The 226,074-nt window shown below is 42.2% G+C and overlaps 8 protein-coding genes and 4 long non-coding RNA genes across 32 annotated transcripts in view; 5 read left to right on the forward strand and 7 right to left on the reverse strand.

Moving 5' to 3' along the window:
- DNAH9 (dynein axonemal heavy chain 9) overlaps positions 1–18,118 on the reverse strand; it is a 183,189-nt gene extending 165,071 nt beyond the window's left edge. The window contains exons 1-12 of the mRNA XM_083487398.1: positions 17,577–18,118; positions 14,778–14,974; positions 13,924–14,082; positions 13,468–13,598; positions 12,806–13,017; positions 11,896–12,129; positions 8,895–9,062; positions 8,603–8,719; positions 7,141–7,291; positions 5,341–5,455; positions 2,960–3,028; positions 1,242–1,368 (exon numbers count right to left, since the gene is read on the reverse strand). Of these exons, the coding sequence (XP_083343524.1) occupies positions 1,242–1,368; positions 2,960–3,028; positions 5,341–5,455; positions 7,141–7,291; positions 8,603–8,719; positions 8,895–9,062; positions 11,896–12,129; positions 12,806–13,017; positions 13,468–13,598; positions 13,924–14,082; positions 14,778–14,974; positions 17,577–17,969 (2,073 nt within the window). The 5' untranslated portion in view covers positions 17,970–18,118. The remainder of the gene's footprint in view (positions 1–1,241; positions 1,369–2,959; positions 3,029–5,340; positions 5,456–7,140; positions 7,292–8,602; positions 8,720–8,894; positions 9,063–11,895; positions 12,130–12,805; positions 13,018–13,467; positions 13,599–13,923; positions 14,083–14,777; positions 14,975–17,576) is intronic.
- Positions 18,119–20,810: 2,692 nt separating this feature from the next.
- Positions 20,811–41,181, reverse strand: ELAC2 (elaC ribonuclease Z 2). Of its 2 annotated transcripts, none has more exons than XM_083490713.1 (24): positions 40,739–41,181; positions 39,728–39,778; positions 39,569–39,639; positions 39,279–39,343; positions 38,223–38,280; positions 37,804–37,872; positions 36,767–36,919; positions 35,863–35,921; positions 34,565–34,623; positions 34,404–34,476; positions 33,821–33,933; positions 32,306–32,404; positions 31,435–31,573; positions 31,258–31,343; positions 29,391–29,500; positions 28,340–28,436; positions 26,973–27,111; positions 25,866–25,904; positions 25,599–25,708; positions 24,541–24,640; positions 23,857–23,977; positions 23,636–23,714; positions 22,791–22,935; positions 20,811–21,873 (listed from the first exon to the last, which is right to left on the reverse strand). In XM_083490713.1, exons 1-24 carry the CDS (start codon positions 41,164–41,166, stop codon positions 21,631–21,633), a joined length of 2,706 nt encoding a protein of 901 aa, XP_083346839.1. In that variant the 5' UTR covers positions 41,167–41,181; the 3' UTR covers positions 20,811–21,630. The 2 variants fall into 2 exon arrangements, with proteins under 2 accessions (XP_083346839.1, XP_083346838.1); XM_083490712.1 differs by having other exon boundaries at positions 31,258–31,346.
- A 1,804-nt stretch (positions 41,182–42,985) lies between these two features.
- On the reverse strand, positions 42,986–74,483 carry LOC310700816 (ketosamine-3-kinase-like). 2 transcript variants are annotated; one of them, XM_083490739.1, is made up of 6 exons: positions 74,320–74,483; positions 49,674–49,825; positions 47,942–48,033; positions 46,876–46,958; positions 46,161–46,283; positions 42,986–45,464 (listed from the first exon to the last, which is right to left on the reverse strand). In XM_083490739.1, exons 2-6 carry the CDS (start codon positions 49,814–49,816, stop codon positions 45,126–45,128), a joined length of 780 nt encoding a protein of 259 aa, XP_083346865.1. In that variant the 5' UTR covers positions 49,817–49,825; positions 74,320–74,483; the 3' UTR covers positions 42,986–45,125. The 2 variants fall into 2 exon arrangements, with proteins under 2 accessions (XP_083346865.1, XP_083346864.1); XM_083490738.1 differs by lacking the exon at positions 74,320–74,483 and adding an exon at positions 50,932–51,243.
- On the forward strand, positions 54,957–71,050 carry RAB40B (RAB40B, member RAS oncogene family; the record flags this gene model as incomplete). The annotated part of the gene is made up of 6 exons (XM_083490742.1): positions 54,957–55,098; positions 66,475–66,535; positions 67,143–67,203; positions 67,531–67,608; positions 68,494–68,716; positions 69,966–71,050. 6 exons carry the CDS (start codon positions 54,957–54,959, stop codon positions 70,235–70,237), a joined length of 837 nt encoding a protein of 278 aa, XP_083346868.1. The 3' UTR covers positions 70,238–71,050.
- Positions 74,484–74,507: 24 nt separating the features above from the next.
- On the forward strand, positions 74,508–86,375 carry WDR45B (WD repeat domain 45B). The gene is made up of 10 exons (XM_083490737.1): positions 74,508–74,823; positions 78,854–78,928; positions 79,328–79,429; positions 80,099–80,186; positions 80,304–80,398; positions 81,148–81,338; positions 82,113–82,198; positions 83,272–83,373; positions 84,279–84,400; positions 84,891–86,375. The coding sequence occupies exons 1-10, from the start codon at positions 74,757–74,759 to the stop codon at positions 84,995–84,997; spliced, it is 1,035 nt and encodes a 344-aa protein (XP_083346863.1). The 5' UTR covers positions 74,508–74,756; the 3' UTR covers positions 84,998–86,375.
- Positions 86,376–88,938: 2,563 nt separating this feature from the next.
- On the reverse strand, positions 88,939–119,279 carry FOXK2 (forkhead box K2). Of its 2 annotated transcripts, none has more exons than XM_083490716.1 (9): positions 118,853–119,279; positions 104,182–104,376; positions 98,164–98,311; positions 96,428–96,574; positions 95,004–95,197; positions 93,294–93,469; positions 92,288–92,584; positions 91,901–92,095; positions 88,939–91,037 (listed from the first exon to the last, which is right to left on the reverse strand). In XM_083490716.1, the coding sequence occupies exons 1-9, from the start codon at positions 119,254–119,256 to the stop codon at positions 90,841–90,843; spliced, it is 1,953 nt and encodes a 650-aa protein (XP_083346842.1). In that variant the 5' UTR covers positions 119,257–119,279; the 3' UTR covers positions 88,939–90,840. The 2 variants fall into 2 exon arrangements, with proteins under 2 accessions (XP_083346842.1, XP_083346841.1); XM_083490715.1 differs by having other exon boundaries at positions 91,886–92,095; positions 118,853–119,277.
- Positions 104,715–118,846, reverse strand: LOC310700831. The gene is made up of 2 exons (XR_014522863.1): positions 105,027–118,846; positions 104,715–104,889 (listed from the first exon to the last, which is right to left on the reverse strand). It is a non-coding gene; the product is annotated as an uncharacterized lncRNA (long non-coding RNA).
- Positions 119,280–124,905: 5,626 nt separating the features above from the next.
- Positions 124,906–135,322, reverse strand: LOC310700825. Its single transcript, XR_014522857.1, has 3 exons — positions 133,364–135,322; positions 132,020–132,149; positions 124,906–125,587 (listed from the first exon to the last, which is right to left on the reverse strand). It is a non-coding gene; the product is annotated as an uncharacterized lncRNA (long non-coding RNA).
- Positions 126,082–132,282, forward strand: LOC310700828. The gene is made up of 2 exons (XR_014522860.1): positions 126,082–127,317; positions 132,026–132,282. It is a non-coding gene; the product is annotated as an uncharacterized lncRNA (long non-coding RNA).
- On the forward strand, positions 134,516–194,588 carry WIZ (WIZ zinc finger). 18 transcript variants are annotated; one of them, XM_083490692.1, is made up of 13 exons: positions 134,516–134,775; positions 144,417–144,877; positions 166,874–166,934; positions 168,901–171,449; positions 171,693–172,058; positions 182,687–182,854; positions 184,244–184,750; positions 187,454–187,936; positions 189,480–190,007; positions 190,605–191,114; positions 191,787–192,242; positions 192,691–192,883; positions 193,152–194,588. In XM_083490692.1, exons 2-13 carry the CDS (start codon positions 144,499–144,501, stop codon positions 193,306–193,308), a joined length of 6,357 nt encoding a protein of 2,118 aa, XP_083346818.1. In that variant the 5' UTR covers positions 134,516–134,775; positions 144,417–144,498; the 3' UTR covers positions 193,309–194,588. The 18 variants fall into 18 exon arrangements, with proteins under 18 accessions (XP_083346818.1, XP_083346823.1, XP_083346815.1 ...); XM_083490697.1 differs by having other exon boundaries at positions 168,901–171,446; XM_083490689.1 differs by having other exon boundaries at positions 168,901–169,955.
- A 3,297-nt stretch (positions 194,589–197,885) lies between these two features.
- On the reverse strand, positions 197,886–200,546 carry LOC310700824. Its single transcript, XR_014522856.1, has 2 exons — positions 198,628–200,546; positions 197,886–198,016 (listed from the first exon to the last, which is right to left on the reverse strand). It is a non-coding gene; the product is annotated as an uncharacterized lncRNA (long non-coding RNA).
- A 141-nt stretch (positions 200,547–200,687) lies between these two features.
- Positions 200,688–221,771, forward strand: AKAP8L (A-kinase anchoring protein 8 like). Its single transcript, XM_083490726.1, is given in 14 exon segments — positions 200,688–200,811; positions 200,814–200,849; positions 204,785–204,817; positions 206,308–206,545; positions 209,373–209,832; positions 210,292–210,409; positions 211,236–211,279; positions 212,682–212,736; positions 214,859–214,967; positions 215,398–215,539; positions 215,925–216,030; positions 216,998–217,128; positions 218,759–218,854; positions 220,563–221,771. Coding segments are annotated over 14 exon segments (2,037 nt in total). The 5' UTR covers positions 200,688–200,702; the 3' UTR covers positions 220,923–221,771.
- The last annotated feature ends 4,303 nt before the right edge of the window (positions 221,772–226,074 follow it).

Raw genomic sequence — 226,074 nt, forward strand, 5'->3', positions numbered from 1 at the left:
ACTAGAGGCCCAAGCGACCTTTCTGGCAAAGTATGTGTGTGTTTTTAGCAGCTCCAGCTAGTGCACCAGCCACTGGCGGAGGAAGGAGGTGCGGGGGGGGTGCAGTTCGCCCCAGGTGTCATCCCTGAAGAGGGGTGACATCGCCATGCTGCCCCCATGGGATGCTTGCCCTGCCCCCAGGTGCACAGCATGTGTGCCGCTCCAGGTGCTGGAGCAGCTAGGTCCGCCTCTGGCACCAGCTACAATCATTCCTAGACCATGACAACCTGACCACAGTGGTCCAAGCACTGGTAACCTGAAGGCTTATTTACTGTAACACACTTTAGGTGGGGCTGCCCTTGTATCTGCTCTGGAAACTTCAACCACTGCAGAATGGCATGGTCAGACAGCTCACAGAAGCAGAATACAGGCAACACATTATTCCACTGCTGAGAGAGATGCACTAGCTGCCAATTCCAGGTTCAAGGTTCTGTTCTTCCTGTTGTTTTGCCAATTCATTCTTACTGCTTTTCAAAAAAATCAAACAAACAAATGAATATAAAATTAATTCAAATTTAAAGGTTGACTTCCCGCCCCCCTTCCATGATGTTTCTCTTCCCTCCCTTACTCGCTGCTCAGTATAACATACTTTTCCTTATTCCATTTCAATACTTAAAATATTTTAGTATTTTATCATTAATTCCTTTCCCCTTTCTTTGTTGAGTCACAAAGCCTTAAACAACTTGGGCTACCTGACTCCTTATGCCAGGCATAGGCAAACTCAGCCCTCCAGATGTTTCATGACTACAACTCCCATCATCCCTCACCACTGGTCCTGTTAGCTAGGGATGATGGGAGTTGTAGTCCCAAAACATCTGAAGGGCTGAGTTTGCCTATGCCTGCCTTACGCTCTACCTTGATCACTGAGATTCTCTGACAGGGCACTTGTGGTTCCAGGTGCCCCTGAGGTTTGGTTGGTCTCCACTAGGAATCAAGCCTTTTGTGAGGCAGGCCCTGCCATGTGGTATTTCCTTCCAGCAGAAGATAAGCAGATTGTCCCTGCCTTCTTTCAGATGTCTTTTGAAAACTATTGTTTAGATAGGCCTTTGAAATATTATTTTTTCTCATTTTAACCAATCCATTTTTATTGATGTTTTACCAATTTTTCAATAATGTTTTTATGGATGCTTTTTGCCCATTTTATATAAGCACAGGTTATAAATGAAGAAGTAAGTAAGCAATAAAACGCTCTCACATCTTACCTGAGGGTCAAAATTTACAGCAATCAGCTTACTTTCCGAATACCTTCGGATGATCGGTCGAGTGAGGTTATACTGCGATTTTTCAGACACAGTTTGGAACCACTCCTTATAAAGTTTCTCTTGGTATCTGCCATAAGACCACAACCACCATGTCAGGCTCTGTAAACTGTTAGGTGGCTGTCTGAACCCTTTTTGCTGGAACAGATTTCCTAGCTATGCTGCAAGCAAAGCTGTGGAAAGGAAATTGCAGGTGCCAAACGCAGCACAAGATGGGAGTTCCTGCAGTCGTGTCCCTTATCCTTCAGGAGATGGCTAAAATAACATCTCCAACCCTGAAGAATCTATAAAAGGGGAGGCGGCCTTTCAGGTAATCTTGTTCAGGGTTTTATGTGTTAACCAGAAGGCACTGAACATGGCCTGGTAGGCGATCAGTAGCCAATGCAGTTCCCTAGGCAAAAGTATAGATGTGTGCTGTACTCAACAACCTTGCCACAGCCTTCTGCACCAGTCCCAAAGGAAGCCCCATACACAATACATTACTGTAGTCCAATCTTGAGATTACCAATGCCTTAATTGCAATGGCCAAATTATCCCTGTCCAGGAATGGGCATAGTCATAGTTCGCCACGGCATTCACCTGAGCATCCAGTGACAAAGCTGGATCTAGCCGTATGCCTGAACTATGCAGCTGTTTCTTCAGAGGCAATGCAACCCCATCCCAAACTTATGAACTTCCCAACTCCTAGAACTCAGAATCACAGACACACACACAAATGCTATACGGTTAAGCTGTGGATTTTAAGGTATTTGAAACTAACTTCCTTTACTTACTAGATATGCCCAGTCCTGAGTTAGTGCAGCTCCTATGTACACCCAAGAAGCATAAATGTGCAGGTATATAATGGAATGGCTCAGCACTAACTGTACAGTAAACAGAACTCAAATGTGGGAGCTTTGATAACTAGATAAAGTGAAGATCAAATCGCAGTGTTTCATCTGTTTGTGCAATCAAGTAGGCAGCATTTTGGGAAAAGGCACACTGCCACAGCTCTCCCTAGCCTCCAAGAAAGAACAAGGCTTCAGAATTTTATTACTGTGCTAACATAAAGTAATTCCAAAATATGAAACTCAGGCAGCACAACCAAGGGAGAGGAACAAATTTAAACTAAATTAATATACCGTATTGTGTGGCGGCGCTTCTCCCCAGCACCAGCCTCCAAACCAGGTCGGGGAACAGCGGGATGGCGGCACTGCGCCTCCCCGCTGTCCCCCGAGCTTGTGGGGCTGGCTGATGTCTGCCCGAAGTGCGGGGTGCTCTGTTTCAGCACGCCCCGTGCTCCGTGCAGCAGGCTGCTATCCACAAGGCTGCCTGAATCCATCAAAGCTATAAAGCATGGGTAGGCAAACTAAGGCTCGGGGGACGGATCCAGCCCAATTGCCTTCTAAATCCAGCCTGCGGATCCAGCCTGCAGACGTTCCGGGAATCAGTGTGTTTTTACATGAGTAGAATGTGTCCTTTTATTTAAAATGCATCTCTGGGTAATTTGTGGGGCATAGGAATTCGTTCTTCTTTTTTCCCCAAAATATAGTCCGGCCCCCCACAAGGTGTAAGGGACAGTGGGCCAGCCCCCTGCTGAAAGTTTGCTGACCCCTACTATAAAGCATGCCTTAATAAGGACTAATATATTCTCAAATCATGTCCTAAACAAACAGACCTACTTTTCTAGCATCTCCATCAGATCTTCATACTTTTGCACCATTCTTTTGCCTTCAGGAGAGTCCAGGCAACTGCCAAAAAGAAACATCAAAATAAATATTAGGACTATGTGGTGTAATATGTTGGTTTCTGTGTGTTGCCACTGTGCAGTGCTTGGAGTCACAAGGCTTTGTTTTCCATTCCAGAGATTCCAGACTGTTGGAAGTCTCACGGAAGACAGGAGACGGATGTGATGTTACTGGTTTCCTGTTCCTTTGTTTCAGTTGCTCTCTGCTTTCACAGAGAGAGCATGTCTATTTCTTTTCTGTCTAGTTAGAAATAAAACACTCTTTGCAATGTAGCTCATATTTCTCGGCTCCTTCCTTACTGCTGGAAACTCTGTGTAATGGGGAAACGTGTCTGGAGCCTCATCAAAGGCTCAGGTCGTTACCGTAATCATCGTTGGAGGACTCGACCACAGGAGTCGCTTGGTCGAACGCAAGGTCCAACATAATAGACATTATATGCATGTCAGTATTACTTTCTCTTGTTTTTAAGTAGCTTTTTAAAAAGTGCATATCACATTCTAGTCTGAAAGCCCTGAAACGCCTAATTTACATATACCTTTCCTTTCAAATATTTTTTCTGTCTGACCTCTCAATTTTTCTCCTGTTTCTCAAAGCACAGCTTCCTTTCTCTGTAATTCACAGAGACCTGAATAGCAGTCCTCATTTTCATTCATTGTCTGCTTTTAAAGACCATGTTTGTTTGGAGCCATCTTTCACCAAAAACTGGCTCCCTCAGCAACTAACAATTGAATTGACCTGAACCTATAAGTGATCAGGTTTGTGTATGTATACTTAGATGCCAAACATCACAGGACATGAACACAGGTGTAGACTTACTATATGTTAGCTGAAATAGGCTGGTCCTCCCATATGGGAAGAAGAGAAGAGAAAGTACAAGGAAATGCCAAAAATAGAAAATAGTTTTCTCACAACCAGCCAACCAGCTATTTCAAAGCATATAAAATCCTGTTCTCACCGTTACTTCATCCAAGCATCTTGGATGGAAGTCAATATTCTATGAAGGCGATTGTTCTGTCTGTGCAAGTATTTCAGCTTGCCAGATGGAACAATCCCCCCTCTCCCCTATGCTGTTGTGGGGGTGCTCCCAACACCTTCAGGGCCAGTTTCAGGGGTCACGCATGGGGCAAGAGAGGGGGCAAACTCTCCATTGAGCAAGTACAAGTCCTTCCACTGGCAGGGCTTATTAGGTGAACTCTGCTTGCTTTGGCTCCAGGACTAGTTGTAACATTTCATCTCATGTCAGCTTCCTTGTTTCTGCCTCTTCCATTCTGGTTCCATTCACCAACCAGAGCAGACCACAGACTAATCTAAAGGGGCTTATAGATGGATCAGGACTAGCCTTAACCACCAGTATTTGAATGATAGTACCTGGAAATTCAAAATATGCTGCACTTAATTCCTTAGGCAGGATATACGCATACACACACACACACACACACACACACACACACACCTTTTATTCCATTTATTCTTCCTTCTATCCTGCCTGCTTTATCAGCTGAATTTTTACCAGTGGACTCTTTGCAAAACAGTGGTACTGCACGATTCTTCCTACTGTGACCTCTGACTGTGCACTGGGCATCTATTCTTTACACTCTGTCCATGGTATCCTAGACCTAGTTCTGCTTAGCAAGATTAGATTGTCCTTTAGGAATTATGTAAGGTTTTATCTAAATGCAAAAGCTCTGCAAGCTACCGCTTTGCCTGCCTTATGAAAGCTAAAGATATCCCAGTTCATCCCTAGAAACCACTGTGCAATGTCTTCCTCAGACTTTTGACTCTCTCGACAATCCATTGTCTATGAAAAGCCTGCTTGCATCTTACACAGCCTTGCTAGGATTACTGATGTCAAAACATAAAATTAGGACAAGCCAAGAAACAATTTTCAAGCTTAGCTTGTGATGTTAAGGCCATGGAGACAACCTTCTCAATTTTCCTTTAAGCCCCAACATCTCTGTAGTACAGAAAACAAGGCAGCCCACTGATTCATAGGAGCCAATGAAAAAAATAAAATGCTTATATCAGTGGTAGAGAACTACCGACTGGCCAAATCCTTACCTTCTTACACCCCCACAGGCCAAGTTTGACACATGGGTCAATATCACAATGGCATCAGCTGATTATTGGTACTTGTGACGGAGCTTTGCAGGCACCGGTGACTAGCAGGGCCTACAAAGCCCCTTTTGTCCAAGTCCCACCTTTACCTGCCCCACAGCTGACATCATGTATGACATCGGGTGTACAGAAGGTAGGCATAGATTATCTGAAGATCAGAGGTTCCCCACCCCTGTCTTAAATGAAATAAAGATACTCACAGCTGGGTGACATGCCTGAAATTACTAAATGGGATCTGGATCCTGTCTTTTAATTCCTGGGCCCAGCGAATTCCTCCAGCAACCAATGGCATATTCCTGTGCACTGTAGGATAACCTGAGAAAAACAAATTCATCCTGAAGTGAGAAGCATGAACCAGTGTACTGCATGGACCCAGCAACAGAGATTCTCTGATGTAAAACAGCCAACCAAAAAATATGCAAAATACCCCTCCTGGGTTGTACTAGGTCAGCCTGCAAGCAACTCAATTTTTAAATGCTCTCACACAGAGTGGGAGAGGGGAAACTTCTCTGCACAAAGAAAGCCTACTAGAAAGAAGGGTTTTAGCCTCCCAACATGCTACATTTTTGCATGCAATGGTTTTTTTCTTCCTATGGGCTTGGAAGAGAACAGTCTCCAGCACAAACCATCTCTAGCAGCTCAGCTCCTTCACATTCTGCTCAGGACTCAAGCACAGAGAAAAAGGTTAATAAGAATTCAAATCTCTTTTCCACTCCATGTGCAGAAGCTTCAATAGAGGTGGACAGTCACATGACATAAGAAGAATCTGCTAGATCAGGCCAATGAACCATCTAGACCAGTATCCTGTTCTCACACTGGTCAGCCAGGTGCCTGTGGAGAGCATTCAAGTAGGACCTGAGTGCAGCAATGCTCTGTCCACTTGTGATTCCCAGAAACTCAAAGGCATACTGCCTCTGGCAGTGGAGGTGGAACACAGCCATTGTGGCAAGTAGCCACTGATATGGTGTTATCATCCATGAATTTGTTGAATAGTCTTATAAATCCATTCAAGGTGGTGGTCATCACTTCCTCCTGCAGGAGGAATTTCCATTGTCTATTTACGCACTGTGTGAAGAAGTATGTTGACTAGCAGAGAGCAATTGGGCCAGTATCCCAAAAAAGCATTTGTGATAGATAATATGGCGGCCCCTTCTCAGGTCCGGTGTCTGTTTCTGCCTCTCTGACAGGACTGAATGACACATCAACCATGAGGCTTTAAAGCAGGGGTCAGCAAACTTTTTCAGCAGGGAGCCGGTCCACTGTCCCTCAGACCTTGTGGGGGGCCGGACTATTATGGGGGGGGGGATGATGCAAGAGCACCACGAGCCCTGGTGGCTGCTTACCTGTGTCTTGTGAGTGGCAGGGGCTGGCGGCGGGACGATGAGCGGCGCGCGAAAAGGCTCCAGAGAGGGGCTGCTTAAAATGGCAGCCGCTTGAGCGCTGCTGCTGCTGCTGGCATCAACAAAGCCCAGCCCACTTCCTCCTCTAGGCAGGGCAGGGAGAAGCCAGGAGGGAGGGAGGGAGGAGGCACTGCCGCTGCCATGTGAGGGAGAGGGAGGGAGAAAGAACGTGCGTGCTGGCAATCCATGTGGCGATTCCCGGACCGTCCGCAAGCCGGATCCAGAAGGCAATTGAGCCTGATCCGGCCCGCGGACCTTAGTTTGCCGACCCATGCTTTAAGGTTTATTATTGTAGAGACAAGGGGGCACAGGAAGCTTTCCTTTCTCAAGTTCTGGAAAGGCTTGTAGGTATTGTAACGAAATGACCTAATATGCTGTAATTTGCACAGCGATCTTGCTTTAATTTATTTATTTATTTATTACATTTTTAAAAAATATAAAGAAGTCCATCCTACTTAAACAAAGATTTGCAATATTAATTATTGCAATTATGCAATATTAATTATTGCAATTATGCTTAAAATAATTGTGCACTTCCTTGCTTTCTAAAGGCATCTTGTTAACTGAGCATAAAGCCATTCTGAAGTTGCTAACAAATACCTAGTTCCAACTCCTCCTGAATATGTTTCAGGTAGATCAGTTTAGCATCGTCCAGGTCTCTGTCGAACATTGTGATGAGAAGATGATATTTAGCATAGGCATCAGCTGCTATCAATGGCCGTTCCAATAGACTCCCAAATATGTCTATCAGCTACCATACAGAAAGAAATGGGAAATATCTGTGATTCTGTGTACATGCCCTCGGTCCAAACAAGACCAGCAACCCTTTTCCAACACCCACATATTTCTTCAATGACCCACCTAGTTACTGCAGTTCACCAATCTATCTGATAAATGTATGAAACAGGTTTTAATCATAAGCCATGTTTGATATCAGTTACACATTGTAACGGTTGAAATCAGTTGATAGAATGATTCCAATGATGTATTTCCCATCCCCAAAAGACAGGACTAGGTTCATTCATTATTTCCCCCACCCCACATTTTTTTTTTTTTGCAACAAATACATCCCTTCACTACAATCATTACCAAAGACTGCTTCCGCCTCCCATCTCCCTATGTTTTTATTGTTCTTTTCCTTTCTAACTAAATGTTCTGCATCTCCCACTTCACCCAGCTTTAACTAGTCCGTCCTAACTCTCCGACCTCTTGCTGGTAAGCAGCAAATGAATGCTACTAGCCCTTCCTTGAATAGTGCAGGAACAAGGATGGGGAAGTGAGGGAGGCAACTCCTGCTCTCTGAGATCTAGCAATTTGAGGTTTTAACCTATCTGGTAAATTTCCTTCACCAGATAAAACTGTGGCCACAAATCATTTTATCACAACTTGGAACTAATAAATCCAGGCTAAAAGGTGGCTTCAGGCCTCCAAATCAATGTGGCTCTCCCTCCCTTTGCAAGGGATCCTTTGGAGCAGCATCTAGAACCAAAAAAAACGAGCCAGCACTGTGTGTTTAGCGAATGCAGATAAGGTAAAGGTAAAGGACCCCTGGACGGCTAAGTCCAGTCAAAGGCGACTATAGGGTTGTGGCACTCATCTCTCTTCAGGCCAAGGAAGCCGGCGTTTGTCCACAGACAGCTTTCCGGGTCATCTGGCCAGCATGACTAAACCGCTTCTGGCGCAACGGAACACCGTGACAGAAGCCAGAGCGCACGGAAACATAGAAAATACATGCAACTTTTTACATGGCCATATATTATTTGTTGGATTTTTCCTTTTTATTATTATTAAAGTAAAATTGTTTGGTTTTATAATCTCTCTCTGAATGCTCAGCAGCTGCAATTTGAACCCATGGAGCTCTACAGCTCTGAAGGTCACCAACTGAAAAGCCTATTCACATGATTAATGGAATGCAACTAACATCTTAAAAGTGGTAGGAAGATATAAAATACCATTAACTGGCAACTCTTCAAGGCATTTGTAAGAAAAGAAAAGCTTTGTGTATAGAAAAATAGGGCACATTCACTACACACTGCATTGTCCTAATACAACAAATACAAACCTTGAATGCGTGCTCTATGCTAGCTGCATCATCGAAAGCCTGGGCAAAAGCATTCCCTAGCCTCCGATCCATATCTTTCACTTTGTCCTTGAAGTCATACACATCATCTTCAAATTCCTAACAGAAGCAAACAACAACCCAATGAATTCATGTCACAGTTGATGCAGCAGTTTCTGGAAACAACTCTCCCCAAATACCAGACTCTTCAGTGTTAAGCTCGTAACATCCTCTTTTGGTATAAACGTTCAGCGTGAACATAAGATGAGTTATTATGGAATCCAGAACCACCTACCATGTTGGCCACATCCAAGCAGTCATATGTACGATCGGAAAACACTTTATAAGCCTCTTGGAACTCTTCATACATGCTCAGGACTTGCTGGCTCAGAGATTTCCCTCTTATGCCACTGAATTCGAGCTTCTCCAGTTTCTCTATGTCCAACGCAGTCACCAGAAGGTCCTACAAATTGGGATAATTAACAGTTATTACCCACAACAGATTATGGCACTGCTTCCCAACAAGTGGACTAGGCCAGGCTAGACCCATGACTGCCTCACGCTGGTGCCTGAGACAAAGAGAAGATATAGTTTAATTTTCATACTGTTATAGGTCAACCCTAGCCATACCACCTTCATTATCATCCCTAAACTTAAGACATATATAACTTACATATGCATATTTTTAAATAGTTAAGTGACCAAGACTGTTGTTGAGTTAGTGCTGGTGTGGGGCAGGCGGGGGCATTAAACTCAATGAAATACAAATCGCTAACATCTCTGTTTGCCTTTCTCTCATTAGATCGGCTCCTACCTAGGCTACAATCATTTAGATTACTTCCTAGCAAGACTTATTGGGAAATATCAATATGGCTTTAAAGAGGCATTGATTATTGCTGTGCTTTCTGCAAGGTTAATTAAAGGGGTGTATAAAAATGCAGCAGGCCTCCCCTCCAATCAATACTACTTTGCATTCAACTGAGATTCTGTGCTTTAAGACAAGAAGAGACCAAAAAAAAAAATCTAATTGAAGCCATTTTTCAAGGGAACTGGAGCATGTGTCAGCCGCCTATATTATGCTTCTGAAGTCTTTCAGTTTGGGGTAGGAAAGGAATGAAAAACTCGCTTTTATTGCAGCCAACCAAAAATCTTCTTAACCTGTGAAATCCCGTGGTGTTTGAAACTAATGGAAAATCTGACAAGTGGAAAACAAATTGCAGCCAAAATGCTTATATACAAAAGTTGTATAATCTGAGGAAATTGTGAGCCAGGAATTCTTCTTTACATTTTACAGGGAGATTCAGGAGCCCGTGTAAAGCCAAAGAGATATAGAATACCCCACAAATACCACATCTGTCAGCAACAGGTCAGCATTGGGCTTTCTGTCACATTTCACATGTGCTGATTCAGTGCATCATATCCCTGCATGTCTCACACAATTGTGCTAACCTCTAGCAGTCTACATGGCTGACCAACTAAATTGGGGTGGGTGGGGAATGAGTGCTGGTTTAGCATCAGATTATATGCAATTTGACAAGGCTTCCCCGTGTAATGTACAGCACATTGACTTCTCAGATCTGATGGGCAGCAGATCAGCATTTGCTTCTTTTGAAACTATATTGTCCAGCATATATTTCACTCTTCTTAACAGCTGACAATGTTGAGACCTACTGTAGTGGTTTGGAGTTACTCGTGCGTAAACTGTCCCCTTTTGGAGCTTGGCTGCCTGGGTTAAACCGTCCTGACTGCACAGCCCATCTCAGCGTGGCTGCCTCAGTCGCTAGCAGAATCTGTCTGTGGGCGTTTCTTAAACCTTTGCCAGCATAAGAGTTGTTTGACTCCCAATCGTCTCCGCCTCTCATTGCGCGGGAGTCTCCTGCGCAAGGAGGGCGTGGGTAGTGGAGGACCAGGGCTCTCCTCACTGACTTCCAAGGAAGAATCCCGGAGCCCTTCCACCTCTTCTCCCATTTGCTCTCCTGGATCTTTGGTGATACGCTGATTTCCTTCCCCCTCCATCAAGCTGTGTCTCCCCCTAGTGCTTGTACCTTCCCCTGCAGAATCGGAGAGCCTCTCCTTCGCCTGTTGCTCTGATGTCAGTTTCCTGACACCTACAGAAACGTTCTCTTGTTCTAAAACCACGCAAACGGAACATTGTGCTTTATTCAGACTTGGATAAGCAAAAGTCTGCTCATGCAATGGGGGTTTCTTGACCTCTCATTGTGCCAACGCTTCCCTCAAAAAAAGTCAGAGGACTCTAAATAAAGGTTTGGGATGGGGGCATGGGAGGGCAAGAAGAAAGTGGTGAAAATGAGCAGAAGGACTTCTGTTGAACATCTCTAGATCTAACTGTTATATCCTAACTGTCCTTATGCCATAAATGTCATGGGCTACATACCACTATTGTCTCTCCACACCCAATTCTCCATACCCTGGAAATGTCTGTTTTGTACACATATATAAATATCAGAGTTAAATACAATTATTTAGGAAGTTGGCGCATGACTACTGCAAAAAAAAAAAAAATTTGGTTGGGGGAGGTCTTAATACCTGAGAAAGGAAAGTGGCAATTTCCATGTTATATTTGAAAAAAGAGAATCTGAGCCTGAGAAATTGGGTCATGCCTAAAAAAACAAACAGCCAGGGTAAAAGCTGTCGAACAAGATGCCATTGTAAGAACAAAGCAGATTCTGATTAAGTGTGGGAGGCGTGCCCTATAAATACACACAGCATTGGGCTGCTCTGGGGATCATTTAATCTGTATCTAGCCCCAGCCTTAAAGGATGAGGAAGAAGATAACAAAAAGGTAACTTGAAGGGTGAGGAAGCCTATGCATCAAGAGCATCGCCATCAGCTCTTGCTCAGAAATCCTGACAGCTTTTGCAGATCTCCTGTGGCAGAAATCTGCATTGGTGAGGCAAATGCCTGAGAATTCAGGAACTCCTTGGGTGAAAAATTCAACCACATATTAAACAGTAGTATTGTTTATTTACCACATTTGTGTCCCACCTTTCTTCAAAGGAGCTCGGGGTAGCCTATATAAGGTTTATCCCGTTTACAACCCTGCAATACAGAAAAGGCTGAAAAGCAATGGCTTGATCAATCATGCCTGCAAGCTCCATGACTGAATGGGGTGTTGAACCCATGTCTTCCCAAGCTAAATTCCCTAGACACCAGGAATCCTGACCCCCTGGAAGCAAAGAGTCAAGGGAGGGAGACGAGTTACAGTAAATTATTTCTGACACTATATAAATTGTTCTCTATATACATCAACATTTGTAATATTCCATGGTACTTACATTTACCATGTGGAGCCTCTCTAGAAAATTATCCAGTCGTGCAAAAACCATTATAGAAGGGAAATCCCACTCCTTTGCCTCTAGGCCTGGCTGAAAGTAAGTGCTGAGATTGTCTCTTCTTTCCTCAAAGGTCTGCTTGAAATAGTTGAAAATATCAAAAGTTGTCTGCACTTTGCCTAGACTTTCTTCAGTTTCCGCTTTAAGCAGATCTTCTGCATTGAGGTAAGTCCTAGCCTAGGTAGACAGAGAAGAGCAACAAATCTTGTCATTTCAGTGGTATGGTTTGCTTGTTTTTTAAAAAAGGAAGAGAAAATGAAACAGGCACAGAAAGACAGAGTATTCAACATAAGAGGCCTAATCCTAACTTAAATTGGTCATTTGGAAAACTGACAATGGTTCATCGGGATTGGTACGCAACCCAATGGAAGGAGGCACAACTGTCCACATATCTGTCAATGGGAAGAGTAAGGGACATGTGCCTCTTTTATAACATTTCCTACAAAAGCAAAACACTGCCAAAGCGTCTTCTAAAGAAAAGGCAGCATTCTCTGAGATTTTCAGAGAAACAGGGCATCTCTCTGGATTTCCATTTTGCTGCCCCACTTTAAAAGGCTCCATGCATATCCAGGGCAGTTTAACATGAGGTCCTCTCATCATGCCACAGTACTCCTCACTGTCAAGGCACTTCTCCTCTCACTTACCACTGCACTGGAATGACAACTGTGGGAGGTACACATGCCCACTGAGGGCAACCGAAACCCAAGGGCTGAAGCTTTACAGTGACAAAGTGAGTGCTGCAACCTGTAGACCCCAAAGCATTATTGGAGCCCTCATACTGTGTCTGCGTGGAACAGCAGTATATTATTTTCTCCATTTTGCAGGGGGTGAGAAGAACCACTACATGGCCTACCTGCTGAATGAGGAGACTGCAGGTTTCCTGAAGCAGCACAATTATCCTTGCAGGTGTGCTGTAATATTTGGACGTGGCCCAGATTAAGCACACCACATGAAGCACTCGGTTTAGTAACGGCTTCAGCTCGTTGAATTCCACATTTTCTATTTCCTCTAGAGGGCGCTCTAGGGGCTTTAGGTGCACATTTATATCGTGGGCCTCAACCAGGGCTGTGATTTTGAAAGAAAAAGAAGTTTCACACAAGAGAAGTTAGGGAAAGATGCCGTACATTACTCAGGAGATCTTAAATACACTTCTGTGGAAACAATTTTGGTTTAATTCAACTGGGCTTATGTATATTTCTGAATTACAGTGCACATTAAACTTATTTTACACACCACAGAGCAAAAACTGAAAATTAAAAGTATGACACAGGAAAACCCTAAAGAATACAACAACACATAAGACAAAATATGCCGCAGCTCCCTCCTTCTGGGACATTTCTGCCGTTCTTCAAAGTCCTTCAAAAGCTCTAAACAACCTTATAAAATGACTGAACCTTTACCCTGTCACATCCGCTATTTCGACAAGAACTGAAGAAGCTGATCTCCACATAGGCCAACCAGGAGAGGTTAGTGATCTGTGAATAAACACTATAGCACAAATTTTCAAAATCTCACCTGCTTCTACATCTCTGAAAATGGACCTGAATGCTGGAAAGTAGGTGCTCTGCACTCTGTCAAGAAGCTCCATCATGGTCAAAACCCTTCTGGCTTTCAGCTGGCTGTAAATGCACTGCAGATCTTCAAATCTACAAGAAACACAAAATGGTAAGGCACTGAGCAAAGACACATTTCATGTCAAATATCCAGGCAACATACTCCCCCTTACAGCAAATCCAGGTTATGCATTTGCCAGTTTTTAAGATATTCCTAGGCAAAACAGTTTCCAGGGCGGAAATTTTTTTATTGTGCTAATCAGAAAGTTAACAGTTGTACAAGTGACGTCAACAGCAGTGGGGGTTTCCACATCAACTAGAGTCGAGTTCAAACCAAAGTTCTGCAATTGCGCACTTACAGAAGCAGCTCTCGCTACTCTGCTTACATCTTCAATGCAGAATGAAGCTATAAACGTACCTGCTTTTCCAAAAATCCAGCTCCACCTTTGGACTTGGATCTTGGCCTTGCAAAAGTGGTTCTGAAGACTCTCTCTTTAGAACTCCCTGGATCTGGTGTGTCCATTCAATAACAGCTGATTCAATTGCATGGACAATAGATTTATCCACGAGTTCAGTGCTACAGAAAGCAAACATATCAACATATTAGTTTTACCTCCCATCTGACAGTGGTAGATAAAAAGGCAGATCTAAAAAACAAAAACAACATGAAATTCTATCTTGCAATGAAGCAATAGGATGCTTATCACGGTATAATCTATGGTTCACTTTACTGACCCACATTATTTCTATTCCTGATGTGCCATACATTTCCACACTTCTTTCTATTACAGTAACTACACAGTGTGAAAACCTTTACATAAAGCACCTCCGTACAATTGATTCAGACCACATTATTACCAGCAATAACTATCAAAGCCTTAATATGGAATGGTGGAGATATATATTACAGTGCTTTGAACAAAAGATCAAGCAAAAATGACAGATACTAAAGTTTTAGTAAGAGACTAGCTAGCACCTGGTATACTGGCAAGGAAAACACACAATCATAATGTCCAAAATTGCACTGAAGACAAACATCATTTACCAAAAAAGAAGTTCATTCTAACTAGTAAAAACAACTACCCAACACAAAACACAAAACAAAACACCATGGTTTAAATTGGGGGTTGAGGGGGAGGCTATGCTAAGTTACAGCAGAAAGACCAGTTGTTAATGAAAACTCAGTTTTTGCTTAGAATAAAAGCAATACTGCAGTCACAGAGTACATTAAAAATGACCATTCATGTCAATAACTACAATATTGCTACTTACGTTTTCTCATTGTCAGAATCTATATATGGGTCTCTTTCAGGGTCAGCAGGGAGCGGCAGCAAAGTCTTGCCTTTAATTTGTCCAACAACTACAAAAACACTACTTTTCAGATTGCAGATGTGGTGGACGATATCCTGTGACACCACATGGGGCCAGTTGGGATGGTTTTTCTGGTTCCCCAAGAGTGGCACCACTACCTAGAAGATTAGGTTGAGAAAGAGAAAACTTCAGAGCGCCTGGTTTGCCAGGTTACATCAATCAACAAGACTTAAAAGTTTTACTTGTAAGTTTTATAAGTCCCATATTAATTCCCAAATCCTTGAGAGATGGTTGCTCTGATGTTCCCTGAACTAAAGAAAAAGAGTCAATTTGGAGAGCCTAGAAATCACTTCAAAACTCTGGCGCTCAGATCATCACTGTGAGTCATTGTAAGGAAAGAGGTCTGGTGAGCAAATAAGGCACTTATCCATAAAGAACAGGAAGCTAGGAGTCCATCTACTTTCATTTAATTTGTTTCCAGCATCTCTCACCTCTTTTCTTTATTCAAGGTCAATTTCTTTAAGGTAACAGGAGCTGTAACTATGTTTTTACAAATAACCTAACAAAACACACACAAAACGATGTTGAGAAGCAGGTATGTCATTCCTACAAAGGACTCCCAAGGCATGCTACCAACCTGTTGCAAATATACATAAAGGGATCGATTTTTTTATTTTAAAAATGGCTGAATTTTTCAGACTGCCATTTGTTTCTATCGTTCCAGTGGCAGATGAACAAACTCTTTGTACACTTACAGACATGAGAATCTGTCTTGCACCAAGTCAGACCACACTGGCACATCTATGCCCAGTTACTCAGACTAGTAGTAGTTCTCCAGGCCCAGGGAGAAGCTGTTCCCATTACCTGGTAACAGAGATCATTTAACTGGAGGTTCTAGGGATCCATGCCTAGTTACGGCCTCTCCCTTTCACAAACAAATTTGGATGGGTGCCATGTCTTCATTTTGCATTTCCTCATTTTGTGGGTTAGGGTTTTGCATTCTTGTTCCTCAGCAACTTTCTGAATAAAAGTGGATCACCTCCTAAGTGTAGGCTAGGTTTATTGTTATTATTTCATTACTATTGTACTGTCAGTCACCACATTACTGCCATCAATAAAGGCAGCTCTTTCCAAAGGTAAACACACCATGTTTATCGAAGGTGACCTGCGGTCTCCAGTTTTTCAATGCTGCACTGTTGTAATGTGATTGTTCTATTTTTTACTTTAATTATGTTTATATTTTAATGTTTGCATAACTGGTTGGTATACTGTGTAAACTAATTTAGTTACGTTGGTACTAAACAGTAGATAAATTTATAAATAATAATGACAATTTCCTCCCCTGAGTCTCCTCACAGGGCTGATATACAGAAACTAATTCAGATTCTTTTTACCTTCAACTTACAGAGTATGTTTATATGCTTGCCTCTCTCTCTTCCCCATACTAGGCACTGTGTAGTTCTCTCTATGAAGAATTTGTGAAGATGAACCCTATATTGCATGAGTTTCAAACATCTGTCCAAGCCCAGGAGCTGAAGTGCTTGGAAAACAGATGACCAATGAGCTAAGGTGGGAGCAGAAAACTCAAATTATACTGGACCTGACAGCAAGGGACACTCCAATACTCACCATGACTGGGATAGAAAAGGAACCAGGCGCTTTTTGGCTAGCTGCTCATCCACCTGGCACTCCCCCCTCCCTTTGCAAACCAGTAATAAAAAGAGGATGATGAATGTTCATCACTCTGATGAAAATTATGATGAAAACGTTTATTACAAAAAGTTGAAGGGACCAGCAGCATAAACATGCAAAGCTACCTTAATAGCAAGCCTGACCCCAGTCATCCAGGTAGCTCCAAAATGTCCACTTCCACAGGCAACAGCTCTCCATAGATTGTAGAATTGTACATTTGGACGGGACCTCAAGGGACATCCAGCCCAATGCAAGGCTAGAGGCTTGTTTCCCAGAAAGGTTCTCTAAAACCCTGTTAACAGAGGGTGCTGGGGACCAAACCGGGGACTCCTGAGGACCCTGAGTTAAATAACCCGTTCCTGTTCAGAGGGCCACCCCTCTTCTTACTACATGCTGCTACCCAGTACTTTTTTCTGGGGGGGACGCAGACCCCTAAACATTTTGTGAATCTTTGTACTTTTGTCCATTTACTCTATTTATTTTCCCCGATTTCAACTATAAAATGGGTGATTTTCTTGAATCAAAATGAGATTTATTTATTTATTTATTTATTATTTATTTATTATTTTAATTATGGATGTTTATATTTTAATATTTGCATAACTGGTTGGTATACTTCTAATTTAGTTGCATTGGTACTAAACAGTAAATAAATTTATAAATAACGATGACAATTTCCTCCCCTAATTCAGATTCTTTTTACCTTCAACTTAAAGAGTATGTTTATATGATTGCCCCTCTCTCTTCCCCACACAAGGCACTGTGCAGTTCTCTCTATGAAAAAAAGCACTGCTGCTATCCTGGGTCTTGCCACTCAAAGGAGGCGATGCCTTCTGGCCTGTCCCCCCTTTTTTCTGTCAGGGTCCTAAGTTTAGCAGCTTCTTGGCAGATCCAAAAAAAGGGGGGGGTCAGCAAGGGAAACTACTCACCTGCTGGACATACAACTAGTATGCAGCTGAGCTGCTGCTACAGCTACGAGGTGGAGGGGCAATGCCCACCCCCTTATGCCAGACCTCTGACCCGAATTCAGCCCTCCCCAGAGCGCCCGGCCCCTTCGAGCAGCCCTACCTCCTCCACGAGGGCTGCGAGGTGCTCCAGGGGCGCGGAGGACAGGTCCCCATAGAGCAGGTGGCCGGGAGCCGGCGGGGAGCGCAGCGGCCCGGGGGCGAGGCGCAGCAGGAAGACCCCCTTGCCAGAGCGACCGGTGCCAGGCGCCAGAGCCAGCCGGTCAGCCAGCGCCAACTGGCCCCCTGCGCCCGGCGTGACGAGCAGCAGCCGCTTGGCCGGGTCGCCGTCGAGGAAAGCGCGCAGGAGCGGCCGCGCTTCGGAGCTCCCCGCGCAACGCTCCCAGCGCTCGGGCTCCACGCGCAGGCTGCTCGCCACGCGCGCCCCCAGCAGCCGAGCCCGGGGGTCCGTCTCGGGGGCGCTCTCGAAGTCTGGTTCGGGCTCCTCGCCCCCCATGCTGGCCGCCGGCACTTCCACCGGCCACTGTTTGAGGGGCGGAGCCGCTGTTGCTTTGGGGACGGAGGACGCCGCTCCGCCGCCGCCTCCTGAGAGGAGGAGCGAGGGGACTTGGCGCGCCGCCTCCTTGCGCTCCGCCCTCCGCTTCCACTTCTGATAAAAACACGGCGACGCAAGGGAAAGCGCGAATGGGCTGCAGCTGGCGACGGATTTAGTCATTTGAGCCCCCTGGACTCGGTTCCGAAGCGTCTGCAGCCCATGCGAGGCTGCGTTTTAGCCGTTTAATCTTGAATGCATTTTAAGAACAGGCACCAAAGCCTTGCTCCGCCTTCTCGCTTCCTTTCCAAAGCCCTGCTATTAAGTAATATACACCACTCGCAAGCGATAATTTTGAGAATTAAAACCATGAAGTCTACTGAAAGCAACAAGTATTTCTCTTTTTTAGAAAGGGAACTGCGTGTATGTGTGTTATCAACCCTATTTCACCTTCCTTCCTTCTTTCTTTCCTTCCTTCCTTTCTCTCTCTCTCAAAAAAATGTTATAATACCCAACTGACATTTGAACAGCCTAAAGGACATCAGCTATAACCCACTATTATGGTCAAAATAAAAAAATTCCTTCCAGTAGCACCTTAAAGACCAACTAAGAACTAACTTAGTTGGTCTTTAAGGTGCTACTGGAAGGAATTTTTTTATTTTGACTATGGCAGACCAACACGGCTACCTATCTACTACTGGAACCACTATTATGGCTAGAGGAGGACATGGACCAGTGCCACATACTAGCGTCACATACTTATTCAAGTTCTACCAGCTTGGCGGAAATATCCTTGTTAAATGGCAAAAGATGTTGGATGATTTCATCGATGAGGGCAAAAGGTATACAGGTTCAATGGGTTGGAGGTTTAGGGTTTCCTAACTTGCAGTGCTATTACCATGCCTGCCAGTTTAACAAAATGATTCACATGATGAGAGGGGACCATGAAATTTACTGGCGCTCCATGGAAATTGAAACAGATCAGGAGTATTACAGAGCTCTCCCTTTCTTGAAAATAGCACCAGTGAAACAGAAAACTCTTTCCAACCCATTTTATGCAACCACTTCCAAAACAGGGGAAAAAAATGGTCTTCACACTGGATATCTTCTCAATCACTGCTACTGCCATTTTTGTTACTCTTCCTTTCAACACAATAATGGTATATTTTAAAACTTGGGCAGCAAAAGTTCTTTATCAGCTGAAAATACCTTTTAAATGATGGGAGTCCTGTTGACAAAGGAATAAATAAAAGCCCAGCTTGGTGACGATCCTCTTATAGTTTTTCATGAATTTCAAATTTGTTCTTTAGCTCAACTTGGCCTGAGACATTGAGCAATCTTGTTCCTAAATTTTTGATTTTATTCTCTTAGCAGGCAGACTAGAAGTAGCAAGACACTTGTGTCACAACACTTCCTTCTCTGCTGGGTCGGTAGTGCAAAGTGTGGGATACTGCTCTAATGGAAAAGCTGACTGATGTAAGCAGGACTGGTAGAGTAATAAATAACTACACAACCTTTAGAAGACGTCTGAAGGCAGCCCTGCATGTTTTAAATGTTTTATTATGTTTATATATAGGTTGGAAGTCACCCAGAGTGGCTGGGGCAACCCAGTCAAGGTACAAATAATAAAATTATTATTATTAATGAGTTAAAGAGTCTACCTGCTAACAAATGCATCCGCTTACTGTGTATGCTCTTTGTGCCAGTTTCTCAATTCAGGTTTTCCTTTTATTGCTTTTGCTCTGTCACCCATGTATCATACCCATTATGACAGGCACCCCCAAACTCAGCCCTCCAGATGTTTTGGGACTACAACTCCCATCATCCCTAGCTAACAGGACCAGTGGTCAGGGATGGTGGGAATTGTAGCCCTAAAACATCTGGAGGGCCGAGTTTGGGGGTTGCCTGCATTATGATGCACATAGCATGTTGTAGCTTGTTACTTTCTTTTGGACAAGCACCTTTAGTAAAAATTTAATGCTTAAAAAAAAGGAGGAATATTGTACAGATTGGAAAAATGCAGTACAGTGGTACCTCTGGTTAAGTACTTAATTCGTTCCGGAGGTCTGTTCTTAACCTGAAGCACCACTTTAGCTAATGGGGCCTCCTGCTGCCGCCGCACCGGAGCATTATTTCTGTTCTCATCCTGAAGCAACGTTCTTAACCTGAAGCACTATTTCTGGGTTAGCGGAGTCTGTAACCTGAAGCGTATGTAACCTGAGGTACCACTGTAAAGGGCAAGAGCAACCAATGATCTGTCCTGTGAGGGAAGGTTGGGGGGGTAAAGTAAGGGAGGACATGGTAAAGGGTACAAAATTATGCACAGTGTGGAAGAGTGGACAAAAATAAGTTTCTCCCTAATAATCCTAGAACCAGGAATCATCCACTGAAGCTGCATGGTAGGAGATTCAGACAGACAGAAGGAAGCAATTCTTCACACAATGCAGTTAAACTGCGGCCATTGCACCTGCAAGATGTGGTGCTGAGCACCAACAGATTTGTAAAGGGAATTAGACAAATTCATGGCGAATAAACCTACAAATAGTTGCTATTTCCAGGATCAGCACCAGCATGTCTCCGCATACCAGTTACAGGTGAACGTTGAGTGGGAGATGCCTATTGCTCTTATGTCATATGTGGATTTGGATGCTGGGCAATATGGGCTTTTGGTCTAACCCACCAGAGCTTTTCTTCTGACATGTTTACTCCAAAATGCATCAAAAAGGCAAGTTTGTAAGTTACAATAGTTCTGCTTCCAAAACCTTGTCATCCAGGACAACATGCGCACGCACACACGTACACAGGTAATTAGTAAATATGATTTACTGGTTCCCTTAATTTAAAAAAAATACAAGGAAGAATGACCCACAGCATCAATGCTGCAAATACCAAAGTGGTGGTGAGTTCTGCAAGATGTATCCTAGGTATCTTGCATTACTGCTGCAAGCATGCATAGTGGCAACACATCACATCACATCCTCTTCCATAGTGAGGTATTTCCCCACTAAAAATGATAAATATTTAGGAAGTCGCAAAATAGAGAGAATCACCCCGTATTCCAGAGGTCCTATCCCCATTTGTTAAAATATCCTGATTTCCCTTTGTCTAAATCGGTGGTTGCCAAACTCCCCTGCTTCCACAGACAACTTGAAAATTGCTGAGGGTCTTGGTGGACCACTTAGTGATTTTTCTGCCTGTTGTAGCAATTGTAACACACTGTGCTAGACGATGAATGTTTTTTACTGCATTTTTAGAGATGCACCACAGATTATCTGAATGAAGCTCCATGGACCACAAGTTAGGAACCCCGTCATTTGCTGCTATCTGCTTCAAAGTTTATAAAAAATGAAAAATAAAATATTTCTAGCAAACAATCAGACAAGCCATTAGACTAGATCTGCACGCTGTAGCCAGGAAGCACATTCTGCCAGCTGTGCTAGTCATGTGTCCAGCAGGAATTGCACCTGTAGAAGCAGCACAGGTAATTTACCAGAGGCCAACCAAGTTTGGCTAAGCTCAAGTGTGCAGCTGCCTTCCAGAATCTTCTGTGCTGTGCATACCACATGTCATGCATAAGTCACTCTCCCTGTCAGAAAGGCACAAAGGCAGCTGTCTGCTGCTGTGCTCAGCTGAGAGTTTTTAGCTTTTTGTTTGGCGCTCCGTGAGAATCCTCAGTGTGTTCCAATTTCATTTTGGCTGGTGCCTTGTTCTCAACAACAGTCCGGGCCTCAGAAGCTTTAATTGCCTCTTGGAGAAGACGCAGCTCCCGCTTCTCCCTCCGCTCTTCCATCTCCCCAATCTCATCTGCGAACAAGGCTTTCAGCGGCAGGATCAGTTTTGGAATAGCAGCAAAATCGCCAAAACGCACCTGGTGATGAAGGCAAATATTAGAGCAGCAGGAATTATGCAGTACTGTACAGTGGTACCTCCGGTTAAGTACTTAATTCGTTCCGGAGGTCTGTACTTAACCTGAAACTGTTCTTAACCTGAAGTACCACTTTAGCTAATGGGGCCTCCTGCTGCCGCCGCACCGCCAGAGCACGATTTCTGTTCTTGTCCTGAAGCAAAGTTCCTAACCTGAAGCACTATTTCTGGGTTAGCGGAGTCTGTAACCTGAAGAGTATGTAACCTGAAGCGTATGTAACCCAAGGTACCACTGTATCTCCCACTCACCCACAGCTAATAATAAACCAGGAATAGCTAACCTGTGGCCCTCCAGCTGTTGTTGGACTACAACTCCCATCATCCTGGATAACTGGCCATGCTGGCTGGGGCAGATGGGAACTGGGAGTCCAACAAACATCTGGTGGGCTACAGATTTTCTGTCCCTGCTATAAACTACTGTAATAGAGGAGATATGTGCATAGCATTCTCTTGGTTGTGGACAAAAATGAGTTCCTTTTCCCAACCTTCAACTCTCCTTGACCTGTGTAGGGCACACGAAAGGAAGGTTCAATGCAAGCCAGCACAGTGCTGGACTACTGCAGTCTCTGGAGCCCCAACATACTTTTCTAATGTAAGTAAGTTGGGATCCCCAGCAAAGACCACCCAACGAAAGCTGACATATGACTGGTGAGTGCTAGGAGCCAGCCCAATGTGGGTTTGATAAAGGAAGGTGAAACAAGCATCTCTGATCCCACTTGCTCTTGTTCTGTATGGTCCGCCCTCTTTGCAGATGCTAAAAGCCTGATTTAGTAAACATTTTCAAGGGAGAGAAAAACTTCTCTCAAATTAGCTGAAAATTTGGAGCTCTCTTATACCTCAAAGCTCAAGTTCTTCACTCACCTGCATGTGATCGAATGCAATTCCAACTTTCTCACTGAAATCCTCACTGAAGAGAGGGATTTTGGCATAGCGCTGGCTGAAGTGATTGAGCATGATGAAGTCTGCATTCATCTTCATCCCAACTCCAATTGCTTGGGAGGTAGTACTATAGAAAGGAAGAACAGTAAAACAAAGGGCTATACAATATGAATTGCAAAAGGCTCCCCTCAGGTATCATAATAGCCAATACCCAGCATAAAAGAAAATACTAGGAGGAGTGGAAAACATATAACAACACTGCAGGAACAATATTTTATGAGCCAAAGCTTCCTACACAGTTTAATTATTTCAGTTGCTGTTATATATAACAAGCAAGCAGAAACACCCATGTCAACATGAAATGAAATGAGTTTGGGTCTTAGTAGTCCATAGCTTCCCTCCTGAGTTATGCTCTGGAACAGACTGTCATTTCATACTGTTTGGCTTCAATCTGTGGACATCCTGCCAAAATGCCAAAGCTAATTCTGCTAGAGATTGGGAAAAGCTGTAACTTTTCACTGCAATTATTTACTTTCCCAGTAGAAAGCTGTATTATTTCAAAGCACATAACCCTATCGTTCACCCTTTTTTAAACATTTAAGATAAAAACAAGATAGGTCCAGACCTAAATAAAGCCTGATCCACAGAAGTGCTGAAGGCAGAAACAGCCAGTTGGTATCTGCACCAATCTTACACAACTACTAGAGGAACACAAGGTGCCTCTACACATTTCCCATTACTACTTCAATTCAAGGAAGTACTGCCTTTTCATTTCATTTATGCCACTCTAAGAAAATGCCAATACCACTCCCCCTTCTATAATTTACCTGTGCGTCTTCTCTATAGCTTCCTCTTCTAACCCATCTTCCAGTGTAGCTTCATGTATCAACAGAGAAGCATTTTTCCCTGTAAAAATGATTTGTCACATTTTAGGGGGAAGGGGGAGAAGGAAAATAATTAAACAAAGATATATTTGGCTTTCCACACAGCATTGCCAACAATTATCAGATAATCTAGGACCATTGGAAAAAAACCCAAAATCACTTACCCATTTCGACTAAAGCATCACATGGCATAGTGTCACCAGAATATACTATTTTCCACCCAGATTTGTGAACCATGGAACAAGCAAAGGCATTCTTACAGTGTCGGACCTCACATGTCTGAAACTGAAAAGCACAACATGCTGGTCATTGGGATTCTCCTGTAGAGGAAAGAGCTTGGTTCCCTCCCTGGAGGTCAATAAGACAAGGTAAAGTAATCAATCACATTTACTTATATGTACAAAGTAGTATCCCCAATGCAGAAGTCACTACAAGGATTCAAAAGCAATACAAGCATAGATACGATGTAAAAATCATCAAACCCACCCCTTCATTATGTTAGTTTAACACAGCTAAAAAGCATCATTTAGCAACACTAACCAATTAGCAGCTGACACCTTTTGACACGTGCAATTTGTCCACTTTGTTGCTACCCTAATTTTACAGCAACAGCTATTCAGTAGTGCTTAATCTGCAATTCTCTTTGAAGCTTCTACAGCATTATTTGTTGCATTCCCCGGGCTGTCTTATCTTTAGTCCCTATTCAATCACACAAATTGTGGCCTTGTTTCTTTCAAGCTGGCTGTTTCTAAGAGAAGACAATTTAGCTAAACAATTTAACTCTTGCACTCTCTACACTCCCACAGGAGCTTCCTTTCTACCCCCATCCCACCACGAACCTGCCTTACCTTTGCAAAGTCGTATATCTCCAGAAGCAAGCTAATGAAAGCCTTTGCTTTAGGTTTAAATACATCACAATCTTCTATTAAGAACCGTGCAGGAATCAAGCTGCAAGGGGGGTGAAAGACGCAATATGATTATGCCAAGATTTCCCCCTCCACCCCACAATTACCAAAAGAATAAGAACAGCAGTACCACCTAGTGCAGTCAAGGGGCAGCAATTAACCTCTTGAAATAGTACACTCCCCCATCTGCCTTCATAATCCCCTATTTGCCACTTTTGTGAAGGTGGTGATGACTGGAATCAGATGATGGTCAGGGACAGGGGGGTTGAATCTGGCTTTCTTCAGGGATCAACAGTGTGAACAATTATCTGATTGACAGATAGGCATTACTTTGGGGAAATGGCCTTGTAGCCTTTCCCATTCCTGTGCTACGGACAAAAATCACTCATCACAGAGTATGCAGTGCTCTCTGGAATATGTAATATATGGTTCTTATTAGCCAATACAAGAGAGAAACAGAGCAAGTGATCAGACTCAAAAAAAAATCCAAGCTTTAAGGCCGCTTGCTAGTGGGGCAGAAACACCAAGGAAATCCCGTCTCAATAAGCCTGCAAAGAGTTCATCATTTTCACCTTCATGGGTAAGAAAAGATGGGAAGCATGCGTTAATACGGATTGAAGTAAATACATCTTAGCCTATGAGCATGAATAGCTAGACAATCTGGACCAGCAATAGATCCTTCAAAATGGACACAAGCATTTGCTATTAAACTAGCAACTATGACGGTCTTGAAGGTTTGGATGAAATTAGATACTTCAACCCAAACTTGACCACTATCTAAAAACATTTCCCACTTTAAGAAAGCTTAAAAACAGACTCCTTCAGAGGCAGGACATAGCAGAGGACAGCAAAAAAAAGCAAAACAAAAAACACATTTCTGCAGCTGCACACCACGAATTGGGGTAAAGCATGGCAGCAGCTGCATCTGAAAATAGATGCAGTGCATCTGAGGGCCCTGCAGTGTTCCATAGCAAAGCAAGACACCTGGTGTATCTACTCACTTGATGTGCCTCAAGATTTCTTGGCAATGGTCATGGTACTGGTGCAGCCATGTCATGATCAATGTGGGTGCAATCAGCAACAGCGGGCTGGAGGGCTGACCCAGGGTCATCTGAGGTAAGAGAGAAGCAAAGGTCGGAGATGTTGCAAGGCTAAGTAAATAGGAAGCATGCATCAGATCAGATACAAGGCAAGGACTGACTCTGTTAATGTGTCAGTGCTGCCACTCTCACAAAGTTGAGCTCTAGCTTTAAGGCTGACATACTTACAAACGCTCGATGTCGCTGCAACAATATATTCAACAAGCCCTAGGAGAGAGGAGAGTCCCATTGTAAATAAGACATCTGGCTGTACACTTGTCCATAAGCAACAAAAACTGAAATGAAGTAAAGTGGTACCTCTACTTACGGACACAATCCGTTCCGGGGTGCTGCTTGCACCCCAAAAAGGCCGTAAGTAGAGCGTCGCTTCTGCGCATGACGCAATAGAGCGCTCCTGTGCATGAGTGGTTCTGCATGTGCGGCGAAACCCAGAAGTATACACTTCCGGGTTTGCCGCGTTCACAACCCGAAAATCCGCAACATGGACATAACGCAACTAGAGGTATGACTGTACTACACCAATCTACAGTGGTACCTCAGGATGCGAACAGGATCTGTTCCAGAGCCCCGCTCGCATCCCGAAGCGAATGTAACCGTGTCTGCGTGTCTGCACGTGCCACATTTCTGCACATGCGCGTGACGTCATTTTGACGGTCTGCGCATGCACACGCGGAAAACTCCGGAAGTAACACACTCCGTTACTTCCAGGTCGCCGTGGAGCACAACCCAAAAATGCCTAACCCGAAGCGTATTCATCCCAAGGTATGACTGTATTTGTTTTAAGGGGGGGGGGGGACTACTGCTTGAAAAATAATAGGAATGTTGCCGTGTAATGTACTTCCAAATATGTGGAGACTGCGCACAGGAAAGATAAAGTAGCTTTGCCCAATTTTAAATGTCAGGTAAGGTTTTTTTAAAATAAATATAAAAAATAACAACAATAATAATTGAAGTGCAAATTGTTCTAACTTACTACACCTCAAGACAAGGATTTGCTTTCAAACATTTATTTTATGGAAAGAAAAAGGTCCCTGTAGCATTTCAAAAATGTCAACAAATTGGGTTAGCTGCTCAGCCACACAGTATCATCGTAACTTCATAATGACTTGTCACCAAGAAAGAATTAGCTACACCAAGCCACCTTTTTAAAGGTTGATAGAAAAAATGAAGGTGCAGAGGAGAACATAGGGTAAAATCTAGACACTTCCCCTGAGGACATTAACATATAGTGGAGGGGGGAGAATGCTATAGTGCCCATCCCTATGCAATACTCACTGTATGATGGTCAGCATGTATATGAGACACAAACACAGCTGCAATGTTACACAGGATTCGGTCAATTTCATCTCCATAATGACGGCAAAGCTGGCCAAATGTTCCTTCACCACAATCCAGAAGCAGAGACTGGGTAGGGCTAGCAAGAGAGTGAGTGCAGGTTTGTACCACATCTACTAGCATCAGTATATTGAGATATCTGTCCAGCACCCAAGGAAACAAAGGCCAGCAAAAGCTTCTGATGCTGACAAGATACAGCATCCCATGATACAACTTCAAGGATAAGGGCAAAGACAGTGGTTCCCAATTAGCTACGTACTGCCCCGTTTTTCAGAAGCCAAGCCATGTACCCCCTACTTTTGAAAATTTTGATATCTCTATGGTATTTCTTCTTATGTGAACAGTGCCACAGACCCCCTGGGTGGGTTACATGGACCACATGGGAACCACTGAACTAAGGTATCAAGTGAGGAGATGTTGCTGCATGTTCTGGCACCATCCGATTACGTGGTACCTCTAGATACGAACGGGATCTGCTCCGGAGCCCCGTTCACATCTAGAAGTAAACGTAACTAGCGATGGCATGTCTGCGCGCGTCGCTTTTTACCGCTTCTGTGCATGCGCGTGACGTCATTTTGAGCGTCTGCGCATGCGGCGAAACCGGAAGTAACGCGCTCTGTTACTTCCGGGTTGCCGAGGAGTGCAACTCGAACGCACTCAACATGAAGCATATTCAAGGTATGACTGTAGTAGGAAAGCACAAAAGGGCTTTCTCCATTGGTGTGCCTAGGCTGCCCTTGGGACATCCATCTGGCCCACTCCTTCCTCATGACTTTTCCATCGTCAACTCAAGACTTTGTTTCAGCAGGCCTTTGGCTTGGCCAGGCCTGACTTTATGCCTATCACATGCGTCTGTCTTTGTTCCGTTTTTCCAGTTTCTCCTTTTTTTAGGTTTGTGATGGAAGCTGCTTGAGCATTTCAATTTGACACAGAAAGGCAGGGTTCTAAACTGATATAATAAAAGTTTCACACGTGCAGCTTGCTCAAAATGCAACAAGCAGCATGTGCTACAGCAGGAAGATAAAAGAGGAGACTTAGAATAAGCAATTGCTCGTCACATACTAAGGAGCCATCTTCAAAAAGCATCATCACTTGAGTGAAAAGTCTAGGTTAACTTCAGAGAAGGAATGTGGTGGTAAGCTATAGGTGTGATTGCTGGATACTGCTTGATAGCTACAACAGCTGGGAACAAAGTTAAAAAGCGTTTGGGTTTTTTTAGCCCTCGCCACTTGGGACTGGGTGTTATTTGTCAACAATTCCTTATAAGAGAACCTGCCTCCACAGGACACTCATGTGTTTGTACCTACCTAAGGTTTATCAGTGTAGAGCTAACGTTTCGGATTTTCATTGGGACCGCAGAGCCTGTTCCTAAGAAAACAACTTCTGGGTAGGAGCCAGCGGTTCCTAGAAACAGACAGAAAAGAACATGAATCCTGCAGACTCCTGTACTGCGACAGCTTACAATAATTTTATTACTCATACCCCCACCCATCTGGCTGGGTTTCTATCTCTACTTCACCTAGAAAACATAGCACAGCCCTCCGGAAGGAACAAGAAGTTAAACCCCAACAGTGTTAGAAGGACTGGATTCTGGCCGTTTTCAGGTCAAGTGAAATAACTTTCTAGTGAATAAACGGTGTGATTTTTAATATGTTTTTAAACTTTCCCATTAAGCTTTCTCTTTCAACTGGAAAATACAGCCCTAAAAACACAATGGCAACTGATATGCTGCACAGCAAATAGTGAGAAGTGGAGGTTTCCACTCTACACCCCACTAGCTGCAGCCCAGCACAGCACACATTACACCTTAAGCAAAGTTACACTGTTTTCTGGCAAATGCCTGTTGCAGTACAACCAAGCACCGTATCCCCCAACCTTGCTCAATTATTAATTCTGAAGTTTTATCCTCCGCCTTTCCATTCAAATGCTTCTCAAAATGGCTTACAACAGGCTGTAATTAGACAAAATGAAATCCCACTCAGACACACAATCTAGCAGTCCCCTGACTGTTGGATGTGGTCATTTGCTACTAACTAAGCAGTGGACCTTTACAAGAACAACTCAACAGACTGGATCAGGAAGAAAAACTTAGAAAGGGGGCCCGGCGGGAGACAGGAAGAAAACATCCCATATTCCAGATGTTCTCAGGGGATGTAAACATTAAAGAAAATCAAGGAAGTAGGAATATTATGTCTAACATCCCTTCAAAGACAACGGCCAACTTTTCAGACATTGTCTTTAAATAGTTCTTATTTGTTGCTGCCTTTAGCCTCCAAAACACATCAGGAAAAAGAAGGTTGTATCACCCTCCCCCGAGCTTTCTCATTAGCCCTTTCCAAGCACAGGCAACCTATTCACCTGATGAGGCTGGTAAGCTCTCTTTGCACTTCTGCACACAGTCCTGGAAGTGAGGGAGTTCCAAGGCTTCAGCTACAAACTCAGCAGGATTACAAGCAAGGACAGCCTCCCTGAAAAAACAGAAAGTCAAAAGTGGAGCAGGGGAGGGGGAAAGAGAAAAATAACAGCCATTAATTTCCCAATCAAAGTACCGAATTACTTCTCCCAAGCATCCTGATTGCTCTTTCCATTCAGTAAAATTTGCCAGCACCAAGAAAGCATTTTTATCTTCCACCTGCAAACCCCAGGTGCTCTGGACCAAATCCCTTGGAAGTCCACTCACCAGACGAGCATCAGCTTAAACCAAAGGAGCCCTTTGCAAGCTGCCCACCCTTCAATGCTCCTTGTCTCCCTCGTCTCAACCAGCCTACCTCACAAAGCTTTATTCCCCATTGCTACTGAAACCACTGTCTGAGTTAACAAGTAGCACTGGGGGCAGAAATAGACATTAGACAACATGGAGTTGCCACTTGCCTCTAACCTCACACCAGGGGGAAACCCATGAATTATGTACTACAGCTCCCATCAGCTTCTGTTGGTCATGCTGGCTGGGGCTGATGGAAACTGGAGTCCACACTACCTGGCACCACATTGGCTACTCCTGCTCTGGTTTAATATTAGACCAACACACCATTCCACCCCGAGAAGTCAATGATTTGGGAAGGACAGGGTAACTTCCTGCACAATAGTGTTATGTCATGCACTGTGTCAAAACTTTTTTTTTTAACTGACTTTAATATTAAAATTAACTAGGCCTTATTTGGAATAGGGCAGAAAAAGAAATGGAAAGGCAGTAGCTCCATGGCTCTCATAGTACAGTGGTGCCTCGCAAGACGAAATTAATTCGTTCCGCAAGTTTTTTCTTCTTGCGAGTTTTTCGTCTTGCGAAGCACGGTTTCCCATAGGAATGCATTGAAAATCAATCAATGTGTTCCTATGGAGACCGTCCGGGGACAGAGGGGACCTGTTTTAAAGCAAGGGAAGGGGCAGCGGGGAGAATCGCTTCTCCCCGTTGCCGCCCCTTGGTTCAAAAGGGGTCTGGGGAGAGAGGGGAAGGCGTGGGCGCCTTCCCCTCTGTCCCCTCTTTTGAAGCAAGGGGCGGAGGGGAGAAGATCGCTTCTCCCCGTTGCCGCCCCTTGGTTCAAAAGGGGTCCGGGGACAGAGGGGAAGGCGCGCCTTCCCCTCTGTCCCCGGAGATTGCGGGGCTGGCAACGGGGAGAAGCGATCTTCTCCCCACCGCCCCTTGCTTCAAAAGAGGTCCGGGGTGCGGGGGCAAGCTTCATTTTGTGAAGCAAGCCCATAGGGAAATTCGTCTTGCGAAGCAACTCGAAAACGAAAAAACCTTTCGTCTTGCGAGTTTTTCATCTCGCGAGGCGTTCGTCTTGCGGGGCACCACTGTATCTACTTCTACAAAAGCGAAGAAAGGCAGGATTGTTATTTTACTATTTAAATATTTAGGTGAGGGGGGGAAATCACAGGATTATTAAAAAAAAACAACTAAGCAGTGTACATAAAATAATTACAGTGGGATCTCGGTTTACGAACAGTCCTGTTTACAAACTATTCGGTTTACGAACTCCGCAAAACTGGAAGTAGTGTTCTGGTTTGTGAACTTTACCTCAGTCTACGAACGGAATATGAACGGTGGAAGGGCACCAGCGGCGGAAGGCCTCATTAGGGAAAGCATGCCTCAGTTTAAGAACAGATTTGGTTTAAGAACAGACTTCAGGAAAGGATTAAGTTTGTAAACTGAGGTACCACTGTATCTGAAAGTAATTTTGAGGGCCTTACGTCCCTATCCAAGGACAAGTTGTAAGTGCTCACCAACCTCTGCCATTCTGGTTTGGGCCTCAGCTGGTACTTGAGGAGGCACTCTCCGCGTGTGACAGGTACATCGAATGTGGCCTCTTCTTCCTGCTGGGCAGACGGGAAAATATAAAAAACTGTGCTACCAAAACAGTTGTGCAAAAGAAAGGCACACTCTGAAATCAAGCAGAAACTTCACCTTGCTATTGTAGCAGGTAAGCAATGGGAAGATCTCTGGGTGGATGAGGTTGAGCTGGGTCTGAATCTTGTGGCTGCGGAGTTGGTGCACCGAACGGCAATTCTCGTTGAGTATCAGGTGCTGAGTACTGGCTCCAAATCTGGTGGGATAAGAAAAACCAAACACACGGCTCTAGCGGGTCAAACTTGAGGTTACTATTAGAATTTGTAAATGAGGAGGGCTGTTTTGAGTAGAATTGTGCCTTCTTGGTTGAGTCCCTCAATGTTCTGCACACTAACACAGTTCACATTACTTACAATGTATTCACCTTGTCAGGTCTTGCTCCTTACTGTGTTCCCAGTCTGAACACTGTTTCCCTAGGTTTAGCCCTGCTAGGATACTTGACATGTCTCTCAGGCTACAAGGACAGGGTTTGTTTATCTTGCCTCCCAGATAATTTTTTAATTTTATTTCCCTGCAAGTTGTGTTACTGAATACACACAAAAGAACAGCACAAATCACATCAGCAAGAAAAAAACCAAACTGGGGAAAGGAGTGCCTAAGAATATGACAGGCTTTGCTTGCAGACAGGAGTTGTAGCTAATTCACAGAATTTTTATCCAGGTTAAGATTTGCAAGAGGAGCAGATTTAAGCAGGGAACCTTGAAAACTGATATACTGTAGAGACTTTAAAACCACGAGCGAAGTGGTTCCTTGGACTTAGAAGGCAGCTTACCTTCCACAATTTAAGCCCAGTCATGTGTCAGCTGAGAGGAATGCAGCTGGCATGTGCACCAGCATCTAGAAGGTGGGGCTGCCCCATATGTTCAGTACCCATGGGAACATCTGAACAGGGCTACAGACAGTATATAATTCCAGCCAACACACATACCTTTCTAGCCACTGCTTATACCGGCTGTCCTTCAGAATACGTTCTGGAGTTATATGAACGACTAAAGCCACAGGAGTCTCCTGTTTTCCTTCTTGATACCTGCAAACAAAACGAACAGTTAAAAGCAGTGGTTCTAGCATGTGGGGAGAGATCAACCAACTCACATGGAGCTCACAGGGCAGGGGGTGGAGGTGAAGCTCCAGGGAGGGAGGGGTGGGCTCCCAAGGTAGATGAGAACTTCTTATAAAGAGCAGACCTGCTGGATCAGGTAAAAGGATCCTCTAGTTCAGTATCCTGCTCTCACAGTGGACAAGCAGGGGCATCATCAGGTAAACACCGCTGGCCGTAGGCCCTTATGACAGGGTTTCTGGGAATGGCTGCATTGTTAGTGCCATATCACGCCAGTGTGATTTGGGAAGATGGGAGTTACTGTTTTGCTCTTCTGTTTTCCCATATATGACTTCAGAACGCAAGCAGAGAGATCTAATGCCAATATGAGATTACCATCCCACTCTACAGACAACTGTATGCACATGACTGCACGCAATCATCTCCAAACACATTGGTGGGGCAGGTGGCTGGGTAGCAGCCCAGAAGGCAGAATAACTTTAAAGCGTGACCACACAAAACTGGGAATTCAAGTAATTAAAGAGGCACCAATAGAAAGCATCAGCTGCAACATTTCAGCAACATTTCCTCTAGGATCAGCAACATGGGGAGCAAAGTGAATACAGTGGTACCTCGGGTTACAGACGCTTCAGGTTACAGACTCCGCTAACCCAGAAATAGTACCTCGGGTTAAGAACTTTGCTTCAGGATGAGAACAGAAATCATGCAGCAGCGGCGGTGGGAGGCCCCATTAGCTAAAGTGGTGCTTCAGGTTAAGAACAGTTTCAGGTTAAGAACGGACCTCCAGAACAAATTAAGTCCTTAACCCAAGGTACCACTGTACTTGACGCAAGCCCAGTGGAAGCTTTTGACAAGTTTCTTCAAAGTGGATCAACTACTTCTGGTCAGACAGCAGAATACTTTCATACCACTTCCAAGATGGCCAAACACAGAAGGGGCCATGGAAGCCACGGGCATCTGTGCGAAGTGCAGTAAGCCCTTAGTTGAATAGCTATTATCGGTAGCCACGGTGTCAGAGCAGAAGAGCGATGCTCACACGGAAATATCCTTCAGACACCGCAGAACAGTGTGCCTAGGCTGTTCCACTCTTACAAGTCCATCTGGGCAGAACCACTGGCTATCTAGAACAGTACTAGTGATCTCCTAGCAGTTCCATATTGCTAGTTCCCACAGAGCATTGGTTTCTAGCCAGTTGCCCACTATTTTGCTCATGTGCACTGCATCTTTCTGTCCTACACACAAAAATTACTTCTTGCTAGATCTCTTGCAAGTCACACGACAGCTCCAATATGTTGTTGGCAGGAAATGCCAACTGCACAGGAAGGCACCCCCCACCCCACCCCACATACTGAATATGAAGGTAGACATGCACATTCTTAACCATACCTTCGCAGTGTGTCGTTTTCACAGACTGCATCTATAAAACCTTCATGAGGACACTCCACTATTATGAAAACTGCTCCTGGGTCTGTAGGTGTGCAAATTTCTTCGGCCAAGATCTGGAACAATCACACATCTCAGTATACGCTATTTAACATGTACGAACAACACAAAATTCAAGGACTATGTATTTGGTGTCCCAAGCTGACAATTTGAAAGCTACACCTAAAGAGTCAAGAGATTGGCATGAAGCAATTCTTGTCATCTTTGCAAATACTTCACAGGAAGTATTGGCTTCAGAAAGTCAGTCACTTGAATCCACCATGGTGAAAAGATCCAATGCTCCCCTCCACCTCTAGCCATTTCATGACATTTCTGACGTTATAAGAACAAATCAATGCACCCATAACCAGTGTAGCTTCATGTGCTAATCAGAGATCACCAGCGATAAAAGACAGAATGTTTTAGGCTGTGCTCCCTTCAGCCAAACAACAAGTACACAAGTTCAGTGACATCCAAAAGGCAGCGACTCACAACAAGAAGCAGGGTCAGACCACGCGGGTGAAAGAATTTGTCCTAAGAGCCATACCTCTCTGCCTTCAAATGTGATGTTCTCTCCATCTTTCACGGCTGCTATGATGGGAGCAATTGCTGCAGTGCCCCTAAAAATAAATTATAAAAAGTTAGTCAACTTAATCAGAGGGATTAATATGTGGGGGGAAAACTCACTAGAAGCCTTTCTGTACTTACACAGGTAAGCCAAGCTCCTTTGCTTTCATCACCAAGAAGTTCCCTTTCTTTGGATGGAGCTGAAGTTAAACAAAGCACATTTAGTCACAAGTTGTTACATCAGAAAACTCCCTTCAAGACATCTACCTACAAATTGATATTAAAATACAAGGGAATGAGAAAAAGAGACTTGTCTGACATGCCCCCAGGCAGAAACTGGAGGGGTGGAAAGTCTCATTTGGAATGAAGTCAACATCTGGAGTGAGGTGTATCAAAAAATACTGAATCCTCCAACAGGCAGCCAGCTTCATAAGAAAGCAAGCTAAAGCTGTAATCCTAAAAAAACTTACTAGGGAGTAACACCGCTGACCACAGTGGGACTTGCTTCCAAGAAGGCAGGCATAGACTTGTGCTGCATGTGTTTTAATAACCACAACTTTGAGGCATTTCACAGTCAAAATTATCCCTAGTCAATGTGAAACATTTCCAAGGAAGCCAATCAAATATATGTTGTGGGGGGGGGATGGGGGTGTCTCGCACACGTATAATAAATCCTGGTGCAATACAATCGTAAGAATATCTATTAAGAACTGTGCTTAAGCCTGCAATCTTAAACATTCCTCAATTTTCCATAAGCAGGAAAAGTGAGAAAAGCAAATGACCACTTACTCAGATAGGCCCCCTCGTAATAGCAAAGCACCAGGCTAGTATTCAGCCTCAACTGTTCTCCACTTCTGAGCTGTTAAAGCTGTGACACAAAGTCTTTATCCAGGAAGTCCCAGGTTCCTGGGAAGCATCATTCTGTACAAAGGTGATGAACCTGCAATGCCACTTATGGTGCCCCCTCCCTTAAATCTTCCCCCATTTGAAATAAGGTCCTAATGTTCAGGAAGTGGGAATAAGGGCTTCTTGTGATGGCACACTGCCAGAGGAAGAAAAAGCAACTTTGCGCGGTAAACAGAGGGCTTTCTATCCCAATCTGACACCGAAATCAGAGTAGAGATTACTCTCTTTCTACCTAGCGCTGGCATAGGGAGTAAAGACAGTGTGTGTGCTTGCACATATGTGCACAAGAGACTGAAGGCATTAGTGGCGAGAGTGTTCTGTACGTGCAAGTGTGGGCTGTATATGTGTTCTATGTGCAGCCAGGTTTGCGTCTGAGTGTGTGTGCTTAAGATACTTTGACTACACTGCTGGCATGTGGCCCTCAAAGGGTTAGCCAAACATCAGTACCACGAAAGGTTAGCTACCCTTGCTGTACATAGAAGCCGGATGTAAAATAGCCATTGAGGCACATTATTATTCAGGGCAATTCTTACCTTACAAACGAATGCAACGACAAGTGATGGGTCCCTCTGACCGATACGCCAGCTACCATCTTAAATGCAAAAACAGAAACTCTGTGTTTAAGATTCAAGTAGTTTGCACAACTTTAAAATAATGCACGTAAATTCTCTGCCAAAATTAACAAGCTAGCATGCCTTGACAATGGGCCATAGCTCAGTGGTAGAGCAACTGCTTTGCTTGCAGAAGGTCCCACGTTCAGAAGGTCCCCTGCATCTCCAAATAGAACTGGGGGAGACTCCCTATCTAAAGACCTGGAAAGCTGCTACCAATCAAGTGTAGACAGTAGCAAGGTAGATGGACCATTGGTCTGACTCAGTACTAGACAGCGTTCTATGCTCTTATGACCCCATGATATTCAGCTGACATGGTCCCCAATACTGAAAAGCCCAGCTATCTACCTGCCCTTGGAGAACCCAAGGCCCAGTTGCTGCCCCAGGCTTTTCCATTTCTGTTGGAGGGGGCAGACACAACATCAGTGTTGTCCAATCTGGTGCCAGGTTATGGACTACAACTCCCATCATCCCAGCCACTACAGCCAATGGTCAGGGATATTAGGACTTGTAGCCCAAAACATCTGGAGGACTTCAGAATGAAAAAGGTTGTTGTTATGTAAAGCTCCCCAAGGATCCTTCCGGCTCAAAACAGGAATAATAAAATCAAATAAATAATTAAACTCCAGAGAGAAACACCTTAACCTAGTTTAATATTAGTTATACCAGAAACGATATTTTGCTTTACCCTCTGCTACCATGCAGCTTAAACTTAGTGCTGGACTTAGTGCTCCTAATTTCCAGGCAGCCCTCCTTCAATATATCTGTATCTAACTGGTGGGTCCTGACACATTCTTGGAACCAATGAGTAGCAAGGCTTCCTCACCCATTTTCTCAGGGGATTCTTTACTCCTGCCACCCTGCACAGACTGCTGCTCCACAGAGGGAGATCCCCGTCCTGCGAGGCGCTTTTGTTCAGCCTCACCAGCTGGTGACTCAGGCCTTGGATGTAGCCTTTGCTCAACTTCTGGCTTTTTGCCTGTTCCAGAAAATAAAATGGGGAGAGGGGTTAAATAAGTGCACATGCGCGCGTGCACACACACACCCTTCTACCCTGGGGACACTAAACTGGAAATAAGAACATATTCAACTGTTTTCATATATCACTTTGAATATCTTTATGAGGAAAATTGGTACTCAACTTGTTAGCTGCTGCAAAATATCATCAGCCAAAGTTCCCTGCTACCATCCAAAATAGTCCCACTGATGCTCCCAAAATATCTGGATTCTCACAACTACCCATTTGACAAGACACCACTTCAATGGGGAAATTATAGGGGAAAGACAAAAGTAGAATACAGGACAGGAAGGCAAAGAATTAACTGCTAGAGGACATTTTTGTGGGTCAGTCTTACAATTAGGGAGCAAATACTCCCTGTTAAGACATAATGGTGCAGTTTCAACTGACTGGTCCTCTTAGCAGTGCCTGCACAAGGACTTCTGCTACTGCAAAGGGGCTTCCCCCACCTTCCTCCCTTCAAAAAAGAACTGGCTCAGGGGTGCTGGGAGAACCCCCAGAACAGCACATGGATGGAGGAGATAACTGCATTAGGCAAAAAGAAATGTTTGTGCTGTCAGAGCAATCTCCTTAGTGCTACACTGAAACCTCCTCAGCATTCTGTGTGGCCTGGGTAGATCTGTCTCAGTCATGTCTACCCTTTGCAAGGAAGTGTGGAGATGAGTGAAATAAATCATACAAAACTCTATATGATATGGAAGCCATTAAGCAGCAGGAAAGGAAAGTTATAGAATGAAATGAAAAGTGCAAAGTAAAATCCCACATAGCCCAAACCAGAGCCCCAAGGCTGTTCTCAGCTCATGTTCATTCCTCCTTTACTGTTAAAATTATGGCACTGTACTCACCTATCAGGGGAACCTGATAGACTGTCATTGTCTCATCCTGATATTCTGGATCAGAATGGGGCCGTACAGCTAGTAACAAAACAGACAAAATACTATTCAGTTTGATGATACTGTTAGTGCACATTCTTTCTACAAATAAGAGAACATAAGTAAGATTATTTCAAAGTTGGATAAAATATGCCCAAATCAAAATCTATGGAACACAAATCCTATCCAGACTTCAGCTGGCTCCTTGCTAGATGCCTCTGAAGAAGATGGTGAGGTCAACAACATGAAGGAAGTTGCTGCAGGGGAATTCAGCATCAAAGACAACGACAAAGATGTGGAGCAGGCTTCTGCTCTAGCTAGACAAGCCTTCCATCCAATCAGACAGCAGCTATTATGTATTTTAAGCACACACACAAACCTGCAGTACCTACCTATGTCAATTCCTTTTAATGGACCAGAAAATACTTTGATTGCCTCCAAATAGTTTTGCTGGAATATATAGGGGGGCGGGGTAGAAGGGAGTGAAGGGGAAGGAGGGGAGAGGAAGAGAGAGAGAGAGAGAATGTCAAAATTACAGCATTGCACAGGTTTTTTCTAGCAAGACAATAGCATGGATCAGTGTTTTTCAACCTTTTTTGGGCAAAGGCGCACTTGTTTCATGAAAAAAATCACGAGGCACACCACCACTGTGTGCGGAGAGGGAAATGTCAGAGCCCCGCTGCTCTCTATGGGGAATCGGATGAGAGCGGACCCCCTGTCCGCTCTCATCCAATCCCATCCGATCTGATCCCCACCCAGGACGGATGGAAAATAGGGTGGACATAGTCCGGCGCCCGCCTAGTGGGCGAAAATTTGACTTTTTTTAAAAAAAAAATCTTTTGAATTTTTCAATTTTTCCCACGGCACACCAGGCAACATCTCGCGGCACACTAGTGTGCCGCGGAACAGTGGTTGAAAAACACTGGCATGGATTACTCTTATGTTTCCTATTTAACCATATGCACCCCACACTCCACACACAGCTTTTAGCAGTTCAAGGAATGTAACTTATACAAGTGGAGAAGGGCAGATGGCAACAACTCAGACTAGAATCAACTTAGATCAAGTTACAGATGTTAAGAAGGAAGACATATTTCCTGAAAGTAAGGAATAAGTTTTAAGTTCTCAAGTTTGCCCTCCTGACAGTACACACAGTACCACAAAAGCTTAAAGCTGCAATCCTATACAGATATATTTGGGAAACTACTTCTGAGTCAACATATACAGAATTGCGCTATTATACAAGCTCAGGGCTTTTACAAACCTTGTTGTTCCCTGTCGCAGAGCACAGCTCTCAGGTGGGATGTGTTTGAGCCCACCATCACCCCTGACAACCAGGTGACCGCAGGGGTGCATTACTTCAAACAGTTTATCCAAGAATACTGTAATGGCAATAAGGGATGATGAAGGGTCTCACAGGCAAGCACTGTAAGAACAGCATCACTCACCAGCTGTGGCGGCCCAGAAAGCACACACTTTGGAACCCCTGTTTCTTTTAAGGTAAGAATCATTCCTGGAAGAGATAGCAAGAGCTAGTTTTCATGAAGAAACTGTAAAAGACCCTTGAATGTTTTAAAACCCAAATAAGTCTTCCTACTTCTACTACAGCACTAGATTACTAATTTACTTTTCAGAACTACTTGCAGCCTAACCATCTATAACATCAGCATTATCCTTCTACTGAAGAGCTCAAAACAGCCAAATTAAAACACAGAATCTATTACCTAGTTGAACTCACCTGACAAGCCACCAACATTTGCCCAGTTCATTCTGGTGATGAAGATATTGTCTAAGCGAGCCACTTTTAACCTGTTGCGAAGACAAGAATTAGAATAATTTGCCTGCTGGGATTCTGACCACCTGTGCAACCAACCTCAATCCCAATTATTATACTTACTTGTGTTCTTGCATAAGGCGCTGCACTCCTTCCCCACAATTAAAAAGATACCTGGAATGTAATATTTTAGTTTAAGGAATTTTCAGATTTCTGAAAGCAACAACAAATCTAAAACACCCAGGACTGGCCCAAGAGGTGAAGTATGAGACAGCTCTCCCTCCCCAGTTCACATACAGTAGCCAACTGATTGGCAGCTGAATCTAACCATGGTGATGAGGCAGCAGATCAGTTTAGAGCAGGGTAGGCAACCTACGGCCAGGGGCCAGATGCGGCCCAATCGCCTTCTCAATCTGACCCGCGGATGGTCCAGGAATCAGTGTGTTTTTACATGAGTAGAATGTATGCTTTTATTTAAAATGCATCTCTGGGTTATTTGTAGGGCATAGGAATGCGTTCATTTTTCTCTCTCCAAAATACAGTCCGGCCCACCACATGGTCTGAGGGACAGTGGGCCGTGGCTGGAAAAGGTTGCTGACCCCTGGTTTAGAGGACCCAGGACAGGCTGCATGGTAGCAGGGGGAGCTCAGAGCAAACAAAACGGGGACTACTGCTCCCCCACAGCATGAGCTGTCACCGCCTAATGAAAAGGCCAGCCGTCAAGATGGCCTAATTGCACCTTGTATCCAAGGCAAAGCCTCGTGAACTGGGTGCGTCTACCTCTGACACGCATCATATGCGGCAGACTGGAGGGGCGCTCCTGGGGGAGGGCTGCGTGTGCCCTGGCCGTCTTGCCTGCTCCACCGCTATGCAACTGGGCATGGCCACAACTGCCAGTCCTAATGCAGAGGACGATGGGGAGAGGGCCCAGGTGTGCTGCCTGGTGGGCCACCTGCACTAACTGGGCCGAGATCGACAGAAAAGGAAACGTCATTTAAGGAGGAAGCTGCGCTGGAAAGAACAACCGCGATGGACGAAGAGAAGCGTCGCTCCTCTTCCATGAACTAAAAACCGGGACGAAGGGAAGGATGCGCTTTATTTAGGGGCGGCTCAAGGCCTCGGGACACCACTAACCGGTTATACTCGGAGAACACATAGAGCGCGGCTCCCGCGTCCCGCGTTCCGGCCGCCGCCACTTGCAAGAAGACGGTCCTGGGCCCCGAGGGCTGGAAGGGCCCCGTGGCTCCCTGGCGCTTCTCTCGCGAGCGCAGGTGCCGCAGCGAGTCCTTCGGCGGGCGCTGGCGACGGAAGGCGCCGCCCCCGGACATGGCTCTGGCCGTCACCCGCAGGAGACCCCGCCACATCCAGCCACCACGCTCCGCCGCTGCTCGGGAGACGCAGCCAACTGACTGCTGGCTCCACTCCACTCCGCCGCCCAGCGCACGCTGCCCAGACTCCCCGCCCACTTGGCCGCTCGCGGGCCAATCCCGACCTCGGCCCCCGCTCGCGAGCGTCGTTCTAACTCCCAGCAGCCAATAGCCAGAAAGAGAACCGCGCACCATGTGAGGCAGCCCGGCCAGTAGGAAACTAACTGTAACCCGATTTCCTCGTTTCATGTGACGGAGCCTTGGCCATAGAGACTTCGTATATCCTGACAGACAAGAAACCATCGAGATGATTGGATTTTGCTCCTAGTCGCTGGCGCAACACCGCGATCCTTATTGCGTTTCCGGTCTGCATTTTAACTATTTTCGCTCTAACTTCCGGGGTGCACATTGCATCCTGCGCGTATTGAGAATTATGGCCAATGGGGTGTTTGGTATAAAGCCGGAAACTGTAGCAGTCTAATAATTTTCTCTCCGTATGAGTGGGACATGTCCCACTTCACATAATCAAGTTTTTTCTCCCTATTTTGTATTCCATTTTACGAAGGAAAAAAGTTTCTTCACACCTGGGAAATACTGAAGCTGTATTTCCTAATGTCGAAACCTGCTTCGTAAATTTTGTTAAGGAAAAGTTGTGAAAACAATACAACCCCAATATAGCTAAACCCCTTGCTGGCGGATTTGCAATATGAAAGGTGGTTACTATCCCGTGTGGAACAGCGTTTATGTAAACAAATTTTGTTATTTATTGATTTCCAAACTCGGCACCCTCACCAGTACAAAAGACCTCTATACAGACCCTATTAATGGGGATAACTCCCAATTTACATAGCAAGATTCTGATAACTCATTTGGGAACATCTACCCATTTAGTCATAACTCAAAGTGGGAAGGACACTTGGGGGTGGATGGCATCCATCTGTATCAGGAGACAACAGTTGTGCATTTGCAGGTTAAAGTCAAACTGTTGGAAGGTTTATAGGGCCTCCTGTACCTGTAGAGACAGATACGGGAGATACATGTTTTGTTGCAGCTGGAGCAGATGAAGGCTATGGTTGGGCTGCTGCAGATGCTCTAGCACTTTTAATAACAGCACAGAAGCCCTGTTCAATTTAACAGACACACTTCAAAATTCAATGGCATCTGCTTGTGATATATTTCAGTGGTACAGTCTAGTCCAGGTATAACCAATGTCCTACCCTTCAAATGCTTCACTACCTTCCCATCATCCCTAACAAGTTGCTAAGCTGTTTGGCACTGATGGAGCAGAGTCAAATAGCATCCAGAACACACCACATCAACTACCCTGGTCTAGTCCCTTGAAAGCAGTCAAAGCAACTTACAACTCACTGCACTAACAGGTATGGATAATAAGCTACTGTCACTCATCTCCCAAATCAGAAAAAAAGGAAAAAGACAGGTGGTGTAGGAGGAAAAGCCAAATTTGTCAAGATTATCAAAGAGAAATTCAGTGCTATTGTTTTACTGTTATGTGACTGCGCCATCTTGGTTAACACTGTACAAGCAGAAACTGTTTTTCAGAATTTGCAGAACTTTTATATTCTATTGGCTCTTAATTGTTTCACAATATTTACAAGCAGAGGTGCTTGAAAGGTTTTGAAGGGAAGGTATCATTGTTTGTAATCTAGGCCACATTTAGAGAATCTTGACAGGTACAGGAAGCTTCTTCCAAGAAGACTTGGGTACAGAAAGCAGCAGCAAAGTCCAGCAAATGGGTCAGGGGAAACTGAGTTTTTAAAGGACATAGCAGAAAGGAGCAAGAAACCTACAATGTGGCAATGAATTACTTTGTGGCTTAACAAGCCAATTGCAGAAACACTGATTAACTTTATTGATGAAACAATATAGTATGCATTGCATATTTGTAAAGGTTGATTCACAATGTTTACACGATGCAAATATTTGGAGGTCATAATATTTTGTGTTTACCATTGCAGATAGATAACAATAAATAAAAATCCAAAGAAAACTAATCTGTCCGGAAAATATTTTATTCAACACAACCCAGAAAGATTACGAATTACAGTCACGAACAATGCTTTGCTTTAAACCCAGAACAGCCACGGATACTATTAGTAAAAGTAAAAGTAGCACACACACACACAGCTGAAATTAATAAATAAGTTTATATCTGTTTGTTTTTAGTGTAAAACCAATTGAAAAATATCAGGAAACACTGTAGAGGAATGTTAAGTAAAAGCTAACAGAAAGAATTCAGTGTTTGACATGAGCATGCATTCTAGGAATCATGCCCCTCTCACCTGGTAATATTAGGCATAGTGTTTGTTCATATGTATAATTCCATTGTAATCCCATTATTATTAGACATATCCCAGGAGCTCTGGATCCATTAGCAGAATTCACAAAATGCTGTAACTGAATAATTATGTAATGAGAACAGGAAACTGACATGCATAATGGCCACAAGAGGGAACCTATTTTCCAAATGCAATGTTAAGGAACTTCCAGTAAGAATCCAGGTACATGTATTCAGCATAAGTACCAGCAATGAACCAGAAGGAACAGTGACAATACCTGCGATGGACATGTACCAGTCCAAACCACCAAACAAGAAGAATACTAGAATAAAATAAAGTAACTTATGCATGCTACTTTTACATGTGCCTCTTCCTCCGCTTCCAATTTAACCCTGCATCACACAACCAACAAGAGGGCAGCTGCCACCTGGACAGAGAATTAATGCTAGAAGTAAACTCTTTAATATCAGTTAGGTGTGGCAAGTCACTGTCAGGCTGGTGAAAAAACTGAATCGCGTCAGACAGAATTTTACTGCAATATTACTTTGAGAAGGATGTGCTGCAACAGCATTTTGGTTAGAATTAGTAGAATTTGGTTAGATTTTTTTCTGGCTAGGTTCTTGTGCCTTAACAACTGTAGGACACGTAAAAGATCAACAAGAAAACTTTTCCAGAGGAAGATGCTGCACTGAGGATCTTTTTGCCTGACATTTTACACTTAAATCATGAGAGCCCTGTTGGAAAAGGAGTTTGCAATCCAACACAAAAATGCGGTCCTAAAATGGAGAACAGCCTAAGTGTTATGATGCCTTCCTCAAAGTGTGTGTCACATTCCTAAACCATTGCGTAAGGGGAAACACTTTAATGAGAATGCATTTTCACTTCATTACTATCTGCCAGAAGGCATTTCACTTCATTTTACCAATTGTCAGGAGGAGCACAGGAAACTCTTAAGGAAGAATTAAAAGGCAGAGAGTCCAGCAAGCTGCCATAAGAAACTAAGTTTGAGACAGCCATATATGCCTATAAATGCACAGCTAGTTCACCAGGGACTGGAAACACATTATAAGTCAGCAGACTATTCAGGGAGGCAAGATCATGCTGGCTAGCAATGGACTCTAGCTGGAGGCTGATAGATGAAACTTAATGGCATGGAAGCAGGTTACCATAAACTGTGTTCCATACAGACTGTTCAGTCCAATTGCTACAGATGTACTAAGACAAACTTGCAATGCTAACTGGGGGGCTGGGGGGGGGGCTACTGAAGCCACCTAGACTGCAACCCTCTATCTTCCCATGTGGAATGAAGTCCCCAGGGACTCAATATATGCTTCCAAATCTATTTCCAATTCCAGTTTTATTTAGAATACGGCTGCTATATTCCTTTGGTATCTGTCACCAAAATACTAGGTTGAAAGCTAAGCAGGAGGACAAGAAAAATCTTTCCATTCACTAAGACTGTAAATTTTCCTTTGAATGTATATGTATGAACATAGCTAGCAAGTTGTTACCTGTTCTAATGCCTTGCTTGGATTTCTCCCTCTCTTTGGCATTAATAAATTATTCCAAACTATTTGCACAGAAGGAATTTTTCCCTAGATCTATGGAACCACCTCAAAACAAAACCTCTTTCGTGCAAATCAAAGGTTTGTTACATCCTTGGGCATCTCTCTGATAAACTGCAAGAAGAGGACACCAAACCTAGGGCACAGGATGACTTGGCCTTTAGCTGTGGAAAGAGGGTGGTAGCTCAGGTTCTATTACAGCATATACACATTAGCACAGTTGAAACCACATGGTGTGTGTATATGTGTATATATTTTCCAAAACAGGGAAATAAAAGCTACAGGTAGGAATTCACTTGACCAAATTCCTCATTATATTGATAGATGAACCTCTGTACCCTCCGCCAAAATGATTCCAATGGTTCATATAGTGAAATTGCTGGTACAGCTTGAGCCGTTTATCAAACCCTGGAGCTTTGGGGATTTTGCTGTGGTAGGCAGAATAAAATGAACCACTGAAGCCACCAAACATCCCAGCAATTGCTAACTCATACTCAGAGTGACCATAGAAAGCTGCAGGGTCAAAGATAACTGGCCCAGAGTCATCTTCAGCTACATTTCCTCCCCACAGATCCCCATGTAGAAGAGCAGGAACTATTTCCATATCGCCAAACAAACTGGGCATCTTCAGCTGAAAAAGAAAGCAGGAGTTGCTAAAGTTAATTGTAAGGGGACGGGGTGTTCTAATTTGTGGCTTTAAACAGTAGACACATCAAATCCTGATACTGTATAGAGAAAAAGAGACAAACCTAGGGTGTGGACAACCTAGGTGCATACGATTCGAATTAAAGTAACATGAACAGTAGGGGGCACATCACATCCAAAAATTAAGTAACAAGATTTTCCAGAGTCTTGTTAGCATTTAAACCAGATATCTGAGGTACTACTTTATCAAAAGGCTTAACGAAGATTTTTAAGCCTTTTGTATTTAAATTTTTAAAAATTCTCAGACATTCCTTCACACATTATATAGCCACATATCAGTGTTTATTTCAAGGAACAGAATGCTTATTTTAGTCTTTAATTGTTTTTAAAATGTACTATTGTGTATTCAAATAGCTCCTCCTCTCCTTTCAAATATTATTTGGTCTTTTTCACGTGAGGGCTCTTTTATGCTGCTATGGTATTGCTCTTCCACAATTAGTAGAGACCTCAGAGAGATGTGGGTGAAAGGACTCTTTTCCACTAGTTTATTAGGTTCTGGGGAGAAGAGGATCATGACATTTGCACAGAGAGTGTAGGTATTTCAGAAACTCTACACAATGAGAACAACCCCACATATACGAATGTGACAATTCCCTCTATGGTCCCCATGGGACATCGTTACCTGGAGTTTTGCCCAAAGTTCTCTTGCTTCCCTGTCTCCAGAGTTCTTCTCAATCATGTCCATCTGAGGTTGAATTCGTTGCCTGGCAAAGAAAGTCACCCAATCCTGTTGCCAGTCATTCACCTAAACAAGCAAGTAGTCAAAAATTCAGCCAGTTTGTCTCTATGAGAAGATGCCTTGAAAAAGGCCCTCTGATGAAAAATGGAAATAAGACAAGCAATTCATAAACCAATTAAGCCATACCATTTGTATGGAGGCTCATCTAGACCTATTTACTTCTCTGGTGCTGAAATAGATTTAAATGGTTTGTGGATGAGACTTTCAGACTTTTACACACTTTACAAAAATATGAAATTATACACTTTTATATATAAAAAGAAGACTCTTGCTGTGTTAATTAGCTATTAGCTACTGCTAACACAAACTCTTGACGCTGCATAAGGCACAGCAGTTGTTTTCAGGGGCATTCACTGGTGCAGCTGTAAACACCAACATCTACTGTTGTGTTAGCTGAAAGGTGAAGATTGGTTACTAATACCAAAAAGTTATAACAGTAGCCCCGGAATCTTCATACCTAGTTACAGTTCTCTGAATTAATATTTAAAAGTACTCCTATTCAAACATATTCAGCCTTTCCCAATTAAAGGAAAATTAGAAGTGAACAAAAAACTAAATGGTTTCCTCAGTGTGGAAGAGCCATTAGTCCAGATCATACCTGTGGAAGATAGCCACAACATGTAACAGTGTGGAACCCGAATTTATCCACAAACTGGACCCCAGTTTGTTCTTCACCTTTACCTATTAAAACAGAGAGAAGTGGTGTCTGTCTGTTCTGAACAGAGTAACTTTCTAAAAATAGGAAACTTTATTATGCTATCATACCAAGGGGTACTCACGGGTACGCAGTAGCAGCATCTATTTTTGTTGCTTAAAAGTGTGACACTTACTTGCCCAATAACAAGTGTTGGAAGTGTAATGAAACGGAGGGAACCTTCTATCACCTTTGGTGGACCTGCCCGAAGATTAAGGCTTTCTGGGAAATGATCTATAATGAAATTAAAAAAGTTCTGAAGAGAACTTTTAATAAAAAGCCAGAAGCCTTTCTCCTGGGTATGGTGGGCCAAATGGTGCCAAAGAAGGATAGGACATTCTTTATGTATGCCACAACAGCAGCAAGAATCCTTCTAGCAAAGTATTGGAAGACACAAGATCTACCCACGTTGGAAGAATGGCAGACGAAGGTGATTGACTATATGGGACTGGCAGAGATGACTGGCAGAATCCGAGACCGAGGGAAAGAGGCGGTGGATGAAGACTGGAACAAATTTAAAGTTTACCTTAAAAACTGTTGTAATTTGGAAAATTAGAGGATCAGGGTTATAAGAGATAAAGAACTACAGCTGTTTTAAATATCTTATGGAAGTTAAATTTACGAAATAGAAATAAGTTTAATACAAAAGGGTTGCTGAAAAATCTTGAAACAAGAATGCAGAAAAGGGGTGGTACGGGGAAGTCGTTTTTGTGTTTATTTATGTTTTTGCTTTGTTTTATTTTTCACTTATGGAAAATTAATAAAAAATCTATATAAAAAAAATAAAAGTGTGACACTTACTGTAACAACTTCATAGGGAGCAATTTTCAGGGAGAGCTGACTTGCCCCAGCTTGTTGGCATTTTAATATCTCTTTATGCATGCAATGAAGAGTTTCTAGGGGTTCTGCTACAGAGGTAGAGCAAAACAGCTGGGGGCATTGGCAGGTCATGGACAGCTGGGTACTTTACCGACAGTGTTTGCATCTTTCTTCAGCTTCTCCCCAAGTTTTTGATTGTGAAGATGAAGATCAGCCAACTGTGTTCCAAGTTTTTCTGCATGTCTAGTGGTGTAAAAAAGATACGTTTACAAAGCAACAAAAAATTGATGGTTTCACCATGAAACAGCATCTGGAAGGGCACATGTTTTATCCAACCCCAGTTTAAGAGGTACCTATCTCTAAAGGACAGCAAGAAGGTTGTCTCATCCAGCACCTCAACACATTCACTGCATGCATTCAAGACACTATGATCCCTTATAACACTAAGCCTCAGTGTTGCATGTGCTGGAAGCCCAAATATGGGGTTGTTTACCATACAGTGGCCTGTTAAGTTACCTTGGACTTTGGGCAAATGACTATGAAAACTCCAGGTTTGGAGTTCTTGAAAGAAGTAGTATGTGTTGCATCGATCAGCATAAACTTTTGACCTGTTGGAAACTCAGCCAGCAATAGAGGAGGAATTCTGGTCCAGTGAGATGTCCCGTGATGACAAGCTGATCTGGAGGATTTAGGTGCAATTTGGCTTTGAGTGTGTGTCTTTGAAGTAATATGGGTTCTATATCTAAACTGATAAATTTCTAACCAAACTGATTTGTTTGATTACAATAAAAATTGATCTATTGCATCAACTCCGAGTTTCCATTCCAAAACAAAAGATTAAAAGACTGTCAAGCTGTTACCAGCAGTCCAACAGAATCACCTACTGGGAAGCTCCCAATAAAATTATAATGGCACACTTTGAACGTAAATCTATGCATTCAAAGTCAATAAGATCCTATACACAAGTAAATGCATGCATAATTAATTAATATATTAACATTGAAATCTCACCAAATTCTGTATATTAGAGAGCAAACACAGTAACTTGGAAAATGTTGTCTGTACCAAAGTTCATAAAGGAAGTTCAGTAAGATCAGGGTAATTTACCCTCCAATCCATAGTTGTCAACTTTTCCCTTTTCTTGCGAGGAATCCTGTTCAGAATAAGGGAATTTCCCTTAAAAAAAGGGAAACGTTGACAGCTATGCTCCCATCTCAGACAAAGTTATAGCTTCATTATTTAGAGCAGAACGCAGCTCTCCAGGGTTTTCTGTTTGGCCCTATTTGGACTCTCCTGTCATGCACCTTCCCAGTCCACAACCATGACGGGGCCTGCTCCACACTCTAATGTGCTTTTGCCTGGCTGCAAAGTCCTTGAACTGTGATAAGGCCCCTTGTCCACCTGGAAAAATGGAGAGGTGAGAAATGGTCTGAGTTTTGCATGGCTAGCACATAGCCTACGCCACAAACCTGAACGTCATATCCATGGTTCTACCCACTTTTGCTTCTGTCCCCGGTCACCACTGGCATTCAACCTCTGGAAGGTTGAGTACAATGGAATGCAGCTGTCAGGCTGAAGGAGATACCCCAACCCCAATTTAGAATACATGGCCGCATGCTGGTTGCAGCTCAGACTGAAGCAAAGCAATAATAAATTTAACATTTTTGAATGAACACTTGGGTCCTCTTTCTCCTCTTTATAAGTCTTCATAAAACACTTATGGGCCAAAATGTTATCCAACTTTAGTTCACATCACTGCAGAAATGAATAGTAAATATGATTAATTTGTATTAACTTGTTTTCTTCAAGGTGGTTTACATGATACTGATTTTCCTCCTCGAATATGCAAGTAAATCACAGCAAGAAATTGAGACAGAGATTACCTGTTCAAACCCCTCATATCCAAATGCTCCATCACAAACAGAGTACCACCAGCCGGGAGATCGATAACTTTTATAGGTTTTGGAACTTTCACAGTCTTCGTTTGCAGGATAGCTGTTAAACTTGCCATTTCTCCATCAAACATTCTCCTTGCCTGTCAGATAAAATAGCGGGTGGGGACTTCTGTAAACACTTTCACATACAAAACTTTCCAGCATATGTCAGATTTAAAAGAAAAATAATAATCTTAGGAGCCTGCATACACAGCACATTTGCCCCTTTCTGGGCACATCTGCCCTTTCAGCACTAAATCAGAGAACAATTCACAACACAGCAGCTATTATGTAGCAAACTGCCAAGCCATGTCTGCTCATTCCTTCGTTAACACTAGCTATCAAAACCTCTGCCAATCATGCCTCACAAGTGGCCATTTTCTAAGAGGAGAGACAGCATAAAAAGAATGCCTAGCACAAATCCTGTTACTTATGCAAGTTAGTTTCCTAGCGGAAACAAGGTACCCTGCATGTGATCACGGGTACTCTCATTTCCTATTTCACACGTTTCACCGTGTGTACAAAACCATTACTTTTAAAATGGGCTCCTAAGGCCCTGGCTCAGATTAAAGCCCTGCCAAGATGTCCTGTTAGACCAGGCATCCCCAAACTCAGCCCTCCAGATGTTTTGGGACTACAACTCCCATCATCCCTAGCTAACAGGACCAGTGGTCAGGGATGATGGGAATTGTAGTCCCAAACCATCTGGAGGGCCTAGTTTGGGGGGTGCCTGTGTTAAGACACTTCCTCAAAAGTAAACCTCCACTTCGCTGCAGTGGTGGGGCCCACGAGATGGATGGCGAGAAAGCCCCTCTCCAGCTCCGACTTTAGCAAGTCCGCCAACGAACACACAGCCAGGGGCACTACAACTCGTCCGCAGGCACTTTCTTTCGGCCGCGACACCATTGCTTTTAAACAGCTGCCTGCAGGGCAGGAGAAGTAAACCATTGACACAGCCTCGTCGTCGCGTCACTGTGACGGGTTACCAGCTCGCTCTGTGCATTTGCGCCTATGTCAGGCCACTTTGCAAAAAAAAAGCAAACAACATGGGAGTGCTATTCAGCAAAGGGGAGTAAACAGCAATTCGCCTTCTTGCAGCACGGCTTTTATTCGACCCTTTGCACTTCACTCCCCATCGCCCACACCAGCCTTCCCCACCGGGAGTACTACCCGCTGGTGCTTTTCCCCTCCGGTTCTTTCCCCCCACCTCTGCGCGGGAGTTGCTTTTCACGAAGACGCGCCCGTGGTCGGTGTGGTAACTCTCGCCGTGGCTAATGCAGCCGCCCCCCGAGTGGCCCGTAGGCCGGAGCGTCGAAGTACCCAGCTCGCGCCGCAGAGCTTCCTCCATCCCGCCGCAGAGACCCGGGGAGAAAGAGGCCGGCCGCTAAGAGGCAGCTCGCCCCTCCCGCCGAACCGCAGGCCCCGCCCCCTCCGGAGGCCTCCGTGCTCTTGGCCGCCCGCTGAAATGGCGGGATGGCAGCAAGCGCCCACCAGGGGAGAGAGCGCGCCTCTTGGCAGGGCGGCGCCTGTGAAAGGGCGGGTCACTGCCTTTGAGGGAAACGGGAGCAGTGACCTTTTCCTCCCCTTTTCTTCTGCCTCACGCGTGTCGTGTGGGGAGGCCGTATTTTAAAGGAGTGGCTTGGTTGCTATTTGAGGTCTGCGCTTATCTCCGCACCTGTGCTGGATAAATATGTAGAACTATAAAGCGCATGTATATATATTTTTTATTTTAATCGGAAGGTCATATGTATGTATGCCTCAGTCAAACGCACCATTAAATGGACTCAAGGGTGCCATCTTAAATAAAATATTTGGGGAGGAGCAGGTAAACCTCCCCCTGCATAATGGATCATAAGTCTCAGCCCATGCACACCAAATGCATAGCAATGCCCATCAGCATATGTGGGGCTCAAATATTTTACTGAGGGGGGCAAGGGACCTTGGACTCTAGGAGTTGGTTTGGGTGGAAATGGAGTTGCAGGCCAATTGGGAAACGGAGTTGTTGGCCAAATTTGAACCAAAATGGTGATTCAGTACAGTTGCAAACTTGCACAGGTAGCCCCCCTAGATCCTGTTGTGTAGCCATTGGCTTGCCAGTGAGTTAAGAGATGCTGTGCGGCCTGCCCTCCACTAGTAGGGGGGTATTTGTCAAGCCTTAGGGCTGCTATATATCTGGGATTCCCCAGACATTACCAGAATGTAGTGATATGGGGGGGATTTCTGGAAGGCGGCGGTTTGTCCTGGAGTGTCTGGGGGTGTCTGGATTTTTACTTCTTGAAATAGGGCAACCCTATTAAGCCCAACTTCTAACTCCTGCCTTACACTTAAATACACACAGCACTATTCAGTTCTGTGTTGAGCTTCAGACTAATATTTGGAATACAGTCCTACCCTGTCCTTTTTCTACCCTAATGAGGATGTCTTTCTAGGACACAGTGACATTCCAGGGACATCCCTAGTGGTCAACTTTCTGTTTAATTAAGGTTTATTTCTGTAGAGCAGCTGGCTTCCTGGGCTGGAATTATTTGGTGAGTCATCAGTTAATACATACATACCAAAATAAAAAAGGACAGCAGCTGTGTACTGGCTGACAATATCTACCAGAAAAGAGAAGGTAATTGGTATGTGCTGCCTTTCATTTGCTAGGTTTAGATGTATAAATGGAAAATACCTCTTATCTTTTTCTACTGGAAGCACCACTATAAGTGCATGTTCATGTCTCTGGGTAGGTCGAAAGTTAGTTCAGGAAGGATGCAAGCATTTTTACAAGCCATCTCCCAAACCTGCTAGTTTCCTGTGCACAGAGAGCATTCAAACATAAAATCCCCCATCTCCTTTCTAAATTGTACAGTGACATACCCTTTAGTAATGTATAAATCATTATTCCGACCAATGAGATGTTAAAGATCAGTAACTCAGCTAGTTTCTGAGAAAAGATAGTCTTGCGAAACGAAAAAACACGACAATAACAAAAAAAATACTGTTTGTATTTTGTGACTTCATGTTATTCTTATCTGCCTGGATGTGGATCTTTCATTCCAAGTCTTCTTCTCCTCAGTCCCTCTCATGCCTGTTGACAACACTATTTATTTACCTTACTGATAAGGGACACAGCCTAGCTTCATAGGTTATTTTTTCTTTTCCTTTGCTGTTAACATTTGTCCCATTGCCAAGTCTTGCTGCTTCTCTTTTATAAATATGCCCATTCTCTTCAGTCCCCTCTAGCTCATGCTAGATTACTTCGTTCCCTTACTATTGCCAGTTTCTCTTCTCTAGCCTTCCTCTTTCATTCTTCAATTCTTACCTCTATCCAAAATTCGACTTCCAAATGTATTCATCTCTATTGTATTAAACAGCCTCTTCAAACCACTTCTGACTTCTCATACTTATCTGCTATGTGTGCCCTGTTCTTAACTTGAAAATCTACCCACCACTTTGACCACACAAAGCTCTTGACCCTGGCTTTTCCTTAAATCTCCACCTATGACCACTGCTTCTCCAACTGCACCAATCTCATCCAGCCAAAGGTCTCATGCTTCTTTCAATTACATGCCCATTCTTCCCTATGTATTCAACATAGGGTGAATACATATGCCAGTTGTCCATTCCTTCTAATCTTTCTTAGATCTTATCTTCCATGTGGCCTTTGATTTATCCTTTTAATATACATTCCCAACTGCAACCCAGTTTTAAGTCCATGCAACATTTGCCCACACATTTCTCTCTCTCAGTCCTCAGTTTCCATACTTTCTGTTTTAGATTTAAGCACCTTGGAAGCAGGTTGCTACCTGTGTTATCGATGTAATTATGTATGTACTGTACAGCATGTGCACAATAACAGGGTATCAATAAATAACTGCTTCCTTTAAACTTTAAACTTGTGAGGTGTAAATCCACCCAACAATCCTGCCAGGTGAAGGGCATATGGTTTGCCACTGTTGGAGGCAGAATTTAAGTCATGGTTGATCTGATTCTACATTTGTCCTTATGAATGTCATTCTAGAATAGTTTGTTAGCAGAATCATATACTCTACTGCCTCTGAGCCCTGCTCTGACATTTCGTTCTGTACGCTGCAGTTCCATCAGTCGTCACCCTTATCCAGAGGCCACGATTTTCTCTATTTTGTAAGCCCCAGTTCGACAGACGTGGGCTGGAGGCTGGACTCCAACCGGAGAGCGCTAAAGCGCGCTCACGCGTAACTGCACAGCAGCACATGCCTCATCCTCCGATGTGTAAACACAGCCGCGCAGCGCCCACCGCCCAGCGCCACAGTGACGGGCGTGCGCGCCAGCCAATACAACGGAAGAAATACCCCAGCAACTGAATTGTTGGTGCTTGAGGGGGCGGGTGCGCGCCCGCCAATGCCTTCGGAGAGGTGGCGTTCGGAAGCCGAGCCGTACCAATGGGAAAAAAGGAGTGTGGGGGCGGGGCCCTTTTCTTCCAATGGCAGCGACGGAGGGCGTGGCCTCGGGAGCCGCGCCCCCATGGGCACAGGAGGGTAGGTGTTGGTTAGAGAGGCTGTCACTGGGTGTTGCGCTGGGAGCGAGGTCGGTCGGTGGGGAGGCGGCGGCAGCGACGGCAACGGCGCCTCTCGAGGGGCTCGAGCAGCGGCGAAGAGTTGTGGCGACGGCAGCCGAGAGGGTCCCCCGTTGCCTTCCTCGGCAAGCACAGATCCTATTCCCCCGTTCCTCGTCGGTCGTGACGGGCTCTCCCCTTCTTCTCTTTCGCTGCGACTGAGCGCGCCCAGCCAGGCAGGTTGGACGGGAGCGGCCGCCTTCGGTTCTCTTGGTCGTTGGCTGCGCCAGCCTAGCTCCACGCATGCCGGCCTCGTGGGTGCGTGGCCGCGGATGGCGCCGTTGAAAAGTCCTCCTCCGCTGTCACGGTTGTGCGGGGACCTCGCGGCGCCCACTGCCTCTCGCCTCCCACTGCTGGCAACGTGAGGCGACCCCCTCCTCCTCCTCCTCCTCTTGGCGGCAACCCACCCGAACCTGCTGCGAGCTCCCCCCGCAATCTCTGCTGCTGCCCCCGGCGACGCGCTCTGCGGGGCGGCTTCTTCGAACATGCCTTTGCGCCTGTGCTGCTGCTCTCCGCCGCCGCCGCCGTCCGTGACGCTCTCGGTGCCGCCACAGCTGGTCGTTGGGTGCCTCTCATGGGCGCTGGGAACTGACTTCCCGCAGGGACTTCTGTGAGGCCGAAGGGAGAGGAGGAGCGGGGAGCGGTGGCGAAAGAGGATGAACCACGTGGGCAGCCCTGTGAAAGCTTATGACTTCTTGCTGAAATTCCTGCTGGTGGGCGACAGCGACGTGGGCAAAGGAGAGATACTAGCCAGCCTGGAGGATGGAGCCACTGAGTCGCCTTACGGGTACAATATGGGTAAGCAGCAACGGGGTTGTACCTGCGGCCAAGATCTAGGCCAGCCTCGGTTACTTTGCGGCAGGTAGCTCTTTCTTACACCTGTAGACTGCACGGAGGAAGGTAGTGTTTGTGCAGGGCTGCCTTTCGAGATTACTGAGTCACCACAGACACCTCCCACACCTTGGCAGTTATAGGGCAGGGCTTCCATGACAGGGCATCTGCCTTCCCAGCTGCCTTGAGCTCTCTGGTAGCCTTCTTTAGAAACTGTGCAGTGGCAGGAAAGCCCATCGGCTACTGGCTGACGTGTTGTCGTCATCTGCTTTGATTATGCTTCCCACAATCCACCTTTAGGTTATTGCAAATAATCAGGTTTCACACACCTCCCTTAACGTTAAAAGGTTGCCCATTCCTGTCAACTGAATTACAAGGTGTGAGCACAAATGCACTGTAAAATTTCCTCGTGAGTCAGTAAAGTTTATGTTGTCATGTAGATGTAATGGCCATGGTCAGACTAGCTTGGTGAAACTGAGTGTTCTGTAGACTCAGCAGAGCTACAGCAGAGGAGACCACAACCCAAAAAGAACCAAAGCACATACAAGGATACAGCCAAACAATTTTATTTGGGCCTCTTAAAGTCATTTAATCCTAGTGCTAAAATGAACTGCTGCCTCCACTTTGTTTTCTTGAAATCATGACAGTGATGCTCACATTCACACCAAATTAAAGGATGCACACTAAGTGGAGGAGATTAACATTTTGCTGTGCATATATCGTTGAAGAAGCGGAACAGTGTAAGTTTGTATTTGGGGTTTGTGTTCTGTGCCAGGCCAGCAAGCTTGTGCTGTACAACTGCTTTGAGAAGTTACAAAGAATACCTCTTGTTAAATAGAGACTGGAAAGGTTTGCTATACAGGTCTTGTGCATCTTTCAGTTTTCTTAGAGTGACCATCGGGAATGCTGAGTATTGGTGGAGATTTTCATTTTTTGAAAAATTAATCACTTTTTTTAGTTCTTGCAGGTAGCTGTCTGCTGTTTTAAAAGTATAAACTATATGACCATATGCAGCAAATTGGGAAACTTTTTTTAAAAAGGTGAGGACCACATTTCCTCAGGGAACAGTAGTCTCAGGCTGCCTGCTTACTGGCAGTAGATACACTGTCGGAGGAAGAGGGGTGCAGTGGGTGCGATTCACCCTAGGTGTCATTGGCGTGGGAGGTGGCATCACCATGCCACCCCCCTGGGATGCTCACCGTGGCTGCACCCCCCTGGGATGCATGTGTGCCGCTCCGGGTGCCGGAGCAGCTAGCTCCGCCTCTGAGTGGATAGGTCTGAAGCCAAAAGTGGCTGGGGATACCTCATTCACACACATCCGCGGTGAACCTCCCTTTTAAACTCTACCTTACACCCACCAACGCACTCATTCATTCATTCTCACACTGCCCCCATGCATGTACAGCTATGCACCTTCCTTTCTCAGCATCCGGAATGCTATCTCTACCTCCACTGGTAGCTCACATGGTTTCCGTGGTAGACACTGAGAAACATGCATTACTTTATCAGCACCTGACAGGGAAATGGTCATGTGATCATTTCTTCCATCAGGAGCTTGTTTCTAGAGTAAGGACCAAGGAAAACAATGTACATTACCCCAATGTAGCATACAGTGGTACCTCTGGTTGCGAACAGGATCTGTTCCGGAGGCCCGTTCACAACATGAAAAGAGCGCAACCCGCAGCAGCGTGTCTGTGCATGCACAGGTTGTGATTCGCCGCTTCTGCGCATGACGTCATTTTGTGTTTCTGCGCATGCGCAAGTGGCGAAACCCGGAAGTAACCCTTTCCAGTACTTCTGGGTCACCGCAGGACGTAACATGAAGCGGATGTAACATGAGGTATGACTGTATATCTTCTTGCTGCAAACATGGTGACTGGCTGGCCCATTTTTCTTTCTGAGGTGGAAGAGCAAATGCTTCCAACTCACCCGCTGCCAAGACAAGGTGTCTAGTACTCAGAGGTAGTCAATTTATTTTGCACATGAGGCAGAAAATCACACAAGTGTCTCTCCCCTTCTCAGCAGTAAAAATACAGCAAATTAAATAACTTTCGATTTACTACCCTTTCATGACACCCCATAGCTGTCTAAGGCAGCTGTCTCTGCCTAATAGTAGAGCTGGCTCTCACAGGAGGTTAAGCATAGGCTCCGAATGGTATTACCCTAATAAACAGAGAGTGAAGAATTCACATGTATTTTAATCAAGATGATGAATCTTTTTAGCCTGCTGATATGCAAAATATTTAGAACAGTGCAAGACATCTGGACATCCGCCTAAAAGTAATAAAGGTGGATAAGGGTCTGAATTATGTTTTTTAAAAAAGGAAAAGACGAGAATAAGTATAGCACAAGATTATAATAGCACTACCAAGTGTTTCTGAAGAACTGATATGGATAGGATGAGTATTTTTGGCATTAACACTGGAACATTTATTTATAGTTCATTCCTTCATTGAACCTGACAAATGAGAGGCTCAGACCATGTCAGATGCAGCTGAAAATCTGAACCTATGCATCTCTTTAATTTGATTTGATGCAAAGCAAAATAAAAACTTCCTCAGAATATGATTCCACATCAAAAATTTAATGAGTTCATTTTTGACGATGGCTGCACCATCGAATGGCAGACTTGTCACTTACTTCAGTAGCAGCAGGATTGCACCCATACAGTCCAGTTCTAAACATTATTCAAATGTAATTAATGGGACTAACCTCTTTGTAAATAAGCATGGAATTACAGCATCATGGTATGTGAACACCATGTTGCCTCTTCCCAGGAGAGATGGGGACTCACTTTTTGGTCATTCTTCACAGCATATTCTTATTGTAGCTATTTGCAAATATTCAGCTAATAGTTTCAGTTAATGAGATTCTTGTGAGTAGATTCAGCCTGCCATTTGAAATTGAGTCCTTCCCATCAAGCTGATCTGCCAATTGGTACCAAATCTGCTGGTAGCTGAAAAGGTAGACATTTCAAGTTGCAAACTGCAATAGACTTTAGTTGTGAACAGTTCTAGCTTTCCTTATGTCTGTTGATAAATGGTAAAATGAACCCATAGAAATGAAGCAGTAATCATTGACTCTACTCAAGGAAAAAAGATGATACAACTTTGTGTGCACCATTTTGCTGATAATTTCAGTCTCCTTTCAAAGTGAAACATTTTTTCATTTGCTTTATGCTTGAGGGGAAAATGCTGCCTGTGCCATTAAATAAAAATAATTATAACTACTTGGGGCAAAGCTGGTAATTATTTTCTGCATGCACCCATTCCTATTGGGTGCCAGAAGCCTTGAGGCATGGGGCAATGGTAGGGTCAGGGTGGAGATGTCTAAAGAAGAAAAAACACTTCAAGAAATGTGCTGTGTTTCTGTACAACACGGACAGCAAATATGTACATCATACACCGCCCAGTAGAAAAGTTCATCTTAGTTATTTCTGTATCCGGAACAGTGTATTAGGGAGTAGAGAGTGTTCAAGAGACGAACTGATTCACAATGGCTCAGTTTGGATGCCATATTTGTAATGGTTTGGAGAGTCAGGAACATGCCACAAGTTCACTTACACCCTCTCCTTTCTCTGTTGAGCACCTTCATCTGTTCCTGGTTTTCCTCATTAGAATTGATTGGTTTTGAAAAAAAATATATCTAAAGACTCTGCCTATCCCTTCCTAGGTACACACGTCTAGTTTTTTTTACGGGAACAGTAGGTGTAACAGCTATTTTTCCTATTTATTATACAGACTATAGCACTAAAGGCACTGGAAAAGAATGTCAAGCAGTATCACGCAAAGGCTAAACTGTTGTCGGGGTACATGTCAGAAATGTCCTTGGTCTGTGGGTTAGAAACAAAACAAAATGGTCAGACATCACTTAGGCCCATAATGCTAAAGCCTTTTCTTCCCTAATTACCACAGTTCCTTTGTAGATGACTTGCTTTTTTGAACCTAAGTTATGTGGTAATTTTTTGACCGTTATCGGGCCTAGTAAACACAGTGCATTGTCATCAAATGTTAGACTGCATTGGCAGGTTTTTCAGGTTTAACTGTTGAGTAATGTATGGGAGAGTTAAGAAGTAAAATACACTCCTCACAGAAAGCATATTCTTCTTTTGTGTGCAATGGGTTCACACAGGTCTTTTATAATTAGAAGACTGACAATGCAATCTGGTACATGTCTATTCAAAAGTAACTCCCATTTGGTGTATTTATTATAACTATTTTAATAATTATGAATATATTGTCTTCTGGCTTTTCATAAGGACCCTGTGCATTGATTAAAACAATATACCATCCATAAAATAATAAAGACTAACCTAAAAACTAGAAGCCATATGTTAAAATATGTGGGGAAGGGCGGAGAGAGAAAACCAAACTGAAAGACATGGCAAAACAAACAAGGTTTTGAGGCACACTGAAATGCAAATAGATAAATCATGAATCAGGCAGGCATCCTAGTGCTGGGAGCTTTATAGGCAGTTACAACTACTTCAAATTGTGCTACGAAACAAACTGGGAAAGAATGCAGAGTTCTGAAAGGGAAATCCTAGATGCAATCTAGGCTGCTGCGTTTTGCACCAGCTGACGTTTGCATGGACTGAATGTAAACTACTAGAGAAATGTAAGAATCCACATCCATTGCTGTGCCTACTTTTACACCTGGCTCCACCCACCAATGGGGTGCAGCCCCCGCAGGGGACCCATGAGGGAATGTGATCTTCAGGCTGTGAAAGGCTCCCCTTCCTGCAATAGGACATGATCTCACAAACTGTCAGCTTAGAGAGGTATCCTTTACCACACTGTGCAGAAAGCAGGATTCTATCCTACACCTTAAAAGCTACTTTATGGTGATCATAGAATCAGAGAATTGTGGAGTTGGAAGGGATCCCATGGGTCATCTAGTCCAGTGTTTCCCAACCGGTGTGCCGCGGCACACTACTGTGCCGTGAGACACCGGCTGGTGTGCCGTGGGAGGGAGGCGGGCGAGGCGGGCGGCGAGAGGCGGCGGCGGCGGCGAGGATCCGCGTCGAGCCGGGGGCGGCTCCGCGGTGGTGGTGCCGAGCGGCGGGGCAGCTCGCGCAAAAGGGAGGAGCGCGAGACAGCGGAGGAGGAGGAGGCCGGCATGTCCGGGCAGCAGCAGCAACAGCAGCAGCAGCAACTCCCGGCGACGGCTCCTCCTCCGCCCGCTATCGCCGCCGCCGCCTCAGCTGCCCTCGCTCTGCTGCCTCCTCCCACCCCGGCAAGGGGAAGGGAAAAAACGTTCACTTTTGTGCGTCCCCCCCCCGCGTGACGCTGCGCGCTGACGTCACGGGGCGGGGCTTTAATGGTGGTGTGCCGCGAGATTTTTTTCCGGTAAGCAGGTGTGCCGTTGCCCAAAAACGTTTGGGAAACACTGAATTCTAGTCCAATCCCCTGCAATGCCAGAATCACAGCTATCATGGTATATAAAATTTGTATACGATAGAAATTATCCAAGGCAGTAATCCTGGGAGGGTCAAAGCAGGGTAACTGTTGTCTTTGCCTGGTAGCCATTATGAATTCCCAAGAAGGATTCTGAGATTTTAAGAGAAAGCACTGGGCATAGTAACATAGTAACGGAGGGAGCTGCCTTATACTGAGTCCATCTGTTTCAGTACTGTCCAAATTGTCTGGCAGTGGCTGCAAAGGGAGATGATTTCTGGAAACACATGTTCCCCTCATACAAGGGGTATAGAGCCTGATAACTAGTGATTTACTGTCACAGTAAAAGTGAGCTTCTTTCTGGCAGCTGAGCACAGGCATGGGCATGCTATTCTTAATTTAAAAAATGATTTTGCTAGTTACAGCACGAAGCAAACACCTACTTGCTCCTCATTTGTTGTGCTGCGTTGGGTGTTGCAATCTATTACAGATGCAAATTGTCTCATGCTAGGCATAATTGCCAAATGTGGCAGAATTTTGGAATAGGTGCAATGAATCATGCTTAAAACGAGATAATGACTAATAGCTTATGAGCTCAGGGAAGGAAGAGAATAAAACAACAGAATTTAAGTCTGTAAAATCTGTGCACAATATTTGAAGGAAGCTCCATCCTCAAAAGATGTCTGTTAACATATTTCAAAGAATGGCACTTGCATTACTGAAAGCCTCTGTGGTTGGTCTGCGGTAATTTTATACCTCAGTAACTCTCTTCTTTTTGAAATTAAACGTTTTGTGTCTATTCAAAACAACGGTTGAAAAGTCCAGTTCTTCCTTCCCTTTCTGATGGCACTTAGAGTCATAGTTATCAAAAGTAAATTTACTTTGTAATTTTTTAGTTATAAAATTATTAACATATGCTCCTAGGCCATTGTCCCTGTTTACAGGTTCAGAAGCTATGAAGAAACAAAAGGGAAGGGAAGTGGAGCTGCACTATCTGAAAGAAGCAAAGTGTTAAAAGACTACAATAATGAACTTTAGGAGTAAGGAAGAAACAAACAAAAAAATCCAAATAGCACAGAAGTTTTTAAAACTGTTTCTTCATGAGATGAAGGGGCTGGTCAAAAATGTAAAGGGAAAATAGTGCTAGACATAAGAAAGAAAGCATGGGGAGAAGAAATATAACCATATAGTAGAGATTTAATTAAAAACATCAGTGCTTTATTAACAGAGGGACCAAAGAGAAAAATGGAAAGCAACAGATAGAAAAAGGGGCAAAAACATGAACAGATGTAACCTTCATATCTAGTCATATTCTTGCCCCTTTTTTCTATCAGTATTCCTTCCTGTATTGCTTTATGCGAAGTTTAAACTTTTATTAACCTTTAAGAAGTTTAAACTTCATGAAGCCTGTGAAGGGAAATACCGGTATATAGAGAGGTATAAAATGACTGAAGAATTAGGAAAAAGCAGAAAAGAGAAAACAGAAATAATAGGTTTAAACTGAGAAACAGGAAGATCAGTGAACAAGACATTTTAGTAGTTAACACAACATAGGCTGTAGGTCTGAACAATAATGTTAACTGATATTAAGAACAAATTTAGAAATCTTATAGAAATAAAATTGGCAGAACTTAGGTAGATAAGTGAGCGGAAATAGAAATAGATCAAAGATAACACCAAAACCCTTTAACTGTAAGAAAAGATTGAAGGTTGGTGCCAATTGGAACTTTGGAAGAGAAGGCAAAGTATCTTTTGCACAGTGACATCCAGGCGGATACAGACAATTTGAAATAAAGTATTGGTAAAGGGGAGGGAAGGACCAAACAATAGCGCTTGAAATCATTCGTATAACAGTGGCACATTGCAAGCCACAAGAATAAATTGGATTGCTAAGAGAAAGCATATAAAGAGTGAAGAGAAGAGGGCTTAGAATAATAATTGAGGAAGACTTAAACGAAGCTTTTATGACACAGGAGTGAAAGCAGGAGTGGATGGTACTGTCCAGTCCCAAAGAACTGTAAAAGAAGCAGATAATGATCACCTGTACCCAAAGCTGATGAAAGTACATATAGAGAATGCTGGTGTATTTCAGAATATAATACTACTTTAGATTTTCCACAGAGCAATCTCACTAGAATGTCTGAGTCAAAAACCAGCTGAAAAGAACCATAAAAAATTAGATGAAAGAAAACTGTCACATTTAGATAAGATTAAGAGGAGCAGTTGAGTCCCCCCGATCTAAATCAATTTTAGTAAATATTGGGCCCTCACCACCACACACAATTTACCTCTTTTGTTTTCGTCAGGCGTTGTCTCATCTTGCTTTAAAAATGCTAGCTTCCCAAAGCTGGGGGGGGGGGGATATATGTGGACAATTTTACGACTATTGGAAACTAGCATATTCAAAGCAAGAAGAAACAATGCTTGAAGAAAGGTATAGGTAAGAGAAAAGCAAATCAATATTTACTAAAATGGGAGAGGGAATTGGATCAAGAAGATAAGCAGTACATTGAAGTGAAGAAAAAATAGAAATAGCATCAAATGTTCGAAAATGAAGAATAAGACAGTGTCCACACTATACCTTTAAAGCACATTCCCCTCCCTCAAAGAATTCTGGGTACTGTAGTTTAACCTCCAAAGAGTTATAATTTATAGCAACCAATAACAAACTTCAGCACTCAGAATTCTTAGAGGAAAAGAATGTGCTTAAAATGCACTATAAAAGTATAGTGTGTATACTGCCTAAAGAGATACAATAAAATTGAAGGAGTAGGAGGAATAATAGAACAGGAAGAAAAAGGAGGTGATGAAGAACAACAACCAACATAAATAACATTTCTGTTATTCGTTCCTCTCTCTTCTTCTGACTGTAATATACCTCCTACTCCTTCCATTTTATTAAGTTACTTATTTGGTACTTAGATTTACTGAAATCATTTAGAGTTGTTTCCAGGGAACTAAAACTTTTAAGACGGTGGTATTGGTGTACTTTTGATCATAGTCTAAACTGTTTGAAATCGCATCATAAAAGGCAAAACCCACAGCATTTCATAGTGCATGTGAATGATTAAACAATACTATCTTGCAGAGAAGCTGAAATTTAACAATGTTCTAATAGGGCATGCAGAACAACTATGTAGTACTTTGGTCAAGCTGGTGAATGTTAAATCTCGAGATCCTTGTATAATGTCATTCCTTGCTAGTTCAGAATGCTGTTGTCTAGCTGCTCTCCCTTCACATGTTGTCTTTCCTTAACTGCTACAGGACAGCCCAGTCCTCGAAATAAATTTAAGCTGGGCCAACAAAATCAGTTTGTATGTGCATATTTTAATACTGAAACCAACTTGCGTCCTGTTGCTTTAGTAGAGAGCCTATAACTTTTTTGATTTGCACAGAACTCATGTGAAACAGAGGTCCCACCCCTTTTGCAAATATAAATATTTATGCTGGAACAGGGAGGCTGAGGGCGTGGGCCAAGTGAGCAGAGAGGAAGGATCTGGCACTATGCGGAATTCTCTGGTCAGTTGCAAAGAACAGGCCAAGCAAGGAGAGGTGGCAGACATATTATCACAACAATCCCCATCCTCCCTCAGTCTTAGTAAGGCCTTTTGCATGTTTGGTTTTTTTAAATGTCCCAGGGACTGATTCCTCAATGCCACCTTTTCATCTTCCTTTCTTCATTCCATTCCTTCATGCAACTAGTACTGTGAGATGTGACTGACAGCTCAAAGGACTAGGCTACTAAACCCTACTAATTCGGGGTATGATGCCAGAAATAAATGTTGTTCTTTTTTAACTTTGCATACTACAATCTTAATGGTTGTGTAATTATACACTTTAAATCTGATAGACATACATAACTGTAGTAGAAACAGGTTATCAGAATTAAGAACTGCCCTCCATGGTTCCTGAAAATAATCAGATTGTGGTTGGAAGCTTGGCAGAGTAAAATAAACTTGCCAAAACAAATACATTTAATTTCTTGACTTTTAATGATATTAACTGATATGTTTCCACACAGTTGGTTTTTGATGCTTAAGTGTAAGCCAAATAATTTCAGTTAATAACCTGCATGTTTGCCTGATACCTGTAAAACTATTAGATTGTTATAAAACAAGGGATGGAGGATCTGTTACCATGGATATTGAAATAAAATCAGATATTACTTGATTAGCTTCTTAAACAGAGGCTGAAATAATGCCAAAATTTCAACTAGGGGAGGGCTACAATGATTACTTAGTATTGGAAAAAGATGCTGCAGTGCTCTTTAGTTTCCTCCCTAAATGCTACTCCTGCCAAAATGAAAAAATGTGAATATGGAACCATTTGTCTGCCTTGAAGACAGCCACTATCTTCTTCCTTCCTACCCAAGCCCTGTAGCTCTCCGTGTCCAACAGAAAACATGGTAGTTTTATGCAACGTGTTAATTTAATGTAGATAAATTAATGCAGATTAGCCCCTTGCGTAGGCACTGTTAATCCATACTAAGAGACTTAATTAAATGCAGCCTGTTTGGAGCAAGGTTAAATGTAAATGAGCAAACAACATTTTCTCTTTTTTTAAAGAGTATCTACCCAGGACCTTAGATACTTTTTGCAGAGGATTTGTGCCTGTTTGAAGAGAGATACATTTATACAATGTCAGAATAGGAGAAACCAAGTACAAAGCCATTTATCACGCATAGATCAGAATGTGATATGGAAAGAAAATTATATAAGCTATTACAATGTAAGAAGAAAAATGGAAGGCTTGGCTTTTGTATTTTATTGATTTTAATGATTTACAGTGGCAAAAAATATACAAATCTGAAGATACTTTTATGTAGTCTCTGGGGTCTTCATGAATTCATGAAACCAGATTTTGTCCTTCAGCACTGGACAGGTAGTTTTAAAAATGTGATAGTCAAAGTACTATAAATTATAAACATTTTAACAAGCAGATAAATTAAAAGGTTACATTTTGAGTGACTGTGTATCAAAATCTATGAGTTTTAAATATGCAATTATTACCCCAGCCCGCCCCAAGAGTTTACTTAAGTGTCTCATATGAGCCCTTAATAATCCCTTTCTGTCCCCTGACCTTTACAGGAGGAAAAAAGGGCCACTCTACTGCTATAGAAGCCCTAGGTCTGAAATTCTGACTCAGTCGCTAAATAAGCATACAGACAGAATAAAAATGAGTAGTCATCTTGTTCAGAATCAGGGGAGAGAGGGGGGGAAAATTGCTACAGGGAAGAAGAAGAAAAGTTGTTTCCTAAAATAAAGATTAAAAAAACTAAAGAAGAAATAATAAGAAGAAATAAGGCGATACTGAAACAGCAGCATATTGTGTAGCTAGGGTACTGGTGGGTAGCCTGGTTCTATTTTGTTGTGGTTATTAAAAGAACTACATATGCATTCCTCATCTACAATTGGAAAACTGCTTTAATGATTGGGAGTAGGAGTCGATTGCTTAATCCAGAGATGTCATTGGCACAAGCCAATAGGCAGCTGAAGTATGCAACATTTTGGACAATTCTAATAAGCCCTAGAAATAATCAAGTGCAGTGCATAACATGTAATATTTCTCTCTGTCTCCTCTGAAAGGTTTTTTCACATATAGTTTGAAGCCTGTACAACGAACACTGCAAAAGCAGTCTGACTAAAGCCCTCGTGGATAATCTTAGTAATAATAAAGTACACATGCTACCACCCATTGCCCTAAAAATCTGGTGCCCATTTAAAAAATGGGGTGGGGGCATGGCTGTCCCTAGCAGCTTCTGCATGCAAAGTGGGTGCTTTTCCACTGGCCCTTCCCTATATATTGGACTTTTTAAAAAAACAAAAATGGGTTGGTACTATTAAAGTGATTTAACATAGGCATTTCTCGCTTGGTCGCTTTCTAGAGTGAAAAAAAATGGCATGCTTTTAGTATTTTAAAATTTTGCCTTACCTCCTCCCATCCCTAGGTATTGATTACAAGACGACAACAATACTCCTGGATGGCCGTCGAATAAAGCTGCAGCTCTGGTAACTTTGCATTATGTTCTCTGTTTGGATTGTGCCATTGTGCTTTGAAAACAGTTCATAGTGGACGTAATACTGCTTGTATTTATATTTACTGTAAAGTTGACTACAAATATTTAATTCTTATAACAGTTAAGAAGAGGTCATACTACCCACTAGCCTTTTGTACTAAAGAGCTATAGTTGAGGACAAGGGAGCAGTTGTGAAATTAATGGGTTTCTCTGTATATGTGCAAGAAGCCTAAGTAATATTAAATGATTGGTGAATATATTATAGGAGTACATAATCACCCATGTAGATTCAGTGAATGATCCTGCTGAAACGCATGATGTCCATGTGGTTTAGTGGTTAAAGTACTGGACTCAGACCTGGAAGACTAGGGTTCAAATTCCCAGTTACCCATGAAGCTCACTGGATGATCTTGGACCAGTCTCTGTCTTTCAGCCTCACGTACCTAACATACCTAACCTGGACTGCTTTTCCCACTAAGGCAAAGGGTAGAATACTAATAAAGAGAGCAAAACAGAAAGACCAGATAAGAATTCAACAAGAACACTGTTATTCAGAATGGAAAGGTCTATGTATTTTTAACTGTATTTTACCTCCACAGGGACACATCTGGGCAAGGCAGATTCTGCACCATATTTCGTTCCTATTCCAGAGGGGCCCAGGTAATCACAATTCTGCCATCTCTAAAATATGTCACTGTAAAGAATTAACTAAAAAGAAAAGAGCTACAATAAGGGGTGGGGGAACTATACTTACTTATTGTACTACTTGCTTTCAAGAATTGTTATACAATTTGTTGCTGCTGAATAAAGGGAGCATCCTTTGAGTCACCAGAAATAAATTATTTTAGAGAAATGTTCAGATTTGTTAAGTCCTCAGTCTGCTCCTCTTTTTCCTGGTTAAATAAAGGAATGGTTACACAAAATTGTGTGATGTACTGTGTACCTTATATATGTGTCAGGCTGATCTAATCTTCTTTATTCACTCAGGGCGTGATATTGGTATATGATATTACAAATCGCTGGTCATTTGATGGCATTGATCGATGGATAAAGGAAATAGATGAGGTAAGACACATCTCTGAATGTTTCATATAATGCCTAAGAAAATGATTGAACTACATGATGACTGAATGAGATGGCTAGAATGTGGGTAGCTGAAAACTCATGACAAATCCACTTGAAGGTGGCCTAAAACCCATTTGAAAGAGTTTGCAGGGAGCTTTCTTTTCTGCCATCAAAAGACTGTGTCACCTTAGAGTTGCTGTGGGTGCCAAATGGATACCTAACTGCATGTCTTGACTATCGAGGGAAGTAACGTAATTCACAGCTTGCTGTGACATGTGAGACATTTTGCAGATAAAATTGCTTATATCCTGTTTGCCTTAAAGTCATTCCCTTTCTCAAACACTATATTTGGACTTGGATGACACCAACTCTTGTCCAGTTCCTGATCTTCCTCTTATAACATGCAGCAGGTGGCCTGTCAGATGATTCCAAGCATTCCTGGTGCTTATTCTACCTTGATCAATAGCAGTTTGATTTCTGGCTTGGTTTTCAAACTGGGACTGCTGTAGTTGCCTTGGTGAATGATTTTCATCTTCAGTTGGTTGTGGTAACTCTATCAGACACATTTGATATGATCGACCAGAAAGTTTATTCTTGAAACTTTTACATACCCATAATTCTATGTTGAAGGGTTTTTTTAAAATAAAAATAAAAATTCTGCAACTTATATTTGGCAAAGCAGTACATTTTTTTACCACCTGCTGATTCTGTTTGGTTATTATATTTTCTTGTATTGGGTTTTCTTGATGGAATCCACCTATAGCACAGCACTATGGACAAAGGGAATTTTGTTTGTTGTTACTGTTGTTGTTAATAATCAGTATTTTGTTGAAGAAGAGGGTGAGAGACTTCTAAGCTAACATTTTGCTGTCTATCTTTACTTAGCATGCTCCTGGTGTACCCAAAATCCTTGTTGGCAACCGCCTGCATCTGGCCTTCAAACGACAAGTATCTACTGAGCAGGCACAGGCCTATGCTGAAAGATTAGGCATGACATTCTTTGAAGTAAGCCCACTCTGTAATTTCAACATCACAGAGTCCTTTACGGAACTTGCAAGGATTGTGTTAATGAGACATGGAATGGACCGGCTGTGGAGGCCAAACAAAGGTAAGTAACACAAAATCATTTGCTTTATTGCAGCGGGGCGTCTAACTCATGAGCCAGCTCTGGGCCAGCAAGCCACAGGAAGTGGTCCACTAGCCCCATGAAGCTTTTATCTCCTCATATCAGTGTTGTGACGCTGAGCACAAGATGAGGAGCTAATCTTTAAAGAACAGGCAGAGAGAATTGAAAAGGAATAGGAAGACTTTTGCCCCACTCAAAGAGAGAGTGAGAGAGTATTGTGTATGTGTTTGCGTGAGAGAATGCTGTGTGCTTGCAGATGTGGTGAGTGTGGGGTATGTGTGTGTGTGTGTGTGAGAGCGCTCTGTTTGTGCACACATGCAGCATAAATTTACATTGGCCGTGCTGGGGAGCTATGTTAAAAAACTAATGGTGTTGAGCAGTATGCAGGTTGTAGATTAGCCACCCTGCTGTAAACAGTATGACAATTGAGCGCCAAACTTGGGAGCACCCTTCCTCCCCGCTCGCTTCCCTTGTCTGCTTTAACCATGCTTAGCATTACATCTGTACTAGTACTGGACATGGTTAATATTTACAATTTCCAGAGAGTGAGTCATGCTAGTCTCTTGCAGCAAAAACAACAGAGTCTTGAACAAATTTATCATGGCAAAATCTTTCACTTCATCAGATGCACAAAGGAAACCGGTGCTTCATATTACCTCAGGTGTGATAGATATGTTGGAAAGGCTTATAAATTGATAGCTCTCCTTCTCTAAGGTGGAAGGAAGGAGAATTTCTACCCCTAAATAATTTGAATAAGTACCTGCAAGCTATACATGGGTTGTTAGAGAAAAGGAGGTGACTAAAGTGGATGTTCAAGCACCGTTTACCTAAAATTTACTTCAGTGGGCCCCTGGAATTATGCTGCCATCTAGAGCTGGAGGTTGTAGTATTGCTTCAATTTAATTTAATTTATCTATCTATTTATTTATTTATTTGGCTGTTTTTCTTTTCAGGGGGAGGGTTGTGTGTTGTTAGAATTTTTTGTATTTTCTTCTTCCCCATTTTCCCCTTGTTAAATTGTTGCAACATCACCTTTATTCATGGAGGCAAGCCATAGTTATGGGGATTCAAGGTAGAATTAGGAAGGAACTTCAGAAGCAGTGAAAAGAAACAGAACCCGAGAGCTCTGAAAAATACAGTGAAGTCAAAGCTGTGCACTCGTGTCACCTTGTGGCTATTTAGAATCATGTTATGACTAATCTTAATTCATGTTTTTGTTTCTTGTTTTAAGTCCTGAGTTTGCAAGATCTTTGTTGCCGCGCCATAGTTTCATGCACCCCAGTGCACCTTGTGGACAAACTTCCACTCCCTGTTGCCTTAAGAAGCCATCTCAAATCGTTCTCTATGGCCAATGGACTTAATGCTCGGATGATGCACGGACGTTCCTACTCTCTCACTGCCAGCAACAACAACAAAAGAAATAGTCTGAAGAAAGCCAAAATTATCCGTCCACTCCAGAGCCCTCCGAAACACTGCACCAGAAATAGCTGTAAAATCTCCTAAGCCTCTGCTTGGAAAGGTTTGGGCCAGAGCCTTTAACACAAGGACTCATAGTCAGGTCTGTTGTATGTATTGCATTACAGAAACAGAACAAAAAAATTGCTATTTTAGAGTCATTTGTTTTAAATAATGCTGCTTCCAGATGTGTGATGCACTCTGTGCAAACAAAGGGATGTGAAACTTTGCTGTTGGGTTTTTTATATATCATTTTTTTGATGTGCATGAAGACTTTGTGTGTTTTATAAAGGGAATAATTTATCACACTACTCAGCTTTCGATGACACTAAATCTCAGAAGTGAGTTGTTTTAATTGCTCAAATATTGTTTAATCACTACATTTTATTAGCAGTTAAATAGGAATCAGTGTCAGTCTGTAGATGCAGGCAGTTTTTTAAACCACAATGTATTGTATACATTGTAAAAGCTACAAATTCTGTAGTGAAACAATTATTTGTGATGTTGCAGTAGAGCATCTGAAAATGGTTTTGTACTGTTTCCTCAGTGATTTTGAAGCACTGCTTTGAGCTACCAGTGTGTAAATGCAATATACACAAGATTTTCTCCCATCCATGTATAAAATATTTGATAAAAGTTTTGCTATGTTGTTTAGGGATTAATCTGTGGTTTATATGCTTATTTTTCTGGTAAATCTACATTTTTGTAATGGATATTCTAGTGATCAGTTATATTGCAAAATAAGCCAAAGACATCAGATGTATTTGCCACATAGCAGTAAGAAAAATGTGATTTGAAAAGCTGCTTTATCGGGGAAAGGACGCTATTTAAAAATAAAACTCTTTTTAAAAGCTCTAAAAAGTGCTGGTGGAGTGGTTTTTCCTAGTTAAATATTTTCCTGGTCTCCCAAGACTTGAGGTAATGACTTTCATTTATAATTTGTTCAAGACTTGATTAAAGGGTCATCTCCTACCAGTTTTATCTGTGAAGTCAGGAAGATGCTTTCATTGAACAGCTGCCCAGAATGGCTGGGGCAACCCAGTGAGATGGGTGGCGGCAAATAATAAATTTATTATTATTATTGGCTGATAGTTGGTTTTTAAGTAAACTGGGGATATTTTTCCACTGCTGTGCTGTTCTGTTTTCAACTTATTTTGTTTTAATATGGTTTTGCTTTTTATTTTATATTGTACAGTTTGATTTGAACTGAAAACATTTCTGATGGTGTATTATTTTATTTTTTTACTCTGTTTTTCCTTTACTGGGCAGAGTTCTCTTAAGAACAACTTTCCTCTGTTAGTTACCCCCTTGGCTGCCCCCACCATCTTCCAGGTGAACAACCAGATACCATCAATAACACCTGTTGTTTCAGAGCTGCTACTGCAAGGGCAATATCATCTGCCTATGAATCTTAATTTATTATTGCAATCTACTATAGGAACATAAGATGCTGGACCAGACCAAAGGCCCACCTGTTCTCACAGTGACCAATGAGATGCCTCTGGGAAGTCCACAAGCAGGACATTAGCACAATAGCACTCTTCTTCACTTGTGCTCCTCAGCAATTAGTATTCAAAGGCATACCACCTTATGATACTGGAGGCAAAAAAGGCCATTAAATTGATAGAAAAATTATGGAGAATAAGGCGAAATTAACTCTTAAAGTCATCCAAGTTGGTGGCTATTGCTATATCATACAGTAGCTAATTCCACAGTAGCTAATTTTAATCACCGTTTTTGTAAATTGAAAAGCCCCAAGTGAAGTAAGCTTTCTGCATAGAGTTGTTCCAGCCCCTTGATCTTATTGGTTTCTCTTTTCTGCATCTTTTCCAGCTCTGCAGTATCATCTTTGAGATGAGCAGGATTTCAAGTACAACACACAAGATTTACACTTTCACTGAGTTATCCACCACAACCCCAAATATATTTCCTGCTCAATCACCACCGGTTCAGTGTAAATGAGAAATTAGGGTGCTGTTGTTTTTTTGCTCTAATATACATCACTTTACACTTGCTTACACGGAATTACATTCACCATTTTAATGTCTATCCAGTCTGGAGAGATGGTCGCGAGTTCCTAACAATCCCTTTTCGTTTTTACCAGCCTACACAGTTTGCTGCCATCAGCAAAGTTGTTGACCTCATTGCTCACCCCCAATTCAAGACTGAATGTCTTAATTGGTACCCCTAGGCAAAGGTACTCAGAGCTTTTCTTCTCTTGTCTTTTTAAATTAAAAAACCAAAACAAATCCAGCCTTTAGCCCTCCTAGAAAGTAAGTTATGAAGCAAAATAGGCAGGTACCCAGTTTCTGTGAAATGAGCCAACCTGGCTGCTCCTGCCAGTCAGTATTTTTAGCCAATGAGTGAAGTCAAAGCTGTGATTGATAAGTGATTTGTTTGAAAACCAGCAATAGGAATTCCTGGAGTCGGCAGGATCCGCTGTTTCTCTGTCTCATGTTTGAAAAGCAGTATTCAAAAATAAAATTATTGCCAAGCATAAGCAAAATACACTTGCCAAGCCAACACACCACACCTCCATGTCACTTCATGTTCCTAATTGTGAAAGTGCTTGATGAAGAAGAAAGGGAGGAAATCATTTCCTAAGCACAGTGAACCACAAATGGAACACCAGAACAGAAATTGTAGTACTGTGTTGTTGTTGTTTAGTCATTTAGTCGTTTCCGACTCTTCGTGACCCCATGGACCAGAGCACGCCAGGCACTCCTGTCTTCCACTGCCTTCTGCAGTTTGGTCAAACTCATGCTGGTAGCTTCGAGAACACTATCCAACCATCTTGTCCTCTGTCGTCCCCTTCTCCTTGTGCCCTCCATCTTTCCCAACATCAGTGTCTTTTCCAGGGAGTTGTAGTACTGTATATGGTAGTATATACCATATACTACCCGTGTGTTATTGAAACCAGCAATGTCCTTTGATTATATATGCCTTATGAAAAATCTGTGGTCTGAGCACTTGAAGGTTTATTCCTCAGCACATTGTCTTAAGCACAGCAACATGTGAAGCATACTGTTATAGGTCTTTAGATGCTAAATGCCCGGGTTTAATATATGTTGGAATATAATTAGAACTGGGATCTTAAAATGTGTATTAGGTTCTGCAGACACACTTCAAAGCTCCTGACACTAACATGTGAGAAGCTTAATGAAGGCAGACCCTGTGTGCTAAGTGGGTGCCAGCCATGGCTAACCCTGGAGAATCAACAAGTGTAAAAGTTAATTAAAAGGTAATTTCCTTGTGACAAGCCATTTAGGCGACACAAAGGGGTGAAAAGGTAAGCCTCATTTGCAAATGTGTGGCCCAGGGCTGGATTTAGGTTTGATGAGACCCTAAGCTACTGAAGGTAATGGGGCTCTTTATATGTCCAGCTGTCCTTTGTCAACAACAAATTGTTGCTGTTTTTTGTTTCAGGTAGGTAGCTGTGTTGGTCTGACGCTGACGAAATAGATATAAAAAATTTAAAAAATATCCAGTAGCACCTTAGAGACCAACTACCAGTAAGTTAGTTCAGGGTATAAGCTTTCGTGTCCATGCACACTTCTTCAGACTTAACTGTCAGGGGTCCTTTACCTTTAAGGTGCAACTGGGCTGTTTTTTGTGTTGAATATATGCTATATGGTAATTTATGGACCTAATAGGTATCTAAAGTCATTTGCACACACAAATACCTCGGGTTACAAACACCTGCTAACCCAGTACTACCTCGGGTTAAGAACTTTACCTCAGGATGAAAACTGTAATTGTGCTGCAGCAGCCGGAGGCCCCATTAGCTAAAGTGGTACCTCAGGTTAAGAACAGTTTCAGGTTAAGAACGGACACAAAACACTGTTGCTGTATGTAAGTGCTGTTGTTTTTTTATATCTTATATTTTGGAAATGTACATCCAGTCCCCCCCCCTTTAATCTCCCCCCCCCCCAAGAGAGTGGGGCCCTAAATTATAGCTTGTTTAGCTTATACGTAAATCCGGCACTGGTCGTGCCTCATTCCCGAAGGAAAGACTAACTCTGGAGTAAGAAGCGCGTCTGCAACCTCTGGAATGGTGGTGACTTTACTGGGGGCTTTACTGGGTCCAACGGGTCTTTTGCCTCCTCGTAACGCCATGTAGGATCCCTTACCTCTCTTGCAAGGGCAGCGAAGGCGACACGCGATGGAGACCGTGAGAGGCGCGAGAAGAGAGCGCAGTCCGTTGCCCACCTTTCCTGGTGGCGCCAGCCAGGTGAGAGTCGGGCTGCTGATCGTTAGCTTGGCACTCCGCCGGGCGGCCTGCCTTGAGCGACGCGCTCTGCGCTCGCAAAGAGGGGGACGGACGTAGCAGGCTGGGGAATGGAAAGAGCCAAGCCGAGGAAGGCGGCGGCGGCCGGCGTTCGACAATTCGGCTCTCCTCTGGTCAGCCTGGGAAGGCTCATTGGACGCGCTCGGTGCTCGGCGCGGCGCCTGTCTAGTCCGGAAGGAATCGTGGCGCTGCCGCCCCCTCAGGCCAGTGACCCTCCCCCGATGGTGTGAAGGACCCCCCCCCCGTCCGCGGCTGCGGCCTTCCCCGGAGTCCGGCGCCATGAACCTGCTCCCAGCCAACCCGCACGGGAATGGGTTGCTGTTCGCCGGTTTCAACCAGGACCACGGTAAAGACCCTCGCGGGGCGCCGGGGGGTGGGACTCAGGGGTCCGCCTATCCGCCCGCGGGGGAGGCTTTCGGGCTTGGCGGGTTTCCTTTCCTCCCCCGTGTTCAGCGTCTCTAATGGGGTGAGGTTGGTAGAGGCGAAAGTTGAGTTTCTCGCCCCCACCCAAATAATTCCAGGCCTTCCGAGAGGAGGGAGGCGCAGGTCTCGAACCCGCGGCCAGCCTCGACGAATGCCTGGGCACAAAAAAGTGCGGGCGGGGAGGAGGGCTTTACCTTCCCTTCTTGGGGCGAAGAGAGGGGGCTGCCCTCTCCGGGCTCAAACACATCTCCTCTTTCCTCCCAGCAGCGTGCCTTTGTCCCTTAAGTTTGTGTTGCTTGGCACTCTCTGTTAACGTTGATGGGTGCCAATACTTCCCCCTTCGGCCTCGTCTCCCCCCTTTCCGTTTTCCGGCCTCTGAAAACGCGCGCTGGGGTGTTTATGGGGCGCAATCGGAGTCTGGTGTTTTGCAAAATGCGCGGGGAGGATCGGCCTCTGCCCAGAGACACCAAGGCAAGGGAGGCAGTTGCTTCCATTCTCCTCCTTGCCTTCTCAGACTTCCACGCGGAGCCTTGTTTTGTCCTAATACAACAGTGCTTGGCCCAGCCCAGATGCTTTACCCCTTGTACATTGCCTCATCCTGTTCTCCTTTAGTCTTTCTCTTTAAAAACCTGCATATATTGAGCTCCTTGTTGGGCATGAGTGTCAGGCTTGCCCTCCTACTCAATGCCATTTCCACTGCAACTGATGCATAATTCAACAGTTCCCACAAGCAGATGCCAAAGCTGGACTTAGGGCTAAGATGTGTGTTTTGGCCCAGTTTTGCACTGAATCATTCTATTCCTCAGATTGCCTTGCTTGAATTCTCATCAAACGGCAGCTCTTTAAGAGGTAGCTGCTTTCTTGGGCATATGAATTTGCATGCAGAATTGAATGTCCTGAACAGTTTTATTGCTTTTAATCAAAGGGCACATAGCAGCAACATTATGACCTGCGGTATCTCTTCTGTGTCCCAGTCACAGTAAAGAAGCAAAATTTCTAGATACCCTAAATGACTGTGCCTCTGGTCATGGAACCAACTAGAAAGTCAGCAACCCTGAGGTTAATCTTGAGTAGCGCCCAGGACCTGATGCAAGATGTAATTGTTGTCATGCCAGTTGGGAGCAGTGACCATAGCACTATTAAATTAAATGTACTTTGATTTCAAAACAGGAAACTTCCCCAAAGGGAGGAACTTGGTAAAAAGGAAGTTGAAAGGCAAAGTCAATTGGGTTGGATCACTCCAAATTGCTGGGGACTTGTTTAAAAATGCAGTATTAGAAACTCGGCTGGCGTGTACACCATAGATGGCAAAAAGTATCATGAGGGCCAAGATAATGCAAGTTTGGTAATGTGCAGAGTCAAAGAAGCCGTTAGAGGCAAGAAGGCTTCCTTTAACAAAAGGAAGTTTTGTCCATATGAAGAGAACAAAAAGGAACACAAAATGGAGTCTCCCATTGGTATTGGTATTTGTGCTTTATAACTTGTTCACAAATGATCAAGAGTTAGGAAGGGGTGAGCAGTGAAGTGCCCACATTTATTGATGATACTGAATTGTTCATGGTCTTTAAAATGAAAAGAGATTGTGAAGAGCTCCAAAAGGACCTTTCCAAACTGAATGAATGGTTGGTAAAATGGCAAATGCAACTCATTGTAAATGAATTGTTAGCGCCACTAGGAATAATAATTTTACATATACGCTCATGGGCTTTGAACTAGTGGTGACTGACCAGGAATGAGACTTTGGGGTAATAGTGGATGTCAGCACAGTGTGCAGCAATTGTGAAAAAAAGCCAAATTCCACACTAGGGGGAATTAGAAAAGGAACTGAAAATAAAACTGCCAATGTCACAATGACATACAAATCTGTGGTGCAACCACATTTGGAATATTGTGTAGTACAGTTCTGGTCAGCTCACCTCAAAAAAGGATATTGTAAAGTTGGGAAAGGTTCAGAAAAGTGCAACTAAAATGAAAGGGGAATGGATCTTCAAGGGAAGGTTGCAGTGTTTGGGGCTTCTTAGTTTAGAGAAAAGGTGAATCAGAGGTGACATAGAAGTCTATAAAATTATGCATGGCATGGAGAGAATGGACAGAAAAGCCCCCCCCCCCATCACACTAGAACTGGTGGACCTCTAATGAAGCTGAATGTTGGAAGATTCAGAACTGATGAGAGAAAGTACTTCTTCACGCAGTACATTGTTAATATGTGGAACTCACTTCAAGAGGAGGCAGTGATGTCCACCAACTTTTGGATGGCTTTAAAAGAGGATTGCACAAATTCATGGAGGATAAGGCTATCAATGGCTACCAGCCATGATAACTGTTTCCCCAGTTGGAGGCAGTAATGTTTCTGAATACCAGTTACTGGTAAGCACTAGAGGGAAGAGTGATTCTGAGCTCGGGTCCTGCTTTTGAGTTTTCCACAGGCATCTGGGTGGCTGCTGAAGTACAGGACAATGGACTTGATGGAGCATTGGCTTGATCCAGCAGGCAGTTCTTATGTTCTTACAATTATCCCTAATTAGTAGCAATGACAAATAGTTTGTCATTTTAATTTGCTAGGGAAGCTAGTTCAAATTGAGTGACTACACCAGTCATGTGCTTGCAAATTGAGGACTGTCCTATGTTTATTGTGCTCCTGTTCATTTCATAATTGTTTTTCTAAGAAAATCACACTTGTTTGGGTGCACATTTAACATTTCATGTGTTCCCCTAAAAATACAGTGTGTGAGGGGTCCCAAATTGATGTGGCCCTTAGTGAATGAGCAAAAATAGCCATCCTAGCTAGTGTTCTTTTTTTCTGCCAAGAAAATAGGCTATGACTCACTAGAGTAACACAAGTTAGGGATCAACTTCCTTGTAGTAAACCTCACCCCAGAAAAGCTTATGCTTTGCTGTTCTTTACCTTGAGAATATTTTATTGCAGTAATCTGAGTAGTCACTTCAGTGTAAGCTAGTAAAATGTTCACATTCTATTTGCATCAGAAACTTTGTATCATGTGGGTTGTATGGGCTACACCTACAGGATGCGGTTTCCTAGGGTGCTTGTTTATAGGCTAGTAGAGTTGTTGGAATTCCAGCTTTTATCTTGGCAACAAATTCAGATGTGCTGGTTTTGACTTATAAAGCCTTAAACAGCTCAGGACTGCAATAGCTCAGGGACCACCTCTCGCCGCATGAAATTATTTGACTCCTGTGATCATCGCCCGAGGCCCTTCTTTTGGGTGCCTCCCCCACAAGAGGTCTGAAAGGTGTCAACGCAAGAACAGGCATTTTATGTGGTGGCTCATAAATTCAAGGTTCATTCTAAACCATTATAGTGAATAAAGTTTGAACTGGCTGAAAGGAAAAAATATTTAGATTGATGTACTTGATTGTGCTTCTTGGTAAATAAATAAATGGGAAAAATAATATGCAGTTACTATAAATGCTGAGGTGGAGGAACAGAAGGGGGCGGGGAAAAGGAAGACAAATTTTTCTCAATAACTGGCATCAACTACAAGAAACAGGAAATGTGTGGTTGACAGAGCTCTCAATTTAAGCCTGTTGTGGGCCAGCCTGTTCATAAACAAATTACATTTGGCAGAATAAGGACTCCCTAATCCCTATAAACAGCTGTGTAGGTTTGATCCTCAATATCCAAGAAAATACATCAGGTTCCAGGCATCTTTATAGCTTTTAGTGCCAATTGCTTTTCTAAAATGTTCACAAATCCATTCTACTGCCATGGACACAATTGAACCACTGTAATGCATTGGATCTGTACTTGCAGTTAGATTCCTGTATTGCCTGTTGTGACTAAGAGCATCTCTGGCAGGGAAGAGTCTTACTTGACCCTCTTAATGGGAGATGCCTGGGACTTCTGTACACAGAGCATGTGCTACTACTGAGCTGTCTTTTGCCTGTTGATAAAGAGCATATATACCTGACATAGTAATCCTCTTCTTTTTTAGGGTGCTTTGCATGTGGGATGGAAAATGGATTTAGAGTGTTTAATGCAGATCCGCTCAAAGAGAAGGAGAAACAAGGTGAGATTCTTTCTCAATATACATAGTTGTTCTGCTGTGCCATTTTTTTCATCTTAAACCACGTGCTGTGCAATCCTATACCCTCAAGTAACTGTGCATAGAACAGAGATTTCACTTGCCAGAATTTGAGTACAATTTTTTAAAACTTTGATCCAGTATAATATTGCTGTGTCCATAATGTGTGGTCAGAAGAAGGCTCTGAGCAGGCTTTTCTGATGATGAAGCATTGTCTTGAAACGAGGCACTCCAGGAGTAAAAAGTAAAAGAGGACTGACATCAGCTGCATTTTAACTTGGAGTCTTTGGAGAGAATCCTCTTGATACACAAAGATGTTACAGCATTAATAAACTTTTATTTGCCTTGAGTGTTTAATTAAAAATGTCCCTTTTCCCTCTCCAGAATTTCTAGAAGGAGGTGTTGGCCATGTTGAAATGTTGTTTCGCTGCAATTATTTAGCTTTGGTTGGTGGAGGAAAAAAACCCAAATACCCACCTAATAAAGGTAAAGTATTGAGCAGTAAGTAAGCAATAGCTTAGGGCTGAGTTCAGCACTAAACATTTCCAAGCAGCTTTAATGTAACTGGTGTTCAAGCAGATTTTATCGAAAACCTCCTGGGTAGTTTAAAATTTGAATAAATGTGGACTTAGCTGTCACCTTCTCTAGTTGTGCTATGAGGTATCATTCCTTTTAATGCCAGGTGCTAGCTAGAGCAATCTGTGACCTATTGTTTCCCTGTATTCAGGATAATTTGTGTTTTTCCAGATGGTCAAAGGATAAACAGATTTTGATAAGCAGCTATGATACTGCACTCCCACATAAATAGGAATAAAAAGCTGTTGGCAGTAGCAGGTGGGGAGGGTGAAGAAGAGGGTGGACTAAGCTTCAGAGTGCCATCATATAAGACTTGTTTGGATGTAGCTGATTCTTCTATTTTCTCCTGCCCCAAACCAATTGTAACTTAATGCTAACTATACAATGTCTAATTTTGAAGATCTGAACTTGGGGTATGGTTTTTGTTTTTTTTTTGCCAAGTGAACCAGTGCAAACTGGGTAGTCTGGGATGCAGTAGTTCCTCATGTAGCTAGACTTCCAAAGTGGCATCTCTGGAAGCACTTTATAAGATTGCAAGGTGTTATTTTAAGACTAATAAGGCCATTTCCATTTCTGCAGTGATGATCTGGGATGATCTGAAAAAGAAGACCGTTATCGAAATAGAATTTTCCACAGAAGTCAAAGCAGTTAAACTGCGAAGAGATAGGTGAGTCTGGTCACACTCTGTTGTATGGAGAGCTCCTTCTGTTTTTTCCCCAGTTTGGAGTTGGACCAGTGTAACTGGACATGATGCTAATTGGCCTGCCATTGCCTTCTCTTTCAGAATCGTGGTAGTTCTGGACTCTATGATTAAGGTTTTCACATTCACGCACAACCCTCACCAGTTGCACGTCTTCGAAACCTGCTACAATCCTAAAGGTAAGTGTTATCCACTACATAAAGTGTAAGAGGAACAAAGAAAGATTCTGTGCTGTTCTTCTTCTGTTTGCTATTGTACTCCTTATGATAACTGATGCTGTCTATTTTGCACCCCCTAGGACTTAACTATATAAAAAAACTACTTGGACCTTTCTCATGCTTTGCAAGTGCTGTGGTGCTGAGCCATAGCATCCTTGTCATCCCCATTAAATGCAGTGGAAAAACTTATGAAACCATTTGTCCTCCATCTTCCCATAGTTTTCACATTGGATTTGGAAAAAAGAAAAAGCATTGTTGGAAAATGCATTGTTAGAATATGGCATTTCAGGGCTAATTGTCAATTTAGGGTGGGAGTCAACTGTATGCTATGATGAACATTGCATCACTGCGAGCATTGCAGTTTGTCCGACAAAACAGTTTCCCATCTCCTCCCCCGTGTGCTGTTCTGAGGGTTCTCCCAATCACTTTGAGCCAATTTCAAGAGCCATGGAAGCAGGAAAAGGGGAGAAAGCCCTATTGTGCAAACAGAAGCCCTATTGGAGGGTTTGTGCTGGTGGGACTCATTCGGTAAATCCTGCCTTTTGCTTATACAGACATTGACACTCATGGCTATGTGGTAACATGAAGCTTCCTAGCTTGCTTTTTTGAGTATTCCAAGTACTATCAAAACTTATTTTCAGAAGGAGGGTGGGGAGGACGGAGATGGTAGTAAAAATTCCTATTCCTCAATACTTTAAATTGTATTTCAGGTCTTTGTGTCCTGTGCCCAAACAGTAATAATTCCCTACTTGCATTCCCTGGAACACATACTGGACATGTGCAGATAGTGGACCTGGCAAATACAGAGAAACCTCCTGTAGATATACCAGCTCATGAAGGGGTCTTGAGTTGCATAGCTCTTAACCTACAGGGAACAAGAATTGCCACAGCATCAGAAAAAGTAAGTCAATGATTTTACTCCACAGTTGGCTAGAAAACAACACAAGAGTCCTTAATGGTTTAGAATGAACCCTGAATTGTGTCATCTTGAGAGTCTGCATGGCATTTTAATAGCTGCATTGTATAGTCTTTAATTTACTGTCAAGCCTACTGGGAAGACTGTATCACCTAACACAGAAGTTGAATTTATGAAAGTCTTGGCTTATACAGAAAGTTGGCAACCTTTGTGGTTGTAGTGATTACTTTTGAAAATATGCATGCTGTTATTGCAAATATTGGTCAAGAGATAAACTCTGCATTCTTTGGCAGCCTGTAACCTGCATTACTTCAAATAGGTTCCCTGGCTATTCGTTCCTCACTCAAACCTTTCATCCTGCTGCCTCACTATTTGCATGCCAGAATCTTCCAAAATATGTAACAAATGTGTTATATACTAGGTTCAGACTACTGTATACGGTATAAATCCAGTTCATGTAGACTTTCTCAATTTTCCTGTCAAAATACTGACTTTAGTGGCATTGATCTTGGATATATTCATGCAGATAAACCTGAGAGGATTTCCATATATGTGGGAAGGATAGCACCGCAAAACAAAAATAATTCCATATGGGAAGGGCAAAGATGTGCAGCTACGATAGTGTAGGGTGGTGGAAAAATGACGGAGCCATCATCTGGGAAGTGAACAGCTGTATCCTAATGTTGTGTTCTGGGAAGTACTTGTGTTGTTTTTGAAAGGTTCCCCTCACATCTTTAATGTGTGCTGTTGCTTTTCAAGGGGACCCTAATAAGAATATTTGATACATCATCTGGGCATTTAATCCAGGAACTGCGCAGAGGGTCTCAGGCTGCCAATATCTACTGGTAAGGTTTATTGTTTTGTTAATGTGTTGGGGGGATTGGAGGAATCATGCTTTGCCTTGATCATCAGCAAGATGAGGGAGTGGCCGTTATACAAATGGGGGTTTCATGCTTTAAAACTACCCCCCCCCATTTTCCAGTTAAGAGACATGAACTTCCTGTGTGTGAATAATTTTCTTCCATCTGTGACCTACTAATCATACAGCTGATACTGTCAGCTGGCTTTTCCACATTAGCCAGCTGAGTGTTATGTGTAGCACATCAGACAAATATAAACATTAGCCTTGGTATCTGAAAATTCTTTGGGGGGAAATGTGACATCACATAGGTAGAGAAATCAGCAGCAGTACAGTTCAAGAGGAATTTAATCCAATTGAGAGTTGAGCATTGGAAAAAAAGAGAAAAAAATGGGAGTGGGGGTTAAGTCTGGGAGGTGGCAGTGTCTGAGATATACAATAAAGCATCAGTTCAAACATGTGAACTTTTCTATAGCTTTAAAAAGTTGGGGAAACAAGGATCCCTTAGTTCTATGTCCATAGGATCTTTGATGTCTGCACCTTTTCTCAAACTCAGAATGAAAACTCAGAATTAAAGTAGCATTCATCCTGCAACTGTGTTCTGTGTTGGTTTATGGAGGAACTAAGATACTAATTAAGAAGTAATTATGCCTCACCAATATCTGTGTGCCCTTTTCTTCAGCTACATGTATTATGGAGGAGTTAATGCTTTTTAAAGGTGTGAATATATTTCCCTTCCTCCCGTCTATGTCGTTTACTTCTGGGGTGAATGCTCTTTCACTTTCTACCACTTCAGTTGCTGATGCTGCTTCACTCTGCATCAACACCTGCTGATAAAAGGTTAGCATCTTGCTGGGTATGTTGTTGCAAGGTGGCATTGCTTTAGATAACCTCCCCAAAACCTACAGTTAGAAACTCTTGTTTTTAAGATACTTGGGAAAGAGGTTGGCTTATAGTGTTTGAAAAGTTTCAGTATATACACATAGGCATTTCTTTAAAAAGTAACTTATTCCATGACAGTGGTGATATAAGCAGACTTGTTTTTGACTTCTCCTTTAGCATTAACTTCAACCAAGATGCTTCTCTCATTTGTGTGTCAAGTGATCATGCCACAGTGCACATTTTTGCTGCGGAGGATCCTAAGAGGAACAAGCAGTCGAGGTAAGCAGCTGGGACCAGAGTGATGATCTCTAGGCAAAAATGATTAGGTAACTTCATACAGGAAGAATGTATCAGTAGCTAAAATAAAGTAAATAATTTAAATAATCACTGACCTAGCCACTGTGATCCACGTGACGGTCACCTCCAGACTGGGTTATTGTAACTCGTTCTACGTGGGGCTGCCCTTGAGACTGACCCAGAAACTCCAGCGGATGCAGAATGCCGCGGCAAGACTTCTTACGGGGTCCTCGCTGCGGGATCACATTCACCCAGTGCTATACCAACTGCACTGGCTCCCGGTGGAGTACAGGATCAGGTTTAAGGTGCTGGTATTAACCTTTAAAGCTCTATACGGCCTAGGACCCTCGTACCTACGGGACCGCCTCTCCTGGTATGTCCCACGGAGGATCTTATGGTCTTCAAACAAAAACACCTTGGAGGTCCCGGGCCAAAGAGAGGTTAGGCTGGCCTCAACCAGAGCCAGGGCTTTTTCGGCTGTGGCTCCAATCTGGTGGAATGCTCTGTCACAAGAGACTAGGGCCCTGCGGGACTTGACATCTTTCCGCAGGGCCTGCAAGACAGAGCTGTTCCATCAGGGCTTTGGCTAGGGCACAGCCTAACCCCCTCCTTTGGCAATCCTCACAGAACTCTAGCCCAATGGTTGCCATTAATCTGATTTGAACTGATTTTATAATGAAATGATTTTAGAATGTTATATCATTTTACTGTTGTTAGCCACTCTGAGCCCAGCTTTGGCTGGGGAGGGCGGGATATAAATAAAAATTTATTGTTGTTATTATTAAAATAGTTGTGAACCTTAATACGTGGTGCTAGAAGTCAGTTTGCTTCAGTGCCTGGACTACTGGGTTGAGATGATGCTGAAGAGAGCTTTCTTTCTTTTTCAGCTTAGCATCAGCCAGCTTCCTGCCCAAATACTTCAGTTCCAAATGGAGTTTTTCCAAATTTCAGGTTCCCTCAGGCTCTCCCTGCATCTGTGCCTTTGGAACCGAGCCGAATTCTGTCCTAGGTAAGAATCTCAAGTTGCACCAAAAATCAAACAAGGCCCCTCACTATGCATATCCCAAACATAGCCTATGAATTCAAGCAGCTGTGCTCACAAACAAGCTTTTTAGAGGAATCTCCCTCTGTCCTTGATGGGAGTGTGATTTATATAAATGGGTTTTAACTCCAGATTGCAGCCTAAGATTGTAAAAATGATTGCAGCCTAAGATTGTAAAAATGTTTAGATTACAAGGAATGTTGAACGCTCAAGATTGTTGCTTGAGATCCTCACAGAGGGCAGCTTAATGATTCATCAAGAACTATCTGGGGTGGGGCAAGCCAGGTGCTAGAATTGATTGGCGTATATAGCGCAGGTCTTATAGGAGAATGTTTCTTAGCCTGCAGGTAATGTGGCGTCACTTGCTGCTCTCACAAGCAAAAGCTGTGCAGTGAAACACAATGTGTAAGCAATTGACTTCAGTTGCCAAACTGAAAACAGTATCTTTCTCTTGCAGCGATCTGTGCAGATGGCAGCTACTACAAATTTTTATTCAATCAAAAAGGGGAATGCTCCAGGGATGTCTATGCTCAGTTCCTAGAAATGACTGATGACAAACTTTGACTGAACTGATGGAAATTTGTAGGTAGGGGGGAAGGTGATCTGGAACCCCGTCCTGCTTATTCTCCCTTTCCTGAAGAGATGGCCTCTCACTACCTTCAGTCAACTGTGCTGCTCAAGATGGGACAGATGACTTTAAGAAGCCCAAACCAGTATGGACAGAGCAAGGCAGAGGACTACTACGTTAACTGTCAACAGCTGGTTTTAAATGTTAAGTTTTGGCTGCTGTTGTTCCTTCAATTTCCCCCCCTTTTTTTAAAAAAAATGTTTCAATAGCCTGTGCCTATTGGGTTTCTCTCTGTAATTAAACTGTGAAACTTAGTGCCTGCCACTCCATAAGAGTGAAGGGGCAGGAAATTACTAAGGTTTAAACAGTGAATGGGACATGTCAAAAGTACATACAGATTTGAGTTCTAGTACCGTGCTTAAGGGGGTGGCAGGAAATCTATACCAGCAGTTTCTGCCTTTGTAAAATGTCCTTTTTCTCCTATCTTCTAATACACAGAAAGGAATATTATAGCAAGTTGGCTCCTAGTTGCACTTGCTCTGACATAGATAGAATGCTCAAGGTCCTTGTTTTCATGCTGTTATAAATAGATATTAACTTGTTTGTCATTTGTCAGAGGTGCCAAAAGAAATCCATAGCAAACATCATTAAAGTACCGTTGGCCTAAATAACCATTGTGCAGGGCAGGAAGTGGCATAGGACAATGTTGAGATGCTGGGAAAGTGACAGCAAACAGCTTAGATATTGGAAATAAGCATTCCAGACACTTCAGTTCTTGATCCATTGGTATTTGCACTTAGGTTGTGCTGGGGAAGTTCTACAATTACAAGATAATCTGTAATGGCCAAGAGGGTAGTATACTGAACAACAAGAAGGGGGAAAGTGTGACCCTCCAGGTGTTACTGGACTTCACTGCCATCAGTGCTAGCCAGCATGGCCAAGGATGATGAGAGGTGTAGTTAAACAGCTGGAGGGCTGCAGCTTCCCCACCTTATAGCCTGTAAGAAATCCCTATCATACAGCAAGCTTATTATGTGTTCAGAACAAACTAAGCCGCTGTCTCTCTGAACACTAAGTAGTACATCAATCACAACACTATATTTTGGGAAATGAGGTATTTGGACACATAATTTGAAGTTACCAATATCATCCCCTTAAAACGCAACTTCAGTTATTAGCTCCCTTGATTTCATGCATACTTCAAGATTAACTGAAGTCTTGGTTCAAGTTGAAAAGTATTGGAATTTGTCATTTAACTAAAACCTATATACAGATGTCAGTTTGCATGTTGCTTTTAAATGTGTATTTAATCATGGAAATTGTTTTGCACACCTTTTGTAATTTTCTTTAATTAAAGTGACTTAATTTGCTGTATTCATTTTATGGTAACAGAAGTTCTGTACAGTGGTACCTCTACTTAGGCACACCTCTGGTTACGTATCCTTCGGGATATGCATGTGTCAAACCTGGAAGTATTTTTCCGGGTTTCGCCACATGCAATGAAGCGCTCTACTGCGCCACAAGCATGTGCAGAACAGGCACCTCCAGTTGCGAAAACCTCGGGATCCGACCGGAGCTTCGGAATGGATCCCATCCGCAACCGGAGGTACCACTGTATATGGGTGCTAGTTCTGCTCTTTGTTTTAGTTAAATTGCCTAAATAGCTCAAGATCAATTAGGAGTAGGATGCATGTAATCTATGGCGCTAATAGATTGTATCCAAGAATGTTGCTGAGATTTTTAATTAGTGGACCAGTGAAGGGAAACGTGTTTGTTGAGTCTAAGTGGACAGTCTGTATAAGTTTTCTCTTTCCTATCTGTGTCTCTGGCCAAATTCTTTGACACCAACTTCCAATTCTTATCATTCCCTTTTGTTCTAGGGGTACCCTTTTATCATATAGTTTTTAAACAGTAATGTTATCTTTAAAAAACAGGATAATAAGGGGGGAAAACACTTTGAAAAGTGTTGTTTCTTTGCTGAAATCCATCACTGCAAGTCCCTTGCAAATCTCATAAAACTCAGGTAGAGAAGTAATGTTTGCTGAATTTTTCAAGGAGGATAGGTATGCTGAAGCAAAATAACAGGAAGTTCAGTTCCATCATCCACAGGTTGAAGTAAGGTAACATTTTTTAAAAATCCCAGTAGTTATTATTAACACTAGTTTGTCAATTGTAACAGCGTTTACTTCACACACATTTAAGACTTAAAAATGCTCAGTCTTCTGTATTTCACCTTCCATGACCCTCACTGTTATGCATATTGTCTATAAGGATAGTGTGTGTGTATACACACACACACAAACACACACATGCCTACCTCTGCCAACCCTAGGATAATATTATCTACCAAAGTAGACTTGTTTGAAAGCTTATAATGTAATACACTTTTGCTCCACCATCCTATGAATGTTCAGGAAAAGAAACTTAAATGTAACATTTGTGTGCATGCATGTCTCCTTTCTCACCAATGCCATATTCCCACTTGACAGATTAACCTTCTCCTGTCACTGTTAAAATGAGTTGAGAGGTCTCCTCCCACAGCACATGAAACAAGATTGGATGAACCTTCATCTCCAGTAGGGGCATGTCTGACTGGTTTTGAAAGAAATGCCAATTAGACTACAGTGGTACCCCAAGTTAAGTACTTAATTCGTTCCGGAGGTCTGTTCTCAACCTGAAACTGTTCTTAACCTGAAGCACCACTTTAGCTAATGGGGCCTCCGCGCCGCTGGAGCACGATTTTTGTTCTCATCCTGAAGCAAAGTTCTTAACCCGAGGTACCATTTCTGGGTTAGCGGAGTCTGTAACCTGAAGCGTCTGTAACCCGAGGTACCACTGTACTTACAAACACAAGTACAACCCAGAACAGCTATTAATAGTTAAATGCATATGCCATTTCTCTGCACCTGAGCCTTGGCCATGGAAAACACTAGCTAAAATCACAATAATTCATGCATAAAGGAAAGTCAAATTCTGATGAAAAATAAGCACTGCTCAGTGCAGAAACAACTTTTAGCAACTGTAGTAATGGTAGTATAATCCAAACACTAGTAGGTACATCGACTAACTACAACATCGATATGGTAAGAGACTGTGCCATGCTGTTCAGAAATGACCCAGAGCTCCTTTTCTGTGCAACACCATTGGGGAAATATATAAACCCAGATGTTGATATAACTAGCAGGCATTTGCTCATGTGACTCAAATTGCTCGGGGGAGGGGGGAATTGTCTGATTTTGTATTAGCTATTTCATCCAAGTGTCTTCAGAAACCTAAATGGACTTGTATGAAATTTTCTTCTGCAAATGACATCTGCACCGGTCTCAAGTAGCAGTCACACAAGGAGACAGCTGCAATGTCAGAGAGCCATAATACACACTTCCATGAAATCCTAGTATTTTTGTGCAATTACTTGTTTACAAAGGCGACTGAAGTAAAAGCTTCACGTATTACATATAATAAGGGAAAGTGAGTAAGACAAGCAAAGATAAGATACCACTGGCAGACAGGGTAAGGAAGAATTTCTGTATTTGGTAATATTTTATGTTATTACTTCCGATGCCTATCCTACTCATGCCCTCCTGTTTCACTTGTCTCAGCCCTGGCAATTGGCATTTTGATACTTTAAAGTTATATCTAAGCTTTCCCCAGTGCTCAAATAGCATAGCATTACTTAACCAAGTTTATGGAATGGAAATGCAAGCGTTTCTAGAGTACCCTGCCCATGGAAGAAGAGGTAGGTCAACAGCAGGTAAGTTCAAAGATTCTTATATTGAAGGCTATCATTCTATGCGCCCTTACCTGGAACCATGGCATTCTGACAGATGTGCATAGGACGGCAATGTAAATCTTGCTCCAAGATTCTGTGTCCTACACTGACTATATTGGGTGCATAAGAAAACTTCCAAGTGTGAATAAATTTTGACTGACTTAAGAATTTCACCAGATTTTTTTATTCAAAAACTTGCAGCAGTTTGCCTAATACTCATGAAATAGTAGGTTTATAACCAAATGTTTTGCCAATAATTCAGTTTAATTATTTCTAAATTAAGTGACCACAGCACAAAAAGTAGAATGCTGCAGTTACATAAATTCTTTTGCTTTACCCAGCTTATAGTGGCTGTTATAAATCCAGCTAGTGTACAGCATTTTTTCATAATCTTTTAATATGTATTATCCAGATTGACACTGTGACAGCTCTACTGTGTGGGTTAACATGATACTTGGTACAGATTTCTCATATTTGGTCTTCAGATAAACAGTTTTCAAAAACTGACTAAATATAAGCCATTCCAAGCCATTTCAGTCCATCATGAAAATACAGATTCTTCTCAAAATGAAAAAATATATATAAATAATGGTATTGCCAAAAAAGGGCAAATCAAAGGTTCAAGCCAGTCTTTACCTTTAACTCACCTTAATATGAAGGGACAAGACAGCATGTGAATGAAAGACAAAAAACAGTCTTAGCTTTTAGTTCAGTTCTGAAATGTAAGGTGGATTCTACAATCACAACTCTGAGAAGTATCCTTTAAAATGTTCAACTGCAGAACACACACTTTAAAAAAAACCACATTTATTATAGTATGGTAGCCACTGTTAGAAAACCTCAACAGCTACTCTTAATGCAGACCCCAGAAGGTCTGTGCAGGACATCAAAAGTTAAAGATAAACTCATCAGATTAATTTCTACTGGTGGGCGCTTATGCTGAAAAATATTGGATATACCTCTGACAAGTTTTTTTTCTCTTTTTAAAAGGACTTGTGATAAAGAATTTTCTCTTTTCTAAATGAAGAACAGTCTGCCATTTTAAACATACACAATATTAAGCGAGACTCTTGTTTTACTTTAGACTGGAAAAATAAGCCAGGGACAATCAAAGTCAACACAAAGTAACAAACAGCAAAAGGTAGCAAGAAAGAGAAACAGATAAGTGCAGCTCTGGTCAAATTCATCGTAGCAGTTCTTTAACGTCAGTTAACGGCTCATTTACACTGTATTTCTAATCAGTAACATGCAAGCCCAAAGAAGCATTTGATCACTACACAAGGTAATAAAATCTGATTAAATTTTATCAGGCAACTGCTAAAATATGAAAATTTGCAGATGTAACAAAGTAGCTTTATCTGAACTTTAACAGGACAAAATTAAATCATTCCATTGGTTAAAAAACCCTACATTCAGTTTTACCAAACAAAATTTCACATGAAAAGTACTGTGTGATTCCAAAGTTTCTGGAGTAGAAATGGAGTGATTTGAAATGTCAAAGACCCCATTATTTTGAAAATAAAATGAAAGTACACATCAAAAATTTCTAATTCCACATGTGAACAACAAAATACTGCATATCTACCAACAACTGCATTGGGTAGGTCATTATGAAAGGCTAGCTGCCAAGATGTAGGAAATGGCTCCTTGCCTCTGTTCCCTTTGAGGAATATACAATCGTTTGAAATCCAGTCACATGAAGTACTTATCATGCTGTGATATACTGAGATACTCAATCCTTAAAGTAATCAATCCAATAGAGCTTTTTAAAGTTGCAGACTTCCAACTTTTGTATCTCTCCTTATCTATAAAGAGTCACTTCAGAACGGCAAGGAGGAGTGGGGGGAAAGGGGTCACAGCCTCTGGAACAAGATGTTGGACAGTTTGGTTTCGATTTTTAAATTAAGGAGTTCTAAGGCCACCTGTGTTTTTTTTTCTCAGTGCTGAAAGTTGAAGTCACAGGGCCCCTTTCCCCACCATGTGAGAACATGTTCAATAGTTTAGGTGTTTCAATGTCTCCTTTTGGCACCACGGAGCATCATTCTAAAAAGAAATATTCCTCTTAAGTTCCTAGTTCTGGCTGCCTTGTTCACTCACTGCCACAGGTGGAGTTTCCACATTCACAGCTATGACTATGCTCTCTCCATCCTCCGTTTTGATACGTTTCAACTCTTGCTGATCAGACTGGTCTCCATTCTGACGTTTTGTTGGAAGAGAAGCTGATGCAGATGCATGGGTTGCTAACATGTGTAGGGGACTTGCAGCAGCTGAAAATAAAAGAATGGAGATACATTAAACGCAGGCAAGGCAAGAGGAAGCCCAATTCCACGAATGGCTTTAGTATTACATGAAAGCTTGATGCGGCACACATTCGAGAACAACCCTAGGATGTTCTTGCATGGGTGAAAATATCTGCAGTGGCTGACCTCATGGCTAAAGAGGAAGAAAAACATTATTGTGATAAAGGGAACTTACTGCCAGAAAGTGTGAATAGGATAGCAGTCTATATTCTACCGGGAGCAGATGGTCCCAAAGGATTGTGAAACGACCAAGAAAAAAGCATGAGTAAATAACTATAATATATTGTAAAGAACTGCATTTTCAAGGTTCAGGGCAGCATGTGGGGGGAGAGAAAGAAATAAAACAACACCAAGATAATTGAGTATCTAAAGCTTAATTAAACCATGAATCAAACCAATGCGGGGATCAAAACAGTTACTTTAGGCATGCCCAAAGCCTTGAGCATAACTAGTGGTGGTTCCTGACTCTCCCACAGAAAAATTCCCTAACTTTCAACAGAAACATCCTTTTGATTTTAAAAGCAGACTGCTATCTGGGATGGGGAGCTATTCCTCCAGAAATACTAATGCACAGCACAGTTACACAGGTCTTTGTATCACAGATCAGTTCCTAACTTAACGTGAAAGGGAAAGGATGTAGACTAAAAAACAAACAAAAAACCCCTTAGTTTTCCAAGGTAGTAGTTACCTCAAAATAAGCTAAAGAATTAAGCTCAAATCTGTAACAATTTTGAGAATCAAGAATCCACAGATACTGGACATCACTGTGACAAAAGAAAATTTGTGACACTAAAGACACCACTCCAAATGCTTACCAGTGTTGGCCTGACCTTGAATTGCTGTGGTGATGGGTACTATATGTGTTCCATTCTGAGTTACAGTTTTTATTGGTAGCTGGTGTTGACCTAGAGGTGTCTGTTGCACTAGAGTAACCGTCTGTAAAGGTGCCGTCTGAGATGTCTGAATGATCCGACTAGCAGCTCCTATGGTTGTATGGCTAACGGCAGGTATAGGCTCCACTTTAACTGGGGGCGGGAATAAAAATAAAAATCTGTTAGAATAAGTTTGAAAGCACTGAATAATTCATGGTTAAAGCATCAAAATTAGCACTTCTTAAGAGAAATCAGTATTATGTAGTTGTTTTCTCTACTTGCAACAAATACAAAAAAATATTTGGACTGTATTACTTCCAAGGGGAACCGGAACCAAATTCTCACCTTTCGTTTCATTGTGGTCTCCATTCTCTTGAGGTTCTCCCTTAGGTTGGGCCACCATCGCTGCCTGTGTGACCACGGCTTGTCCAGCTACAGTGAAAGTATTTGCTGGTGCTAATCCAGTCACATTTGTGACAGACACAGCTGGGATCTGATGAACAACATGAACTGTCTGTACTACAGGCTGCTGGGATGTTGATGTTGTCACAGGAGTTGCAACAGTGTATGTGACAGGTTTCATAGTTTGTGGTAGCTGCCTCTGTACAGTAATTAAAACAGGCTGGCTAGATAAGGGTGATCCTATCAAAAAAAGGCAGGGGGGGAAATTAGTTAAATCATCCGCTTTCCAAAAGTCTATGAACATATTGTTTACTTGAATTTTTAAAAAAGCCTACTCCTTCCTTCAACAGTTTCTTCAGCTATCCTAAGAGTAAATCCAGTTAGTTCAGTATTACTGACACTGTTTTCAGCAGTAAAAAAGTAAAAAAAAAAACACGTTGCTGTGCCACAAGGAGAGGGTTGCAACTACTGGCAACACTAATAGTTAACATAACTACATTTCAAAATAAAAACAAAAAAATGGAAGTGTTGTAGATCCGTAGTTCAGTGGCTTGAGCACATTTTACAGGAGGTCACCAATGTAATCTCTGTGCTCCTATGAAGCAATTTGGTTTGCTTTCCCCTTTGGAGACCTCCTAACACAGCATTGGGGAAATCCAGAAGTTGTTAGACTCCCAACTTCCATCAACCCCACCCAGCACCATCATTGTCATAATTTCAGCATGACAATTCCATTCAACCCCAACTCATAAATCTTAAAAGTATTTGGAAAAGGGGGTTCTATTAGCCCTTCACAAAGCATAGAGTACTTATATTTTTAATTTTCATTCATAATTTCTTTCTGCAAACAAACTTGGCTTTTGAAGTGAAGCCTACATTATACTTTCCATTAGTTTGGTACAGTTTTAATATGCATATTAAATACATGAACACTATATGAATATTTCACCTGGGGCACTCTGTGCAAATCGTGCTTCTTGTATTACTGCTAATTTTGGCTGGATAGTACTCGGCTCAGGTTCCATTGGGACAGGTGACCCTTCCCTTGACAGGCTCTCTGGGGTCTGCACACCACTCGAGTGAGCAGATAACACTCCAGAGTGATTAGGGGAAGCTGGGGCACTTCTGCAAATGAAGAACAAAAGCAGCCACTTTCAGATTGAGAATTGACAGCTACGATGAGTAGTCAGCCTCAAAAACCATTTAATACATATACTTTCCACAAGGAGGAGCTCTTTGACTGAGAAGTACTACCAATTCCTGACTTCGCAGACTTTTGCAGACTATGGTTGCTATAGTAGCACAGAACAAGGAGTAGGATGTGGGGGGCATTGAAACAAATGTCAATAAAAATGAATGAGTTATTCAGCATGCCTTAATTTAGAGGTTTAGTGTGCTGAAGCCCCTGTGTGGGCACCAAAGCAGACACTGGCAGGCACACAGGCACCCTAGACGATCAAAAGTTATGGAATTCCCTAACTCAAATACCTTGATCTTTGTTACTCTGTCATATACGTTCTCCTTGGATTTCCCTACTTCTCTAACACACAGGATCTGCTTTAAATATTTTTAGATACATCATTTTTGAGACAATACCTAAAAAATGAATGGAACTGTTAAAAATTTATATTTCTGTGATTTCCATCTTGGTTTAAGCAGCACCAGAGTATTCTCTCTATTACGAAACTACTAACTGTTCATGTTCTATTCGGAAATGCATGCCTAGCCACTATGAATTTTAGTTAAATGATGGAACACATGAAGCTCTTAAGGAAAACTTTCAAAATCTGTGCTTAGGTTTCTGCCCCCTGCGCCACCAATACAATCCCTGTGGAACAAGGGAAGATTTTGGGGAGAGGGGTGAAAGAAGTCCCATTGTACAAGCAGAATTCATTGGACAATTGGGGGAGCACGGCTGGGTGTCACCCATTTAAAATATTATATAATGTATTATACACACCCAGATTTAAGCAGAGTGGGTTAGGTCCAAAAGGTAAATGGATACTTCTCCAGTAGGCTCAAGCCATGGGGCAAGCCAAAGGTTTAAAAAAATTCAATCAAGAGAGCTGCTTGCCATGTAGAGCTGATTGCTAGCTAGCTACTACAGAAGAGTGAACAGATTGAAGGGAAAGAAGAGTGTGCCCTTGCTGGGCATTATCCCTGAGCAGCAACTGTGGAGCAAGAGGGCAGCTTGGCAGGTGTTATGTTAATAATGCAAACTGACAACATTCAATGTGTGAAAGTCGATTCTTGTGACACTACATTACCTGCACTGTGTGAATCTAGCTCTCCACAGCTATTGTTTTGAGGTAACTGCAATGCACTCGAAAGGGCTACAACTGAGAAGGAACAACATTACTAGCCAGCCTAAACTTTGGAGGGGGGGATTTCAAGCCCCCAAAATGGCAACGGATCCTTAGTATGAAGCAAAACCCACCAAGTCTCCTCAAGAAGAAATTTTAATGGCTCCTTAGTGCAGTCAATTACAATGAACACCCGTTCTCTATTTAGGAAAAGTCCTTTATAATTGTTATACATCTAGCTCTAACAACATTGCGATCACTTAGGACTGCGGTTACCCTATGCCCAGCAGAACGAGTCACACTTAAGGTGAAGCCTCTGAAAGTGTATTTTTAAACCCCCAACTTTGATTCCTTACCTAGAAGAGAGAGGTCCCAGTGGGGTTCTAAAGCAAGGTACTCCTCTCGGCCGCCTTTTCCTAAAAGCCTGCTCTATTAATTTGCTTTCAGAGGCAGGGTCTATCCTCCAGAAGGAGCCTTTGCCTGGTTCTTCCTGGGAACGTGGTACTTTGATGAAATAACGATTCAGAGAGAGATTGTGACGAATTGAATTCTATGGAATATAAAAAATATATAGAAGTCATCCATCTCTTCAGCATCAAGCAGGAATATGGCCTAATGCAAAGGTTTCCGCTCCTTGTGAAACCAGTCTCCAGTCACCACATATTCATTTGACAGCAGTCACCCTTCCATCATAACCAACTTTTTCAGCGGTGGAACTATCACTAATATAGCCCCACATATTTAGGTCTTGCAGTTTCTCCCTCTTTAACACATGGTTTTGCCTTTTCCTGGTGCTTCAATTGTATTTTTACCTTCTGTCACCTGAAATACTTCAAATTTTGCTTAGTACAGCAGTTTTAAATTTTACATGCTGAAAAGTCATTTGACATTCTGGTGGCCTTCCCTGACTTGATCTTTCAAGCTCTTCACATTACACTCCTAGGATGTACTGAACAATGCCTTCTAGTTTCTTAATAACCAAAACATGAATTTTCCTTTTAAAAAGCTTGGAAATATTCAGGCAACATATGCTGTTCAGGCATGAACAAATACACGAGGATGGCCAAGGATTTTGGTAATAAAGAATTCTCCTCAAACTTCACTGTTTCTCTCCCATTCCATGTCCTCTTTTTTCCTCCTCCTTAAAAATTCCTGCCTCTTTTCCTCTCCCATCCCCTGTGTCTCTCCAGGCTATACTGGAATATCCCAAGTTCTGCAACCTAACAATAGCTGCCTACAGACTACATTATAAAAACTAAAGCACATGTTCAAGTTGGTTGTATTAGATGAAGAGGATAAGTAATCCAGTTTGGGGGTTTCTGGAAATAGCATTTGGAGAAGCTGGCACAGAATTTGTGACTCCTACTTAAACCGCTTTGAGGTTTTTTACAATCAAGCGATGTATAAATTTTATGAAATACATACATACATACATACATACATACATACATACATAACATTCATCTACCAGACATTTAGGGATTTCTCATTTCTCAATTACAATTTTGAAAAACCCTCATCCATTACTACAAATACATCCCTTACTAACCTTTCTATGTGGAAAAGGGTCATGGGAAAAGGGTTAGTTTTACTGAAAGAACCAGTGTACCATTTTAGGTTACTGAAACAGCTAATCATTTTCAAAGCTCCAAAAACCTATTTCACAAAGTTAAACATATAACCAGGGCAGGAGGGGGGCTGTGAAGTCCGTGTCTGAAGTAGTAACTAAACTAAGTTGTTTTCTGTTTATTTTACTTAAAACAAAACTAGTTATGTTTACCTGCCAGCCCTTGTCTGCTGTCCTGTAGTAAGGATAGTTTTTAGTTATGTGCGTATAAATTCCATTTAGTGTAAGTTGCTTATCAGGTGCCATCGTAATTGCTTGTACTATTAGTTGTGCATAGGAATAAGGTGGCTTTGAGTCATCCTATAAAAGAAGATGAAAATGAATACAGTAAAGTTTTCTACAACATCTTATCCATTCAGTAACGTAAGAAATACATCAGTTGTGTATTACAATAAAGCTTGAAAATATCAGACAATTCTGGAATAGATTTGCATTGGGAGATATTATGTGTTTGAGAGTTGGGACTGATGTTGATCACAAGTGGAACTTGAGTCAACAGTGTGGTACAAAAAAGGCTAATGTGAATATATGCTACATTAATAGTTTCCATAGTTTCCAAGTCATGGAAAGTAATCATTCCATATTATTCTGCACTATTATTATTCAATCTCAAGTGGAACACCATATCCATATTAATAACAAAACTGGAAGATACACTGGAAGTCAGCCCCCCACTCAACGTAGGATAAAACTACATTATAGCATAGCTGACAGCTGACCATCAAGTCTCTGCTTAAAAACCTCCTGCAAATAAAAGCCCTCTTCAGACAGTTATATTCCATGATCAGATAGTACTCGCCAGTAGAAAGTTTCTGCAATGTTTAGCAGACTGCATTCTACTTCCCTGCAGTTTCCATCGATCGTTTACAGTAGTGCCCTCTAGAGCAACAGAGAACAGGTCTGCCCCATCTTCTGCATGACGGTCCTTCAAATATTGAAAACTGCTATCTTCTCTTTTCTTGGCTAAACAGATCCAGCTCTTTCAAGCATTCCTCATAGGATGGTTTCCAGACATCAAAATTCCATTAGCGTGCACACACTCAAGCTTGTCAATACAGCACCCACAACTTTAAACTACATTACTATGGTGTACTGAGATGTTTTTAAAACGAACAAAATATGAATGAATGAATGATCCAGTACAGAAGTGCTCAGAACAGTGACTTCCCATGATATATAGACATATTGGAATGAGTTCAGAGGAAGGCAACAAATACAGCTGCTGCTTTGGAAAACAAGTCCTATTATTATAAAGAAAGGTTGAAAGAACTTGGCATGATTAGACTGGAAAAGAGAGGACTGAGGGGTAACAAGATAGCACTCATTCAGATACCTGAATGGCTGTCACACAGAAGAGGACAATGACTTGCTCTCTATTGCTCCAAGTGGGCAGATCTAGGAGGGGTAGTGGGCTTTTCTTCACTGAAGGTCTCCAAGCAAAAGCTAGACAGCCATCTGTTGAGGATGTTCTAGCTCTGGATTTCTTGCATCAAGCAGAGAGTTGGACTACATTGCCTACATTGCCTTTGACTCTGTGGTTGCATATTTGATGCCTTTCCTTTTTGAAACTAACTTTTATAGGCTTTAGCATTTTCAATATTCCAACACACAGAATGGATATAATTGGAAAGATATTTTAGAAAATCACTTAACAAAAAAGAAAATTGTAAAAGTATAATCTTCTAGCTTTATGATACTTTCACAGCATTCTGTAGCATCCAAACTAAATACAGCACAGATATACAGGATACATGTTGTTTTCTATTTCAAACTACTAAACCACATATAGTTATTATTGCTACTTTTGCTTTTTCCAACCAATACATTTCCATTAGTGTAACACAGAACTCAAGAATCAATGTTACAATATTGATTCCAATCAAACTTACCTTTGGGCTATCTCCACCAGATGCTTCTTTGTCATTTTCTGACTGTGAATTGTCAGCCACTAGATGTAGGTCAGATGGTATTACACGGCCCATTTTGTACCCTGAAGAACCTGCACCACGAGGGCTAGATGGGCAGGAATTTGCAGCACTGTAGAATAGGAAGAGTATATCCATTACAGAGTATATCCACCCACAAATTAAAAATATCAAACACCCCTGGTTACAAAATAAATCATGCAATTAAGAACCTCAATCATTTCCACAAGAACCCTTATAAGTCTCTCAGCATTGTGAACTTTAGTAGTTATGGGGGAAGGGATCACTGGGATCTCTTTCATAAAGATAACATTCACCGCTATTTTATGAATGTGATGTTTCTCTAACGGAATGGAACTTACATGTAAACATTTTTAGAAAACTGTCCTTCAGAGTCTAGTGCTTTACTTGTGTCTACAACAGTATATATGAAAATGGATGGACAAGCCTTAAACAAGGATGTGGCATCTCAAAATGTAGAACTACACAAGTAGGACAAGAAACTGCTCAGTTGAAACACATGGAGTACAAAATTCAATGTGGTGAGACAAAGAGCCTTGACAAAGCCTGGGTAAAAAGATCACACTGTCAAATCCAGTTTCTTTTATAGGACGTAGAGCTTGGGAAAAGATATGGAGGCTAAATTTGCCAATTCACTGACGCCTTGATGAAAATACTCCATGTAAACAGTGGTTACATCACAAATCTGAATGCTCTTTTTGAGGGGAAAAGAGAGGGGTCACTCACCAATGAAGGCAGTAGTGAGTGACATATGGAAAGAAGCAGGCTTTACTTTCCTGTTACTATTAGATTAGGAAAATGTTAACATATTGGCAGAAATCTCACATGCTCTCAATATAGAGAAAACAATCCCTCTTAAGGTCAAGAAATGTTTGATTCTACCTAGTTTTTCAAAAAATGTGGTGCTGCCCTCTAGCAAGTGTGAAGAGCAGCCAGCCTTCGTTTCAACTTGGAAGCTGCGAGGTCTTCAAGCAACATCTTCCAACAGCACATGGGAGGCTTGACAGGTTGAGGGAGGGAGGTAATTATTGTTTTAGCAGTAAAGTGGTCCAAATGCTGGTTTTTAATGCCACAGCTGCATCCTCCTGCATGACTGCAAGACTGTAAAGAGACAGAAGAGTCTCCAGGCTGCAATCTGGCAATCTTGCTAGATGCCAGGATTGCTTGTTAAATATGGAAGTGGTTGCATATAGGTGCCAACTGTCACATATTAGTTTGGAATAGATATCTGTACGCATAGGCAAATCTCTCACATGTGTCCAGTGACTATAGTCAGATCAAATGAGGAACTACATTCAGGATGGTAACTTTAGGAATGCAAAGAATTGTTTTAGGTGCATATCCCTATCTTCAGTAGATTAGATTTGAGGTAGCTGAGGAACACCAGTAATGCACACCAGTTACAAAAGAAACACTACAATGATCTAAATCCTCTTCAGGATATAGTGGGCAATGGTGAGAAGGGCAGTAAACCAATCCAAAAGATTTCAAAAAAGGATGATATAAGTAAACATATAATTTGTTTATTCTTCACAATGAACAATACCAAAAACTTTGTTAGATCAGATAATACAACAGAGACGAAAGATCAACCTGTGGAGAAAAGGGAACCAACTGACTCCTGAGATACGGTTGTTAAGAAAAAGAAGAAGAAGAGTTTGGATTTGATATCCTGCCTTTCACTCCCTTTAAGGAGTCTCAAAGCGGCTAACATTCTCCTTTCCCTTCCTCCCCCACAACAAACACTCTATGAGGTGAGTGGGGCTGAGAGACTTCAAAGAAGTGTGACTAGCCCAAGGTCACCCAACAGCTGCATGTGGAGGAGCGGAGACGCGAACCCAGTTCCCCAGATTACGAGACTACCGCTCTTAAACACTACACCACACTGACTCTCGAAGTCTGTTTTGCTGCATGCCCACAATAGTACTGGCTTATAGGCCTATTTCAGCATTTCAAACTGAATACCTATCAACTTTATTTGTGGAAGTTTTCAGAATGAACTTAATTTTTTAAAAGCATTCAAAATGTTGACTATATAGCTTCTAAAATGTACAACTGATAAACAAATCAGCTTTAGAAAAGCACCTGCATGACAAAGACACACCCACCCCTGAACAGGATCACTATCCAGACAACAATCAACTATTGCCAACCCACCTATTAGATGGAGAATAAGCCCACATAATGGCTCCATCTTCCATTTAATTTTCAGCAAACACTATGGTGAGATCCAAACACACTATCTACATGTGTGAGTGGAAAGAGCTTCCTTTCATGTGCAGGGGGAAAAGCAGTATCTCCGTTGACAACAGTCCCTCGTGAGATTCTGCTCCAAAGGATCTTCAGCCTTTGGATGGGATTTTCTGGGTGGAGGCTGACACTTAATGGAGTGGAAAGCTTAAAAGTTCCTGTGTGCAAAAGGAGCAGGGATTTATATATATTTTGACCCTTGCCTACAGGTTCTCAATAGGGCCTCCACCCAATTAAAAGGAAATTAACAGCATGCGATTTTAAATTAATTAAATTTGTCTATGACAACAAATAGTTTTGAAGAGAACAAAAGGTCATTTGATGATACATGTGCATGTCATAGAAGATAATGTCTTAGAATATTACGGTAATTCTTTTTATGTTAAACAAAGAAAATGAATGCTTTTTCTAAGATGGTGCCTGCCATGTGTAGGTGGTTTTTTTAAAAAAGTACTTATATATAATTATTATTTTTACATGTGCTGCCCATTTAATAAGGGCACATTTTAGTCAGCCAATTTAAACTTACCTTCGACAATTTAGCTTAGTTTTTAATATAGATCTTATCTGGTAATATAGTTGGAGTCAATAATTTATGCAGCTCCAATCAGTACTGTGAAGATGCTGTAAGGAGGAATCTTAAAAGCCTGATTTACCCTTGATCTCTCATAATTAATGCATTTTGAGTCTTTAAACACAGAAGTTTGGTATCAACATTGGGGGGAAAGTTCCATGAAAAATATTTGCATCTCTGGGTCTTCCTTTTACCTTGTTCATATAAATGTGCAGGGTAACACACAGAAGTTCTAGTCAGTTCTCCCTTGAGAAAGATTATATGGTCACAATTGCTTCTCTTGAGATATGTTGTTTATGTTTTGTTCTGATAGGAAAGAATTTGCATGGACGAATGTTTGTTTTGATACCAAGAATCAACCAATGTGATTTTATATTTATGTGCCTCAGAAGCTGCTGGACATGCTTTATTTTGACAAAGCAACTGGAATAAAATGTGTAATGTATTATAATTTCCCAAAAATAACACATGCACAAAAATGTAATTTAAAATAAAACTCCAGGGTGCCTGTATGCAACCACACTGTGTGATTCTCATTTTAGCTACAGAACCTCACTGCCACTCCAGCTCCCCATGACCTCCAGGAGTAGCTTTTTCGGAGGCAGGGCAGTGATGAGAGATTGTGGTAGGAAGAGGAGTTGGGAACACACACCAAAGTCACAGCATGTGCACAGAATGCTGCATGGACAATTCTTTAGATTTCAGCATTTATAATGTAGTGCCTTTCCTAAAAAAATTTCAAAGCAGCCATGACTGTTATTTTTAGTGATGTAAAGCTGAAAAGCCTTGTAATGTTTTCGAAGTTATTTCGAATACTATTTTTAATGCTATAAAGTTGAAAAGTCCTCCCTCTCCTCCCTACAATCTGCTCTGGAGGATTGGGAAGAAACCCAGAAAAGGTATGTGGGGTGCACAGGAGCACATGGGGAAAGGCAAGGCAGGGGGAAATTCTACTGCATGAACAGGGATGATCCTTTAAAGTCAATGACTTCATTGGATACAGCCCACATACTCTAGGCAACACAAAGACAACTGTAATAGATCTACAGAAGCATTTTGATTCAATACTTGTAGACACGGCAGTCTGAGTTAAAATCAACCACACACATTTTTCACTGAACATACTACTACACACAAATCATGATTCCAAAGTCTCAGCTTAATTCACAGTTTTGCCACCTTTGTGGTGCAAAACCAACTTAAATATTCTTAAATGTACTCTGCACATTCTAGCTGCTTAAAATATTTTGCAAATGACATCCAAATTTCCTTTGCATCCTTGGTAAAAATGATTTAGTTAAATTGCAATTAGAAATGCCTGTATACCCAACTTTTCTCCCCAAAAGAGATCAATTCTTTGCAAGTGTTCCAAGTGAACGCTCACAAAGGATCAAGACCATACAAGCGATCACTTTCAGCTCTTGCAAGGAACCAGAGTCCTCTGCCATCTCATCCCCTTCTCCTACTTTAGGGTCTCAAAACTTACCCAGGGCAGGGATGTGGCAGACATTTTCCCACATCCCAACCCAACCTCCAACTGGAGAAGGCACTGAGGGTCAGGGACACTGAGAAATCCCACAGAACAAAAACAAGAAGGACATGCAAGCTGGAACTAATACTTTTCTTAATCTAATACTTTTGATTTTAGTATTTTCTTTTTGAAAGTGTAACCATAAAACACAGCATTGCATTGCATCCAACTAAGTCACTGCTTAAACAGAATGACACAGTGGAATTTCCCTTCCGTTCCTCCCCCATGTGCTTCCCCCTCAAATCTCCAGAGTAGATTTGGGGGTACAGGGAAGACGGAGAAGTTCAGTTGTATTGTTTGACTCATGTAATTGCTTAACTGAATTCATAATAAAGATGGCTTATTAGAGAGATGGTCCATGTTGTTAAGTGACTTTGAGCATGCCCACCACCCATATAAAACCAGCTATTAGGTTACTACATAGTCAACATTTATCATGGTTCTTAAACTCAATCTAATGTTCCCAGGAATCCCAGCAGGTATGAATCATTGGTTCACAAAATGTTCCAAGTCTGACAATTTCTAAACACTCACATATTGAAAGCCAAACTAGACACAACAGCAACAGACCTCTCCTTTTACATGCAGATTTTCCCCAATCATGTAGTTTAGGAGCAAAGGGGGCATGTGAGTGGGAACTGCAGAACCTTCCTTCCACTTCCACTGTTAAAACTCCCTGCTCTCAACCATTCCAATTGTTCTCTCAGCCAGGCTCCAGTAGCAGAAGCAAGCCTGGCTGGGAGGAAAAGCACTGGAGGGTAGTGGCTGCAGGAAGTTAAGTGATCCTAGAAGGTATTCAGACCACTCACCAGAATGCCTCTCTTCCTCTTAAAATTGAACCATCTGTCAGCACCCACACTCTTGTTAGCGTCTTCCTAATCCATCAAACTAGCAGCACCAAAAGTAAAGGTGCTGGAGACTGGCCCAGGCCACAGTGGTTTAGATCTGGCACCCTTGAACCAGAAATACTTGGCTTGGATCCTCCAGAGCCTGAAACTCAAAAGCCTGAACCCACCCAAGGAAGTAACTCTCTTCATGACAGGAACCCGAATCACCATGTTGGCACACCCATCACTACAGGCAGTTAGCCCAGAGAAAAGTGTTATGAGTGGAGAAGGAAGAATGCTGGGCTTCAAGCTAAGAGTTCTGCTGCTTTACGGTCTTCTACACCTTAAGGAAGAGAAAGTGCTTTGGAAGCTGATCTGCAGACATAAAAGGATTTAGTTCAATCCTAGCTTTTGTAGTTAGTTTGCTCGCTTGGAGCTTTCCATGGTACTGTCTTGCCCCATGGGCGTACTATCAAGGTAAGCAAAGGGCATCCTCTCTTACCTACTTTATATATAATTGGGGCAAACCCACAATGAAAAATATGTGTCTGAAACCATCACCTCTAATTTGGCCTTGAGTGATCCATAGTACTGTAAATTCAAGTAAGACCAGCACAATTAGGTGGCTGAAGAGAACGTGCAAGTCTACAGTTTATTCCCAAGTTGAGCTGAGCTCCAGGTTTTATTGCACAAATGAAAACTTCAAGTGATGTATTACTTCGTATTAAATTCTGTGGTCCTATATTAATTGTGCATGCAGTATCACAATGTCTAAATACCTGATGGTTCCTGTGGGAGAAGGGAGAGGGCTGATCAGGTGAGCCATGTTGTCTGGAATGTTTATTGTTAGGGGAGAGATCTGGGGTTGCACAGGTTTCACTGGGGACTGCGGGGACTCCTGTTTTTCTCTTTTTTCATTGGATAAAGCTGTAAATGTTATCTTGATGTTTGTGCTGGGAAACCTGAATGTACATCTGCAAAATAAAAACAAAATGCACTTATTAATTGGAAGAGTATAAATTTTTATTTGCATAATTTCATCAGTATTACTTTACTCTAATAAAATGTTAATTGTAAAGTGTTATTTCAGGTTACAAAACGAGCAATTACTATTTGCAGTTTTTAAAAAGTCTTAACACAGAGAACTGAACACACATATAAAGACCAAAACTAGCATTCACAGAAATAGCATAGTATCATGAAAAGCTAGGTTTGAATCAAAAGCCTTAGTCCTACACACTGACCTAAAATTGGTTAGGAAACGATCCATACTTCATAAAAGGGCATACATTAAAAACCTCAAGAACTGTTCTTTTTCTTTCTTTTTTTAGTTTCTTTTCTCTAGTTTCTGGAGAAAATTTCAAAATGCAGTACATAGCGTCTTCGGATGTGCATGTTATATTCTGGGTGGAGGGGTAGTGTGTAAAACTGAAATCACATCTAGTCAGAACAACCCCCTAGAACCACTTCTACATGAAAAATCTTACCTGCCAGAGCCAATGTGAGATCTCACAAGGTCACCTGAGATATTGCAAAAGCATCCATAGCCCACACAAGAGTTTCCCAGAGTCTAAGGTTGAGAAATTAAAAGCTTTTTCCATGCAGGAAAATTCAGCAAGCAAACAGCTTTTAAACTCTCCGCCTCACATGCATTTAATTTGTGTGATATCAGCTGGCCAGCTGCCAAGCGCATAGAACTGTGATTGTGCAAGTTAAATGTGTGCAAGTTGTGATCCTACAGTATGGCAGGATTCCAACCAACTTGTTCAGCTGAGATAACTCTGACAACCAGGGGCTGCTTCAAACAGTTGAATGTCATGGGGTGGAGGAAGAAATAACTATAGAAATGCTGTGTTCTTTATTCCTGATACATTTTGAAATCTGCTCTTTCAGGGACATAGGCCTAGTTTGTTAAAGTTATAATTAACTGTTATCCACATTAGTCAATAATATAAATACATACACATTCACACAAAATAGCTTTCTTATCTGAATATTTCAAAGGATATCTCCAATATATATTACACAGTTACAAAGGTACAGAAATCAGAAACCAAAACAATCCAGTGATTGGAACACCTACGAAGGTAACAAATAATGAAAAGCATACCCACCCCCCCAAAAAATCTCCTTCTCATAGTACTAGAACTCTGGGTTACTCAGTGAATCAGGGTAGGTTCAAGATGGATGACAGTGCTTTTCACAGTGCTTAACTACGGCAATGGTAATACTGTGTCAGATGGCTTTAAAAGGGAATTAAGACAAAATCGTGGAAGTGAAGTCTATAAAAAGATATTAGCTATATTTTCCTAGTGGTGCAACAATAAAGCTGCTAGCACATTTGCAAAGCCAGCAGAGTTGTGAATGGTTTCAAATGGGATGGGGGACCATGTGTTGAGATTCCTGCATTGCAGGGGGTTGGGCTAGATGACCCTCAGGGTCACTTCCAACTCTACAATTCTATGATTCTATGACAAGCAAATGGACTCAGGTTCAGAGGCACTATACCAGATGTTGAGGACAGGCAGCAGGGAAGGGTAGCCCTAACTGACGCCCTAACTGTGAGCTTCCTAGAAACATCTGGCCTCTGGAAGCAGAATGCTGGACTAGATGGAGAGTTGGAGTGATCCAACAGAGTTCTTATTTAGACTGAAAATAAGATGGACAACCAACTCCTCCATAGACTGGACCAAATTTCCTCCCTACACTATATGTATTTATTTTTACAAGCATTGACACCCCACAAGTTTAGCTTATACCAATTTTTCAATAAAAATAATTTCAGGCCAACAGCAACTAACACCAATTGAAGCCACTTCTGGAAAACATACTTCACTTGCAATTACAAATCCTACCATACTTTGCAACATTAAACCATATAAAATTTAAACCTCCAAGGCTACCAAAGAAAAGAGCTCTAAAGAAACCAAACACAGCATCCTTGCACAGACTGAAAGGAACCCTGAAAGAAATCTGCCTGCAGGCAGTAGTTACTGTAGAAACCAAGCTCTTCATCGTTTTCCTCCAAGCAGAAGACACAAAAGAGCTGGAAAGCAGGGATCGATGGGAAGCAGCTTATAAAGCTGCTTGTCACATCAGCTGCAGGAAAACCAGACACTAATTCATTAAAACTACCCATGTAATGCCTCTGGAATTTGAGGCTCCATCGTCTGCGAGTACAAAAGAAACTCTGCCTATGGAAATGCTGCACTTTTAAGTATTTGGCATCTTTCAACACAAAAGCTAAACACAGGCTGGTTGTGTGGTCTCTAAATTTCATCTTCAACCTTAAGAACATGAATGAATATAATTTGTCTGGAAGAAGACTGCATGTCTACACTTGCTTCAGATTTATAAATGGCTATTTCAGCATCTTAAACAACTTACGCCACTTTGAAGTAATAGAACAGTTGCTTCAAAATCAAGCCAACTTTCCCCCTTTCAGTTTATTATTATTTCCTGCTGTTAAATTAATTCATATTGTAAGCAGAAAAGGATTTTCTATTCTATAACCACTGTAAGTATCTATGTTTCCATGTGAGAAGGTCAACAAACAAAAAGCTGTGCCCTTCTATTAGACATTTACCCAACTTTTCATTCATATGCAAGCAGGTAGGCGTCTCTTTGGTGTAGTAACATTTAGCCCACATCACACCATTCAACAGCATACATTTCAAGCAGCCACTTGTAAGTTTTGACTAAATTTCTGGATAAACACTTTTTTCTGTCAGAAAAGTTCTCATACCAAAAAGAAGACAACAAGCCAGATGTTTTTAGGAGTATGAAGGGTGCATATAACTTGGCATCTTCACCTGAACACAAAATTAAGGCTATATACTGAGATAATGTGGCTGTGTTTACTGTGATTTGGAGAGTACATTATTTATATCCCACCTTTTTTCCATGTATGACATACATACAAGGCATTCATTAGTCAAAAAGTCATCTGAGAGAAGACTTTTTTCCTTTTGGTATCTGTATTTTATCTTTTAAAAAAATAGTGATCAGCCACTATTTCTTGCCAAAGGCATCTCAAAGCAATGTACAACCAACCAACCAACCACCCATATAGATACGTGAAAATGAAGAAGAAGGAAATACTATTATACACTGCCCTAATTTTCAAGCAGTAAGAGATTCCAGGTTACCCAAGGCTTGGTTTCCTGGAAATAAGAGACAGCAGAGACTGCGGTGTCTTTAGGGTATTTGGTTTATTTACACATATATGCAACCTGAACATAAGCTGGAGAGGCTTACAGCATTAACAACACCCCAAAATTTATTGTTTCTCCCATAGTCACAGGCTTGGATTCTAGCAGAAATCAAGCATGTCTCTCTCCCAGCTTCTGCTGCTGCCAGGTTCTGCCCGTATTGGACGTAAATTGCTTTTATGTATCTGCTGGTGCTTTAAATTGTTTATATATATGCGGTTTTAATTGCTTTTATTATAAAAGTTTTATAATAAAAGTTTTATACATGTAACTGTTCTGGTGTGTTTTATACATTGCTCCACATGTTTTTATTGTATTGTAAATTGTTTTGGGGTGTGTCATGGGAAGTGTTCACAAATGAAATAAATAATAATTAAAAAATAATGAACACATCAGATTTCAAATGGTCTCGCATCCAGCCACCAGCCAGATCCAGACCTGCTTAGTTTTGGATGCCTGCCTTGAGCGCCTTTCAATTAGTGATTGAAAGATCAGTCTTTTTCCAGTCAGTATCACTTTCATATGTATTCAATCATAAGTCCATTCTTCTGAATTTTTCTGAACCAAAACTGCACTGCAAAATATGGCAAAGTATGCAATGTTCTGATTCATGTATCAGTGAAAGAATGGCAAAATAGGCTGGTTCACTCTGAAATGCAGACCAAACATAATTCTCCCCATCCAACTTCCAATGCATGTATAAAATGGGAACATAAGAAGCCAAAGACTGGTAGGCTCATCTGTTCTAACTCTTGATGCTAATTCCATCTAGCCCAATGTTTTATTTAGACATGCTTACTGTAGCTTCTGAAGGGAACAATAAAATTAAAAATCTGGACTATACTTCAAAATACTGTGATTCTATAATGTGACTATATTGAGCAATTCTTATGCAAGCCATTTTGAGAGCCTTTTCTTACTACAAAACAAGATATATCAAATCAAACAAACACACTGTTCAATTCATGGAATTGTACATTGTATGCACTCTTACTTCTGAAGGAGGAGGAATCTATGAATGATGCAAGCTGCTGCAGTAGCCAACATAACAACAAAGCAGTGTTGTTTTCAGCAATATACAGCACAGGTTATGGCCTAATTAATCTGTAACCTTTTAGTTCCACACTCTCCTAGACAAGCCCAGTCAGCATATGGTCCAACAAGATCAGCATATCACTTAAACTTAACAACCCATGAAGCAGTGCACCTAAGCATTCTTCAGATTAACTATTAAGAGCATCTACTTTTCAACAGTTTTCTAAGCACATCATTTTGGACATTTCCCTGCAGATTTGCTACTTTGACATACTATACTTAAAACCTGTCCCACTGAAATCTGATTAATGCCTGACAATAAGAGCAGACGAACCACTCATTTTCAATAGCCTCTCAAGTCCTATGCCAGAGTCTCCCAAACCTTGAGCTTATGCCACCTTCATGAGCTTATTCTGTATTCTACCCTCACCCCAAATCCAGCATTATTAAGTCTGTTCCACAGCTGGGTGTGCGGAGATCCTTGCATACAGTAATGTACATGCAACTTGCTGGTGTTCACAAAAATCTGCGGACTGCGGAACTAACTGATTACTAGCATTAGAAAAGATAGCAAGCCATATCTGATATTTCCTAAAACAGGAACAGGCAATGTGGTGCCCTCCAAAAGTTTTGGACTCCAACTCCCATCAGCCACAGCTACATGGCACAAATGGTAAGAGATTATGACTACTGTAGTCTACAATATCTGGAATGCACCGCACTGGCTATCTCTGTCCTAAAACCATATATAGAACACCATTAGAACAAAGCAGGTCATCAAAGCAGTCGGAGGAGAAGCAGCCATCCTCACAAATCCAGGGAGAATCCTCTAAAAGCTCTTCTAGCATTAATAATACCAATAATACTAATACTAATAGCTTGTACCCTGCCCATCTGACTGGGTTGTCCCAACCACCCTGGCCACCTTCCATCTAATATAAAAACACAATATAACATCAAACATAAAAATCCACCCATGTCTTGACACCTTTTCCAGGCCAAGCCCACATTGGGAGAATCACTGCTTTATGAGGCAGATAATATCAACCAAAGCACAAGAACCTGCTTCCTTCCCTGCTAGACCTCCTCACCAGCAAGTGTGCTGCTAGTGTGGCAATGGCAAAATGCAGCTGACTGGAAGTGTGGCTGGCAAAGGATAAAGTCCTACCTTGCTGAAATGGCAGCTTTGTACCTCTAAGATGGTACAAAGACTTACATTCAGTACCTCAAACTGCTGTCTATACGAAGGATTGGTGTGCTAGAATCTAAGCACTTATGGTTAATGTTAATCAAGCATACAGTACAGTCAATGAGCCAAGCTTTAGGCTGCCCCAGAAAAGGGGGTTGTATGTATCTAACTTATTTATGTTAGAGAGGTACAAGGTACTCACTGGAGAACTATCCAAGGTTTAACATGAGAATCCAAGTAGAGAATGTAAAATTACTTAGCAAAAAAAATTCGAAATTTCAAGTAAACAGTGCTTACATTTATCTTAATGACAACTTGTTGAAACAAATGAGGAAATCAATTGTTATTTTTTTAAAGAAAAAAATCAGTGACACCATCTACATTCTGTTAAGAAATACAGATGGACATCTTATGTAGGGTTCAGTTCCAAGAGATTATAGTTAAAATTAACCAAAATTTGTCTGGGTTCAGACAAAGCCTAATAAGCTAATAAAAGCAAACAACCAGGGACAGCACCATAAAAATCCAGACACAGTAGGCAAATAAACAAAATTAAAATGATATTTAAACACTCAGGAAAACAAAAGGGCCTTTGCTCCAATTGAAGATAGGCACAAGTCAAGCTTCCCTGGAGGTGTGATTCATTGAACAGGGCACAAAAGTAACCCATTCTCCAGTTGCCACCTACTGCATCAGTGACAGCAGAACTACCCCAAAAAGGACCTTAATGATGACCTTAAGGCATGAGCATGCTCATATTGAATAAAGGTAAGCATCTGTACTTTGACTCATGTCCAGTGAGGACAGGGAACCAGATATATGTCTCAGCATCAACAAGGTTTCAGCCCCAACACCTGGTTTTCAGTTAGCACTCTCATAGTAGTATTTTGCTCTAACAGCAGTTTCTGAATTCTCTTCAAAGTCAATGTTATGTATAATGCATTGTGATAGTCTAACCAGGAGGTTGCCAGGCATAGTTAACTGAGCTAGATTCCCTCTGTACAGGAAGAATTCAAACTTGTGTAAGGCACTCTGTGCCCCTGCCTCTCCAGTTACAAAGCTGGATGGAGGACCAGAACACAAACCTGCTCTTTCAGAAGAAGGGAAAGTTCACCCAGAACAGTTTCTACATCACTAAACTGGACAAATGAATCACCTACCAACAGCACCTCCATCTGCTCTAGACTGAGGACCATATTAGTTGTGATAGTTTCAGCCAGCACAATGAGTACCAGTAAAGCAATGAGGCTTCCCCCTCCCCCGCAAGACCCCAAAACCAGCTCTTGGGGTCAGGAGAACAACAAATGGGGGGGGGGGATTGTTCCACTTGGCAAACAACATTGAATTCCTCCGAGATTGTTTATTGACTCTCATTCAGTCTATAATCAAACCCAGATGCTGATCTGATACTTACATTGCCTTCCTTGAATCAGCTGAAAATGAAAGTAGTGCTGGGTTTCACTCACTTATTGATGGCACTTAATATATAAAACAGCATGTGGGACAAGATGGAACCCTGCAGGACCCTATAACATAAATGTCCTTGAACCAAGCTGTAGCACCCCAGCCCCACTTTCTAGAACTAGCTGTTCAGATAGGAATAGAAACACCATAACATTGTATCCCAAATTTCCAAACTGACAGTCTGAAAAAAGAAATGGATTTCTTTTTAAAAACATAAACATAACAGTTTTTCTGGAGGAAAGAAATGTAAATGTGGCTTCATTGAACTCAGTGGGACTTTGTTTCTGAATCAAGATGCTTAGGATCATGCTACATAGTTTCTTGGATTATTGAAACAAGCTTAAACAGACTTGCATTCCACAAAGCAAACTGCTCTTTGAATTTGCAAAATTCAGTATGTGATCATCAGAATGTTGTTGCTTTCACACAACTGAAACTATAGATTTCAAGACATACAGAAGCAAACACGTTAGGGAGAAGTCCGCAAAGTATGGTCTGAAGACATGTGAGGCCAGTACCTAGCTGAAGCTAAGGTCAGTGCCTGCATGGAAGTTTGGTGATATATAAATGCAAATAGGGAAATAAAAATTGTGTCTACATTTTTGTTATAGTATTCACAGAGTTGATAGCAAGTAGCAATACCTACCTTTACCTTTATAGCATGCTATCTATAAACAGAAACCCAGGACTGCATAAGGAATGTTGAGATAAGATGCAGATTCAACAGCTTCTCCTTTCAAAATCACCCCCAAACCAGAATCACTATTTTCTTCTTTGCAGGGAAACTACAATGACTACAAAAATAGCTTAATAATTATTATCTCTTCATTCACTATGCAGTCTGTGTGTCATCTACTGATTATTATGTGAATGTCAATGTCTACTCCTCCCATGCAATGCTGCAAGTCATTCCAAGACAGAGAGGCAAGCCCAGCAAAACTAAAGTCAACAGGTATATCCCCACCAATCTAAAGAGTAACTGGAGAGAAAAATTAATTTGATGGAAAGAGAAAAGAAGTATGCTGCCACTATATTATCACTCATGCTTGTTTACAAGCTCTGTTTACAAAGTTTCTGTTTACCAGAAACAACACAAACACATCCATGAAAGTGTCTGCAAAACTAAGTGGGACTATAGTTGCCAATGCTATTTATTGTATTTAACAGAAAATTTCTGCTCATGCTATGTGACATAGTGCAATGGGCAGAGCTACAGTGAAGGCTGCCATCATGTAACCTCTCCTATAATTTTCAGGATCCAGCTACAAGCATCAACAAAAATCCAAGTTCCTCCTTTTAGTAACACTTCCTGCTGCTGCTTTTGTTGCCCCAATTTTGTTTTATGACACCGATCCAGCGTTAGTAGCCTCAGTCATTACCCACAATAGATTAAGTAAGGTGATCGTCTGTAGCTTATCCTCCACCCTTGTATGTTAATAGGGTTGATGTGAACCCCAGCAGCACTTTGAAATATTTGCAAAACATCTTAGCAAAACCTGAATCACTTTACAATCCATGCTGCCTTCATCATGACTTAGTTAACACTCTTATAGTGCAACCCTGTAACACTGGTTTCTTATTTATAATACTTTTTGAGCGGGTGGGACTCTGTTAGGCTACTGGGATACATTGGGTCCCTTCCATTCCAATATTTACTATGTAATATTTCAACTAGGTATCTTTTGTTTTCTGTTTTATTTTCTTTCCTGTTAGAACTCAGTGCTTCACCAATGCATCTCTTTTGTTTTCTCCTCCAGGGCTCTCTGATAGCACAATAAGGAATTTAAATTAATATTGTGGGGTCCCAATTTACCATGTCTTTGAAAATTGGAAGCTCATAATATTTGTTTATAGCTAGAAGCTGAAAATGAGTCTTCTGGATCCCGATAACAGATTGATATATTGTATAAGAAAGAAAGTAAATAGAGGTTTAAACTATACTGTGAATGAAAAACTAAATAAACCAAAAGGAAGAAAGACAGGGAGGCACCAGAACAGGAAACCAAGAGAAGAAAAGACCTCAAGGTGCACAATGATGCCCAATGCATTTTAAGTCAGAAGAGCTTTACCTTAGAACAACTAAAGCAGTTTCTTCTGAGGAACTGTTTAAAACTGTTTAAAAGAAACTTGTTCAGTTACCATTAGGAAAATACTCTTGAACTGAAATCCACTGGACTCAGATTGATTATAGCACACCCTTGAAGTCAAATCTACCGGTATTCTTCATATGCTTAGAATGTAAGTGGCATATGAAAGGGCACAGAAGTCAGTTATTGCAGTTTGTAGAATACATGCAATGGCAATGTATTAACCAGCAAGCATCTCCTATGAATTGTGCCAGATGTCAAATAGTAAAAGCATTTTTTTTACTATTTAGTAACTACATTTTAGTTGATGCACAGCAGAAGTTATTCCATGGGATTCATAGTCTGTTACAAGTTTTTGATCTTGTTTATAGCAGTTGAACACCAATGCTGTTCTACACATGCTGTTCTGTCTTGGGAACAAAACTGATGCCTAGTGTTTTAAACAGAGTATTCACTAATGGGTTTAGATCAGATCTCTTGCCTTCTGTAAGTGTCTAATGTTCAAGAGCAAGAGGCTATCACCAGCTGTTTCTGTTTTCAGCATGATAAAGGTTTCTGTTCTCCTGTATTAGAAACTTATTGATGTACTACTCTTTGGGAATCCTACATTGTATTTGTTAAGAGTCAAGCTACACATTTATACTGGATTTTTGCGATTGATTTTTCTTTTTTAACTGAAATGTAGTTGTAAGCTCATTTTGTATAGAGTAGCATGTGTGTTCTTTCAAAGGGGTGTTTAAATCTTCCCTTTGTAATTTTCTCATAATACCCACTCCTAAACCCATCACTGCTGTTTATCCAATAGGAGTTGGGGGCAAATTAGAAGCTCCCTGCAGCTTCATTTCATTTTTAAAAACATTTAATAAATCAGACATGGATTTCCCATTTAACAGGTGGTTTGACCCCAAGACAAGTAGTAAATTGAACCTTTCTTCAAATTCTTAAGCAATCCCTCCTAGAGGTTCTATGGCTTACTATATCACAAGATTAGAATTCTCTGTTCATACTACCTATGTTGAACCAAAACAAATCTTATCTCAGAAGGAACCAAATTTTAAAAATCTGCCACAGTATAGTAAGATTTATTAGTGATTCACTGGCAATTGTGCCTATTCCTTTTCTCAATGAACAGTATATATAGTCTGACTTGGACCACAGCTTTGTAACCATCTGAAAATCCACTCCTAAGCACTGGGGAAGCCTCTGGAACTGACAAAAATTGAGGGGAAGCAGAAGTGCTGTCCGCCATGTTGCAACTTGAGATCCCAATCTCTATCTAATGTTAATTCTACAGCAGTCAATAGATATCAATCATTCATGTTTTTATTACTAATGCTCAAAGCAGTGATGGCCAACCTTTGGAGCAAGTGTGTCTAAAAGTCCAGTTCACAGTATAAGAGAGTGCTACTCTATTACACACTAATGAATAGATGCAGTTCTCCTGGACTCCAATATAATTTTGATTCTAAACTACAGAGAAACTGTTGCAAAGAGGAAGCTGGCTGGAGTGCATATGGCATAATCACACTTGCAATCTTTCTGCTCCTGTCCAGGTGTGCAGATGTCTGCTACTTGAGCCACAGGTTGGCCACTTGAGCAATAAAGGATACAACTTTAAACAATTCATTTATAAATAGAAAAGTGATCAATGTGTATACCTATTAACTGCAAGGCCTCCACCTTAACTTTTGCTGTGCAGTCAACAACTACTTACCATACCTCTCAATACTTACACATTTTAGATATGTATATGGATTGAAAGAAGGCTTCCATCTTTCTCTGTTTTAAACTATAGTTTCAAAACCTAGAATGAAGACACCCCAAGCTGTGTTTTAAAATTTTATTATTTCTAAGCTGATTTAACTGCTATGAAAAATTAATCTGAGCAAATTTTAAAAAATATTTTAAGTGGCCAATACTGGGTTTCTAAGGTATCCAAACAGGAGGAGGGAAAACACCTCAATTTGCAATAGGGATTTGTCAGATTGGGGATTTGCCAGTATACAAACTGCTTCCTCAAAACACAAACACTAAGCAAGATAAACACCACGGCTTGTGTGTAAAACAACTACAGTTACAGTCTGAATCAAAATGTTCTGTTTAAGATAAACAAAACCTGCTATGTAACCACGATAAGGATACATGTAACTCACAGCTAACTATCTCCATTATCAATTTCTGCTAGTATTCCGGCAGATAGAACAATTCCAGGCTACTCATTGGTAGCATACACATTTGAAAATAAGTATTTTTACTATAAAGAGCAAAAGCAACTGAGTTAGCCCAATATGCTAACCAATATGTCACAAAATAGATTTTTACTATACCTTCTTTAGGGTGTGGGACAACCATAACATTAATTAAGGTCAAATCTCTGAGTGTCAGACCAAAAACTCCCAAGAAAAAAGGAGGATTGGTGGAACAACAAAAAAATAAAAACCCCCAAACATGGAATGTAACACAGAAGGTTAATGTGAATTTCAGATACGTAACATATGAAAAATCTACAAGCTAACTTAAAGCTCCCTAGTTCACAATAAATTTACAATGTGTCCCTTTAAACTGAATCTCAAAGCAGGATTGCTTGTCTACAAAGAGACTTCAAGTGCGTAGTACACTAATGTAAAACATTGCTTTGCACTGTGCACAAGTTGCAAAATGAGCTGTATGACTAGAAGTAATGAGAATTAAAATCCAGGAGTTATTTCTAAGTAAACATGGTAAGAAGCAAGCTACAAAACATAATTTGGAACTCTTGCACAGCTAAGCTATTCAAGCTCCATTTTCATAGTTTTTAAACCAATGATTATTAGATTTAAACAAGATCTATGTCATACAACTTTGTAAAAAACTTATTTCTTGGCAACAGAATTCAAGGTTTCTTTATATGCCTTCACATTATAAAAGGATTTGATTCTACAAGCTGAAACATGAGCTTAACTTTCCTACTGAAATGAAAATAAGTTTTGATCAAACCACCAATATTTGTAAGCACACTCTTTTTCAGCATCAGGATATAAAGGCATTAAAAGCTGTTGAGCCTAAATGAAAGCTGGACTAACTACTCATAGCTAAACAGGCTTTTTCAAAGTCTAAGTAAACACCACTGATGAAACCCTGGCAAAGCTCCTAACTGACTTCAGTGGGGTGGAATTTCACTCCAGGTCCCTTGGTAAGCAGATCTCAAGATTACCTAAGCACTCATTCTGAAGTTAAACAAGATTAAGATCTCTTATTATTTACAATATTCTACAAGTCTGTCCAGTACCACATAAGAGACTTTCAATGTTTTATTGTTTTGCCTATTGCCCTCAATCCACTATGAGTAACAGAAAGATGCTAGAAAACTGCTTAAAAGTGATGAAAGGATCAAACAAGGAAATTGCACACAGGCTGAGCTGTTCAAGATGAACATAACTAATCACACACCAGGTTACTGGACCAGACCTTGATTTTAATTCTAAGTCCATCTACTTGAAATTTTGACTGAAATCACCAAGGCTTGTATCCAATTAAATACATTTGGAATCAAGTTTATTGGGGTGGAGGGAGTTAAAGAAAGAAAGAAAGATGAAAATCTCAAATAAACTATTGACAATAAAATCAGCTGTAAATTCCACATAATTACACATTATAAGTTAATAACTAGTTATTTCACATAAATATAGCATTATCAGTGTGCTGCTTAAAACGGAATCAGTCTTAATATTTGCATATTATTTCAAAAATTCTTTTGCAGATGGTAACTCAGTGTAGGTGATGTTACACCATTCTCAGACACACCACAGATTGGAATGCTGTGACATGTCACTAACACAGCTAGCTACATCCTGAAATTAACATTTTAAACAGCATTTTTTTTCCTTGAGGGTGATTTAACTATTTAATGACTTTGAACTTTCCCAAATTTGGGGGGGGGGGGCTTGCTATTTGTGCATATAATGCACTGAAGGAAATCATGACAACAATAACAGATGTAAACACAGAGCAGTCTTATTTCAAACCACGTGTTACCTGACTTCCTATATTCCTAGATTTGTAAGGTCTTCTGAAAACTATTACAACCCATTAAGCTACAAAATTAAATAAAGTATTCTCTCAAAATCATCACAATGAACAGACCAAGTTCACAAATGTAATGCTTAAGAGAATTTTCCTCACAAATGAATATTCAGATTCACAGTGACAAATCATCAGGTGTGGATTGGAGGAGAAAGTATCATTTCAAATTTTAAAATTAAAAGTTACCTGCTCCCATCACTCATTATAAAACTGATTTTTCTTTTACATTACAGTATATTAAGTACATGAAGCACAACCATGGTTAAAAACAATGTATTTGTGCCTTCCTAACAGATTCCTTTCAGTTTCAACAAAATAACTCAACAAGGCAAAGCAGACTATTTGCTTTGCTTTTCTATATCGTTGCCAACAGTATGAATGGAAGTCACGGTTGACAGAGGTCAAACAAGTCATTTAACTGTATTGACAATACAGCATTATACACAGAAACATAACTAAGCAATGGTAAAAAGTATTGAAGTGCCTAAAAAGAGCTGACTTAAAACAAGTGTTGCTGGGGCTTTTTTTTATTTAGAAAATTGGTTAACAAGCAGTATTATTTAAATACCTCCGAAAGCGATTGTGTTTCAAAAAGGGTGTTCCATTAATATTTCCTAATCGATATCATTTCAAAGCAGCACATTTCTAAACCATACCACACTTTCTGAATTATTATTATTATTTTTAAACCCCGGAGTGACATTTTAGCCACAAGGCTTTTGTATCACGAGGCATTCTTGTTCAGAGCACGGAATGGAGGTCTGTAGTGCTTCCTTTTCCCCTTGGAAGACACGGAGCCTCCTGTAGCATCGGGGGAAATACAAATCGATAAGATGACAGATGTGCGTGGCTTGAAAGGAGGCTCTCGCCCCGATCAACGTTGCGGGCAAAAGGGGTTATTTGGTCGAAGGCTGTGCAGCCTTTACGACTTAAGCCTCGAACCAACACGAGTTACATCCAAATAAATACACCGCCCGGTGGTGGAGGGGGGTGCTGGGGTATATATATAAATCATCACGGCTCCAAAAAGCGCTAGGAAACCGGGCGAGCGACCACGCGCGCTGCCCACGCCAGCCGGGCAGAAAAGAAACCGGGCTCAGGTGCGGCTGCTGCTCCTTTGCTGCAGACACCCTTCAAGCCTCCTTGCCCGGGTGCCGCGGCCAGAAAGAGCCTTAAGGCGTGGTGCCGTCCCTCCCTTTCCTCCGGAGCGCCTGGCGGAGAGGCCTGAACCCGCCTCTCTCACGCCCCCCTGACTGACACACCGGGAACGGGGAAGGGGGGGGGGAGAAAGAGAGAGAAGAAAAGAAAAGGAGGTCACAGTGGCGCCGGAGCGCGTGTTCCTTCCACCCGTCCACTTCGCACGCACCGCCCGGTCGTCCCTCCCTCTCCGCTCCGCACTTACACTCGGGGCAGCTGCAGCGGCGGCGCCCCCCGGCGCTGGAACACCCCGTCCACGAAGACGCCGTTCTTGCCGAGGCAGCGCAAATAGAAATCGCCCCCGCCGCCAGACGGTACAGGGGCGGCAGGGGTGGCGGCGGCGGCAGCACCATCGGGCTGGGGCCCGGTTCCATCGGCGGCGGCGGCGGCGGGGCCGGCAGCGCTGTTGGCGGCGGCCTGGGCGGGCGGGGCCGTGAAAATCTCGAGGTGCCTCCTGGAGATGAAGCTGGAGTGGCCCATGCTCACGTCCACCGAGCCTTGCGAGGAGTTGCGGCCGATGGTCACCGAGCGCTTCTTCATGAGGTATTCGAACTCGCGGCCCTCCAGCCGGGCCACGGCCGCCGCCGCCGCTGCCGTCCCCGCCGCCATCTTGGCCGAGACAGCGCGCGGGACCGAAGGGGGGCCCCCCTCCGTCAAGTCCCCCCCCACCCTGCGCGCGCGCGTGCGCGCCCCCCGCCTCCCCCACACGCCGCCCGCCGGGCCGGCCCCAGACACCGACAGACACAAGCAGCGGAGTGCTACCGTGCAACGCACACTTTCACGCAGCCCCCCGCGTCCGCCCGACGGGCGGCCGGCTCGGCCAATGGGAGCGCTGCACGCCCATGGAGCTATTCCGCACATGCCAATCGCAACCGGCGCCGGGACCAAGCGCAAGGCAGCAAGGTAGATTGTGCCTCAGAACAGACAAGACAGCCAGGCAGGCGGTAGAAAAACGCGGAATGGATTATATATGGATATATGCACACTGTATATGTTTTAATTGCTTTGAGCGGGCGGTGGGGAATCAGATGTCTGTTACTCCCTGCTCCGGGAACTGGTGTCCAGAAAGAGTGAATAGTATCTTACGCTTGTAAACAGATATATAAATTCTAGAGGCAACTCATCATCTTCAGCACTGTACCTACATAAGCATGCAAATCTGAAATAAGCAAAGGAGGCAACTTTCACTGTTTTCTTACTCAAGGGGGAAAGTCCCATTCATATATATTTATATTTTTGTAGCCTTCAACTTCATATACACTACCCTGACAAATGGGATGCCTACACACAGTGTCATCTCCCCACCGCCACCACCACCACCCACTGATTATTATTATTGTGGGAAAGATAAGGGCAGCATTTGTGTGTCACCCTCAGCTCCATTACCATTCTGATAGTTCTCACTGGAGGCAAATAACCAAACAAATTACGGTATTTGTGTCTCATGCTACACCGACTACTTACAACATATTACCGTTCTTCTTTTTCAACCTACTAGAGATCAATTCTATTTCAGGCTAGCTGTAGTGGAACGCATGATTGTCATGCAAAAAGGTCTGAAGTTCAAGCTAATGTGACCCTAGAATGCGCCAGAGATCAGGCACCTATCCCAGGTCACTCACTGCCTGCTGTAGCCGGAGGAGAAACTTACGAGAGAGAGGTTTTGATAAGGGTCTTAATAATGGCAGATGCATGCAGGTGGTGATTGTCCTTGAGCTATGCTGATCCACTCCTAAACCTTTTGAATGTTAAAATTTAAGACTAGCACCTTGGTGATGAGTTGTGTTCCTTATATACCTAACCGCCACTTTAGTCTCAAACTTGTAATGTTCTACATACCATTAATACCAAAGTTTTAAATAATTTTCTCACTGATTCGAACACTTTCTCTCTGCAGGTTGCCCAAGTGTAGCACATTTTCTGTCAATATTTTATTCAGCAAATAAAAATGCCTTTTGAACTAAATTTGCTTCTAAAATTTTTATATTTTGTAATGGGTTGTTTTAAAGGTTGTTTTAATGATTTTTAGCTTAACACTTAGTTTTTTATATGAACCCTAAACCAAAATACTGAGGGTTGTTGGGTGTTTTTTTTTTGCAAAAATAAAAGAATCTATCTTCAAGAACATAGCTGTGCATTTTAATAGCTCTCCAACCTGACTGGGTCTACAGAATGCATTAGTGGAACATTGGTAACACAATCCTAGCAATGCAATCATACACATGTTGACTCAGAAGTTAGTCTCAATGGGACATCCCCAGGCAAGCAAGTTTAATATTGCGACCTATTTCTACATAGGATTTGGATACATTATACCCTGTTGAATTCCATAGGTCCTAGGCAGGAGATCTCATTCAGAGTATTTCCAGGGCAGCAGTGTGATGTTGCAATCCTAGGCACACTTCCTTAGAATTGAAATCAATTGAACTTACTGAATTCAGATTGCCTTTACTTGCAAGGCCAATTAAAAGGAATAGAGTTGAACCTTCCCTAAATATTAAAAACAATTCAATTAAAAACAATTCAAAGTCATATTATTGAATTCCCAACACCTATCTCCTTTAGTATAATGGAAAGTATGTTTAATTGTGGGTTTAGCTCAAACTAAAAAGAAAATACCTCGGGTTACAGACACTTCAGGTTGCGTTTTTTCGGGTTACGGACCTGAAGTGCCAAATAGCAACCCACACGTGCGCAGACGTGCCACTGCAGGTTGCGAACGTGCATCCCACACAGATCACATTCGCAACCAGAGTGTCCACTGTATACAGTACAAGCAAACATTTCTACTTCCCCGACCAAATAATTTTCCATCCCCAGGCACACTATTCTGGGGGTTCTCCTGAACCTCCGCAGCTGATTTGGGGTGGAGCACATCAGGAAATAAAAATAAAATAAAAAGCCCTTTTGCAATAGCAGAACTCCTTGCACTGGCTCCCACTAGTGCAACTGTTTTGTTAAATCAGAGTCTAGAGATGCTGTGACTCAGTTCACCTGATTTTAGAATTTCATCAAGGTGTCTGAAGTGTCCCATGATTTCTGCGAACTGAACTGGAGCTCATAAAGTGCTCTCGCTCAATCCCAAAGACCAGTTTGAAATATTCTGAATAATGCTAGTATTCCAAAAAAGCCATTCAGATTTTAAAAGCCTCACAAAACAATCTGCTTTGGCGCTGTCATTGCACAATTATAAGTTAGTTGTATGATCTAAGGATTGCATTTGCAGGATTTAGGTTGCAGTGAGCACTGGGATATTACATTATATTAGACAAGCTCACACCTAGGGAGAAACCTACCTGCTCTGTTTTTATGTTCTAAGAAAGGAGGAACCACAGCTTAAAAGTATTTGTATGTGCAAGAGATTAGTCTCAAATATGTTTTAAAATGGGGCTCTTTATCAAACATGGGCCATGTTTGCCAATAATGGGATTCAAAGGGCTTTATCCTGATTTGTTTCCACAAAGTTTGCATGGAGGCTAGACTGTGTCTGGTCTTTATTGGACATTCCTTTTAATTTGTTTGCAAGGCAGATATATAACGCAGCAATCATCCTGATTTGCTTGTGAGGTACTTATTCATCTTCTCTGTAATCATTCATTCATCCATCCCACACTTTATGGTGCTTTCCCACTCACTTTCCTAACTGCAAAAAAGCATCTCTCTGTATTTTTTTTTAACGTTTATTTGTTGCAGTAGGGTGACAAAGCACATTGGATTAAATTGCACAAGCCTAATTTTCTAGTGTAGGCTTATATCCTTCCCACAAAATAGTGACAGTCTGGAGATACCAAAATATTATGGGGGACAGGAGCAGGAAAATAGAGCATATGAGACTTTATACTAAGTCAAACTACTTCTCTATCTAGTGCAATAAGGACTGGCAGCAGTCCTTCAGAGTCTTGGGCAAAGGCATTCCAGTCACCTTCACTACATGATCCTTTAACTGGAAATGCCCGTGATGCAGCACAGGATTTTCTGCATGCAAAAGCGTGCCCTCTGCCACAGAGTTGTGATCCTTGACCAACCCAGACTGTGATCATTTGGTATGTCTCTATATAAACTGTAGAATCTCTTATTGATTCACATAATGTACAACCAGTTTATTAATAAAATACATTACAGATTGTTATACGTATGTTCTCTGTCACATCCTTCGTTTCACAGTTATCTTTGTTGGGCAAATTCCAGTCCAGTAGTCTGAAAAAATCCTTGCCTGTTATTTTGTCCAACACAAATGTCTGCAGTTGGTTTACAAACCATGCTACCCACAATGCTCTGGGCGTCAAGCTGCTTATGGAGGTTGTAACACGCTGCGCAATAATTGCCGACTAACTAAATTATATAGTCTTGGCGCCCTGAATAATATACACAAGTCAGCTACTTCGCTTTCAGGAAGCCCCCTCCTTTGCTTCCTGTTCAATCTGCACTTTACACAGCCCCCTTCTGGGAGGAATTAACAAACCTCGATGCTGCAGCAAGACATGTGCTTTTGAGATGACATCATCCTCAGTGTCTGGGCAGTGACCTAGGCAGAGTGTGTTTGTAAATACAGAAAAGGGCCTTGGGGGTGGGGCAGGCAGAACAATTGGTACTGGAACATAGGGCTGTTAAATCAATGAAATGCCATTTCAGGGACTAGATTAGGCCATTTTGAGTTGACAAATGTTTCAAAGGCAAGACTTTGCATGATAGAACTGAGCCAAGGGCAGGTTAAGGAACAGCCTCGACTTGAAATCCAGGCAATTTAAAATAATTGTTGAAGTCGTTTCATGTGCCACCCCTATTATTAATATGGAAATTGCTGTATGTGCTCTACTAAGCAAACGTTTCTTTACAAAATTAAATACAACCGTGTCTTATTTTTTGCTTCTAATACATCTGTGAAGAATAACGATTGATACACATCACCACAGTGACCTCAGGAATATCCTTATTTGTTCTGAAATAAACGCAACCACCAGCACAATATGAAAACCCAGTTTACATAGCAGTTGTATTCAGTGAATGCTGTTTAAATGGTTAATGGGAATCACTGCTTTTTTCCGTTTTGCATAAGTAGCAGACAAGTCTGGGAGCACAGAAGTGGAAGAGAAACTGCAGCATTTTCTGAGATTTGATCATTGTGACTTTTCTGCTCTCTATATTAGCAGGAGTCATCTCCATCCCAATCTGCCTTTGACCTGAATAGGAGTGGCTTGTAATTTCCTTTAATCAGATCTGGGCTCCTGTGAATTTGTAGAATAATAGTGTACTGCAATGTCAAAACTGAAATGTAATGGTGGCAGGCATTATTTGTTTAACCTTTTAACAGTTCACCACTCTGCTCTACAATTACATTAATTTAAATAAAATGCTATATTGTTTGCCTAGTTTTTAAAATGTCAGAAATTGAATAACTGCATGCTCTTGTTTCAGGGGCCTGATCTTTTAAGAGTTATCACCAGTCTTGAGGTTGCCTAGCTTTCTGCCAGTGTTGAAGTGGCACCGCTGGGGAAATACATCACCAGAGAACGTAGACCCCAACTCTCAGGCAGAACTGCCTGCCAGAGGGCACAAATTACTTTTTAAAATTGTGCTAGTTTAGAGTTCAGAAAGCACAAATATAATACTCAGTAAGAGATACCTTTGATGATTAAAGCAGATCCTTGAACAGTAGGTGAAAGAATCTAGGAAGTATTTCAAATGAACTTTTCGCTATGTACATTTTGTGAATTAAGCAGAGCTCCAACAGTTTATATAAGCATATACAAAATGATCACATGCACATTCTATCTCCGTACGGATTGTTGAAGGCCAGCAGAAAATGCAGAAAATCTTGGGCTGCATCATTGGCATCTCCTGTTAAAAGGATCATGTAGCGTAGGAGGAGATTACACTATCAAAGTGTGGCAAACAGACTTAAAGTGATGTGTAGATTCTTTAATTAGCCAAAGACCTGGGAGAGTAAAGGTAAAGGGACACCTGACCATTAGGTCCATTCATGGCCAGCTCTGGGGTTGCAACGCTCATTTCGCTTTATTGGCCGAGGGAGCTGGCGTACAGCTTCTGGGTCATGTGGCCAGTATGACTAAGCCGCTTCTGGCGAACCAGAGCAGCGCATGGAAAAGCCGTTTACCTTTCCGTCGGAAGGTACCTATTTATCTACTTGCCGGAAGGAACCTATTTATCTACTTGCACTTTGACGTGCTTTCGAACTGCTAGGTTGGCAGGAGCAGGGACCAAGCAACGGGAGCTCACCCCATCGCAGGGATTCGAACCGCCGACCTTCTGATTGGCAAGTCCTAGGCTCTGTGATTTAACCCACAGAGCCACGAGGAAGGTTTTTGCCTGATGTCTAAAGATATGTAACAAAGGTGCCGGGGAAGCCTACATGGGACAGCATTCCACAAGTGTGGAACCACTGCTGAAAAGGCCTGTTCTTGTGTTGCCCTCCTCCAGATTTCTCACAGAGGAGGCACACAAAGAAGTGGCCTGGAAGCTAATTGTTAGCCAGTGCAGTTGGGCCAGGATTAGTGTAATATGCCCAAACCTTCTTGCCCAGTGAGCAATCTGGCCACTGAATTCTGCACCAGCTGAAGTTTCTGAACCACCTTCAGAGGCAGCCCTACACATAATGTGTTGCAGTAATCTAACCTAGAGGTTACCAGAGCATAGACGACAGAAGTTAGACTATGCATGTCCTTATTGAGGCACAGTACGGCCACCAGCCAAAGCTGATGGAAGGCAGTCCACACAACCAAGGCCACCTGGGTCTCATGCAATAGCAAAGGATCCAGGAGTACCCCCAAGCTACATACCCGCTCCTTCAAAGGGAGTGTAACCCCATCAAGTGCAGGCAACCTCCTACCTTCAGTCCTATCTGGATTGAGCTTCAGTTTGGTGGCTTTCATCCAGTCCGTTAGTGAGGCAAGACAACATTCCAGCACATCCGCTGCCATACCTGCAGATGCAAAGGAAAAGTAGAGCTGTATGTCATCAGCATATTGCTGACAAGGTACTCCAGAACTCCAGATGACCCCACTCATTGGCTAATATGGGAAAGATAAGTTACTATCAAAGACTGCAGGGCTCAGCTGGGGCCCCCTGTTATTGCCCAACAAACTTCATGTGTTTGGGTCAGGTTAGGTGATCAGATGTACAGTATTGGAATTACTGTGGGTCAATGGAAGACCACAGGTTCTGCGTACAAAAGCCTAGGTTTAATCCCCAGCATCTTGTGGTAGAACTGGGAAAGGCTTCTGTCTGAGACTCTGAAAAACTGCTGCGTAGTAGACAGTTTTGAGCAAGATAGATCTGTGGTCTGACTAGGTATAGGAGATAGCTTCCTATGTTCCAATCCCACCTCATTTACTACTCTTGAGGTTTGCCATACATCCTTCTTCTGAGCAATTTATTGTTGAGACAGACTACAGGCTGCTGCTTTGCATTTACCAGACTGCTCCTCTGTCTTCATTGACACTTGTCCCTCGTTGTTGTTGTTGTTATGCCGCTCATCTGACTGGATTGCCCCAGCCACTTTGGATGGCTCTCAACCAAAAACAGTAAAAAGACAATAAAACATCAAACACTAAAAACGTCCCTGAACAGGGCTGCCTTCATATGTCTTTTAATAGATAGTTTCTTGGTCTGTTATCTGACTTGCCCACTCAAGTTAGAGCATGCCCTCTGTCTTAGAAATGAAGGCTCTAGTCATGGTTCCTTGCTTGTTCACCTGAGTGCCTTCCTTTCTCAAGCCACCTGAAGTCTTACCAAGCCCTCGATTACTCATACTCAGTGCCTGACAATGATTCAAAAAGAGCTACCACAGCTTCAGGCTTGAATTAACCTACTATTGTATCCACCAGCTGTGAGGATGGCTACCTGTGGCTTTTGAATTGGAAACACTACATTCTATAGCCACAGGAATTACCAAATGTAACTAAAATTTTGCCTCACTCCTGCCTGAAACTCCGGAGAATCACTGCCTGTCAATGTCAACAATACTGTGCTAGATGGACCAATTGCCTTACTTGGCTTACCACAGCTATTTCAAGTGTCCCATCTCAAGAGCACACAGTCCATCACAGCAGAGTTAGGCACTAGATAATTTACAGTGCCATTACAATCCACTCTACCATTATGATCTACCAGCTGATGGATCACTTAGCTTGCTAAATATGTAGTGCCTGTGAGCATATTGGATTAGAAAGGGGTACATTGCTCCCCTGTTATACTGGTGCTTCACATGGGATCTCTTTATATCATCAGTAACCTTGAGATGGCAAGGGAGCTTTCCCTGATCACAGTGTCCTTGACTCTCTTATCAGTGGATTTGCCCCAGAATTGTATGAAAAGAATTAAGGCATTAATTAATTAAGAAAACTAAGATAAATCAGAGCAACTGGCCATGAAAATCAGTCTCAACTCTGCAGATACTATCAAACCCTGAGGTGACATTGTAGGATTAGGATATGAAAACTGAAAACAAAACAGCCGCACAGTATTTCCGTTTCAGGACAGGATATGTAAGTGTAAAGCCCTTTGGGCAGCCACTTGGTGGCAGCATAACTGTGTTTACACCTGCAAAGAGCTGTTGTTGCTGCACCAGCACTTGCACCTCCTCTCCAAGTCAGCATCCAATGGCTGTTTATCAGCTTTTTGATCATGTAGCAGAAAATATAGGACTGGGCTGTAACTTAAACAGAATGGACAGGTGCTGAAAACCTTATCAGTCTTCTTCCCTTGGTTCTGTGCTTACTAATATTGCAGCAAATGAGACAATACTACGGCTATGCTTTCTCCCTTAGTGGTTTTCATATTTTTGAATGCCTTTTTTTTCTAGATCAAAACATTACTTTAAAAAGCAATAAAGAAGATGTAGTCAGTCTGTATGGTATCAGTAAGTTAGATAGATAGATAGATAGATTCTTTATTGTCATTACACTAGTGCAACATTGCACAAGTGCAACGAAATTGGATGCCATCCCTTAAAAACAACAAAAGCAAAACAACAGCAACAACCAAACAAACCCCCTTCCAACCACACCCACACCCACACCCATCAAACTCCCAGGTCTCACTATTGAGTTACAGCATTCAAAAAGGCCACAGCTCTTGGATAGAAACTGTTTTTCAGTCTATTTGTCCTTGACTTGATGTTTCTATACCTCCTGCCAGAAGGCAGTAGTGCAAACAGACTGTATCCCGGGTGAGATGGATCCTGCAGGATGTTGTTTGCTTTCCTAAGGCAACGGGAACCGTACAGTTCTTCCAAAGGTGGGAGAGGGTGACCAATAATCCTTTGGGCTGTGGTTATGACCTTCTGGAGCACCTTCCTCTCCCTAGCTGTACAACTGGAGAACCAAGCACAAATACAATATGTAAGTATGCTCTCTATGGAGCCTCGGTAGAAGGACACCAGCAGTCTCTCACTCAGATTGTTCTTTTTTAAAAGTCTGAGGAAATAAATTCTCTGCTGGGCCTTCTTCACCAGAGCAGTGGTATTTGCGCTCCAAGTCATGCCCTGATCCATAGTCACTCCCAAAAACCTGAATTCCGCCACCCTCTCCACCCGTTCCCCGTTGATATACAAGGGCTGAATGTCCGCCTTTTTTTTCCTGTAATCCACCACCAATTCCTTGGTCTTAGCCGTATTAAGAGCCAGATTGTTCTCTCCACACCAAACACAGAGCCGCTCCACCTCGTCCCGATAGGCGGTCTCATCCCCTCCTGAAATGAGCCCCACCACCGTAGTATCATCAGCAAACTTGATGATTTTGTTGCTGGAGTAGATGGCTGTACAGTCATACGTATAGAGAGCATAGAGCAGGGGACTCAACACGCAACCCTGTGGTGAGCCGATGTTAAGGCTAAGGGCTGTGGACACATGTGACCCTACTCTAACCCTCTGAGAACGTTCTGACAAAAAATCCAAAACCCAGAGACAGGTGGAGTTGGGGAGTCCAATCGTCTCTAGCTTGGACACCAGTCTATGGGGGAGGATAGTGTTAAAAGCAGAGCTAAAATCCACAAACAGCAGCCTCACATAATTCCCTGGCTGCTCCAGATGGGACAGAGCAGTTGATTACCAGGGCAAAGTTTTCAAGTTTATATAGGGTTGCAGGGGCAATATGTTTAGCCCCTTGATTTCATTAAGTTGTCCATATAATGTACACTACAGATAAGGAAGAAATAGCACTGTGGAATTTCAAGAGCCTCATTAATGAACTTATGTGTATGTGTAGTGTGAGGCTTTGTCCCTAATGCCAATTCCTCTCTCTAATTAGGCTAACAGGTAGTTGTGCTCTCCTTCTGTCCTAATTCCAAATGCTCTAGAAAGGTGAGACAGAAGATACATGTGTTGCAGACTCAACCAGCCCACTCCTATGCATGTTTACTCAGAAATAATTCCCACCGAGTTCACCAGGACTTAGTCTTAAACAAATGTGCACCTAATACATAAATTGACTTTCTGAAAGTCCTGAGGGAGAAGTCTGTATTTGCGGGATGCATATGTACCAATTATATTGAGAAATGTAGTATAGAGCAAAATTTAAACCACTGGATAGATATATCTAAAAATATAGGTTGCGAGGGCTTTGCATCAGTCTGCACTGCAGAAGATGTTGGAAAGGTACATGACGTGAATCGCTTTTTCAGGTTATTTCCAGTGTGATAGCCTTTTTAAAAAGTACCACAAAGACCCTTTGTGTACCTTAGGAGCTATTTAAATAGAGATGACAGAGGGTGACGTTTGAGGGGGAAATGGCATATTAAAAAGTTATATATCTGGAGCTTGATAGCATTAACAATATCGTTTTTAAATCTTCATAATAATGCATTATTTATGAAACCAACGAAAATGTGTTAGGTGCTATATGTAAATAAAATACCCATGGTCCCTGCCACATGCTCCTGATCTAAAATTAACTAATTCAAATCTAAGTACAGAATATAAATGTTATTGTTTAAAATGTTAACACAAGAAAATATTATGGGAAGGGTCAATTTCAGCTCAGAGAATTACTACTTGGTAAAGTATTTTTGAAATCTGAATGTAAACTCTTACCAGTTAGGACTATTACACCCTACAATGCAATCTTATACATATCTACTCATATATAAATCTAACTTAGTTTCAATGGAGCTTACCGCCAAATAAGTAGGTATAGAATTGCAGTCTTAGCCAATTAACTATATGGCTTTTAATAAGTAATTAGATGGTTATGTTTACCAAACATTTACACATGACATCTAATTAAAAAGTAATACTGCATTTTTAAGGATTCTAAAAGATAATGACTATGCATTAGAAAATTTAAAGAAAATCTAATGACAAGTATTTTATGGAAGAATGCCTTTTTTTGACTATTTAATGAAATATAGAACAGTCGTACCTTGTTTTTCGAACAGCTTAGTTCTTGAACATTTTGACTCCTAAACACCACAGACTGTTCTGGTTTGTGAATTGTTTTTGGAAGCGGAACGTCTGACGGGGCTTCCATGGCTTCTGATTGGCTGCAGGAGCTTCCTGGAAGTCAAATGGACTTCCAGAACAGATTCTGTACGAATTCCAAGGTATGGCTGTATGATTAACTCACGAGCAGGATTTGAGCTATGAGCAACAGAAGTGATTAGATTAGAATATTGTGGTTATGATTTAATAGATAGAAGATGTGGGGGAGCAGAAGGGGAGAAACAACAACTTCATGGAAAATGGGGTGGGAAGTCGATAAAAATAAGAAAAACAAAGAAATTGTGTTTTGATTGTATATGTTAAAAATGTTGAAACTTAATGAAACATAATGGAAAGAATAGAAAACTTAAATTTAAAGATATTTAAAAAAACATTACCTTACATTGTTTAGAGAAACTTTATTTATTTGATTAAATGCACAACATATTGAATGTACATCTTTTCCACCCGACAAGCCATTAACTGCAGTTTATGTTCTAGAAAGGTTCAAGCTCCAGTGATTAAAGATTGCTTCTCTTTCTGCAACAATTTCTTATAAAGAGCTTTCATGGAGCTGTAACATTTTATATGACACGTGGAGGGAAAGGCTAAAGATTATTGTTTGCTGGGTTGGATATAAGTTATATAACAACCGCAGATCGCACCACTTGCACTATGCAAGTCAAAATTATTGGATTAGTGCACATGAGAGCTGTCCTCAAGAAGCTCATTTGATCCATTTGGTCAGCAGACAAAGATGTTTAATGAGGTGTAGGGAAGTATACTTATCAGATAATTACTGACAGACTCTAGCTTTGACAAGATGCCAAGATCTGTACAATACACCCAGGCAGCAGCTTTAGATCACCCACCATCCTTTCTTAGAAAAATTGTGTCCTGGTGTTTGTCCACCAGCAATATATTAAATTATGATATCTATGATAGTCATTGTATGTAAAATGTAGGGATCCCTTTGCCTATGCTAGCAGGCAGTCTGCATCTAGAGGTTCTGAGTTCAGATCACTGGATGTTGGAAGGAGATGAGGAAAAGAACATGAATGTTTCCTAATGATGAAGGCAATGTGCCTTATTATCGAAAAGGAAACAGAGACCCTGGTAAGAGCGCTGATACCCCTGAAATCTTGCACTGTGTGTAACATTATGTTCATACTGGAAGAGCTTCAGAAGGAGTATGCAATGCGAGACCAGAGGAGTGGACAATGTAAAAAGAAACATTAATTTTAATAACCATTACTAAAAGAACATCACCAAAAAAAAGAGCAGGTTGCAGACTATTACATCATTGTCAGTTGTACAATAATAAAGTTATGCTTCAAAATGCATGCAATAGCACTGTTTTTGAAGTGGAGGTTTCAGGCAGGAAGGAGGGTGAGGCTGAGTGAGTGCTCAGGCAATTGCAGTTAAGGGAGAATACAGTGGTACCTCAGGTTACATACGCTTCAGGTTACATACGCTTCAGGTTACAGACTCCGCTAACCCAGAAATAGTACCTCGGGTTAAGAACTTTGCTTCAGGATGAGAAAGAAATTGTGCTCCGGCAGCGCGGCCGCAGCAGGAGGCCCCCATTAGCTAAAGTGGTGCTTCAGGTTAAGAACAGTTTCAGGTTAAGAACAAACCTCCAGAACGAATTAAGTACTTAACCCAAGGTACCACTGTATAGAGAAAGAAAGCGTGGGGCAAGGTAAAAGCAGAAATTTTGAGTGCTGAAAACACATAATAAATCAGGGTAGATGAAACTCAATGATTAAAATGTTGATTTAAATCAGACTTGTTTAAAAATATCATGCTATAAATTTGAGCGCAAGCAAATTTTAAAACTAAAATTTAATTGCTCTCTTACCAGATTTATTAGCTTCACTCCAGGTAATGTTGAGCTGCAACACTTACCTAGGGATACACAGTTGAATTCAGTGGTACTTATAGTATTTCTGAGTAGACATGCATGTGGTCTAAATCACATGAAAAGCAAAAGGGTTGTGATTTTCTTTACATTGCTTTCAAAGGTCCTTAGTCATGACTGGCTATAGCTGGAGCAGAGTCTGTTTTTCTGTGTACATGAAGAAACAGTTTGCTCGGTTTTCAGATTATGAATGTTTAACTGCTGCCTACCAACCAACCAACCACACATTTGGCCATTTCCTTTCATCTTGTGAAGATAAACTGATTTTCTCCAGTAATTACCCACTTCCTTTTCTGGATGGTTCTGGGTCCTAATTTACCTCAACAGAATGCTATGCAATAAATGATTTTTTTAAAGTGTACCCACTTTATTTGAATCTCTTTGAATCTTTATTAATATTTAAATGCATATGGTTATATATATCAGTAGTGTACAACTTCTTTGCCCCAAATGACCTCACACAGCAGTGCAGAGGCACATCTCAGTGGTGGACAGCCCCCGCCCCCTTCCCACCTTGTGCATCATATTCACCACCAGAACTGCACTATCCCCAGCCTGCCAAACAGCTGCTTGGCAGGCTGGGGAAAATCTTATACATGTATATATGGAAGCCCAATCATGGCAGAGAGATAGCAACACTCAGCAGTAAAGGCTGCTTGGTCACCTATGCAAGACACACTTGAAGGCCCCCAAGGGCTGCATGTGGCCCCCAAGTGGTGAGTTGAGCACATGAGGTCTAAAGACCTATTTCATTGTCACAAAATGGGCAGATTAAAGCTATTTTAGGTTTATTACAAATTATATAAATACTATAAAATACAATAAACTATTTATAGATACAGTACAGCTCTGGCCACTGTGGCCCTAACAGTTACTATTTAGTTCGTAACAGTATGGAATGGGGATGTCAGTGGTATAAAGGCAGCAGAGAGTCAGGCCAGTCAGTGACCTGTGGCTACAATTAACAGACTCCCTTACTGACTTAGTTTGGCATTTGCCCTTGCACATTACTTTTAACTGAACCAAAGCACTGTACTATAGCCATGGAACTGCCTCTGAAGATGGTTTGGAAACTTCACTGGTGCAGAATTTGGCAGCCAGGTTGCTCACCAGGGCAAGAGGTTTGAGCATATTGCATCAATCCTGGCCCAACTGCACTGGGTGACAATTAGTTTCCAGGCCCAATTCAAAGCGCTGGTTTTGACCTATATTGTGAATCACCTTGTGATCTTTGGCTGAAGGGCAGTACAGAGATATAATAAATAATAATATCTTATTCTGACAAGTATCAGCTCTTCTAAGGTATCAAGCATCTATGAGGCCTTTTTAAGCACAGCAGCCTGGGAAGCAAGGTCACTTACATGGTGTGAATATCAGTTTACTTTGCCAGTACCCACTGAGCATCTTGGGCTTGCTGGTTGGAAGGTCAGCGATTTGAATCCGTATGACAGAGTGAGTTCCCGTTGCTCTGTCCCTGCTTCTGCCAACCTAGCAGTTTGAAAGCACACCAGTGCAAGTAGATAAATAGGTATTGCTTTGGCAGGAAAGTAAAAGCGTTTCCATGTGTTACGGTGTTCCATTGCACCAGAAGCGGTTTAATCATGCTGGCCACAAGACCCGGAAAGCTGTCTGTGGACAAACACTGGCTCCCTCGGCTTGAAGCTTTGACTGGACTTAACTGTTCAGGGATCCTTTACCTTAACACTTTGCCAGTGTTCTTTTCTTTTAACGGCTTGCCAGACTGTCTGAGGGAACTTTATGATGACAATGCAACCCCATATTGTAAGGGCAATTTGGGTCTCCCCCCCACCCCCCTTTTCCTGATGCCGTCTTTCCAGTCCAATTACTGGAGACATTTTCAAGGAGAGAAGTCACAAAAAGTTCAGCGGGTGTAGGATTGTAGCGTCTCAAAGAATTCAGTGGGACTTCTGAGTAAACCTAAATAGTATTGCAGCGTGGGTTTCATGAGGATCATAGAGAGACAAAATAGGAGATTGGAATCATGGGCTAGATGTTTGGAAAATGCTGGATGGTGTAATAATGTTGGAGAAATGTACAGAGGGGAGATCTGCTGACTGGAACAAGCCCTGGTAATTTTATTATAGGAATCACAGTCTCTTGGTTGTGCAGGGTTTTCATCTGGCCAGGCTTGCTTTTTGTTCTGTTAATACTAAAGTTGTAATCCTATAATTACATAAGAAGCTGCTGGATCAGGCCAAATGCCCATTTAGTCCAGCATCCTGATTTCACAGTGCCTGTGTGAAGCCCGCAGGCATGCAAACTTGGCAGTCAACTCTGATGATCTTTTATTTTTATTCAATTATTTCTGGATTAAATGAAAGCAAAGTGAAACAAAAAAATAAATAAATCCAAAATTAAGAGAGCGGCGTTGATGCACAGCTTCAAAGAATGAACGTCTAGTTCCTCTGGTCGTGGAGAGTAAATACGTTTTCATTATCAGTATTGTTGATTGGTGTTTACAAGGGTGGGGTGAGCTGTCCCGCCTTCACTTCGGAACACGGGCGTTCGCCTGCGTGGCGAAACATCCACTCGCCCTGGATGCTTGGACGCCTGATGGGGCCGGATCGCTCGCTTTTAGGTTTGCCACCCAGCTAAACCCCACTCATATCAAAGGCTGAAGAACTTGTATGTACTGTATGGGTTCTTCTGGCGCCCTTTCGCTTTGTTTTCGGGACACTGAGGGGGTTAGCAATAGGACTCTCCGATAGGGAGCGCGCCTCCTTCCCGCCATGCGTGCTGGACCAAGTCAGAAGTAAGTGTATTCGAGGCTAGCGCTTCTGGACGTCGTGTGACAGGAGGTTTCCCTTCGTCCTTCCTTCCCTCCCAGGGCGACTGCCCCAGCCGGTCTCCTCAGGCGTAACTCCAGGCAAGAAGCGCCAATACACCTGCCCACTGCCCTCTCTCCCTCCTCCCCAATGGCCACGGGCTTTTGGACATAACGTGGCCCGCCCCTGGTTCTCTTTTCCGGGGACAAGTGGCCACCAAGAGAGAAGCCACGTTGCCACAGTTCGGAGGGTATTCGCTTTGACCCTGGGCAGGTTGAGTCACCACAGCTGTCCCACTGCCCCGGCCCGTTAGCTAGTTCAGACACCCCACCCCAGCCTGCCCCGCGCGCGCAATATAGTTGCCTGAGGCCCTGGCCTCGGCGGCCCCATGACGTCATCCCGTGGGGGGGAAGAGTTCGTTTTGCCTCTCCCAACATGGCGCCGCTGCCGTCGCGTTGCTAGAGACGCTCTGCGGTCGCGACTCGGAAGGAGGAGAGGGGAGGGGGGCGCGGCGGGAGCGGCGCAGGCAGCTGGGCTGGCCGGGTAGAGAAAGGGAGGGAGTTGGTGGGACGGAGCGGGGAGTGGTGGCGCGGGGGGAGAAGCTGAAAGAGAGGAGGAGGATTTAAAGGAGCCATGTCCCCGGCGCGGCGGCCTCGGCTGCTGCTGCTGAAGAGGCCGGAGCCGGGTGGAGGGCAGAAGAGGAGGGTGCAGCGGGGCTGCCGAGGGGGAACGAGAAAGCCCTGAGCACCCAGCTCGGGGCGGCGGCAGCACTGGGCGCAAGATGGTGAGTGCGCCCCGGCGAGGCTGGGAAAGGAGGACCTGACCGGAGGGGATGGAGCCAGGAGGGGACGAGGAGGCGGTGCCTAGGAGGAGGGCAAGTGACAGGGAAGGAGGGAGGAGGAGGAGGAGGAGGGAAGGAGCGCCCGTGAATGAGCCTTGCTGTCAGGGAGGTAAGTGACAGGTAGGCCACGAGCCGGGCGGGAGCTCCGCTTCTCTTCCCCCCTGGAGCGGAGTGGGGAGGTCAAGTGGTGGGGAGTCCGAATGGGGCAGGTGGAAGGTGGCAGGTGCCCGGTCTCGAGGAGGCTTGGGCGGCGAGGCACACCCGAGGGGCTTGCAGGTGACTGGGTGGAGGCTCCCGGGAAGGCGGACAGGTGCCGGGGAAGGGGGAAGGTATCCGTCGAAGGACTTCCGAGCGGCAGGCGGGTCACAGGTGTACGTGGAGTGATGGGCATCCGGACCTGGCATCAGGTGATGAGACTGAGCGGGATGCTCATGAAGGGACACACACCCTCTGCGTGGGTGAGTGGGGTGGTGGTGCTTAGGGTGGGGGCATGAATGACTCCCGAGGTTCTTCAGCAAGCCGGTAAGTCAGTGTTTCCTCTGGGAGGAGAGCAAATGAGCCTCGAGGTGGGTGGGAGAAGAGAGGACACCTGCCTTTTGCTTGACCCAAAGATCCAAGAGTTTGGGGGCTTCATTGTAAAGAAGCCACAGTCTTCTCCTTGGCACAGTTCCTGTGTTGTCATGCGCTGTTACATGAAGTTATACTTGTGAGAGAAATGGATGTGCTTGAACTAGTGCAATACACGGAACTGCTGCACCCATTAGGATGAGGACTCACAGACATAGGTCTACTTTGTGTCAGATTTCTGCCTCTTCTCCCCCTCTTTAAGTTGCTGTACTTGATTACCTGAGAGAGTGAGCGCCATTGCACTCTGTGGGACTTGCAACACAATCCTATACACGTCTACTAAGAAGTAAGTTTCCTGTCCATTGATAGTGGCAATTTATTTGGTGCGTGCTCTCACTTGGGCAATTTGCCAAAAGTTTGCTGCTGCAGCAAATCAAAGAATCGGTTAGGACAGTGCTTAAGACTATTATCCTAAACCTACTTACTTGGAAGAAAGACCAATAGAAATTATTTTGATTGTGCTGAGTAAGCATTGTTTCTATCAGGTTGTGAAATATGAAGCCTTGGACAATATTGGTGCACTTTAAAATGTTTTGAAGTTAATATGGGGTGAGGCATTTTTTGCTTAAATTATTATATTGCGTTTATCTTTATCATACCTGGATGTCTTCCTGTGTTAAGTGGTTATGTCATTTGCAGACCTTAGTTTCCATATTTTCAGCTGGCACTATCCTTTGGAAAGGAAGTAGTGGGATGCTGAAGGTGAAATAGAACAGGTAGTGCCAGAACTGTTGAGAGTACTTGGATGCATCTTAACCTGTGTACAGTGAGAGTGAAAGGCATGCTTAGTGACGGAGATAGAAGAACTGCATAATGAATATTTTTGGGGGGAGGTGGTATGTATTGTTGATTTTGTCACCATTGGTGTTGGGATTTGGAGTGAGACCAAATGTATACCTCTCTTAATTACATGCAGGAAGCAGTAAAATGAGACTTAATAATCTGCAGCAAAGGATTGCTTTACTGAACATGGCCAGAAGAAAGGTTCAGTGCTGCCTGTTGGAATTTGGAAAAGTTATAACATTCAGGATGAACTATTTGAACCTTAAAATATATAGTCCACCGCATTACATGCCTTTGCCTATGTAGTTTTAGATGAGTTTCAGGGGTATGGCCATGTTAATTTGTGGCAGCAAAATCTATGAATAATCTTGTGGCAATTTAAAAGACTAACATCTATTATAGCATAAGCTTTTGTGGACTAGTCCACTTCATCTGACCAGTCTCTGATGAATATTCATTGCCATTGATTAGTTCAATTAATCAATTAATACTTGTAGCTGTGATAGCTCAGGTCGGAAGAACATGAAACTCTTCATCTCAGTGTCAGAGGTTTGGGTCCCACATTGGACAAAAGATGGCAGGGGGCTGGACTAGATGATCCTCATGATCCCTTCCAATTCTACAATTCTGTGATTCTATGATACCCGTATAATGCTCAGCTAAAAGACACAGTGACCTGGTTTAAGCCAAACCATGACTTAATGTGATCATGTAGGTGTGTCGGCTTCCAGAGAAGATAATGTGACTGCCTTGCTGCTCTTCCAGTCTTCCTGCTGCTATGTTGAGCTAAGCCATGGTTTAGCTTAGTGTGATGTGCAAGTCAGGCCAGTGTATGAGGACTGCTGTAATCCTAAAGGAATGACAACTCTTAAAAAGAACTAAAACAGGCCTTTACAGGGCATCCTATATGTAAAGGTTTGTCAGTGGTACCTTTTTAATTACTCCCAACAGACTGATAGTGAAGAGTGACTCCCAGTCTCCCTTACTGCAGCATGTAACTGTTTGCCTTTCTAGAAGTTACAGATTTAGGTCAAATAAGAGATGAAAAGTCCAGCTAGGGCTTAGAGTTTACTAAAGCTATCAGGTTCCTTTGCCCTGCTCCTAGCTTTCATGTTTCTTATAGAGACGCAGGCAGGAAAACAAGTAAGCTGTTGGGAGTCTTTTAGGAATAATGTGAGGTGAGGTGAGTGGTAACTGGAGAGAAGTCTCTCTTGGTTGGGAAGGCCCTCCACTTATGGAGTCCTCTGCCAAAGAGGTTTGTCTAGTATGTATATTGTTATTTCTGTTGAATAGTTTTGACACTAATTGTTTTCAGTATATGGTTATTTTTATTGTTATAAACTTACTTGTGGGGGGAATAAACTGAAAAGCAGTACTGTATAGAAATATTAAAAGGTAAGTAAATTGGTGGGGACAGGTAGAAGCAGAGTTTACTATTTGATTGCACACCCTGGAGAGTTGCTCTTTGCCTCTCGTGGGTGGCAGATTGCTTGACTGGTGATGGAAAACGGGGCTTCTTTTGCCTGCTAGTATTCCCTAGGCCTCTTAACAGTTGCTTATTGGTTCCTCCATGATGTGTTACTGCAGAAATGTATGTAATGGGAAGACCTGCTAAGTAATAGTTGGAGGCTCATATGTATGCATGCATTTGGCACTGTGGAATTAACTTCTTTTAAAAGGCTTGTTTTTATTAAATTTAGAACTCAGTCTGCTTGCATGTTCAGGCAGTTGTTGATTAGCTATGCCTTGTGTATTTGAAGGCTTGTGATTGCAGCTGAAAGACTGAATGCATGGTTTTTTCATTGTGACCAAGTTATTAAAACGCTTCATAACATTTTACTGTAATGGTAGCTCTGTTAATTGGCTTATGATGAAGATGAAATCCACAGGAGGGGAGGATGCTTTTGTGCTTGAATCCTGCTTGTGAGTTTCCCACGGGCATCCAGTTGGCCACTGTAAGAATAGGATGCTGGACTATGTGGGCCCATTGGTCTGATTCAGCAGACTCTCCTAATGTTTTGAAGATGAATTTCTGAGCTGAAATGCAGCAAGGTATCGAACAATATAGGCAGGTTATTTAGCCTCTTCATAAAAATAATATATGTGGAAGGGTTTCTGTGAACATGGCCCTATGTGTGGAGCCAGAGAAAGAGAGTCCAAAGAGCACTTCTATGTGTTAATTATCATACTTTCGGAGGGGAGAGACCACAGCTCCTGAAAAGATTCTTTGAAAACTCTTCTTGGATCTGTTAATAGTCTCTCTCTGCTCACCTTGCCTAAGCCACAATGGGAAAATTCAGATTGTAACTTCTCTGGGGTTGAGGCATGTCTCCCTAGAGTAATGTCTGTAAAGAAACTTGTACATGGATAGTGTTACTTAAATAATTTTCTCAAATTCTTCATCAGATTGATTTTTCTCTTTCAAGTTGCATTGCTTCTATATACTGTACCAACAAAGTATCTTATCACTAAATTAAACTGTCTAGAGGTCACTTGTGACAGAAAGTGGTACATAAGGGCATTCAACAAGACATGACAACTGTGGTCTGCTAACCAGGAAGTTTTACATACAAACACACACACACACACACACACACACACACACACACACACAAAGTTTGGGCTCTAGAAACAGAAATATCATTCCTAGGCTGCAATCTTGTGCACTCTAACCTGAGGAAAAATATAATGGGTCTTACTTCAGAGTAAACTTATATGCTATTGCAGTTTAGTTTCATTTAAATGGTTTTGATAATTGTACCTGCTCCAGCACGTTTTGGTGGATCCAGACTATAATAATCTTTAAATTGTGAACTTGTATTGCTGTGTGAAACCTTTCTGTGGAACTAATCCCATTCTTTTTCATTTTTTGTGCCTGTGTTTTTCTACAGTATCTGTGGCAAATGATGAAGTTTCTGTATTATATTTCTGAACTTAACCCTATAAAAGGCTGTTATGGCAATTTTGAGTGCCTGAACTGTGCTTTTAATAACTGCCACTTTAGAAAAATTAATTACTCAGTTACTGCCAAAATAATGTCCTCCTTGAGTAATTTGCTCTGCTTCCTCCTGGCAAAGGTGCACAACAGAAGGAATTCTGGCAGTGCATCAGTCCACCTTGGCCAGTATTTTCTTTGCAATTATAGTTGTCAGAGGTAGCTTGTTGGTGGCATGGCCTGTTTAGTTCTTCAGCCTCAAAACCAGAAGAAGAACCTAATAGGGCAGGCAGTTTGAGAACCAAATTGCCTCTCATGATTATGATGATGATGCCACGCAAAGTATTTATGTCTATAGACCTAATGTTATTGCTGCTCTTCTTCTGTAGCATCTTTGTGAACTAATGTTGGGTTTACAAGGTCACTCCTGGCACATGCCACCGTGTGACAGATTGGGAAGACATGTTTCAGGGTGATTGGTGTGGCTTGTCTGGTGAATGTGTCATCCAGGAACAGCCTGTATGGAAGAAAGGTGCAACAAGTTTGTCACCTTGAGGAAAAAGACTTGCTAAGCTGTTGTCTCCTGTATTTTATCTTGCACCTCTCATACACAAGCCACATGTGTTTACTTAGATTGCCATAGCCTCACTTATCACCACTTTTGGGCATCTATCTCCTCCTAGTGGTAACTACTTTTGTTGCTCTGTTGCTTGCACTGGTTTGTGCACACTCTTCAGTACTCACTGCTAAGTTACAGCACTTCTTGAGGTTCCAAATGGACATTCTGCATCTTGGCTCTAGATTCTAGCTAGTACAGTACAGTAGAAAGAGAACAAATCTGGGCTCTATAGAAGTAGCCAATAAGATAATAACATGATGCCTGTGGACCAGGCAACATGTAAGGGCCTCTTATGTCTGCTCTGCTAAAATATTATTAAATGAAGATAGTTCTCTGACTGATGAATTCATTTTGTTTTGTAATTAGTTCTTTCTGATTTGGGGTTTAAGCTTTTGAAGCATACTGTGGTCACTTCTTTTCCATTGCTAAATTTCTGGCTTGAATTTTAACCTAAAGTTTTTTCACAGTTTCATTAAGTGTATTTTTTTTTTGGGTGGGGACCCTCTCTAAGTATTGGGAAGCCTGAGAGAAAAAAAGTCTGTATAGAATTCTTAGCTGCCACTGTATGCACATTTATGTGAAAACCAATGTCTACTTAGAAATACAAATCCCATTTCAAAGGAGCTTGTTCCTAGATAAGTGAGTATAGGCTTTCAGCCTGAGGCCCAATTACCTGTAAGCAAGCCATGACAGGGTGAGCTCCCGTTGTTCGGTCCCAGCTCCTGCCAACCTAGCAGTTCGAAAGCACGCATTGCAAGTAGATAAATAGGTACCGCTCTGGTGAGAAGGTAAACGGCGTTTCCGTGCGCTGCTCTGGTTCGCCAGAAGCGGCTTAGTCATGCTGGCCACATGACCCGGAAGCTGTATGCCGGCTCCCTTGGCCAATAAAGCAAGATGAGCGCTGCAACCCCAGAGTTGCCCGCGACTGGACCTAACGGTCAGGGATCCCTTTACCTTTAGCTTTAAGTCGCGGTGAACCCAATGGCTTGAATACAGAGGAGTTCCCTTCTGCTGGTAGGATCATCCTGTGATTAGGGTTCTGCTCATGAGACTCTCTTGCAGGTGGATGAGAGGTAACCTTTGCTGATTTCCCTCTGAACCCTCCACTGAAGGGTTGGGGAACTACCTGAAGGAAAAGGGGAGTGGGAAAGATACAGACAGACCGACAGACCAACTTCGTACTGCCAGCAGAAGACATCCTGGATCAAAAACCTTCTGTGCATGGAAGGGACACTTAGGGATTTGAGCTGATGGGTCCCATATAAACATGAAATGGACTGGGCTGTTAACAGTAGATTCCCAAATACTGTGTTTCATTGACATTGTCTTGTTTGTTATGTGTCCTTTACCTGAGGATTGTGTGTATGTGGTAGTATATTTCATATTAATTGCTGAGGATAGTTGTGAGGTAATCCAGAGTGCAAAATAATGATTTTGAAATTAAAGTTTTATAGAGAGCAAGTTGTATGTTCATGGCGTGTGTTCTCCCCAGTCAGTTTTAATGTAGAATGACATTGGAACTGATAAATTTGGACAAAAATAATTTGTGTCTCACTGGTAGCTAGTTTAACTGGTCAGGGTGTGGGGTAGTTGAAGAGATAATAGGACTCGTAAGAGGGGCCCAATGACAAGAGCATGTAGTGGATGTGCATGAGAGATAATATATACACAGCCAGTTCTAGAAGAAAGGTGGTTTCTGTGCCAAGAATTAATTGGGATCTCTGAAACAAATAGGAGTTCTTGTTAATAAATATATAAATATATTTAAACTAATAGGACATATCTAAAATGCATTAATGAGTTCTGTATTTCTTGCTGTGTATGAAATTGGTTTCAGCATATTATTTTGTTCAATGTGACAGTGCCAGTTTGAAGGAATTGCCTGAACCCACAATGAACTCCATTATGTCCTGCTTTAAAATTTGTTTTATGAGGGTTTAGCTCAGTTCTGTAGGCCTGAAACTAGAAAGAGCAGCGTTGATAAGAAATGGCATAGTAGCTAGCTGGAAAACAGAAGATTTCACATAATTCGATAACAAACAGTGTAAATCCTGTGTGTAGGCATAGTCATTATGAGTATACGGAGGAAGGTAAAGAAAAATTCCCAAGAGCACATCCTTTGAATTATGATATCCCAAAGGTGGATTGCATCAATATGCTGTGAATGCTGTTTAGGGAAGCTTTTAATGTTTGATGGATTACTGTATTTTAATATTTTGTTGGAAGCCGCCCAGAGTGGCTGGGGAAGCCCCGCCAGATGGGCGGGAAATAAATAAATAAATAAATAAATAAATAAATAAATAAATAAATATTCCATTTCTGTTGATGTTGATCTGAGTTGGCTTCATTGTTGCAGACCAGCCCACAATTCAGCAGATTCCTCTCTTTCCCATCACCCCATGATGGTAATGTCTTTTGCTTATTTATGTGGAATGCTTTGCCCTTGCATCTCATTACAGCTGTTGAACTGTGGATCCTATCAGGTGTCGTGTAAGGCAGTGTTCTCTAAAGTGAGGTCCCCAGATGCTATTGGACTACAACTCCTGTCAGGGTTGGTGGGAGTTGTAGTTCAACAGCCAAGATAAAAGAAAACTGTTGTAAGGGAAGTAGGGTATCCCTGTGGACCTGGTGAACATAAGTGTCATACAGTTACTCTTCCTTCTTTTCACTTGCACTCAGTGCAACCATTCTCCTCTGAAGAGATGACTTGATTTGTGAGCATAGATTGCAGAGGTACAATTTAATGCTTGTGCTGTAGCACTATTAGTGCCTCAAATTCCCATTCAGAAACATCTTTGCAATGGCTAAAATGTGGTTAAGACACATTTTTCATTAAGGATGTGGAGAAGTATATAGAGCTCATCCCACTGTTATTTTATAGTGAAGGTATGGACCTACTCTTAAATCCCAAACTAGATAATTCATTGTGGACAATCTTCCTGGCAAGTTCCAGAGGGATAGTCATGCTAGTCAGTTGTAGGGGGGAAAACCCCTATGACTTTTTGATTGTGATAATAAGAACATTTAGAGATCAGCTGGATCAAGCCAAAGGACCACCTAGTCCAGCACTCTGGCCAAACACAGGGGCCTATTCTGGGAAGTTTAGACTCAGGATCTGAGTGCAGTACCACTCTCCCCACCGGTGGTTCACAACAACTGACATTCAAAGCATACTACCTCTTGGCAGTGGAGGTAGAACATGGCAATTATGGCTAATAGCCACTGTTGCCAAATAAAGAGAAAGCCCAAAGCATGATATAATACCGCTTAGAATTGGTGTGAGAAACCTGTAGGCTTCCACATGATGCTGAGGCGCCATTACGGCTAGTGGTCAGAAATGAGGAGACCTGTAGACAAACCACATTTAGAGGCCCACAGGTTTGCAATCCCTCACAAAGGTTATAGTGGCTTCAAGGCTGCTGAGTCAGGGACTGAGCTGGCACCGCAGGACTGATTCAGACTTGTTACTGGGTCATGGCCTGACCTGCCAGCCTTCCTGTCCAGTCTGGGCATGCTACAACCTACTACTACCTGTTTCACATGCTGCAGGTTGGCCACCCTCTGTCCTACAGTGAAGTTGAGGTTAATATGTTTTCCATTTTTCATATTTTTCATTTTCTTGTAGCATGCTAGTCTGTTGAAATAGGAATTGCTGTGCTCCACACCAGAAATGTGAGCTGTTCTTAGGCCTTAGCTAGAATTTTTAAAGCATTTGTTATATAAATTCAGAAGCTGTTGAGTGTACTGCATCTTAACCAAAATGTCTGAAACGGGCTTGTGTGAAATTCAGTCTTTTGAACATTTTGTCACTTTTTTATTATAGGTTGTCTGGCAGTAATTGATGCAAATCCACCCAAAGCCTTGATGTTTGGTTTGTCAAAGTGACACGGTGAAATCCACAAGGAATGGAGAAAGCTATTCCCACTACTTTATCAGAACAGCAGAAAGAGCACAAGGATGATGGAGAAAATACTGCGCCAATGTCCCTGGTGTCAAAAAAAGAGGATTTTGCTGCCCTTGAGTGCCCTCAAGGTGAAGAAAGAATAACTGCCTTTATTAAAGATGCAAAAACATCTCTGGAAAATGTGGCTTTGGTGGGGGCGTCAAAGGAAGGGGGGATTGTTCTCAAGAAGATGGTCCCTGGTTCTTCAGAGAAACTAGAAGCAACGAGTAGAGAGGGGAAAGTGATGGATGAGATGTGTAACCGTAAAGAGGAGCCCAGCTTTTTGACATCATTTACTCATCAACAGCCAGATGCTGCTTTGGAAGCCTGTAAAGTGACTGGTAAGTCCACTGCATTGTAATGACAGGCACTTTCTTAAAAAAAAAGCAAAACAACTTTTATAGGTTTGTTTCTTTCAAAGTAGATAAAAGGTAGAGGCCAGGCAGGCCTCTGAGATGAAAGTGAAGAAATATCAGCCTAGAGAATCATCTGAAGCCACTGCGAGATGGTTTTGTTGCTGTGACTAATTGCATCCAAGTAGAAGACTGTGCACTTCCTTCAGTGCAATGTGTGAAGTGGCCTGTAATATGTTTGCTTGTGACATATAGGAAGAGGATCAAAATGGATCTCAAGAGTTCAGCAGCCTAGTTGTAACTTGTGAGTTCAGCACCACAGACAGGGGTCTGAATTTAAGTGGTGCATGGCAGAAAGCCCTAGCCCATTAACTGTTTTATGCAGACTAATACTCTGAAGTATTTATATCATACGTTTGTCAAAGCTGTGACGCTAATAGTATCCTTTGACTTCATATGCCAACTGTGCAAGTAAAAATGGCTGTTTTGCTGTTTAGCTATTTGGGCATGCATGTTTTAACTGATAGTCCTCTTTATGCCTATTTAAGGTAATAGCCTCTAGCACTGTGCAGTGGTACATTCCAAGGAAAACTGTGAAAAACAAATGTTTAAAAGAAGTACATACAACAGAAATTGTCCTTATTCCATGTATGTAATTGAGACTGTGAGAAGGCTGCAACAGGTGCAATGCTTCCTGCTCCTCCTGAGCTTTGCCACTTTCCTCTCTGCTACAAATAGCTGATTTGCCATTTTCCTCTGCTGTTGTTTGTGTTCTTTGTTTATGAGACACGTGCACAACATAGGAATATGCTGAGGTGACATCGGACACTTCTGTAGTTCCACAGGAATGCAGGAGAATCTGCTCTCATTCCGACTGCATTCATTTTCTAAAAAAACTTAGACATTGGAAGCACTTACTTACGAAGAACAAACATACTGTACAGTAAGTAAACGTGACTCTGTAAACACAGCATTTCCCCCCAGAGAGTGCCATGAATTGCTGTTGTGACCACAGTGTGGAATGTGTCAGAGGCATTCACTGAATGTTGTTACTGATGAGCAGCATAACGCCTTGACATCCACTGCGCCTGCTGTTTTGTGAATCATTGAGTTCGTTGGAGGCTGGGTACCCATCTGTACATTTGAAGTGCTTAAAAGAAAATCAAAACTCTGCTCAAATGTTCCTTGTATTGTATGCCAAGGAAAGCTGAATCCTACAGCTTGTATGAAATTCACAAATTTGGTGGTGTTGGCTTATTCTTGGTTACCTAGCTTGTTTTGTTTCTGTTAGTCATGAAGGAGGACAGAGAAATATGTATAGCATAAAATAACAGCCTCACCTCAGCACTGTACAGTGGTACCTCTGGTTAAGAACTTAAATCGTTCCAGAGGTCCGTTCTTAACCTGAAACTGTTTTAACCTGAGGTACCACTTTAGCTAATGGGGCCTCCCGCTGCTGCCACGCAGCCGGCGCGCAATTTCTGTTCTCATCCTGAGGTAAAATTCTTAACCCGATGTGCTACTTCCGGGTTAGCGGAGTCTGTAACCTGAAGCGTTTGTAACCCGAAGCATCTGTAACCCGAGGTACCGCTGTATCTATTTTTTTTTTTGTCTGTACTGTGGTTGCTCTTGGGGGTGGATTTGTTTTGGGGGGTGCAGTCAGTCCTGTGGGTTAGGAGTGGGTCACCCCTGCACAAGACATTCTGTTTTTGATACTTCAGTTTTATATCATCTTCTTGTGCTATACAGCAGTATTACCTAGCATGGATATGGCTGATGCTGTGACCTGCTCTTTTCTCAACAACATACTGTGTTGCACCACTGGCATTTGTTTGTTAGGAGATTGCCATGTTCATAGGTTCCTTTCAGGGATAAATATTGTCAAGGTCCCGATGATAGTCAGTACTGCCATCAGTGGTGCAGTGGTAAATGATGAAGTGCATTCCCTTCACAACAATCCCTGTAACCAATGCTGATGTCAATTCCAAGCTAGCTTTTTATTCATAACCACCCTCCAGTCTTATGACAATTTCTGCTGGACTTGGAAGGTTCCTTGCTATTTTATGACCTACCAGTTGGCTATAATGAAGGGATTTCAGGATTTTCCAAAATAAACATGGCAGCTTAACCCTTAGATGTTTGTGCTAATACAACCCACCTCTTTCTATGCTTAGTTTCTTAGTTTCTGAGAAGACTAGAGTGTATTTATTTGGCGTGCAGAGGATTGGCAGATAGTGCCCCAGGAGATGATATCGTCATCCCTGCTGTGACATAAGTGGCAGTGTTTTTGTCCTTGCTCCACTACACCACTGACTGCCATCCTGGTATTTCAGTTATAACAGATATCTGTCATGGATGGTATCTCAGTTATGACAGATGAGAATTAATCTGAACACATTAGATGAGTTGGGCATTGGAGAAGAAAACAGTAGGCCAGTTGTGCTTAAACAAAATATCAAGTATGATGTGAACCCTCCAGAATAACAGTTCTAGGAAGAAAATGGTCACTGGCAAAATAAGGCATCTTAACTACTGAGTGTTTGGTGGCCTGCAAGAAGCAGGTTTGCCTGGTCATTATGGCTTTTGCTTTGACTGCTCAGTAAACCTGCTGGGCATGCTGTGGAGTTAACTGCTAGGGCTTTGAAGTAAGGCAAGAAACTTCAGCACTCCATACAGGTGACAGCATATGCACCGAGTTGGGTCACACAAAGGTGTGTAGCGTTCAGTCTTTAGTTTCATTACCTTTTATTTTTAGGCTTGCCATATTTCAAAAAGTAAAGATCTTGTTACCTTTGCTGGTACCTTTCCCGGGAAAATCAGAGGCTCACTATGTCAGGTTCCTATTGGAAGACGGGACAAACGCTAGAACATTAGCAGTGGCAAAGTTTTTATCGGTGGTTGCAAGAACCAATGATCCCTATCTTTAAGTCTGAACAAAATGCTTGTTTAACCTGGAGGTAGGCTGTCTGAATTGTGCATTGCTTTGTAACGATTTGTTGGGTCTCTAGACCATACTAAAGATTGATTTGATTTGAAAAATCTGGACACCCCCCCCCAATACCCACCCTGGATTCCCTGCCTTCCCACTTCCCTCAGCAGGCACGTCTGGCCATTCCTTCACTTGCACATGAGCCTATGTTGCCTCCCTTTTACCTGCAGGAGACAGTGGGAGTTGTCGGGAGGAGCGCTCGCACCTTGTGGCTGGGTGGGCAGGCTCAGAGACGTAAACAGTGGGTCCAGGCCCCTGGGAAATGCACATAAGGTGCTGGCACTGTGGCCACAGCAAGAGCCCACTGCGCTCAGGACACTGCGCTACTGCCGTCTAGTGCACCACCCACGCCTCAGAGAAGCAGTTCCCTGACAGGGCAGCCACGCACGGCCAAACAAGGGAGGCAGCAGGCAGTCCCAGCAGCAGCGGCACCATGGGCAGCTGGAGCCCTTGCTGTGTGCCCTGCAAAGAAACCTCAGGAAAAAAACCCCAAAAATTGCCCCAGACGCCATTTTGGGCATCCGATTTCTGGGCATGTTCTGGGCATGTTTACTGGGTGTATGGCAAACCTATTTATTTCCCCCTTTTCTCTCCAGTGATGGGCCTGGTCATTTTGTCCCCTGTTCTCTCAGTGTCTTTATTACCACCATCTCTGGATGAAGTAATTCTGTAGAATTGTAGCCTGCTTTCAGTAGGAGTTTCTAAGCTTTTGTTGAGAGGGTGTAGAAAAACCTGATCTTGTTGTCTCACTAGTATATTAAAACCAGCAAATATTTTGGGAACTGAGTAGCTTCTCTGGCAAATTGCCTTGCCCCTAAATATGGGTTTCTAGTCGTAATTAAAATTAATAAATTTACACGAATATGCATCTATATAATATGAGTGTAGTCTCTGTTTCTTGAACGAAGCACTCAAAAAGGTCGGTGGGTGGTGCATTGATTCTCAAAATTTAGAAACTCTTAAAAATGGCTATATAATTTCCAGAGCAATACTGTGGCTCTGAAGTCTTTACACAAGCAATCAATTTAGCTAGGAATTTTCCAGATAAAATAACTCACACGTCCTCCCTTGGGCTGTATGCATCATGTAAACATTTAGAAAAACACATCACAAGCCTGGCTGTTGTGTTGGGGACAGGAAATGTAGTGATTTTGAAAATCCTAATCCTACACTTTTCTGGACGGTTACATTCAACAGGACTGAGCAGTCACTCATCCCCCTCCTCATTTAAGCTTGTTTCTCGCAGAAGCTCTCATTTAACTAAGACGGGCATACTCTAACTTTGACACAACTAGCTATTATCCAGTCACTGGAGTGAGCCTCTGCCCCTGCCCCACCATAGCACAGACCTCACTCTCTTCTCAGTCTCCACATCAACCAGTCCTGCCCCTGCGATTTCCACTTCTGCCAGAAAACTTGCAAAATTGCTGACCTGGATCTGGCTCCACTTGCAAGATTGGGTGGGAGATGAAGAAGGCCAGTGGGGAAAAGAGGTGTCTGCATCTTTCACCACTCATCTCCCAAGTAAAAGTGTTGCTGCCTGGGCCAGTGCTCCAACCACTGCCACATCTTCCTGCCTCTGCCCCATGCTTACAAACATGGAGCAACAGCTAATCAAGGGACAAAGTGGCATTACACGTAACTTGAAAGGAAGGAAAGAGTTGCCTAGGCAGTGTATTACAAATCCCAAGTGGCCTCGTGAAAACTAACCTACATCTCAGAAAGGAATCTTGCACATGCATTAGTTCTAAGAAAATTTAGGACTTTGAGAGGGGGAACATAGTAATTTCCAAATGACTTTCATAATTATCAGCCAGTTTTCCAGCTTAGGTTCCCGTCTGTTTCGAACTGTGGTTTGCAAAAAAGGAAAATCTGGCCTCTTTAAGAGGCATACAGATAGTTCGTATCTGATGCCAAGTATACGTGGGTATTTTTTTTTTAAGGGGGCAGGCAGTATTGTGATGCTGCAGGGTTTTTACAATGAACACACAAGCTAGCATATTGCATATTCATGTTGTCGTTTCTTTCCTTTCATGCAAGTTTCTAGCCCTTAAGACTGCAAAGATAGGCTCGAAAATGTGTGTGAGCAATGTCTGAAATCTCTGGAGCCAGAGAGAGATTAAACAGCACTTCCTGTGGACACAGAATGACTCTGCTATATATAGCTTCATGTCTCTCACCAGATATACCAGTGTCAGAATAAAACCCAAAACAAGAAAATAAATACAAATTTGTTCAGTTTGCATAGGCCGGGATTCAAAGAACAACTTTAGGGATGTGCCCAGTGGCATTTTTGTTTCCCCATCTCTTCTTTGAACAGCAGGCATCCATGCCATACCACAAACTCTGGCAATTAAGCAGTATGTAAATACATATTTTTTTTAAAAAAAAATTATTGAAAGCCCCTTCATCTTCAGAAGGAATTTGTGATGTCATTGATAACGAAATGCCAGCCCATATTTTTCCCCACCCATGTAATCCAGATTTACCCTTTCTGAGTAAATGCAACATTTACTTATTTTTAAATATTGCCAATAATCAATTTGTGATATTCCATGACCCATTTACAATATTAAGCCCCTGTCTGGAAGCACCATTATGAAGTTCCCTTATGCCAATTTAGGCAGACTGGAGATTTCTACTGCATAGCTGTGGTCAATGAGAGTTTGTAATTAAGAGGTTGTTTTATAAAGATGGCAGACAATATTCATCCTTAGACTAGCCTTATAACTAGCTTGAAAATGTATGGTCAGCTTCTGTTTAATTGACTCAGAAACTATAGTTGTCACTGGGGTTCTTGTCTATCCCCATATCCTTTAAAATGAAATCTCATCCTGTCTATAGTGGTTGATGCCATATGCATTTATTGGCAAGCCACTTTGTGAAGGCATTTTGCCTTGAAAAAGCAGGATGCAAATACCAAAATAAAATGGTTTCCCCCTTCCTGGTGTAGCACCACTACCTACCATAATTTTTAGTTGTGTTTAAACCCCAAAATATTGTTAGCAATAATGGACTTGTGCTTGGCATATCCTGACTGCAATATTCGTGTTCTATTTACTGTAGAATTTGATATCCTCTGACCACCTCCACCCTAGGTTGATTGAGAGTAAAGATTTTGGCTCAGCTTTACCTTTCTATAGACTCAAATGGTCATTCAGCTGAGTGACTACCTCTGCTCCAGTTAATTTCAGACAAATACTTGGAAAGTACAAGATGGCGTGAGATGGCTCCCTCCAAGCTCATTTTGTAGAAGCTTTGGGAGTCATTTAAAACAGTTGTTATTATGTTGGCAGACAAATGTGAACAATACTGATCCAGGGTTGGATTGCACATTTTTCCCAAATAACATAGGAAATGACTTGTAGAAACTGGTGGCAAATCTGCTCCTCCAAGACACGATCTCAGTGGGAGTAGGTGAAAGTAGAAGAGTCTCGGTTGCCATCTGATGGTGAGGGAGGTATTCAGGTTAGCTTGTTGAAGTGAAAAGAGTGGTCTTATAATATGTGTTCTGCTGCCTGAAAGAACTTTTTTTGCTTTTATCCTGATGTCACACTGAGTCTGCTTCAGATCTGCCAGCCTCTTAAAGACTCTGACTGTCAGCGCACAAAGGTCTCTTTCATAAACTCACAGCTCTTTCTTCTGAGCGGCTGTATCTGTAGCTTCCTTCTGTGAGGAACTTGCCATTATGTTTCTGAGTTTGTTATGCTTAAGTTTTAAATCTGACAAAGGATGTGCTCTTTGACTGTGGAGCAGCAGGAAATGGAGAGAGCTCTGGATGCCAAAAATCACCAAAATGTTCACTTGAAGTTGGTGACCAATGAATGTTGAAGCAAGCATTCTCAGGGGTCCAGAATGTGAAGCAACTGCCCCCTAACATTTAGGCCACATCTTTGGATCCAATTCTGAAATCTTACAGGCTTTGTAAAACCAACAGTGAGGGAGTTTGAGATCTGTGGGCTGAGACAGTGGATAGAAGGGATGTTACTAATTATTTGTGCATCTGGTTGTTCAGTTTGCCCACACACTTACAGTACCCCATGTCTGGCACTATTGTGGTGTTGTTGTTTTCATTGGGGTCATAGCAATGTCTCATAAGCACACCACAGAAGCTCCTGGAAATGGACTTGTGGTTTTGACGTGCCTTGATTATGAATGGTTGGGAGCCCCACCAAAAGATGATAAAGCATTTAAGCTTGCAATTGATTAGTGCAGTGTTCCAAGCCCTAATGGTTTCTGTGTCGGCCAAGTTTGTGATCAGTGTGAGAAGATGAACAGTACACCCATCAAGCTGGAATCGTAGTTCAGTAGGAATGACTGCATGATTGCAATAGCGTTGTATATTTATAATGCATGCAGCAGCACTCGTAACCATGTTTTAACAGTTTGTGTTTAATGAGCTCCACTGAGATGTTATGGAGGGGATGGTTCAGTCCTATGAAAGAATGGAAGGAGTTTGGGGAGTTGGAGCTTGATGACCCAGGGAGGGTCCCAGCAGGTTGGAGGAAGCAAAATTGTGCTCCCACGAAATGTCATAATACAAGGAAGGGGTCCGTGATCCAAAGAGTAAGCATCTGGATCCAGAGGAGATATCAACTGGGTTGACAAGGAAGTGTTCCTCCCCTGTGGTATCTGATGCCTCTCGTCAGACTTCTCCTATTGTGGAGCTGCCTTTGGTGCCGCCTCCTGTCAGTGAAGAGCTTCCCCCTTCTATGGAAATGACTGAGAATAATTCAGGTGCTGTGCTGGTGTCGACTCCTTTTCTGCCTCCATGGAGATGCCAGCACAGACAAGCTTTGAAGGCCCAACCCACTCATAGGAATCTGAGTGCCCATTTACTTACCCTGTCCCAGGACTGCAGCTGTTTGCTGTGCTAAGAACTGTGTTCACCTTGCTGTTCAAAAGGAAGATGCAAGGGGCACATTGCTTGTTGGATCAAAGTCTTAGCTGGTGCTTAACCATGTCGCTATAATTTCCTTGCACCAGCTAAACCTTGTAACCAGTGCCTTGCCTATGTACCAATCTGATTGATGACTTTGGAAGAAACAGAGCTGGGAGTGTGATTTCTTTGACTGTCACTTGTCAGTGAGGGCCAGGATGTTTTCTATTCGTTTCATGTTTATACATTTCATGTTTATACCACTTTATATTTTTATGAAAAAAACCCAAGGCGGCTAACAACGCATTAAAACATCAAAGTATACATTCAAGGCAACATAATAGAAAACTAAAATATTATCTTAAAGATTTCAAAATAAAACATTGCAAAGGAGGTCAACTACAGAATGCCCATCTAACACAGCAAAGATAACAAAAGAAAAATCAAAAGAAAACATTACAAAGGAAGCCAAGTATAAAATGTGCATTTAAAACTGCATAGTTAGCAAGAAAATTAAATATTTTCATAAGCATAGAACATATCTACTGGGCCGTGGCTGTGGAAGCTCAGGCTCACTGACCTGGATCTGCACTCAGAGACAGCCAAGATACCATCAAAATCACTGCAAGTCATGCTCAATCTCCTCATCCCTTTAAAAAGCTTTTAGTTGCATATATCTGGCACATTTCTGATTAATACAAATATTTCTGATTTTCTGCAAGACTTATATCTTTAAAAAGCCTTATGGTGTTGCAACTACACAACTGGATGACCTTTTGGTAATAGCTTTTTTGCATGCATTTCATGACATTTAGAAAAATTATCTTGACCAAATTTTAGCTCTACTCATAGAAAAAAGTTAATTCAGCAGAGAGAAGAAATACCAGCTTGTTCCCACCGGTATTTTTGAAGGCCAACACTTTCAGGAGACGCTAACTCAGAATGCCTTGACTTCTGACCTATAACACCAGGCAAATAGGTTTCTTCTGTAATTCCAGACATGCACATTCCAGAGATGTTGTGGCCTGTTAAATCTTCAAATCTCAAGGCTTATCCGGTTTTTTGAGGCGAATTGAAAGTGGATTCTTACATTAGTTGTTGTATAGGATCCAGGTGTCCTCCCGCAAAGAGCGCTTCTGTGGGGAAATTATATTTTCCCGGTACTGCATTTTCTTCATTGGGAAAATTCAATATTTTTCTTTCTACCCCCATCAGACAACTAGTGATGTGTAAACTGCCACTGGACAAGAATTGTAGACAGCTGTTGGATTGTGACCTTGACTTTACAAATGAATGTAGCACAAGTTCATCTAATGCCTCCCCTCACTATTTTGTCTACACTTTTAGTTTCATTTTGCTTTGTAAAAGTGCTTGTGTCAGCTTTTTATTGAAGATTTTCTCCTGACTTTGTAGATTTTTGTTATGTCTGAGTGTTCCCCACTTCTAGGGCTGAAGTACACAGCCTGCAATTTAAAAACAAATCCCAATCCTGCCCCGACCTTGGCAAGGCTTCTTACCCTGCTGTAAGCCTGTTCCTCCCTTAGCCAATCTCCTCCATCCATTTTGCTTGGCCTATAAATGATGCCATTGTCTCAGCAAATGGCCAAATGTACCTAGAGCACATTTTGAATGATTATTTGGATATGTGTCTACTTTAATCACCTTTGCAAAATAGAGTCTGGCCTGAAGATGTCCAGATACGCTCAGAGAATAAGTACTTCATGCAAATGCCAGATATTCTTATTTGGTCAGAAATATAGTGCCTTTGCCATCACTGTTACCCCCAGAAAAACCCTGCAATTTGGATTTTCTTTGTGGCCTGCAGCATTTCAGGTGCTTCTGTGGTCATAAGCATTTAAAAGGTAAAGGGACCCTTGACTGCTAGGTCCAGTCGCAGACGACTCTGGGGTTGTGGCGCTCATCTCGCTTTACTGGCCAAGGGAGCTGGTGTACAACTTCTGGGTCATGTGGCCAGCATGACTAAGCCGCTTCTGGCGAACCAGAGCAGCACACGGAAACCCCTTTCACTTTGACGTGCTTTCGAACTGCTAGGTTGGCAGGAGCAGGGACCGAGCAATGGGAGCTCACCCCGTCACGGGGATTCGAACCGCTGACCTTCTGATCAGCAAGCCTTAGGCTCTGTGGTTTAGACCATAGCGCCACCCGCGTCCCGAGCATTTAGATCATACTTAATCAGGGTAGTTTTCTACTCTTGCCTTCTGGCTTTTCTCTTTGCACTCTCCCTTAGGCAGGAAAGGTGTGCTGTTATAGCTGAAAACCTGAATTAACAAAAGTTGCTGACTGGATACTTGGCACCAAGCCTAGCTTGTGCTTTTGACAAACACCTGTCCCCATGTTCCCATGTGGTGTGCTTTTTTGGGGTGTGTGTGGGGGGGGAGACATGGTTTCTGTTGTTGTGTTTATGATTTGTCAGTACAATTCTGAGTGCCTAATCCATATACTAATACCAATCTGAGCCTTCCCATGCTTGTGCACAGGAGAAGTACTGTCACAGACTTGAAGTAGCCCAAATATACAAAAAAAATCTGGGGGGGGGCCCTCCAAAATAGCCCAGTAATAAGTCAGTAGCACAGAATGTTGAGAGACTGAGAGAGAGAGGGAAATTGAGAAAAGAAGAGTGAGGAATAGATTACCTATTTATTAAGCATTCACCCGGATTTGCTCATATAAAGCTGACACAGCAGTTAAATCTGCTTTTTATTGAGCATTCATTCTGATTTGTTTGTGGTGCAGTTACACAACAATGAACATACATCCTGCATTTAACCTTATTGCTTGAGGGGTTTCTCTGTCATTTGAAACCCAAGCGCTAGACTGGTTTGATAGTGCTCTCATCAGAAGCATTCTTTATGGTCGGTCATAATGGAAACCTGCAGTGTACCTACTACTCCAACAGCTTTCTGGTTCTGCAGAAGACCTCTGGACTCTTCTCTTTTTTACCCCAATGATCCATTTTAGACAACTAGACAAGTCTGCACGTTAGAGAGTAGCAGGGAAGTTTCTCCAAGATGAGGAACCAGAAAGAAATCAACCCTTGTACACATGACTCCACCCCCCACCCCCAGCCAAGCGAATGGAAAGTGATCTAATGTAAAGTATTCATTTAAAACAGAAATAATGGACAGACAAGATCCTAGTAATTATCTAAATTGTACATTCACTTGATGGATAAAGGATGTAGGCCACAAATATCTGAAAGACCATTATGTGGTCATAAACTGTGTCTGGAGGAAATCCGGATGTGTGGCAACCCATGTCGCTCAACAGCTTTCCCAAACTTTGTTCAGATTTTTACTTTTTGAAATATGGCAACCCCACCCCTTCCAGCCCTACAGACCCTTTAAGATATGCAGAAGAGGCTCTCGTGGGAGTTCAGTCACTCTCAGAAGTGCAGAAAATATGTCCTGGGAGAGGGCTTTCACTGTGGCACTCCTTTCCCCCAGAGGTATGTCTAGCACCTTCATTGTGTAGCTTTCACTGCACCTCTTTACCCTGGGCTTTGACATTTAATATATTTTGTTTTGTGGGACACACCACTTTTGCTGAATTTATATTGTTCTGTTCTGGTTGGAATGGGTTTTCTTATTTTTGTAATTGTAACAAATACAGTCATACCTTGGGTTAAAGACGCTTCAGGTTAAATCTTTTCAGGTTGTGTCCCGCAACCACCCAGAAGTACTGTAAAGGGTTACTTCCAGGTTTTGCCGACGCTCAAAATGACGTCATGTGCAGAAGAAGCAAATCGTGACCCGCAGGCGCGGGATGTGTTCTGCTCAGGATGCAAACGGGGCTCTGGAACGGATCCCGTTTGCATCCAGAGGTACCACTGAATTGTTCTACCTCTACCCCACCTCCCGCGAAACTATGGTGACGGATGGGTAAGAAATATTAGAAAGCATTGAAAAACAAACAAACAAATGATACTTTCACTTGTTAGTGGATGATAAAAGGTAAAGGGACCCCTGACCATTAGGTCCAGTCGTGGCCGTCTCTGGGGTTGCGGCACTCATCTCGCTTTATTGGCCGAGAGAGCTTCCGGGTCATGTGGCCAGCATGACTAAGCCGCTTCTGGCGAACCAGAGCAGCGCACGGAAACGCCGTTTACCTTCCCGCCGGAGCGGTACCTATTTATCTACTTGCACTTCATGCTTTTGAACTGCTAGGCTGGCAGGAGCAGGGACCGAGCAACTGAAGCTCACCCCGTTGCGGGGATTCGAACCGCCAACCTTCTGATCGGCAAGTCCTAGGCTCTGTGGTTTAACCCACAGCGCCACCCGCGTCCCTAGTGGATGATATAAGCCCTTAATTAAATGGAAGTTAGTTTGCTTCATTAGATTTTCAGTGATGTGATCTGATGTTCTCCAAAGAACGCCACAGCAGTGCTACATCAAGCTGGTTTCTTTCAGCAAAAAAGTAATGGGTGCGACTCCAGCCAAACACCAAAGTCAGAACTTTTATTCACAAGCAGCTTATTACATAATAAATGCACATTGTTGTTGTTTTTTCATTGCACACAGGTCCACATCTCTTCCCTCTAGTCTGTGTTTTTCCATCATGGAATGTCATATTATCCCAGCACTTGAAACACAATATTTTGCAAAGCCTCCCTTCAGATAGAACATTAATTCCTAGCATGATTGCTCTGTCGTTGTGGAAATGCTGCAGGCCTCTGTTGGGTCGTAGTTTTTGTGATGTTTAGAATGACAGATACTAACTTTTCTTTCTCCATGCCTGCATTATTTTTATTTTATTATGTATTTGCAAGAAGGCTTGTAAACATATTGCACAAAGGCTTTAGGAAGGGCCTTGAGGAAGTTCTTGAGTTTCATATCAAAGTTATTTGATTTTGTGTGGAGTGCCCTACCTGGGTGGATGGAGCAGCCAAGTAATTTCGTTGTCCCCGAGAGGGGGCAATGACAATAAAGATATTATTATTATTATTATTATTATTATTATTATTATTATTATTATTATTATTTTATTTTGGCATTCAGAGTACCCAGGGACCAGATCTGCAACTCAGCCATTCAGAGCTGCAGTGTGCCATTGATATGCTTATGTTTCATTTCCTCCGTTCTGTCGAATCCTGAGTTTACTTGAGGTCGGGACACTGTGAAGCACAGATACCTGTTGTAACCGGTGGCAAAATTGCAGTGACTGGTGGAATCAATAGCTATGGCTTCCAGCCAGATGGCCATAAGCCCATGCCATCTTATTGCCTAGCCAGGAGCTGTTCAGAGTACAGTGGTACCTCCGGTTACAGACGCTTCAGATTCCATATGCTTTGGGTTACAGACTCCGCTAACCCAGAAATAGTGCTTCAGGTTAATAACTTTGCTTCTGGATGAGAACAGAAATTGTGCTCCGGTGGCGCAGCAGCAGCAGGAGGCCCCATTAGCTAAAGTGGTGCTTCAGGTTAAGAACAGTTTCAGGTTAAGTACGGACCTCCGGAATGAATTAAGTACTTAACCCGAGGTACCACTGTACTCCAGCATCAGGTGGTTGCATGGCAGCTGTGTATATCTGGGGTTTGCAAGGACTTTTGCCCCTTGTGGTGGCATGGAAGGGGAGTCACACCCATGCACAGTTTATCTGTGCATTGCACCCTAATTACCTCTCTAAGGTGCATTTACATTTAGATAAAAGGCTTGTGTTTCCAGCAGTTTACAAGAAGTAATCAAAGGCATAAACCTATATTTTAATAATTGTAGAAATATCATACTTCCCTTGTCTTAAGCTTTGGCATATAACATCCATAGGCTTGTCCCTGCCTGTACGTCTTTAACCCTTGTTGTATTTTATTGTGTTGCAGTTTTTTTGTTTTTTTTTTTACCATTTACCGGTAGTTGTTTACTGTTTGTAAGCCCCTTGAAGTAGTGGGTTAGAAGTTACCTTTGAATTAGGAATAGTGCAACTGCCCAACTGAAATGTAGCTGGAAGCATGCTTTGATTGGTCGTCTGGATAAATCAGAAGTGATGTTGTCAACTGCTTGCCCCTTCTGTTAGGGATGGTTAAGTGCTCATATTCACTGCTGAGTGAAACATTGAGTAGTGTGACCCCCCCCATCCAATGGTGGATCCTACTCAGAGTAGGCTCATTAAAATTAATGGACCTGAGTTAGTCATGGTCATTAATTTCATGGTGTCTACTCTGAATAGTACTAGCATTGGATAAAACCCAATGAGTTTATATTTCAGGCTGAAGTTACTGTTGTGGAATCATCCTGTTAAATACAAGCAGAGATTCCCCATTGGGGAGACAGATAAATTCTGTGCCTGCTCGTGCTATTTATTTCTGAGGCTCATAATTCTGAATTAAGTCTCCCTGGTCCAATGTGCCATGCTTTGATTGGATAGAACATTACCTGCACATTTTCCTTTTTAGTAAGCCAATTGCCAAGAGCCTTGTCTTTATACCTTTACACCAGATCTTCTTGTGGCCTGTTTTGTTTAGTTTTAAAACACAGCACACCAGACGATCTGGACTCAGGAAAAGATAACCCATGTTACTAATTAACTCATTTTTTTTGCATTTAGCTCCATCGTATTTTTGGACACAGTCATGTGTATTTAAGTGAATAGAGTTCCCCAAAAGGGCTATACACAGGGCCCCACAGACCAGAAATATTTCACTGAATCCATTACAGAGCTTTTCTATTGGCTAAACATGGCTCCTTTTTTCTTTTACACAATAAACTGAGTTAGTGAATGTCAAATGACATACATGGGTTTGTGAACTGCCCTTTCTTTCTTTCTTTCTTTCTTTCTTTCTTTCTTTCTGCAACATTTGTTAAAAATGTGTTTGTTCTGGTGACATGTCCAGTATTATACATTTGAAGTGTATCCCATTTCTATGACCCCATTTTTGAGACTGTAGTTTTCTAGGTTATCTATAATTGCTTGTGCTGTTGCTGGCTATATAAATATAGTATTTATCACATCAAGTCATGACACCTTTTTTCCTGATAACTAATAAAATTGTTTTACTTGCAACATAATACTTGACTTTTCCTTGTGATTTACGGAAAAGGTTTTTTTTCATTAAGGCTAAATCTCTTGGAATGAATGGCATATTGTCAGATTGCACTTGAGGAAAGCCAATGTCCTGCAGAATTTATAAAAGCTTGGGGGGAAAGAGCGGGTGCCAAATGACTACTCTGAGTCCTTAATCTATCGCCTCCTCTGTTTTTATACGTAAAAAGGAAAAGACAGAATGCCGTCGCTAGAGAGGCATTTTGTTATTACTAACAGCAACAAATGATATGGTGCAGCAGCAGATTCCCTTAAAGAAGATCATGCTGATATGCCCAGCAAATGATAGATTAGGCCGAACTAGATGTGACAGCAGCTGTTCTGTACGTTTAAACCTGGAACAGCTTCAGTCACATGGAAACAGGGGGTCCAGTCTTAAAAGGAGAAGGAGCAAGTGGCTGAAGGAGCTGTGGCTTCTCTCCTCAAACACTTTTCTCTTAGCGAGGGCAACTTCTAATACTGGAAATTCTGCTGGGAGAAAAGTTCCCAAAGGGACAGTGCAGGGTGGTAAGCTCTGTGTTTTGGTGGGGCGAGGATTCAGCAGTGTTCATTCACACACACACACACACCCCTTCATCGCTTTTAAAACCAGATTCTCCCACCCACCCCTCTTTCCATGCCATTGGGCCTGTCCTGTATTCAAACACACAAAATTGTTGATACAAAAAAAATTCCTTCCAGTAGCACCTTAAAGACCAACTAAGTTAGTTCTTGGTATGAGCTTTCGTGTGCAAGCACACTTCTTCAGATACACTGAAACAGAAGTTGCCAGATCCTTCTATATAGTGAGAAGGTGGGGAGGGGTATTACTCAGAAGGGTGGTGGGAATGGGTGATTGGCAGATAGCTGAGATGAGCCTGTTATCTGCCAATCACCCATTCCCACCACCCTTCTGAGTAATACCCCTCCCCACCTTCTCACTATATAGAAGGATCTGGCAACTTCTGTTTCAGTGTATCTGAAGAAGTGTGCTTACACACGAAAGCTCATACCAAGAACTAACTTAGTTGGTCTTTAAGGTGCTACTGGAAGGAATTTTTTTTGTTTTGACTATGGCAGACCAACACGGCTACCTATCTGTAACTAAAATTGTTGATGTCATCTAGTTTGATCTTCTGGGGTAGCTTTCCAAAGTCCCAGTTAGGCTTGGATGTGATCTCTCTGTTGCCATCCGCTCTGATATTTTATAATGTGAACAGTTTATAAATCTTTTAAAATAATAATATATATCTTATGGAAGAAGGACAGTAAGGTAATATGCCAGTTCTTTTGAGCATGTAACCAGTGTTTTACATTTTATGCTTTTAACATATGTTATCCAAATATTTATTTATTTATTATGTTCAAGGCATAGTATTTCATGTATCTTCAGGTAATAATAATGGTAATTCATGTCCAATGTGTTTTGCATGAACCTCAATCCTGATCCTTCATGTATCAGTATTAAAGTTGGCTTTAGTAATTTTATTTTCAAAAAATATGCCTAAGAATCATAAAATTGTGGAGTTGGAAAGGGACTCTAGGGTCATCTAGTCCAACCCCCTGCAATGCAGGAACCTCAACACACGGTTGCCCGCCAGTTTGAAACCTTACTGGATCCTGCTTAGCTTTGTAAATCTGCTAGCAGTTTTATTGCTGCACCACTAGGAGGATGAATGAAGTATAAATCAGAGGAATACCCTCAACCCCACCCCCACCCCCACACTAGTCAGAGTAGCTATAATGGAGATAGAGTTATGTGTGTAAAGTAAGGAAATGCGCTTCTTGTGTTTGCAAAATGTACAGTGGTACCTTGGGATGTGAACGGGATCCGTTCCGGAGCCCTGTTCGCATCCAGAAGCAAACGTAACTAGTGACGGCACATCTGCGCGCGCACGTGTCGCTTTTTGCCGCTTCTGCGCATGTTCGTGACATAATTTTGAGCTTTTGCGCATGCACGAGCGGCAAAACCCGGAAGTAACGCGCTCCGTTACTTCTGGGTTGCTGTGGAGCGCGACTCGAACCCGCTCAACATGAAGCATATTCAACCCGAGGAATGACTATGTGAGAAATCTGAAGGAAGATATTAAATCAACTACGTATACTTAAAAGGAGTAAAGGGTTTAAACAATATATATTTCTAATAGGATCAATCATAATACATGTTTAAAGAAAATGGTAGGCTTGAAATTGCATCCCAGCAACATTCATGTACTCTTAAACCACATCAGATTTTATGGTTATGAAATAAGTGTACAATTGGAGGGAGCCAAAGCAACTACTGGCCATTGAGAATAAGGTTTTGATTAAAATGTTGCATTATCAGGTTTGTAAGATTGTGATAATTCCAGCTCCTTTGTGAAAATGGAGAATGCGAACCAGTTTCTTTCCTGGGTGCTTAGAACCACATGAAATGAATGCAGGTTGATATAGTGTGAGCTGAACGGACAAAGTCCAAAGCAGTGCAGGCTGTTTTTCTTGGTTAGAGGAAGGTAAACTTGGAATTGTTTGATGCGTTAGTGTCTTTTGAAAAGAATATAAGGATTACCAATACAGTGGTACCTCGGGTTACATACGCTTCAGGTTACATACGCTTCAGGTTACAGACTCCGCTAACCCAGAAATAGTGCTTCAGGTTAAGAACTTTGCTTCAGGATAAGAACAGAAATCGTGCTCCGGCAGCGCGGCGGCAGCAGCAGGAAGCCCCATTAGCTAAAGTAGTGCGTCAGGTTAAGAACAGTTTCAGGTTAAGAATGGACCTCCGGAACGAATTAAGTACTTAACCCGAGGTACAACTGTATTTTCTTAAGCAACACAGCTCTGGATCTTATGAACAGCTCAAGACTCTGAACCTGATGGGGGCCTGGCAGGGTGGTTTGTGCTAAGCATCAGAGCAGACTAGAGGAGAGGTCAGTTGGAGGACTGTAGCTGTTACTTGGTTCACAAAAAACAGTAAAGCATACACCAATATAAATGGCAGATAAGATGGCAGATAAGTAGCACTTCTGCATCATTTTAAAAACTCGATTGCTATATCTATTCTTTCCTTGAAAAAATGCATCGGATTGTACTATTTAGATTATGAGGATGCTTTGCTAGCTTTGAAACTGTGGCTGTGATTAAAGGGGAAATCTGCTGCCTGCTGTGTGTGTGTGTGTGCATGTGTGTGTGTGTGTGTGTGTGTGTGTGTGTTGTTTTTCTAAAAACCCACGACTCCCATTCTTGAATATTCAGAAGCAAAGTTTATTTTGGATTACCAGAGAGGTTAAAATGTTCACCTCCTAAGATCAAGACATTAAATTCCCTCATCTCTTGCTGTTTCCAAGAAATGAGGTCTTGCAGCACCAAGTACAGTTTTGTGCTCATCAGTAAGAAGATAAATCATTCTGTTTTTCCTCTAAAGGAGATGGTTTCTAAAAATAGAAATGCTAGAGCTCTCATGAACAAAAGAATTCCTAAGATCCACCTCTGCTATTGTCCTTCTCTCTTTATCTGTACTTCTACTGCTTTTTCCTTAACAGCTCCATATTTTTAATACTTCAAAATTTACCTTTCTTTGTCCCTTTATAAAGATTGCAGTTCTCTCCAGCTTCTTTTCTCCCTTTCAAGTGAAACTAGCCTACTTGGTATCTTTTCCCCCTGAACAAACAGGACCCTGCTGTTTGTCCACCAACATATTAATTTCATTTTTTTGCTGCCTTGCAAAACACTCTAAAAAAATGCGAAGAACTTTTGGACAGGCAGTGTTCTAAAACTTCAGAGGTGTTATCTCTTTTGGCCTGGATTTCCATCAGGTTTGTAACAGAAATCTGGAGATACTCCATGTCTTGGCTTGAAGATGGTGTATAATAGAGTCTTTCATTCTCTTTCACGGACGTATTGAAGCAGAGGCTGTTTGGAAAAGATACGCTTCCATCCAAGTTACGGCATGGCTGTGCATCTTGAATCAAAGTCTGACAGTGATGATAAATGTATTATATGCACATTTGTTGCATGCATGTCCTGCTCGTGGGTTTCCCTTGGACATTTGGTTGGCCACAGTGAGAAGAGAAATGCTGAACTAAATAGGCTTTTAATGTGGTCCAAAAGAACTCTTTGTATGTCCTCAGACTAGTGGGAGAGCACTCGGTCTGTTCAGTCCAAACATAACTGTTTCTCCTGGTACAGGTTTTGGAAAAGTGTTCCATTCTGCAGTTGTTCAAAGTATTTCCGTTTAAGTGTGGGAGATTCATCTCTGGATGCCACTGATTGCATTGTACACGCCTCCTTTCCAATTCTCAGATTAGTTTTGCTATTGGTTTGGGTTTTTTTTTTAAATCTTTGATCTCTGTTTTATCTGTATGTGCAGCATCTTCTTTTTTAAAGGGAATAGCCCACATGAAGCATAACTGGCAAGGTTGAACTTTCTGTTTGACTTGCTGTTATGTGTTACATGTGTATACCAGGCAAGCTGAGAAGTTGGCCTGAAGGCAAACTCACACTGATAAAATGCTACATCTGTCTTTGGCCTGGATTGGCACGGGCAACTTTTCCTTCGTAGGATCTTTGCAAGTGAATATCAAATTGAATTGTAAAGCTTGCCTACAGTTAGTACAAAATACAAAACCTGCTCTTTTATTTTCTTCTCTTTCATGTTCATTGCACTACAAATGTAAACAATGCCTGATATAACTGGGATCCTGTTGCATTTCCAGTCCATGAAGGCATTCAGGTGAATGTACAAAGACTCAGTCACAAAAATGGACGGTGCAGATTCAGGCTTTTTCAGTTTCAACCTGATACTCCTGTCCTGTGCTCTCCAGTAGCACTTGGTTGACCCTGTAAGCTCTGGCATTTTGCCAAATGTACCTCTTTCCTTTAGAGCCACATATTAACAATATTTTTATTTGTAACAATGTATGTCAGCAAAAGGGACGCAGGTGGCGCTGTGGGTTAAACCACAGAGCCTAGGACTTGCCGATCAGAAGGTCAGCGGTTTGAATCCCCCAACGGGGTGAGCTCCCATTGCTCGGTCCCTGCTCCTGCCAACCTAGCAGTTCGAAAGCACGTCAAAGTGCAAGTAGATAAATAGGTACCGCTCTGGCGGGAAGGTAAACGGCATTCCGTGTGCTGCTCTGGTTCGCCAGAAGTGGCTTAGTCATGCTGGCCACATGACCTGGAAGCTGTCTGTGGACAAACGCCAGCTCCCTCGGCCTATAGAGCGAGATGAGTGCGCAACCCCAGAGTCGGTCACGACTGGACCTAATGGTCAGGGGTGCCTTTACCTTTACCTTTTTATTTGTAGCAATGTATGTCAGCAAGATGCCACCATTCCTTCCACCTGCTGGTACTCTCAAAACTGTAAATCCTCTGCTGAGTTATGGCCAAACTCCAACTCTTTTTCTCCCCAGCACTTGTTCCCTGTCAAAATAAATAACAGCGTCAGAGAGCAACTTGTCTTAGAATTACAGCAGGGGTAGAAAGGGTTAAACTCCCAATCTGTGATCCCAGTAATCCCCCCCCATGCTATTTGTTGAAAAACAAAACAAAGCCCTGTCCATTAAATGTGAAACACATATTCAACATCATGTGTAGTTTGGGCGTTAGTGTTATAACCCTAGTGCTTCTGAGTTCTGCATTTATTAAATTGGTTCTGTTTGCAGTATCATCTCCATTTTATTTGACTAACATCCAGGTATTGTTAAATTCTTATCATCAGTTGAAAGTTAGTGAAAACCCTGATGCTCCACCATTTGGGGACAAAATGGGTATGAAATATACATGCCAAGTTCGGTTCTTGAATCATGTTAAAACCACCTTTAGTTAGTACAGTATATGACTTCTGTAGTTCCTCTCCTTAAGCCATTTTATAAGCAGTCAGGTTCTGGCAAGGAAAGGACTCTTTGGGGAAAGAGCCATAGCTCAGCAGCAGAGCATCTGATTTACACGGTGAAGTTTCCAGGTTCAGTCCCTGGCACCTCCAAGTAAGGCTGGAAGAGACTCCTGCCTGAAATCCAAGAGAGCTGCTGCCAGTTAGTGTAGACAATAATAGGCTAAACATACCAATGGTATGACTTGGTATAAAGCGCCATCCTATGCGCTGTGGCTTCAGCAGCACACAGTTTCCCACTGCAGAGCATCTTGCTGGGAATTTTGTAGAATTAAACCAGATTACATTGCACTTTGGCATAGAATTGGGTCCTAGAGCTGTGTATGGATTCTAACAAAAGAAAGGGTTCAGTGGAAGCTTTGGCCAGATATTGGTGGATGCTTCCTTTTGCCAACGTAACAAGATTGGGATGAATCAATCCTGCATTCTACACAGAACTGGAAGTGCCTGAGTGTGGGCAAAGTTTGAAGCATTCATTGCAGACCTAGCAGGTCAAGATATACTATCATAATGTGTGCTTTAGCGCACCCTCCATGTGTTACCAGGTGTTAGCAGGGCTGTGTGTCTCTCACACCCACTCCTGTTTTCTGCACAAAAGAAAGCCAACTTTCCAGTGTGGAAACACAAATTTCCAGTGTGGTGGTCCAGTTTGGCTCAAGAGGTGGTAGAGGTGGTTGGTTGGTGGGTTGGTGGGTAGGGTGACTTTAACTGTTTGTCCACAGCTATGATATCGATTCGGATCTGGCCATCTGCACCAGCAGTTTGTGTGGGGTGGGGAGGGGGGAGAGAGAGAGAGAGAGAGAGAGAGAGAGAGAGAGAGAGACTCCCTTTTGCTTCACTTGAAATTATCTCACTTTGCAGAGGAAGCAAATTTGTATTTTGATACTAAGGCACTATAATGGGTGTTTGTTTGTTTTTTTACTACTTATAAGATGGATTCTTGGACATGCTTTATTTTACATCTATCTTGTTTCATTTTAAACTGCTTAACTGCTAGAATGATTATATATCAAATTGTTGGTGCTTGGGATTAAACAGTGTGGGTTAGAAATCCCATACTAATCCAAACCCGCCCTGAGGAAGGGACACAAACTGGGTGGGTTTAGCTGCTTGGAAAGCTTTATAGCTATAACATTACACGTTTTGTAAAGTACACTTGAAGCCCCGGTATGCTGCACAAGTCAGGCATATGATGCTGCCTTTTCTCTCTTGCAGATGAGCCCAATCCTTCTCCTTGTGCTGTTGTCTCAAACACAACTCACAAGAAGGAAGCCTGGTAAGTGTTGAAATTGCTAGAGGAAGAATTACAGGGCTTGGCATTTTTAATCTCTGTGGGCCAGTTCCCAAGGTCTTTCATTTGTATTGCAACATCAAGCTTAGTATAATACCATTCAATATAACATGTGTGCCTTCACTCATGTAATCCTTCCTGGAAAATTTCCCTGGGTTCTCGTTTTGAAGTGGGTCATAGTCAAGTCAGAGAAGCTTGCTGTTCAGGCCATTGGATCAATTGATAGAACATATACCTGCCACTTGATTATTGATCCTGGGACTATTCAACGCTGAGCGATGAGCAGTTGGTTATAAACATAACAAACAAACAAACTTGAAAATAAAATCTGATAAATCAGTGAGACTTGTTGCCTAGCAAAGGCATATAAGACTGCAGTGTGAGCTCAGTCTCTAGGCCTTTATGTTGCATGAAGCTTCAACCATTCATTATCAGATTTCTCTACTCTTCATTGTTCTTTGGGCTTGGCAGAGGATATGTTGGCTCAATTAAGTGCTCTTGTTTTCTTTCCCTGCCATCTGGGATGACCTTGGCCAAGGAAGATGTTGAAAGTACTTGCATTACGGAATTCCGATGAAGTGTATAGTTCATTTCAGACAAGTCTGTTTTTACTTTAGCCCAGAGAGAAAACAATCCAAACATAGCTTCTGCTGAAAGAAGTTAGCATCCAAAAGGCGCAAGGAGTCTAAAATGAATGAGTACAGAGATTCAGTGGTGTAAATTGAAAGTACAAAAAGTAAAACGATGATGGAACAATGGCCAGGAGGTGGGACAGCTTCAGATCCAAGTGGCATGTTACGTTAACCAAACATTTTTAAAATCATGGTTAGCGCTGGGCATTTTCTTCCCCCTCCCCCAGAAAATGTAGAAGTGTGAGTCTCTAATCTGGATCTGGACTGTGAAGCACCTCAAAAGTAGTGTTTACTGCAAGTAGTGCTTTTGGGCAGCCAATAGCAGATGGGGAGAACAGGTGTTTTGTTTTTTTCTGGCAGAAAAGGCATGGAGAAAAGAGAGTTAGAAAACAAACCTGCTGTACAGCTGCTTTTTCTAAAAAAAAAAAAAAAAAGAATCTGGGAAGTGACAAGCATGTTTAACATAACTTGTAGTTTGGCCCTGTGACTTTGCTCCAGAACCATCATGGCAAATTTTATATCTCTTTAATGAGGTAAATGGTAGAAAACAACAGCAACAAAAAACACTGCTAATGAATATGGCTCATGACCCAATGGCAAGTACTACAGAGTCGCTTAGCAAAATTAAGGCTGTTGCCAGTGCTGGAAATGAAAGGTTTCTTTTCGATAATTGAACAATAGTAGAAAATGGGCTTGTTATGAAGGGACAATGTAAACTTTAGATAGCGTTATCTAGTTAGAAAGATATACGAAGTCCTGTCTCTTTATGATGATAAAGTGACTAAAATTGGCTTTGAGGGGTACAAAAAATTAAAATTGTCACAGTCTCTGCATTCCGGTTTAAAATCTAAAGGCCATACTATGAAAAGAGAAAGATATATAATGAGGGTAAAATAGGAGAATTCAGAAAAAGCCAACTTTAATACAAAAACTTTCTGGTTACATAGTAGCCAGGTAGAATAGCTACTGAGGTGAAAGTGCTAAGAGAAGGGGATCCAAATGGCAGTAGCCACCAGCAAGTTGAGCTGATAGAGTAGGGCTTTGAGGTGTTGTGTTGCCTTTTGTGAAGAGGAATGATTCATCTGAGAATGTTGTTGTTTGAGTGATGGAAGTGCACAGGGAGATGTATACAGGCATTTGAAATGTTGCACGCACACCAGTTTTCCATGCAGCAGCAAAGGGAGGGCTGTGTAGAATGCATGATCTCAGCTGTGACTTAAGAGTCAATAAATAGTTCATGATTACAAATGCATATATCTTTTTAGAGCAACAATTCAATACATTTCCTTTAGCTGATTTTTGTTGACTGTTCTTTTCAGCACCAAGGCAGAAGACCGTTTAAAATCCAGGAAAGGCTGTTACAGAGCAAAATCTAGGGGCTCAGCAGATCAAAGAAGCACGACTGCCTTGTGGGATTGCTCTACACGGGAGACAATGGGTAGTGTCTCCAAAGAAGAAAGCACTTTAGAAAGACTCCCTGGTTTGAAGGATTTAGCAAGCTCCAAGGAAGCAGCACGGAAAAATAATTCTTATCCAAAGGAACCCACTTCTGCAATGGAACTTAACATTATAAAAACTGTGCAAAGGAATACGGATGATCTAGAAGGGGAGCTTGAGCCGTTAGACCCTGGCAAAGCAGCAGTGGAAACTTCACCACCCCCTCCTGGAGCACAGACTGTTAGTGGGGATGAAAGACACCACAGCAATGAACCAAAGCAGCTAGAAGCCTTCAGCAAAGAGCACTTAGACAAAAGGCAAGGGTTGGGAAAGAAGGGCTTTCGGAGGCTTGACTGGCTTTCTGAGCACAATGAGGGGCTAAGGCCTCCCTACAGAAATGTAAATAAGCCAACAGATGTAGCAACAAACCTGGCCGTTAGGGGACAGTCTGCACGAGAAGCTTCTTTGTTAGCTCTGCCAGTATTTAGAAAAATGCAAAATCCTCACCCAAGTAAAGCGAGGACTGTTGAGAGTGCACTCTCCCCCAGGAAGGGGCAGGCAATGGACTCGGATTTAGCCGAAGTAAGTTCTGCGAACACTGCTGAGTGGGCATTACAGATGTCGGGGCATCAGACAGCCACGGACCTTTCTGTCCGCAAACATGCTTGGACTGCTAATGCCGGAGATGTTTCGGAACGTGTTCCTCTGAGATCTGTGAAATCTCCTTCCTGCAGCACCTATGATGACACAAGACCCTATATGTGCAACGCCCTGGTGGAGGAGCAGGGGAAAGATGGCGCAGCGCAGGAAGAGGACCCAGCTGTGTACACATGCATTGAATGCAGCATCTATTTTAAGATGAAGGAACATTTGATGGACCATATGCTTCAGCATAACAGGGGACTAGGGCTGGATGAAAGCAGAGAGGGCATTGGAGGTCAGTGTCAGTTGACCTGTAGTGAATGTGGATGGGCTTTTGGGGACATTGGTTCTCTAGAGCAGCACAGGAGACTCCATCAGGAGTCCAGAGAAAAAATCATTGAGGAAATTCAGAAGCTCAATGAATTCCCAGATGAAGGCCGTGATGCCAGGCTACAGTGCCCAAAGTGTGTGTTTGGAACCAACTCCTCTAAGGTGTTTGTCCAACATGCAAAGATGCATGTCAAGGAGAGGAAAGATCAAAGTTTGAAGAATGTGAACTTGTTTGGCAGTTCCAGTGGTAGTGATCCACGGGACCGCTCCATGCACAACATATATAGTAGACATTTCAGGCCAAATGATCATGTACCTCAAGTGGCGCATGCACACAGTAGCAACAAAGGTCTTAGCACTTGCATGCTTTGCAGCTTTCCAGCCCCAAATGAAAACATTTTAAAAGAACACATGAAATATGCTCATTCCCACTTGTCCTGGAACACGGAGTCTTTTGAAGCAGATGTAAGCCAGCCTGGAACTAGTAGGGATGCCTACAGCCCTAGCAGGTCAGGCCGATTTTCAGAAACTGATTATTTGAGCAAAGCAGGCAGACATTTCCCCCAGTCCCACTGTGAAACCACGTCCCACTATGAATCCCTTCATGGCTTCACAGTGGGCCACCAGAGACTTAATAAAAGCAATGGCACTAATAAAAAAGAAATCCCAATGCCTGGGTTTCGGGCTAGGAAACGAGCTCCCTATAGCTCTTCACATAAGATCTTGTCTACTCTTACCTCAGCGAAAGCTTATTCTCCGCATGCCCTGAAACAAATAAGGAATAAAAGCACAGCACCGCCACTTGAGACTGAGAGAGAGAATGCCAAAAGCCACCCAGGTGAGCTGGAGGAACTCCAGCACAAATGGTTACCCATAAGCGATATTAGGAGTATGGAAGAAGAATTCCCTTTAGCAACAGAAATAGAGTTAGCAGAGAATAGATATTTCAGGCCTGTTGCTATTCCTCAATCTGCTTTGGACCTCAAAAGGAATTTCAGGGGCACTTTGAAGGCAACAGATTATCCAATAGCATCAGCGGGGCAGCAGCATCAGTTACGTCACATGGTCCCCATTGTTCTTGTTGATGAGATTAATATTTATCCCAGAAAGATGAAGCGGCCCAAGATGAAGATTCTCAAGAAAAAGATGTTGCCTCCTTCCCAAGAGTTTGGAATGGATGAATCCCTTCCCTTAGGCGTCTTCCTATTAGATTCCTCTTTAGAAAGCTCCTTAGAACTGGATGACCTTCTGGATGCAGATTCATTGATGCTGAAGAATGAGGAGAGGAAATGCCCGTACTGTCCTGACAGGTTCCACAATGGGATTGGCCTAGCCAATCACGTGCGGGGCCACCTGAACAGGGTGGGTGTGAGCTACAATGTCCGTCACTTCATCTCTGCAGAAGAAGTGAAAGCTATTGAGCAAAAATTTTCCTTCCAAAAGAAGAAGAAAAAAGGTAGTATGTATTCAATTTATAATTTTTTCAATTTTTCTAATATTTTTCATTCCTTGAAGATGGGTATGTATATTCCCATATTTTCCCTCTCAACAATAGATGTTATAGCATCTTTGCAATGTCTAATTTTCATAGTTTGTTTTTTAAAAAAATAAATCATGTGATCTAGTGGGGATTCTTTGAAAGCATTTATTGCCTGTTCTTTATGTTTTAATATGACACTGATTATTATCCCCTCTTTCACAGTTGCAAACTTTGATCCAAGTACTTTCAGTTTAATGAGATGTGAATTCTGTGGGGCTGGCTTTGACACACGTGCAGGATTATCCAGCCACGCCCGAGCTCACCTGAGGGATTTTGGAATCACTAACTGGGAGCTCACCATCTCACCAATTAACATTTTGAAGGAGCTACTAGCCAATTCATCAGAATACCCTATGCTTCAGTCTGCACTAGGAACAGATCCTTCATCGCCAAATCAGGAGAGAGAGATGCTTGGGTTTGGGCCCTGCAAAAGCACGACCCCCATATCTGAATGCAGCATTTCACAATCACCTTTCTCCCCGTTCCCTCCTTCCTGGGGAGATGAGCCCATGCAGCCCTTCAGAGATGGTAAGCAGAATTTCAGAATTTTACATGCATCCTGGAAACAGTACTTATATTAGTAAGCGTGCTACCTCCTTAACCCTGCCTGGTGACCTTTACAGAACAACCTGAAGGAAGTGATGGTGATTATTATGAACTATAGTGATAAGCAGAGGTAAAACACAGGATTCAGACATTTCCTAGGAGCCCATGGAGAGGAAGACATCTGGATGTTCCAGGGAGAGGATGGATTCTGATGTCCATCTTTCCTTCCATTAATGTGTTGAGTGTCTAATTGAGATGTCATGCAGTGGCCCAAGTCTTCCCAGAAGTCATAGACAGGTCTAAGTCCTACTTCAGGGAAGGCTTTTTGAGATAAAGGAGTGTATATATAAACACACACATGAATGCAGGTTTTGGTGTCTTCGGGTGTCTTCCCGTGTAAGAGTTGGGGTGTCTAGGCGACGTTTCGACGAGGTCTCACTCGTCATCTTCAGGCTGGTGCTTTCGGCTTCTTGTTACTGGAACAGAGCAGGATCTCAGTGTTTGAGTTCCTATAAATACTGTTGAGGGGGTGTGGTATATAGCCTCCAACGTTCTGGGCAGAGGGGAAGTTCCCAGGTTAGTGTGTCTTTTCTTCTTTTGTTCCTTAATTACTTGAGGGATATCTTGAGTGATTTCTTGAGTGATATTCTGAGTACCACTTAGGTGGGTCATTAAGTGTGGATTAGTTGCTAAAGCTTTCGTGTCTTGACCTCTTGAGCTTGTGAAGAGTTTTTCTGAGAAGATGGCTGTACTGCACTTAGTTGTGCTCTGGCTTGGCTTCGTGTATAGGGGCGAGCTGTGGTTTTGTGCCCTGTGCCAGCCAGATCTGTGTAGGGATTGCAGAGGGGTGCAGCATCCGGAGGTGCCACTATGGTTTGGCTACTGGATGGAGTCTGTAATTTATCTGTGGAGAGGGTCTGGGTTTGGGTCTGGTGTGGTTGATTGGTGATGGCGTTCTGTGTGCCTCTGGTTCTGGTGTCGGTTTTTGTGGGGAGGGCTAATTTCCAGATGTCTGGCAGGCGGGACGTGTCGTCACGCTTGTTCATGTTGTGGGGGTGTTTCTCTATCTCGATGGCTTCCATGATTATTCTCTTGTGGTGATGTTCCATGTTAAAGAGCAATTTGGAATCTGCAAAATTAATTTCGTGTCCTGTTTCTTTCATGTGTTGGAAAAGAGAGGAGGTTTTTTCTTCTTTTTTGACGGCATTCTTGTGTTCTGCGATACGTGCATTTATTCGTCTGTTTGTTTGTCCAATGTACGTGGCTGGGCAGACTTTGCAGGGTATTTCATAGACCCCTTGGTTTTCCAACTGGAATACCAAGGGGTCTATGATAAAATCCAGTTGGAAAACCAAGGGGTCTATGAAATACCCTGCAAAGTCTGCCCAGCCACGTACATTGGACAAACAAACAGACGAATAAATGCACGTATCGCAGAACACAAGAATGCCGTCAAAAAAGAAGAAAAAACCTCCTCTCTTTTCCAACACATGAAAGAAACAGGACACGAAATTAATTTTGCAGATTCCAAATTGCTCTTTAACATGGAACATCACCACAAGAGAATAATCATGGAAGCCATCGAGATAGAGAAACACCCCCACAACATGAACAAGCGTGACGACACGTCCCGCCTGCCAGACATCTGGAAATTAGCCCTCCCCACAAAAACCGACACCAGAACCAGAGGCACACAGAACGCCATCACCAATCAACCACACCAGACCCAAACCCAGACCCTCTCCACAGATAAATTACAGACTCCATCCAGTAGCCAAACCATAGTGGCACCTCCGGATGCTGCACCCCTCTGCAATCCCTACACAGATCTGGCTGGCACAGGGCACAAAACCACAGCTCGCCCCTATACACGAAGCCAAGCCAGAGCAAAACTAAGTGCAGTACAGCCATCTTCTCAGAAAAACTCTTCACAAGCTCAAGAGGTCAAGACACGAAAGCTTTAGCAACTAATCCACACTTAATGACCCACCTAAGTGGTACTCAGAATATCACTCAAGAAATCACTCAAGATATCCCTCAAGTAATTAAGGAACAAAAGAAGAAAAGACACACTAACCTGGGAACTTCCCCTCTGCCCAGAACGTTGGAGGCTATATACCACACCCCCTCAACAGTATTTATAGGAACTCAAACACTGAGATCCTGCTGTGTTCCAGTAACAAGAAGCCGAAAGCACCAGCCTGAAGATGACGAGTGAGACCTCGTCGAAACGTCGCCTAGACACCCCAACTCTTACACGGGAAGACACCCGAAGACACCAAAACCTGCAAACACACACATGTCTCAATAAAAGACAAAGTGTGGGAGCAAAGAGAAGGAAACAAGTGTCAAAGCCTAAAACTGGTGTGTGTGTGGGAATGAGAAAAATATTGGGTGGAAGTGAAGATGAAAGAGGAACAGAGCAGAAAAAGATTGAGTCAAAGAAGAATGTATAAAGGGGGGGGGATGGAAGAGAAAATAAATAATGATAGTTTGCTAAGTGAGAGGATTGATTCTATGGGAAGTGGATGTGTTAACCAGGACCACATAGGAATGCATATGAGTTGGGTAACATTTTTCTTCCTGACCTCCTAGGCAAATCACCAGACCAATTTTTTAAGCAGCCAGTCATAATTGGGTGCTCAGGTTTTGCACCCCTGATGAAAAAGTAAACTGCAGATCAAAAGTAATGACTAATCTTTCTCCCATCTGTAGTAGGAAGTGTTCAGTTATTTTCTCCAGTCGTAATATGAAGTTTGCCTCAAAATCTGATCTAAATCTAAAACAAATAGGAAAATACATCATGTTGCCATGTCATATCCTTACCATCTGGCTACATTTCAGGCCAGCCTGTTCTGACCTAAGTTGTCTAACTGTGACAACTTAGGTTCTTACTATTAGATTTTTGTCTGTACAGCTTGTCTACTCTGGGCATGGTTCTGAGGTTTTCTCACTGGAAAAACTTTCATGGTGCAGAAAGAGACTATAATAAAGTTGTCATGATGTTACTTAAACGATAAACCGCTTCACATACACAGTTCTACAAGGGTATAATTACTTTCAATCTCCATCCCATTCCTATTATCTTGTATTCTTTAAGCTTTATATTAAACCATTTTCGGCCAGTAGTCTGAACTTCGTTCATTAGTTTGAAGAATTGATGGATACTGTTACATTGTAGGCGCATGGTATTTAGCAAGTGACATATTTGTGATCTGTAATACCAACTAAGGTAGAAAATAGATTTCTGCATAGTTTCTTCTATAGGACTTGGAATGTATTTCTGATCCCAAATCCCATCTTGTCTATGCTGTTTAGTGAAGTCTAAAGAAAAAGGTGTGAGTGTGTATTGCCACAAAGTGGCCTTGGTGTTAAGGAGCCGATACAAGTCCTCCTATCTGTGGAATGGCATTTAGCAAAGGCAAGGAATGCCAAATGGCAGATTCAAAAGGAATTTTGCAGGCATTGCTACACTGTGAAATGAAGAAAAGTTGTATGTTTGGCTCCAGGAAATGGTCTGTAGGCACATAATGCCTATCCACAGTTCTTGCCCTGTGAGCTGCCTGGATGAGAGACTGCTTGGAAGCCATAAGTAAGTCACCCTTTAGAAAAGGAGCAGGGTATAAATGCAATAAATAATCAATTAACATGTTTACTAGCCCTCAATATATCATTCATTATATACAAGCTGCCAGATGGACGTTTCTGCAAATAAATGTTTTTATCTAAAAAGCAACGGATGGGAATAATGGTGTGCATTTCTAACTCTTATGAGGTAATCTATACTAAGAACTGTGAAAAATCAGCAGTTGGCTTTGCAAAGTGGAGACATCATGTAGCTAGAAAATTTGCCTAAACACACAAACAACTGTCAGAAACTGCATATGGTGTCATCAGCATGCACATACCTATTAATTTACCTATCAATTTACTTAACATTCTTGCAGTACTGAGGACAGCAATACAACTTATAGGAAATTATGGTGGAGACTGTAACGGAAAGCTGACTGCAGAAAAGTATCATGCTGTGTTATGGGAAACCAAACATTCATGGATTTCTGTTGCTAGTCAAATGCATTAAGGTTAGCAGTGACATGAACAAAATCTTTGATGCCTTGTCGTTCTGGATGCATTCAGAAAGGAAATAAAACAGCTTAATTGGCATTACTTACTCAGCTTTAAGTTCTAGTAAGAGAGAAGGGTACTGAAAGCAAGGTAGGGAACATGGACCAAAAAATGGATGGCTTCATAACCTTTTCCTGATTTGTGGAAGAAGGATTGCAGAATTCAGTGGTGCCAAGATCACTATGATATAAAAAGAAAAAGTAAAACCTCCAACAACTTCCCTTGATGGAAGACTTGCAAGTCTTCGTCTCAAAAGGTGGTTGCATTTGTACATCATGAAAGGAACAGGTATTGGGTGCTAGACAAAGGTCAGGGGATTCTCAGATCTGTGTATGTCAAAGATGTGTGGCCCTTCAGATATTGCTGGACTATAACTCCCCTAATCCCTGACCTTAAAGGTAAAGGTAAAGGGACCCCTGACCATTAGGTCCAGTCGTGACCGACTCTGGGGTTGCGGCACTCATCATGCTTTATTGGCCGAGGGAGCCGGCGTACAGCTTCCGGGTCATGTGGCCAGCATGACTAAGCCGTTTCTGGCGAACCAGAGCAGCGCACGGAAACGCCATTTACCTTCCCGCTGGAGCGGTACCTATTTATCTTCTTGCACTTTGACGTGCTTTCGAACTGCTAGGTTCGCAGGAGCAGGGACCGAGCAACCGAAGCTCACCCCGTTGCGGGGATTCGAACCGCCAACCAGTGGCGTAGCGTGGGGGTGCAGGGGGGGCCGGCCACACCAGGCGCAACATCTGGGGGTTAGGGTTAGGGGGCGCAAATCCACGGGTTAGGGGGCGCAAATCCACGGGTTAGGGGGCGCAAATTACTTGCCTTGCCCCGGGTGCTGACAACCCACGCTACGCCACTGCCGCCAACCTTCTGATCGGCAAGTCCTAGGCTCTGTGGTTTAACCCACAGCGCCACCAGCGTCCCTATCCCTGACCTTAGGCTATGCTAATTGAGGATGATGTAAATTGGAATGCACAGCATTAGGAGGGAAGGCCAAAGAAGGAGTGGCTGCAGCTCTGTCTCCTGTAAAAGCTGATTCCTCCCTCAGAGTGAAGCTGTAATCAGAAATAAAAGCTGCCAGTCAGGAACATGGTCATCTGAGGACATATCTTTATATAAAACCTTCTGGTGTTTCTGCTTTCACTACTATAGGCAGTTGTGGAAGATGATCCTTTAAGAACAAGAACTATGTATCTCTGCTGCATACTGACAGCCAATATAGAAAGTAGTTTAGCCTAACCTGACTACAGTACAGAGAAAAATGGCAGCATTTTCAGGCAGCAGTTACATTATAGCTTTATTATGTAAAATATGGAAATACAATGAGACTAAAGTGACTAGGAAGATGGAGTCTGATGTTAGTGAAGAAAGCAACTCTAGAATGTTTTGCTTCTCCTCATGAAAAATACTAGGAATTTATTCTCTTCTTCAGCTCAGTTTTCAGTAATATGTTGAACAGTTGGGTTTTCTGTAGGCAAAATGGAGATCTAGTTTGAAACCAATGCTAGCCTGCAATGAGAAAATTATAGCTCATCCTTTACAGATCATTATTTATCTTAATGCAAATGCCTTTTGCTTTAAAATATTATGAGTAGTACTCCACTGAACTTTATGCTCTCTCTAATTTATCTGTATCCATAAAATACAGACATCTCTATATTTTCAAGGCCTTACTAAGCCAAGCAACACCACAAAGAACAAAATAATTTTTTATTATTATTTAAGCAAGTAGCATTGGTTGATTAGATTTCTGGCAGGCTTTTATGTAATTTGGAAGTCTGGGGAAATCTCCCATTTGGATTAACCAATTCATTATAAATCTCGGGATAAAGTGTTCATTGGATTCCTAATACATGCCCAGAGTGTATAAACCCTAGAAACATGGGGAACAATGTTCCTCTTCTTAAGAAGTGGTGTCTTGTGGGGTATTTTTGTTTGTTTGTAGATAGCGAAGGTTTTCAAATATAGACGTTGAGAAAGTTCAACATTAAGACACTTCTTTTTGGAAGCTAATTGTTCATAGGCTCAAATTCATTTTGTAACCTTAGCAAAGAAAAAGAATGAATTTGTGATTTTAACCATTCTTTCCCTCCTCTTTGTGTGGCAAAAACACAGACCAGCATTGTGTCACTCTGTCTCTATCTCTGCATTTTTTTGCCAACCACTGGAAGGTCATGTACAATGAAACTTAACTGCCATGCTTTCTTACTCCCCAATCCCCGGTGACCTAAACCCTTCATGGATATATTTTGAGGCATGTATTTCAGATATCCCCTAAATCTGTATACATAGATGGCTGGGTCTCTAACTCGTGCAAAGTCTGTAGATTCCAAAGAGGCATGGACCTTATTTTGAGTGGCATGTGGGCTAAAAGCATCTTGGTCATTTTTTATTTTATCATCTGGACTTCCTATTCTTAATGCTGACCCTAAACTGTAGCATTCTGGTTTTAGATAATTTCATCTAACCGAAGCCAATTAATCATTTTTACCTCTTTTTTCAGGGTGTCAATTCTTACAATGAGATAATATATTTTCTAGAACTCTTGAGTTGTTACTATTGATAAAATCCCTTTCTTTGGCAACAGGAAGTGAATCAACAATTTTCATAGCTTGGTAAAAATGTTGTAAGAGTGCTGAAGACCCAAGAAAACTACAGAATACAAGGTTGGATCAGAGCTGTTAAAACATATATGGTCTATGAGCCCAGCCTGGCCCACAAAGTATATTCTGTCCATTCTACAGCTGCTAAAAGCATATGCCATTACAGAAGAAGGAAAGAGGACCCCTTCCTAACAGTTTTATTAAAATCAGTTGTCACTTTTTTATGCACCTAGTGCTGGTGAAGAAAATGCATTATTTGCCTGCTGAAAGGCAGTTCCTTTTTTTCTGTCCCTAGGCATTTGCTTAGTGATGAGTTCAACTCCCAACTCACATTACTGGAGATGAAAAATATATGAATACAGTTACAGAGAAATGAAAATTTAAATATAGGAATAGAAAATTTAGATAAATGTGAAATAGGGCTTACACCCAGATAAGTGGGATTATGATTGCAACAAAAGAGAGGCGATATTTGCATTGCATTTCACTTTCAGAAAAATGGTCTTCTGATTGAAATATTTCTCTCCCTTGTCTTATGGCTCAAAAGCAGCTTTGCTCATCCTGAACTGATGGAGAGGATGTTGGATTTTAAGCACACTTTAGTGCATATTTATTCTTTTTGACATGGTTCATCTTTCTTAATCTTCAGAACAGAAGGGAAGATCTGTTTATTAGAATAGGTGCAACTGAAGCAAGGAATAAAAAACCAGGATGGAATTTACTGTCTTCTATTAAACTGTCAGCTTTCTTTGTATCTATGATCTGGGCCCCTCCATTACAAATGGGTTTGGACCTGAAAAAAACCTAACTGCAATGCAAGGAAGTGTCCAAAGTGCCAAATCTGATTGGGATTTAAGGGAAGACAGTCTTCTTTAGGCAGTTGATCTTTATAAGTGGATCTGAAGGAAACCCTGTTTTCTCGGCCTTGAGATAAAAGGGGGCTTTTCATAAATTACAACTTATTTTAAAAATTACAACAGATACATAAATATGTTGTATTTCGATTAATCTGTTATCTTGCTTTGCTACCTATACAGGAGCAATTGCTGTTTAACTAGTATATAGATTGAGGTTGCAACTGTGAAAGCTATATCCTCCACCACTTCAGTGCATTTGAGTCATTTTGTAGTTTGGGGCTAGAAAACTGTGGCCATTCAATTAAGTGGTTTTCCAAATGAAGAAACAGGAAAAAAATGTTTTAAAAACTGTTCCTTAAAGATTCAGAGTGTTTTTATACACCTCACGTTGCTTGTCTGCTGTGAAGCTCTTTATCTCTCTTTCAGCAGTATTATTCTGAAGGCGTTCTGGCCACAGAGTGCATCTTCTTCTCTCGGTTTTTTGTTTTCCCCACCTGCCCGCTCGCAAACTGGCCCCCTTTCCTTTTCTGCCTCCTCCGTCCTAGCTGTGGCCAGGAGAGTTAGGTGCTCTACTGCTCTCGTCTGCTGGAGCCTTAAGCGCGCGGCTTCCATCCTTGCTGGCTTTCCCTTAATCTGCCGTTCGATGGTGGAGTAGTTTTGCCTGGACCCGTACCCTGATCGCTTCGTGCTTTTCGCTGCATCTCTCTGAGCCTGTGGATTCCTCCTGGTTCGGCTGGGCCGGCTTCCCTTGGGTGGACTCGGCGCTCGACTACTCCACCTGATCGCACTCAGTTGGAGTCTCGGCGCTCCGCCGCCCCGCCTGGCTGCCGCCCCGCATGTGCCGGACCCAAGATGGCGGCCTCCACCCCCTCGCAGCCCAAAGCGACAAAAGCGGTGGCGGCGCCGCGGCCCCGAGAGGATGAAGCGAGCGCGGGTCCTCCGCCCGAGGCCGGTAAGTCCCCGGAAGGCGAGGAGGAAGACCTGTCCGTTAGGCAGGAGGGCCGATCGGGAGGTGTCATGCTGGAGACCTGCTTTTCCTTCCTCGCCCCCCCCCTCGCCCGCCGCCTCCGGGGCAGCCCGGTCTGCGCCATCAGGGATCGCGGCGCCTGTCCCTTTCTGGGGGTGGCGTGAGGTCGGGTTGGGTGGCTGGCAGGAGGCAGCGCCTTGCTTCTCCGAGCCGAGTCCGTGTTACCTTTCCTGTCAAGGCCTGGTAGCCCGCGGCTCTCCTCCTCCTTCCCCGCCAACGGGGCGCCCGGGTATTTCGGCCGTGCCTTCCCCGCTGGTCAGCATCCTTTCGGCCGCCTCCCGTTTAGCCTCTGCAGCACCCGGAGCCACTGGCCAGCGCCTGTCACGTCTGGTCCGCGCCCTCCGGCAGCAGCTGGTAATCGAAAGTGAGACATTTTTTAAAAAAAATAAATAAAGCATCTTTTGTCCGCTGCGAGAACGGGAATAATCCACATCGAGGCAAACCGGCTCTCGTTTCTTTTGACTTTCTAACCTCCCTTGTGGATATATATTATTAAAGTGAATTTTGAAAATCCTGAAAAGAATGTTACTGACTCTCGTCTAAAGCCCAAAGTAAGACCAAGAATGGGTTGTATTGCAGTATGAGAAATATGCATACCTAAAACATAGGTTGGAAATTATTTATTTTTTAATGCAATAAGTTATCTCGTGTCTGTTTTGGCTATCCAGCACTCTGAAGGTCAGAATGGCTGGCTTCTGTCTTTTAATCTTGCCAGTCTAGTAATATAAACAATAGAAAACAGTAATTCTGCTTTAACCTGCGTTTCTGATTGCCTACTTTGTTGTATACTTAAACTATTTTGAAGAATCAAAAAAAAAATTGTAGCTGATATTATCTCTGAATTATAGTGAATTTGTCCAGAAAACAACAGTTGGGATCAGTCTTACTTAGGCGAAGATTCCCTATTCTGCTTATCTTCCCCATCCCTATTTTTTTTGCAGTTTGAGCCTATGTGTGTCTATTCAGAAGTAAGTTATTTATTTATATTTACATATAGTATTACAATTATATTCTGCCATTTTTCCAAGGAGCTCAGGATGGCATACATGGTTCTTTCTCTCTCCACTTTATAAGGCTAGTTTAGGTAGGCCAGGCTGAAAGAGTGTGACTGGCCCAAAATCACTGGGTAAGCTTCGTTGCTGTGTGGAAATTTGAATCAGAGCCTCCACAGTTTTATTTGGACACCACAATCCCATGCTGATTCTCTGTAAAAATAGCTCTTCCCAGGGTAAGGGTGTTAGGATTGAACCTTCAGAAATTCTCATTGTCTGTTTTGGGCTAAATGACTTTTTGTAATGCTACTGTAGTTCTTTTCACAGTACTGTATCTGTTGTTGGATCAGAAGAGATTAGTTTACACTTGACTCCTTGTCGGAAACAGTTTTATATAATGTTATGTCACTGTCTTGCTCTGGCAAAAAATGTTTCCCTGTATTGAAAATATTTATACCCATTTTCTTTTGTTTGTAAATACTGGTTTCTTCATCAATACAATTTCCCCCTGCATCTGTTCTGGGTTCTTGTGTGTATAACTACTGTAAATGCCACTCAGTGTGGTGCTTTGTCCTGCAACTGAAAAACCCTGCAACTAGAAAATAACTAATTGGTGGTTTAGCTGATGTGTGACTATTGTTATTGTATTAATCTAAGGAATTTGCTTAGCTCATCCAACAGACAGCGAGTAACCAATGTTTTCTGTCTTCTTATCTAGCAAGACAGACTTGTTTATTATAATCATGCCTTAAAATGATAAAACCATTAAAGGCCATTAGTGTTAGTTCATTTTTAGTGAATTAGTCAAATTGTAATCCTAGACACACTTAATCTGGAAAAAAGTCTCATTGAACTCTGCAAGACTTAATCATTTGCAGGAATTAATCGTTTTTTGCTTTTCTTAACTGGCACTATGAGGCAAATGTAGCTTGTATGGTGCTTAATCTCTTTGCATTATTAATTTTCCAGCTCAAATCCCATATTCTCTTTTATATTTTGGTAGTTATGGCTTCTGAGGAAGAAGAAGAGATGGTCACTGCAGAGATGGGGTCACCAGCCCTCCAGAAGAAAAGTTCTCTGGCTGGGTCATTAGACCATATTCCTAACAGAATAGGAAGCTCACTGTCTCCTGAACCTTCTAGCAATAAGGCAGATTCCCAGGATTCCAAAAGTGAGTCTGTCTTCTGTTGAGGTTGCTGCTGAGCCTTGTCCATGGTGTATGTGATGGTGACAGTCCCATTAGGTGGCTTTAATGCAGATCTGAACCCTTTGATTATCACTTGTTTTACAGAGTGGTGTCACTGCTTATAATTTACACTGTCTCTTGGTGAAATAATTTGAAAGGTTTCATGACTAACAAAAGTATTGTTCACATGAAAAAAATAGCAAAAAGAATTCAGTGTGTTTCAAAAGTTTGCAATGTTTGTGTTAAATACTGAGAGTTTAATAAAATGTTTCTTTTTCAATATGTGGTGAATACAGTATACAGTATTTTCCCTTTTTTCTTTTTTTTTGGTTTATGTGAGAGTACATTGTGAGCAATGAGCTTACCAAATAGCTAATTAATGAACTTATTCAGATATGATCTACCAACATTATGTACCATTATTGATTTGGGGGTTGGGGTATTTATCCCATTGCCTGTTACAGTGTACAGCCAAATAGCCATTTTGTGGTTTTTCTTCATTTTAAAGGAAATGTAGAATATATGCTGTGAGGGATCCTAACTTTCTGAGTTAATATTGTAATGCTTTTGAAACCAAGAGGAGATAAATATTTCTGATTTCAGCTTTAAAATGATCACAAGTAGCCACTTGGTATAAATATTATTTAAAGCATTTTTACCCTACTCTGTGGCTGAAAAGGCTCACAGCTTACAGTCTAAAAGACACAATACCAAAGGAAAAATGAATGAGGAAGGAAGAGAAAAATGAGGAAATTCAGGCATCAATTCTTAAGGTTACATTGTAGCTCTTATAATGACCAGCTGAGATGGAAACAATTCAGGGAGAAGAGGGGTCTGATAAAGCTGGTCTCTCAGCAGACAATCAAATGGCCCTCCTATATTTACCTCTGCTACAGTCTGATGGAATAGACTTCATTGTTTTTGACTGTATTTGGATAGGAGAATCAGACCGTGATACTTGAAATGTTACTGAAAATAAGAATTATAATGTTTTGTGAACAAGGAGACTAAAGGGGGTATTTATAGTGTGGCTTTCACCGACTTAGCATAAGGTGCATGTCATCAATTTTGTGTGAGGACACAGGTCAAAGTGATGGTTGCAGGGCGGACTAGTAGTTGTGATGCTGATTTTTGCAGAAGGAATTTGACCATCGAGCACCATTTTTTACTAAAGCTTAGTGAAGTCATCTGTTGCAAAATAAAGAGCCAGTCTATTTAGCGAGTCCAATGCTAAACTGATGATACCTGGCTTGTTTATGGAGCAGGGTCCAAATCAAGATAACGTGGTGTGCGCTTGTGCTCTACTGACTGGTAGCAAAGGCAGTGTGGGGTTAAGCTTAACCTTGTCTCAATAAGTCACTCTCCTCTTTCCAGCACCAAACCTCACAACATGTGAGGTCTGTGGCGTCTGCTTCGAGACCCGCAAGGGCCTGTCCAGCCATGCCCGTTCTCACTTACGTCAGCTCGGTGTGGCTGAGTCTGAGAGCAGTGGAGCCCCCATCGACTTACTCTATGAACTGATGAAGCAGAAGGGCAAAGTGGACAGTGGCCCCATCTCTCCAAGTCTTAGCAAAAAATCTGCTTCTCCCAAAGAAGGGACTGCAGGGTCCTCACAGCCGACACTGCTGCCTCCCAACAAAGCTACGGAACGGCCGCAAGAGGCACCTATAAACAAAGCAATCAAATGCCCTCCAGGTTTCACCCCCAAGAATGTTGCCCAGCCAGGATCTCCCATACTCAAGAAAGTGACACCTGCTCTGCCTGGTTCTCCTCTGCCAAAGACCCCCGAAGACAAAAGCCCCAAGCTACCGCTGAGCCCTCTGCAGAGTTCTCCTAAAGCACAGTGGTCACAACCGGAGGAAGAAGGCCCCTTAAATCTAAGTGAGTCTGTTTGATTCTGATCCTTCTTGTGAACAGGAGAGCTGGCTTGCAGTTTGCTGCTGCAGGGAGCTCTTGTGTTTCACATTACCTTGTAGCGTGAACCAGTGTAGGGCTGCCCACCCCAAGGCACATTTTACACCTATTGGCTCTGCACGGGCTGCTTGCTTCATTCGCACATACGGCATCTTGCATACACCACAATAAAGGAAGGGCATAGAGGACTTATTGCATAAGTTTGATCTCCTGCAAAAGTGTCCCTTCCTATTTCTAGAACAACTGATGAACTTTCACTGTGATCCTTTAGTGTTGTCCCGAAGGGTTTCTTCCCTTCTCTGAGCTGGGTGAGCAGGAGTTTTTAAAAATTATTATTCCTAGGCACCTTTTTAGTAAATCTCTTTTCCCAAAGCGGAAGTTTCCTCAACTGGCTCTTCCCCGAAACCCATCTCTAAGAGGGTCAGTCATATTTATTTTATTCATTGGATGGGCCACAAAGCCTTCCCATGTGTCTTTTTGATTTGTGCCTGGAGATTTTTAAACTCACTAGTGAAAGTAGGGATGTTTATCTCTTGAAGGGAGAACAACTATAGACACTATATGTTTCTTTCCAAAGCTCTGAGTGAAACTCTTTTCAGAAGAAAAGACTGAGAGACCCTCTGAGATCTTCTGCATAGCTGTTCATTTAAAACCAAAATTCTTAGCAATCTTTCAGAATAAAGAGTGAGGAATTTAGTGCTCTCAGGACCTAATTAAAAGCAATTTCTGCTGCATCTGAGCCATTGCTTCCCCTGTTGTACATTATCTGTTTGCCCTTCTTCTCAGGGCCTATAGTAAGGCTTGTGGACTTGCAGCTGATGTTGGAGACTAACATAATCTGTGCTTCTTTGGGGCTATAATATTCAACAGTGTTTTCTATTAAAGCTGGCAGAAATGGCACAAGCCACCCAGTATCCCTGCTTCAGTCTTGTACAGTGTTCTCTTGCATTGGAAGGAAATAATAGAAAATCAGCACTACTTCTGCCATTTCAGTCCTTTTTAAAAGCCGTTTTGCAGCTGTTGCTGGTGAAGGAGTAGTGAGTTCTCACTTGGTGTGATGAGGCAGAGGTAAGGAGAATCGTAAAGAGAGGGGAATTTTCTGGTGCGCTTGGCTCAAGGTACCAAGGCCAGTCCTATCTGGGGGTGGGGAAAGCTAACAGTGCACAAGGTGTGGTATCGTCTATTGATCCAGCAGCAACAAAGTCTTCAGCATTAGTTGTAAGGAAGTGTTGGATGACATCCTGACCTGTCCACCCCACAACTGAGTTCCTGCTTCTTTCATGAGGGAACCTTCAATTTAAAAGCCCCTTTTCCAAGTCCTGTTTGCCTTCTTCTCTAACTGCATTGTCATGGGCCGCAGATTCTTAACATAATATTGTGGTGTCAGTTGAGCACTGGAGTCCTTAGATATGTTGTGATTCTTCCTCAAGCATACAATTGAAAAACAGTTGCTGAGAAACTTAACACCATTTATACAGCTGCTTCCCATTCCCATTTTGAGGTGTAATCCATTCCTAAACATAACTCTTTGCCCCAGGCATTGATATTTTACCTGCACTTCATATTTTTGAAATTGCTGCGAGAACCTTTGCTTTTATTGTTCTTTGCTTTTATTGTTTTTTGCTTTTAGGCTCTGCCTTGGCTGATAAGATTTTGAACTGTTTCATCCGGTCAGTTGTATATGAAAGTGGAGGTTTATAACCAACAAACTTTGCAATTTTCTAGATAGCTTACATGACTTCTTTGAGCATTCCTGGGAATTTGAATTTGCTTGTGACGGAAATTGGCATAAATCTGCATGAACTAAAATACATTCTTAAAGTGGCAGTTCTGCCCTCATTGAGTAATAACAGCTGTCAATTCTGGGTTCAACCCATTTCTTCCTAATGGCTTATACCACATGCTGCTGGACTTTGTAAGAGTCATAGCACTGAAAACATCACTGCTGTCCATCTTTATTTTGAAATCAAACCCAAAGCTTAATAGCGGATCAAAGAAGCCTCATGGACCTTACAGGCATGAGAAACAATTACAGTTTGGAAAGTGTTGTATTTAACATTGTGCCATTGTTGGGGATGACCATTTACATTAAGATTCTTCAGTCTGAAGGATTGAAATGGTAGGCAAAAATGCAAATGCTTTGGACCTCTTAAATTGACGGTTTAATTTTTTAAGTCACTCTTTCTGTTTGCCACATTGCTTTTCCAGCATGAACCCAGCTGGCAGCCTGAAGTGTTGCTCAGTCTGGGACTAGGGCTGTCTGACACTCTGCAGTTTTTGACATTGCTGTTTTCAAAAGTTACTGGTGTCTGAAATGCCTGATGGTTTAAGCTGAGATGGAAAAGGCTTCAGCATCATGTTTTCAGGAAAGAGAGTGTTTGAAAACTTGACCTGGGCCACTAAAAGGAAATCTGGTTAAATGCAAGTCTTTTGAGAGAATTTCTGCTTAACTGTTAAGCCAGCATCAGTGGGTACAGGTGAATAACTTGGCTTTCCTTTAGGGCTGCTTGCTAAATCCTACTAGGAAACCACTTTACCATTTCTGGAGTGAGAAATGGGGCCTTTAGAACAAAAAAAGGAGCAAGATCCTTTTCAGGTTGTAACGGGTACTTGAGACACATCAGTTGTGTGATCGTATCTATTGTGATCAATGTGTTCTTTTTTCCGCAGCTGTAGATAGTGACTCGGGCAGAGAAATTGACTGCCAGTTATGTGGTGCCTGGTTTGAAACCAGAAAAGGGCTGTCAAGTCACGCTAGAGCCCACCTGAGACACCTGGGAGTGAGCGATCCAGATGCTAAAGGATCTCCTATTGATGTTTTAAATGATCTCATCAAAAGCGAAGACTTCAAAGGCCGCCCTCCCTCTCTCCTCCATAGCGAGAGAGAAACATTAGGGGAGACTGGGAGCTCTGATGGACCCAGCCCAAAGAGCACAGCTACAGCAGCGCCTGCCACAGGCATGAAACAAGCACACGCACCAAGGCCTTTGGGCAAACAGCCATCTGTACTCTCACCTCACTCCCCTCCACCATCCAAGAAGTTGAAGCCACATGGCCACAGGCTGTCAGCTGCGGCCAGCCTGCAAAGGAAACAGGGTCTTTCTTCCAGTGCGTACTGGGCAGCAGATGCTGAGATGGCTCCACTCAATCTCTGTAGGTTCTATCAGCACTGGCTCCTGTCCCCTCCTCTTCCTCTCCCCCTTCCTAGTCTTGTTTATGTGACATGGAGCTGTACGCTTAGAAATCCAGGCCCCTTGCCATTTCCTGCCACCATGTCCAATAAGCAGCAAAGGGTTGGGGAAGCAAGCATTTTGGCCCACATGCTTTTCTTGCAAAGCTTTTTTCTGAAATGTATAATGCAGCTTTCCCAGCTGGCCTGTGCGTGTGCTGAAGTTAACTCTTCCCTGTCCGGGTATTTTCTTCACGGTTAGATCTTGCTCCAAATGGATGGCATCTCCCTGTCCCAGATAGGAGAAAGCTATATGGTTGCTCTTCAGTTAAGAGTATCACAAGACAAGTGTGGATTCAATCTGATCTGCTGCAGATGGAAGGGGAATTAATTAAGCAGTTTGAAGGGAAGAGTGTGCAATCTTACATAGCCTGAGCCCTTTGGTGGCCATTGGTTTGAAATTGACTGCTGCATTTTTTACAGCACTCATTGGCTTTGTTTAGCGTCAGCAAAATGCTCAGTACTGATGTATTTCTCCATGGCATTTAATGTCTTAGCAGTTACAGAGCAAGGAAGAAGATTGCTTCTGCCAATTACAATTTTACCAGGGCTTTAAAGTGGCACTGCGACCCATTTCAGAGATGGAGGTGACAACTGCCTCAAGGTGGTGGGATTCCAGCTATTTCCCTCCCTCAGTGCAGGGAGAGTAGATGAGACCAGTCAAAGTGTGATCTGCATACTGCTGGCTTTAAGGCTGTTAAATAGCCATGGGCACCCCATATTGAATGGTGTGTTTCACCCCTTTGCACTATCTGTCCTGCATTACCTAAAGGAGGCTGCATGGCTCAAGCTTACGGTGGCAAATACAGAGCACTTGGTGGTTCTTCCCCTGACACACATTGGGAAATGAGTCTTCTCTGAACTTCCTGACAGGGAGAATTAAGGCATTGAATTCTGGGACGGGAAAAGGTATTCAGCATTTCTCATTCTGGGATTTCCTATTCAGCTGTACAGCAAATGTACTTTCATCCCGACGGGTGGCCTTCGTTTTGAAGGAGACAGTGGGATCATGGAGAAGAAACTGGCCTTCATGCCTGATTCCTTGCACGCACATGATCATCTTCCTTTGAAAGCTTGATCAGGGTGCGAAGGAAAGCACACAGCTTCTGGTATACCTCCTCGCTAATCTCATGACATAGGACCAGCCATTCTCAGCATTTTTTATAATTTGGCAGCACCTGCTCTTCACTGTCTCCTGTCATGTATCCAGTGTTCCCCTGCTCTGACCACATCCTACCCCAGCTTTCATGCTTCACAGGAATTGTTGGTGGTTTATTTTTTTTCCCCTTTGGCCAATCTTGTTAAGGTATCAGCTTTGTCTTGTGTGAATTCCTTGTGCTATGTGCCTGCTTCATACTGCCTTGTAAGGGAATAACCTAGTTGGTGTCCACGTCACATCCTGCTCCCTGCCCAGTCCCTTTTTCAGCCTCTGTAATGGCCTGTCTCTCCTCTCCTCTTTCTCCTCAGCCTCTGGAGCAGAACCTGTGCGGGATATCAGGTGTGAGTTCTGCGGTGAATATTTTGAGAACCGGAAAGGGCTCTCCAGCCATGCCAGGTCGCACCTCCGCCAGATGGGGGTAACTGAGTGGTATGTGAATGGCTCTCCCATCGACACCCTCCGAGAAATCCTAAAAAGGCGAGCTCAGCCTCGGACCAGTACCTCCAACTCCCCAGCACAGGGTCAGAAATCACTTGCTCTGTCTGTTCTTGGAAGCTCCCTGGAGTCACGCGGTCCAGGGGAGAGCCATGTGCCTCCCATGCCTAAGAAGGCACAGCAGCCAGGGAGCCCTTTGGGGCACTCTCCTACCTCTTCTCCCCCAACTGCTAGAAAAATCTTCCCTGGGCTTTCTTCTCCCTCTTTGCACAAGAAACTGAAACAAGATCAGCTGCGTATGGAAATCAAGCGGGAAATGATGTCTGGGGGACTTCATAATGATTCACATCTATCTGATAGAGCTTGGTCACCACGAGAGGAGATGTCCCCACTCAATCTCTGTAAGTGTTAGCAACAGGGGCTGTATGCATAAGCCTTTGGTGATGGGCAAAAATGCGTGTTGGAATGGGTGTGAAAGTGAAGAATTGGGAATTAGGGCTACATGATTTTTTCCCTCAGTAAACAGGGTGCTGCTGCCTAGTAATCAAGATCTCAGGTAGCATCAGCTTTATGCTCATGCATTCCTGCACTGGAGATTCTGAGAGCTTGTGACCATGTTGTATGGATTCCTTGTAAGATTGCTATTAGCGATTGGGGCCTTAGTACAGTGAGAAACTTTCTGTGTTTCCTCATTGGCAAAATAAATGCAAATATTCAGATATTCCTGTCTCCAAATGTGCAGTCACTCTAGACCTAACAGAGTGTTGAGAAGCATGCTAGCTTCGGGCATGAAGGACCCAGACCTGGAACCTGTTCAGCCTTTAAATTAAATGGGTGGCTTATCAGATATAAGTGAGATAAGTAGTTCATTTTGTGTGTGTGTTTTGAAAAGCACTGCAGAAATAAATAAGAAGGTTGTAAGAGGTGCATGACTGGTTGCTAATTACTTGCCTTTGAGTGTAAAGCATTCTCTGTGCATGTTGATTTGTCTTTTGCAGCCTCTCGTGCTGACCCCGTGCGGGATATTCGGTGTGAGTTTTGTGGTGAGTTTTTTGAGAACCGGAAGGGGCTCTCCAGCCATGCCAGATCTCACTTGCGCCAGATGGGAGTAACTGAGTGGTCAGTCAATGGCTCCCCCATCGACACGCTACGGGAAATCATAAAGAAAAAGAACAAGCCGTGCTTGATCAAGAAAGAGCCAAACACAATGAGCATTGAGCTTCCGCAGCCCATGGGGGAGGATGGAGCTGATCCTAAATCCCCTGGGAAAATGCTGCAGCCCATGGCCTTGTCCCCGCTGGGCGGGAGGACTGGGAAACCACACCTTGGTCGGGAGGTTAGTCTATCACCACTCAAGTCACCAGAGGGCTTCTTGGCACCACTCTCCACTAAGCGCCCGCTGCCAGATGAGCGGCTGAGCGGCCACAGTGAAGTGAAGCAGAAAACCTACATCCAGACGGAATTGCCATTCAAAGCCAAGCATGTGCATGACAAGCCCACTCATACATGTAAGTGCAACCCCAGAATGGGAGAAGGGATAAGGTTGGGATCCTGATAAACCTTGGTATTCTATTTCAGGGCTTTCCCTTATGAAATTGTGTTGCTTTCAGGCTTGTTGGGGGTGGGAGGGTAGAAGCAACAGTGTACATATGGACCTTATATAAAAGGTATTCCACTACAGCCTTTAGAAAAACCTTTTGATGCGAGGCAGCGTCCTGATAGGTAGGGTAGTGGGCTTAGAGTTAGCTAACAACCCTGGTGTAGTACGTTGCCTCTTCTCCTTCCCTGGTATCAGCTAGCCTTTATGCATCCTCTGGCTGGTAGAGTTATTTCATTATCTTTAGGGATTCAAACATTGGGCAAATCAGTAAATGGTGTAAACTTCCATGTCTTCAGCCATATGGCCAAAGTGGGCAAAGGTATGCATCTTGCCTATTTATGGGCAAAGGATTCTGGGGTTTGGTTTACTTGACTTGTGGACTACAGGTGATGGCAGTGCGTAGAAGTTTCAAAGTGGGCTTTTCAGGCTGTTGGTATCGATCCCTGAGGATCCTTTGTGGGGAAATACGAGTAGTGCCATGGAGCAAATAAGTCCTGGTACTCCACACTTGAACTGTTACTGCTTAAGTCCTTTACTGAAGGTTTTGCTCAGTCTAGCTCCCTGCCATTTCTGCTCCCAGCCACCGAAGCCTGCTGTGAACTGTGTGGCCTCTACTTTGAGAACCGCAAGGCGCTGGCCAGCCATGCTCGTGCGCACCTCAGGCAGTTTGGAGTGACTGAATGGTGTGTGAACGGCTCCCCAATCGAGACTTTGAGTGAGTGGATCAAGCATCGTCCCCAGAAAGCCGGAGCCTATCGCAGCTACATCCAAGGCGGGCGGCCCTTCACCAAAAAGTTCCGCAATGCATCTCACATGCGCGACAACGATGCTTCTGGGAAGAGGGCTCCCCTGAGCCTGCAGGCAGGCAGCCCTCCACTGGCGAACAGAAGCCTCGGTGGAGAGATAGTGCCCAGTGAGCCTAGCAAAGCTGTGGATGGTGGCAGTGGCAGTGGCGGCAATGGGGGTGATCGACCTGCAGTCACGTCACCTCTGTCGCTGGTAAAGATGGAGGAGCATCAGCAGCATAACATAAACAGTGAGTCATTTCTTTTTCAACACAGGGCCCATCTGGGTACAAGGCTTTCTGGGCAGTCGGGAGGCCTTCTTGAAGCGGCGGCTGTATCTTCCTGGGGGGTAGGAGTGGTGGCAGTGAATGTTCAGGCACCAATCTAATTTCTCAGTGTTCCCAAATTATTCATTGGCCCCAATGCTTTGGGTAGCTTCAGCTAAGGGCCTCAGAGAAATTCCTCAACAGACTGGCATGTAAAGATCTTAGTCATGGGGAGATGCTTAGCATGACAGTGCTATTCCTGTAGCTTCCCCACTCTACCGCATGACTTCTAGACTTTCTCCTGCCCCACCTTTCTTTTTTTCATAAAAATGTTTTTCACAAAGTTCCTTTTTCATTCCAAATACAGCACAGCCAATGCTGTTTCTATATCCCAGCATCCTTTCCGAAACAAATTTCCCCCCCTGTTTACTAGAGTTTGAACGGAGGCAGGCCAAGCCCGTTGAGGCTCCTCCACCTCGAGAAGAGGAGATTGCTGATCTGCAGCAGAAGGTTGAAGAGGTCCGCCAGCCACCTCCCAGAGTGAGACCTGTGCCCTCCTTGGTTCCTAGGCCACCACAGACCTCCTTGGTGAAGTTTGTGGGCAACATCTACACGCTGAAGTGCAGGTTTGTGCCATTGTTCCATTTTGCTAATCCCCCTTTCTGCAGTGAAATTTGAATGGCTTTATAGTGTGGGCAGTTTGCTCTTAAACCTGTTATAGGCAACAATCTTCTTGTAGCAGGCCTCTTGGAGGCAGGGCAAGAGATGGGCAGGCAACCTCAATTCCCACACACCCCTTTCCCACATTCTACTTTTGGGGGGTTTCCCTATGCGCTTCGAGATGAGCAAATCTTCAGCTTGGTTCAAATAGACTTTTGTGTTCTCTTTGTGCAGGTTCTGCGAAGTGGAGTTCCAGGGGCCCCTCTCCATCCAAGAGGAGTGGGTGCGGCACCTCCAGCGCCACATCTTGGAGACTAACTTCTCCAAGGCCGATGCTTTGCGAAGTGGGACCGATGTGCCTGCGGCACCACCTGTAGCCGAGGCCCAGTAGCAAAGCTCTTAGGAAGCACCAGCATTCCAGGGTTTCTCTCTTACCTTTCCAAATGAACAAGATTAATGGTTATCAGAAGGGGGGTGAAAGCAGTATTTGACACCCCCCCACCCCCACCCCGTGCTCCACAGCTTTGTCCGCCTGTAGACTTAACTTGGATTTTGGGTGGGGCGGAGAGTTCGCAGGAACAGTCCCAGAGTTTGAGCACTAAATTAACAATGCTGTTTTTAATGGAGATGCTCCTTATTGATGGAAATGGTATTCCAAACTGGAGCTCGCTTTTATCTGCACAAAAGTAAAACGGAAATTTTCTTGTCCTTCAAGTGAATGCAGGTTTCTCCAAAGACACACACTTGTTACAGGGAGGAAACATGGACTTGCTCTGTTGCAGTTCAGGCTGTGAGAGATGTGATGGTGAGAATTGTGAATATGAGGTTCTAGTGAAAGTTGTGAACATGAGGATTTGTTTGAGGTCAGACACAAGCAAGTTGGGAGGGTAGACACAGAGCACTTTGTTCTGTGGGGAAAGCTGTTGATTCTGTATGTGACTCTAGAGTTAATGTATGTTTGACTCCTTAGGTGACAAGTCTTTAGTTTCTGTAGACGTTGGATCCTGTTGTGCATGTTCACGTTCCCTAACTGTGTAATGGAGGGCCTCAGTCCCACCTGCATTGAAGGGGAAATCATGGACTCTTTGACCCATATACATTTCCCCTTTACATAACTTCCCAATGTCACCTGGTTATCCCCATCTGTTTCATGTGGGACCCTGTAGGGAATTCAGCTCTGCCACATTATGGCAAAGAGAGTTTGGCAAAGGAATATGGATTTTTCCTGTCTTTAGCCTTGGGCTGAAGAAAGGGTAATGATGTCCCATAGATAACCTCTGCCTGAAATCAGGGATGACATGTCCTTCTGGACAAGCAAGTCCTTTCCAAGGGTACCTGAAGAGTTTGGACTTCTTGCGGGTGGAGGGGTCTCTATGTTTCTCCTTTTTTAGCAAGAACTTGGTGCAGTTCCCAAACCAGCAACAGTAGGTCCTACTGGAATTTCTGCTTTCCTGTTATTTCTCACTGTTGCTGTCCTCGTCTCTCTTCATAGAACCTCAACTTTTTAAACTCTAGTTTTGTGTAGAAATAACAAGCATTCATTTTTATTTGGATCCCAGGCTGAGCAGAGTCTGGAGGCAAATTACCTTTTAACTTTTTCAATGGGCATATTCTGGTTATTACTGTACCTAGGAATATGTATATTAGATTAAACCTGTTCTGGAAACAAAAGGAGAATCCTGAGTGTGTGCTTTTCTGGTTGTATACTTACGTGGAAGGTGGAGAATGTGTTGTGGTTTCTATAGAGAGGTGTCCCAAGAGCTGCCAGTGGATGTGGAAGCTGTTTCCTGGAGAAACCTTAGGCTCTATCACTCCAGGATAAACTGAAACTACCAGACTCACTGTCTTGGTAAGGTGTACTTTAAAAGTGTATTGGTGTATAAGCTTTTTTAAAAAATTGCTTTAATTTTCCCGATGTTGAATGTATTTCCCACATCTCACCTCGACTCTGGCAATACAGTCTGAGACCCAACCCATACAGGTCTTACGTAGAACAGGTACTGAAATCCTTGTATCAAAGTGTGCCATCACTGTTGCGGGCGCCTATTCTGCCCTGTACAACTTCTTCCTCTGTTTCTGATTTTTAAAACAATTTCTTTTTATTTGCTTTGGTCTCCCATAGCAGGCTGAGCAGCAGTCATGTTATGAAACCAAAGTCACAACCCTAAGCTTTTTTTTTATTCAGCACCTATAATACAGAAGAATGTCCCAGCACAAGACAGTGTAACTGCATCACCATTTGTCGCACTGGGTTCCTGTTAGACCAAAGCAGGGGTTTAAACCTTGATTTCAGTCCAGGCATTCAGTATAAAGGTATGTGGAAATCCTGCAGCACAGAATGATGCATTGGTGAGCAAATTCCTCACCATATATAACTGGGCCAGTTTCCAGAGCAGGGACTAATATGACAATATAGTTCCAAATATTACAGAACTCCCTGTGCTAAGAGCTGCCTTCCCAGAACTGTGTGTGGAGGGTGTTATTACACCTGTCACTACTTTAAATTAAGGGGTAGCAATAGCACCATAGCTTTCCAGCTAGCTTCATTCTGACTGTCTTGAAAAATGGAAGGAGAAGTGAGTAGCACAGTGTGTCTTGCATGCAACCATCCCTATTGCTTTCTTTTAATCAAAGGCCATGAAGGATGCATGCATGGTTGATTCTGCCTTGTTTCCATTCCCTCTCCCATCTGAGATGTGTTCTTCCTTAGCATCATATCTGATTGAAAAGTATTGCATAAGAGTGGTAGCAGGGAAATGCTGCTTGGCAGCTACCATGTGCCAAATACTATCCATGTTCCCCCTGTTTATTAACTTACCAGGAAAGCATTACACCTCTGCCTTTCATTGTACAGTGGTTTTCACTTCTAAGTGCATTAAAGGCAACTGAAAGCACCTAGCTTAAATAATTGGTTGCTTGGTTCAAATCAATTTGTATAATCCAGCTCTCCCCTTAGGATTGTCAGAGTGCTACAGTGCCCTTGGTCACCCCAACAGACAGATTCGCCTCTAAGGCAGTCTAGTGACAGCGTCCATTAGCCATCTTGTCTGCTGACCAGGCTGCGTAGTACACCTGTCTCCACCCCCTCCTGATCTGAGATACCGTCCCTCCTGCATACAACTCCTGATCCTAAACATTGTGAAATTTGAATTTGAGTTCCCTCTATGATTGGACCTTTGTGTGTTAAGTTCATGTCTCATCTCAAGTCACTTAGCCTTCCTTCAAGTTCTTCATTGTCATTCACTTCCAACTCTGAGGCTTACCTTCAGCATTGTAGCCTCAGGCCTCCCTGTTCCTCAGATTTCTTGTATCTTGGGACTTCTGCTACCACCTGTCCCTAAGGGAGGTTCTACTCTCCTCCAAACTGACAACATCCCCCTTCCTCACAGAAGTAGCAATGCAAGCTGTTTGGTTCCTTGAACAACTTGAATTGTATGCTGCCACATTAACCCAACCAATTAATGCCAGAGGTTTCACTGTCTAAAGCACAATACAATTAGTTTGGTTAAGCAGTTGCAGTATTTTTAATCTACTGATAGGTTCCCCAGTAAATTGGTTAGCAGACTGTAAGGGGAAAAGCAATACTTTTAATAATTAGCTTAGAACTGCAGGCAGCAAGCACCATTTTATAAGAAGCATTCTCCCTTATGACCAGAAAGAATGCTTCTTTTAAGATGTTTGATATCATGTATGTGTGCATCATCTTTAAAACAAAGCATGCCTTTTGCTTCAGGGATATTGTTTTTACAAATATGCAAATTTTCATTAATTGATTTAATCAAGTAAAACTTGTATAGCCAATTAGTTTACATTTATTTAATTGGGTTGCATTTGCAACTTTGGAATCTTTCAAATTGATTCCTCCCTTTTGCCAGTACTCTTGATATTCTTTTTTTGGAGTTGAGCCAACTACGTGTTCCTTTGAAAGGGCCTGCCTCACTAATAAAGTTTGATGTTCCAGTAGGAAAAGATCTTATTCCTGTTAGAGGGTGGGGTTTTTTGGTAATTATTATACAAGCTGGCCTTTATTATGTTTGCTCCAGGAGGCATTGCATTCAACCTTTTATCACATTATCTGTAGATGGGAATAAAACTCTTGAATGCCTTATCTTAAAGGGGCAAAGCCCATAAATTATGCAGATTTAAATAGTTGAGAAGGGAGATCACAGGGAAATATGGAATTTTCTGTGAGACAGTTCAGGACCACATTTTTTTCTGAAAAGGCTGAGTCTGCGCTACTTACAGGTGTGGGGCCAGAGAAGTTACAGCATTATGTTTGTTTAGCCAGGGAGCAGTATGCTCATTCTGTCCCTGCAATCAGATATTGATATAGCCTGTTTCAGACCATTTCCGATGGGTCTTTAATAACAATTTCACCCTCAATTGCACCGTAAAATGTTGGACATGATGTTTCCATTTTCTCCAATCTTCAAACAAAGGAACAGACATAGGAAACTGACTTAGACTGAGACCATCTAGCTCAGTAGTGTTGTCTACCAGGAGAAACTTGGAACCTTTTGCAGGCAAAGCAGATACTCTACCACAAGCTAACGTTGTGATACGAATGTTGCGTTTTTTCTCATCTTGTTAAATGAAGTAAAAACAAGGGTGTTAACTGAGGTAGAGACAATGTTAATATCACACTCTAGCAACTTACATGATTAGCTATACTTGGAAATCAAACTCCTTAATGAGTCTGTGGCAAGGTCTTGGTTTTTTGCTAAGGCTTGTACTTTATCAGAAATCTGAGAATATCCCTTCCCAGTTGTCCTGATGGAGATAAAGATCTTCAGTGAGCCCTTAGCTTAAGCCCTCTTCAACACTAAAGGACCCACATACTCAAGAGGCTCTGCTCTTCTTTGGGTGCAGGAAATTTCACCAAGGATGCCAGACTCCTGGAACAGTAGAGTACTTCACCTGGGAGAAAAATTCCTTGTAGGCTGAAGCTAGAGGCTCGTAGACACAATACTGTACAAATTTCTGCTATAATCTACATTAATGGAATAAAAGATGAACATAAACCAAGGGACTAGGAATGACTTGCTTGGTCTCCTCCACTGGAGTCAGGCCATTATGGCATTTGCAGCAGCTCTGAGACCCTGCAGGAGAAAGATGAAACAAAAGCCTGTTCATACTAACAGAGCCATGAGGCAGGAGATCTTGCAACAGCTTAAACATAGGCCAATTTGTTTTTAAAGCTTTAGGAATTACTATTTTCTTCAGCATACCAAGGACAATAGAAGGGTTGAGTGAATAAAATAGTTTCAAACAATTTAAGGCTATGCATAAATTTGTTAGTTCACTGTTGATACTTGGCTGTACAGAAGAGGATGAAGTTGGGTTTTGTAGAAAAGAGTTGAAATTGGCACAGCCTACTAAAATACAAGGTAAAGGTGCTAGCATGCATGATTAGAATTGTGTTCCAGCAGTGGTGCCAATCTAGTAATGTAAAACAAATATCAGAGTCTAGGCCGAAAGGATTAAAGTCAGGAAATCTGCCCTTAGAGAAAGCCACCAGTAGACTGATAATGTAAGTAAAGCAGGATTTTGTTTAGAAACAAAATACCAGTATCTGAGAGATTGTTTCATACTATGGATCAAGCCTAGAGCATACTCAGAAGTTTGAGATCATAAGCAGGGCAACAGCTCAAATCATGCCATGCCAACTAATGGATTCTTGGAAAGTCATGATCTAGAGTTTGTTACTTACCCAGGGCTGCTTAATAGTGCCTACAAAAGTGCCTTGCTATGAGTATTAGCATCATGTGGTAGATGTTTTATTCTTGCCCTCAGCATTATTCTGTATGTGCAAGCTGGTGCGAATGAGACACTGGTAAAAGTCTATCTATTCAATTTGTCCTTTTTTAATAACAAGTGACTGTAAGCAGAATAACTATTTTTCCCTGTGGCAACATTCATAAATCAAATTGCACCATCAAGCAGTTATCCACTTTGTAGCTTAATCTTTTGTCAGTTCCTTTATTCTGACCTTCTGGTGTCCAATTTTTGAGTTTATGAAGCAAACCTAGTAACTATATTTTGAATGTCTAATCCAAGAAGCTGAGATGGTTCCAGTACTAGCTATGAAGCACCAAGCATTTTCAAATATGGTGGCAAAAAGGAATCCTCTCTGGTTTAGCTAAGTCCATAGCATTTTAGCTTTAGATGTTTATTAGCAATTGGAAATCCAGCTGTTATGCAAATATTACTTTTAATTATCAAATATTTATGGGTTAGAATCAGAGTTAGAGGAGACTATCTCTCTGTTCTTCATATTTCTCTGAAAATTAAAAGGCAGACACTTTGCCAAGGGCTTATGTTCAAGATAAAGTACAGTACTGATTGACTAGGTGTCGGTTCTAATTCAGAATAATCGGACATGGTGTAATATACATTATCAAAGGTGATAAGTGTTCAAAACACTTGGTTTCAGTAATGTGGTAATCTTGCAAGATAGGCTGATATTCATATATTACAACTGTAGCTCTGAGGTGAAGCAAGAGCCAAGGAGTGAATTTATGGCTGAGGTGAGAAACAACTGTGATATTGCAGCTTGCCGCTCACGGCTTCAGGCAACTCACTTTCCATTTGAATCTTGTTCAAACCAGAATCTCTCTTCAAATGGTTTCTCTTCTAGAAAAGAATACTGCATTGCAGCAACCATAACTTAAAAGTGTAATGAGATGGTGGCAAGAGGACTTTTACCTAACCTCTAATATATAACCTTCATGGAAGAAACTGCCCAAGCATTGCCTATATTCAAGGTGTTTGGTATTCTGAACCTCATCAGTGAAGAAGCACCAGCTTCCACGCTGGTTTGCATAGCTTTGGGTACTGGTTTGCATAGCTCTGTTTTTACCACCTTTTCAGCAGCTTTAGCCCTGCCTTCACATCCCGTTAGTGTATGTCAGTTTGGTTCAGTTTGATACGATGCAGGTGGTTGCACTGGCTCCACCAGTTGCATTGGCGGGATGTCAAGTCATTATTATTTTGTGTGGGTGAGAGGGAAATCTGACCTGATCTTTCTTTATTTCTATTTAGAAGAAACCGTTTATGTGCTCGATCGTACACTGATGTTTTTCGCTGAGGAGCACAATTGCTACATCAAACTTTACATTTGGGGAAGCAGGCTACACCATGGTGTTGTGCCCCTCTTTGCTCTGTCCCCCTCATAAGGGACACGCCGCCATAGCAGTTCAGGCAACTGACACTCGAGCTGTCCTGCCCCCTCGGTATTTAAATTCCGATGCCGCAGCTTGAAGACGTGGGGAGGGGAGACTATTAATAACAAGGCGCTGTAAAATGGTAGTCGTTGTACCTCCTGAGCTTCCGTAGCCCGTCAGATTCGGAAGAAGTTGAATTCCTTCCAGTTTATCTCGTTGATTATTTTCCCCGCCCTCAGTCCACCCCCCTCCCCCGCGAGATAGAGACGAACTAAGCTTCTCTCTCTCTGACCAATAGGAGCAGCTGGTTGGTCCCGCCTCCTGAAAGGTGCGCAACAAGAGAAAGCGGACGCGCTGCATACTTGGGGACAATGAGTACAAATTAGTGCCCGCCGTTGCGCCGCTCCTCATGAGTGATAACCGCTTAGATCCAATGACCTCTTGGAAATCTCTAGCCGGTGCTGTTATTCGCTGACGGAACATGATTGGCATCCGCAATTGCCTTATAGGTTAACCGAAGTGGTTCTGATCGATGCCTCCCGCCTCTAATGAAATACGAGGGCTCAAGGCCTCTGTTCCCAATAGCGTGCGAGGGGGGCGGGACTAACCGCAGTTACCGCCAATGGCTTACCGGCTAGGTGAGCGAGCGCGGCCAACAGTGTCGGGAGGCGGGGCTAGCGAGCTGCCGTTGCCGTCTGGCGCAGGAGGTAACGGGTGTGAGGAGTGTGGTTTTGTAGTGGAGCCTCCACCGCCATCATGAGCTATTCAGGTGAGCGTCGGGGGCCGGGTGAGGGGGGGAGAGAGGGCGGCCGCCTGTCGGGCGTGCGGGTGGGGGGCCGGGTTCCTCCCACCCACCGCGAGTGGGCCAAAGGGAGCGCAGGGCCCGGCCCTATGTCAACATCTCGGGGGTGGGGTCAGCAGCGCTGCCTTTCCCTTCTCTCCTGGCAACGCTGTGGTGACCCCCGTTCCCCGCGGGGGTGGGTTGCTGAGGTGTTTGCCAGGCGTCGTTTTCCCGTTGCTCCCGCCAAATAAAGAAATGGCGCGTGGGGGGCGGGGAGGTTCTTGGACGGTTTCAGGCTGTGCGCGCAGGGTGCGCCGCCCTCCTCAGCCGCCCGCCCCTCGTTGTGCGAATGGGATCGGGGAAAGGTGAATGTCAGCATTGCTCCTCTGCGCCCGCCGCCTCAGAATCGGGGTGGGAGGGAAGGAAGGAGGGATGAATCTTTGCGTCTCTGCCGTCTTTGCACACGCGCACCCCACTGCTTGGTATCTGCGAGCGGTTATAATAGGAGTGGGTGTGGGAAGGTGGCGCAGGAAGGGAAAAAAAAGGGGGGGAACCTTCCCCCGTGTCCGATCGGTTATGGCTTCCCTTGAAATAACTGCCATTGTTTCCCCCCTGCTGAACCACCACTTTGGGATTTAGAAAGGCTATTTGCCAAAGAGGAGTTGCTTTCTAAATAAAATAAAATAAAAACGCGAACGTGGCATGTCCACTTGAATCCTAGCTGCCCGCTATTCGTTTAGGTTTATGCATGCGCGATGTTATACGGTTATCTGAACTTGCGGTGTCAACATTTGCCTTTCTAGCCCTTTGGTTATGTAAGTGTGGAACCAAATCTATTTCATAAAATATGAGGTAGTCTCTTCATTATCAGTATGGTTGCCCAGCTACAGATGGAATTATATGCAATTAAAATAGTCTGGCACCTGTGCCCCAGTGCGTGTCAGTGCATACTGAAGACAAACCTGACTGATTTTTGTCTGAAAACTTAAAAAAGCAAACCCAAACAGTTTTCCTGGCTGCTGTGGACAGCTTTGGTGCACTTAGAAGTGATATAAATTCTTCAATGGATCACTTGCTAAGTCCCATATGTGACAGTCATGCAGGTGGTATTCATTCCCTCAGCATGTACCATGGTCAATATTTTTCCCAGTCATTAATTTTATCAAAGGTAAAGGTAAAAATAGAGTATGGAGTTCTCTCTTAAAGGTACTGGTAGTTCTTAACCCTTACCACCCACATAAGATAGTAGCTTCTCCCAGTTCTCACCTGAGGTCTTTCCTTTCTCCTCCCAGCTTCTCACTCTGGGAGACCAACATTTCCCTGATCAATATTTTTCTAACTAACCTCAATGAGTCATAGTTTTGGCTTCAAATGTTTGAGTAGGGACTTGATAGTGGAATGTGAGAAGTATGGGTGCTGTCCAGCTGCATGTCTGGAGTTCTACTTGCACAATGGGACTTCCTCCGCCTCCACATCTTCAAAATCTACTCTGGAGCATCCTCTGGAGGAAATTCTGAGGGTGGGGGGATTGCAGGGGAGAGGAGGGGGAAGTTCTGGTGTGCAAGCAGAAGTCTACTGTGCTAGTGAAATGGCAGTACTGGAAATACTGTAATACTATATTTCTGTGAAGTTTTGACACATTATCTTTGTTCTGAAATAAAGATACTTTAGATTTTAATGATATGCCTAATTTGATGATTATCTGAGGAGTTAATCACTCCTGTTTTGATTTCAAATGGGTTATGATAGTTAAATGGAAAAATTTATTAGTGAGCAAGCTGCCGGGCTTACTTTGCACCAGGAATTGAACACCAGGAATACAAATGGGTGAAAGCATATGTAGTGTGTTTCTCACTGTGAACAGAGTGCTCCTGAGTAAAAGCAGTCATCCCCTTACTTGAACAAATTAAGATTGTGGGCAAAAATGCTGAGCCACAATCACATACATACATACATACATACATCAAGTAAAGTCCATTGAACATTCTGAGATGTGCACTGTTAGTGGCCGTTTATAGTGGCTATACAAGTTACTTGTACTGATTCTGATGTACTATAGGAGTTGTATTCTGTGTCCGATAAATGGCTACAAAAATTCTTGTGCCTCACAATATTGCTGTGTCTAATGGAGAAGCGCAGGTCCCTTAAGGTCTAATTCATCTTTCAGTAAATATATTTTTGATTAATTATACAAATCTAGTTGTTCAGAATTGGTGTATTTTTCATCTTTAGTAAAAGGACTGTGTGCTAGGTTTCAGAGGACTACTGTTCTGGTACTAGTTCAACCTCTTTATAGGAGATTGTAGCAGTGATACATGCTTTACAGCTAGCCGTTGTAGCTCTTTGCTCCTTGTGGACTTTGATTCCTTTTAGAAGGGCAGTGTTGGAGTTAAAAGGCCTTAAGCAGCAGAGTTCTGAATTAGTACCTAAATAGTAGTTATTGCTGCTTCAAGGTCAGTGCATTGTCATTTATAGTCTTGGTTTATGGAGAAGAGGGTGTCTGTTTATGTGCTCCTTCACACCTTCTGTTGGAATTCCCTATTATCCCCTTTTACCATGGTTCACTATTATGTGATTGTTAGTGATTCTGCTAATGGATGTTCCAAGGAAATAATGCTTAGGCGCTCCCTTAGTAACAGTTACACAAAATAAATGAGGGTAGAGAAGGGATGATGTGTGAGATGGGAGAGACAAGGAGCATGTGATCCTGTGGCCTGCTCCTGATCTCTAAACTATAGTTGTACGTTGCATATATACTGGCCTACAAATGATTACTCACTCCCTAATATTCCAAGCTAATGTAAATTAGCAATAATCCTTTTCTTATTTACTTCTGGTCAGAGTGCTTTGAAATGGAGATTTCACTGGATGCAGTTGAACTTGTAATCCTTATGCTATTGATTTAAACAGGATTGATTCATGACATTATCATTGAGCCTATTTTTGTCTGTGTAGTAGTCCCCACCATTTGGGCAGGTGAAGAAGGTCTGAAGGGGATATTGATGTATATTTTCAGCAATGTCCTTATGAATGCTAAGTAATTCTGTCTGAGCCTTACTTTTATCAGACTACAATAAAGTAATTAAAAACAATTATCCTAGTGTTGTGCCAGTTTGAGAATTTTCATGCACATGAGTATATGTGTGCTGTAGAATGTGTAAGAGATTCATGACAGAAATGAAAGAGAAACTTTTAGATAAAGTTGGAATACTGAGGGCAATGTTGACAGGAGGCTGAGGGATGAAAAATGTGCATTTGAAATGGCTTAAACAACATTTTATTAATTGATAGTTTTTTAATTTAATAAACTATAAATTGAAAAATGAGATGCCATAGGTTACTAGTGGGATACATTCACAAGATGTTGCAGGCTGATCGGTCTCAATAGCTTTGTAATGTTTTTGCTCTGTATTGCTAAGGTATACGAACTTTGTTTGGATGCTTCTTGAGCCTTCAGAAGTGCTGGATTCTTAGGATTCTGCTATCTCAACATACCATACCACCCTTTCCTACCCCGCCCCCCCATGCTGTCTATAAACATAGCCTGGGATTTCCTTTGAGTGGCAGTGCTTGCCATAGTTGTTTAAGTCTGTGTAACTCAAGGTTAGCCTATCGTTATTAGCAACAAGAGTACACACCAGATGAAAGGGTTCTACAAAATAATATTGTAGACTGCAGGTTAGACCATGGGCAGTGCAGATAGCACATTCCATCTGTCCGCAGATCAAAAAAATGTCAATTACAAGCTGTCAAATGAAATGAAGTTAGGTCAATTTTTGTTAAACTTTTTTCTTGTGATTTAACTGTCATTCAATGAATATTCATGCCAGGTCTGCTTAGTATTTTGAATAGTACTTTGGATAGATTGATAATAACCTTAAAACTAACCTGATTTTTTACATCGGGGGGTATCTTCTTTCTAGGTTATGGAAACTGGAACTCTGGCACAAATAGAGGCAAGTACCATAAAATCTTAATTGACTGCCCATATGGATAACAGTTAAATCAAAAAGTAAATTCAGAACTAATGTTGAAATGTAACGGTTTTCACAGTTTTGATGTATTTCCTCCTATTAATATCTTCTGGCACTCGTGCTCCTTTTATCCATCAATATTGTTAAGTCAGAGTTTATGTTACACTTGCTGGCCCTGTCAGTGACATTACTGCAGATTCTTACTTATGGCTGATATTTGATCATCTGTATGTTTAATTTGGGCATTAATTTATCTCCTTCCACCTCCCACATGCTAATAATCATATTCATGTTAACTCAGAAATAGCCCAATTACTTCATTGAGATTTATCACAAGAAATGTGCATAGCATTATAGCTGAATTCTGCTTGCTTGCTAGCTCTTTTCCAAATGTTCAAAGAATAACAAAGCATCATGAACTTTCATGGGAAGTTCAGCTGCAATACTATATAGAGTTTGGGGGGAGTACGCCCCACTAAATTAAATGAGATTACTTCCGAATAACCATATTTAGGATCACACTGTTAAGCTATAATTGTATAAACAGCAGGAATTCAACCCCTTGGAACAGAACGGGACGATTTCCAGTAAACATGTATAGGATGCAGTGTTAGTTTCAAATTATGAAGTGTGGGCATGGAGACAGTAACAATGGAGTATATAAATCATGGAAGGCATGCTGGGGATCCAGTTCTGCATTGTATTCTGCAGTCCAATTACTATTGTAAATGGCTTTGGGATGCCTGATGGGAAGCAATTCATAAATGAAATAAATTATAAGTAGTCAGTACTATTAGCTTGAATAACTTTATTTTACTGGATGTGATGAATTTTCATTTCCACCCTTAATCAGTTTTAGTTCTAAATTTGTGTCCTTACAGTATTGTGTGAAGATGAAATATGGTGTCTTGCAATTAGGTTCTCTTCTTATTGACACTGTTGTGCCACTTGCTAGAATTTTTTAAGTGATTTGAGAATATTTTATTGGCTAGCCACAAATTCAGCAGATTTCTTATGTAAATGAATAATTGTAGATGCTGGGGTAGGAGCTGAGTGTCTCTCCTGAAAACTCCCCCTTCCCCCGTCCTAAAGAGAGGTGGATCATTATCCAAGGTAAGATGTGCTGTTCATGGAGGCTGCCACCTTGGGCCCCTCCAGCAATCAGGATACACCTGATGGTATTGTTAATGGTGCTATAGTTGGAGGTAATACCAATGCTGTAGCAGCTGAGCCCTTTTGCAGATGAGATAAAAATGAAGGTTGACTTTAGCAGGAAATTTGCTATGTACTTTTTCCATAGGTAAGAAGATTAATATTTGGTAGGAGTTACAGAAAATGTTTGTCCAGACATTTTAGACACAGCTATATCCTGAAGAGGAGCATTCTTGACGGTGATAATCTTGCATTAGATGCTTATGTATGGCAGGCAATCTATGCTTACCAAAAAATTCAGTGACTGCTTCTCATTTCAGGTTACGAGGACTATAATTATGGATATGGATACAGTCAGGATAACTCTGGCAATTATGGGTACGGTATGGCCACTTCAAACTCTTGGGAAATGCCTAATTCAGATACAGACATGAACTATAACGCATCCACTGGCACCAGTGCTGATGTAATAACAAAATTTAACAAGCGCTTAGATATGGTGTCTCATCTAGAAACTGACACGATGCAAGGAGGACATTATGGCTCAGGTGGAGACAGGTGAGTGTAGAGACAAAGGTGAAAAGGTTCAGTAATAGTTATAGATCAGGGCAGTTTCTGAAAGACATGTTGATCTAATGTGCTGTTGCCTAAGAGCTGTTCCCTTTGTTCTCCGACTGATAGTATTGCTCTTTGCTTCATATCTTTGCTGTTGCTTACAGAGCTGGGGGGTGGGGAGGAGACAGAATTAGCCAAGTTGTACTTCCTCTGCCTTAGCTTTGAAAATAAGGTGCTTGTACAGTGGTACCTCGGGTTACAGACGTTTCAGGTTACAGACTCCACTAACCCAGAAATAGTACCTCAGGTTAAGAACTTTGCTTCAGGATGAGAATGTAAATTGCACCGTGACGGCAGCAGGAGGCCCCATTAGCTAAAGTGGTACCTCAGGTTAAGAACAGTTTCAGGTTAAGAACGGACCTCCAGAACAGATTAAGTTCTTAACCTGAGGTACCACTGTACACATCTTTTAGTGAGAAAAGTTTGTTAATACTGTAACAGTTGATAAATTAATTGTAATGAAATATTCTGAATGAATAGCAGGTTTTAGAAACCTCATATAGTTTTGGATAGGTCACTATTTTCACAGAGTGTATGTCAGGTACCATCAACATTAATGGGATATGTGTTTAGTTGGTTACCATAACTTAAGATTTTGCTTCAGCCAACTGAAGCAGAAAATAAGTAAATAGAGTATTCTGTAGAATCTTTCCTCAGTATATTTCTCATCCCTAGAAGTCATTAATAAATTGCTTAAGTTATTGTTCATACATAAGGAAGTTTACTTTGGATTGTTGAAGTGACTAGTGCTTATTGCTGTTAAGTTGGATATATGGTATAAAAAGATGTCAGAAGTATTTGCTTCACATTTATACCGGAGATTTTAACAGTTTTAGAGACATTGATTCCCAGACAGTTGGTGCACTTTACTAGAATGGCTATATTTAGGGTTTTATTGGTTGACAGTCCTGTTTCATGGATGCATTTCTAGAGGTCAGGTGAATGAACTATGCCTAAATAAATTGTATGTGTCATTCCCTCTGGGAAAGGTGTCAAGGGGCCACTGTATTATAACCTGTTTTGTGTACATTCATGCAGCTTAGTGGAATCAAAGCATAGTAGTTTAACTGTAATGGGTAAATTATGCATAGCATTCTGTATTGCTTTTCTCTGTGTTGTCACTGTTTGTTTACCAGGTTCTAAAAGTAGCTTACAGTATCATAGAGCATGTTAATATTTTTTATTTTAAAATACCTTCACTTCTCCTTAATATTTATCTTACTGATATTGTGTCAGTTTTTAATTTATGACATTTTCATAAAAATAGAAGATGCAGGAGATTTACAGAAATCCTTAAGGGATTACATAGTATCAAATGTGGTTTTGGTAGTGTATGCTCTCTATTTGCACTCATTAAAACAGCATCTCTTGCCTAAGAAAGGTAATTGTTGTAGATAGTTTTGCCAAATAGTATTTCTGTGTTTAAACTACAGATTTCATGTGCTGGAAGAGTATAAAAGTTTAATCTCCCCTTTGCAGATACTGACTCAGGTTGTCAGGCTTTGCTGAAGTTGCAACCCTGTGCACATTTGGAAGCCAGTGTGATGCATCTCCTTATTTTCAGTTCTATCATACTAGGTGAATATTAACCCAGCACTGTTAATTCTCACTTGAGAGCCTAGGTGAGCATTAGAGACTAAATAGCAGGAAACTGAAATAGATTTATATTTTGGAAATCAATTTCATAGAAGGCTCAGTTACAACAGTGAGTAGTGCTACGTTATAAATTGGCACAAGAGCTTTGGGTTGATAGATGGAATATTTGAGCTTACCCTGATAGCTTTTAGAATGACACTTTTCCTTCAGAGTTAGTTTTTAAAGTCTCCTCCTCAGCCATTGTTTCCTTTCCATGTCCTTGCTTTCAGATCCTTGATACAAAGCTTGACCGTTGATTTTTGCACTTGTGCCTAGTACTGGTTTATTAAGTGCAACATGACTTTGTTTTGGTCTGCCATAGCAATTGAAACAACATGCTTTCAGAAATAATGTGGATTTTGGCATTCAACTGCATCTTTGTCTCAGAGCCTCTATACTGTTTTACATGCAGAGTATGTAGCTTAAATTTAAAATTCTTCTGCAGCTTATGGAACTTTCTTGTGAAATTGTGCTGGTTCAAAGCTCTCCTTTATAGAAACAAGTCAACTTGTTTGTCTCAGCCACTCATTATTGTGAGCATAGAAAATGGAATTGTAAGGTGTACTCACATATTTTGCCTGCACTGAGCTTTCCTGCAGGCAAAATGTCATGTATAAGCATCTCTTAGTATATAGATGATTTCTGCTTTCTTTTCTTCTTACTAAAACCACTTTATTTTCCAAACTGCTAATAATTTGTGGGAACCGACCTTGCATCCAGTGACTTCACTTGTTTTGCATAGCTGAACACCTGAAGTGATTGGAGTGCGAAACCAGTAAAAGGGAAAAATTAAGAATTTGTATGACTCCTCCAAATTGAAGATATGTTTGTCAATCTGATCAGAGTGCTATGCTCTTTCTATGATTGACTGAGGCTAAACAGAACAAGAATTATACGTAGCCTTATGCTGATTGCCCCCTCTATGTCCTTCCCCACTGCTATAATGCCCAAGGGAATAATTCTCATACTGAGTTAAAACCTCAGTTGAGCTTTGTTATTACCTTGACTCTAAAACACTTATGAGAGGTTGTTTCCTTTAATGTGACCTGTTTTACTGCCATTTTTGGCAGACACTTTAACTTGGTGCTCTATATGCTACTGATTAGATTCCTTGCTTGCTGTGCAATTCTTGCAGGTATGATACATATGAGTCCTACGACTCAAGGCCTTCACTAAACGACCGTGATCTGTACAGATCCGGCTATGATTACAGTGAAGCTGAACATGACACCGACAATGCCTATGAAGGCCACTATGACAACTCCTATGGGAACCGCAGGGACCAGTACCACAACAGAGCACGTGACAACTTTGGCCACCGGGGTCAGAACTGGGCCAGAGACAGGCGAAATAACAGACCCATGGCTTCTGCATATTCTGGGCGCATGGGCGGACAGTGGAATGAACCGCCAGTGCCAATGGGAGGACGGGGCCATGGCCCCAATAGGCCCCCATCCCTTTTCTCCCACAAACTATTCCCTGAATACAACATGTTCCAGGGAATGCGAAGTTTCTCTGGCAACATGCGCTTTGGAGGAGGCGGCATGAAACAACGAATGAGGAGAAACTGGAAAATGTGGGATGCAGATTTTAAAGTAAGTACCTATGTGATCTTCTCCCACCTGTTTTCTGCCCCATTTTTAGGGACATTGCCCAGCAAGAGAACTGCCTAGAACTGAGTGCAAAGGAGTCTGTTTTGTAATTTAAACTGTTTTATTATAGGGAACATTTTTCTTCTCTGTCTCTTACATCTGCTTGGCACATCTTTATTTTAAGCTGTTCTTTAGGAATCTCATTGTCTTCAGTATGCTGCCTTAGCACTGAAAAGATTAATCACTGGATTTTAGTCATATCTAGGAAGTGTGACCTGGGATTCATTCATTCGTTTCGTATAAAATAGGTCAGGTCTTAGGTGTGCATGTCTGTACCTGTTGAAATGAGTTTTCTTGAGTGTAGAACTTAAAATGTGAATGAATGAACATTTCTTGGTTGGTGATAAGAGAACTTTTAGACTGTGCATGTGAGTAAAAACAGTCTTTTCTTTCAATTCATAGAAAAAAAGAATAAAGAATGAGCCTTCTGCTAATAAACGAAAACAGGCTAACAGTTCTGATGAGCCTGACAGTAAGGCAGCAAAAACTGATGGCTCTGACAACTCTGACTCTGATAATGGTAAGAGCAAGTCACTGAAGCCTCCTGTTTGTCTTCTTTTCATTGCACCTTAGATTGCCAATATTGAAACAGTAAAAAAACAACTTTATTTTAACTGTAAGAAACCAATGATTACAGGAATATAATATAAAAGTAAGCTTCACATCATACTTTGGTTGTTCAGGAAAAGGGTGCATCAAGACAACCAGATTTCCCTCATCAGTGCAGGCAGACAACTTTGTGCACCAGTACTAAGAGTATAAGAAATAAAGCCCTTCCACATAGCATATAATTTTCAGGGTCTTCTGAGCCATTAGAGACCTTTAAATAGTGGGTAATCTCTGCTGTTTGTCCTCATACATTTGTATCAAATGGTGTTTTTTCACTATTGTGTTATTAAGATTCTGATTGCAGGTCTTTTGAGCATGAATTACAGAAGCAGCCATCCTAGAGATTTAACTGAGAAACTTGGTGGGGCCATTACAATAACACTTTCACATATATTGGACTCTCCCTATAAATGTTAGTCCAAAATTTAGAAACCAGTGGGCATTCCCACCAGAGATGAATAAAGGTACCTCTGCCCCCCCCACAAGCGATCTGGAAAGAGTCCAGATATTCTAGAAATCTGTATCAGTGTCCGATGCCATGTATGCTATTTTTTATTGATGTTCATTAAAACAAAACTTTTTGTGAAATATTTCAGGCTTGCAACCCTATACCCACTTACCTGGGAGCAAATATAATTGAACTCAGTAGAACTTGCTTCTGAGAAGTCATATATAGGTTTGCACTGTTACAGTCATTTTATAGTCTGTATAGTTACTTGATATGTTGTTCTTTTCAGAAGAGGGCCCTGAAGGAGAAGCTACTGAGAAGGGTTCTAAAAATGTGAGTCTGAATTTAGTTTTGTTTCAAAGTTTTATAATCCCAGTGTCTTATTCCTATATGATAGGAACAAGAGTTACAAATGATGTCCTGCCATGCTTGCCTTTCTGTTTAGGGAGAGACCATGTACAGTTCCTTTTTTCTGTTGTTCAGAGACCAGAGGCTAGTGTGACTAGGTGATGAATGAATGTTTAAAGAACAAAGCTGACTCAAGGCACTGGTGCCCGAGGTGAACACAAGCTCATTCCCCAGCCTCACTACAATAAGTAGTATAATAATTTAAATTGTTGATAATTGGCTCTCCTTTAATGATTCTCATGATATATAGATTGGGGTAACTCATTCACTTTGCTTTGTGTCAGGTCTGACACTGAGAAGACATACTTGGTGTTTTTTCAGTTATTTGTTGAAGATTTAATGTATAGATCTGTACATCTGCTTCCAAATAATTACTAACATAATCTATTATGTTGTGCTCAGATATAGGATGGACAGAAAGTGTTAGTGTACAAATAGAGAGTGAACCGTATATGGATTGCATTTCTGGCTATTCATTGTAGGTGATTGGGATTGTGGCAGCTGACTCTGCTCTCATCTGATGTTAGTGCATGTTAAAGTTGGGTTTTATGTGCATATAGCTCAATATATGTAGGTCTGATTTTTGTAAATTGTGTTCCCCAAATGTGAGAGATCAGATCTGGCCTACATGCATAAGGCCCCCTACTGTAATATGGCATTCCTTGCACTGGTGTCAGGCAGATGTAGTGATAGGATGGATGCAGCAAAAGGGGGTAAGGCCAGCTGACAATTCCCCACATTTTAGCTATGTTTGTGTATGGCTAAGAACTTAAGAAGGCATAGAACAGGAGTGGCCCTCCAGATATTGGTGGACTACAATTTACATCATCTCTGACCGTTAGCCATGTGCCCTGGGGCTGATGGGATTTAAAGTGCAATAATGTTAGAAGAGCCAAAGGTTCCTTACCTCTGGCTTAGAGTTTGAGCATAGAGTTATAGTTTGATCAGTGCAGAACTGAGCAGAGTCCTATTTGTAGTTAGTGTCAATTTTCAAATTTTAATTGCAGATCTTATGATTTTGAGAGGTTTCTTAAAACATGAAATTCTTAAACAAATTCTGATGCAGCTACGGGTTTTTTCATTGCTCATTGTTGCAGAGAATTTAAAGGATACTCACAATCACAGCCTACTATATTGGTGTTTCTAGCAAATGGTAATTTTGTACTGTGGTTATGAACAGTGGCTGTTTATTGTCTAAGCCCCAAAGCATCTTTGGTAGCTAGCAGCACTCCTGATTACTTGATGTAAAGGTAATTTCTACATGTGTTGTTACCTTGCCTGTAAGCAAGTGCAGCTCTATGCTTCAGTGTCTTTAATTACATTTTAGGAGGGAGAGGGAGAAGGAGGTGAAGATGAGGAAAGAAAAGGAGACTCTGAGAAAGGTAAGTTCCAATGTACATGCATTAGGGTACTTCTGGTGATTATGTTATTTTTTGTGACAAGATGTGTGGAATATTGTGCAATTTATTTCTGGGAACTTGGTGTATAGAATAATCAATTCACTGTTTGTATCCTTTGAATAATTTGGTGTACTTATTAATTTCTTTTTTCTTTTTCGTTTTTATTTTCCTTTTATATTTATATTTTTCTTGTTTTGTATTTTTTCGTTTTAGTTTTGAATATTTGGATGTAATGTTTAATATATGCTTTCTTTGTAATTTTTAAAAATGCAATAAAGATTTTTAAAAAAAGATGTGTGGAATATTGCAGGAGATATGCATTATTGTATTAGAGCCATTTTATAAACCATTGATAAATTCCAAGTTTCAGTTTTTACATGTTGGTTCAGAACTAACCTAGCAAGTATTCCCTAATAATACATGTATCTTGAGTACTACACATTTAGTTAAATTTACAATGATTAAAATATTCAGGTAGAAGAGTTTTACAATGTGATAATGTTAATTCTAGCAATTCCCTAGACTATTTGTGGAGGTAGGCTATAACTGTTTTGAGCTAGTTTCCAGTACCAATATGGCTATGCCTTCAGCATGCACAGCAGATCACTTCCAGACAGTGAAATTATTCAAAAATAATTGCTCCCAGAAGCAATAAAAATCTGCCAGTTGGCTATGCTGAATATTGTTGCACATCATCCTAATCTCCGAGTGGTGCAAGATTATAGAAGTCCAGGCACTTACCCAGTGTTTGTGTTTCCCTTGGAAACGAGGCACAGCAAAGACTGTGGTTTCTTGGATATATGGTTTATTTACATATGTATACAACCTGAGCCTGGGGTAAGCGCTTATAGCATTACAAGATGTACTCGCTTCATCCCACAGTCTTGGATGCCAGCAGAAATCAGCCATGGCCCTCTGTCACCCTGCTCCAGTTTGCTGCCTTTAACAGACTGCCACCTTTTCCCTCACATCTTTCCCAGCTGCAATCCTATACCACTACTCTCCTTCCAACCCTGGCCTTTGTCCTGCAAGCTAGCTATGACTTGAAGGAGAGTCTTAGTCCTCCAGCACAGAGTACAGTCATACCTTGAGTTACAGCCGCTTCAGGTTGCGTTTTTTTGGGTTGCGGACCGCCGAAACCCGGAAGTAACGGAACGGGTTACTTCCGGTTTCAGCAGTCAAGCATGCGCACCGAATTGCAACCCATGCGTGCACAGACGCAGGTTGCGAACGTGCATCCCGCACGGATCATGTTCTCAACCCGAGCGTCCACTGTATTTGCTTTGTTAATCGTCCATTACCTTCCTTTTGTTTTCCTTGATGGCTCTTCTCTGAGGTTTTTTCCTGAACTTGAAACTGGTTTGGCCTGTACTACAACCTTTTGCTAAATCCAGTGTTTGGCACCCATGTGCTAGAACCGGGGCCCAGAAACCCCACAAACTCATAATATAGAAGGAGGGGTTGCTGGTTTGTTTCTGTTCTTATTTTTTATTATATTTTTGTGCTGTTGATGCTGTAATTCTATTTTGTGGACAGCACTGAGATCTATGAGTATAGAGCAGTATACAAATGTAATAAAAAATAATAATATAAGCAGCAACACTTATACCTGGAATAACCTGAAGAGAATTCTTCTGTGTGGGATCAAGCTCAGAGTTCGTCTAAACTGTAACTCACACTTTATCCATTATCCAATGACCAGGCAGATTCCTATTTAATATGTAGTACTTTCCAATTAACCTGTGAGGCAAACTAAATGTTTTTCTTCTCATATAAACCATCACTGAACAATTGGTTTTGTGTATCCCACAGTTGTGTCTCCCAACAATTATATTTGTCTTAAAACTTTAAGTAGCAATTGTGCTTCCAAGTCTGATTAAACTCCAGGAAACTAGCACTTTGTGAATTATTTTATGTATTCATTTAGAAAATTTACAGACTTTTTAAAAAAAAAACAAAAACGATTCAAGCGGTGTACAGATAAGTTATAGTATGGCCTCTTCATTGAAGGTAGATTAGGAACCTGGAGCCCAATCTTACCCAGGAGTTCAGTAAGGTCCATGAGTAGATATTCTTTAAAAATAAACTGATCTTATTCATGTAGGAGCTATGACCATTCAAGAAGAGATCAGTCAAATCAAGCGCAAATTGCAAGCTGGTAAGAAAACTCAAGAGAGGCAAAAAAAGAGGTATCGTGATCGGATGGTGGAAAGGTAAGTCCAACAAGTTGTTGGACGTTGATGTTTCATGTTGTACTTTCAAAAGTTTTTCAAAGGTATTATAACATTTAAAAACAAGCAATTCTCTGTTTAAATAATAATAATAAGCCAATGCCCTTCCAGTGCTCTACATCACAGCTGTACTGAAGTTCTGTGCAGTCTTGGGGATTGCTGGTAGGGTTAGAACAAGAAGTTGGAGGGCTGATGGTCTCACGTATTCACCAACAACAGTTTCAGGATACATGGTCTATAAAGAGTTCAATTGGGAATAGGACAGCAGTGTTGCTTATTCAAGCACACCTAGTGTATTGTAGTTCTTTGCTATAGAAACTATATCAGCTTGACTACATAAAGGAAACTGGAAGTTTTCAAATTACTGCTGTGCAGATAAAAATATTTTTCTTTATTTGATATGTCTTAACAGGATTCAGTTTGTATGTTCGTTGTGCAAGTATCGCACTTTCTATGAGGATGAGATGACCAACCATTTGGAGAGCAAATTCCACAAGGAACACTTTGCATTTGTTGGAACTAAGCTGCCCCAGCAAACAGCTGACTTCCTCCAGGTCGGCTTTTTTTCCCTTTGAGCATTCCATTTTCCTTTAGATATTAACATGCAAAGCTAGATGTGGCACTTTGCTTCATTTTCCCCAATCCCTCCTTGTCATTTGGTTTTTAATTATTTCATGTTGGGCAAAAAATGTACTTTTGGATGACTGTCAGAGTAGAAAACATCAGCATCTCTCAGTTCATCTGTGCTGCTCTTGCATTTTTCAGTACACAACACATCCACACCATTACCTTAGTTCTTGCTTTTGAGAGAGATGGGGGAAAGGAAAGGAAGGCATAGCTTTGATTGTACTGTATAGTAATCCTAGCATGTTGTGCATTGGGCCAGGCCAGTATGGTATTATGCACTATTGAGTATTCATAAGCTTTTCTGCAATGCAGGAGTATGTTGCTAATAAAACAAAGAAGACAGAAGAACGCCGTAAAGCAATTGAAGATATTAATGCAGTTATACAACAGATCTACAAAGACCAAGATCTTACCCAGGGTAGGTGTCTTAAAATTCAGCTAAAAAGCAATACATACTGTTGTTTTCTTGGGTAAAAATATTCAGTTTTCATTCAGAAAAATAGGATAGAGAATAGGAAGCAATTCCGTAATGTTCTGTGTGAGAGAAAGATATCCCTAAATTAACTTTGCTATTAGCTGAGATGGATATTGAATACCCCACCCTCCCCGCATTTTGTTCCTTTGGTACAGTCAAGGGGGGTGTTTATGTGTGCAAAACAGTCATTGTGTGTACGGTAGGATAGGTACTTTTTTAGAGAGAGAGAATTTCCCCCACTGCCCCTGAGGAATGGAAGTCTGTTATTTCACCCTCCTATATATTTTCCTGCTATCAAAGGTTTCCTATAGGAATCTTATGGCCCTCCAGACGTTGCTGACAGCGTTCGCAACTCCCATTGTTCAGGCGCATTTTGCAACCGAATTTCATTAATGCAAGCAGTTTTTGAGCTCTGGGTACAGTACTTGCACCTAAGATTTCAGATTAAAACTGCCACTGCTGGAAGGAAAGGAGGACCTTTTTCTGCCTCCCCACTTCCAACCACTCTCTGAAGACTGGAGAAGGGACCCTCATAAGAATATTAGGGGGGCAGGCAGGGGAAGTATGGCTTTGTTTTTTACAGCCTTCAAATGAGGACTAGACCATGTGAAAAATGAACATAAGATTTTAGCTGTAGTTTATTAATTTTCAGCTTTGTATTCTTGTTATTAAGAAGCACACCTAGACACTCAGTTGCGGTACCCATAACCTAGGTTTAAGGTGCCATTTAGCTCCTAGTTTTCATATCTCAGTTTCTAACACTGGTTACTGAACTACAGTGCTCATCATCCCTCACCATTGACATGGTTGCTGGGGCTTATAGGAGTTGGTGTTCCCACAGCAGATGGCCATGGGTTTTCCATATGCGTTCTACAGTCTGTAATATTATGACTTCTTTAACTTTTCTCAGACATAGGTATGGAACATTTTGTAAAAAAGGTGGAGGCTGCTCACTGTGTTGCTTGTGACCTCTTCATTCCGATGCAGTATGGAATAATCCAGAAACATCTGAAATCCCTTGATCATAACCACAACCGCAGAGTAAGTGGATTTGTTGAATTAGCTGTTCACCACAAAAACGCACCGGAGAAGCTTGAACAATCACTACATCATTCAACTTTATAATGGCAAAAGCAGATGAAGACTAAAGCAATTGAATAATTTAGGGGCTTTAATGCTTATTTTAACATAAAAATACTTTAAAGAGCATGCTTAAGAGACTATAGTATCTATTTTAAATATATATATCAATATAGTATAGCTACTCTCCTGGCAGTAACATAGCCATTAATGGCATCCCATTATTTCCAAGCAGTTCTTTGACTGCAAATGTAGCTCCTGCTTGGTTTTGTTAAAACACACACACACACCAAAAACCTGCTTCATTAATTTTTTTAAGAATTTGAGTTGCAAATTCACTACCCTTAAGCTAAAAAACTTTAAAAGTGCATTGGCCAATAAAAATTTTATGTAGACTTTTTGATCTGTTTTGTTAAACACTAACTTATGAAAGAGAGATGTGTATATCTTGCTTCACACAGTGGACATAGGTTGTGGACTCAGTTGATCGCTGCAGCTCAGTACATGTCTTTCTTTTGTGCTACCCAGTGTTTACTGGGAGAGGTGTGGTGCACATGCCACAAACAGACTTACACTGCCAAATATAAATTTGTCCTTAGATGTTTGGTTGGATATTAAGGTTCAGAATCAAATCAAATATCTTTAATACGGTCAGTGACCAGGAAGCAATTTATAAAATATGACATTAAGAGTAGTATTGTGCTACAAGTAGCAGTAAAAATATGGCCAATTCTCAGAATTGATGCTTATATTTATGACCAGGTTTCGAGTTTTAAGTTTTTAAAATTCCATTCAGGAGTCGCTACTGTTTATTATCGTTCTTTCGATGTTTACAGTTTGAACTCCTTTGTAGACATCATTGCTCGTCTTATTCTTGTTGCAATGTAACAGTACTTTGCCACGGACCTGTTAATTTCGGGCTCTTTGTCAGCTAAGTGGTGTCTGATATAGGTGTCGTCTGTACTACGAGGTATTTTCCTCAGAATCGGTTCAATCAGCTCTTTTCTTGAGTCTCGATATAATGGGCAGTATAAGATGACATGCCCAATAGTTTCGATTTCATTGCTGTTACAGGGACATAATCTTTGTTCGATCGGTATTTTATTGTATCTTCCCTCTAGAAGAGCTGAAGGGAGAGCGTTAAAGCGGGCCCTGGAAAATGCCCATCGGTGTTTAGCGTTGTCTAGAACTTTGAGATAGTTTGCTAGATGGGGCCTTTGGGAATTGTATAGAAGTTTATAAGTTTATAAGGTTCAGAATTAACAGTGGATAGGGTCCAGTGAATTGACAGGTGAGAAAGCAGTTTTTTTCCTTCTCAGCTTCCACAGTCTAAGTCTAGAGTGGGGAACCTTTTTGGCTCCACAGGCCTGATCATTCTCAGGATCTGCCTTGCACACCAAATTTGACCTGTCAAAATCAATTTTGCTTGGGAAGTAGGAGGAGGTTTGTGAGTCTCCTTCCCACATTAAATAGTTCCTGATGAAAATGTGTGAAAAGTTACTGTATTTTGGAAGGTCTGTCTTGGTATAAAAAATAATGAAATGTAGATACATTTTGTGCAGACCCTTTATTTATGCATTTTGTCTTCTAGGCTATGATGGAACAGTCAAAAAAATCATCATTAGTAGTTGCAAGAAGTATTCTTAACAATAAACTTATCAGCAAGAAATTGGAGCGATATCTGAAGGTAAAACGTTTACACATAAGAACGGCCCACAGAGGGGTTATGGGCAGAATCCAAAGTGGCATGAGCAAACTTCATGCTTGCACTGTATAACTTATTTCCTTCTACCTGCAGCCACCATGCATTCCTGAAATCTGCTCCAGAGGGTACCCTATCCCTAAAATGTAAATTTTGAGGGTGCATGGAGGGCTTCAGGGAAGAAGTGTGTGAGGTGAAGTCTGTTCCACTCACACACACGTTGGATACAACTCACCCCCCCCAACTTAAAAAGAGCCATATTGCTATGTTAACAATGGAAAAGCTTTTATTTTCTAATATTAACTGAGTTTTAATATATTTTCCACTAATCTCCATTTTCTGTCTCTACTTCATAGTGCACCCTCTCTTCTCTGTGCCTTACTATAAGGGCACTCTCAGTTTCTAAGTCTTAATTTCTCTCTGCAGACCACTGAACCCATTCCTTTTTCCATTTCCTCATCTGTACGTGTCTGCACCTCCAACTTCTTAATTTCCCTGTGTTTTCTTACTACAGTGGTACCTCTAGTTACAGACTTGATCCATTCCGGGGTGCCGTTCGCACCCTGAGAAGTCCGCAACTAGAGCGCTGCAATAGAGCACTTCTGCGCATGCGCGCATGGCGAAACCTGGAAGTATACACTTCTGGGTTTGCCACGTTCGTATCCTGAAAAAACGCAACCAGAGACTGACGTAACAAGAGGTACAACTGTATGCAGTTCTCTGCATCTTGCAGTGTTTTTTTCTGTTTGCACCCAGTTTCTGTATACACTTTAAAAATCACCTCTCTCGTTTTGCTTTCTTTCCTATTGTGTTCCCCCTCAAAATACTTTATTGAGAGTGGCAGCAATAGCCCCAGGAAATCCACCCTAGTGAAGGGTCCACAGATGCAGGTGGACCATGCAGCATGCTTTAGTACGCTGCAGCAGGCTTGAAAGACATATCTGAATCCAGGAAGAGGAAGTGTTATATAGGCATTCTCTCATTTCCAGTCCAATTTGGAAGGGTTTCAGTAGGCATTATATGTTCTTGTAAAGATGTGGGAAGGGGCCACAAATGATGGGATGTGGAATTTCCCTAAGTAGCTGCAAATAGAAGGGAGGAGACCACACTCAGTCTGTGAACTGGGCATTGGGCACACCTAGACTGTACTCTATGGAAAGTTCTAACAACTTTTGCAAAATGAACAGTAATTGCTGTGTAAATTGCAAGATATTTTTAAACTCTTTATAAATTGATATGTACCCACCCACTGGAGTGGGATGACTTTTTAAATTTCTGTCACATCCTGGAGGTTAAAAGAAATGAATTTGCTTGTATAATGGAGAACACATTCTTGTTTTCAAAAAGATTATTGAGACACTTGTTGGTTGAAATGCCGTAGTCCCCCCAAAAATGATCAGGGATCTTTCACTTGTATCAGAGACTTGATTATATCTACTAGTGAAAGAAAAGGAATGAAAGTGTCCTGATTTCTTGTAACTTTTGTATTTGATTTTCTTCAGGTTCTGTAGTTTAAAGCATACCAAAAATAAATAAATTAGTGCAGTAGTCAAGGCCTTAAAATTATTTTTATGTGATGGCCCCACTCAACAACAGAAACTTGCTTACCCAGCTATATATTGTAGACTGCTTAGTTCCTTAAAGTGTGTGGTGTTTAATGCTGGGTGTCAGGTGGTTCTGATTTGTTTTTCAGGGGGAGAATCCCTTCACAGATGATCCTGAAGAGAAAGAGGAACATGAGGAAGGTGAGGCAGGAACAAGTGGAAATATGGAGGAGGGAGCAGCTGAAGGTGAAGAAAACAAGGTTGAAGAAGAAACCAAAGGTGGAGACAATCTGGCTGAGGAAGACGTAGTTGAAGAAGGTACTGCAGAAAACAAAGGAAATGATGATGAAGAACCACCACCAGGACAAATGGAAGAGCAGAATTTGAACACATCCCAGGAATCATTTGCTGCTGAGCAGGAGCAAGAATATGATGAAGAAGAAGACAAAGAAAAAGAAGAAAGAAAAGGATTCATACCTTCAGAGGATATGGAACCACCTGATGAGTGAACTTGCACAGAAGGTTGAAGCATTTTGAGACTCTGCATTAAAACTTTTTAAACCATAACTGTATTTGTGACACTACATGGCACGCAGCTTTGTTTCTCATTGACTACATTTTCACCTAGTTACAGCACTTGAAAGCCTTTATCTGTAAAGTGTTTTTGGAAATAGCTTTTTTTAACCAAATCTTCATTGTATTAGCTAGGTTTTGTGCAGTACAATTTTTAGGTGGCTTTATACTAGGAAAATACCCCCCTCCTCCTTTTTGAGTAAATAACTCAAAACCAAATTGTGTTAATTGGCTTCCAACTTTGGGGGGAGGTAATTGTCCTCTAATTTTCTCCCCCCTCCCCCTTTAACTTTGTATATAGTTGAAGATGTTTTTGTTCCCTAGCCAGCCGTGTCTGGATATGTCAATAGCAGAATTCTGGGTTTTAAATTCTGCACGATCGGAGTAACTTCCATGCAACTGTAGCATTCTTCTACTCTACCTTTTTACTTTTAATATGCAGAAGTAATAGTTGGGGGTCAGCACAATAGTTTTTCCAGTGCTTTTATTTAAGGATGAATTCTTCCAGTGGATTGAGATAATATTAGGATTACCTGTACATGTGGGTTTTTGGAAGAAGCAGCCACATGAAGGGTGTGCAGGAAGCCTCAAAAAGGGATAAATGCATCCCAGCACATTCGTAAAAGGCAATTCAGCATTGCTCCTTTTGAGTTTTGTCCTGAAGTTGTTTAGGGGACATCATTTATGCTGCTTGCCTTAGACTGCTATTCTGTAAATGAAGGCTATGGTAGCCCATATGAAAGATGAAGAGTGTTACAGAAACATTAAATATTCCCTTCAATGCAGTTCTTTGGCAGTTGTCTCATTCTAAATCATCCTGCAATCTCAGCAATGTACTACTGCTTCTCTCTCTCTCTCTCTCTCTCTCTCTCTCTCTCTCTCTCTCTCTGTGTGTGTGTGTGTGTGTGTGGATACGTGTGTGCTTTTTTACTACAACCCAAGGTTTATTTTGGTTACACTCTGCCCCATGAAGCAATAGTGCTACAACTACTACTGCTCTTGTTCATCCTTCATTTATTATCGTGTGTTTCTCTTCAAGTACATGTGTGCTTCCTACAGTGAAAATCAAGTAGTGGACTGGACAAGGTTTTATGATCCTTTGTTTCTGCTTTCCTGCTACATCAAAGGAAAAGGGTGAGTGAAGTAATTGTTGCACCACAGGATGCAGGCCTTGCTGCCATACACCACTCCTGCTACCTTAAGCCTTTGAAACACCTAGCATCTGGAGCTATATGGAAATAAATATTGCGAGTAAATTGCAAAAGTCATTACATTTAATCAACAGAAATAGAAATGTTGAAGGAGGCTTCAGAGTACAGTTTTTCTTTAGGAATGTGTAATGACTCAAGTGTTTAGAACAGTATGCTATGTTTTGTACCTTATCAAGTCTTAGATGTTCCTGATAATGAATTAAATGAACATTGGGTGTACAGTACTGAAATTATAGAACTAAACTCTTTTCTACATATCTGAGCTGGCATCTTGAAATGAAGTGTGTGCTCTGTAAGTGAAGAAAATTTCTGCAACAGCTGTTAGCGAAGGATAGTAAGTTTTAGAAGTATTATGGCAGTCACTGATTGTGGTATAGGTTTCTAATCTTTAAGTAGTCATTGCTGCCTTCTTCAAGCCATTTTAGGTATTTGCCTAAATGATAATAGTACGGTGGAACCTTGGGTTGTGGACGTAATCCGTGACGGAGGCACGTCCACAACCAGCAGCGTTCGCATCCTGAAGCGCCATGTCTGCGCAGGCACCGGCACAATTTGGTGCTTCTGCGCATGCGCGAGCGGCAAAACCCAGAAGTAACCCATTCTGGTACTTCCGGGTATCCCGCGGTCTGCAACCCGAAAACATGTAACCTGAAGCATCCATAACATGAGGTATGACTGTACATGTTAGTAGTAAAAGTGTGAGTTGCACAAAAATGTTAACTGTTGTTAGGGACAGCGTGTCCCGTTCTGCTGCTTGAGGCAAAACTGGGAGTCCTGCCCTGCCACCCCACCGCCTTTACCACTGGCATTAAATAGGTATCAACTTTTCCACCCCCACAGGGGCTTCTTCCACCTAAGGTGGCGGCATCACCCCGCCTCATGGGTGGGCTGCGCCAGACTGTGGTACCAACTTACTTTGTAGCCATCTTTTTATCAGCTGGTTAAATCCAAAAGGAGTGGTATTCATTTTAAAGCTTATATATACTTCTAAAAACCTCAGTAGCCTCGTATGCATTCCATCTTCATTATTGCACTAACAGCCCACACATACACATGCTTACTTGCTTGTTTGGAAAGGGGTGGAATTCACTGTAGTGCTAAGTGGGATATGCATGCACAGAACGAGGTCTGCTCACACAAAAAGTCTCTTCCCTACACACACCTCCCCTAAACCTGTTCTTTGGTTCCTCCCAAGCTTCCAGAGCAGATTTGCAGGGAATGTGGCAGGTGAATGTCCTGTTGAACCAGTAGACCTCATCTGTGCATGCAACAACTTAGTGGAATCCTGCTGTAAGTCTCCGTAAGTGCAGTGGGACCTATTTTGGGATAGATGTTTAGAGTTGCAGGCTCAGCATGGAGTCCCCATGTTTTTCTCACAACGCTAAAGCAGGGGTGGGGGCATATTGGGAGAAAACTGACAGGCATGAGGTCTAGATGGCCTAGGGTCAAATTAGGTATGATGTTGAACATGTCTATTCTTCACACACCCACTCCCTGCAAAGCAAGTTGCAGCTTTAGGTGAAACGACACAGAAGGAAAGGTTAAACAGAGCAAATCTCAAATTTAGCAGTTAATCAGTAAAAACAAGAATAAAAGGGGATCCGGATCCTAAAACTTCTCTGCCATGTTTGACCCTTAATGGGAGGCTTTTATGGATTAACTTAATTCAAAGCCTGTTAAGCTGGAGTCTGAGGGGCATCTCTAGAGGTTCCACCGTTATTAAGATTCTGTGGGGATAGCTGGGCTATCAACTGCTATCGTAGAAGGGTAGTAGAGGAAGTGGTGGTGGCAGCAATTATCCTGGTGCTAAGTGCTTCATCTGGAGGAGGCTTTGTTGGGATTGAAGATCTGAGGAAGAGCCTTAGATTGTAAAATTATTAAAGGTTATCTGAATCCCTTATTAAACTTCATTTTCATTCATCCATCACACTCCATTACTGCTATTTACTAGTGAAAAGGAGGATAGATTGGTCCTTTTTGGAAATGTAAGGCGGCAGCTAACGCTCCAATCCTATACAGTGGGCGCTTGGGTTGCGAACATGATCCATGCAGGATGCACGTTTGCAACCCGCAGTGGCGTGTCTGCACATGTGCGGGTTGCAATTTGGCACGCATGCGCAATTGCCGAAACCCAGAAGTAACCCGTTCCAGTACTTCTGGGTTTCGGCGGTCTACAACCCGAAAAAACGCTACCTGAAGCGTCTGTAACCCTAGGTATGACTGTACACACTTGTCCAAGTAAGTCGTATTGAACTTTGGTATCTACTCAGAAGTTAGCTCCACTATCAGATTTTACCGTAAATTCTAGGCGAAGCTAGACAGTGAATTAAGGACAATGCCATAACATTGTATCTCTTTAGGGGGATGAATACCATTTCTTCACCTATACCATACTCCTGGTTCTTCTCAGAAAACATGGAAAACATTTAAGAATTTCACAGCAGGGAAAATTCCACCATGTATAGCTTCTTCCACTGCAACAGAGGTGGAAAACTACCTGGTGAAATTACCCCATCTATGCAATTCTTAAAAGCCTTTTAGTCTGGGCCTGGCACCCGTTTCTCTTTAGTATTGTTCATGATATATGTACGTCTCTGTTTCTTTCTCTTCAAATATGTACCAAATAGCCTCCTGCTTGAATGTTATTGACTGTGTTGCTGTACCAAATGTCAATTTTGTACATCGGTTTTAGAATTCGTTATCCTTTGTCATGAATTACAGTGTTCTGTCTATATAAAACTAAACTAAATCAAGTTGTGATTGCCCGACAGTGATTTAAAAAAATAGCCAGAGCATTTGTTTTAATTGCAGCTTTGCCATGTGTGTGGAATTTTGTAAAGCTGCTGCTGAATCTGGAAAGCAGTGATTACTTTCACTGAAATGTGTACTTGGTAAACTGCAGGAAAAGCTAGACTCCATTTCTATATCTACTCGACTGTATATATAACTACTTTGTAAGTCCTGTAGTGTTTCCCTGTATCACAGATTTTGTTATTTTCATAGAATTTAGTTCTCGTCTAGAGATCAACTTGTGTCTGAAGTGCCAGGTTCATTTTGGAGCAATTGGCTTGTGCATGCTCACAGCTAAATTTCTAGGTCCTTGTTCATTTTAACTTAAATTTCTTCAGCTGCTTTTCCAAAGGAGATGAGCAAGGTCCATAGCAGCTGTCTAACCTACTTACATATACAGCCTCCACTACTGCCTAGTGTAGTTTCTATCAATTTTGTTTGCTATAGCGAACAAATCACACAATTTTTTTTGTACAAAAGAGCATACCTAGCCCTCATGGATTGTACAAACATGGGGGCAAAGGTTAAGAGTCATGTTCCTTGCTTCAGTCACTTTTGCCTCTGGCCCCACCTGCTCCTAGAATGTGGCCCACTGTCTGAAAAAGGCTCACCATGCCTGATTTACAGGGAGAAGTGGGGAGCTCCAAAACTGGACATCATAACTGAACAATGTACTTATCTCTTCTTTATTTCTGCTGTTGCAAATAACAAATAAATGGTTGTTCATTTGTTCCCTCATCATGCTTATCACTGAGGATGAATGTACTGATTTGCACAAAGTACACTGGACTGTGGGTGGAAAAACCCAGGATTAAATATTGAACCACTATGATTATCAAGGATATCACAAACTTTGATGCTTTTTCTCTGTCTAGTTGGGGAAATTGTGCTTCTTCAACCAGTTGGTTTTCACTATAGCTATGCTGTGCTATCACAGATCTGCATTGTACCAAATTCTGTAAGTACTGGTGCTGTTACAAATGAGTTAAACTGTTAGGATTGCATCCCATTTTACTGATGCTCTGTGCAGTCCCACTGAAATTAATGGGCAAGACTAATTTAGGGCCATAAATTACTGGGGATCTAC

This window comes from Podarcis liolepis (assembly GCF_965112155.1).
Source record: "Podarcis liolepis genome assembly, chromosome: 2".
Taxonomy (NCBI): Eukaryota; Metazoa; Chordata; class Lepidosauria; order Squamata; family Lacertidae; genus Podarcis; species Podarcis liolepis.

Bases quoted from the DNA above. Each gene is read 5' to 3' on its own strand.
- ELAC2 (XM_083490712.1), bottom strand. From the start codon at position 41,166: ATGGTGCGCGGTTCTCTTTCTGGCTATTGGCTGCTGGGAGTTAGAACG. The intron at 34,624-35,862 runs GTAAGAATTGCC...GTTTAACTTCAG, and splicing joins TCGTTGCATTCGTTTGTAAG to CTCCATCCAAAGAAAGGGAA. The intron at 33,934-34,403 runs GTATGGCTCTTA...TGATTGTTCCAG, and splicing joins TCACATTTGAAGGCAGAGAG to ATCTTGGCCGAAGAAATTTG.
- LOC310700816 (XM_083490738.1), bottom strand. From the start codon at position 51,072: ATGGAGGAAGCTCTGCGGCGCGAGCTGGGTACTTCGACGCTCCGGCCT. The intron at 48,034-49,673 runs GTAATCTCTGTC...TTACACCACTAG, and splicing joins GATATGAGGGGTTTGAACAG to ACATGCAGAAAAACTTGGAA. The intron at 46,959-47,941 runs GTAAAGTACCCA...CTGTTTTAATAG, and splicing joins GAAAGATGCAAACACTGTCG to GTAAAGGTGAAGAACAAACT.
- WDR45B (XM_083490737.1), top strand. From the start codon at position 74,757: ATGAACCTGCTCCCAGCCAACCCGCACGGGAATGGGTTGCTGTTCGCC. The intron at 81,339-82,112 runs GTAAGTCAATGA...TTGCTTTTCAAG, and splicing joins TTGCCACAGCATCAGAAAAA to GGGACCCTAATAAGAATATT. The intron at 83,374-84,278 runs GTAAGCAGCTGG...TTTCTTTTTCAG, and splicing joins AAGAGGAACAAGCAGTCGAG to CTTAGCATCAGCCAGCTTCC.
- FOXK2 (XM_083490715.1), bottom strand. From the start codon at position 119,256: ATGGCGGCGGGGACGGCAGCGGCGGCGGCGGCCGTGGCCCGGCTGGAG. The intron at 104,377-118,852 runs GTAAGTGCGGAG...TTTATTTTGCAG, and splicing joins CCGCTGCAGCTGCCCCGAGT to ATGTACATTCAGGTTTCCCA. The intron at 93,470-95,003 runs GTAAGGAATCAA...CTTCATTTGCAG, and splicing joins CTGGGACCTCTCTCTTCTAG to AAGTGCCCCAGCTTCCCCTA.
- WIZ (XM_083490692.1), top strand. From the start codon at position 144,499: ATGGAGAAAGCTATTCCCACTACTTTATCAGAACAGCAGAAAGAGCAC. The intron at 192,243-192,690 runs GTGAGTCATTTC...CCTGTTTACTAG, and splicing joins TCAGCAGCATAACATAAACA to AGTTTGAACGGAGGCAGGCC. The intron at 192,884-193,151 runs GTTTGTGCCATT...CTCTTTGTGCAG, and splicing joins ATCTACACGCTGAAGTGCAG to GTTCTGCGAAGTGGAGTTCC.